We start from the raw sequence: 288,358 nt of genomic DNA, 5'->3' as shown, positions 1-288,358 counted from the left end.
TCAATGAGACCTGATGAAGCGTCTGCGAGCCAGGGGACTCGAGGATACAGTTGCAAACAAAGTACAATGTAAGTATTCAATTTTTTAAAAAAATGGTTACGATGATGGTGTTTCTCATTTCCTTATATCTGCCATATATCTCTAAAAACTGAATCTCTTCAGTAAGAAATAACAATGAGCAAATCCAGTTGTTAGGAAGTTATGTATTCTTTACTGCATTGCTGGAACACATCAGTAAAGGAAAATGAAGCCAAAGGCACCAGGGGTGACCCTGTTGTCCAAGGGACATGGGACATGCCAATGCTGGATATACAAGTCCCTGGCAGGGCGGTCGGTCATGACCTAGGCAAGAAGACTCTAATGTTTCTTTTTTTTTTTTTAATTAATTTATTTATTTTTGGCTGTGTTGGGTCTTTGTTTCTGTGCGAGGGCTTTCTCTAGTTGCGGCAAGCGGGGGCCACTCTTCATCGCGGTGCACGGGCCCTTCACTGTCGCGGCCTCTCTTGTTGGGGGCACAGGCTCCAGACGCGCAGGCTCAGTAGTTGTGGCTCACGGGCCTAGTTGCTCCGCGGCATGTGGGATCTTTCCAGACCAGGGCTCGAACGCGTGTCCCCTGCGTTGGCAGGCAGATTCTCACCCACTGCGCCACCAGGGAAGCCCTCTAATGTTTCTTAATATGCTTCTAGAAGGCAATGCACAGGGAGCTTCCAGAAGGAACTTTGCAGAATACCAATATTGAATTATTTAAAAAGAATAAGGAAGAAAAAGACCTGCCACCCCCTCATCACGTACAGCAGGGCAGTGTGTATAGATGGGGGAAGGACTACAATGGCTCTGGAAGGGAGCCCTGGCGGCTGTGTCCGCCGGGGAGCTGGGTACCACGCACATTTGGTGAAATGTACATTTGATGAAATGCACAGGTCGGATTCAGAATGCAGAGGCGGGGGCGGGGGTCGGAGAGAGGGGCTGCCTTGCGTGTCCAGACTCTCTCTGCTCCCGCTTGTCTGTTTGCGTAAGCCGAGCGCAGGGTCCTTGCTGGCTGCCGAGGAGCTGGCGCCGGGCAAGGGACTTGCAGCCAACAACAGCAAATGGTGGCGGCGGGGAGGAAGCCTGCAGTGCTGCAGCCCCCTCTAGGGTAACATTCAGGAGCGCAAGAAGAGAGCCAACGCAAGAGGGCAGCTCGGAAGGGACAGGCTTGAAACCTGAGCGAGGGGACGGGGCCGGGGGAGACGAGGAGGAAGCCAGCCGTGGTTCCAAAATACTGCAGTCAGGTCCTGCTGACACCAAAGCAAAAACATCCCTCACCACCCAAGGGCTGGAGGCTGAGTTCAGCTGCTGGGGGTGGCTGCCCTGGTGGTGCTGGGTTCCCTGCCAGAGATCAAAAGGCGAGCTTGCTACACTTGAAGCAGAACTTGGCATGCACTTTTCAGAGAGGGGCTCTGTTTTCACCAGAAGTTATCTCTCTTGCCCCCTTCTTTCCTTCTCTGGCCATGATTAAGACCAGAAACGTGCAATGAATGCCTTCCTGTCACATAAGACCAATGAAGAGAACTTATATCCCACTTGATGTTATCTGGCCTGATGTGGAGAAATAAACAAGACACAGCATATCGCCACCAGGCACATGGTGGCAAGCGTCCCCACTGCCCCTCATCAACTTGGGGGTGACCTTGCTTCTCTCTTGCCTTTCCCAGCGGGCAGCCTGGATTAGCAAGCAGGGCTGTATAAGTGCCCAGGGAATCGTGCCTGATCTTGGCATTGAGAGTGTATCAGTGTTAACAGCTGGGTGCATACATCATGCTCCATAAGGATTTAGAGGCGACATGTGGTCTCAGATTAGTGCAGATAGCAGGCAGGGGCTGTCTTCTTGCCAAGGCTGGGCAGCTCCAAAGGTCACGTGACCCCCTGGGATTAATACTGGCATTTAATGAAATGCCTTGCTTACCACTGTTCTGGGCCAAAGGCTTTGTTTCTGACTGAGAAGAAATCACTTCCAAATATAACATGATCTAGTGTGTGAGTTGCCTTCCTAAACTCTCAAGAGTTGTCTCTGTACATCAGACTCTTGAGGGTCAGTTAGCTAGGAATAAGTATTCAAGGGGAATTCAGAAAGGGAGGGAGACAACAGGAAAGGCAGATCAGGAAAGGACTTTTGTGACATCCTAAGGAGTTTAGACTTGACCTCGCAGCAGTGAGAAGGCAGTTAAAGGATTTTAAACTTTGTACAAAACAGAGTTGTAGACTGCAGGATGTCATGACTGGAAAAAGAGGCCCCACTGAGAGAAATGGGAGTGAGGAATGAGGGTCTGAACCTAAGTGTTAGCAGCAGAAATGGAGGGAAGGGAAGGATGCAAGAGATATTAAGGAGGTAACATTTACAGGACATGGTGACTATTTGGAAGTGGGACATGAGGGGAAAGAGAAGAACATGTCTGGCTCTAGAAATCCAGCTGCATGGGTGCTGGTGCCATTAAAAAAGATGGGGAATTAAGAAGTAGGTTTGCAAGAGTGTTGGAGCAGAGGTAGTGAGTTCAGTTTTGATGTGCAGAGTGTGAGGTCTGCATAGCAGCGAATGGCCCTCAATGGGAATCCCTCTCAGCCACAGGGAATCGCCTTGCCAAACACCACAACCCTCCCAGATGGTGGCCTGTCGCCAATGTCTGGCTGATGCCTGGATACAAAGGCCCAGCCCCCTGGCTTCAATTTGGGACAACTCTGAAGGGTTATTCCTGCTCTAGAGCTCCCCTTAGGCTTGGCTACAGCCTCCTTGTGGGTCAGCTTTTCCCTCTACCCACGCCTGTCTTCTCTCTTCCTTACAGGTGTATTTCCCAAGGGTCCTCCCCAGCAAACCTTCTGCAGGTAACTCTCTACCCCCCAGTCTGTTTCCAGGGACACTGTACAAGAGTGTGGTTAGAGAAAAGGCATTCCACGAGGATGGCCCAGAAAATAGAAGAGATATGGTTCTAAAAACTAACGGAAGAGGAAGTTTCTGGAAGCAGACAGGAGTCAGTAGTACTGAACACCACAGAGTGGTGTAGGGTAAAATAAGGGCTGAAAAGTGCGTGCTGAACAGCCAAGGAGGTGGGCCATGGACACCCTTGGCAAGGGTGGTGTAAAGGAGCAATGGCGTAGAAGACACGTGGCAGCGGGTTGAAGCCTCAATGAGCAACATGGGCAAGTGGAGAGGGTCAGTGTAGACTGATGTCTGAAGAAGCTTGTCTGTAGAGATAAAGAGAGACCAGGTGGTGGATGTTAGGGAAGGATACAAGATCAAGGCCCCTGTGAAAAGAACTGACTGAGGCAAAATAGCCAATGGAAACAAAGCGGATGATACTGCTGGGGAAAGAGCAGAGCATGAAGGTAGTGATGTACTTGAGGAGGAGGGTAGGATGCCATCCGGGCTATGTCTTTCTGCCATACCGGCAGCAAGGAGGTGTGGAGGAGATGGAGGAGGTGAGCACGGCTGTCCACTATTTCTACATCAATCCTTCTCTGAGCACTTATAGTCTTGCACAGTCGTCTTCAACTTCTGTTTCTGTCCTTGTGTCCCACTAACCTCCTTCAGGCTTGCAACCCTCAAACCAACCCAGACCACTGCAAACCCTCCAAGGTCCTCTCAATTCTATTGCCACTGGACCTCTTCTTCCCATTTCCTTAGGCTGCCCTTCTGGATTTACCCAGGGTTATGTGTTTTTAAGCTTCTGCCTGTTCTTTAGAGTAGAAGGGGAAATACTATCTAACACGTTCCTCTTTTGTCTCTGTCCTGGCCTCAGTGACTGCTGCTCAGGTCTATGAAGTGGTCCTGAGAAGTGAAGCTCACTTCCACTTCTGCCTAGCACACTCTCCCTCAGAACCCTTCCCTGGACTGTGGATGGATGGATGAGATGCCCACTCCCAAGCCCCATTATACAGTCAAAGAGCAGTGCTTTCCTCCGTAACACGTATCACAGTGGCACTTACGTATTTGGGTGAATATTTGACTAAGCCTGGTTTCCCCACTAGACCATAACTTTGTAAAGTCACGGACTCATCATGGAGTAGCTCCTGGCACATGTTTTGGCTGGATAAATAAATGAATACTCGCTATAATCTCCCTTAGAGTTATTTCACTTATGAAAAGACTAAACAAGATACAAATTCCTTAAGGACAGGAGCCAGGCATTTTCATCTTTTTATTTCCTAAATGTCTAGTACAGATCCCTGTACCTGATAGTTACTCAAAATACCTTAGCTGAGTGAGAATCAACAGTTTTTAAACTACACTTGAAAAAAAATCACTAGACCCTGTGATCATGCAGCTGACTGGTAAGGGGAATTGCTGTGCACTGGTATCTGAGATCCCTGCATGGCCCTCTCAGGCATTCATACATACCCAAATATGTATTTAGCATCTATCATGTACCAGAAGTTGTGCCAGGTGCTGGGGATACAGTGGTGAGCAAAACCAGGTGTGGCCCCTGTCCTCATGGGGTTTCCAGTCTACTAGTGGACTCAGACACCAGTCAAAAGTCATGCAAATAGATGATAAATTCCAACTGATTATGAAGACATAAAAGCTGAATACCTAATGGAGTGATGGTAGCACACCATGGCAGGGTACAGACAGGCAGGTAGAGCCAGACCTTGCAGGGCCAGTGGGTCATGTTGAGGATGTAGACTTGGTCCTCCGAGCAAAGGGAAGCCATTTGAGGCAGGGTGGGAGAAGTACTAACCAACTGCATTTCCAAAGTAGACATCCCTCACAGAATATTTGGCTACTCCCTCAATCTACAGGAACTGGCCAGGAACACCATCAGATCACCCTGTCTTCTTTTCATTAAAACCTTTATCAGTAATGAACATTTTCTTTCCTTTTCCTAATTTTCTGTTCTGCTCTGTCCCAGCCTCCTCCTGCAGTAGAATGTAGGCTTCATGAAGGCCAGGGATTTTGTTCTCCCTTGTTCTTTACTGTAGAATGTGTGGAATTGCTCCTGGCATGTAACAGGTGTCCATAACATTTTGCCAACATTGAATTTTAATTTCTGTCGTTGGAAGGTTGCACGGAAGGGACATGTTGCTGGGCTTCTGGGAATAATATTTCTTCTTTACCAATTTAGCAGAGTCTCCTAGTTCTTCCATGAAAATGGGCTTACAGGACCTTGCCCAAAGGTTTTGTGATATTAAACTGTTTTAAATAAGGGGATTTTGAAAACGTCTTAATAGCTCTGTCTTTATGGGACCAAGAGTGGGGCTAAATGTAAATGTGCACCCCTCTCCGTGATTATTCTTTTCTAAGCTACTAAAGGTATGATCTACCAACTACTTTTCCTGAGTTGGAAATGTTACATAAAGGTTCAGCGTTTCCTTGCCAGACAACTTGTTATCATAACCAACATGTGTGAAATACTAAAATTTATAGTTTCTAACATTTCCTTGGGTGGTGGAACGATATGAGAATTGCAATTAACACCCCCCCAAACAGCAAAGCATTATGTGGACACATTTTGTATTGAATCCAGTGGAAATTCCACATTCTCTATGTCAGGACATCCACGAATTATGGACCAGGTTGGTTAGCGTTTTATGAGTTATTCTGTTGAGACTTGTGGAAGTATTTGAAAGTTCTCCTAGTCTACTGTTAAATGTGTAGTTTAGATTCTAGCCAGTATTTAGGCTTAATTAGTTTTGTGTGAATAAACTGAGTTTTCTGCTCAGATCTCTGGGATTAATATAAAACTGGTTATAAAATCATGGCTTCCTTTTCAAATTGTGCCTTTGACATGTATGGGTAGCTGCCTAGTTTTTTCTGAGGTGTATCACCATCTTTACACACAGCCAGATCAAGTCTATTAAAAGTGATTTGGTTTCCCCAATTTCAGCATCATCGGGGAAGTTTGAATGTTTTGTAAAACAGCAGCATTAAATGAAATCAATTCATTACAGTTTCTGAGAAATTTCAGTAATTTCTATTATATTCCATGGATAAAATTCTCCAGTTCAGGCCAGAGGAAATAAGGAATAATTCTGTTATATTTTATTTCATAAAGGTATTTATCATTTTAGGGGAACTAAATACAAACATTGATATCATTTTGCTTATTATGGGTTTTCAACAGAGTCTATATAAAGAATTAATTCATGGTTGTTAAAATTGTTCACAACCTTCACGTGATGAAGTCATACAAATGAAGTTTTTGTTTTTGCTTTTTAGTTGTAGTCTGCACGGTAAGGGTTTATAAGGGCCTCCTCAACTATTCCCATTCTGCATGATTTGTGCTTTGCTTTCCACTCCTTTTTAAAACAAAATTGACAGGAGGTTTTGTTGCTTAAAAAAATCTATCCAAAATTATTTTAAAGATTTAAAATAGTGTATGTGTCCACAGTAGATGAGAAAGATGAAAGTGTTTTCTTCTAATCCTGCTGTCTACTAAACAGTGTTGCATAGTTTACGTAAACGCAAACAGAAACTGAATTTTCCAGTACAGTTAAGGTTTTAAAAGCTAAGTCAAAATAGGAAGCAAAGAAGGTAAGGACTCCTAGTCCTTTGTGAGCATGTAGAAAAATCAAGCAGTGATCACTAGCATCCAGCATGGCTTCATTAAGGACAAGTGGTATTAAATGAATCCTATTTTTTTTTTTTTAATCTAAGTAATGCTACACTGATTAGGAGATCAAAGGAATGGCATAACAGAATCATGAGCACTAATGTTTGTGTAGTTAGGACATGGTAATTTATAGACTATCTTCATGTATATTATTATAGTTGCTCCTTACAATCATTGTATGTGTAACAGGCCAGATAATAATAATTCTCATTATTATTATAAATAATAATTTATAAGTGGAAACAAAGTGGAAACAAAGACTAAAAATGATTATTTGAGACTCACAGCAAGCAAGTACTAGAATCTGGGTCTACTTAGTGTAGTGTGCTCATTTCTATTATACGACAGTGCTTGATTTTAGCAAAGCATTTGATAATCTTCGGTGATATGCAATGGGCAAGAGAGAACAATATGAACCACATGAGATTCTAACTGAACAGATGGCGGAAAACCTGTACATTCAATTCAACACACATTTATTGAGCAATTACTATGTACTGGGCTCCCTGCTATGTCTAGTGAAACTAGTAAATTAATTCCAGTATAAAGAGTGAGGTGAAAGATGTGGTTATCTTTGGCATTTTCATCAGTGATTTGATTAAAGACATGGAAGATATTTTTTATGTAATCTGTGTTTAGCACCTAGCTCAGATGAGTAGTTTAAAAAAATTTTGAGGAACTAAAATAACAGACCAAAGTTAATGAGCTGACCTTCTTACAGGGATCTATATGTTAGATTCTGAATTTAGATTAAAAGGGAAAGTCTATCATCTAATATGGAATGGGGAAGAGACCATGTTTTGCCATTCATTGTTCATGTGGAAGTGGGTGGATTATTAGTTTTTCTATAAACTCAGTAAAAGTCAGCAGGGTCATGTGGCTGGTGGGAAAAGCGTGCAATTTTATGCCACATGAATAAAACTAAAACTCCAGCCTATAAAGACAATAATTCTGCTTATCAGCATCGATTTGATCATGTTAGTATTGTGCTCAGTTCTGGGGATAACATTTTTGGGATGTTGATCATCTGCCCATTTGGGTGGGTAAGGGTTGGTCATGGGAAGAAAAGGTGGAGGAACCGGGGCTATTAAATTGAAGCAGGGAAGACACTGGAGCAACTGAGAGATTTTCTTCAAGGTGGAAGAAGCTGAAGACATCCTTTATGGCTCCATATGGCAGAAATAGGACCCATGGGTGGAAATTTAAGAAAGGCATATTTGGACTCCGTGTCAGGGAGAATGTTTCAACATTTGGAGCTGTCATTAGGGGATGGGTTATCTCAAAAAGTGGTGTGTTTCCCATCCCTGGAAAGGTTCAGACAGAGCCTGGATGACCATCTGCCAAGGAATGCGGCAGAGAGGATTCCAGCTTTGAGTGGCAGTTTGGACTAATGACCTCTAATGTTGCTTCCAACTCTAAGATTTGGAGTTTCTAGTATAGTGTCTTATGCACAAATCCTTATGCCCTGTGAAATTTGTTCTAAATCTCCGGAATCTGGGTCTTTAAACATCTCAAAGGATGTTCATAATTGTCTTTGAATAAACATGCATGGGGCCCGGTATTTTCTGTAAACATCTTTGCAGGAAGCAGTTTCCCACACAACTAATTGGCTGTAAGGCAATTTTGTCATAAAAGATAAAATAACTGGTTGACAGGTTGGGTTGACAGTTTCAAACAGGTTTTATATTATATAAGTCTTAGGCCTCATAATGGTCCATAGAGTGACCAGTAGATGTGGCGGTCTTAAAATAGTGGATGATGAAAACTACATATAGTGACCTGATAGAAAGTGCAGTGATAAGAAAACTTACTGGAAGTAAGAAATAAGAGAATGTAAGGCCAGATAGCATACTATACTAGAAAATGATAACGTATCAGTTTGTAAATCCTTTGCTGAGCACAGTGACCCTGCCCACCTGTCAAAACTAAAAGTTTATTAAGCTACGGCAAATATAAAAGAGGTGGTTAATCATTCACGACAGTCTTCGAGAGGTTTAACTATCAATTCTTTAGCTAATTTAGATACAACAGCTTGTTCTGTAATGCCATTTTTACCAAATTTATCACTCAATACTAGAAGTTGGAGGCAAAGGAAGAAGCAAGATTATCCCAGCCTCCAAAAAGAAATAGTTCTGTGATTCATGATGAGTATAAGTTTCTTGAAAATGGTGATTTTTGTTTTGTCTTGTCTTGCTATTTGATGGTGGAGAACATGATGTGGATAGAATTTTGTTATTTGGCACAGAATCAGACTTAGATAATTTGGTGAAATACAAGGACTGGGCACGTGGTGGAACATGTAAATGTATTAGTTCAGATATGTACTAACAGTTATATAGGTTACAGATATTGATAAGAAATACCAGCATCCCTCATCTGTTCTACTTCCAGGGAAACATGAAGAGATTTACAGAAAGTTTTTTTCTTTTATATCATAAAGAACTTACATTAGACTCTGAATCCTTAGTGACTGACGTTGAGAAAGGGAGTATCATTGCTCTCTCTAAGATATACTCAAATACAACTATAACTGTGAATCTACATACATTTTAAATGTATTTAAATTTCTTTTCTGTACTTTCATTTTTCACAATAAAAGCTCCTTAAACTTTTGTTATTAATTTTTCATGTTCCATCATGTCCTTTTTAATGACCTACTTTATTTTATTTTTGTTATTTTATCTTTTAACGGCATAATGAGCCACGTCGATCCTCTTTTAGCTTCTTCCACGAATGGGGTATTTTATGTGACTTGTTTCTGACAGCGCCAGGCTCTTGGAAGTCATCTAAGCAGCACTCACATGCGTTCGTATTCTGGACTTATAAATTCAACATCTCAACAAATCAAAACACCTCTGGGGCATTTCTGAAACTAAGTCTATCTTGAGTGAAATCTCCTTTTTTGCTATTGGCCAGTAGGGGCTGGTGGCACAGGTGTGGCACATGTGTACACCCAGGGTGCAGGTTACAACTGTTCTGCATACCTGGACACACAGTCTGTGTGGCATTCAGTGATTAGTGCATCCACCTGGAGAGCACGGCACCATTTCCCCACCGTCTCTGTGGGGACCTAAAACACGTAAATGTCACGTGACTCATTTGGTCTCCTATTATGTGTCTCTATAGATAATTTATGGCTAAATCACTACAGGGCTCATCATTTTAACCCACCCCTTGCCTCAACGAAAAGCACTTACAAGTAGTATTTGTTAGTAGTACAAGTGGCCTCAACTTCTTGTTCCTCTTACTCAAGTTCATTCAGCAAACTTATATTTCCTCTTTTGAGAAGCACAATTTTCATTCCAGCTGAAGGGGCGTAAGCCTGGTACAAGGGGTTTTCTGGGGACTAGGGCAGCTGACAGAGGATGGATTGGCCTTGCCTCAGTCTCCCTGGTACAGAGGAGCTCACAGAGCTGCTTCTAGATCTGTGATGCTTGGCAGTTGGGGAAAGAGTAGAGGTCAGTGGGATGGGACTGCAGGTGTCACATTAAACTCATTTACATGTGTCCATCTAAAGCATATTTTAGTTTTCTACCCACAGCTAGAACATTTTCAAATTCTGTACAAAAACACACCTGGAGAAAGGTTAGAACCAGCTCAATTCCAAGTCCCTAAGGTTTATTGGAACATTCCTCTGGATTGGCGACTTCTAACATAAGCATGGCAGAGAGGAAGAAAGGCTGAACTTGGCATGAGAAGGAGACCTCAGGCAAATATACCCTAGGAAGCCATTGTGGGTTCACAGAAAAATAACAGTATTGGAGCCCAGCAGCAAGGACACATCACCTGGTGATTGTTAAGAAGGCAGCACATCAGGCCCCACTCCAGACCTTCTGAATCAGTCTGTTCAACAAGACCCTCCCATGAGTCCTATGTGTATAAACTGTTAAGAAGTCCTGCTTTACAGCCGCATAGCACAGGGAGATCAGCTCGGTGCTTTGTGACCACCGGCACAGGGGTGGGATGGGGAGGGTGGGAGGGAGGGAGATGCAAGAGGGAAGAGATATGGGAACATATGTATATGTATAACTGATTCACTTTGTTATAAAGCAGAAACTAACACACCATTGTAAAGCAATTATACTTCAATAAAGATGTTTAAAAAAAAAAAAAAAAGTCCTGCTTTAAAACTTACTACGATCAGATCAATAGAGAGTTAAAGTGAAATGAAATTTCACTTAATGGAAAACAAAAACAAAAACCTTTGTGTTTTAAAAGCGGAAACAAAACTTTTAGACCCCCTCCCCCTAAAGGGGAATGATGAATTAGTAAGAGAACTATTTAAGCCTAATGAATAAAATTAATGATGTTCTGCATTTGAAATTAATGTTAATCTTTTTTCCAGGGTAAAGGGACTTCTGAAAGCATTGTTCTGGGTGATTCAACTATAATTTAATTAGTGACTGGAGAAGCAATAGAGTAAAAATTTCAGTTTAACTTAAAAACACTCCTTTCTTTCACCTCTCCGATTTTCTGCTCACCCTAGCACACCAACTCATGAGTCACATCAAGATCCCAACACCAAACAGAAACCTAAAGCATTTTGGGGGATATATCCTGAGAAGTCACTTTTTTTTTTTTTTTCCCTTAACCGCACAGAGCTCTTTTGCAATCACAATAAGGTTTTGCAAAAACATGGAGTGAAAGCTATAAAAGTTATGAAGTCATTTTTAGATTGATTAAAAGGTTATGAATTCCAAGCAAAGAGAGTAATGTTTCCAAAAATAGTGTGGCTGACCTAGTGGCAAAGAATATGCCATTATGAAATGCAAAATTTACAGATGCAAATACGTGTATGTGTGTATGTGTATTTATGTGAGAACATAAACTCTAAAAATGTTATGAACTAATGAAAATAGCAATTGCTGGTGGGGTTTGCAAAAATGCTATAATTCAGACACACACCATTAAAAAACTCATTGATAAATCATTGGAACTCATAGCTGACTTTTGATTTATTCTTGCGCCGACTGTAGCTGTGACTCCAGGGAGATGTTTATACGCCGACAATTTCAGTGAGGGGCAGCAGCAAGAGCTAATCTGCTCAGTTTTTGAGCTCTAAGAGTCATGCTTTGAATTAAAGAAGATTTATGGAGGGAGCAATGGCTTTTTATGGATTACATGCTAAAGATCAGAATGAGTAAGAAAGAAGACATTCAAAAGAACTGAGGCTTTTTATTTATACACATTAAAGAAAAATACAGTTGAAATGGTCAAAAATCATGTATATTGCCTCATTTTTATATACAACATAATTTGCCTTCTCCTGTTTACATGCTACTGTTTGATTGTGTTCTGACTTATGATGTCTTGCAATTGTTGTATATGTATGATTTTTTTTTTTCCTGCAAACAAGAGAGATCCTTGCAATCTTTTCTGTTCGCTTTAGTGCCAAGTACAATGCCAGGTACATAACAGATTTTATAAAAGCCGATTGAATTTTGTGGAAAAATTATATAATGATCTAAAATTGCTTTACCATGCTTGGATGACTAAGATCTTAATACAAAAGGTAAACCCTCAAGAAATAACACTGTTTGGGGAGGGGGCAGGGGAGGTGGAGAAGGAGGGTGGCAAAGTGCCTGACAGCTCCAGCATTGCAATACTCTGCAACATTAGACATCAAAGACCTGGACCAGGCACAAAAGAAGGATGGGGACTCTTCTCCCTGCCACGTACTAAGTGCAAACCATATCTACTTAACGCAGTCACGGGGAAATAAGTGGGGATCGAGTGGGTTTCATCATCTCTGAATTCACTTTGAATGGCACGGCAGGCCCTGCCCCTGCTTTAGAATAAAGACCCAACACTTAGCCACAAGCTTAAGCAAAACTTTTGAGCTAATTGAAAGGTTTTGAAAATGTAACCTGCAGGGCTTTGTGCTTGCCTTTTGAAGCTTCAAGCCTCAAGGCAGGTCCTGGGCTCCTGCCTGAGCATGAACATCTCTAAAGATGTTAAGAGAGCAAGAGAAGAATGAGGACAAAGCTAGTCAGCTTCTCTAGTTCAAGTTAAAATGCACTGAAAGAAGGGCTGTAAGGCAATAGGCATACAACTGTTAAGATTTTTTAAACATTCTATTTCTCTTTACCATATACTGTCTTATTACCTCTATCATTGAATATTCACTCATGGTAACTTTTATTATTTGCTTTGATATAAAAGTAACCTCACTAATATTTTAGCAACATACACCTATGAAATAGCCAGATGACCTGTTTCTGCTGCCTATCAAATTGCTTTCATCTCCCAAATACAGAATGATTCATGGAAAAATCCATTGAAAGTGTATTTAACTGAGTATATCCCTATTCAGCAGTTTAGCGAGTCAATTAATACAAATATAAACTGAAAGCTTACTAACCAAAGCTGATAATTACTAAATCTGTTCTTAATTAATGAAGAGTTGTGTGTACTGGGTTTTAGTTAGATTTATTTAATTCCAAGTTTTCCCAGTTTGCTTTAAAATATATCTTAGATGACTAGACAAGCAGATGGAAAAAGCCATTTGGGAACAATAATCACCGAAGCTTCAATATAGCTATTCTGCTTAAAATGTTTCAAGAGAGCTGTAATTTCAAAGTAAGGCTTTATATGAGATATATACATCAACTGATAAAAATGTTTCCAAATTACAACAATTCTCCAAGCCTAGTAATAAAACCTTTTATAATATTGACCTGATTCATTAAGGAATAGCCTCTTTGGAAAAAATAAAGAGGTAAATTGTTCCCTATGCTTCATTTGGTTAAGGGCTATAGATGCTCATTTCAGACTAACAGCATAGCAATTTAGAAAGTGTGCAGGCTCTGGATTCTGGCCCAAGTGTGAGTCCAGCTTGTGTTACCTTGGGCAAGTAGAAATATCTCTGGGTCTCCGTTTCCTCACAGGAGACAGCATGACCTGTGTTTGAGTGTGGGACCTCCCTGGGATCAGAGCTTGGTACCGGCACTAACTCTATGACCATTGGCAGATTACCTAAATTCTCATCATTTGAGATGTTATGAGCTCAGAAGCAGAAAATGTGTTTAAAATACTTAGAAACTCCTAACCATGGTAAGCAATCGATAAATAATAGCTATTATTAGTAACTAATTTCATAATTATGATTGCCACCAGGAAGCCAAGCAGCTGAGTCTCAAAATGCAAAAGAAATACTGAATTCCTTACCCCTTTGACCATGGTCTTTTCTTATATCTAGTGAATTCTTTGCCAATCTAATTTAAGAGAACTTGAAAATGCAGGTATTCCTTTAGGCAGGGGAAGTAACTTGAATGCAACAGAAAAAGTTGCTATTAACATGTTTTCTTCTACCCCAGTCCTCTGCTGTCTGGGTCATGAAGATTTCCTGGGTGTAGCATAGCTGGCCAGTGGACTGACCCCTTGGCAAGGATTCTTCCTCCCATCACTGGGTTTTTGTTCTTGACCAAGTAGTGCCATGAATCAGGCTATCTCATCTGATCTATTTATGATTCTGAGAAATTTAGTGGTCAGTGAGCCTCCACCAAAGAATTCTAACTAGAATTTCTGTAGCTACATCTTTGATGGAATAAACTGAGTATATTAGGGGAAAAAATAGACATACCCCACGCTCAATGTTGAGCTCTCTCAGATGGGTAAGAATTTTTCTGGGAAATTTTTCATTGATGGTCTCCTCTTCCAGCAGTAACACTTTCCCCCCAACTCCTTTATTATTTAGAATCTCTAAAGTTTTCTTTTTTAATCGACGCATAAGTATTGCTGTGAAACTAAGAACTATACTCAACCAGTGTCAGGGCCATAGTGAAGTAAGAAGTTGGCTTTTTTTTTTCTTCCAAATTCTCACAGGCATTGGAAGCTCTCTTGGATACTTTAGCAACGTTTGGGGATTAATAAATTTTTGGTGCTTGGCTAAGGGTATATTTTTGGGCGGCATGTTGGAAAAGAGAATTCTTAGAGAGGGTAGCAAATCTGGTTAAGGGATGGCTGTGTAAGACTGAATGTGCGCGTTTAGTACACATCTTGCCCAGGTTGTTCCATTCTACTATGGGAACTCCCGTAACGCCAATCATTTTACAATTCCCTTTTTTAGGTGAGAGAAAGCGAGAGAGTTAGTAAATGCCCACGTGAACCCCTAGAGCAACACTGTAACGCAGATACTATCAGTTCCCAATTTCAGCCCCCATCCCTCCTCTTGGTGCTTTCAGTAGTGTTTGAAAAGTGTAACTAAGGCCTTTAACACAATGGACTATTACTCAACCATAAGAAAGAATGAAATTCTGCCATTCGAGCAACGTGGATGGACCTAGAGAATGTTATGCTTAGTGAAATCAGAGTAAGACAAATACTGTACTATATCACTTGTGGAATCTAAAAAATAAAACAAACAAATGTATAATATATAGCAAAACAGAAACAGACTCACAGATGTAGAGAACAAACTAGTGGTCTCCAGTGGGGGGGACTGGGGAGCGGGGAGACAGGTGTATGGGATTAAGAGATACAAACTACTATGTATAAAATAGATAAGCAACAAGGATTGACTGTATAGCACAGGGAATTATAGTCTTATAATAACTTTTAATGGAGTATAATCTGTAAAAATACTGAATCGCTATGCTGCACACCCAAAACTAATATTGTAAACTAACTACAGTTCAATTAAAAAAAAAAACCTTTAGTAGTTCAGCCTTGTTTTCAGGCAGTTGCCAACTAATATCCAAATTATAGGCGGTCAACTGCTTTCTGAGGGGATATTTGCATAAAAGGTTATCTAAAGACTAATGTATTTTGAATGATGGAGGATGGTGGAGCCTCAAATATCACAACAGTACGGAAGAGTATGGTGGGTCAGAAAAGGCTGGCTCCAGAACACCCCACAAAAACTTAAGATTCTGCTTGAAAGTAAAGTCCACTTGGCAATACATGAGACAAGGTAGGTGCATCTCAGTGGCTCAACCAAAACCACCACCAGAAAGACAATCTAAAGCACCTCTTTCTGGCTCAGAAGTGAGTTAATCATCTTAGTTCTTTGAAATAAACAGGAAAATGTGGGTAGGGCTTTCCTCCCTTCATCTATGCTTAGTATTTTGGTTCTTCTATTTTTCTAACTTTAATATTCATTATTATCAAACGTCATCATTTCTGTGCAAACTTTTCTGGAGAATTACCTCTCTCAGTAATTGTTTCACTTCTCTTGTGAGCTTATTAAATTAAGTCTTGACTTAAGGTAGTGTCCACTCCTTGTTGCCTCGCTAGGTCATGAGCGCTGTCATGGGGACTGTCCAAGACCCATCTTTCCAGTCTCTCAGCTTAGCACAGCACTTAGTGTCCAATACTCACTGAATGAGTTGCTGGGCGTGGCATGAATCGCCTCATAGCATGAGTTCAACAGGGCAGTTGCCTTCCGCCTCACTTGCTTGTGCTTTGATTGGCTGGAAGGATCATTAGAGAGTCTTGGAAATTGAAAGTCATGAATAGCTCAGCTTCTTGTTCCCTTCCTCACCATTAAGCAAGGCCGGATCTAAAACATCCCAGACGGGGGCGGGCAGGGGTAAGGGGGTGGGGAATTGATCTTATTTTAGAAGACATTCAGAGATACCAATGAAGTAAGAATTTCTTTGAGGTTTAAATTTAGCATATCTTTGCAGAACTAGCTCAAATGTTGTCATGTTGAGCTACCTTTGTGCCCTTTACTCAGAAACATTATCTACATACCAAAACCGTACCCATTAGCCAGTGGGGTAAAGACGTGGAGGAAAAATGCTATTAAGGGATATGTTTATCTCAACCTTATCCTGGAAAACTGAAGACATGAAATTTAGGACTGAAGATATGAATACATTTTAAATCTTTTAATTCTTTTAACAGGCCATGGAAACCATCCCATATTGTAAATAAGATGTGGATTCCTTACTCATTTTGCAAGAAGACTTGGTTTCAACAGCCAGTCTTCTATAATGAAGCTCAGGAAAATGTGTCTTCCCTTTCCTCTGTTCTCCAAAAGCACATCCTTGTACCTCTCATCAAGCATAATGCCATTTTTATTTTGTTTCATAAGTGTTTATCATCTTGTCAATTGGGACTATATTGTTCTCAAGGAACTGCATCCCTCTAAGTGCCTAGTACAGTGCCTAGTACAGATTCTCCATTAAGTACCTCTAACAGATTCTCCATTAAGGTTTGTTGAATGAATAAATAATGTATTCATGTAAGCTACTTCTCTCTCAAGAAATGTCAAAGAAAGAGCAAGATTGAGTGTGTGTGTTTACATGTTTAATAATTAATGGGGCTGGGGGTAAGGATCTAAGGGGGTATCAATCGGACCAGAGACTATAGGGTAATCAATTCTTTGTTGGCATCTCTTAAAATGCACATTTCCTACACAAGTGACCTATGCCATACAGCAAGTTTAAAGCCCTCTTTCTTAGTTTCTGGTTAATTTATGATTTTTTCCATTATTATCTAAAACATATATAGAAATAAAATCCAGTTTAAATTGTCCAGAAAGTAATTTCTCTCTCTGAAGCAATAAAACATTTTTAGGCTCAAAGCCAGGTTAGTTCCTACACATGTAATCCCTGGGGGCCTTTAGGTCACTAGCAAAAGGACTTGGAAAATTTAATCAAAGAGATTTCCAGGAAGGGGAAAGAAATTAAAGCAATTGGCCACCACAACATGAAGGAGTTTTCATATCCTACACAAAAGGTCTTACAACACAGGACACACCACACCAAAATCTGGAAAACACAAAGGGGGATCTTCCAGAAGATTCGACAATGAACACTATTTAATAATATAGTGCTACTGTCAACCCTGAGAAAGAACATTAGGGGGCAAGGTATTCTATTTGGTCACTCAATGACATTTAAGTATTTTTTGCTCTGTTTAAGATACTGTCATAGGGTTAGGGATGCAAAAATAAGCAAAATAAAGTCTTTATCCACATGGAGGTTATCTTTAGGAAAGATAAACAGGAAAGCAACGAGTTACTGAACAATATGATAAGGGCTTGTGATAGAGGCCATACCAGACACTATAGGAACAGAGAGGAAGAAAGCTCCGCATCCTTTGATGAACACATGGACAGGCTTCCCAGGACATGCCTCGGTTGTGTCTTTCACGAAGATCAGACAAGGAAAGACATTCTTTGTAGTAGGGCAAGATGGGAAATGACACAGAGGAACGAGGGGCACACTGCATGTGAGGAACAAGGAGTCAGAGTAGCTGGAGCACAGTATACATGTGGATGAGAAATGAGGTTCAGGGAAGCAGTGGCAAGATCATGGCTTATATTATTAAAAAGAAGGATGATAAAGAAACCACATAAATACAACAAGGAGGATGTGTCTGAATGCCATAGGAACATGGCTTAACATTATTCAGAGAGACGTCAACGTACATTTCCTGATCTAGAAGAAGGGAATTCAGTGATGTATGTGAAGAACTCACAAGGGATGCCAGATAATAAGATCAGAGAGACAGAGAGAGACGGTTGCGACATGACTGAAAATTTTAGGGACCTCACCAAAACTCAGAAAATGGCAGATATCCTAAATGCACTTTCCAGTGGTTAAGGCTGCTTGTGTGTGTATAAGATTTCATTCAATAGCCAGAATATACTGCACTTTTAACTAAAGAAAACCACCAGGGAGAGTTTATAGGAGACGAGGGAGAAATGAAATGGAGATGAGCCGGATGCAGTTGTAAGTTGTCAATTTTATGACATTGTTTAACAGATATAAGCAGTATAACATTTAAATGGCTGCCATTATTTTACTTAGTTCTGTATCACAAAGCTATCACCAGTTCCAGCCTTCAGATAATTAATACTAAAACTACTGTTAGCATTATATAGCAAATTTTGATGAAAGAAACATCTTGCAAATATTACAATCTTAAATCCTTGACCATTTATAATAGTCTACTTCCATAATAAAGTAATATCCTATTGGTAAATAGAGTATTGCATTTGAGTAACTGTGCAACGCTTGTAATAACTGTCATTTATTGAACACCTATTTTATTACACACTTCATCTGTATTATTGCAAAATTCTTACAAGTTATTATGATTCTATTCTTAAAAGTGAGAAAATCAGCTCTGAGAGGTTAAGAAAGTTGTCCAGTATCACACAGCTAGTAAGTGGTAGAGCCAGGATGCAAAACTAGGACTGCAAAGTTCGTGCTCTTTCTGCTATCAACGGCAATCTATACTTACAATATTAAATGTGTCTATGTAAGTTGGTGTGGAAAACAGCGTGGAGGTTCCGCAGAAAACTAAAAATAGAATTACCGTATGATCCAGCAATCTCACTCCTGGGCATATTCCCGGACAAAATTAGAATTCAAAAGATACATGCACCCCTATGTTCATTGCAGCACTATTCACAATAGCCAAAACATGGAAACGACCTAAATGTCCATTGACAGATGAATGGATCAAGAAGATGTGGTACATATAGACAATGGAATACTACTCAGCCATAAAAAAGAATGAAATAATGCCATTTGTAGTAACATGGATGAAACTAGAGATTATCATATTAAGTGAGGTAAGTCAGAAAGAGAAAGACAAATACCATATGATACCACTTATATGTGGAATTAAAACATGGCACAACCTAACTACAAAACAGAAACAGACATAGAGAACAGACTTGTGGTTGCTGAGGGGGAGGAGGCTGGGGGAGGGAAGGACTGGGAGTTTGGGATTAGCAGATGTAAACTATTATATAGAGGATGGATAAACAACAAGTTTATCAGTCCTCCTGTATAGCACAGGGAACTATATTCAACATCCTGTGATAAACAGTGATGGAAAAGAATATTAAAAAAAGAATGTCTCTATGTGTATAACTGAGTCACTTTGCTGTACAGCAGAGATTGGCACAACATTGTAAATCAACTCTACTTCAATTTAAAAAAATTAAAAATAAAAAAATTTTTTAAATAATAAAATAAATGTGTCTACATAAAATAGCTATAGCCACATTTCCCACCCAGCCCAGCCCAAAGGTGGATAGAAATTGGTGAGAAGGCCAGGGAAGGAATTCTGGTGATATGTGACCTCTCTCTCTGCATTCCCTCTTCTAGGTGTTCATCTTTTGGTAACGCTTCCACTTTCACCTTTGCTGATAAGGTCCCAGTCGCCAGCCTGACCTCTTCCTCAGCTTCTGCTTACCCTCCTGTTCTCACCTACTGCTGCCATTCTTTCTCCCTTGATCTAGGTAGACACTGATGATTATGCCCGGTACATTTTCTTATAGAACCCAGACACAACCTCAAATTACTACTCAACCCAGAGCTCCAAGCAGCCATTACCACTCAACTGGAGTTGGCACTGGAGATGAGAGTTGTCTTTCTGCAGTTAGTTCTTTCTTCTGAAGCACCTTAAGGAATGCTCCATTACAAGTAACTCAAAAGAGTTTCATTGCTCCCTCCGTTCAGCAAACTGTAAAGAACTTTCTGTGTGTTGGTTGTGAATGCATCATCCTTTCTCTCAAATCCTCACCCACTCAACATGTCCACTGCTTTTGATGATACCAGCAGAGTATGGAAAGAATATATACCAAATAACCTAGGTGAGTGGATGCAGCTCCCTTACTTCCTCACAGAGGCATGCCCAAAGTTGGGAGGTCCTGACAGCCAAAGAAGAAGAAGAAATCCACCAAGTCAGAGAAACTCAAAGCTGTGGGCTTGTTGCCTTTCTTACCTGGACAGGAGGGGAAGACAAGTTAGTGCCCAGGAGTCTATCCTACCACTCATGTACAAGTGATTCCGTGCCTGACCCACATACTTCTAATGCTAATCTTGAGTTACAGTGGTCTGGTCATAGCCAATATGCCACTCTAGTTCAAGTCCTTATCATCTCACATATGGATAACTGTAATTTTCCAGGTCATCCTGTAATTGTCATAGGTTAAGCATTCGATATTTATTAATAATGAATGAAACACATGGACGTGTAGTCAAATGATTAGTCTTGAAACACTACTTCTGTTCCTTGCCCCCAAATTAATGGTTTTCCAGCAAGTAGTTCAGATTTTATCACTTGGAATTTAAGTCTTAACAATCTTGATTCAACTTACTCATGATATTCCTTCTTCTGTTCCTCCTTAGTTCTCAGTTCCAATGAGCGCAGTTTCTTTAGTCTCCTCCCTACCTCCCCTTCCTGCTCTCTGCACCTCTACCCACACATGATGCATCTTTCCTTGAACTATAAAGACCATCTCCCACCCCTTGGGAAGGTTTACCTGTGCCACCTGTGTGCTGCATCTGACCCACCCATTTTGGGAGAGAAATAAAAATGCTATTGCCTCATTCTTTGAATCATGCATATTTCTTACAGTAAGCATAGCTGTGATATTAGTCATTTAGTTTTTATAACAGCTTTATTAAGGTACATTGACATATTATACATTTTAAATCAATTTTGTAATTTTTTGCTGCTACCCAAAGATGTTTGCAATAAATTGTTGCATTATAAGATTATAAAATAACCTATATTTTATGATCCCATTTATTTTGTAAAGAATGTGTATACTGTATATAGGGGGAAATCTATTAATAGTGGTTACCTCTAAGTGGTGGATTTTAATTACTCTTTAATTTTTATTTTTAAAAAAACCTGATGTTTTGAATTATCATACAGCAAAAATGACTTTTTGATATATAGTTCTATGAATTTTAATACATATATAGATTTGTATAGCCAGCATCACATTAAGGATAGAAAACAATTTCTTCATCCCCCAGAAGTCCTTCATTCTATCCATTTATGGTCAAATTCCACCCCTTACTCCTAACCTCTGGTAACCACTGATCTGTTCTCCAACACAATAATTTTGTGTTTTTTTAAAATATCAAATGAATGGGATCACAGATTGTAACTTTTTGAGACTGGCTCTTTAACACAGCATAATGCCTTTGATGTCTATCAAAGTTGTTGCATGAATCAGTAGTTTGTCTCTTTTTATTGCTGAGGAGTGTTCCATGGTACACATGTACCACAGTTTGTTAATCCACCCCTCTGTTAAATGTATCTTGGGTAATTTGGGGCAATTATGAATAGAGCTGCTATAAATATTCCAGTCCAGGTTTTTGTGCAAATGTAAGTTTTTATTTCATTAACGTAAATACCCAGGAGTGGAATTGCTAGGTTATAGGATAAGGATATTTATAAGAGCAACACAGTATTTTCATTTTGATTAAGTCCATTTATTAACCCTTTTAAAAACAGATTGTGCTTTCAGTATCATGTCTAAAACCTCTGCCTAGTCCTAGGTCACAGGGATTTTCTCCTTTGTTTTCTTTTAATATTTTATAGTTTTACAATTTACAGTTAGATATTTCATCTATTTTGAGTCCATTTTTATATAAGGTATAAGATTGAGGTTGAGGTGGCTTTTTTTGCATATAAATGTCAAACTTTTTCAACAGAATATGCTGAAAAGAGTATTCTTTCTTCATTGAATTGCTTTGTAACTGTCAAAAATCAATTGGCCATATTAGTATGGGTCTATTTCTGTACTTTGTATTCTGTTCCACTGATCTACTTGTCTCTCTCTTTGTCAACCCACAGTGTCTTGATTGCTGCAGATTTATAGTAAGCATTCAAACCAACCAATGTAATTTTTCCAATTATATTTTTTCCAATTTTTTTCAGTTGTTCTGATTCCCTTGCCTTTATACATACATTTTAGAATCAGCTTGACCATATATCCAAACAATTCTCCTTGGATTATTACTGGAAATGCATAAAAACTATAAATCAATTTGGGGAGAAATAACATCTTTACTATGTTAAGTATTCCAGTCCATGAACAAGGTATGCTTCTCCATCTACTTAAGTCTTATTTGATTTTATTCATCAGCATTTTTTAGTACTTTTGCAAACAGATGCTGTACATGTTCTATCAGATTCAACCGCATTTCGTTTTCACTCTTTATCTTTATTATTAAAAATATTACTGGTTTTTAATTTCAAATTTTACATGACTGGTATATAGAAATATTATTAATTTTTGTGTGATCATCTTGTATCCCGTGACCTTGCTAAGCTCACTTAAACTTTTAGGAATTTTTAAAATAGATTATTTGGGATTGTCTTCACAGATGATTATAACCATGCCTTCTGCAAATAGAAATAGCTTTACTGCTTCCTTTACAGTATGTATTGTATGTTTCAAAATTTCTTCTCACTTTATTTCACTGGCTAGGACTGCCAGTACAATGAGGAATAAAAGGGGTGATAATATATAGCCTTGTCTTATTCCCAATGTTAGGGAGAAAAGAGTCAGCCTTTCACATTAAGTATAATATTACCTGTAGTGTTTTTGAAGATGCCCCTCATTATGTAGAAGTTCCCTTTTATTTCTAGTTTGTTAAGAGATTCTATCATGAATGACGTTGAATTTTGTTAAATTTTTTTTTGTGTGTCAATCGATAGTCTATAAATAGTTCTTTAAACTATTAAGGTGGTGGATTATTCTGACCAATTTTTAGAAAAGAATAATTTATCAGCCTTGCATTTCCAGGTTAAGCTGTACTTGATTGTATTGTATTATCCTTTTTCTATTTTTTGAATTTCATTCGAATGCTTAATAGAAGCTGTTGATGTTGAAAAAAATACACAAAAAAATTAATCTATTATCTGCATATCATGAAGAAATTCTCATTTATTGAAAGATTATGTTTCCACTACAGTTAACTCTTTAGAACCAATCAATAGGGAGAATATTCTATATATTCCAGATGTTGATAAATGCATTAATCAGCATATTTTATGTGACATCTCAGATTTAGTTTCTTTGAGGCATAAACCTCTTTTGAAGAATTAGAATTTAAAACTGATGAAGTGATAGAATTTTATGATACAAGCTTTAGAGACTTTATTGCACTCACACTTAAATAGTCGACTGCTGAGAAAATATCTTTTGTAGAACCAATTAAAAATGCCAGCTGTATCCAGCACCTCACTGCCCTTGAACAACTGGTAACTCCTTTTGCTTTACTGCCACTCACTATAATACTCCAGCAATTCAGATTCTATAATTTTACAAAATATTTAGTACTTTAGACAGAATTATGCCATTTTTTTAACCAGTACTTGAGAAACTGAAAATTTAGCCAGGATATCATACTGTGGCCAATCTTCCATTTTAAAGCTCTGTTGGAAATCCCATAAACATGTCTTGAATAATTCTACCATGATGGAAAGCAAGAAAAATGGGACAGGAAGTTGTGTGAGGAAAGAGACTTTACAACCAATACTTTGAAGCTACAACAATTCAACAATAAAAGGGAATGAAGAGTTAGGCTCTGGGGTAATTGAAACTTTTTCTTCCATCTTTCCCTCACTTAAAATAAAATCATAAGTCAATATATTGTACCAGATGTGCTGAGATAACTCTCCCTATAGAAAACATCTAAAAATGCTATGGAAAATGTTAAAAATTACTTATCTACTTTAAATCACAGTTGAGCTGGTGGTAAACTAATTATTAAAGAGATAGAATCAGTAGATAGATATGTTTTCACAGAGAAACCACCATCCTGAAAAGGATTAGAAGATAAATATGCTCAACATTTAAGGAACAAACAACTCCACCCTTATACAACTTCTTTCCAAGTATAGAAAAAAAAAGAGAAATCACTCCTTAAATTTTCTGTGTGGCTACTAAATCATGACAAAACAAGACAGTGTGTGTATGTGTAAAAGATGAATCTCATTCTTGAACACAGATGCAAAAATCCTATACAAAATATTAACAAACCTTACCCAATAAAAAGAACCAAAGCTTCTTGAAGAAATGGCTAAGTACACATCTCATGAAGGAAATAAAAAAGGTTAGCCTGGGAAATCTTGTGTCAGAAAGGAAGGAGGCTTTTAAAGATGAAGAGAATCATGTCAAAAGGGCATAGGATAAAATATGAAGGGGCTCCCACTGGTATAATATGAGACAATTTGAGAAGAGAAACACTAACTCTATTGTACTAAAATACATCAAAAATATAAAATTCAGGAGATTGGTTCAAGATGGTGGAGTAGAAGGATGTGCGCTCACTCCCTCTTGCAGTAGCACTGGAATCACAACTAACTGCTGAGCAATCATTGACAGGAAGACACTGGGACTCACCAAAGAGGAGGCCCCACATCCAAAGCCAGAGGAGAGGCCACAGTGGGATGGTAGGAGGGGCGCAATCACAATAAAATTGAGTCCCATAACCGAAGGGTGTGTGACTCACAAACTGGAGAGCAATTATACCACAGAAGTCCACCCACTGGAGTGAGGGTTCTGGGCCCCACGTCGGGCTTCCCAACCTGGGGGTCTGGCAACAGGAGGAGGAAGTCCCAGAGAGTCAGACTTTGAAGGCTGGCAGGATTTGATTGCAGGACTTCAATGGGACTGGGGGAAACAGAGACTCCACTCTTGGAGGGCACGCACAGTGTAGTGTGTGCATCGGGACCCAGGGGGAAGGAGCGGTGACCCCAAGGGAGACTGAACCAGACCTACCTGCTAGTGTTGGAGGGTCTCCTGCAGAGGCAGGGGGTGGCTGTGGCTCACCGTGAGGACAAGGACACTGGCAGCAGAAGTTCTGGGGTGAGCCCTCCCAGAGTCTGCCATTAGTCCCACCAAAGAGCTGGGTAGGCTCGAGTGTTTGGTCTCCTCAGGCCAAACAACCAAGAGGGAGGGAACCCAACCACACCCATCAGCAGACAAGCAAACTAAAGTTTTACTGAGCTCTGCCACCAGAGCAACACCCAGCTCTACCCACCACCAGTACCTCCCATCAGGAAGCTTGCACAAGCCTCTTAGATAGCCTCATTCACCAGAGGGCAGAAAGCAGAAGCAAGAACTACAATCCTGCAGCCTGTGGAACGAAAACCACATTCACAGAAAGAGAGACAAAATGAAAAGGCAGAGGACTATGTACTAGATGAAGGAACAAGATAAAACCCCAGAAAAACAACCAAATGAAGTGGACATAGGCAACCTTCCAGAAAAAGAATTCAGAATAATGATAGTGAGGATGATCCAGGGCCTCGGAAAAAGAATGGAGGCAAAGATCGAGAAGATGCAAGAAATATCTAACAAAGACCTAGAAGAATTAAAGAACAAAGAACTAGAAGAATTAAAGCAAACACAGATGAACAATACAATAACTGAAATGAAAAATACACTAGAAGGAATCAATAGCAGAATAACTGAGGCAGAAGAATGGATAAGTGAGCTGGAAGACAGAATGGTGGAATTCACTGCGGCAGAAGAGAATAAAGAAAAAAGCATGAAAAGAAATGAAAACAGCCCAAGAGATCTCTGGGACAACATTAAACACACAAACATTCGCATTATAGGGGTCCGAAAAGGAGAAGAGAGAAAGGACCCAAGAAAATATTTGAAGAGATTATAGTCGAAAATTTTCCTAACATGGGAAAGGAAATAGCCACCCAAGTCCAGGAAGTGCAGAGAGTCCCAGGCAGGATAAACCCAAGGAGAAACACACAGAGACACAAATTAATCAAACTGACAAAAATTAAAGACAAAGAAAAATTATTAAAAGCAAAAAGGGAAAAACAACAAATAACATACAAGGGAACTCCCATAAGGTTAACAGCTGATTTCTCAGCAGAAACCCTACAAGCCAGAGGGAAGTGGCACAATATAGTTAAAGTGATGAAAGGGGAGGAACTACAACCAAGATTACTCTACCCAGCAAGGATCTCATTCAGATTCGACAGAGAAATCAAAAGCTTCACAGACAAGCAAAAGCTAAGAGAATTCAGCACCACCAAACCAGCTCTACAACAAATGCTAAAGGAACTTCTCTAAGTGGGAAACACAAGAGAAGAAAAGGACCTACAAAACCAAACCAAAAACAATTAAGAAAATGGTCATAGGAACATACATATTGATAATTACCTTAAATGTGAATGGATTAAATGCTCCAACCAAAAGACACAGCCTTGCTGAATGGATACAAAAACAAGACCCATATATATGCTGTCTACAAGAGAGCTAATTCAGACCTAGGGACACACACAGATTGAAAGTGACGGGATGGAAAAAGATATTCCATGCAAATGGAAACCAAAAGAAAGCTGGAGCAGCAATACTCATATCAGATAAAATAGACTATAAAATAAAGAATGTTACAAGAGACAAGTAAGGACACCACATAACGATCAAGGGATCAATCCAAGAAGAAGATATAACAATTATAAATATATATGCACCCAACATAGGAACACCTCAATACAAAAGGCAAATGTTAACAGCTATAAAAGAGGAAATTGACAGTAACACAATAATAGTGGGGGACTTTAACATCTCACTTACACCAATGGAAAGATCATCCAGACAGAAAAGTAATATGGAAACACAAGCTTTAAATGACACAACAGACCAGATAGATTTAATTGATATTTGTAGGACATTCCACCCGAAAGTGGCAGTTCTTCTCAAGTGCACACGGAACATTCTCCAGGATAGATCACATCTTGGGTCACAAATCAAGCCTCAGTAAATTCAAGAAAATTGAATTCATATCAAGCATCTTTTCTGGCCACAACGCTATGAGATTAGAAATAAATTACAGGGAAAAAAAGGTAAAAAACATAAACATATGGAGACTAAAAAATATGTTACTAAAAAGCCAAGAGATCACTGAAGAAATCAAAGAGGAAATCAAAAAATACCTAGAGACAAATGACAATGAAAACACTATGATCCAAAACCTATGGGATACAGTAAAAGCAGTTCTAAGAGGGAAGTTTATAGCAATACAATCCTACCTCAAGAAACAAGAAAAATCTCAAGTAAACAATCTAACCTTACACCTAAAGGAACTAGAGAAAGAAGAACAAACAAAACCCAAAGTTAGCAGAAGGAAAGAAATCATAAAGATCAGAGCAGAAATAAATGAAATAGAAACAAAGAAAACAATAGCAAAGATCAATAAAACTAAAAGTTGTTCTTTGAGAAGATAAACAAAATTGATAAATCTTTAGCCAGACTCATCAAGAAAAAGAGGGAGAGGACTCAAATCAATAAAATTAGAAATGAAAAAGGAGAAGTAACAATGTACACCACAGAAATACAAAGCATCATAAGCGATTACTACAAGCAACTCTATGCCAATAAAATGGACAACCTGGAAGAAATGGACAAATTCTTAGAAAGGTATAACCTTCCAAGACTGAACCAGGAAGAAATAGAAAATATGAACAGACCAAACACAAGTAATAAAATTGAAACAGTGATTAAAAATCTTCCAACAAACAAAAGTCCAGTGCCAGATGGCTTCACAGGTGAATTCTATCAAACATTTAGAGAAGAGCTAACACCCATCTTTCTTAAACTCTTCCAAAAAACTGCAGAGGAAGGAACACTCCCAAGCTCATTCTACGAGGCCACCATCACCCTGATACCAAAACCAGAGAAAGATGTCACAAAAAAAGAAAATTATAGACCAATATCACTGATGAATATAGATGCAAAAATACTCAACAAAATACTAGCAAACAGAATCCAACAACACATTAAAAGGTTCATACACTATGATCCAGTGGGATTTTTCCCAGGGATGCAAGGATTCTTCAATATATGCAAATCAATCAATGTGATATACCATACTGACAAACTGAAGAATAAAAACCATATGATCATCTCAATAGATGCAGAAAAAGCTTTTGACAAAATTCAACACCCATTTATGATAAAAACCCTCCAGAAAGTGGGCACAGAGGGAACCTACCTCAACATAATAAAGGCCATATATGACAAACCCACAGCAAACATCATTCGCAACGATGAAAAACTGAAAGCATTTCCTCTAAGATCAGGAACAAGACAAGGATGCCCACTCTCGCCAATATTATTCAACATAGAGTTTTGGAACTCCTAGCCACAGCAATCAGAGAAGAAAAGAAATAAAAGGAATACAAATTGGAAAAGAAGAAGTAAAACTGTCACTGTTTGCAGATGACATGATACCATACATACAGAATACTAAAGATGCTATGAGAAAACTACTAGAGCTAATCAGTGAATTTGGTAAAGTAGCAGGATACAAAATTAATGCACAGAAATCTCTTGCATTCCTATATACTAATGATGAAAAATCTGAAAGAGAAATTAAGGAAACACCCTCATTTACCACTGCAACAAAAAGAATAAAATACCTAGGAATAAACCTACCTAAGGAGACAAAAGACCTGTATGCAGAAAACTGTAAGACACTGATGAAAGAAACTGAAGATGATACAAACAGATGGAGAGATATACCATGTTCTTGGATTGGAAGAATCAATATTGTGAAAATGACAATACTACCCAAAGCTACCTACAGATTCAATGCGATCCCTATCAAACTACCAAAGGCATTTTTCAGAGAACTAGAACAAAAAAATCTTAAAATTTGCATGGAGACACAAAAGACCCCGAATAGCTAAAGCAATCTTGAGGGGAAAAAACGGAGCTGGAGGAATCAGACTCCCTGACTTCAGACTATACTACAAAGGTACAGTAATCAAGACAATATGGTACTGGCACAAAAACAGAAATATAGATCAATGGAACAGGATAGAAAGCCCAGAGATAAACCCACTCACCTATGGTCAACTAATCTATGACAAAGGAGGCAAGGATATACAATGGAGAAAAGATAGCCTCTTCAATAAGTGGTGCTGGGAAACCTGGACAGCTACATGTAAAAGAATGAAATTAGAACACTCCCTAACACCATACACAAAAATAAACTCAAAATGGATTAGAGACCTAAATGTAAGATTGGATACTATAAAACTCTTAGAGGAAAACATAGGAAGAACACTCTTTGACATAAATCACAGCAAGATCTTTTTTGACCCACCTCCTAGAGTAATGGAAATAAAAATAAAAATAAACAAATGGGACCTAATGAAACTTAAAAGCTTTTGCACGGCAAAGGAAACTATAAACAAGACGAAAAGAGAACCCTCAGAATGGGAGAAAATATTTGCAAACAAATCAACGGACAAAGGATTAATCTCCAAAGTATATAAACAGCTCACGCAGCTCAATATTAAAAAAAGAAACAACCCAATCAAAAAATGGGAGGAAGATCTAAATAGACATTTCTCCAAAGAAGACATACAGTTGGCCAAGAGGCACATGAAAAGCTGTTCAACGTCACTAACTATTAGTGAAATGCAAATCAAAACTACAGTGAGGTATCACTTCACAGCAGTTACATGGGCATCATCAGAAAATCTACAAACAACAAATGCTGGAGAGGGTGTGGAGACAAGGGAACCCTCTTGCACTGTTGGTGGGAATGTAAATTGATACAGCCACTATGGAGAACAGTATGAAGGTTCCTTAAAAAAACTAAAAATAAAATTACCATATGACCCAGCAATCCCACTACTGGGCATATACCCAGAGAAAACCATAATTCAAACAGACACAGGCAATCAGATAAAGATTGGGTGAAATAAAGTCTTAGCTCAAATGCCAAAAAAAAAAAAAAAAAAAAGACACATGCACCCCAATGATCATTGCAGCACTATTTACAATAGCCAGGTCATGGAAGCAACCTAAATGCCCATCGACAGACAAATGGATAAAGAAGATATGGTACATATATACAATGGAATATTACTCAGCCATAAAAAGGAACGAAATCGGGTCATTTGTAGAGATGTGGATGGATCTAGAGACTGTCATACAGAGTGAAGTAAGTCAGAAAGAGAAAAACAGATATCATATATTAACGCATACATGTGGATCCTAGAAAAATGGTACAGATGAACCAGTTTGCAGGGCAGAAATTGAGACACAGATGTAGAGAACAAACGTATGGACACCAAGGGGGGTAAGCAGCGGGTGGTGGGGGTGGTGGTGTGATGAATTGGGAGATTGGGATTGACATGTATACACTGATGTGTATAAAATTGATGACTAATAAGGACCTGCTGTATAAAAAATAAATAATTAAAATTAAATTAAAAAAAATAAAATAAAATCAGAAAACCATAATGACACTAAAAACACCAAAACAAAAACAGAACCACCTTATTGGTCATCAATGGTGGTTGCTAGGACAAAAACTTGTACTCTGAAAATTGAAAAATAAAAGGAAAGAATAAAGCATTTATCCCTATTTTTCTGTATGGACTCTATTTTTTTGTACCTAAAAAGTTGATGAGACAGTTCTATGAAAAAGACTTCAGTTAATAAATGCAAAATTAATGATATAGTTAGATCATCATTATTTTACAACACCAAATGAAATAATACATGCAGGCAATAATCACAGATTCTACAATCATTAGGTAAATGATGATGAGAAAATCTGCAATGGAGGAATTAGGCTGACCCCACCTGAGTCCACTGATCAATCTGAACATCACTAAGTGTGGGACAATTGGCTATTTTGTTCCTCACAATGTGATACAATAGGAAGGACATAGCACCACTATGAAGTATTCCTGCCTAAAAAACTCTACCTAAATTCAATAATGCTTCTAAATCTGAATTTCAGTTAACAGGAAAAGTGTAGCCTAGAAGAGTAAGTGAAATGACACCATGAAGAATGTGTCAATCGGCCAAACCCAAAGTGTAGAATGTTCTGGAACAAATAACCTAAATTTCTCAACAAATCAACGTCTTGAAAAAGAGGGCCCGTGTGTGTGTGTGTGTGTGTGTGTGTTTCTGGGGGGAACTGTTATAGAATAAAGGAGACTTAGACATAATCATGATGTGCAATTTGCAATGTATGGATCTCATTTAGATAATGATTTGGAGGGGAACAAAATATTGTATAAGGATACCTTTGAGAGTCTCCTGGCAATACTGGTATAAAATAGGTATTAGATTATACTAAGGAATTCCCATTAATTCTGCTGGATGCAATACTGGAATGGTTGCTACGTATTTTAACAATACCTTTATCAGTTAACGATGCATACTGAACTACTTATGGGTGAAATGACATGATGTCTAAGATTTGTTTTTAAAGAATCCACTCTAAAAAAAATTGGGGTTGAGAGAGGGATGGATAAAGCAAGAAGAGGAAAATGTTGATAATTTTTGAAGCTAGGTGATGATAGCATTAAGATGTATATTACTATTCTGTCTCTTTTAGTGTATATTTGAAAATTCCGATAACAAATCCAGAAAGTACAAAAAGATAGTATATTATAATCAAGGTGAATTGATTTAAAATTTTTAAGGTCTGTTTCACATTAGAAAATCTACCAATGTAATTTAATGCATGAGTAGATGAAAAGATTTAGGGATCCCATTAGATCCAAGAAATATCATTTAATATAGTCAACAACCATCCACACTTTAGGGATAGAAGAGAAGGTGTTTAATGTAATGAAGGGCAGCTAAACAATGTATATAACTATTAAACTCATTACTGAAATATTTAAAAAATTGCATTTAAACTCAGGAAGAAGACAAGGATATCTGTTTTCAGTATTCTATTACAATGCATGTCCTAGCCAGTACAATTTGAAAAGAGTAAAAGAAGCATGATACAGAAATTGGAAAGAAAGAAAGAAATTCTCATTATTTATGTGTGTATGTTATCTATGTCTATTTAGAAAACCCCAAAATTGGCTACCACAGGTACTGAGAGTACTGGAATGGAACATGTTCAGACTAGAAATACTGCAGGGAATTGGTAATAAAAAAATTTACCCCTATATCATAAACATTTTCCTGTTTCAATGACTGCATAACATGCAAATGGGAGCACTGGATTAGACTTGCAATTTTTAAATTACGTTTGTAGGTCTTAGGCAAGTCCCTCATTTCTCTGGCTCTTAGTTTTCTCATCTGTAAAATAAATTATGGATTACCTGATCATTAGGATCTCTTAATAGTTCTAATGTCATGTGACCTTCATTAATTAAAAGAGCAATTAAAAATGTATATTTTATGTGTATCCTAGCAAACTGGTAGAACTCCTGTAAAAGTGTTTTATTTCTCATTTAAACTTATTATATGTGACCCTTTATTATATGATACTCTTGAAAGGCTTAGGTCCAGCTTGCACAATTAGTTATAAGCTGCATCACGGTAGGATATATGTTTTGCAAATCCTTGTTTCCCCTTGTGCCTAGCAGACTGTCTGACAACATACGATGCCCAATGAATACCTGTTGAAATAAAATGTAAAAAGCTTTGTGGATGATAGTGGGGATAGTTGTGATGTTAGAAAGTTGAAAGGTGGCAACATGAGGCGCACATCTAGGAAAGGATAGAACACAATTATGTTTCAATAATTGTTTTTATAATTTTTTCTTTGGTGTCTGCCTCCCCCGTTAGACTGTTAAGTTCTAGTGCGTCAGGGATCGAATTTGCCTGGCCCACAATGTAGCACCAGGACCTAGTGCAGTGACTGATACATAGTGGATACTGAATATACTTCTTAAATGACAGGATGTACAGCTCTCTGTCGCAGTTTCAACTTCAAGAAAATTATCCATGTTTCCTGAATTTATTTTAAAGCCATATCCTGTGATAAACACACTCAAGTTTTATTGATTAAACCATGAAAAGATATTTTGTAGGAATTCAATAAGAAAATTCTAAATTATGTAGATACATATGCTATATATAAACATAAAAACATGTTCCAGTTTTTCTATTTGGTCTGAAATGTCCCCAGCAATAGTTTTGTCTTCTCTGGTTACAGCCCTATACAGTTCTCTCTTTTCGTGGTCTAGCTGCTGGAAATAAGCATCAACATTCCCTAGTACGCTTAGAACCTTGATCCTTCGTCTCTGACCCCATCTTGCTCTTTCTATTCTCAGCTAACAGGGAGCAAGTACTTATTACTGTCACTCTGAGACTTGCTATTCACACCTCAAAACATCAAGATAATGCTTGTTGATCTCTTCCTTGATCCTCACTCAGGTTATTAAGGATCTCTGGTTTTTTTTTAATCTGTTGGATACATTTAAGACTTTTTCTTGCTTGATCTCTCAGTTTTGCTTGATCTCACTGTTGCCATTCCCTTCTTAAAATTCTCTCCCCCATTAATTTCTAAAACATGAACATGACTCTCGTCTGGTTTTCCATCTACTTCTCTGGCTGCTTCTTCTCATTCTGTGCCTCATTATCATCTTTTATCCTTCTGAAACCATCCTTAGCTCTCATCTCTCATTCCATCCTGGATTCCATCACTTCCTATATGATGATACCTCCTAAATATATCTTGCCAGTTCAGATCTTTTTTCCTCAGCTCCAGATTATAAATGTGCCATGTTTCCTCATGCCTTTGTGTCTGCACACATTCTCTTCCTTCTCCCTGGATCAATTCCCACTGCTTGTTCATTGGGCAAAATGTCACATATCCTTCACTTAGCCCCAGTGCTTATTTCCACTGTATCACTTTACAACTTCCCCATCAGGTCCGAGTTCTTTGTATTTCCTGCGCTTTGAATCCACTTTAATTAAAGCAATTATCTCATTGTTTAAATGTTTGTATCTGACCTCTACTGGATGGCAAAGTGCCCGAGAGATGGGTTTCAATTTCTACTTTTATAGTCCCAGTACTTAGGACAATGCTTGATACCTATTAGGACCTCAATAAATATGTTTGTTGGGGGAATAAATAAATCTCTTGTAGTTGTTTTAAAACTGCTTCTCACATTCATTCTCAAAGTCAGTTCTCACAGCCTCCCCAAGAAGTAGATACGATTATTAAGACCCCTATTTTACAAATGAGGAAAAACAGCACTTTCCCATGAGTACATATTTATTAAATGGCAGACAAAGGACATGAACCCAAATCTTCACTCTGTCTCCAGGGTTCTAGTCACTGGACTGGGGCAAAACACAATTGGGCAGCTTGAGTAGAATACAACAGATACTGATGTTAACAGCTTTTGCTTCTCTGAATCAGTTAAAGGCTACTGATTAATAGAAGCAGATGAGTAGTTTTTCATTGAAGAAGGAACAGTTCCTTATAGCAATGAGCCCTGTCATTTTATTTCTACTTTCATAGCAAGTTCTTTGAACAGGGTATTCTTCACCAAAGGCTACATGATTTCTCTCCCTGATCATGCTTTCAGAAATGGAAAATGGGATTGCTCTTTAGACCTAAACCTTCTTGAGTTGGCAAAGAAAAGATGTGTTGGGGAGAATATCTAAAACATGAGCAGATTGTTTTCAATCTGCATGTCTTGCCAATTTGATAATGGATATATAATTTGTTCAAGACTTAACTTTCCCAACAAGAGCTAAACAACCAGGTTTAAAGATATTTATGATAAATTAGTTGGGTAACTTTTCTGTAACATTCTCTGCTCATAATCCTTTAGAGGAAGCAGAAACATTTTCCAAAAGCAGCTGTTTTTCAAAAAGAAATAGAGCCAAACCAAGCTATTCAGGGCCATGAAACTGTCAGGCGAGGAGGAATACCCACGAGATTACATTAATTGACACAAGTGTTATTTTGCCTCGTTCTCTCTCTCTTTTTAGTCTCTTTTATCTAAGCATAATGCACGGTTTTGTAAAATTTTACCCACTACTAGAAATGATTTGCAAATTAACTGGTATGACTATGTTACTTTTTTTTTCTTTAACATCTTTATTGGAGTATAATTGCTTTACAATGGTGTGTTAGTTTCTGCTCTATAACAAAGTGAATCAGCTATACGTATACATATATCCCCATATCCCCTACCTCTTGCGTCTCCCTCCCACTCTCCCTATCCCACCCGTCTAGGTGGTCACAAAGCACCGAGCTGATCTCCCTGTGCTATGCAGCTGCTTCCCACTAGCTATCTATTTTACATTTGGTAGTGTACCTATGTCCATGCCACTCTCTCACTTCGTCCCAGCTTACCCTTCCCTCTCCCCGGGTCCTCAAGTCCATTCTCTATGTCTGCGTCTTTATTCCTGTCCCGCCCCTAGGTTCATCAGAACCTTTTTTTTTTTTTTTTTTTCAGATTCCATATATATGTGTTAGCATATGGTATTTATTTTTCTCTTTCTGACTTACTTCACTCTGTATGACAGACTCTAGGTCCATCCACCTCACTACAAATAACTCAATTTCGTTTCTTTTTATGGCTGAGTAATATTCCATTGTATATATGTGCCACATCTTCTTTATCCATTCGTCTGTCGATGGACACTTAGGTTGCTTCCATGTCCTGGCTATTGTGGTACATGACTCTTTTTGAATTATGGTTTTCTCAGGGTATATGCCCAGTAGTGGGATTGCTGGGTCGTATGGCAGTTCTATATTTAGACTTTTAAGGAAGCTCCATACTGTTCTCCATAGTGGCTGTATCAATTTACATTCCCACCAACAGTGCAAGAGGGTTCCCGTTTCTCCACACCCTCTCCAGCATTTATTGCTTGTAGATTTTTTTGATGATGGCCATTCTGACCGGTGTGAGGTGATACCTCATTGTAGTTTTGATTTGCATTTCTCTAATGATTAGTGATGTTGAGCATCCTTTCATGTGTTTGTTGGCAATCTGTATATCTTCTTTGGAGAAATGTCTATTTAGGTCTTCTGCCCATTTTTGGATTGGGTTGTTTGTTTGATATTGAGCTGCATGAGCTGCTTGTATATTTTGGAGATTAATCCTTTGTCAGTTGCTTCATTTGCAAATATTTTCTCCCATTCTGAGGGTTGTCTTTTCATCTTGTTAATGGTTTCCTTTGCTGTGCAAAAGTTTTTAAGTTTCACTAGGTCCTATTTGTTTATTTTTGTTTTTATTTCCATTTCTCTAGGAGGTGGGTCAAAAAGGATCTTGCTGTGATTTATGTCATAGAGTGTTCTGCCTATGTTTTCCTCTAAGAGTCACTATGTTAGTTTTAAATAAAATTGAGCCATATGTAACTCTTTTTTCCACCCTTCTATTTTTCCAAGTTTTCCCCTTTCTTCTCTCCAAAGAGGACACTTGGAGGACCATGAGGGTGGCATGACCTTTTCCCCTCACCTGAGAAGGATCCTCCCCTCTCATCTCATCTCTTGTATGGCCTGACTGGAATTGGCAATCCCAGCACACAGGGTGGCCCAAGGCCAAATCTGTGAAGTTAATTCTGGAATTTAAACTGTACATGTTCATAGAGGTTTGGAAAAGTGTCCCTGTCATCTGCTGCCTGAGCATCCTGTGTCATCATTATCATTTTCCATTTCCAGCCTCTCAAGAGATTCAGAGTTCGGAAACATCTTAGGGGCTGCCTATCAAGCAAGTGGAGAAAAAACAGATGTGTTGAGGGTGAGGAACAGATGCTTAAGGGCAGTGAATAGAAGGTGTTTGCTGTAGCTGACATGATTGGAAAGTCAAGGGATTCTTTCCCTTCAGAAAAAAAAAAAAAAGATCTGCTTTGCTGTACTGTGCTTTGCAGATACTGCATTTTTTTACAAGTTGAAGGTCTGTACAACCCTGCATCGAGCAAGTCTATCAGCACCATTTTTCCAACAGCACTGGCTCACTTCATGTCTCTGTGTCACATTTTAGTAATTCTACAAATAGTTCAAATTTTTTCATTATTACATTTGCTATGGTGATCTGTGATCAGTAATCTTTGATGTCACTTCTACGACTCACTGAAGGCTCAGATGATAGCATTTTTCAGCCATAAGTATTTTTTAATTAAGGGAGAAGATTTTTTTCAGACATAATGCTTTTGTACACTTACTAGACTATGGCACAGTGCAAACATAAATTTTATGTGCACCGGGGAAATCAAAAAATTTGTGCAACTCGCCTTTATTGCAATATTTGCTTTATGGCAGCGGTCTGGAACGGAACCTGCAATATCTCGGAGGCCTGCCTCTAGTTGGAACTGGTACCATAAGGAAAAGATGCAGCTACTCAAGTTGAACCTTAAACCCTATCTCATGAGGCTGGACAGAGGCAAACACTAGAGGTACTTAGGGGCTGGAGTGGAAGCTGAGCTCTGGAAAGAGAAGAAGAGGGAGAAAAGAAAGTTGCTGGCCAGAGTTAAGGCAGACTAAATCCAGGGACCAAAGGGAGGGAGGCTGAGAGACGAATCAAAGATGGGGAGTAGGGTACATGGAGCAATGAGAGATAATCAAGAAAAAGGGAGAATGGAATCAAGACGTGAGTAATGGTTTTCCCTTCCAGGGAGTCAGGAATGCTGAAAACACCTAGTTTGTTGAGCCTCTGTAATGGGAGACTTTGCGACTCTCAATGGGGGCACCTAGGAATCTAACAGAAATCCCACTGATGAGCTTACATGGAAATTTACTGTTTTGTCCTCCACTAGGCCCAATGCTAGGGTCCTGACAGGAGAGGTGACGAGAGAGGAGAAAAAGTGATTAAGATACTCTGACTATTTGTTGAAAGACGCTTAGGTGGATTGAGAGAAATGTAGCTGAAAAGGAAAGCCTGGGTGAATTCATCATCTGGCCATTCTGAGAGAGATCAAGATTAACAGGGCACCTCCTCAGAGGCTGACATGAGCCTGGTGAACAAAACCCCGATATGATTTAGATCTGCGTTCCTGTGGGTTCAAAGCAGCTAGAAACCCATTAAATCTGCATTCTTTGAGCTACGGGAGAATGAGGCTTTTTAGATTCAAATATTCATAAAATCCTTTACAACTATTAACTGCCATGATTATACTGCATTGTTTGGTGGTACAAAAGGAAAAAGGCTTTGAAGTATTCAAGAGTTCATCATACTAATTAAAAAGTGAAGGGTGAGGCAAAAAGATAAAATGTTTCTATAAAAAGATAATGACTTTAAAAATGCATAAACTCATCTCAGATACTCAATATAAAAGTTAGTTGATTTAGATTTAGAGAAGCTAGATCATGGTAGAGTAGAACATATTCTTGAAAAAAGTTATCTGAGAAAAGACAGAATAAATAATCTTCCCCTTATGAAAATTATATAGCATTATTTTATTATAAGCCATAAAATGATGGAACTGGAGGCCATAACCTCATCATTATTTCTTTCTATTGATCTTTCCATGTGGAGCTACATTTGAGAAATTCCTTGGAAGTTTATTTTTACATGAAAGACTCATTCATATACTACAACATTTCTTCCCTCCCTCCCTCCCTCCCTAAAGAACAAAGACGCACTTAAAGTTAATACATGTAAAAAGACATAATAAAATATTAATTTAAAATCTTTTTGAGTGACATAATAAATGTTCTTAAACTTCAGATAAAGAAAGTAAAATGCCCGAAGTAGCTCAAGGGCAAGGTTATGTCAACTGACTAGAAAACAGAAATCTGAGGTAGAGGGGACGGTATAGTAAGGAGAAATGAACTGTACCTACTACAGATCTCTATGTCCATTAAATCAATGTCATTAGAATGCTAAAGTCATGAGCTCATCAATTTATTTATTCACCAGTCAGGCATTAAACCCATTTTTAGTGATAGCTTTCAGTGTCTTAGGCTCTGTGCTAGGTGCTGCTGAGACACAGATATTGGGCAAGGTCTCTTCCCTCGAGGATTTAGCTCAAAATAAGCAGTTTGAGTTTCACTCCATCCTAAGGAGTGAAAAGCTGAACAAATCAACAACTCTTCTCAGATCCATAAGAGAACACTCACACGGCAAACCGCTATCCCCCAAATCGGAGAGACAGACAGGTGGATACAGAGTATCACAGCTTAGTGGGACAGACATCCACAAGCAGAAACATCCATGGGAACCAATGTCAGGGTAGGAGAACCTACCCTGTAAATAAATTGTAATTGATGAATTGCTAGAGGCTCTGTGTGAACAACTCTGAGAGTAAAAAAACTCCAAGAGGACCTAGGGCATTCTCCATACTTTAGTGAGTTTGACCTCTCGGAGCTTAATCAGGTTCTCACAGTAAATAGCAGAGAAAAATCTCCTCATGCTTTGGCAGGGGGAGAGGAAAAGGAACTATTTTGAAATACACCTGAACATTCTGTTCTTCTTAACAATGTCTGCCCTTAGGAGAAATTATTTAACCAGAGCCTAATCTGCCAGGGTTTTAGCAAAACTTAACTGACCTGGAGGAAGGGAAATACCCGGCTCCAGCCCACTCTAGCCATCCTGTCACATGAGGTGGGGGAGGTCTGAGAAGCACACGTGAAGTTCACAATCCAGAGGCACAAGCTCACTAAAAGACTGAGACCTCATCTGAGGACTATGAATGCTTCCTCTCCCCTACATCTTACCACCACATTACTAAAGGCCTACGTAGAGTAGTTCCTTTTATCCAGTGCAACATATCTACCTTCTAACAAAAAATTACAAGATGTACTAAAAGGCAAAAAACACAGTTTGAAGAGACAGAGCAAGTTTCAGAACGAGACCAGATATGGCAGGGATACTGGAATTGTCAGACCATGAATTTAAAACAACTATGACTGATGTGCTAAGATCTATAATTGAAAAAAGTATATAGCATGCAAGAAAAGATGGGAAATGTAAGCAGAGAGAATGAAATTCTAAGAAAGAATAAAAGATAAATGCTGGAGATCAAAGACACTAAAACAGAAATAAAGGATACCTTGAATGGGCTTATTACTAGACTGGACATAGCTCAGAAAGGAATCTTTGAGCTTGAGGACATCACAGTAGAAACTGTCAAAACTGAAAAGCAAAGGGAAATAAGAATGAAAAAAAACCGGAATAAAATATCTGTTAACTGTGGAACAACTATAAAAGATGTAACACGTGCGTAATGGAAATACCAGAAGGAGAAGGAAGAAAAGGAAGAGAAGCAATATGTGAAGCAATAATGACTGAGAATTTCCCCAAATTAGTATCAGACACCAAACCACAGAGCCAGGAAGAAGCTCAGAGAACATCAGGCAAGACAAATGTGAAAAAACAAAAACAAAAACAACACAAGACAAACATAAGAACTATACCTCTATACCTGGGCATATCATATTTACATTGCAGAAAAACAAAGATAAAGGAAAAATCCTGAAAAAAGCCAGAGGGAATAAAAGCACCTTATCTATAAAGGAGCAGGGATAAGAATTATATCAGACTTCTCCTCAGTCAGTGCAAGCAAGGAGAGAGTTAACTATTTAGTATTTATTTATTTTTTATTGAAGTATAGTTGATTTAAAATGTGTTAATTTCAGGTGTACAGCAAAGTGATTCAGTTACATATATATAAAATATATTCCTTTTCAGATTATTTTTCCATATAGGTTATTACAAAATATTGAGTATAGTTTCCTCTGTTATACAGTAGGTCTTTGTTGTTTGCCTATTTATATATAGTAGTGTGTACATGTTACTCTCAAATTCCTAATCTATCCCTCCCCCCCACCTTTCCCCTTTGGTAACCACAAGTTTGTTTTCTATGTCTATGAGTCTGTTTCTGTTTTGTAAATAGGTTCACTTGTATCATTTTTTTTTTTTAGATTCCATATATAAGTGATATCATATGATATTTGTCTTTCTCTGACTTCACTTAGTAAGATAATCTCTAGGTCCATCCATGTTGCTGTAAATGGCATTATTTCATTCTTTTTTATGACTGAGTAGTATTCCATTGTATACATACATATACCACATCTTCTTTGTCCATTCATCAGTCGATGGAGTGAAATATTTAAGGTGTTGAGAGAAAAAAGCACTCAGTAGAATATCGTACCCTGAAAAGTTACCCTTCAAAAGTGAAGGAGAAATAAAGACTTTCTCAGACAAATGAAAATTGAGGCAATTTTTGAAGTTCTTCAGAGAAAAGGAAAAGATATAGGTCAGAAGCTCAGTGTGGTACTGGTAAAAAAAAAAAAAATAAACAAATAGTTCAATGGAAAAGAAGAGAGAACTCAGAAATAGACTCACATAAATACAGTCAACTTGTCTTTGACAAAGGAGTAAAGGCAGTAAAATGGAGCAAAGACAGTCTCTTCAACAAATGGTGCTGGAACAACTGGACATCCACATGCAAAAAAATGAATCTAAGTATAGATCTTATACCCTTCACAAAAATTAACTCAAAATGAATTGCAGACCTGAATGTAAAATGCAAAACTACTAAACTAGTAGAAGATAACGTAGGGGAAAATCTAGATAGCCTTGGGTGTAGGGATGGCTTTTTAGATATGACACCAAATTCATGATCTATGAAAGAAAGAACTGACAGACTGGACTTCAATAAAATTTAAAACTTCTGCTCTGTGAAAGACATTTGGAAGAGAATGAAAAGACAAGCCACGGAATGGAAGGAAATATTTGCAAAAGACATATCTCATAAAGGACTGTTATCCAAAATATACAAAGAACTCTTAAAACTCAACAATAAGAATATGAATAATCAATTAAAAAACCACCCAAAGACCTTATCAGACACCTCACCAAAGAAGTTATACAGATGGAAAATAAGTATATGAAAAGATGCTTCATAAAATATGTCATTAGGGAAATGCAAATTAAAACAACAATATAATACCACTACATACCTACTAGAATGGTCCCAATCCAAAACACTGAAAACACTAAATGCTGATGAGAATGTGGAGTAACATAAACTATCATTTACTGCTGGTGGGAATGCAAAATGGTACAGCCACTTTAGAAGTCAGTTTGGCAGTGTCTTACAAAACTAAACATATTCTTACCATACAATCTAGCAATCATGCTCCTTGGTATTTACTCAAAGGAGCTAAACTTATTTCCACACAAAAACCTGCACATGGATTTTTATACCAGATTTATTCATACTGTCAAAACTTGGAAGCAACTAAGATGTCCTTCAGTAGGTGAGCAGATAAACTGTGATATATCCAAACAATGGAATATTATTCAGTACCAAAAACAAATGAGCTTGAAAAGATGTGGTGAAATGTAAATGCATATTACTAAGTGAAATAACTTGATCTTAAAAGGCTACCTACTGTATGACTACAACTATATAACATTCTGGAAAAGGCAAAGCTATGAAGACAGTAAAACAATCAGTGTTGCCAGGGGTTAGGGAGTGAGAGGAATGAGTAGGCAGAGCACAGAGGGTTTTTAGGGCAATGAAACTATTCTGTATGACAGTATAATGGTGAATATATGTCATTAGACATTTGTCCAAACCCAGAGACTGTACAACACCAAGAGTGAACCTAAATATAAACTATGTAATCTGGATGATAATGATGTATAAATGTAGGTTTATCAGTTGTGACAAATGTACCACTCTGGTGGTGGATGTTGGTAATGGGGGTGGCTAAGCATGTGTTGGGGCAGAGGGCACATGGGAGATTTTTATACTTTCTCCTCAATTTTGCTGTGAATCTAAAACTGCTGTAAAAAATAAAGTCTACTATAAAAATCTTTTTAAAGATTATTGCAAGCGAGTGTGATGAATGAGCAGCTATTAGGCTGAACTTAATAGCATTAGCTTTGGAATCCATTAGATCAAGTCAGGCTAAAATCACAGCTCTGCTCCTTACTACTTACTACCAGTGTCATCTTGGGCCAGTTCATTGACCTCACAAAGCCCCAGCTTCCTCACCTGTAAAATGGGTAAATTAATGAAGCCAATCTCATAACATTTTGTGAGGATTAAATGAAAGAACGCATATCAAGTACAGAAACTAGCATCCAGTAACTGTCTAATTCTTATTGGCATTAGCTATAACAATCCTGCTGGTGATTATAGCCCAATAGCAGATTTGGAATCTCTAATTCAGACTGCTGGGTAGAGTCTGAGGTCAGGGTAGGCTTTCTGGAAGGGGTGTTACCTGAGCTGAATAATGAAGGACCGTAAGGTGTTTCAGGAGGGAGTAACCAAAAGATGCAAAGACCTAGGGACAAGGAAGTGCATGGCATGTTTAATGGACTGAAAGATATTAAGAATGGCTGGAGAAAGTTTGAAAGCGAGGGCTGAAAGGTATCACAGGGATACCAAGAAATCTGAACTTTATCCTGAGATCCTGAACAGAGGAAGGACAAGAAGAGATCAGTGATTTAGAGAGATGATTTAAGTAGTCATTTTTTAAAATTTAGACCAGAAATGAGGGAGGTAAAACGGGTTGGCAGAGTGCTGATGCCTTAATTCATCATGAAATGTTGAGGGCCACGTCAATGATAGTGGCAGTGAAATGGACAGAAGTGGGTGGATTTGAGAAATCTTTAAACTCAGACTTGATAAATGTTATTAACCAATTAAGTGTGACAGGCAATATATAAGTTAAGTTTAAAGGGGTTCTTTATTGTCATGGGCAGCTGGTATGGACGAAAAGTGGTGGTATTCACTGTGAAAATAAATAATGGAACAAAGGCAGATCTGGAATAAGTCTGGTTTTAGACAAATGGATCTTCTGGATAGTTTCATGGGAAGCTCAGAGGAGGATGATCTGGGGGGATGCAGAAATTTGGGAGATGATCCACAGGAATGAGAAGACTGAGAAGAAAATTAACTTTCACATATCACCAGATAGCTCACAATAATACCGTTTTCATTCAGAGATAACCAGCTCTGCCAAATGACAAATCCTACATTATAAATGTACATTTCATATTTAAATATTTATTTGTCCTAGAAATGCCAGTCATGGGTCCTACTTCTCCCCAAACCCCTTTATGTGAGAATGATCTTCTCATACTTTGCATTAAAGGGAAACCCCCCAGAAGCACATCTGAGATCAGGGGAGCAGGTTCCTCTGCCTGAACACATTCTCCCAAAGTGGTGTATTCATAAGCATTTTAAAGGTACTCTTATCAATATTCTGATGAAAAGGATTCACTGTGATGGAAAGACTGTGAGAAACCTAGTAATCAAGAGGTGGTATTCCTTTAAATGTAATCTCCCCACCATTAAGCAAGAGTGGTGATCTCATCATCCAGCTGGCCTAGTTCCTTGACTCACTTTCCTGCTTTCTTAATGTTAGAACCTGGTGTTGCCTCAGGGCAGTCCTCTTCAGAGCATGTAATACTGTCCCCTACTCTCCCCTACCCCTGTGGTTATAGGTACCTATTCTAGGCATTGGTACTTAAACCAAAAGCAACCACTCCTAGAGGGAAAACAAAAAGTAAGCAGTGAGAGATTAAGCTGAAAGGCCACAGTAAAAGAAGTTAGAAGGTAGAACTGGGCTCCATGGGAGTCAAGAGAAACTATGAGTAAGAGGAAGGCACAGAATAGAAAAAGGTATAGTGTGGATAGAAAAAGCCCAAGTCCGTTGGAAAGAAGAGAAAAATGGAACTCAGAGGTAAAAAGCTAATGAAGTTTAAGCTTCAGACTCCTCGACTGCATGAATCTCTTCCAAGACCCTGGGAGGGGCCGTACCAATGTGTTGTATGAGCACACTTGGTACAATAAGATTGCAGAAATAAAATATTTCAACCACAACTGGTTAAGCCTGCTGTCTCTATTCACTTCAATTTTGCCTTCATTATACTTTCTCTCCGGTCAAATTTCCCTGGAGTGATCAAGAGCATTTTTGAGATCCAGCTAAGGGGAAGTTGAAATTGGGGTAGATTAGTTTGTACTTAGGGAGGTGTATTTATGTTGTTTACAGTTTGCTTATTGCTAGTTGTTCTGGTATATGAATGGCTTCCAGGAATACTCCAACTACTCACTGTGTTGACTCGCCCAGTGTCATGACACAAAAGTATAGGGCCAGAGGTCCTATTGAAATTTACCCTGATGTAAGGGGCACTTAACACCAGAAGTATGTGAATAATGAGTAGAAACAAGTTTTGAAATGTATGGAACTAGAATCTGGGTTGTGGAAAATTCTTCCATTCATTAGACATATAAAATTTTAAGCTGAGAATTTGGATTTGACACCAAGTCAAAATGGAAATTCACTCCTGTAAGAAACATATTCTATATATAATTATAAACAATCATACATTTTTACGGGGAGTACAAAATAGACCTTATTTGAATTCCTGTGTCTGGAAGGCACAAACTTACCGTAGTTCTACAAACAGCAAGTATTCTATAAGAGCATATTATGAAAGGAACTTGATAAAGGTTTTCCAAATTGGACAACAATCCTAAAAGCTTGAATGGTATTACCAATGTTGAGAACTGAAGTTAAAAGAAGCTTTTAAAAACATCAATAAAATTGTTCTGATTAACCAACCACACTGGAGGAAAGACTGAATTATGTTGCTATGCTTGCTATAAAAAATTATTATTAGCAATTCATTGAAATATTTACAATAGGATGATCAAAGAATATACAGCTCACACATTCAGGAAAAAGTTTTCTAGAGGTATGTCAAGAATGTAAAATATTATTTCTTTGTCACAGAAAAAAATGCCATAACTTAAAGTCTTTGAAAAAGAGGGAGTTGCTAGGGTTAGATTTGAGGACAAGAACATAGTGAAAACACCATCTTGAGCAACATCTCTCAAGCTTTTAGCTCATCATCTTGAGCTAAAACACAAACTGCGAGTAAAGCAGTTATTGACCACCACTAACTTACAGTGCTACAGTGCATCTAATTAGGTTTTCTGGTTGTTGTTATTGTGAACAGAGACCCTTCCCCAAGTTACTTTCTATAATCAGGGAGTTTATTTTAAGAACCTATGTGAACTGGAACTGAAACTAGAAATCTGTCAGGAACCAACAACAACCCCAGAAAACCTTGGTCTCTCGGTCACAGAGCAAGCCAGCTCCATGACTATGGCTTATTTAAATTTTCTTTTTTATGCTTTTCTATAATCTTTCATGATAAAATACATTATTTAGTAAAGCTATGGCACAGTATATTCTAAAATGAGAACTTACACATATTAGGTCAATTGCTAAAGTGGATAATGGAACTCCAGAAATGTACAGTCTCCTTCAATCTTTAAGTTCATGAATTGTCTCAGGGCAAAGAAAAGACTGCTGTGCTTTCTTTAGTTCTTGCTCTACAAATGTGTGGGACACTTGGCACCAAACAGATGTGATTCCAACCACAAGCTTATAGGCTCCCCAGCAGCCTGGAATGTACTAGATCCATCTCTGCAACTCCTGGAGGGAACAGTGGTCTAGTACGTAAGTGGTAGTGTAGTGAATGTTTGTTGAATTGAATTTTCCTACCATGACACCTCTCTTGACATATTATCTTAAGGTTCTGGCCCTGGTGATGACCATCATTTCATCATTTGACATTTCCCATCTGCTCTACCACTTGAGTCTCATTCTTTAGCATCTAACACGATGCCTGACATATAATAGATACTCATTGAGTATTTGTTGAAAGAATGAGCAAATGAAGGAATGAACACTTTATTGATTAAGGGGGTTTGATTTCTTTATCCCCATGGCATATCAAATTAGATCACTCGCTTACCTAAAACCCTTCAGTGGATTCCCATTAAAGCTTGTACATCTGATCTGCCTCCTCCTTATGTCTGTAATCACTGCTAATAGAGTCAAAATGAATAATAACAATCTAGATCAGCACCTTAAACTGTGTAACATGAAGAAGAATAGATTTTATGTGAAAGACATGGCTTCGTGGTAAAATGGCTGTGAAATTTTGACTAGGTTTCCTTACAACAGGGCTTCTCAGAACATTTAATATTCAATTGTGTATCGTGACTTTTTAAAAGGGGAACAGAGTGTGCAGAATTTTCCAGATTTAATTCATGTTAATCACTGGACTAACGTTCCAGAGTAAAAAACCCTGATCCAGATCAAAGTAGAGAAAAATCTGCATATATCTAGTATTTGATAAATACGAAAGTTTCCAAGTCATTCTTAGTGTAAAGAGGAATATCTTAAGTTATTTTAACTGAATATGATCTCATACTTCTATTTTATAATAATGACACTGTTTTGTCTGACACCATGGGAGGATATATGGGTCAGTAACAAAGTAATTCAACCACACATAAGTCACATGAAACATCAGGGTATTTCTTGAGGGTCAACCATTCAATGTAAATGAGAAGTTTGATCCCACTTAATTTGAGAAATTTAGTGAGATGATGGTCTTTTGTGTATCTGATGGAAAGAGAGTGTTGAAAACCAATACCACAAAGCCAGCTGTTAGACTGAATATATTTTTACTGTCATTTTACATCTGACAATTGCATTTTGATGTACATTGCCTTAATATAAGACAATACTGCATTGCTCCAGAGGCCTTTAAAATGTACACACCTCATTGGGACATTAGCCTCTAAAATGTTCCATCTTGGTGGAGGCTGGGAGCAAACATCAATTTGAAGCAGAGAGGTTTATCCAGTGATAAATGACCTTAAGACATCTGGAAATCCAGATGGAATAGAACAATGAGGTATATATGCTTATCTAAACCTTTTAGAAGTTAAGAAAAGACAGGCAAACCTATAAACACCAACCTCAATTTAAATTAATTCCTTTCATTGATTCTAAAACAAACTTCTTTTTCTTACACATTTCAACATCTCTGAAATTGAGATATGTCTTATAATCCAATAGCGATTTACAATCACTTTTGTGAATTCAGACTGCAAAGCTGTGTTTCTACTGGATTTTGGCTCAAATAATCAGGGGAGGCTTTTGTTTTTTCCTTCCTGCAGCCAGTGCTAATATTGAGAAATGCATTTTCTGGCTTTTTCTACATGGTGGTTTTGTTTATTTGTTTGTTTTTTCATTTACTCATATAGTAAGGATGTAGCCCTCATGTGCAATAAGCTTTTTTATATTATTAGATTCTCTTAGATTATAGACTATATTAGATTCCTTGTCTTGAGCCTTTTTCTTTTGTGGATGCACATAAAACAGTGGTGCTTTTTTTCATCAAGGCATTATGGATTCAAGAAATATAGTAGTTATAAAGCTCAGAGAATTTGCCCCTTTCTCCTCCTGGAAAGAGTAATACAAAAAGGCAGGATTTCCTTTTGGGGTGATAATATAACATTGAAAAGGAAGCAAAGTACTCTCTACTCAGGCTAAGTTCATAACTTAACGTCATAGACTATTGGGAAATCATTCAAGAATACCACTTACGGATAAAAGAGTGGGGAGAGAGAAGAAATAAATATCGGAAATAAACCCAAACCCAGTGATAATGTCTAATCTATGCAAATGAGTTGAAAAATAAGAGATCCCAGGATCACAGTAAATGGCATGGGGTGGAGAATAAAAATAATTATCAGGGACTCTGTTAAGAGTCAGATCAATATTAAGATGCAAAGAGGCACAGTGCAAATAGAATCAATACATGCATTTCTTAGGAGCCCTCTTCAGGAACGTGCTGAGTTCTGATGCTTACAAGCTTAAAAATGACAAAGTGAACAAAAGAGGGTTTGAAAATTGCCAGAAAGTGATTAAACCTTGCCAACTAATATCATCATGGCAAAACAAAGGTACAGTCTTGTGTAGGGGGGGGACAATTTTTAAGTAGATAAAGGCTTATATTCTATTCACTGAACAATGTTAACATAAAACCAAAAACTGCAGCATCAGAGACTTAGCTTTTAAGGAGTAACAGCAAACTTCCTCTATCTAAGCCAGAATCTAATTTTGGGTAAGGTTCGTCCCAGGACTCAGCCTGACATTCAAGGATTCAGTCAACCTCCTGACTACTTCCATATTGAGCTACATTTTCTCAGCCACCGGCACCAACCGTCTTAGCATCACCTGGGACTGTGCAAAGGCAGAAACACCTGAGAAGCAGGCCACCAGCTTAATGAGGACAGGAGTGCTTTCAAGACTGAGCAAAGTACAATCCTGCCTGCCTCATGGGTTGCATGAGAAGACCTATGAAAGATTTTCTCAGAGACAAGATCCAGCCTTATGAATCCTCAGCCTCAATCACCTAACTCAAATGTCGATTAGCATCAAAGGTTTCCTTCTCGAGAAAGGCCAGTATGAAAGGGAGTCACTTCAGGAACATCTGGAGAGCAGAACAGCATACCGGGATCTTGCATTTCCTCTTTGATGTACACATCACCTCCGCAGAGAAATGGTACATTAGTAAATTTTAGTTTAGCTTTTAGCATACCACGCATCCAACAGGCATCTGCATCACAGACCCGAAGAAACTAAAATGTGTCCCACTTAAACCAGGCTGAATCAAGATCAGTTAAACTACCCTTCCCACCATCGTTCAGTTCCAAATTCACAGGCTCAGAGCTCTTTGCTCACTCGCAGTTGAGCCGTACAGGTCGGGATGAATCCAATTCAGGATGTAATTTGGTCTAGGACTGCTCCAGAAACTACAGAATTTCTTCCGCTTTGACTCTCCAACCACCCATTTATTTAATATTGTCAAATTCAAATAAAGTACCCTGTTAGAAAATGGGTCAGTTTCCATCATGTCACTTAAAGTACAAATTTCAAAGTCTTCCTTTTGAGAGAAAATAGGTATAATCCACTAGTCATGTTGCTAAATGATCTCATTCCTCAGTGGATGAGACTTCCAAAAAAAAACATGGGAATTTTTTTTTTTAAACAGGAATTTTAGAAGTCTATTTATTATTTACTTATTTATTTATTTATTTATTTTAACATCTTTACTGCAGTATAATTGATTTACAATGGTGTGTTAGTTTCTGCTGTATAACAAAGTGAATCAGCTATACGTATACATATATCCCCATATCCCCTCCCTCTTGCATCTCCCTCTCACCCTCCCTATCCCACCCCTCTAGGTGGTCACAAAGCACCAAGCTGATCTCCCTGTGCTATGCAGCTGCTTCCCACTAGCTAGCTATTTCACATTTGGTAGTGTATATATGTCCATGCCACTCTCTCACTTCATCCCAGCTTACCCTTCCCCCTCCCCGTGTCCTCAAGTCCATTCTCTACATCTGCGTCTTTATTCCTGTCCTGTCCCTAGGTTCTTCAGAACCATTTATTTATTTTTTTTAGATTCCATATATATGTGTTAGCATATGGTATTTGCTTTTCTCTTTCTGACTTACTTCACTCTGTATGACAGACTCTAGGTCCATCCACCTCACTACAAATAACTCAATTTCGTTTCTTTTTATGGCTGAGTAATATTCTATTGTATATATGTGCCACATCTTCCTTATCCATTCATCTGTCAATGGGCATTTAGGTTGCTTCCATGTCCTGGCTATTGTAAATAGAGCTGCAATGAACATTGTGGTACATGTCTCTTTTTGAATTAAGGTTTTCTCAGGGTATATGCCCAGTAGTGGGATTGCTGGGTCATACGGTAGCTCTATTTTTAGTTTTTTAAGGAACCTCCATACTGTTCTCCATAGTGGCTGTATTAATTTACATTCCCACCAACAGTGCAGGAGGGTTCACTTTTCTCCACACCCTCTCCAGCATTTACTGTGTGTGGATTTTTTGATGATGGCCATTCTGACCGGTGTGAGGTGATACCTCATTGTAGTTTTGATTTGCATTTCTCTAATGATTAGTGATGTTGAACATCCTTTCAAAAGCATGGAAATTTAATTCTATACCGAATTGCTACATCCTTCAGGTCAAGATCTGGCCTAGCAACAACCAGTACTCATGGTTTTCATTTTTTTTAATCTCTAGTGGAAAAAGCAGGATTTAAAGCCGCCACTGGTTGAACATATACCTCACTTTTTAAAACCTAAGCAAATTCAGTCTGGCTTTCTGTGAGTACTGTTTGGAAATGCAGTTTACAAATCTTACTTTTCCATGACGTAATGTAGGAAAACTGAAATAATACTCACACACCTGGAAATGGCTTAAGGATAAAGCAGGAGTGAAAGGGGGGCGAGAGAAAACTCCCTGACAGACCTGCCCCGAAAAATGCACTATTTACCAAGTTGGTACCTCCAACCTTAGACTACGTGATAGACAGAATTTCTTAAAACCAAGGTTTCCCAAAGTCTTTGCGAGTTACTCTTTGCGACAAATGCTGCCTGTATAACACTTTATAAAACAACCAAAGTCAACAGACACAGGTCTACGTCCTTTCAGCTTGCAGATACTTTTCCCACAGCTCTATTTATAACTTAACATAATGGGAAGTTCTCTTTTGGCAAAAGAGCTGATTAAGTGTTCCATTTAACACTGTAATGGAAAGAATGCTTTCTTTTGCTTCAGACTTGCTGTTCTCATATTGTCTCATGCTGTCGAAAATGGAGATTTAGTAACTATTTTCTGTGTTGGTGTGCCTTTGTGATGAGTGTAATCTGGAGACACTAAATGAATAATTAAATTCATGTTGAATTTCTAATCACTTTCTTTTACCTACCCTGAAGGCCATTATTTTAGCCTGCTGTCTTTGCAGCTGGAGAATATAAAACGGACTTTCTGTGGTAAGTTTAAAGTAGAATAGTTTATCACAAATTTCTCTCTCTCACAGAATGATCCCCTTCATTTATATTTCTATCTTTGTTGATCTGGTCTGACATCTATAATGTCAGGGATATTATATCCATTCAACAAATAACATGTGAAAAGAAAAAAGGGACTTACTGAGGTGTGGGACCAAAAAGGAATGTTATGAATAGATTCTGCTATTGGAGTCAGGAAGAGTCCAGGCACATGGACTTTAAAAGTTTTTAGTCTTTTTACCAATTAACGTGAGGAATTAAAATAATGCAACCCCAGATGATTTTGATTGTTCAATTGTCCATCCAATTATTCCACCTTCCTCCCCTTTCAAAAAATTATTTTGTCCCAGTTGTACTTTTAAAGCTGAAAAAAGCATCTGTTAGAACTAATAAATGAACTCAACAAAGTTGCAGGTAACAAAATTAACATACGAAACCTGTCACATTTCTATACACTAATGATAAATTTTCAGAAAGAGAAATTAAGAAAACAATTCCATTTACAACTGCATTAAAAATAAAAAAACTTGGGAATAAATTTAACCAAGGAGGTGAAAGACCTGTACTCTGAAAACTCTAAGACATTGATGAAAGAAATTGAAGAAGACACCAATAAATGAAAAGAAAAACTGTGTTCATGGATTGGAAGAACTAACATTGTTAAACTGTCCATACTACCCAAGGCAATCCACAGATTCAATGCAATCTCTATCAACCTACCAATGGCATTTCCCACAGAATTAGAATAAATAATCCTAAAATTTGTATGGTACCGTGAAAGACCCTGAATAGCCAAGGCAATTTTGAGAAAGAAGAACAAAGCTGGAGGTATCATGCTCCCTAATTTCAAACTACACTACAAAGCTATAGTAATCAAAACAGTATGGTACTGGCACAAAAACAGACACATAGATCAATGGAACAGAATCGAGAGCCCAGAAATAAACCCCTACATATATTGCCAATTAATCTATGACCAAGGAGGTAAGAATATACAGTGGGGAAAAGAGAGTCTCTTCCATAAATGATGTTGGGAAAACTGGATAGTTACTTCCAAAGGAATGAAAGTACAACACTATCTTACATCATATACAAAAGTAAGCTCAAAATGGATTAAAGACTCGAATGTAAAACCTGAAACCATAAAACTGCTGGAAGAAAACATAGGCAGTATTCTCCTTGACATAACTCTTAGTGATATTTTTTTGGAACTGACACTAGAGACAAGGACAACAAAAGCAAAAACAAACAAATGAGACTACATTAAACTAAAAACTTACTGCACAGCAAAGAAAACCATCAACAGAATAAAAAGGCAACCTAATGAATGGGAGAAGATATTTGCAGAAAAGTTTTTAAAATAACCTACTACTCTGTTCTTTTTACCAGTACTGCAAATCTGGGTTAGTGCCACCTTACAAGCTACATGCTGCTAATAGCAACATGTTGACAGCATTAAATGTTTTCACACATACATTACATCATTTTGGTCCTCACAACAACACTGTAAGGTAGTGGGACTGGTATTACTAATTATATTTGTTACTGATAAACTGAGACTCAGATAATTTAGGTGACTTGCCCAAAGTAAGCTAGGAAGTAGTTGATCCAGGACTTGAACCAAAAATCATTTGAGTCTTTAGTCAGTGTCTTTTCTGCTGAACCATACTCCATTTCTAATCAAAGGTTCTTTTTAAGAACTAAAGAAAATTGGTTTTCAAGACAGAAATGTACTCCCAAACATTGATTTTGGAAGAGGCATGAAGTATTAAGCATGTGAATAATTCCTGTGCCAATGAATATGATGGCCAGAGAAGCCCATATTTCTATTATTTATATCCAACTTTTTAATATGGTTGTCTTGCAGAAAATGTCCAAACTTTCTTATCCAAGCCATCCAAGGATGACTTTTCTTTCTGGAAATTTGAGTAAAATCCTGTTAGTATTTAAGTTTGGGAAGGAATTAAAATATTTCTAAGAAAACAGTTCTGGTTTTATTAAAGGAAAATAGACCTGGAGTTTGTTTTTTTTTTTTTTAATAACTGGATTTTATTTATTTTTAAATTTTTAACAACTTTATAGGAGTATAATTGCTTTACAATGGTGTGTTAGTTTCTGCTGTATAACCAAGTGAATCAGCTATACATATACATATATCCCCATATCCCCTACCTCTTGCGTCTCCCTCCCACCCTCCCTATCCCACCCCTCTAGGTGGACACAAAGCACCGAGCTGACCTCCCTGTGCTATGCAGCTGCTTCCCACTAGCTATCGATTTTACATTTGGTAGTGTACATATGTCCATGCCACTCTCTCACTTCGTCCCAGCTTACCCTTCCCTCTCCCCGGGTCCTCAAGTCCATTCTCTACACCTGCGTCTTTATTCCTGTCCTGCCCCTAGGTTCTTCAGAACCTTTTTTTTTTTTTTTGGTTCCATATGTATGTGTTTGCAAACGGTATTTGTTTTTCTCTTTCTGACTTATTTCACTCTGTATGACAGACTCTAGGTCCATCCACCTCACTACAAATAACTCAATTTCGTTTCTTTTTATGGCTGAGTAATATTCCATTGTATATATGTGCCACATCTTCTTTATGCATTCATCTGTTGATTGACACTTAGGTTGCTTCCATGTCCTAGCTATTGTAAATAGAGCTGCAGTGAACATTGTGGTACATGACTCTTTTTGAATTAAGGTTTTCTCAGGGTATATGCCCAGTAGTGGGATTGCTGAGTCGTATGGTAGTTCTATTTTTAGTTTTTTAAGGAACCTCCATACAGTTTTCCATAGTGGCTGTATCAATTTACATTCCCACCAACAGGGCAAAAGGGTTCCCTTTTCTCTACACCCTCTCCAGCATTTACTGTTTGTAGATATTTTGATGATGGCCATTCTGACTGGTGTGAGGTGATACCTTGCTGTAGTTTTGATTTGCATTTCTCTAATGATTAGTGATGTTGAGCATCCTTACAAGTGTTTGTTGGCAATCTGTATATTTTATTTGGAGAAATGTCTACTTAGGTCTTCTGCCCATTTTTGGATTGGGTTGTTTGGTTTTTTGATATTGAGCTGCATGAGCTGCTTGTGTATTTTGGAAATTAATCCTTAGTCAGTTGCTTTGTTTGCAAATATTTTCTCCCATTCTGAGGGTTGTCTTTTTGTCTTGTTTATGGTTTCCCTTTCCTGTGCAAAAATTTTTAAGTTTCATTAGGTCCTATTTGTTTATTTTTGTTTGTATTTCCATTTCTCTAGGAGGTGCGTCAAAAAGGATCTTGCTGTGATGTATGTCACAGAGTGCTCTGCCTATGTTTTCCTCTAAGAGTTTTATAGTGTCTGACCTTACATTAGGTCTTTAATCCATTTTGAGTTTTTGTGTATGATGTTAGGGAGTGTTCTAATTTCATTCTTTTACATGTAGCTGTCCAGTTTTCCCAGCAGCACATATTGAAGAGGCTTTTTCTCCATTGTATACTCCTGCCTCCTTTATCAAAGATAAGGTGACCATATGTGCGTGGGTTTATCTCTGGGATTTCTATTCTGTTCCATTGATCTATATTTCTGTTTTTGTGCCAGTACCATACTGTCTTGATTACTGTAGCTTTGTAGTATAGTCTGAAGTCCAGGAGCCTGATTCTTCCAGCTCTGTTTTTCTTTCTCAAGATTGCTTTGGCTATTTGGGGTCTTTTGTTTCCATACAAATTGTGAATTTTTTTGTTCTAGTTCTGTGAAAAATGCCATTGGTAGTTTGACAGGGATTGCACTGAATCTATAGATTGCTCTTTCTTCCAATCCAAGAACATGGTATATCTCTCCATCTGACTGTATCATCTTTAATTTCTTTCCTCAGTGTCTTATGGTTTTCTGCATACAGGTCTTTTGTCTCCTTAGGTAGGTTTATTCCTAGGTATTTTATTCTTTTTGTTGTGTGGTAAATGGGAGTGTTTCCTTAATTTCTCTTTCAGAACTTTCATCATTAGTGTATAGGAATGCGAGAGATTTCTGTGCATTAATTTTGTATCCTGCTACTTTACTAAATTCATTGATTAGCTCTAGTAGTTTTCTGGTAGCATCTTTAGGATGCTCTATGTATAGTATCATGTCACCTGCAAACAGTGACAGTTTTGCTTCTTCTTTTCCGATTTGGAATCCTTTTATTTGTTTTTCTTCTCTGATTGCTGTGGCTAAAATTTCCAAAACTATGTTGAATAATAGAGGTAAGAGTGCACAACCTTGTCTTGTTCCTGATCTTAATGGAAATGGTTTCAGTTTTTCACCATTGAGAACGATGTTGGCTGTGGGTTTGTCATATTTGGCCTTTATTATATTGAGGTAAGTTCCCTCCTTGCCGACTTTCCGGAGAGTTTTTATCATAAATGGGTGTTGAATTTTGTCAAAAGCTTTTTCTGCATCTATTGAGATGATCATATGGTATTTCTCCTTCAATTTGTTAATATAGTTTATCGCATTGATTGATTTGCGTATGTTGAAGAATCCTTGCATTCCTGGGATAAACCTCCCTTGATCATGGTGTACGATCCTTTTAATATGCTGTTGGATTCTGTTTGCTAATATTTTGTTGAGGATTTTTGCATCTATGTTCATCAGTGATATTGGCCTGTAGTTTTCTTTTTTTGTGACATCTTTGTCTGGTTTTGGTATCAGGGTGATGGTGGCCTCGTAGAATGAGTTTGGGAGTGTTCCTCCCTCTGCTATATTTTGGAAGAGTTTGAGAAGGATAGCTGTTAGCTCTTCTCTAAATGTTTGATAGAATTCGCCTGTGAAGCCATCTGGTCCTGGGCTTTTGTTTGTTGGGAGATTTTTAATCACAGTTTCAATTTCAGTGCTTGTGATTGGTCTGTTCCTATTTTCTATTTCTTCCTGGTTCAGCCTCGGAAGGTTGTGCTTTTCTAACAATTTGTCCATTTCTTCCAGGTTGTCCATTTTATTGGCATAGAGTTGCTTGTAGTAATCTCTCATGATCCTTTTATTTTTGCAGTGTCAGTTGTTACTTTTCCTTTTTCATTTCTGATTCTCTTAATTTGAGTCTTCCCCCTATTTTTCTTGATGACTCTGGCTAATGGTTTATCAATTTTGTTTATCTTCTCAAAGAACCAGCTTTTAGTTTTACTGATCTTTGCTATTGTTCCCTTCATTTCTTTTTCATTTATTTCTGATCTGACCTTTATGATTTCTTTCCTTCAGCTAACTTTGGGGGTTTTTTGTTCTTCTTTCTCTAATTGCTTTAGGTGTAAGTTCAGGTTGTTTATTTGAGATATTTCTTGTTTCTTGAGGTAGGATTGTATTGCTATAAACTCCCCTCTTAGAACTCCTTTTGTTGCATCCCATAGATTTTGGGTCGTCGTGTTTTCATTGTCATTTGTTTCTAGGTATTTTTTGATTTCCTCTTTGCTTTCCTCAGTGTTCTCTTGGTTATTTAGTAGTGTATTGTTAGCCTCCATGTGTTTGTATTTTTTACAGATATTTTCCTGTAATTGATATCTCATCTCACAGCCTTGTCATCAGAAAAGATACTTGATACGATTTCAATTTTCTCAAATTTACCAAGGCTTGATTTTTGACCCAAGATATGCTCTATCCTGGAGAAGGTTCCATGAGCACTTGAGAAGAAAGTGTATATTGTTGTTTTTGGATGGAATGTCTTATAAATATCAATTAAGTCCATCTTGTTTAATGTATCATTTAAAGCTTGTGTTTCCTTATTTATTTTCATTTTGGATGATCTGTCCATTGGTGAAAGTAGGCTGTTAAAGTCCCCTACTATGATTGTGTTACTGTTAATTTCCCCTTTTATGGCCGTTAGCATTTGCCTTATGTATTGAGGTGCTCCTATGTTGGGTGCATAAATATTTACAATTGTTATAACTTCTTCTTGGATTGATCCCTTCATCATTATGTAGTGTCCTTCTTTGTCTCTTGTAATAGTCTTTATTTTAAAGTCTATTTTGTCTGATATGAGAATTGCTACTCCAGCTTTCTTTTGATTTCCATTTGCATGGAATATCTTTTTCCATCCCCTCACTTTCAGTCTGGATGTGTCTCTAGGTCTGAAGTGGGTCTCTTGTAGACAGCATATATACGGGTCTTGTTTTTGTATCCATTCAGCCAGTCTATGTCTTTTGGTTGGAGCATTTAATCCATTTACATGTAAGGTAATTATCGATATGTATGTTCCTATTACCATTTTCTTAATTGTTTTGGGTGTGTTTTTGTAGGTCGTTTCTTTCTCTTGTTTTTCATGCCTAGAGAAGTTCCTTTAGCATTTGTTGTAAAACTGATTTGGTGGTGTTGAATTCTCTTAACTTTTACTTATCTGTAAAGGTTTTAATTTCTCTGTCGAATTTGAATGAGATCCTTGCTGGGTAGAGTAATCTTGGTTGTAGGTTTTTCTCTTTCATCACTTTAAATATGTCCTGCCACTCCCTTATGGCTTTCAGAGTTTCTGCTGAAAGATCAGCTGTTAACCATATGGGGATTCTCTTGTATGTTAATATTTGCTTTTCCCTTGCTGCTTTTAGTATTTTTTTCTTTGTATATAATTTTTGATAGTTTGATTAGTATGTGTCTTGTCGTGTTTCTCCTTGGATTTATCATGTATGGTACTCTCTGTGCTTCCTGGACTTGATTGACTATTTCCTTTCCCATGTTAGGGAAGTTTTTTAATAATCTCTTCAAATATTTTCTCAGACCCTTTTTTTTTCTCTTCTTCTTCTGGGACCCCTATAATTCGAAAGTTGGTGCATTTAATGTTGTTCCAGAGTTCTCTGAGACTGTCCTCAATTCTTTTCATTCTTTTTTCTTTATTCTGGTCTGCAGTAGTTATTTCCACTATTTTATCGTCCATGTCACTTATCCATTCTTCTGTCTCAGTTATTCTGCTATTGATTCCTTCTAGAGAATTTTTAATTTCATTTATTGCATTGTTTATCATTGTTTGTTTGCTCTTTTGTTCTTCTAGGTCCTTGTTAAACATTTCTTGTATTTTCTCCATTCTATTTCCAAGATTTTGGATCATCTTTCCCATCATTGCTCTGAATTCTTTTTCAGGTAGACTGCCTAATTCCTCTCTATTTGTTTGGTGGGTTTTTACCTTGCTCCTTCATCTGCTGTTTGTTTCTGTCTTCTCATTTTGCTTAATTTACTGTGTTTGGGGGTCTCCTTTTCGCAGGCTGTATGTTCATAGTTCCCATTTTTTTTGGTGTCTGCCCCCAGTGGGGGAGGCTGGTTCAGTGGGTTGTGTAGACTTCCTGGTGGAGGGGACTAGTGCCTGTGTTCTAGTGGATGAGGCTGGATCTTGTCTTTCTGCTGGGCAGGACCACGTCTGGTGGTGTGTTTTGGGGTGTCTGTGACCTTATTATGATTTTAGGCAGCCTCTCTGCTAATGGGTGGGGTTGTGTTCCTGTCTTGCTAGTTGTTTGTCATAGGGTGTCCAGCACTGGAGCTTGCTGGTCATTGAGTGGAGCTGGGTCTTAGTGTTGAGATGGATATCTCTGGGAGAGCTTTCGCTGTTAGATAGTATGTGGAGCCAGGAGATCTCTGGTAGACCAGTGTCCTGAACTCGGCTCTCCCACCTCAGAGGCACAGGCCTGAATGGCTGGAGCACCAAGACCCTGTCAGTCACAGGGTGGTATTTTTGTTGGTAGTGGAGATGGCAGCAGTTTGTTTTGGTTTCATTTGGGGTTTCATTGTTCTGTTTAATTTCTAATGCAAAGCCTATGAGTTGCTTTCACAGCCTGGTTCCAACTTCTATGACCACTCATCAGTTCTTCCCAGGAAATTCTCTGGGCGCTGGTGGTGGCGGCCCCACACTCCTTCACGCCACCACCAGCGCTCCTCCACGCCTCTCCGGGTGCTGGTGGTGGCGGCCCCATGCTCCTCCATGCCTCTCTTTATCTGCCTCCAGTAGCCCCGCACCGCCGCTGCCTCCCCCCAGTGTCTCCACCGAGTCTCCGCCTCTCTCCGCCACTGCCACCCTAGACCTGGAGTTTTAAACTTCTTTCTTAACGTTCATCAAGTTAAAGTTTCTAGTAAAACTGGTATGATGAAAGATTTCAGTGGCCAGTTCTAGCACGGCCACGATGAAGTGCTTTCTATTTGTCTTGTGAGGGTACCTTGATTAAGGTTTCATGAACATAACAGTGATGTGTGAAAGAAGTATCTTGTTAGAGGTGCCCCGAGTTTACACCCAAGTGTAAACGAAACGTTGACATTGAATCATGCAAAAATAATGAGCAAGAATAATTTCTCATAGGGAGTCAAGAAAACCACACTCAGGATCTCTGCTGAAAAAACAAACAAAGAAGCAAAAAGACCAACTACACTCTGTAACATCTTGCTTAGTACTAACAATTTTAACCAGAGCTTGTAGAGTAAATGAATACAATATAATCTACGACATTTAGAAAACTATGGCAACAAGAATTTAATTCCCAGTAAAATAATTTGTCTCTAGTAATTTTGAAGAACTATATTGAAAAGATTTTTTAAATCTGAAAGGGCAAAGAAAGTAGATTTTAAAATATCAGAGTTTTGACAGGGAAAAGGTGTGAAAAAGTAAGTCTAAATATCAAAAGTGCCCACCATGTTTGAGATCCAACAAAATAAATGAGATCCTCACCAACAGGGCAGGGTTTTACTGTGATTAATTAGAAATGGTGTGGATCCACAGGAGACCCAGCTTTCTCATGCCTGCCAGGAAGAAGGGCTTGTGTAGATTACTCGTCTTACAGCCAAAGCAATCGTTTTCACTAGATGACCCCAACATCTAGCCTATAGTTAACAAATATGAACAAATTAACACCCCCAGTTATCTCAACATACATTATGAAACCCTGTTTATCTTGGAGAGCTCCCTTAGACAGGCTTACTTACATTAGTAAAGGTTAAAGTTCTGTGCGTGCTTCACTGTGAATCTTTAAAGGTTTTTTCTATGTTTATCTGTGTGCTGAAGTGAACCCCAGGTTGCTTCCTTAGAAAACATTCGTCCTGAACACAGATATCTTGGTTTTCCTCCATGGGGAAGAGAGTAAGACTCCTCCTTAGGTATTCCGGTTGGGAGTTTGTCAACAATTGTGAGAGGATGTTGGCCAGACCCCTCGCAGCTGATTGTTACAGCTTGTGGTTCCACACTGTCACTAACAGTCAGAACAGCCTGTGCTCCAGATGCTGGCCATGGGGTAAACAGTCTCATCCTGACTGCCTGGTGGTACCCAAGCAAAGGCCGTCCGAGAAAAAGTAAGTTTAGGTTGGCTGAAGGATAGTCCAACAAATCAGGTCACTTTAGGACTCAATACCACAGACCGCCTTTGTTGATTTATGAAGCCACTTGTCTACGCTGGAAATGCCTGTGCATCTCATGGCAGAATTTTCTGTGCTAGTTGTTGAGATTATTGTGCCCAACATTACAGGGCTTCATGACTACCCAGAAAAAAAAATTTATTTCCAGTCTCTGTGTCAGAAATGGTATATTTCCCTGAGTGATTTTCTTTAATCTTATGGACACTATGAATCACATAATGATCCCCCCAACCCCCTGTGCATTCACTGTTAGGGAGTCTAGAGCAGCATTTGTTTCCCGCCTCTACTACACATATAGGACATCATGGCAGATGTTCTTGTAAATTCTGGCTTAAATAAATATTCTGATTTTTAACCAACCCAAACTTTATTACCTACTTTTTGAAATTTATTTTACTTCAGTGCACATATTCCTTTATATGTATATAAATTAAAAAAATATATATATATTTTTAAAGCCCTTTTGGAACAATGCAAACTGCACACGACTGTAAGATCAGAGCTATTGCTGTAAACAAGCAATTTGTGCCTCTCTGTGGGAGTCTTCAGCTATATATACTCTTAAAAATATATTTTTAATATATTAAAATATATTTAATATTTTAATATTAATTTAAAAGTCTCTAAATATATACTCTTAAAAACTATTATAAGATTATAATTTCAATTATTTTTCTTCTTATGGCATTTACTTTTTATTTTAATAATAATATAGGGCTCTCATCTGTATTTGCAAAGTCCTTACTAAAAATTACCTCCTGTGTTCAGAATTTAATATATGGATGAGAATGTGAAATTTGAAATATTTTTTTCCACGAGTGGGCTTGCCAAATTTTATTCCTACACATTGCATATGAACCTCCAAGACTTAGGATCCAGGACACTGTTGGAGACATGAGAATTATGAAGCTCAAGATTCCTAACAAGAACTACAACGCAATTCGGACTTGGCTGAACCAAGTCTCAGTGAAATAATTTCAGTAATTAGAATGTAGGATAACTATTTTGATAGGACAGTAAACTAGATGAGCAGCTTTCTTACATTCCTCAGTACATACTGGACACCTCTGGAAATATACTTGATGCTCAATTCAAGTTTTTAATTTGGTGACTGGATTGAAATTGGGTTATGTACATTAACCTGTTTACATCTCCTAGAAGATACATAGAAAGCAATTCTTAAAAAAATTTATTGACATGGCCAGTATAGAGCCCTGAAGATGTCTTTATACTTCAGTAATTAAGCAAATAATTTAAAACTCTGTTCATTTTCTTAAAAAAAAAAAAAAAGAGAAGTAGAAGTACAAGTGATTGGGGTAAAAAATAAATCTAAGGTATTTGTATTGCTTGGGAAAAGTGTAGAAATATTAATTTTTAAACTTATTGAAATCAAATACGTGTTAAAATTTAATGTTACTCAACAAAAAAATTGAAATAAAATATTTAACTTCCAAATCGGTAGAGGGGGGAGAAAGGAGAATAGTGAAAATACAGAAAAAGTGCAGAATACACTACAATTCAAAATAAAATTCCACAATGTGAAGAAGAAATATTGAATTGGATCCTATTATGAGCTAAGCATCTAAGAAATAGAAGCAATTTCAGATAGAGTTAGGCAAAATTACTGAAAGAGCTCAGGTGAGCAACTATCAAGAAAAAAATAAAAGGAAAAGAGAAGCCCCTTATTAAACAAGAAAGATCTAAAGATTCTCTGAAGGGAGAGAAATATTTTAAAATTTTGCATGAGGAAGTCTGATAGCAAATTTGTGGGGATGCGCACTGCTAGCTTGGAATGGAGAAATAATTCTGAACCCCAGTATCTCAACGTCTTTAATGTGATAGAGTTCCCAGTTATGCCTGGCTCCAGTAATTACCTCACCACTAACTGGTATGGTGGAGAAATCATGACTCACGGAGGGCTGAAAAGCTGAACCATGTGGAATGGAAGATTCAACACTCAGCAATTTGTCATTTTGTTGCCATTATTTTGCAGTGGTAGAACTGGTGATCATTTTCCATGAACCAACACTGTATTTTCAACTTTGTTTAAAAGAATATTTTTCAGCACTCTTTATCAAACAGCTATTTTAGACAGTGAATCCTAAAAGACTCTTCCTACAACAAAGAGGGAAGCAGTTAGAACTAAAATAATAACATTTTGCTGATTTTTAAAAAAAATAATAGCTAAGCACAGATATCATGAATTAATGGTTTTTGGCTATTTATTTTATTATACATTCTTTGACTTCCCTGGTATTTATGTACTGCCATAAAATTATTATTATCATTTTAGTGGGGAATAGAAAGGATGCAGGTGGGGGGAAAGCTACTTGAGAAACAGGAGGGAGTAACTGACATTCTCACATCATTTAAAACAAATCCTGCCACCAGTTGCCTATAACTCCCTACACCATGTGTTGCTAGTTCGGGACTATAAATGTGACAAGTATTACGTGAAATGTCAGCCAGATACTATTGGAGGAGGGAAAACCACAATTCATCATGTATCAAGGACTTAGAATTTAATTTTGTGCTTTTTAAAAAGAGGGCTGAAATTTTAAAGGTGGATAATTATTCTTTTCATTGTTGAAGTTAAAACTTAACATTCGTTTTACAGCTAACATTACTAAAAACTTTTGGGGCTCCTGTATGGACACAGTATTGGGGAAGGAAGAGCTAGAAAGAAGCTTTATTCTTTATTATTACATATTCTTCAGAGTCAACGTAAATCAACATAAAATATTTATAAAATCATTATAACAAAGGTGTTATTCAAAGTAAATTCAAGGACTAACATAAAAGTAAGGCAAAATATTTCAAGCCTGTAGAAAATAAATTCCTCATTACTTACAGAGGAGACAATCATTTCACCATAGAATGAGTCATACCATTCCTGCCCTCAACTGATGTCTGAAAACACTACATCTTGGAGGCTAATGTGGGAATCTGGATAGATGATAAAGCCAGAGGCCCAGCGAATGGTCCAAGAAATGCAGACAAGAGGTCAATTCTTCGGAAGAATTTAGGTGGAAAAGCTGTTGGGTCGTATTTTCTATGGTGGGTAAAAGAGAAAAATGGCCCAGAATCTCCATAATAGCATCATTTCAATCCCTTTCCCCTCTAAGTTTTGCCAGCAGGCTGTCCCCATTTGACTGTGTGCTACTAGGGGGCAGGACTTATGTCTGTGTTCCTGGTGAGTCTGGCACAATAGGAGGAGATCAATGAAAGTTTATCGCTGAGTATACAAAAATACTGGGAGATAAAGTCCCAAAGCATAGATTTAGAAGATGTACCTAAAGGTGGTTCTTTGCAAAATGTTTACAAGGAGTGTAGGAAGGGAATGGGAGATGGTAGAGTAGATAAGGAAAGAATAATGTGACCCAAGAGATGTGTAAACAGAATCAGGAGAACTCAGTAAGCAGAACATTTCAAGAATAAAGAAATGGTCAAGAGTAACAAATGGAGCAGAAATGTCAAAGACAGGGAGAAGTGGAAAAAATAATCCTATTGGGTTTGACCTGAAGGACTACAGAAATCAAGGCAGTTCAGTGGGTGGCAGCTGCAGTCATGAGAAAGGAAAGATGCCACAGTGGTGAGGGCAAAATGAGGGTGTCCTCATTCTCGATGAATATTAGGGCGTTTGTGGAGTCAAATCTCTCCATGTGAGATTTCTTGGGATGAGAGAGATGAGGACGTCAAAGGAGGAAGGAGGTGACGTGTGCTGAGCGTCATCTACCATGATCAGCATTTGGTAATGCAAAGCCTCACTACTCAGAGTGTGGTCCACAGGGCAGCGGCATCAGTGTTCCTTGGCAACTCAGTAAAAACGCAGAATCTACAGCCTGATCTAGATATCCAAACCTACTGAAACAGACTCTGCATCTAACTAGACCTCAGGCGATTCACAGGCACACTGAAGTTTGAGGAGCACTGTTTGATATTTACATTAAAAGATATGCAGAAGCATGGGAGTATGATATTCTTCATCCCTCCATACCAGAGCTCGGTCTCATCACAAACCTTCAACTTCCCATCTGGTGGGAACAATAACTACTTTACATGTGTCACTTCCACTTGGGGCAGTGTCTTTCAGTTTAAAAGTCTTTCTGGGGCAAGTATGTCATTCCTTCAAGATTCAACTTCCGTCAAATGGGACAATCAGGGCAGCTCCACCATCTCAGAAATCTCACATCTATTATTTATTGCTCAGTGACAAATGACCCTGAAACACAGTGGCTTAAAAATAACTATCACTTGTGAAAAATTTCTGATGATTCTCTGGATCAGCTGGACAGGGTCTGGTCTAGGCTGGCTTGACTGATCTCTGCGGTCAGCTGATGGCTCCAAGGTCTCTCCTGGGCCCCACTTTTGCCAATGAAAGTCAGAATTTCAAGGCCTTAAACACGTACTTAACGTAGAAAAGTTTGTTCTAGGGGGATCATGACCTCTTATCAGCCCTACCCACCACTCCCTCTACAGCCAAAAGCAGCTCGTACAGAAAGCTGCCGGAAGAGTGAGGGAAAGACGAGGGATAGAAGAAAGTCTGGAAGAAGAGCGACATTTTTTAATGTTTAAAAATATCCATTGTATTTATAACTTAAGACATCTTATTTAATACACACACCCCCAAAACTCTACCACCCTGTACTATAGATATTTACAGATGAGGGACGTTCATCTCAGTGTATTTAAGGAACTTCCCACAGGGACACTATGTATATGGCGGGGCCAGGAATGGAACCTAGTCTAGCTGTCCCTTTCTACCTCAGGTAAGGAAATGTCTAAGGACAGAACACAGTGTTACTATTCTGTATTCACCCTCAGCTATGTTCTAAAGTTTGATGTTCTATTTCAGTGTATGCCTATGGCCATTTTCACATGCTCCCTCCATGTACTGGTCATCCTTCTATTTGGCATCTGACTGTTCTTTGGAAATCCATCCTATAAAGAGGTCCAGTCTAGAGAGCTGTGTTACAATGAGCATTGTTCATCACAACTCAGACCTCTGTTAGTGGGAATCTCTTCCCAGTGGGTGTTCAGCAGGGCTGGGAGGTAATTTCAAGGAAACCACAAGAAGTACACTGTGATGTTGTTCCTAATCCAGTCTCACACATATTCAGGATGTATCCTTGAAGCACTGGTCTCCTTCCTGCCATTAACATATCCCTAGACAGGCTCTGGGTTTTATGGCTCCTTTGTTTCTTTGGAGATACTGGTATTTCTTTCCTTTCTGTACTATAAGATTCCATGTGCCTGGAGAGGTTCTCCAAAACAAACATTCCTCCCACTCTTCCCAATCTAAAGGAGTTTTCACTATTAAAAAAGGAAAAAGAAAGTCATCTTACCACAGTTGAAAGGGAAAGTGGCTAAATTTAGACGTAAGTTTTGGAGACATCTCTCCTGCCAGGATTTCAGCAAAATTAAAATTTCCAAACAGTTCTGCACTAGAAAGTCACATACATAACCAACAAGGACCTAATGTATAGCACAGGGAACTCTACTCAATATTTTGTAATAACCTATAAGAGAAAAGAATCTGAAAAAGAATAGATATATATGTATGTATAACTGGAATCACTGTGCTGTACACCTGAAACTAACACACCACTGTAAATCAACTATACTTCAATTTTTGAAAAAACAGAAGAATGTATTAAATAATAAAAATTGGAACAAAATGAAAAAAAGAAAGTCTCATGTGGTACAACTGGTATATGTGGCAGGAGGCTTGGCAACTGGCAATATAAGCCTCCCTGGAGTCGGGGCAGGAAGATAGCTTCTTCACCAGCTTCTTAAACACTTAACCGTCTCTGAACTTGAGCTGTTCTTTTCTATTTGCCAGCCTAGAAAACACATTCATGATCATGGAAAGTTCTTAGTTTTAAAAGTCAGTCCTTTTCCAAGCCACTTTGCAAGGAAGAGAAAACTACCTGCCACCTGTCAAATGTCTCCAGCGGCAGGTTGAGTATCTAAGCAATCACTAAAGGAATCTGGTTGATCGCCTTTGTATGCCAGCAGTCATTGGAAAAGCAGAAATCCTCAGGAAGGAGCCAAGATAGAGCACAGGAAAAAAATATTTCCTTGAGCTGTCTAGAAACAGTATTTTATTGGCTATGGAAGGGAAAAAGGAAACATCTAAAATCACTACACTTCAAATAAAAGGTGCAAACACTAGTGTTTTTTCTTTCATCCTTCAGCTGTCTTTAAAATGATTCTCACTGATTATGGTGAAATACTTCACCAGGAGAATATGAAGAGAGTCAAAGTCTGATTCTCTCCTCTCCTGCTCTAAATAAGCTCTCAGTGATATATAGTTTTTAAAATGGGGTCAGTTTTCTTTTTCTTCTTTACAGAGTCAGTGACACAGTGGCCCTTCATCAAGTGTGAATTCCAGATTTCTGCAGACATTTCATTACAAGAAATGTTTCATTCTCCATGAGAGAGAACATTCTTTCTTCTCCAGGTGAAGCCTTTTGCCCTCTCCGCCCACTATCACCCAGCAACGTGGGATTACACCACTGAGAGACAGCGTGCAGTGGACAGTCCAGGATTCAATATGGCTCTACTCCGAACAGGCATGTGACCCTGGGTAGGAAGCTGAACTTTTCCAAGCCTCAGCTTCACAACTTGTAAAACAGGACTAATAATATCTGCCTCAAAGTGTTGCTCAAAAATCTAAACATAAAATATACAAAAAAGTACCTGGGACAATGTAGGTGCTCAATAATTGGTAGCTATGGTTAATACTACTATTATACCTTATGAAAACAGATACAAAATGCTACTAATTTTTCACAGCAGAAACAAAGTAAGTCTTTAAACTTGAGGGAAAAGATGAATGAATGAATGGATAAACCAACATAACAATTTATTAATTAGCTACACACCTTTTCTATCCTTTTCACATATTGAAACCACTTCTTTAAAGGTCTAATTTGCCTTGGGTAAGGGGGTGGAGTGAAGGCCAAGCTCCAGAAAGAGTTTAACCACTCGAAGAACAGTGTAAACTTTCATTATTTTAGTTCGATGTATGAATATTACAGTTCATTTCGGTTATTTTCACCCATTCAGATGCATTCCACTTGCATGATTTCAGCCAGGAAGAGAACTGAAAGATCTAGAGAATATAAGAGAAAACTAAATAAATACTGAAATATGTTAGCACGCCTTGTGGGACAAAGGAGCTGGACTACCAGGAACCACCTGCTATCCACCTGGGTTTTCCATCAAGTCTGATGGGAGGGTCTATAGCTGTTTCAGAATAAAGGGTTCTCCTTGGTGGAGATGACCCACTCCTCTCACTGCATTTTGTAATGGCTCATGTGCATTTGTCTGTGGCATGGATTTACCTGAAGCACTGGAATAAGTGAGAAAAATAAGATGGATAGAAATGGAGGTAAATTCAGCTATAATGAGAAAAACATGAAAATTCATTTTCAAAAAAATTAAGCGCTAATATATAAAATGTGAACTCTCCAGATTGACTGAGTCATTTGGAAGTTTATTCATAAAAATGTGCACTTTCTTCCTTCCCCAAGTTTTTTATTAAACTGCTCTTTGCTTCAGTTAAAAAGTAGCAACGTTTTATGTTCTTTTCCCAGAAGGGATGACCAGAAGAGTAAAGTCAACAAGTAAAAAAATATTTATAACTGAAAACAACTGCTAGGGCTATTGGTGTGGTAAGGAGGGAATAGAAAATCCAAATTTGCTTTATAGTATTATACACATTCCTTTATTTTCTCATTCCCTTATTTTTTATTTACACCTTTATATCAGATCTTCTATTCATTTTGTTTCTCTCTCATTTATTGTATATTCTCTTTCTGTTTAATAAATTGTGTATTCATTCTAAACCTTTCAGTTTCTCATTGAGTCAATTTCTTACAATTCTCTGTCTTCTGTAATCCTTCTTCCCTCATGTTCTTTCTAAGTTCTTATACTAACAAAGTCAAGTGAAAGGAGAAGCTTAGGGAATTAATAAAATGGAGGGAAGGCTGTTACAAAAATAAATGGTGAGAAATCTTAAAAGAGATACAATGGATGAAGAATAAGAACATAGGAGGAAAAGGAAACAGCAAAGATAGAAAGAGCATGAGAAAAAAGAGGAAGTAGGAAAAGGGTCAACATTTCTATTTTAACAGCCCCCAGGTACTCCCCAAACTCAGCTACCCCGTTCAGTATGTGCTTTATTTCTTTATGCCCATGGAATGGGAAAACAGGAAAGGGGACTTGAATGAAAGCACTTAATCCCCAACGGGATGATGGAGTAAAGGAAATGGCCCAAGGATGCAAATATGGGAAGTGCTGCCCATGTCCTAATTTCCTTATTCACATTTACACCTCTTTGTAGTAGTCATGCCTTTTATATTTTGTTCCATGACACAGTTTGTCTTTTCTTACCTTAATCCCATATTTATCATGTTCTTATCTTCTCACCTCTTAGAAATCCATTTTTCCCTTTCCCTGTTCCTGAACTTTTAAGGCAGCCTGTAAATTCTCTGGCAGCCGTATCAGCTTTCTCTCCCATGCTAGCCACGACTGTCCTGTCATTCCAGCTCTTCCTCACCAAGCATCTCACCTCAGCGACCACCATCCTTACTCTCAGAAGATGACCCTGCCTCTTTCTTCATAGAAAAACACTATCGGTGTTGGTCAGGAGCTCCCCTCAAGTTCCTGACACTCACATGAGCATCTGCTACCTCACTTACTTCTGTGATCAAGTGTTCTGTAGCCCAAAGCTAATTCTTTCACCTGGACTCTCAATCCCATCCTTTCCAAGGACCCTGCTTCATCAATTATTTTTACCCCCAATCCTATCTTGATCCCACTAGCCTTTGTAATGCTAAATATGTATATATACGTATACATAAACATACATACATACACACACACACACACACATATATATGGGATAGGTCAAAGAATGATGTTAAATTAATTAAACAAGGAGGCCATTAGACTGAGGTGGCTCTAATGCTTTGATGACCTATACAAGCAAACCAAAACCTAAGCCTGTAAATGCCTAAAGGTTAAGAAATTGAAACCCAAGGACAACCAATCACAGCCAACCAGACTTTAGGCTACAGCCAATCGAATTTCCTTCCTTTGCTTCCACACGTTCTCTGACTCCTTCCCCTGGCTCCTGTTAGTGGAGCATGCTTAACCCCTTTGGTTTGGCATTGCCTGATTTGAATAGAGTTTTGCCCCAATAAACTCTTTATAAACATTTTAGTAGGTTTTAGTTTACCTTTCAACAATGATATGACCAGAGAGGAAGAGGAAGGAAAGAACTTAATGAATAAGATGAAGGTAATGTACATAATAAAGAAGCAGGGTCGGGTAAAGGGGAGAGAAGGAAGAGGGAGGAAAAGTCTTAAATGGGGAGGTAAAGGAGGAAAGAGGTTTGTTCTGAAGAGGATTAGGAGTGAGAAATGGAATTGTGCCAGGGGATCTGATGTGGATCTACTTTAGCATCCTGGAAGAGATGTCAGTAAGACATTTTTCTCTTAGGATGTGCTTCTTTTACTGTGACACAAAGCAAGAAAATTGTCAGTGTGTGAGATGTGGCTGCAATAAAGCTATATCCCCCCATCTTTAAAACAAAAGCAAAAACAAACAAGCAAAATTTGAAAAGCCCCCTCAATCCTACATCCCTCTCTGGCTGTACTGCCAAGATTCTTGAAAGATTTCTTTATTCAAGGTCTCTACTTGCTCACTCTCATTATACTTTTGAAAAAATAGCTCATAAGAGTTACCATTTATCATGTGTTTACTATGTGCCAGACACCTGAGCTTCACATACATTATTTCCTTTAGTCCTCAAATAACAATCCTTGCATTTGAATGTGGTTAAAGACTTATTTCCAAGGCCAAAGGCAGAACTAAAAGCAGGTCCTTCTCCTTTCATGTAGTGGCCTTACAGATATTGCCAAGCCAGCAGATAGGAATAAACAAAAGCCATCTTTATTGCCTCCCCCCTCCACTTTTTTACTCAGAAGAAAAAGAAAGGGAAGAAAGAAGGTGCTTTCTCCCAGGGGAATGACGTCATGCTCTCATCCCTCAGGGAGTCACTGTAGACTGAGGACCAATGTGCTGGTGAGAGTACCCACAGCAGCCTCCAGGGTGCTAAGAAATATTTGTCCACCTCATCACACGAGCACAGGAATGGAATTCACAGCTGTGCTGTCCATGCATACCTTGGTATGGAATAGATTGGAAGTTTCGATCTCCAAATGCTCCCTTGGTTCTAGAAGCTCCCCTGTTGGCAACGCCAAGGAGGCTAACAGAACACTATCACAGAGGACAGTGAGGGCCCGAGAATCAGCTGGTAGATTTCTGATGCCTCTGCTGACTCCCAAGGCAAAGCTAAACCACCAAAGCAAAACCACTCAGATACTATTTGGGGAAGAAAAGGATTAGAGAATATCTGAAAGGAGATGGCTAGAATATTATCAGGCAAGTATAAGTTTCCCCATGATCCATCCAGCAGAGTAGGGGACTTATGATCAAAATTAATTTTATAAAATGATGCTACATTTTCTTTGCATGTATATATTAGGCTAAATTCCAGACTCCACAGGAAAAATGGAAAGCTCTTTAGCTAATGCTTAGTCTAAATTCTTTTTTTTTTGGCTGCAGGCTGCATTGGGTCTTCGTTGCTGTGTGCGGGCTTTCTCTAGTTCCGGCCAGCGGGGGCTACTCTTCATTGCGGTGCACGGGCTTCTCATTGCGCTGGCTTCTCTTGTTGCGGAGCACGGGCTCTAGGTGCACGGGCTTCAGTAGTTGTGGCACGCGGGTTCAGTAGTTGTGGCTCACGGGCTTAGTTGCTCCGCGGCATGTGGGACCTGCATTGGCAGGCGGATTCTTAACCACTGCGCCACCAGGGAAGTCCCTAGAGTAAATTCTTAATAAATGGCAGCTGAGACAGTTAATTCAGAAGTCATTTTGTGTCATAATGATTAATGATCAAAGTTTTTAGAACGGGGAGGCTCAATTAAAGGTCATTGAATCCTAGAGTTGAATGGAAAGGGATTCTAGAAATAATCCAATTCAATTCTATAATTTAAAAAATCTCAGCAGCAAGTTCCAGAAGAGAAAGGATTCCCTGAGGATCATGCAGATAGCTTTCTTCAGGCCCTTCCTGACAGCCTGGCCCACTCTCACTTAGTAATCACAACATGCCCAGGGCAAATGTGATTTACCCTGCGCTTCCCCGCCCTCCCCATCCTCCACCTTGCCCAAGAATTGTGAGTGAGTGGAACCATCCGCAGCTTGCTGCTTTGTCCCATTTTTGCTACTTTTTCTATGGTTGTGATTTTATTATGATTTGTCCCATATTTCAATCTGGAATCAGGAAGTGGTTGTGGGTACAGAAAGCATATATTTTAGAGAGCCCCACATGTAACCAAACCCTTCAATACTGTATTATATCTATAATAGATGGGAGCAAGCCTTCAATTAAGAGCCAAGCCAAAAGACCTGGATGATACAGCTTAGTGATTATGTGTTTTCATAGTGTTGGTGGACGTACATTAAATCTAGGAAAATGAGACTTGTGAAATTTGGAATCAGTATGTGTGGTAATGGAAAGGGTCCTGGACTAGGGGTCTGAAGACTTCTGTTCAAGTCCACTACTAAGACCTTGGGCCAGTCTGCATCCTCTCTTTCTCCCTCAGTTTTTTCTCGGCTATAAAATATAGATGATTCCTGCTCTACTTCTCCTAAGGTGATCATGGCAATCAAACTAGATACTTACTTTAAAGGGTTTTGTAAACTGTAACAGCTAATCAAACATGCAATGCTAGTATTCCAGAAGAGTCTAGTCATGGCATGATATTCATCTTTCTAATTATCCATTAGTGTCCTTCTCTAGGCCTCTTTTCTCCTCCTTTAAACCTGGGTGATGACATTTAGTGATTTTCTTTTCTTTTCTTTGGCTGCGTTGGGTCTTTCTTGCTGCGCGGAGGCTCTCTCTAGTTGTGGCGAGCAGGGGCCACTCTTCGTCGCGGTGCACGGGTTTCTCATTGCGGTGGCTTCTCTTGTTGCGGAGCACAGGCTCTAGGTGCACGGGCTTCAGTAGTTGTGACTCGCGGCCTCTAGAGCGCAGGGTCAGCAGCTGTGGCGCACAGGCTTAGTTGCTCAGCGGCATGTGGGATCCTCCAGGACCAGGGCTCGAACCCGTGTCCCCTGCATTGGCAAGCAGATTCTTAACCACTGCGCCACCAGGGAAGCCCATTTAGTGATTTTCTTGCTGGCGTTATTTAGTCCTGAGAGCTGCCATTTCGTAGTTAGTTTCCAGGTTATTTTATTATGCATTCCCTCTTGTTTTAGATGCTGTATGGCAGACACACCTTATTTTGCTACTTCTAAGCTCCTAGCTTTTGGTCTCTAAATCAAGTGGGGAAGTGCAGTTAGAGGATTCCCTATTGACTTTTAAGTTGCTTTGTCATCCAGGCCTATTATTGCACGGATTAAAAATCCCCATTGTCTATAATGTATAGATATTTGGCCTGTCTTGGAATTACCTGGAACATCATTCCCATTGTGGTGCCCATTGGTGAGAACAGATCATGCATATTCAGAGATCTAATACCAGAGCTGAGCCCAGAGCCCTTGAGGGGAAAGGGTTTTATTTACATAACATATCTGCCTTTCAAGTTCTAAGTTTCACCAGAACTGCATCTGGCTCCAGAGAGAGAGTCTAAACTGAATAAGATTTGCCTTCCTACATCCTAATGCCCACATTTGTGATTGTGAAAAACACTTTCAAAATTCAGGATATCATACAAAAAACATTGATACATTTTATAGTGCCATGTATTTTGTGGTTCTAAAAATCTTTTTAATATAATTTCACTATCCTTTTGTGTTTAACAATGCATGTTTAAAGAACTATATAAACCTATCACAATAATAAAACTATTATGCTTTAGCAAACGTATATTTATAAAGCAAATATAAATACCCAGTAAACCTAAGAGTAACCACTCAGATAATATCAGATTCCACTAAAAAGAAAAACTTCCCTCTTGTGCCTAGTGTATTTTTAAGGTTTGGCAATATACACAGTTTGCAATGTGATATAAGTTTCTGATGTACCCCACCCTTATTAAAATACCAATTGCAGGAGAAGGACATTTGGTGTATAGTCATAAAGTATTATTCTAATGATGGAATGCATGATAGCTATGCTGAGTTTTATATCAAAAAACAAACCTAAATTGAGATCTTTTAACAAGGTCAGTGTGGATAATGCACATACACATACATGACTCAAAATACAAAGCATCAGAACATGAAAAAAATTTCTATGAGCACTGCAAAATCAAGGACCTTATTCTATCCGAGACGTGCATTGCTTAAAGCAAGAAATCACTTGCTAAATTTAGAAAGGTTGTTATCCAAGTATAGCAAATAAAATAGAATCAGACATAAAGGTCAACCAAGAATTCCTATAAGAGGCATTTACTTTCTTAAGCGATGGCTTTCAACGTAGCATCTTATATCAACCAGAATACATGCCAATGTTTGAAAATGGCTCTATCTAGAATATTTACATCTGAATATCTCCCTGAACTCACATTCTAATTTTATGAGTTGAGGTAATCACTTGAGATTACAGTACCTCAATTTATCCATCTAAAAGACAAAACAAAACAAAACAAAAACCCCAAGAGCAGTATCCTTTGTCTCCATCTACCTCCAATTAGTTAGAGAATTGTGCCTGGCTCATAGTGGCTGAATTCAGTGTAAAAGTGCTGTGCTCTCTTTTAAATAAAGATGTTCTATAAACACATATAAACACAACTTATTTACGTTAGAAATACACACACACACACATCCCAAAAGAGGAAATACTGCTTAGATATGCAGTAATAATAAATAAAATAAAAGCTATAGCAACTTCTGTCATTAACCTTATCAATATGAATACCAGCTGCTGTCATTTCTTGAGCCTTTAGCAAGTATGAGGTACCATGCTAAGTGCTTTGCATGGATTACAGCATTTAATACAACAACCCCACAACATAGATACAGTTATTATACCCATTTTACAGATGAGAAAAGTAAGGTTTAGTGAGGCTAATTACCTTGCTCAAGATCTCATGAATAGTAAGTGGTAGAAGTGAGATTACCATGGCAGTCTGACTCAAGAGCCCAAGCTCCTACCTAGTGAATAGAGTATGAACTTTACCCCAAATGTGAACTCTCCTTTAAAAAACACTAAATTTAGCAACTCCCTTTCCTATATAAACTATAGTTAATTGATCAGTTTCTAAATTATCCTATAATATTACACAGTTCTAGCTCCTCTCATCATATTATCATATTTAGACATTTTTTTCTTTTTCTAACTGAAGAATGGTAACTCCAGAATGGAATCCTTGTCTTGGGTATAAACAAAGTTAATCAAGAATCAAAGGACAAAGAATACATATTAATTTGAATCATTAGTGAAATATTGTTTTGCGCTTTTCCTACAAAAATTTGGACCAAATAGCAGCACCTTAAGGTCTCAGTAGTAATTATTTTTTTTTATCCTACTTGAAGTCTACAATTTTATTATATCTGTACTCAATGAATGTTACTGAAATGATCATAGCATGGCTCATGTACTGATCTTTAACAGAATCAAACACATTTATCATCCAGAATTTCTCCTTCCATCCACAGACCTGGTCTCACCACAGAAGGCAGCTCATGTACATAAAGACAAACTTCAGAGGCAGCTGATTGATTCTGCACTTCAATCCTGCCTCCGCCACCTAAGAGATGTGAGACACTGGGTAAATCTCTTAGTTTCTCTGAGACTCAATTTCCTTTTGTATAAAATGGTGATAATGAAATCTAAATAAAATATGTAGTAAAATGGTCACACTGCCATATGTTGTGCTCACGCCACAAGTACAAGTTCCATTGGTCTTTCTCCTAGTCACGGACTGTGGGCACCTCTCCAAGGACACACTCTTTGTGCCACAGCAGACAGCAGGGTAGTGGTTCATTAAATTATTGTTTTACAGTATGATTGTTAGAGATCAAGAAACAGACTCAGATGTTAAGGTTTTGGCAAAGTTTCACAGCTACTAAATGGCAACCTAGAGCTGGGAACCCAGGTAGGTATTTTTTTCATGCCAAAGTCCATTTCTCCCCATTATGCTTTGCCATGGCTCTGAAAAAAATTCTTATCTTCTGTTATCTGAAACATAAACCTATCCAAAATACGAGAATTCCAAGAGCTAAATAATTATGGTTCATTATAAATGGACAAACTTGAACTTCATGCATTCCTGGGGACTCTGTCTCTTTTAAACAAAATTCTATATTTATATGTGTTATAAATCAGTTATATCTCAGTTTTTTGGCTGTCACCTCTGTCAGTTTGGACATTGGTAAAAACCTTTAAATAAGCAGGTTACGCTGGTCAGTGAAGAGAGAGTTTTTCAAAGTAGAGTAGAATGAACAGAGGGTTAAAGAGGGAAATGTCAAAAAGCAAGGGCTGCTTACATGAGGAAATGTTACCATTTTAATATTCACTGAATTCAGGGAGGGAAAATGTATTTGCCTACACCTGAATCAGACAAAGGAATAGGAGTTAATTATTGATTTTCATATTTTTTTTCCACTCTAAATGGTTGTTGATTGAAGAGACACCATCTTTTTAAAAACAAAACTTGGTTGTTGTTTTTTTTTTGGAGGAGAAACTACTATGCCACCATAAAAGTATGTGCTAATTATGTGCTTTCAACTTTCTGAAGAGCTAGAATATGAAAAACCTGTGTGTCTCAGAAATAATAAGGAAAGTACATAATGATACTCAGAAATGTACATGTAAAGGAGGATTATGATATATGGGACTAATGAGGAAAGGAAACAGAAATAGGATGAATATAATGGAATATGATGACATGGGGCATGGTGATGACTTCAGTTATGTATATATACGCAGCTGATAGAAGTTCGATTTTTTCTTACCATGAAAAACTTATGCTGCAAACACAAAAAGAAAGGCTGTAACCTGTATAACTCTGATCTGCCTTGTTTCCTGCTTGGTTGCATTCAAAGAAACTCCACTCTGGCATCCAAAAATAAATAAAAAGTAGATTATATCATTATTAGTAACTCTCAAGAAAATGCCAATGGGAAATTATACTCAAAATATGCAGCAATACTCTAAATCGACCCGCACTTTCTCTCTGACTCTTATCTGTTCCATTTCAAGACTTCCAAATTCTTCCTCTACCTCAGCCTAAATCCTGTTTCTTTTGCCTCTTTCTTATAATTCTTATTTGCTTTTGCTTATTATTGTGAAACTACCATGCATCCAAAGAATGTATACAATGTACATGTATGATGAATAAAGGTTGAAAAATAAACACCTCTGTACCTCCACTCAGGCTTAGAGGCTTCTCCAAGATTTTCCTCCACTATACTGAATTTTGTATTAATAAATCCATTGTTTTTGTTGCATGCATCTCTAAATAATGTGCTGCTTTTGACATTTATATTAATAGAAACATACTCAATACAGTTTTCTATGACTTGCTTTTTGTCCTCAATGTTTTTGATGTATAACCATGTTCATAAGCATAACTATAATTCATTAATTTTTAGGGCCTCCATTCAATAAATACACTACACTTTACTTATCTGGTCTACTGTTGATGGAAATTTTAGGTTGATTCCAGTTTGGAGCTATTAAAAAAATTGCTGCTATTAATATTTTGTACATATTTCCTGGGGGCATGTGCCAGTGCCTTTGTAGAGTATATATATATGTATCATATAATAAGGGCATGCTATTCTGTATCTGAAAATTTCAATATCTGCAGGTTTTTGAGGGTCTGTTTGTATAGTTTTCTGTTTTTACTTATTATACTTCATAAAGACATACATGGGTTTAAGGAGCTTTGATTGTGAACTCCTATTTCTTGGAGTTTTCTCTCTAGGAATTCTGTAAGGTCAGAGACTAAATTTTATTGTTTGAGAGAGAATTTGGTCTTGCTTCTACTCTGAGTCATTATCAGCATGGACCACTCTAATTCAAATTGTCACTTGAGTTTTTATTTGGGGCCCTACACTTGTGTTTGTGAGTAGACATCTTAGATTCTCCCCATTCTTTTTTTTTTTTTTTTAAATAGATCTCTATTGGAGTATAATTACTTCACAATACTGTGTTAGTTTCTGTTGTACAACAAAGTGAATCAGCCATATGCATACATATATCCCCATATCCCCTCCCTCTTGCGTCTCCCTCCCATCCTCCCTATCCCACCCCTCTAGGTCATCGTAAAGCACCGAGCTGATCTCCCTGTGCTATGCGGCTGCTTCCCACTAGCTATTTTACATTCGGTACATTTTATTTATATATGTCGATGCTACTCTCACTTCACCCCAGCTTCCCCCTCCCACCTCATGTCCTCAAGTCCATTCTCTATGTCTACCTCTTTATTCCTGCCCTGCCACTAGGTTCAACAGTACCGTTGTTGTTGGTTTTTTTCCTCCCAATTCTATTCAGAGTCAAGGCAAAGACAAGGAGAATTAAGGTGTCCCTTTACCAAGTGGTTTTTCTCATGGAGGTTACTGCTATTTGGGTAAGGGGGGGGTGGTCCCAGATTTAAGAAGGAGTCTCTACTCCATCTCCTGCTCTTCTCTGGCCCTTAGGCTTTGTCTCTTATTCGAGTAAGTATATCACCATCAGGACTTGACAGATGGCTCCAGCCCATGTTTTCCCCTCTGGATTCACACTTTTTCTACATTTTAAGAATTTCTTTTAATTATAGCTCAGATATGCTTTAATAACGTGATTTTAATATTTTAGTCAGGTTCTTCAGGTGTTCTGTATCTAGGATGTTTAGACCACCATGTTGCTAGCAACTATGGTTCTTTTTCTATCTCTGGTGGTTTTTTTTTTTTTAAAGAGCACTAGATTCTTTTTTTTTTTTTTTAATTTATTTATTTTTGACTGTGTTGGGTCTTCGTTTCTGTGCGAGGGCTTTTCTCTAGTTGTGGCAAGCGGGGGCCACTCTTCATCGCGGTGCGCGGGCCTCTCATTATCGCGGCCTCTCTTGTTGCGGAGCACAGGCTCCAGACGTGCAGGCTCAGTAGTTGTGGCTCACGGGCCCAGTTGCTCTGCGGCATGTGGGATCTTCCCAGACCAGGGCTCGAACCTGTGTCCCCTGCATTGGCAGGCAGATTCTCAACCACTGCGCCACCAGGGAAGCCCTCTCTGGTGGTTTTAATCCTGCTGCTTCTCCATCTATGGTTTCCAGAGGATACCTCTGCATTCTCTTTATCTTGTTTTTTAAATTTCTTCACCACTGCCTTCTTTAATTTTCCTTTCTCGTTTGCGCTTGAACCAATGCACCTAGGTATTACTTAGAGCTGTAACATGTTAGAAAGAAGGAATTGTCAGCTCTGATTTTCTCCTTCCTCAAGCATTAATCAGAAGAACTTTGTTATGCATTACCTTACCTATCATACAGGCTCACCACAAGTACCGTAGCAATATTTTAAAGATCATCTGTAGTACTTGCAGCTATGTGCCTATCTATGTTAAGTGGTTCACCAGCACTGCTTACTAAAAACATGAAGAATTATCTATTCCTATTTTATGAATGAATAAACCAAACCACAAATACTTAAGTAATTTAATTTAAGGTCACACAGCTTGGAAGAGGCAAATCAAAACTGAATGTTAATCTGACTTCTAAGCCTAGGGTCTTTCTATGTTGCCTCCCAAAGAATTAATTAATTCCTGTATATGTTGGTCAGTTTATAACAAGCCAATAAGAAATTAGATTGCCTACACAGCTGAGTTTATGACTGTTTCTTTAGGACAGACCTCAGAAGAATCCCATTAGCTATCGCCACCAATTTGTTGGGGGGTGCCTGAGCGGTGAGTTGGTGGGAGTCGTGTGAGTCCCTCAGTTGATACTTCATCTAGATGGGAAGGGTGCTCATTTTCCTGGGGAAGATGGCTAGAGCTCCCACTCAACAAACTGCCTTGCGATATTCTTGATGGGCTATTCCCATCATCAGCTGCTTTGTCTCCAATATCCCTTTCAAGTATGAGACTGAAGAGAGAGGAAGTTCTCTTATCGATCTATGCATCCCTGGCTAGCTCCTGTCCTTTTGTTCTTAATTAGAAAGACAACCTGTTTAATTTCCATGCCAGAGTTTCTTGGAGTAAGAGCTGAAATGGCAACATTATGCTTATTTGGATTATTGTCCTTTGGCTACTTGTTGGATTTCTTTGCTCACATTAATCAACAGTTTGTAGGTTTTCAGTAAGTTTTAATTAGTGATAATGCAATAACCGCGGGCTATTTTAGGTTATGTCCTACTACCAACAAACTCTAGTCCCAGTATTTTCGTAAATTTAGCCACTAATACAGGACTCATTCAGAAAAAGAAATACCAATTTATCAACAGCAGAACTTCCAGGGTGGATTCACTTTGCCACCCAGACTTAACTAATGAATGACACGGGACAGACTCTTACAGCCCAGTCCCTGATTATGGATTATGATTATTTCTGCAGGAATCAAATTATTTAGTCTTATACACAGTGATCTTGCCAATAAAATGCCAACTCCTTAAGAATTAGAATACAAAGCAAGGAACATTTTGCTGTTCAGCATACTTCTCTCCAAATAATTAAAACAAATCCAAGTTGAATATATGGAACGTGAGAGGAATGGACTATGGAAAGAAAAAGTTAATTGCTAGAATTTTCATTTCCTGAGTTGGCCTATGTTCAATCAAACAATTATTGTGCATTACTGCAATACTAGAAATATTTGAGATTTCTAGAGGTTCATAATGTATTTGTTCCAACTTATTAGGCACCTCATCAAGTCTGTGAATTTTTTCCCTAACTACCTTCTAAACTGATTTTGCATCCTTCCCTATGTTCCAGGGTTAGGAGAGTAGAAAATTTTCATGGATCTTAACTCACTTGTGCCAAGTGTGGCTGGGAGAAAATCTATATGCCCATTAGTGTTGGAATTATCAACACACGTTGTCTGACAGAAGATTCTAAGAGTGAGGAATTTCAAATGGTAAGCACAGTTGACGTCCAGTATCCATTTATCACTAGAGTCTTTGTAATCGACAGTACTTCTACCCCATCCCTTTCCACAGGTAACACAACCTTGACCTGAGAGAACTGCTCCCTCTAGGCACAAGGAGTATTTTATTCTCCACTTCAGCCCCAAACAGAGGGCTTCTCCTAAGCAGGGATTGGAAATTGTGCCAAATTGTACATAATTGTGCATGATGAATTTGTAATGCAGGCTAAAACTTGCTGGAAACTCAGCTGAAACCACCAAAATCATTGAATTGGGTTTGGTTGGAGGCCAATCCTTTATTCGCTAAGCTACAAAGTCTCTAGAGCTTTTATTTGCTCACAAAAATATCTGAATCCAGTACTAGAATCTTTGTCTGCACGAAAACTAAATCAGTTTGATGTTGCTTTTCAGTTATGTTCCTTGAAGTACTCTAGGGGATTAAAAATTGGAAAACAGAAGTGGCTTTGGAGTAGGACACAGACCACTCTAGATACTACAAAACTGAATTTTCCTTTTTATTTGTTTCAAGGAGCAACACATCATTAAGTTCAAATCATTTCAATAGAAGAACTTAAATGTTTCCCACTAAAGCCTGCAGCCACAAAGACATTTATCGAAAAATAATTTCCAATTTCAAAAGGAATCATATAAATATTCAATGGAACGTTCAGTGAAAAAACTCTTGGTGAAAAATTGATACTATATCAAGTGAAAAGATACTAAAAGGAAATACACCAACATTTTAATAGTGGTTATTTTGGGAGTGGAATGATTATAGATGATTTCTCTGTTCTTTTCTCTATTTTCCAAGTTTTCTATAATGCAACTTTAATATTCTTTATAGTAGAAAAATACCTTTATTGGAAAAGAACGCTAGATTCTTTACAGATGGTTTTGTTTCTTCTCATGCCATTCACATACTGCTATGAATGTAAACCTGTCGACAGTATGACTTGTATAGGCCCCCAAATTCAGAGAAAATAATACCATCTTGTATTTTGTGTAACTCCTGCACTCCAAAGGGCCGAACACACGTTTAAGATGCCTCCTTTCATGATTCCAATCACTTTTTTTCTGAGATACATTTTTTTACCAATTATTAACTCCTGAGATTTACTCAGATGCAGATTTATTTATTTGGTGGCACAGAAAACAAAATATGGGAAATTTAAAATTCGATAATTTTTTTATCCATTTTTCCAAGGAAAAATAAAAAGATTAGAATTGTGCCCAAGACTTGCTAGTAACAGAACACAGGAAGGGAGACTCATCTCCTGCCATTCAAATCCACGTATTAATCAGTGGGTATTAGTGTGTATTGTCTAACTTTTTCATGTCAGATGTTAGATTGTTCAAAATATATTCATAAGGTACAATGTTTCTGAATAGTAGTGCTACTGGCATTTGGAATGAGCTAGTCCTTTGGTACGTGGGAATGTCCCACACTTCAGAGTGTTGAGTGTCCCTGTTTCTGCACCCTGTGTTAGCCAGTGATGCCCTCTCCCAGTCATTGGGATAATCAAAATCTTCCCACCAACTTACAGTTGCCTCCCTTTGCCCATCATTAATATAGAGTATCTTACTTATTTACACTAGAACACGCAGTCATTAGTGCAAATACCATTAGTTCCATCTCTCAGAAGAAATGAAGATGAATGAGTTTAAAAATCTTGCTCAGACTTCTATATACCTAGGAAATGACAGAACCAAAACTGGAACCCAGGTTTCTCACTTCCTACAACCCAGTACGTAGCAACCATGACAGGGAAACTGCTCAGGGATCGCGGAGGACAGAGCATCTCCTAGGAAAGCTACACCAGACACTGAGCCTTCCATGGATGGGCAGGGCCTGGGAAACCACATTCTGGCTTCCCCTCACAGGGAATAACAGCAATAACAAAAGTTACTATTTACTGAGCACTAATTAAGCGCTAGACACTTTGCTAGATGCTTTCATCTTAATCCTCACAATAATTTTGGAGGATTTATATTATTATGATGATTGCTTTAGAGCTAAGGAAACTGAGGCCTAGAGAGGTTAAGTAACTTTTTCAAGGTTATATAACAAGACTTGAGCCCAGGCGTATCTAATATCAAAGTAGGGTGTGTGTGTTTGTGTGTGTGTGCGCACACGCGTGTGTGGTAGGGGGTGGATATTAACACTGCTGGGTGGAGACTTTTGGTATAATGCCAATACTTTAATGGGAAACACCGTTAGATTAAAAATAATATGAATTATGCTTAATCCATATCATACATGATCTAAATGGCTGAATGCACAGAGAAGATAGAAAAAGACCTGAAAACACAATTTTGGTGCATAAGAAAGCAAAGTGTGTAGTCACCTCCCTGATGAAAAGCTGTGAACACTGGCAAGGATCCTGATTCAAGTATCTCTCTGGTGAGTAAAATACCATTACTAGTAAACATTGTCCTTACTCTTCGTTCTTTAATGTGGAACTATCTCTAGGGGGAGAAAAAAAGCACATTGTTGAAAAATAAATCACCAGTGAATGATTTAATCACGTAACTGTTCATCAAAGATTACGGTAGGCCAAACATCCTCAGAACAGCATCGGATTCCGGGTGCAGAGGAATGGAAGAGATGGGGGACGAGGAATCAGGAAGGTCCCACGTGAAGGGAAGGAGATATTTTCACATACAAAACTCCTTAACATCTGAGTCCAGGACGAGCCTTAATTTGTACTAGAAAAGTCACTGCAGCTCAGTGGGTGCATGTATATGTTTGTATGTGTGCCATATAACTGTATATAGTATTATAAAAATGAAATAATGATTGAGTTGAAATATACCAAAGTTTATTGGTTAAGAGCATGGCAGTATATCTGATTGTGACACGTACTCTAAAAATAGGGAAAGGGATCAAATTTCCTGAAGTCACAGAAATTTAATAACTACACCTCCCCCCCCCTGCTGTGACTCTAAAAGTCTGCTTTAGACAATGACAACAATCTCTACTACTTAACACATGATATTGGGAATCAAATTATTAATGATTCTAATTGAAAACATGTTCACACAAAAACTTACACACGGATGTTCACAGCAGCATTAGTCATAATAGTCAGACAAGGAAACAACTCAAATGTCCATCAAATGATGAATGGAGAAACAACTGTACTATATGCATACAAGGGAGTATTATTCAGGCATAAAATGGAATGAAGTATATAACATATCATATAACATGGATAACCTTGAAATCATTATGCTACGTGAAAGAAGCTAGACACTAAAAGCCGTGTATTATATGATTCCACTTATATGAAATGTTCAGACTAGGCAAACCCACAGAGACAGAAAGTAGATTAGTAGTTGCCAGGTGATAGGGGGAGGGGAGGAATTGAGAGGGACTGCTTGATGGTTATAGGGTTTCTTTTGGGGTGATGAAAATGCTTTGGAATTAGTGGTGATGGTTACGCAACATTTTGAATATACTAAAAACTACTGAATTTTACACTTAACATGGTGAGTTTTATGTGAATTTTATCTCTATTAAAAAACTACCAAGAAATGGTCCTGACTTTCCCATGGAGGGAACAAGTAACGGGAAACCCACTGAAGCCAACTATCATTTCCTCCATATTCTATTCTTCAACATGTAGGATAAACAGTTCTGAGGTTAACTAGCATTCATTAAGCTCTTCCGTACACCAAGCACTGTAATGTGCCTCATATATTTCTCATTTAATTCTCACAACAACCCAAAATGGGCTACTGGTAACCTTACTGTACAGATGAGAAAACTGCCTAACTGATATGACTAAGGTCATATGTCTAGTAAATGGAAGAGGGAAGATTTGATCTATTTAGGTCTATTTAGTCCAAAGCCTAATACTCTCATTCACTATTCTATCCCTTGGAAAACAGTGTGAGAAGGAGCTTTAGACTGAGCAACAATAAAGTAAAATATATTCTTCTTTGGAGTCTAATCCATTGTGGTCGGGGGTGGGGGGCGGTGGGGCGGGGTGGGTAGGATAGTAGGATCATTCTACTAAAATAATAAACTTAGAGATGAAGACTGCAAGATCGCAATGAATGAGAAGTCTTCTTCATTTTCATGTTTTCCTATTCGAGGTTATGGAAAAACAAATGAAATACATATTCTACCTTGTAGCTGGCAATACTTATACAATTGTGCTTTTGGCATTATATTTGACTCTACTTAGGAAAAAATACATAACTGAAGGATAAAATTCAGATGAAGAAAGAGAATTAGATTCAGATTCTGAAATGTTATCCTTATGGAAACTTGAAATAGTGAAAAAATGAGGAATGTCACAGGAACACTTAAAGCTAATCTCTGGTTACAAAATACCTCAAAGAACTCTAGGAAGCATTTTAGATATTCTTGGATTAGAAAAACCCTGATCTAGAACTACTTGCCCTCTGGGAATCCATGGATATGGGCATGGGATCTCAATCCTTACCCTTTTTCAATTTTCTGCTCAAGTAAACTGGAGTTTGTTAATACTACCTCTACCAAAGAAGTTACCAATGGTGGATCTTAACATATTTTTAATTAAAGTCTTAATCAAAACTTTCAGTTTTTTTCAACAGGATTCTTCTGAATTAACTGGGAAACAAACAAACAAACAAAAAAACATCGCTCTGGTGGCCCTACTTATATTTTCAGTCAAGAGCGTCCAAAGGTGAGATTTCTGATTAGGGCATATACTCTGGGGCCCTTTCTATTAAAACGCATCCCCTTATACATTTCATACACTCAATACCTTTTTGTAAATTTGGAGAGAAAAATGCCCTGGTATGGCTGACACATATATAGGCTGGGGAGATGGGGACAATGACAAATTGAAAGTCCCTCAGCTTTGATAACATTGTTTAATACCTGTTCAAAGGGCTCCATGTAAATGTTACGAAGAAACTGTTGCAGGAATCACCACGGCAAGTTGTGCTGGGGGTGGTGGATTTTTAAAGTCAAAGTAGATCTCAGCACAGATGTCTGCAATGTGTCTAGTATGTGAAAACTTTTATGATTTTTGGAACATAAATTAATGGGATACAGATCTTTTCCTTTTCTATGAGGCCAATTAGTAGCTTGTAGTAAATTCTTCACCCTCTCAGATCCACTCCTGCTACCTCATCTCTCTGAAGATAGAGCTTAATCCTTACCTCCTGATACGTGTCAACTTTACTGATTCATTTTAACACTTTCTAAAAGTAGTGCAAAGCAGAATATGGAAGATTTTTTTCAAGGGAAAATAGATATTGAGTAGATGCATGAAAATTTTAGGGTAGAGATAATATAATTTTTTTTAGTAAGACTCATTACTTAGCGTAGTCAGGGAAAATCAAAGAAATTAAGCCTGATCCAAACAACCCTTTTAAAGTCTGGTGCTACAAGGTGAGCTGAAAGTGGAAACTAACATTTACTGAATAAGCTCAGGGACACGTCCCCTTTTTAAGAATGTTCATAGACTGGTCTAAAATAAAATGGAGTTTTGGATATTGTACTACAAAAATATATCAAAATAGCTTTAGAAACATACTCTCATTTATATTTGAAAAGAGATTTTATGATATTAGGAATTTTTCTTGCTATGGAATGACAAATGAGATGGATGAAAACACCACCTCCAGTTTTCAAGCCAGCTTAATGTTCTACTGGCACTCCTAAAATATACATATTGAGAAATCCTTAGTTGTTTGATTAACCAGTTTTAGATTTTTCATAAAAATTAAAGAATGTACTTTACATTACACCTTTCTACCATTAAAAATTGCTTCTAGAAGTTTAAGGATTTTCACATGACTGGTGTTTGGTTCATTTTTATGACACTGCCTGAGAAAGATGGCAAAGTGCTACGACATTACAAAGAAAGAAGCAATCCCAAGGAGGTGAAACAGCAGGATCCAGAGGCCTCATCAGTGAGGGTCTCCCAGGCCGACCTCTAAACCAGGGATTTCCAAACTCAGTCTTTCTGGAGCTCCATGGAAGCCAGCAGGGATAGTGGGGCAATATCAAGGTACTTTGTCTCTTTCCATAATCTAAATATCTACTTAAAACCCATAACCACGTTAGACACACGCCACTTCCCACCTCCTACATCTGTATTGCCTCCTCTTAGCACTAATATCACTTTTTATCCTCCATATTCCTCTTTAAAAATGGAGAGAGGAATAATGAAACATTGAATCTACAATACACCGATGATTGTGTCAGGAGAAATGAATTCTCGTTTAAAATAAAAAAGAAGGGACTATTGATCATAGCAGCAAAGTGTCTGAAATATTTCTCCATAAGAAGACATAAATTTACTTATGGAATCTGTGGTTAGTAGTTGTTGAAGAACCTAACAACCAAGTGCACATAAAATAACCAGAGATATGGATAAAGATGTATGTATACTAATTATTTATTTGTATTATCAAAACCTCTATATCTAAAAGTATATCAGTAGAGGATTTGTTAGTTAAACTATGGTATATCCATACAAGGGAACACTATACAACTATTTTAAAAGGTGATGTAGATATTTATTTATAACAGGAACAGATGTGCATGATTTATTTATTGTAGAAGGAGAACTATGTAGAATATGATCCAATTCTAGCAAAAAAGAGAAATTAATATTTATAGTTATATACAGGTATAGAAAAAAGTCTGGAAGGATATACACTGAACTATTAGCAGTGATTTCTATCTTTGTGAGGTTACATTATGACTCTTTTTCAATATTTCTTTATATTTGACCGCATCTTCTAAGTTTTTCTGCAATAGGCATATATTACTTTTATAATCAGGAGAAATAATAAGGCTATTCTGATTTTGGAGGAAAAGGCAATTGAATTTTATACATATACACACACACACGTGTACACACACACACAGATGGCAACCATTGGTTTATGCCTTATAACCTGTGAAAATAGAAGCCATGGCTATACTTTCAATTGCCCCCAATGAAGCAATATAAGAATTTTAAGGCTATCTTTAGCAGCTAAATTTAACCCATGAAATATTTGAATCCAAAGTCAGATCAGTGATAGCTTTATGACCAAGGGAATGTTTGCCCATTTCATCCTAACCTAATTTGGTGGATTAAGCCAAGAAACATCTCCTTATCCTCAATAAACAATTGGGGATGTCCATGAATTTACCTAAAACTTATATAAAGCTATCAATCCTGTTCACTTGGAGGTAAACTCCTCACAGCAAGGTACATTAGGCCTTCAGATCTGCTCCAGGTTTGGTCACTGAAGAGAAAGAATACAAGTTCAGGATTAAGGTTGATTTTACTTTAGTTTAAATGAGTGAAGAAAAAGTACATACTTGGAACCATGTCTGGTACAATCCAAGAGCTAGATACGTATTAACCACTGTACTACTACTACTACTTTTACATCTGAGATAAAGAAGCACTGCAAAGGATATCCATGAGATAAGAGTAAAAATGAATTGAGTTCCTTGGTGTCTCCCTGTTCCCTTATTACAGGCATGCCTGATATTCTGTGGTCAAGGATGGCTACATGGAGTGAGATATGACTGCATCAGAGGAATCCAGAATGGAGGACTTACTTTTCTGGAAGTGCCTGGTGGACACATCATGCTAACACTCAAGGGTCTATACTACTACCATGTACAGAATTTTCAGCTTGCCATATTTTATTTCTCACTGCATTAAGGGCCAATGGTGGGCTTGGTCATAGCCTAGCAAATGTATATATTTGCTTTGGTATATATAGAATATCTCTGGGAGATAGTCATAAGAAATAAGATATCCAAAAGAGGTTGTATCCTGCTAGGGACATTAGGTGACTGGGGAATAGGGTGGAAGCTGACTTATTTTTTCCTATTTACGCTTTGTTACTTTTATATTTTGTACCCTGTGCATATATTACTAATCAAAAAGAAAATAAAAACTTTTGAAGGCTTCCTATAGGGAATACATTGAAACTGCTTGATATGGAGTACATTTTTAGATGTGGTTGGCAAATAGAATAATATATTACCAGAGTACAAAGGCAGAGGGACACAAACACTTAGGAAGTTATCCTAAGTACTGGGATACAGAAAAAAATTTAAACGTAATCCCTAACCTGAAAAAGTTGACAGTCCAAAAGGAAGGCAGACACTGTACCAGTTATATACCATGTGATGAGGCCCATAACAGGGCAGAGCAGATGAGGAAATCACCTGACTTGGCATATGCTCTCTGGATATTGATCTGGGAGATGGGTAGAAGGAAGAACTACAACAATGTCCTCATAGAGTATTTATAAAGCATTTCAAAATCTTACAGTATCTACCTGTGAACCATTTCTCCTACATCGTAAAATCTGCAATCTTGTAAATTTCACTGTGCATGTCCTCTTCCAAACACTTCTTATAATATTAAAAGAAATTGCTGTTAACATCAGTCTCTATAGTATGCTATTTGTCTCTCTACTCAAAGATGCACTAAAGATAATAACATAGAAAAAAAACTGTATTTTTAAATAAGAATTTAAAAGAAAGAATAAGTATATTTTATAGGTTTTAAACTTGAGATGAAAGAAAAAAGTATTTTGGGTCTTGTTTTCTTATCCATTCAGCCACTCTATATCATTTGATTGAAGAGTTTAACCTATTTACATTTAAAGTAATTATTGAAAAGGTTAGTTTCTTTACCAAATGGTTTTGGGAAAACTGGATATTCACATGCAAAAAGAAGAAAACTGGACCCTTTTCTTACACCACACACAAAAATCACTCCAAATGGATTAAAGACTTAAACATGAGACCTGAAACTGTAAAACTCCTAGAAGAAAAAACAGGGGGAAAGTTTCATGACACTGGTCTTGGCAATGATTTCACGGGTCTGTCACCAAAAGCACAAGCAATACAGCAAGAATAAATAAGTGCGATTACAGCAAACTAAAAAACTTCTGCACAGCATGGGAAACAATAAACAGAGTATAGAATTAACCTATGGAATGGGAGAAAGTATTTGCAAACCATATATCTGATGAGGGTTTTAATTTCCAAAATTTATTTTATTTTATAATATTTTATAAAATATATTTAAATCTCCAAAACATATAAGGAACTCCTATAACTCAACAACAAAAAACTAACAAACTGCTTAAAAATGGACTAAAACTTGAATAGACATTTCTCCAAAGAAGACATACAAATGGCCAATGGGTATATGAAAAGATGCTCAATGTCACTAATCATCAGAAGTGCAAATCAAAACCACAATATCACCTCACACCTGTCAGGATGGCTATTATCAAAAAGCAAAACACAAGTGTTGGCGAGGATGTGGAGAAACTGGAACCCTTGCACACTGTTGGTGGGAATGCAAAATGGTTCAACTGCTATGGAAAACTGTATGGAGCTTCCTCAAAAAAATTAAAAATAAACTGCCATGTGATCCAGCAATTCCACTCCTGGGTATTTATCTAAAAGAACTGAGATCAAGATCTTGAAGAGATAGTAGCACTCCCATGTTCATTGCAGTTCTATTCACAATAGCCAAGATGTAGAAACAACTTAAATGTCCACAGACATATGAATGGATAAAGAAAATGTTGCATGTATATCTATATACATATACATACACACACACAAAATGGAATATTTACTATTCAGCCTTAAAAATGAAGAAAATTCTGCAATAACTAACAACATGGGTAAACCTTAAGGACACAATGCTAAGTAAAATAAGCCAGTCACAGATAGACGGCATGATTCCACTTACATGAGATAACTAAGCCAAATTCGTAGACTCAAAGAGTGGAATGGTGGTTGCCAGGGGCTGGGGGAGGGGGAAGTGAGGAGTTACTAATCAACCAGCAGCAAGTTTCAGTTAGGCAAGATGAATAAGTTTTAAAGATCTGCTGTTCGACAGTGTACCTATAGACAACAGTAACGTTTTATACATTATTGTTCAAAATTTGTTATAAGACTAGATCTCATGTTAAGTGTTCTTACCATCATAATAAGAAAAAAAGTGGTTAAATCTTACCAAGTACACAGGTGCTAGGACAAGAAATCCCATCTATTACTTTTCACAGCTCTCAAAGGAGCTACAAATACGGAGTGATTATAATTAAACAACTAGGTCATCCTTGATATTTGAAAACATTATCTCTGGCCCCTAACTGCCAAGTGAAATATAAAAGAATATTTACATAAATTTTTTTCTCTAAAAAATTGCTCTAATTTTCTTGTGACAAAGTTACCCTACACTACATTGGTTGCTTTAAAGAATGTGGTGTCAGGAAGATCAGCACACATATTTTTAATGGACAATTAATACAGAAACTGTTCTTCTTCAGAGGATTTAACTGAGCCACAGATGAAATAAGTCTGATCCAGTATATCCACGGCAAGTCTAGAACTAGAAGGAGCTGATAAGGAGGAAGGTCAAGTTTAAGCTTTCCGGGAGGTCTGACCTCTGTTTCAGCCAGACTTCTTTCCCCTTTCCATCTAAACTTACTAAGTATTTGTAATTATATTTAAAAAGTATAATGTGCTATTACATGCCAACACTCCCTTGCCCCTGCTTGAGAACAGGTATTAAGTGTACCTTCTCTCATCACATTTCCCAATACTCTTAGACTCAAACACTAATGATAAAAACGAGTTCTTATTTATGTGTTCCTCCTCTAGTCAAAGATATGACTCATCAAGCCTTGCAAGCAAATCATTAAAACTTTATGAAAACCATTACCATGCAGCTTAAGCACATTTGGCAAACTGTTTTGTTTTTAAAAAAGAAGAGGCTTGGACCACACATAGGTTTTTTTTGGTCATTCATCTTGAAAGTTATTTTTTTGTCCTCCCAAGGAACCTGACCTGCTTTAAATCTTCCTCTGCCAGGTGATGTAGTGTCTTGCATCACCTTATTAATCTAGATGCAAGGCATTTGTTTCAATCTGTGTTTAGTCAGGCTGCTTATTATTTAATGTCTTTTTTCAATTTAGTTATTTCAAGGTAATGAGGATACAAATGGACTAAGAAGTCCCATCCCATGCGAGATACAACTTGTTTCTCTATTGCTAAAAGGTGCATACAAGAAATTTAATTTCATATATACACACGTACAGTACGGTGCTCTTCCAGTGCTCCTCACACAAAATTCTATGAAGTTCTCACCACCTTTTCTCCTTATAGAAAATGCTGAGACTATCACAGACTGCCTTTTGCCTTGAGACTCATAAAGTTTTCCTGCCAATTCCACAAAAGAGTGAGGTGGAAAACTGTTCCCTCCAATTCACTCACGTCTCTAATAATATGACATCTCTGTCTGGCCAAAATAAAACATATATCCTCTTCAGGTGAAGGAAAAGTGGAAATTCCAGAATTTACCATTTTGTTATGATGATTTCCAGTGTGAGATAATTAACGCCAAAACAAACTCTCCAGAGCTTTCTTTATTTCTACAAATCCATATGTGGAATCAAGAACACTCCCAACTTTCCGTTCTGGCAACTGTCTTGTATTTCTAGACTTAAACTCCTGGGTTTTTGGAGAAATAAGTTTTCTCCCTGTTCCTCTCCTTTCTCAATAGGCAACCAATTTACCTTGACATTTATTTCAGGCTGGGGTGCAGGCTGGTGGGGAGGCAGAGGGGAAGAAATGGCTTTGCATTTTCCTAATGGGATTTCTTCCTACTTTCTGATGTTTTTCATTGGGACCAAATTCCTCAAAGTATACAATTTCTTTCCTTCCCTTCTCTTCCTTCCCCCATCCCTCTCTCCCTCCCCTCCCCTCCCCCCCCCTCCTCTCCCCTTCCCTCCCCTCCCTCCCCTTCCCTTCCTTTTCTTCCCTTGTCTTTCACAGTAGCAGACCTCTCTTCAGGCACCTGAAAGAATAAAGCCATATTGTTCCAAGGTGGGCAGCCTGGCTTCCACTGCGCAGGTCTGGTCCACAGCAGCAGCGTGAACAGTGTTCTGTGGTTCTTACACACCTGGGGACCAGGTGGGGATGTATCAAAATAAACTAGGAGAGGAGAGTGTGTGATGGACCATTTGCCACACTAGTTAAAACTCTTTTCAAATCTGCTCCTCTCTTCCAACTCCTTGGAGGTCTTTTCCATTTGGGTTGTGCTGGGGCCCAGGTTGCCACAGGTTGCTATAGCACCTGCGGTGGGCTTTTTTTGTCTTCAGAGGTCTAGGCTCAAAGGAAGTTAGAAAGCTTCCCTCAGATTAAATTTGGGCCCAGTGTCCTTGTGAAAGCTAAATGCACCGAGGAGGCTGTGGGCAGCCATTCTCCCCTTGAAGTCAGCCCCGTGAGTGGCTCATGGTCTGCAGTTCTCTGCAGGATCTGTGCCCCAGGGCAGGCTGACCCAGGAATAACTGAATTTTACCACAAATATACTCCAACCTGAAGGAAACGGGTAAATGTGTTGCTGGGTTTGATTTTTCTGAAGCTGGTAGAGGAAACTAGAAAAGTGTACCAAATCATCACTCTCCACTTTCCTCTAAGACAGAGGCCTCCTTTGGGGACCTCTTATGCATCAGGGAGTTGCATTTACACCTTACTAAATCCAGGCAAAAATTCCTGAGGGTCACCCTTCTCACTTAACAAAATAGGTAACCAAGGCTCAGCCAGGGTTAAGGACACAAGTTCAGCCTTCTAGAAAGACAGAGAGGTGGGATCTGAATACAGAGCTTCTGACAACTGAACTTATGATGTTCTTCGTCAGCTATAGCTACCTGTATCCTCTGGGCACTCGTTTAAATAAATCCATAAACTGTGATGAACAGGATGTGGCTGTCCAAGTTTAAAGTTCTTTTGTGATGTGCTCTCATTGTTTTTCAAGTTGCCTATGGAGATAAGAGCCATTAATCATGTGTGTCTCATTTACTTAGGACAACTGTCAAACACAGTCAGCATGCTGGTTAAGAGGGCTGATTCCAGAGACATACTTCCTGCATTTAAACCCTGCCTCTGCCACTGGTAAATGTAGGACTTTAGCAAATTATTTAAACTCTCTGTGCTTAGCTTATCCTCAACAGTGAAAAACAGGTACAATAGTAGTACTTACCAAACAAGGACATTACAAGGATTAAATGAGATAATAGATGGAAGGATTTAGTAGAATGACTGGCAAACAATACTTGCTTAATAAGATGGTTATTCTTTTACAGAGCTGTTATAATAATCATAGCTATAATATTGTGAATTTTATATAGCTATAAAATAATTATTTTATAGTAATTACATTAAAATAGCCTTATAGCTTTACAGCTATAAAATAATTATTTTATAATAATTACACTAAAAATAGTCTTATAGCTTTATACAGAGTGGCTTGGATGGAGAGAAGACAAGGACCTGGGTTCTTGCCTTGGCTCTGCAGCTTTTGGGTCACATGATACCAGGAGAGGCATCCTCTTTTATCTCAGTTTTTTCAAGTGTAAAATGAAATAATCTCTTGATACGATTTCCAGATCTTTCTAAGGATATGCAACTTAATGTGTCCATGACATAGAGAATTTGTTTGCTATGTAGCAAGCATTATACTTTACAGGCCTCTGCTCACTTAAATGTTACAAAAACATTCCCATTTTACAGATGATGTCACTGAGGTTGACTTAGAGGTATTAAGCAATTTGCCCGCCATCCTAAGTTCCCAAGTGGCAGTGCTGGAAGTGTGTTCAGGTCTGACTGACTCCGTGTGCAGGTCCTAATCACTGTGCTCTGCTCCCAATCTGTTCAGCTAGGGACCCATTAATAAAATAACAATGGTCTCTGTTTTAACTATCTGAGTAAGTAAAAGTCCATTATAAACAGAAAATCAGATCCCTATTAGCCACGATGGCCATTTTCACTCCTAAAAAGATTAATAAGTGTGAGAAGCTCAATTTAAATCTACAACTGGCCAGTGATTAAACTAACACAGGTCTGTTTTGGAAGGAAGCTTTTAAAAGCCAGAACTCAACTTTTCATGTTAACGGGACTCAAGCTTTCAATGCTTTCCTTTCTCCTTCCCTTTAACTAAATTCAACTTTGTATTTTTCATCTTGTTTTTGGAGTCTTTCCAAGTCACCTCTGTTAAGAAACACAAGGCCCTTGGCACTGAACTTTTGGGAATGTGCCCACATCTGCCTCTGGATGTCTACCTTTGATGCTGCATTCAACACCTAAGTTAAAACAAAGCAGGGCTTGAAACAAAAAGCTACTCAGAGTACGGTGGATCCAGCTCACCAATCAGTGGCCTCAGTGATAAATATCGTGAGCAAAAGAGGCCTGAAAACCCCCAAATAGTTCAATATTTCAAGGCAGGGCCAACCGACTTTCATTTAGTGGAGGAAAAAGAGCACTGCTACATTACAGAGGAAGAAAGGAATAAATGACAGTGACAGCCATGCTGATTCATTGTTTTTTTAAATAATTCTGAAACATTCTAACAATGTTGTTGTCACATAGATCCTTCCCAGAGTTAAAGAGGCTTTGTTCCTATGCATATATGTACTTTTATTTATAACAAGGTTTTCATCTTGACATGACAACTCCAATTTCAAATGTGAAATTCTACTTCGCTTTAGTTCTTTAGAATCAAATATGCCATTCATCATCTTGGTGGTCCCAGTAAACTGCCCTGGAATTCTCATCCCAGTTTTCAATAGTTACACTTCCATCCATATGGTAACAATATTACTGCAACCAAATTCCTGCTACCAGAGACATCAAATAGTTCAACTTCAGCCCCACACCCAGGAATATTTTCATGTCTCTAAGAAGGAAATTTCAATCTCTAAATCATCAGGATAGAATAACTATGATATAAACTAAAGTAATATGTTCTATTGAATGTACCCTATTGTCCCTTTAGAAGAGAGGGGTAACCACTTATATATATGACAGAAAAGGCAGAAGAGACTGGGGTGTGTTCCTGTTTCACACAAGATGACCCTCTACAAAGCTGGGAAGAATTGAGTCAAAAAACCACTGCAGCTGAAAAGCAGGCTGCTGCAGCGAGGGCTCGGCCTGTTTGCCTCTGAACAATGGCATTCTTATTCTAGGATCCTGCAGGGAGAGGGAGAGGTCTGAGATGAGGAGTTACTTCTACCGGAAAATGAATGGAGGTAGAAGAATGTGCCTGGGCCCACAGGTCCTGACAGATCATCTCCAGTCTCGAGCTCTGTCACTGTTGGCTTGAGTCCCTCAGTACATCAGCAGTAGCGAGGTGTGACAGTGGAGAAAGACTCAGGTAGGAACCAGGTAGCCTCAGTTCTTTCCCTGTCCTCTTGCTAATTAGCTAGATGACTACAAGAAAATCTAAAGCTTTCCAGGCTTCGGTTTCCTCATTCAAAAAGGAGGGAATCCATCTCGCCAACCTCTAAGGTCACTTTCATTTCTAAACTTTCTGCTGGGTGCATTTAATCAAGCGGGGGGGACTTTTTCTACACACCTCGCTGAATCTGAGCGAATAACAGTAGCTACCATTTCCTAAATGCTATCTGTTCCAGGCACTGTGCTAGAGCTTTCCCCGTGTGATCTCTAACCTCCCAAAGCCTTCTCAGGTCAATATGATGCCCATTTTACAGATGAGAAAACTCTAAATTGCTTAAAGGCACTCAGCTAGGAAGTGGCAGGCCTGGGATGGAACCCAAAGGATCCTGCTCCAAAAGCTCAAGTTCTTTTGCTGCTACACAATGGTCACTGCCCAACCTTGCTCTGAGGGAGCCATTGCTTGAGCACTGGTAACGCTGACACTCCAGGTCCTCAACAGGCTATCCATATACAATGTCCAGGAACATGAAGAACCACAAACGGGGACAAACTCATCTATAAAGTGAAGTAACAATAGGACTGCTTCTTAAATGCAGGACTTAAGATTTGTAAAGTGCTTAGATGAGTATGTGGCACACAGTAACATAACAACTACAGATGTGTTTGTTATATTAGTTCAAATAAATAAGAACCTCCAAGAAGTAGAAGACTAATGGATGTTTAGTCTTAAAGGGCCAGAGGGGAGCAACAGATTGGAAGAGATTGGAATCTGGGAATGGGGCAGGAGAAGACAGCTACAATAGGAGTAAAGTGGGAGGGCCAGGCCGACTGCCATCTAGTAGTCTGAAGTCCCTGACTTGTTTGTATTTGTTTTGTTGTTGTTGTTGTTTTTTGTGGGGTTTTTTTTTTTTTTTTGTATTTTCGTTTTTTTTGCTGGACATATCATACTTGGATGGGTCTCCTTACTCTTTTCCTCATCACCGACTTGGGGTCTCACCTGCCACTTGGGTTTAAGGATGGTCAGGGGCCAATTCTGCAGCTCAGGGCTCTGTGTAGTGACAATGGAACCTGCAAAGTGGAACCCAATGGTAGCTGCCACGGAAGCAGTTCCTCTCACCTCTGAGATGCACGTTCGTTAACTTGTGTGTCTTCCTGATTTAGGCAGCAGTCAATATGCTGTCTGACCTGTGAATACTCTTGACAGGGACCTGAATCCATAGGGAGAACTAGGTCAGAGTGAAGTTGTTCATGAGGAAAGTACCGCACTGTCTCTGGGTGATCAGACTCAACTCCAAAGGATGGGAGAGGAAGGTCTGAGTCACCTGGCTACTTTCATCATATCTGTCAGAAGCCAGGACCATGCCTTTGAGTTTAGTAGAGACATATCCACCAGGCCTCAGAAGAGGCCCTCCAGAGGAGAACTCTGCTTAAATGGCTCTATCAGAATGACTAGAGAGTTTCCAAACTCTCCTGCTGAGCTTCCTCCCAAACCCCCTGGGCTCTGAACTCAGATCAAGTCTTAGACGTTAGTTTTCAAGTATGTGATGCGGTCAGACTTGGCACCTGCTGCTATTCGTGCCGTTCCCACCCCTACATCACTGTTGTTCATTTACCCAGCCTTGTGGATCCACTTACCCCTTCTCTAGGATTGTAACTTGTTACTTCTGTATCAGTGTTAATGGCCAAAGGGAACTCTGGGCTTCAACTCCCCATTCCCCATCACCCCAAGTACTCAGGATGGGTTCCTTTTGTGTGGAATGCCAAAGTTTCTTCTATCATTATTACCAACAAAACCTATTTGTGAGTCTCACGTGTAGATTATGCACTTAAAAGGTTCCAAGTTTAAAAGACACATATAGACTTGGTTCCGAAGATGTCAATAGAAATAATTAAAATGTTACAAAGAGCAAAAGTCAGGAAAAGTTAGATTATCCCTTTGAGGATCTAAAGAGTTATTATGAGAAGGAAGCAGGGAATAAATGAAAAATAAATCAACTGGAGCTTAAGGTATTTTGGTTAAAAGAATTTCAGCATTGGGGGGGAATCCTAAATTTCAGTTATGAAGACATTTTCCACTCTCATGACAAGGAGAGTAGTTCTAGATTGCATAGACATTCTTTGAGACTATTATTCAATGTTTCTTTGAAATAGGTGAAGTAATTCTGGAGAAATAATGGATGGTTTAGTACTCTGTACTAAAGATGAAGACATAAAGTTGGATTCCAGCAAGAGACATTCTACTGGACTTCAAGAGAGACTTTCCTACAAGGAATTATGAACCTTGTTTCCCAAGAGAGCAAGTATGCCTATCACAATCTTCAGAGGTAATGCTGTTCTAGTAACACACTGAGTTTGGAGTACCTGCACTAGAGTCAAGGGTTCAATAAATGGATTTTTTCAAACATAAATGCCCAGGGATCCTGGGCTAGATCAAATGTATCACAGTTTTTTACATCTTCTAAGACAAATTCTAAGAAGCTTAAGGATCTCAGATGGTGTTACCTATTTACTACTGTACAAAGCTTAGAAATAAACTTTCATCTCCTCCTTCTTTAGCCCAACTGTTTACCTGTGGCAGAGACATGTAAGAAGGTAAAAATCCAAGGGAGGATTTAGAATTAAGAACTATTTTGGTTCCATTGCACCGAATACCAATGACACCAATATATTCTTTGGGAGTAATCAATCAGGATTATTATATATTCTCTTGGTTTACCAAGGAAGGTTGATTTTAAGCCAAGCTGGCTCCTGCTGGATGAGTGCTTGTAATTGATACTCACTTCATTGATCTCTGCTAGGCTCAGATGGAGGAGCCGGAACTTCATTTATAGATATTAACATGCAAAGGAGAGAGGGAGAAGGAAAGCAAAGAAGTAAGGTTTAAGACCAGGTTTGAAAAATGAAAGGGGGCAGCAACATTCTTTAAAAATTTAAGAGGGAGGAGGCTTTCCTAAAAGAGAACTAAAATCCATGAGACCTACAAAACCATCCACTTGGCTGATATACATATTAAAGAAGAAACTTTAAAAAAAGAAAAAAAAGCATTCAGTCTAGTGAGAATTATGTTCACTCCCATTAAATTGAAAGTGTAGCTTGTTACCTGTACTCCAGTGGCCTTATTAAAGGAAGTATTGATAAGCTAGGGCTTGTTGGTAGTGAAAAGTTAAGAGATAAGAAGCTTGGGATGGAATCTTCCTTGAATCCAGTTCCTTTTCAGCTCAGGACAGGAAGAGATATGGTCCTCAGTCGATATTAGTACAGTACTGGGAGTAGAAAATCCTGAGCTCTGCCTTTTTCAGTCCTGGACTTTCTGTATGTCAAGGTTTGAGCCAATTTTAAGTATTTTAACTTAAGGCAAATGAAGGCTCAGGAAAAAAACATTCAGGACACACATTTTCAAAGGTCTCAACTTCTCCAAACATATACAATCACTTGGGAAAGAGAACAGTTAGGCAGGAGTGGCCCTGTTTGCCACCTCCTTACCCCACAAAATATTTTACTAAACCATAATCAGGTTTAAAGGTTAAAAGGTGAAGTCTAAAAGTTTAAAGTATATACATATAATTTAAGTAAAAAGTGATGGTGTTTTCTAATATGAATATCTAAAGTAGAGAGATGCAGCTAAAATGAGATGAGCTACAAAAACTAATGGATCCTCCTCATGGTCCCTTGTACCATACTAATCTGATTCTTCTTTGCCATTTCTATAGCCCAAATGGTTACTACCATTTGAGGTGATACATGTGAATAGTGTCTGAAACTTACTAAACCAACATAAAAGTCATGAAATAAGAATTAAAGGAAATGATCTATGAACTGCCTGAACAGTTATAAAAATTGTTCAAAGGAAGATCAAAGAAAAAAATTCTAATTTTCCCAGATTGTAATTAACTTGTAATTTCACTGGGCCTGCGCCTTACCTTCTCTCTCCTTTACATTGGAGACTAGACCTACATATCTATACTGGGTTAAAAAGACTTCCATAGGAATGGAGGGAATGGGAACAGGATTGGGCTTCGGAGCAAAGGGGAAAGTATGATAGAATGAAATTTTACCTAAATAGGAACTGAAATGGTCAATTTTGTATTCAGACAGATTATCCTGACTGCGGTGTTGGAATAGACCATAAGCACAGCAGACAGGTTAGGAGACTAGTAGTTAGTCACCTGAGAGATGGTGGGAGTCTGGTCTGGGTTAATGACAGCAGAGGCAGTGGATATGGAGAAAAAAGTAGACAGATTTGAGAGACAGGTAAGTAGATTTGACAGAACTTGGTGAATACTTGGGTTATAGGAAACACAAGGAAGAGGAAGAGGGCTTAAAAAGGTAAGAGAAGACTATGAGTCCAGCTTCGGATGTGAGTTTGGAATATGCCTCAAAGTTGGATTTGAGTTTGGATTTGTAATTCAGGATCAATATCTGGGTTAAATATATAGATTCAAGAATAATAAGCACATAGATAATATTTAAAGTCTTGATAAAATTGACCCAAGCGTACACAGTGAGAAGAGAAGGTAGCATATGACAGAATATGAGAAATGTCGGAAATGTCAGAAATGAGCAAAGAAAAAGGTATCTGTCAATAAGATGAGAAAAAAGCAACCAGAAAACCGGAATAAAGCCAAAAAATTAGTGGTGTTGGAAAAGTCTCACCTAACCTTAAAAGGTAAAAATGTAAAGCTTCTAGTAACACCATAGAAAAAAATCTTGAGTGTCTTTACAGTTTCAAGTAGGCAAATCTGGTCCAATATTTACATCAACTTGCAAGTATGGTCAAATGACTTCACCTATCTATAAAGATAGATCTCAGGCTACATTAAAAATTAAAAATTCTACCACATAAAAACTGAATCACTGTATAGCACAGGGAACTATATTCAGTATCTTGTAATAAACTATAATGGAATAGAATTTTTAAAAAGACTATAGATAGATACATATATCCAGATATAACTGAATCACTTTGCTGTACACCTGAAACCAACACAATATTGGAAATCAACTATATGTCAATAAAATAAATAAATAAAAAATATAAGACTGCATCATGTGCAGAATTTGATATCAACCACATGGTTCTGCTTTTAAATAGTCAGCCATGTAGATAACTTCTTGAATATTATACACTTTTACACTGGCAACTCTAGAGCAATTTTATTACTTAAAAAAAAATTGAAATATGTAAGTATCTTTATTGAGTAACTTCAAATATCCAGACCATTAAAAAAAATTTCAGCTTAGATCTTTTCATCAGTGCACAAGGCTGCTAGGTCTTTGGGTAGAAAAATTGGTGCCCATGGTAAAAAAAAAAAATGTGAATGTGAAATTACGACTTCCTCCTAAAAGCAAAATCTTTCAAGGTCATCATTAATCCTTCCAAGCGGCTTAAAGTTTCCTATAGCCTGTCTTACAGACAAAAATACCTTTCCCAAGGCAACTCTAAGTTTTTTGCTAGGTCCAGCTACCTGGAACACAAACTCTTTAGGCATTTCACTAGAATTTATTTAAACTCTACGGCATACGTTTTGGTATAAAGTTTAGGTAAATTGCTAAATTCCAGGTAATTGTGCTATACGCAGTGTAATAAAACCTGAACTTGTTTACTCATATGAAACTATGCCTTAGAGACTTGCTTCAGAGCCCCTCCCATTAATGCCAGGTTGATTACTCTCCCCTATAGACAACACATCTATAGTCAATTAAGTCATTCCTACAGATGCTAAAATCAGGGCACCTGAATTTTCTTTTCTCTTTGTGGAAAAATTTCAATAACTTCCCAAATTCAATTCAGCAAGCCTTCAAATCTTCAACTGTCCTATTACTTTATGAAAGTCTGAAGGTACTAAAAATAAACTATTAAAATACGGTAGTAACTCCAAATACTTTGAAAGTCTAATAGTATTGATATACTTTTAATATCAATTCATATAGATGTGGCATAAATAGTTCAGATTTTCATTTTTAAAGGTTTGTTTTGGGAATACATGATTCTAAAATGGGAAAGCTATGAGGTTATATAATGGTGATAGTGAATAGTAAGATTGTCTTGAATTGGGCCTTACAATGTATGAAGTACCTAGAAGGGGGACCAGAATCTGCTCTCCTTATTACGGGGTCATCTGTGCTCAGAAAATTTGGTTACATTCACCAAACCCACAAAAGACCTCTGTATAGATTACAAAATGTGGCAACTCCATTACGAAGACTGGAATACACTGCCTTCCCAGTTTGGAACTAATCAATGGCCAGTAGTACACTGTTAGTAAATATAGAGCCAGGGAAAAAAGAGTTTAATACCTGCTTAGAATATTTTCACTGTGCTGTAGTAGCTTGTCTTAAGCCAACAATTTCAGGAACATTTTCAATACAAAAGACAAACATGTACATATGAGGCCCCTTTCCCATTTGAATTGGAGCCCTATGGATAAGATGAATATTTCTTTTTTCCATAGGTCTGTTATGGCAATCAGCCCTTTGATTGTCATTACATTGAGATGCTGACATATTTCACAATGTATTATTCAACATTCAGCTTAAGGGATCTAAATTATCAAGAGCTTTTATTATATATTATATTTAAATAATTCTTTGAGAACTATAGATGGTTATGTGCATGCGGATTTGTCTTGGGTAATGGAACAACAGAAAATATTCTGAATAGAGAACTGGAGAAGAGAACACTTAGCAGTGGTAGCTTTAAATAAGAATAAAGGAGAATAAATTAAAAACAAATAAGAGGGAAGTCATTTAGTTCTATTGGATTTCTGTTTTTTCCAAGCCTCAGTCTTGTGACCTAAATTGATAACAGACTCTAATTTGTTAAAGATTATTCTGTCTGCCATATAAATTTGGAAGAAATGCAAAAATTAGCTAGATGAATTGGCTTATTTAGAAAATGATTTGTAAGTATGTTAAATGTTAAAAAAAAATAAGGAAAATATTGTCTGGATAATACCACTATTAGGACTAAGAACTTCAAATTTACAAACTAGCCAATGATGTAATTTCAGAATTAAAGTAGAAATAGCAGCACTTTAAACAGGCAGGGGAGAAATAATTTTCTGTATAATTTTTTTATGATTCATAAAGTAATACACAAGGACTAAATCTGTGCGTGCTTGTGTGTGTACGTGTGTGTGTGTGTGTGTGCACGTGTACAAGCATTTGTGAAGGAGGTGATAGCTCACAAGCATCTTTCCTGAGGGATCTCCAGCAAAATACTGCATGGAGCCTAAGTCAGGGCCTTACAATACAAACTTGTATTGTGCTTAGAAAATGAATGCCATGGCACTTCTGGGACCGGAGACAGACTGTTTAGGCACATTCCCCTCCCTTTCCTTATATTTTATTTCATGAAATGCCCACGAACACTCTAAGAAGTGGGTATCGTTATCCCCCCGCCGTTTTCTTTTTTTACAATGATTTGAGAGCTTAAGTCAGCTTGCCCAAGGCTTCAAGGGAGAGTAGGTTACAGATCTGGGTTTGAACCTAGGTTGGTTTCACTTCAAAGCCTAGGAAATCTCCACTCTACCAGTGTCTTCCCTGGGTTGGTTATGAAGTTAGTTGATTCTTAGAGTGAAGACCTCCAATCTAGGATCTGCCCAGATCCTGTGTATATCCTGCTGGCTTGGTCAGGCCTAACCTGGAGTTGGAGTCCCAAGGGTATGAGTTAAGAATATCACCTGTCATATTAAAAGCAATAGTGCCTCTAAATAGTCCCAATAAAATTACCCAAATAAGAACTTTTTTTGAATACCAGGCAAAACTGTCTCCTCTGATGAATTGTTGTCTTTGTTTTTTCTTATAATGAAAGCTACATAGAATGGAAATTTCCAAGGAATTTCCTTGGCCAAAAATTATACTCCGTTACAGTAACTAGGTTAGAATATTTGGTCCCTGGTTCCTTTTCTTTTCTCTCTACTATCATTTTTACAAGCTTACGGCAATTGTCTTATTTGGAAAGCTGTCTCAAATCATCTTTGTAAGAATAGCATGTTATAAATAGATGGCAACAGTAAAAAAATAAATCACACCTGAAGCCATTTAAAATCCTTAGTAAACAGATCCCTTCCTTGCTAGATAATGTTTGATATAAATTTCCTGGCCTTCTGTCCACAAATAATTATATTCTGAGATGGAAAAGAGAAAGGAAGATACGGGAAAATAATGCATTATTGAGCTTCTGCTAGGTGCCAACTACGGTTGGCTGCTTCATGTACATAATCCTATTTTATTCCTCACACCTTCACAGATGATGAAAGAGACTCTGGTATTAGCTAAGCCCGTGCAACTCGTCAGTGCCAGAGTTGGGATTTTAAATTCAGGTCTGTGGTTCCTAAGCTTATGCCGTTTTCACTCTGCCAGCAGCCTCCCGATAGAGTCATGCTGAACTCAGGTATTCCAATGGGCCAGAGCATATAATGCCTTTCAGCTTTGCTTATGGAAATAACTGTATAGGCTCTAATTTAAAGTAACTTTACTTACAAATATGTAGTCCTCAGCAAACTCTGCTCATGCTGTATGTCCATACTGCAGCAATTTTTTTTTTTTTAAAAAGAAAAACTGGACTGGTACTTATCAAAAAAGATAGCAAGAGAGAGTAAAACTCATAATATGTGACAGCAATGGGGCATGCAGTTTTTCCTGCTACTTGTTTTTGAAGAACTTCAGAACCAGCATATCTATTTATACGTAATACACTCATTTAAAATACAAAATCATGAAAACTTTATAGGGCTCCCACCCTTTTCCCTAGATATTTTGTAAAGTGTGTGTTTACACCTAGGTAAGATACATGAGCTGGATAGGATCCAATCATGAGTATAAAGATACAGTAAGGAGTGTGCCTTTTGTAGTTATATAATATATCGAATTTGGGCTTATGCTAGAGGGATTGTTCCTTGCCTCTAGCTCCTGAATCTACTACAGCTGCCAAGCACTTCCAAAACCTCTCAGTCTCAATCCCAGGCCTGGAGAAATTCCACAGCACTGGGAGATCAAATTTCGCATCAATATTTTGGTGGGCTCCTTGCCAATGTCTTATCAAGGAAAAATATAATTATAGGCGAGACTGCAGCAAGCTGATTCTATAATATTCTCCCCTCCTGTCTCAGCTGCTAAAATATAATGTAATAAAAGTGATATAAGATACTGCATCTGCCCTTTCCATAATTCTATTTTCATTTTAGTTCCATGACTGGATTGAGGAAGACTCCAAGCCATGCCAGAGCTACTGATGCTTAGCTCCTAAAACTCTAACATTTAATTTAGGAAAGTTATATCTTAAAATGGAACTCATGATAGAAAGAAAAGATGGCAGTAGGGGAGAAAATCTGGGGTCTTGTAGCAAATGGGGCTTTCTTGATTTTCTTCCTAGGACTGCTTTAATGAATAGTTCAGCTTCTACATCAGAGATAAAATTAGCAGAGGGACCCCAATAATTCATTCATATTGTTTACGGGTCCTTGGGGGCATATTCTTTATTACCATGTGTAGCACATTAAAACACCAAGCCATGGTTTAGGGCTCAGTTCCATTGTTCATTCAGATTAAATATGCCAATCTTTTACCCATGGCAGACCTAGGAGGAAGGCATGATTTGATCCGTGGTATCTTAGAAACCATAAGCTAACACAATGAGGTTAAATGATACTTAGAGTCGTTATTTTATTTTTATGTTTTCCAGCCTTATTGAGATAAAATTGACATGTAACGTTATGTAAGTTTAAGGTGTACGGCATGATGATTTGTAGAGGATACGTCCATTTTGCAAAAAGATAACCACAATAAGGTTAGTTAACATATCCATTATCAGAGTCATTATTTTAAAATTCAGACTTTTTATGGCTGCTCACCAGTTACAGGCCCAAGTCCAGATGCTTTTGTATAGCATTAAAGACATGTCTACCATCTTGCCCCACTCCAACATTCTTCCTTAGCTTTATCTCTCATTCCTCTCCATGATTATTTTGTTCTATCTAGCCACATTCTTTCTCACAGTCCCTTCAAATGACTCCTGCATTCTCATACCTTTATCACCTTGTCATGCTGTTTACTTTTATCTTTTATGCACCTTTCCTTCTTTCTCTGCCTGCAAAATCTGCTTGAAAAATATGCCCCGACTGTGCCATCCCCAATGCAGACTGAACTCAGGTTCATAATCACTTATTTCCCCCACTTCCCCTTCCTCATTTACATGAGTGCCTTTGGACAAGATCATGCCTATCCATCTCCATATACTGAGCATCTAGGAAGTTACCGGCATGCAACTAGTGCTCAACAAATATTGGTTAATCAGTGATTTTACTAATCTCTTTCCAGGAAGGCCATGTGTTTCTTAAAATACAGTCCCTAACGATTTGCTTGCTTAGGGCTACACCTAAGGGTTGAATTTCTTTACAACTGGGATTTACCTTGTCTGTAGGGAGTCACTAAATATTGGATTCCGCACAAAGAGTTCAGATCCCAGATTCACCACTTTCAACTGTGTGAATTTGGGATAATATTCCACCTGTCTATAAAATGGAAAAAATATTTGCCTTGCAGAAATATTATAGGGATAAAATACCTCGCACACACTTGGTACTCAACAAAGGAACCAGTAGGATTCATCCCTGGGATGATAACATTAGGTCTCTAGCACCCACACAGAAAGCAGGACCCCAAGGGGATGGAATGAGGGACACTGGTTTTCATTGGGAAACCAAGAAGCTACTGATGGAGTGTGGAACACTAACTGGGAAGGTACAACTGGACTGTGGGGCTGCAAGGGTGACTGAAGGGCCAGGGAAGGTTAACGAGATGCAGGGAGTGGCGCGGCCACAGGCAGGAAAGGGAGGAGTAGAAGGAGGGTACCTAGGAAAGCTAAGAGTCCTAATACCTGATTCCTGGATAGCTCAGGATTCTAAAAATACTAGCCAGCATTTATTGCAGACTAAACTCTGTCAAGTGATTTATAAACTCTCTCTGGTCCTCAAAAATACTCTCCAAAGTAGGCATGGTTTGCCTCTGCTTAGAGATGAAGAAATTGAAGCCCAGGAAGGTTATGTAACTTGCCCAAGGAGACATGTTAGTATGGGATGTTATCTGAATTCAAACTCAGATGTTATTCTCTGAAAAGCCACGTTCCTTGCACCATGCCAGACTGCCTCCTAAAACCAATCAAACAGCCAACTGCTCCAGCCGCCATCATGATCTCCTTCTGTTAACTGACCAAATACAGCGTTCTATTTCTGAGTTAAGTTTTTACATTAAAAAGGGGATTTCGTGTACATTAAGTCTCATTTCTCAGGTATTTAACCCTGTTATACAAATAAGAAAGCAAGACTCAGTAACTAAGTGCCTAAGAATTACATGTGACATAAAAGTCTACTCACTAAGACACATGTTTATATATTGACACCAATAAACTGTAAACTCCAAGAGGTCATGGTCTGAGCCTGTCTGTTCACCACTGTACCCCCTGCCCACAGCCAGCTTTGGCAAACAGGAAGCAAAGAACAGTAAGGCTTCCAAATGAATGAATGTATACATAAACAAGGAAATGAATAAATGAATGAATGAAGAACACATTCAAGGGAAAGGCACAAAGCTTTGGATTGAGCCAGACCCTTGGGTATAGGATTAGATGAGTATTTCTGATAAAGACAGGCTACTGCCTATTTCAATGAGGGATTTTAAGCACTGCCTTCATTTTGAGTGCTTTAATGCCCTCTGAGAAAAATAAATAAATAAACGAGTTACTTTATAACACTTAAAAGTATAAGTTCTACATACTTGTAGCAGACACATTTTAGGGGACTGCTTGGGCCACAATCCATTCTCTGGGAAATGGTCTCTTTTCCTCCCTTTGTACCCATGACATTTCTCAGTAAACTTAATACTTGAACAAGTTTGAGGGGTTTCTATTTCTTGCAAGGAGCTTTGACTAGACAATCATCCATGCTAAAATATAGGCTGTAACTATAGGACAGAACAGAGAGACGATTGAAAGCCTAAGGGCATCCACAGACTGGGGACACATTGCCATTTCTGGGGGGATATCTGTGTCCTGTATCCTTCAGGGTCAAATGACTTTCTGGAGTTGCTCTACCAATGTTTGTGTGAATCCTGACATACCCTTCCAGAAAATTTACAATTGTAAAAATGATTCATCATCTATGTGTTCAGCTAGCCAGTGATACTAGCCAAGGTCAACCATTATTTTAGGTACAAATGATACTAAGATAAGATGCAATACAGTGGAGGAATTAACACATGAGTTTTAGAGCCAGACTGCCTGTTTTCCTATCCCAGATCTGCCACATATTCCTTCTGGGTATGTTTCTTAAATTCTCCATGCCTCAATTTCCTCATCTGAAACACAGAGTAATACCTATGTTATCAGGTTAGTAGGGGGACTAAGTGAGTTAATATATAAAAAGGACTTGAAATTAAAAATGATACTCAGTATACAGTAAGAGCTTAATAAATGTTGGTTATTAAGTCACCATCCATGTTCTCGGGATCACAGAGTAGAGAAAGAGAGACAAATAGGAAAATAACTGATTATAACACATTGTGATCAGAGTTATAACAGATAGCTCTGATGGTTAAACATATACATTTACAGTAATAGAGTTCACTATAGACTGCTGAGATGAGACACATGTGTGCTCTCCAAGGGAGTGAAAACTAACAAATTGGTTAACTAGTTTAACCTGACACCCAGGAAAGCCCTTGTTAAAAATAAGATTTCATTTTTCCTAGGTTTTCAGTTTGCTTCTCAAATTTTGCAGGATCATCTTAATCAAAGATGATCTTTTGCACATTTATTGACTTGTTACACCTCTTTCACAGACGTGTTCTGTTATCTGAGTCTCATACTGTTACTTAATTCAAGTTTTCTAGCATGTATATTTTATCCTTACAACTAGATCCTAAGTGACTTTAAAATAGGAAAATCATCTTAAATAACTTGGAACTCCCACAATCTAAAACCATGCTAAAAATACTTGTTGAATAAATGAATAAGAAGCCAAGTTCATTAGATTGATAAGCAAGTTATGTTTCTTCCTCACAGGTATTTTCCGAGTCAGATTGCTTTGAACTCAAAGCATACCTCTTTTCCCTTACCTATTAATCTCTGGGTCAGGACCTTTTGTAGTGATGTTTTTTTTCTTTTCTTTTTTTTTAAAAATTAGGTAAAGATTTATTGATATTTCTTGGAGTGCATTTATTTTAGAGTTGTTTAATTAAAGTAAGTTGAAGATGTTGTTAAGACAGTGTGGGGCTCCACCACAAGAAAAGTTCAAAAACTGGCTTTAACCATCTCAGATAATCAGGGTCATTACTTTTTTAGATCTAAAGTTAGAGAGCAGGGACTATAGTGCCTATGGAACTACTAACCTTCCTTTATGGATTTTCATATTTCAAAATGTTGTTCTCCATACCTATTGAAGCTAATACTACATTAGCATTATATTATAATAGTCTATATTTAACTATACAAAAGCTTACAGTTTTTTGATTGCATAATCATTAGCCCAAAGGCACTCATATCAACAGACTATAATCCATTTGCCTAACAAAAGGAACATTAATATGTTGAAGCAAGAATTGGGAACTTGAAGTGTAACTGTTGCCTCTCTCTGCCTCATTCTGTGGCTTTGGAAACCCCTGACTGCCCTTCTGTTCCTTAGTATGCTCATCTGTGAAATAGGAAGACAATTTCTAACGTATTGCTACTTTCCATAGATAAGGGGGAAACAACACATACATGGGCTGATTGCCTTTCAGCTCTACAGAGGAAAGAACCCAAATTCCCTTGCTTTGAGTTGGAGGGTCAATTTCTAAATCCCCAAAATAAAAAGAGAAGTATGCCCACAGGGTCTGACTCTACATGGGGTCATGAACAGGTCTCTTCAGTTCACTCTTTGGAGCACGTCATTTCAGTCAAGAAAAACACAATCACACTATGACATCATGCCAAACACCCATAAGTCTAATTCCATTTATATTTCAGTTAATTTTGTAAAATGCCATACGAGAAGAGCATAGGGTTTTGCCCAGTCACTTATTACAGAAACAGGAGTGTCACTGCTGTTTAGAAAGAAGCTTCATATAATTAAAAATGACCTACTGTGAAACTCAATAAAAGTGGAAGATCAGTAATTTGAGGTTTTTATCAGCTTTTGCTAAGTTCTCTCTACTTCAAACCAAAAAACCATTTCCTCGTTTGCTAAAAGGGTCTTGAATATATTTGTTGGCTCTTTTTTATTCCTTTTTATTGGCAAAAATAGGGCTTTTCAAAAAAATTTAACTGGCTTGAATGTTTTGTTCATGGTTGACTTTGCATTTAAATTAGTTGTAAGCAACCGATCATATTTCACTTAAATAATGGCAGGTAGCCCTATATTAGAGACATTGTTACATAAAAGTTCCACAGAAGGAAAAATGCATTCTGGGAAATAATGAACTACCACAAAGAGGTCAAGTAAGTATATGGAAAGTGGAGCTCTGATCTGCAAAACATTTCAATAGCCTTCATTCATTTACCAAGGTGGAGGGGATGACTGGGGCCATGCAGGGCCAATGTGCAGGGCCAACGCATTCCTCAGGAGAAATATGCTAACACTTAAATGCTTCTAAATCAATTTTTAATTAACATAGAAGATGCCTGATTTAATTAAATATCAAATATATAAGATGTATTCTATTAGAGTAAGGAAAATCTAAAGCACACTATGACCATTTTTATCTAGCAACCAATCTCAAGTTATTGCTCCCTTTTTTTTGAGGTTAAAAAATTACATGCAGGAAAAGCACACACATCTTTACTGCATAACTGGATGAGTTTTGATAAAAGAATTCATCCATATAATCATCACCCCAATTGATACAAATTTCTATCACCCCAGAAAATTCCCCTGTGCCTCCTTCCGGTTAAGCCTCCCCTCAGAGGTAACCACTGTTGATTTCTATCATTATACATAAGATTTGCCTATTTTTGCACATCACAGAACTAGTTGGTATCTGACTTCCTTCACTCAACATAATACTTGAGATTTATCCATATTGTTGTAATAGTAGTTCTTCTTTAAATTGCTAAGTAGTATTGCCTTGCATGAATATATCACAATTAGGTTCTCCATTCTACTACTGATGGACGTTTGGGGTGATTCCAAAATTAGTCAAGCTTGAATAAAGCTGGTGTGAACATTCCTGTGTATGCCTTTTTGTGGATATTATGTTTTCATTCCTCTTGGGTGAATACACAGAAGTAGGATTACTGGGCCACAGGTTATGTGTATGTTTGATTTTATAAGAAACTGTCAAACCTTTTCCAAAATGGTTGTACCAGTTCACACAATCATTATCAAAAGATGATGATTCTGGTTGCCCCACATTCTTGCTAACTCTTGGTGTTGTCAAAATCTTTAATTTTATCCATTCTACTGAATGTAAATTTTATATGGTTGTAATTTGCATTTCCTTCAAGAATAATGATGCTGAGAACTTTGTTTATTGGCCACTTGTAGATCTTCCTCTGTGAAGTGTCTGTTCAAGTCTTTTTGTCCATTACAAATATTGAGTTGCCCCTTATTGATTTGAGGGAGGTCCCCAGTATGTGGCTTGCTTTTATGTTTTCTTAATAGTACCTTTTGATGAGGATGAATTCTAAATTTCGATATAGTTTGTTATTTCTTTTTACATTTAATACCGTTTGTGTCTACTCTAAGCCATTTTTGCCTACTTCAGGCTATAAGGACCCTCAAGATTTTCTTCTATGCTGTTACTAGAAGCTTTATATTTTTACCTTTTAAGGTTAGATCTATTATTCATTTTGAATTACATTTTGTGTGTAGTGTGAGGCAGTAATCAACGTTCATTTTTTTTCCCCTTATATTCATCCAGGTGTTCCAGTATACCTGTTAAAAAGACTTTCCTTTCCCCACTGCACTGCCTTGGCAATTCTATCAATGGTCCATATATATGTGGGTCTATTTCTGGTTTCAATTCTGTTTCATTCATCTAGTTGTTTATCCTTGTATAAACACCACACTGTCTTTATTATTGTGGCTTTATTGTAAGTCTTGAAATCAGGTAGTGTGAGTCCTGTTTAATCTTGTTCTTCTTTTTCAAAATTCTTTTGGCTCTTCTGGGTCCTTTGCACTTTTACATAAATTTAAGAATCAGCATGACAATATCTACAAAGAAGCCTGCTGCAATTTTAAATGGCATTGTACTGAATCTATAAGTCAAATTGGGGAGAACTGGCATCTTTAGCAATACTGAATCTTCCAATCCAGGCACATGGCATATCTTTTCATTTATTTAAGCCTTATTTGATTTCTCTGAGCTATGCATGTGGTTTTGCACATATTTTCTTAAATGTATTCCTTATGTATTTCATATGTTTAATGCTATCATAAAAAGTATTTTTTAAGTTCAATTTCCAATTGTTATTAGTATATAGAAATACAATTGATGTTTGTCTATTGAATTTGTATCCCGTGACCCTGCTAAATTCACTTATTAGCTATAATTAGTGTTTTGTATATTCTTTAGGATAAACAACTATGTTGTCTATGAATAGAGTTTTACTTTTTCCTTTCCAATTCTTTTATCTTTTTTTTTTTTTTGTCTTATTGTACTCAGTCGGTCACATAGTAAAATACTGTATATAGAGGTGCAGACATCTTGATTTAGGTGCAGATCCCTGATCTAAGGGAAAAAGTATTTAATATTTCATCATTAATAATGACACTAATTTTAGGTTTCTTATAGGTGTCCTTTATCATATTAAGGAAGTTCCCTTCTCCTTCTAATGTGCTGAAAGTTTTTATCATGAATGGGTATTGTATTTTGTCAAATGGTTTTTATGGATCTATTGAACTAATTATACAATTTTTCTCTTATATTCTGTTATTGTGGTGTATTACAGTAATTGATTTTAAATATCCAAAGCTGTATTACTGGAGATAAATTAATGCAAGATATTGCATTAATCTTTTTGTATATTAATGCAAGATATTGCATTAATCTTTTTGTATATTACTGGATTTGATATGCTAATACATCATTAGAGAATTTTACACCAATATGTGTGAGATATATTTTTACATATTTTCCTTTTCTTGTAATGTCTTTTTTTCAGGTATTGGTGACAGAGTTAATGCTGGTCTTAAAACAAATTACCACATATCCTCTCTTCTATTTTCTGAAAGATTTTTATGGAAGATTGATATTATTTTTTCCTTAAACATTTGATACAATTTCCCAGTGAAAAGAAATGGGCCTGGAAGGTTGTTTTGTAGGAATAACTAGAAGTAAAGCTATTCAGACTTTCTATTTCTTCTTGTGACATATTTGAGAGCTGTATTAATTTATGCATTTCATCAAAGTTGTTGAATTTACTGGCATATCGTTTTTGATAATATTCTTTTTTACTCTTTTAATGTCTTTAGGATCTCTAATATACCTCTTTTTTATGTTTGTCTTATTGATTATTGATCTTCTTTTAAAATTTTTATTGGAGAATAGTTGCTTTACAATGTTGTGTTAGTTTCTACTGTACAGCAAAGTGAATCAGCTATATGTATACATATATCCCCTTTTTTGGATTTCCTTCCCATTTAGGTCACCACAGAGCACTGAGTTCCCTGTGCTATACAGTAGGTTCTCATTAGTTATCTGTTTTATACATAGCAGTGTATATATGTCAATCCCAGTCTCCCAATTCATCCCACTCCCCATTCCCCCCTTGATATCCATAAGTTTGTTCTCTACATCTGTGTCTCTATTTCTGCTTTGCAAATACGTTCATCTATACCATTTTTCTAGATTCCACATATAAGCGATATTATATGATATTTATTTTTCTCTTTCTGACTTACTTCACTCTGTATGACAGACTCTAGGTCTCTCCACGTCTCTGCAAATGGCACTGTTTTGTTCCTTTTTATGGCTGAGTAATATTCCATTGTATATATGTACCACATCTTCTTTATCCATTCCTCTGTTGTTGGACATTTAGGTTGTTTTTATGTCCTGGCTATTGTAAACAGTGCTGCAATGAACACTGGGGTGCATGTGTCTTTCTGAATTATGGTTTTCTCTGGGTATATGCCCAGGAGTGGGACTGCTGGGTCACATGGTAGTTCTATTTTTAGATTTTGATGCACCTCCATATTGTTCTCCATAGTGGCTGTATCAATTTACATTCCCACCAACAGTGCAAGAGTGTTCCCTTTTCTCCACACCCTCTCCAGCATTTATTGTTTGTAGATTTTTTGATGATGGCCATTCTGACCGGTGTGAGGTGGTATCTCATTGTAGTTTTGACTTGCCTTTCTCAAATAATTAGTGATGTTGAGCATTTTTTCATGTGTTTGTTGGCCATCTGTATATCTTCTTTGGAGAAATGTCTATTAGGTCTTCCGCCCATTTTTTGATACTATACCTCTTTTATTCCTAGTATTGGTAATTTGTGTTTTCACTCTCTCTTGCTTTTTTTTTTCTTAATCAGCATGGCTAAGGATTTATCAATATTAACAATCTTTTTATAAAACCAGATTTTACTTTGTTAACAATTTTTGTATATCACTGATTTCTGCTCTTATTTTTATTATTTCCCTCTATCTACTTATTTTGGGTAAATTTATGCTTTCTCTTCTAGAATCTTAAGGTGGAAACTTAGCTGATTGATTTTAAACATTTCCTCCTCTTTAATATAATTTAAATCTATAAATTTACCTCTAAGCACTGTTTCAGCTTCATTCCACAAATTCTGTCAATGTTTTCTTTTTATTATGATTTAGTTTGAAATAATTTCTAATTTCTCTTGTGATGTCTACTCTGACTTATGGATTATTTAAAAGTGTGTTTAATTTTCAAGTATTTGGGTATTTTTTACATATCTTATTATTGTTCATTTCTAGTTTAGTTCCATCATCACCAGAAAACATACACTGTAACATTTTAATCTTTTGAAATCGACTGAGAATTATTTAATGAGATGGCATATGGTTTATCTTTGTAACTATTCCATCTGTATCTGGAAAGAATGTATATCCTGAGGTTGTTGGATGTATGCTCTATAAATGTTAATCAGGTCAAGGTGGTTGATAGTGTTGATCAAATCTTGCATATTCTTGCTGACTTTTTTGTCTAGTTTTTCTATGAAATATTAAGAGAAAGTTTTTTAAAACTTCAACCGAGTTTGTAGTTCTATTTCTCCCTTTAGTGTATCAGTTTTTGCTTCATGTATTGTTAAGCTTGTTTGCTAGGTTCATCTACATTTATGATCTCTTGTCATTAATTTTTAAATTATTATATAATATCTTTATCTCTGGTAATCTTTTTTCTTAAAGTCTACCTTGTATGACATTAATGGAGCCACACCAATTTTCTTATGCTTACTGCTTGCACAGCATATCATTTTATCCTTTTACTTAAAACTTACCTGTGGCTTTATATTTAAAGTGTGTCTCTTGTGGACAGCATAAAATTTAGCATAACTATTTTTTTTTAGAGAAGTTTTAGGTTCACAGCAAAATTGAACTGAAGTTACAGAGATATCTCACACACTCCCTCCCCCAACACATGCATAGCTTACCTCATTATCAGCATCCCCCCTCAGAGTGGTACATGTGTCACAATTCTTAAAGCTACATTAGTGTTACTTTTTATTCATTCTGTCAATCTGGATTTATTCAACTAACATTTAAAGTAATTATTGCTACAGTTTATTTATATCCACTATTTTGTTATTTATTTTCTCTTTGTTCCACCTCTTTTTTATATTTCTGTCCCATCTTCTTGTCTTCTTTCAGATACTATTTTTGTTTTTTTAGTATGCCATTTAAATTTCCCTAAAGGCTTTTTATCTGTTCTACATACACTCCCTTAAATCATCAGTCTACTTAGATATGTTAATGTTGTATCATTTTACATGAAATACTATAAGTATTTTGCAAATACTACATATAATTACATTAACCTCTCCCATATTCTGTGATAATCTTTTATATATTTTCCGCTGACTTATTTTTTTCCCCTGACTTATAAACTCTCTAATGCAATTTTAGAATTTTGCAACAAAATCAGTTATTTTTTAAAGAAAATAAGAAAATAATCTTTGTATTTATGCACTTATTTACCATTTCTAGTGTTCTTCATTTCTTCCTCTAGATCTGGAATTTCATCTGGTGTCATTTCCCTTCATCTTGAAGAACTTCTTTTAGCATTTCTTATTGTATTGGTCTGTTGGCATCAAATTCTCTCAGCTTTCATTTATCTGAAAATATGGTTATTTCACTTTCATTTATAAAAGATATTTTTGTCAGATACAGAACTATACGTGGACTTGTTTTCCTTTAAAGGAAATTTGAAAAGTTTCAAGTCCTATAAAGGACTTTAAAGATATTTACACATTTTCTTCAGTATCAGTTTTTTTTTTTTTTTTTAAATAAATTTATTTATTTATTTTTGGCTGTGTTGGGTCTTCGTTTCTGTGAGAGGGCTTTCTCTAATTGCGGCAAGCAGGGGCTACTCTTCATTGCGGTGCGCTGGCCTCTCACTGTCTCGGCCTCTCTTGCTGCGGGGCACAGGCTCCAGACGCGCAGGCTCAGTAGTTGTGGCTCACAGTGCTAGTTGCTCCGCGGCATGTGGGATCTTCCCAGACCAGGGCTCGAACCCGTGTCCCCTGCATTGGCAGGCAGATTCTCAACCACTGCGCCACCAGGGAAGCCCCCAGTATCAGTTTTTAATGCTACTAGAAAAGTTATTACAAACAGTGGCTTAAAACAACACACATTTATTTCACAGTTCCTTAGGTCAGAAGTTCAAGTACAGCATGGATTAGCTGTTCCTCTGCTTAGCGACTCACAAGACTGAAAGCAAGGCATTGACACAGCTTCACTCCCTCTGGAGGCTTTTGGGGAGAATCTGTTTCCTTGTTCATTCAGATCATTGGCACTATTCAATTCCCTGTAGTTGTAGGACCAGGGTCCTTTTTTTCCTTGCTGGCTGTCAGTTGAGGGCAGTTCTCAGCTCCTAGAAGCCTCTGCATTCCTTGGTTGGTAGCCCCCTTACTCCCCCTTCAAAGCCAGCAACAGTGGGGTTTTAAGTCCTCCCACACATCAAGTCTCCTTTGCCTCTTCTCCTTTATTTCTCTGACTCCACCTGGAAAAACTCTGATTTTAAGGGTTCATATGATTAGATTGGGCTCACCTGGATAATCCAGGCTATTCTCTCCTTCTCAAGGCCCACACCCTAAATCAACGTCCGCAAAGTCCCATTTGCCATGTAAAGTAACATATTCAAAGGTTCTGGTGATCAGCATGTGAACATCATGGGGTAAGGTTTCTTATTCTGCCAACCACAGCTTCCACTCTGGTGGAAACTGAGCTTTCAATAGTTGTTCTCAATATAGAGGGGTAGATCTCAACAAATACACTTCTCTTTTTTTTAAGGGTCAAATCCTCTCCAGCTTCTGACAGCTTTTTCTCTCTTTCCACTGTGTTCAAAATTGGATTTTTAAAAAATATTTGTTGAGATTTATATAGTTAGCTTTGGGAGACTCAACTACTACCAGAACTGGAAATTCCTTCTTCCCTTGCCTTGGTTTTAAAGTGAGAGAAGTACTAAATTGCTATAATTCATAGTAGTGAAATTAATGATAATAGGGTGATTAACATTATTTTATATTTAAAGAAATCCACTCCAAAGATCAGTAGACTATTTAGACTGTCGTATAATTAGAATATAAAATTGAAAGAAAAATATCCATGATTAAGAACAGAATAAGCTTAAATCCCAACTCTATCATTATTACCTGTGTGACCAAAGGCACAAAACTTATATTCCTTGATCCTGTTCCTTTATCTGTAAAGTGTTGATAATAAAGCTATGGATATATGCATTAAATAATATTATACTCAGTAAAAGCACTCAGCGTAGGGCGTGGCATATAATATCCTTTAAATAAGAGTTGGCTGAATCTGAATCACTCCTAAAATTATGGCCTAAAAACAAAATTTTTAAAAACAATTTTCAACTACAGGGAACATGGCCTCTAAAGAATCTCTGGAGAATCAGAACCTCTAGATCACTTTTTCGAATCACGTATGCCCCTTGGAGGTCTGACACAACACTGCAGGGAGAGACACAACCCTGTCCCCTGGTCAGGAACCAGTGGTTCAGATCAATTTAGGAATGTGTAGCAGGCAGCTAAAAGTGTTTTTAAAGCAGTTATTCCTCTAAATAAATGTTTCTCAAACTTCAGTGTATATGAAGATCACCTGAAGGGTTTACTGAGCCAGAGATGGCCGGGAATAGTTCTGAGTTTCTGATTCAGTAAGTGCGCTGTGGGGCCCAAGGATGTGCATTTCTAACATGTCCCCAAGTGATCCTGATGTTGCTGATTCATGTAAGGACCACATTTTGAGAACTATTGCTCTAGAAATTATCTGAGAATGAGAAAAGAAAGCAGGTGTGTCTATTCATAAAGCACATTTTGGGGCCACTGTCTAAAAGCACTGCTGGGTATGGATGAACTATCACCGAGTCTAGAGGCAGTGATGTTGAAGAACATGAAGTGAACTCACCAGTGCAAATGAGCATAACAGCAAAATTGACATTGGCCTTGACATATCACTGACTACATGCTTTGCGTTGTGAGATGTGCTTTACATCGATCATCTCATCTAAACCTCACAACAACCCCATGAGGTGTCCATTCTACACAGAAGGAAACAGAGGCTCAAAGAGACTAAATTACATGTCCAATGCCCAGGGCTTGTGAACGGCAGAGCTGGGTCTGCCCTCTGCTCTACTGCAGGAGGCAACACAGAAAACAAAAAGAGTTCTACTCACTCCTTCCAAAGCCCAAAGCCAACTGCATCCTGTTCTCCAGGCACTGCGATTCAGAGAAAATTCAGACCTGCTGTCTGTCCTCAGGAAAATTCACCTCCTCACAGAAGCAACTAATGAAGTCCACAATGATTGCAAATGTTGTGTGCACTCTTTGGATGAAATGGCTGATTCTGAGGAGGTGGAAGAGTGCTTCACCCTGCCTGGGGGTGGAGGTGTAAGGGATTCTTCCTTCCTGAGGAGGGATCAGGCTGGGTGCTGAAGTAATTAGTCTGGGAAAGCAGGGGGCTAAAGGTCTTCTAACAGGCTTTCAGCCAAACCCTGGCTACACATGAGAAATACCTGGGGAGGCTTTTAAGAAATACAGTTGTCCGTGCTTACCTTGACCAGCTAAATCCGAATCTCTGGGAGTATGACCTAGAGATCAGTATTTTTAAAAACCTCTCCAAGTGATTCTACTATGCATTTAAGGTTGAGAACCATTTCCCTAAATGATTATTAAAATAGGTTATTAGATATAATAATCACATAATTCACCTGGGGGCTGTTAACAGTATTTTCAAAATTTCCCTGATGGCTGAAAGCACCTGGGCCCTTTGGAGAACGAAAAATCAACATCTGAGGACCCCTCCCCTGCAAATTCTGTTCCAGTAGGTCAGGTAAATTTGGGATACAAGATAAATGGTTCTCAAGGTGTTGTCCAGGTTGCATTAGCATTGCCTGAGAACGTGTTTAAAATGCAAATTCTTGGGCCCTACCCCAGACCCACTGAATCAGGAATTCTGGAGTGCAGCCCAGCAGTCTGTGTTTTAAAAGTCCCTTGTGATTTCGATGCACACCCCAAATTTGAGAACCACTGGTTAACGAGCTGTGTCGGGTCAAAGTGATGTGATGGTGTCTGCTGCTACAGATTCTACTTCTAATCCAGGCCTTTGGTCAAAGGCAGTGTGAGTGAATCGGTGTCCCTTATTACGACTCTAAAGAACAGAAGTGCACGCTTCGGTGGGTAATGGCCAGAAGCAGCACATCGCTCATATAAATATCTTTAAAAACACCCTTTCTACTATAGGCAAAGCTATTAGTGTGACCACCATTAGGAAAAAAAAAAAAAACAAGAGCAATCATCTTTGCAGAAAGTTGTATGGGGAGCACTTTCAAGGAACTTTAACACAGTGGGAGAGGCTGTGGTTGGGGATAGTGGGTAGACAACTGTCAACACATTTGATTCGTGTTTTCAAACTGAGGATGAAAAATGGGTTCCCAGAATACACATTTCCAGGCTTTGCAGAGAAGCTTTGTGTTGCTCCAGAAACGTTTAAAGTGCCCAGTGGGAACATCTTGGCATAGCATTTGCTGTGATTCATCTGGCCACCTCAGGTGAAGCCGTGTACACACTCCAAGCCACTGGCAGGCAACAGGAATTCAGGTTCAAGTCCAAGGCCAGTGTGCAGGGCCACCACTTTGCAGCCATTTCCTGTGACTCCCGCTCTCACTTCAATTTTTCTTCCCTTTAAATCCTCTTACACACGATGGTGTGGCATTTTAATTTCCACCCAACAGAGGCTATGAAATCAGCTCAAGGACTTTTGCTCCAGCAAATGCCAAGATGAACACTCTTGTGCTTTTAGACACACCATGTGGTTTTAATTTCATCCACAGAAAGTCATCATCCATCCTGCTCTCCAGAGGCCAAACTGGTCAGTACCCCTTGGAACCACCGTACAGGTTAAAGTTCAGACTCCTTAGTTTGTCCTTCAAGACCCTTCACATGGGAGCTAACCCGTATCACCAGCCTCATTTTCATCACTTCCTCTTATTGACACTAAATGATTGGCCATTACCTGAACACTTCATGTCCTCTCATGCTACTAGGATGTGAGTTTCATGGGAGCTGGGACTTGGTTTTAATTGCTGTTTTGAATCAGTGCAGTCAATAAATATGTAATTCCCTGTGCCCTTCCCTGTTCTATTCTGTCCCTGGAATGTACTCTGCTCACTCCCCTACTTGGCAAATGCCTTCTTGGCCATTAGGTCGCATTTCCAGCCCCCCTGTAGGCAGAGGGCGCTCTTTATTGCAGCTGTGTTATAAGTATTCGCATTTCAACCTCCCCCCCTAGATCGTGAGGATCTGAGGGCAGGCACCAACTCTTTGTTAATAGGGTACATTCGGTGAATGATTCCAGAGTGTGATTTCAATAGGATTCTATGGTCTGTGGGCTTTCCAAACCAATTCTTAACTGGCTATGATGTTCATCAGTTCAGATCTGGGGCAACATTGAAGGTACAGATCCACACTGAACAAGCAAGGAGGAGAGTTGGGTTGGGTCTGAAGTAAGGGGAAGACCAGGAGCTACCACTGTGAAAGCTTCTACTATTTCCAGGCACAGCGATAGCTACCATACTTGTTACCTCATGTCATTTGATACTCTGGCTCGGTAAACACACCAACAGGATAGTTGATTCCACTGGCTCTGGAAGAAGAGAATAATAAAACCATACCATTCTGAAGGTTTATGCTTTTTAAGTGTATATTTCCTTATGTACAAAAGAAACATTTTCCTGAATCTTTCTTATAAAAGTAATTTACAGTAAAACTTCACTAATTAAGACTCATGAGAAAGCAACTTTAGATTAATGCAAATATGAATTACAGAATAGTCCTAAAATCCATACAAGTAAAAGAGATAAGACGTTTTGGAAATCATACTATTCATTAGAAAAAAGATCTATAATTAGCGTACTAAAGAGTCCTCCAAAAAAAGCTTAGGCCCTTGTGTTACAAAGCTTACCTACATTAATAGCACCAAATGTGTTTGGAAATAGTTTATTTTCTCAGTGTAGGTAAATAACCTTCTTGTATTTTTTATAATTGTGGGTTTTTTGAGAAAATCCTTTGCTTCACTGACAGTAAAAGATAAATTTGAGCCTGTATCCTTTGGGAAGGATTACTGATTCCAAATATCAATTGAGGTTTTGCTATCTTAATATCACACAGCAACCAACCCTGGACATAGTACAGAGGAAATAAAATAGACATTTCCAATGTTCAGGGGCTCATAAGGCTTTTTTTTTTTTTAAAGTAGCCTTTACAAAATTCTGCTTCTTGAGGCCCCTCAGGGCCTGCTGGGGGTAGGGGTGGGAATGGGAGAAGTAGGCCAAGTTCCTGACCCCTTCCTTCCCACCTTCACATCAAAGAAGCCCAGGTTCATGTTGCTTCACAGACAAATTGGGTTCCGTGTGAGAACAAGTTTGAACCAAGTATTCCATAACAGAAAAAAAAAAGTTTGAAAGCCACTGTTACAACAGTGACAGACAAGTAGAGGACATCTAGACAGGAAAATAAAAATACTAAACTGATACTTAAATAGACCCTGAAAGATTTACATCACCTGCTGGCCAAGGTTAAATGCATTTTATTGGTGTGGAGCAATGTAGCTGTCTAAATGGGTAGACAGCTGTGGGAAGGGAGCTGTCACCTCCCCACGGATCTACCCCAGAAGGCTCCACAGAGGAAGAAGGACCAAAGGCTGGAGGAGGAAAGGAAGCGAGCTTAGTAGGGGGCGGAAGAGGACGGCTGGATATTCCAAGCCCAAGTGAAACTTGCAGATGGACTCCACGGTGATGAAAAAGTGAAATCTTGCTGCTAAATCTATTTATGGTCATAAAAATGTCACCCTTCTTCTCATTAGACAGGATTGTTCTTTATTCTCTTTGGTTTCAAATGTCAGTTACTTCACAGTCTTATTAATGCCTTCCCTCCCCCAGGAAAACATTTTTATTTATTTATTTTTATTATTTTTTTATTGAAGTATAGTTGCTGTACCATACTATATAAGTTACAGATGTAAAATACAGTGATTCACAATTTGTAAAGGTTATGTTCCCTTTATGGTTATCATAAAATATTGGCTATATTCCCTGTGTTATACACTATATCACTGTAGTTTATTTTATACCTAATAGTTTGTACCTCTTACTCCCCTACCCCTATATTACTCCTCCTCCCTTCCGTCTCCCCACATTCGCTATATCTGTATCTGCTTCTTTTTTGTTATATTCACTAGTTTTTGTTGTATTATTTAGATTCCACATATATCTGATATCATACAGTATTTGTCTTTTTCTATCTGACTTATTTCACTTAACACAATGCCCTCCAAATCCATCCATGTTGCTGCAAATGGCAAAATTTCATTCTTTTTTATAGGTTAATAGTATGCCATTGTATATATATATATATATATATATATACACGACATCTTCTTTATCTATTCATCTGTTCATGAACACTTGGGTTGCTTCCTCGTCTTGGCTATTGTAAATAATAGCCTAATAGGCTGCTATGAACATTGGGGTGCATGTATCTTTTCAAATTAGTGTTTTTGTTTTATTTGGATACACACCCAGGAGTGAGATTGCTGGGTCATATGGTAGTCTATTTTTAGTTTTTTGGGAAACCTCCATACTATTTTCCACAGTGGCTGCAACAATTTATATTCCCACCAACAGTGTACGAGGGTTCCCTTTTCTCCACATCCTTGTTGACATTTGTTATTTGTGTTCTTTTTGATGGTAGCCATTCTGACAGGTGTGAGATGATACCTCATTATGGTTTTGATTTGCATTTCCCTGATGATTAGTGATGCTGAGAATCTTTCTATGTGCCTGTTGGCCATCTGCATTTTCTCTTTGGAAAAATGTCTATTCAGTTCTTCTGCCCTTTTTTTTAATCGGGTTGTTTTTTGATATTGAGTTGTATGAGCTGTTTATATATGTTGGATATTAACCCCTTATGGGTCATATGACTTGCAAATATTTTCTCCCATTCAGCAGGGTGTCTTTTCATTTTGCTGATGGTTTCCTCTGCTGTGCAAAAGCTTTTAAGTTTAATTAGGTCTGATTTGTTTATTTTTGCTTTTATTTCCCTTGCTTTGGGGGACAGATCCAAAAAATATTGCTACAATTTATTGTGATTGATGTCAAAAAGTATTCTGCCTATGTTTTTCCTCTAGGAGTTTTATGGTTTCTAGTCTTCCATTTAGGCCTTTAATCCATTTTGAGTTTATTTTTGTATATGGTGTTAGAGAATGTTCTGATTTCATTTTATTACTGCCTTTCTTGAGCTCTCTATTCCTCTCCTGACCTTCCTTCTCCTTGTTGTTCCCTTTCTCTTAGGGCTCCCTTGAGCCCTCAGCTGGATATTGCAGCAAGTATGGAGAGAAATCTACTCAGGGCGACTCTGCTGACCTTCATGGTAGCTACAGAAGCCCCTGGAAGGTGAAGGCATCAGGGCTGAGCTGAGTGGAATAAACCACACCTGCATGTGCTGCAAAAAGGAACGACCAATGCTCCCCATTCCCTGTGGAGCAGCCCAAGCAGAGGAGGCTGGGGGGGGGTGGGGTAGGGGAGGCAGGTGTTAGGGAAAGAAGCCCTGCATCATTCCCTGGTGGAGGCTGCAGAGTCAGAGAAGCTCTGCCTCCTGAAAGGAGTGACAGCTTGGAGACAGGTCTCTAAGGTAAGCAATTCCACCCGGGCAACTGGGCAACTCTCCCAAAAGAAGAAAGAAACATAGTTTCTCTATCTTCAGTTTTTTACTTTGTACACGAACACTCCATGATCTTTTCTTGATTCCTTTAAATGTCAAAGCTGTTATTCAGCATCTACTTCATTATTTTCTTTAAATAAGTGCCTACTGACTCCCTGGACAATGCCAGACACTTCCCATACTCCATCCTTTTTAATTGTTTGAATATATTTGATGAATGGAAAAGACAAAAGCGTGAGTTTCTATGAACCCTTCCTTATGTATTAAATCACCCTTGTTAATAATTGAACTTTCTATCATGGGAATGATATTCAGATAATTTCATGCCCAAGATATCTCATTAACTCAGATCTATTTTCTTAATGTACATTACACACACTCATTCCAAAAGTGGGAACCAAAATATCAAAATCTTTGGTGGGTTGTTAACATTAAAAATTAAATGGCCTTTTTTCAAAGAATATTCTTTCATTATAAACATTGCAAGTATAGGATTTAAAAGATGCCTAAAAATCTAAGCCATCACTAATTATTAGTAAGAAACTTGATACAAGGCATTAAAAGACAATATGAGTAACTGGCTATTAGACTGTTATATATGCAATTAACTCTTATCAGCCTCAACCAAGAAAAGGTTTAAATCATATTAAAATCAACCAGTAAATATTTATAGCATACCTGCTATTTATCTGTTTAGATAATCTGTTTACATATTTATATGTTTTCTGTTTAGCACGAGAACATTAGGAGTCTGGACCCTCAAATACTTTACAGTTTTATTACAGAGGCAAGACCTAAACATATGGAAAAAAAGGAGAAATAAGTCGCTATTCAGATATCTAAATAGAAACCCACATAATGAAGGGCTAAGTGATATGGCTCTCAAATTTTTTGTGCCCAAACATGATAAAAAAATATATAAAATACATTCATCAGTAACCGTGGCAATGACTCACGACAACAGGGCCTTGATGGGGTGGGATGGAGAGTATTATCTTGGAAAAGTATCAATGACTCATTTGTGTGGTGTTGTAACAGTCCCCACCAGCTGGGTGAGCTCTCTCCGCCTTTGCCCAAACTCTGTCCTCCCCATGGAGAGTTCGTGGAACGGCTCAAGGATAACAGGAACTCAGAAAAGGTAGAGGTCACATAATATCAGAACTTATGACAAGCTTTAATGGAACGGAACTTCCACTGAACTTTTAAAGATGGTACAGCCTCAAATCTTTGGAAATGAATACCATGCTTCATACTTTTCCTTTGGAATATAATCTGAGGCCTCTACGATCATGTGTCTGAAGTTTAGAGGATTTACCAATAGCATAGAACAAGAGTCTTTTCCCACATATGTGGAATATGAAACAGTTAAATTTAAATAATTTTTATATTTATCAAAATAATGCACGCACACCATTTAAAAAGATAAAAAAGGCTCAAAGATTTGTAACCAAACTAGCAAACAATAGCGCAGTTTCCCTTCATCCTCCAATCCCCCTAAATAAGGCAATCAGTTTATCTTAGTAATCTCTTCTGCTATTTGCTCTATTTTTTCTAAGTTATAAGTATGTTTTGCAGTTTTGCAATATCTTGATTCATCAAATCAAAATAATATATATTCACTTCTGATCATGTTAGATGAGGGTTTTAGTTTTTTACACTTCTCATTACTTCTAATAAACTGCATTTCATCAATTCTAAGTTGAATTATTTTCATACATTTTAATATCTCTGAAATTGATAGGCACTTTGTAATGAATGTGTCATACATTCTTTTTTCTTCCTTACAGGTACCTATGATTAACGGTTCATCTTACAACTAAAGGTAACTTGGATTGATAAAATAATTTTGTATTATATCCATATTCCATACTTCATTATTATGACTACAAAATTAGTGTGTACTGTGGAGCTAAGTAGTGACTTGATTACATTTTTTCTTCTATAATTTTTCACCTACACTGAAATAATTGTCCAATTTTTTTTTAACCTATACCTAATTTATCCTGAACACCTATAAAATGCCTATCAATATAATTTCCTACATGGCCCCAAACTATCAAGTAATCCTTAGTTTAATATTTTTGTAAATTTCCCTCTGGAACCCTGTACACTTTACTGTCATCTGGGCTGGGCGCTCTAGGTTTGGATTCAGCTGTCATCCTGGGACTTTTCTTGCCTTCATCTTAAAAGTTTCCTTTGCCTTTCTCCTGTATTGAGTCATCTGCTCATAGGATCTCATGTCTTGTTTTGTGGTCCACACCCACTAATAGCTCCCTTAGAAATCATTTTCACTTAGACTTTTGAAAGCATTGTTCCACTGTTTTCTAGTTTCTAATATTGCTGATGAGAAGACGGATATAATTCTGATTCTTAGTTCTCTGGAATATTGTAAGATTGCCCCAATTTCCCTGAGATGTTGAAATTTCACCAGTTAGTATGCTTTGGTGTGGATCTTCTCTTTTTTCATTTTACAGGCTCTAGATTTGTGTTACTCTCTGGCTCCTATCGGCCTGGCCCTGGGTCCCCAGACCTATTTTTGCAGCTTCCAGTCAGTCACCTGTGACCCCTGAAGATTCTCACACCAACGCTCTGCTTCATCACTCAGGTTTGTCAGCCTCAGCTTTCAGCCAATTTTGATGCAAGCTAAGAATTGCACGTTTGAAAATAGTGAGTGTGTACCCCGGTCCCATGATTGTCTTCTCCAGAGACAGCATGGCAGGACTCAGAACTAAGCCAGTGTCTTCAGTTCTGTCTCTGAGATTCCTCTTCTCATCTGTGGCAGTCAGAACTCCCAAGTTCAATTCTAAGCAACAGCAGAGACTATTAATACCTTTATCTACTCAGCGACATGAACTGCCATTTCAGCTGATGATAGTAGTAGTTGTTTCATGGCATTTGTTGAAAACCTAACTCATTGGAGACATACCAGATGATTTTTCCCAAGTCCTTTTCTCAACCAACGGAGAAGATACAGACTGACACTGAGGAGGAAAAAGCTCCAATGTATACAGTAAAAACTACATGAAGAGGCAGAATAGTGTGGCGGCTCAGAGGCCAGGCACTGTCTGCAAATTTCCTCGGTTTGAGTTCTGTTTCTCACGTTTACTAGCTGCAGGATATTATGAAATTCACCTAACTCCTTTCAGCCTCAGTTTCCTCACCTGCCAAATGGTGGTAATAACAGTGCTTATATCACGCAGTTATTGTAAGGAGTGAATGAGGTACGTATACATGTTGCCTAGCAGAAATGGCAGCTATTACTATTGTCCTCGGTTGGCACTAATTCTGTGACTGAGCAAAGTGCTTACCCCAAGTCTTGTTCTTCATTTGGAAAATGAGAATACTTAGATGCTTGCTTCATAGGGTGATTTTGAAGAACAAATGGTTAAATGATATTAAAGTACTGCTCAGTACCTGCTCACTAAGTACTTCCGAAAAGTTAGTTAGCTACACACACACATGCTACTCTTTATCAAATACTTTGAGCTGACCTACCCAGGCCAGAGACAGTACCTCTGAGTCAAAATTCAGTGCCTTGTGCCCCATGGTTACTGCTACTGGATTCAGAGTAGCGCCACCCACCTTTTATTTTGGACATGAGCCCTTCTGTCACCTGATTTTTTTCCTGGCATCCCTTTCAATTAAAAAAGCAGAATCTGTCCTCTCCATGACTCATGGGCTGTATTTCTTTATTTTTCCACTGCACCAGTCTTTGGCTCTTTTGGTATTTGGTCTCTCCTTTCCTGCATGTAAGTACCTGCTCTTCTCCATGCCCTTACTTTAATTCTAGCCTCCCTAGCGTTTCCTTTTCATTCTAATCACTGCCTTCATCCCACTTGTTTAAGCCACTTTCTTCCCTCCCCTGGGAATATATCCCAGCACCAAGAACCTGCGCCTGGTTGTAGCAGACTCCAATTGAGAAATGATGGGTTAGCTGAATGCAGACTAATTCAAACCTGCAGGTCTCTTTTTATGATGCTACTTTATCATCCCACGTTAAAGAAAAAGGTAAAAGAGGAAGTGGAACTGAATGATAAATGCTGCCAGTAAAACAATAGCATCAAGTCCCCTGCTCCAAAAGGATACCAAATGACCCCCAAAAGACTTTTACTGAGGTTCAAAGAGTTCCCATTTCTGAAATACTAGGTACAATACTTTTTAACAGAGTAAATAGAGCCCAAGAGATAGTAAGTCTTTTAAACACTTCTCTCCCTTCGCCTTCAGTTAAGAGGAGCCAACTTAATATATTTTTCTTCCAATTGAGCCCAGGGGACCCCATTCACTACTGTGGGGCTATAAAAAGGTATGTGGGAGTCTAATCAACAGCAGAAGACAGATGGCAGGATCTGCGGCAATCACAGGTTCATCTGAGGGGTGCTTATTAAGCCCGTGCCCTCTTCCAGAGTCTTCTGACACACATCCTTTTTGAATTTGACCCCTTTCATTTTCGTGTGGCAACTTGCAGCTCACGATGCCTTGGGGCTAGTTATAATAAGTTCATGTCTGAGATTACACATCTGATATTTATAAAAACACAAATACTCCAGAACTTTCTCCAGGCAGGAAATGACAAATCTTTGGTAAGCTATTTTCAGGACTTAAAAAAAAGAGGAAAAAGAAAGAAGTTGGTGATGAACTAACCATTGAGAGTACAACGATGCTGCCTTACTGCATATTGAAACCAGTCCCTTCTAACAAAAATGCCAAAAGCCATTATCTGTACAATTTAATACTGTGCAGTAAGTCCTTGGCAATCCCCAGTAATCTGCAGCATTACATAGTACTGCACCGGACGGGACATGAGATAATACGGGATGACTTAATTAGACCGGGGGATGCCGGCATATCGTGACTCTGTAAGTCCAACTTCGTTATTTCTCAATGACTTCCAGTTGGAAAATATGATCTCAGGTGATAACATTTCCTTAACTTTTATGTATCTCCTTTTATTACATCAGAGGATCGTGGTGGTGCTGGAGGTGGTGGCCAGTGGCAGTTCTGGTATGTTTTCTTTTAAAAAGTACTCAACTTTAGCGTTTGCCGGAAAGCATTATTTAAACCTCCTAGATACAAAAAGTCCCCCAAAGCAATGCTGCATTTTTAGTGTTAAAAGCAGATTTTTAATCACATTTACCTCTAGTTGAATGGGAGAAACAAAGACAGAGCTTCACTGTGATATCTTGGTACGTGACCACCTTTTGTAAAATGCTCAGTCTTGGCTCTGTGAAGCCAAGCTATTCAGAACCAGCTATTTCAGCAAAAGGTTTTAAGTTGATAAAATACATGACTAAGAACCATAATTCCTTGTGCTATTACTTTAAAAAAAATTTTTAATTCTTTTTTTCTATTTTTATTTTGATGATTTCAAACATATAGAAAAGTTGAAAGAATGATGTAACATTACATTAAGATTTTTCCATATGCACTTTAAATGTATATGCATCCACGTATTGATATGTATCAAATATGTAAATATGTATTAAACACCATTATCACATCTAACGCACATGACAATAATTCCCTAATTTCATCTACTATCTAGCTCATAATAAATTTTTCTTAATTGTTATCCAAATATTTGTTGGTTTGTTTTTATATAGCTTGTTTATTTGAACCAGAATCCAATCAAAGTTCACATTTGCTTTTGGTTGTTATGTTCCTATAGTTTCTTTTAATTTAGAACAGTCCTCACAGATGTTTTGTTTATTTGTTTGGTTTTTAAAGATCTTGACTTTCTCAAGACAGTGACATTAGTGACATTGAGTACAATCATTTAATTAAGGTATAATGGACTGATCTCCCCACGGTAAGTACATTTCCCCTTTTTGTTATTACGTTTAAAAATCTGTATCTATTTTGATTATTAATTAATTATTAAATTATTTAAATTATTAATATATTGTGTATAAATCATTACCAATTTATCTTGCTCCAGAATTTTTAACCTCATATCCATGGATAAGCTTGGAGGATGTACATGAAATCTTTAAAATTGCTTGCAAAATGTTATGTATATACTTATGCCTAGGGAATATGAAATTCATGCAATTTTCAAAGGGGATAAAGACACAAAAGTGACTAAGAACAATGGTTGCAGGTCAGTGTCTTCATCCTTGAATTATATTGTAATGCCACCCATTTTGCCCTCTCCTTACTCTGGCAAGTTGGTGCTTCCTACACTGACTGGAACCTCTCAATAAAGCTAATGATTTACTAACGTGTGGACTCACCGTCACAATTAATGAACTCATCACTTTGGGACCGTAAAGCTGTACGACCCATTCCTATTATGACCATGATATATACTAAAACATATAGGTTGATACTTTACAAAGACATTTTAAAAGCTTTGTTGAAACAGCAACATGGCACGCAGGTGTAGCAAGGGGAAATAGGAGGAGGGAGTCCATGAGAGGAGGGGAGACAGGAGAGGGAGAGGCAGCCAAATACTGTGATCTAAGCTGATCTCAGTAGTGATAAAAGGAAGGGAGACGTAGAGAAGGCAGAAGAAGGAAGGGGAAAAGGGGAGGAGGGAAGAGAAGGGCACAGAAATCTATCAAATACAAGCAAGCGAGCAGCAGCGTGGCAGGCCTTCTCCTCTTACAACCCATGTGGATTCCCATAAAACACTTGCTTAGTCAACCTCCTCTTATCATTAGTCTTCCATTGGGTCTTATTTATAATCATGTGACTTCACTGTGCAAAGTTCTGCTCTTGGGATGTGGGAGAAGGGGGTGCAGGGCTCAGTTCAGATCCCCCTCTGGATCCCACTGAATGTTCCTGGGCCGGTTCACTGGAAAGGCCTCAAACGTTCCCACAGGCTTCTTCCTTCCCAATAAGTCCAAGATGGGCCCAGCCTTCCAGTAGGTACCACCAGGAGAGCCACCACCAGACTATGCGTCTCCTGTATGCAAATGTGGAGAAAGGCAACCCATCAGGGCAGATGAGTTGGACGAAGGAACCCACGCTGGGCAGACAGTCCCACTGGTTCTCAGTTGGGCCACCAGAGCCTGGCAGGATCTTGGCTCTCCTCACCCTGGTGGCTGGGCACCATTACACCATTACTGTTATTTTAGCCTACCAAGCAAAAGACCCCAATAAGTAGATTCAGGGAAAACAATTCAAGGAAGAACTTCCCTTTCCTCTGTTTCCCACATTAGAGGAAAGCTGAAGAATCCAGGCTTATAAACATACTCCTGCTACGTATCCCACTCCACTCATAAAGTGGAGTCTTTTCGACTTTAAGGAAAAACACTGGGATTCAGATGATTCAGGGCGTGAAATTTCAGGTTGGCCATTACAGGTATTTCATTTATATTGGTTCATTTATCCCCAATAATGCCTCTGTGTTTTATAATGAAAACCTCAGCACAGGAACTCTTTCTGTTTGCCCATGCAGCTGGGTAACAACTTAGATTCATGGTTCTGAGTCTGGTAACTGATTTTTCCTATTAGCTTTAGGAAATATTTTCCCCGTTATTTCAAGTTTAGTACAGTTTGCTATGGCTATTACAGTATATCAGCTCCTCCTCCACTCTACCCCCAACCCATTTTTGGCCGATTAGAAGCACCGTATTCCTTATTTAGTACTTGCAAATCTTTCAGTTGTAGGGTCTATATATGTAACTCATGCAGTGTCTAGGACTAAGACCCACTCTTTGGGCAGAAGGTAATGCATCCTGACAGTAACTAGTTAAGCAGAAGTTATTTTCCTTCCTGTATGGGGCCAGGGCCCGTATTACAGTCCTGCAGAGGGGAAGAATGACCAAAGACCACATGAGGTTCTCAGAATCTGATTTTCCCCACGATTCTTCATTTGCTCACTCTGGCACAGCCTGAGACAAACCGTGAGGACAGCAGAGTTCATCTTCTTAGCCACCGAGCTCTTTATGTGTGACTTTCAGTGTTTTCCTCTGAGCCAGGAACCTGGGGTCCCCTTGTTAACAGGAGCCCCATTGCACTGGGCTGGCCCAGGCAACTTCCTTTTTAAGATGATGGCTGCCTGTGTAATCAGTTAACATAGTTTTACAAGTTAACTAGTCTCTAGCTAAATACATCTGCCTCCACTGTGGTAGATACTACAGGTTTTCCAGACTAGGAGACTGTAAACTACAGCCTGTGGACCAAGTCCAGCTTACAGCTTGTTTTTTGTTTTTTTTTTAATAAAGTTTTATTGGGACACCTGTTTATTTACAAACTGTGGCTGCTTATATACGACAGTGTGATGAGTAGGATGAGTAGTTGTGTCAGAGACTGTATCATACGGCCTACAAAGCCTGAAATATCTACTTTCTTGCCTTTTACAGAAAAAATTTGCCAACCAACCCTGATCAATATAACAGCTATTCCTTTCTTCCTTTTTGATGTACAGAACCCAAGCCATCTGGCATTTTGTTACTTACAATTGATTCCATCCTCACTGGTATATCCTCCTTATGAATATATCTGGGTACTGCCTGCCATATCCCAACTCAAAGGAGTGATTCCAGTGGTAGAAACTATAGTCAACTTCTAAGGCTGGCGTGATAACATGATAACCTGCTGCCTGCTGGCTATGCACACCTGTGAACCTCTCCACTGTGAGTGTGATCTGGCCCCAGTTTCTGAATGTCATTTGCATTCACATAGACTAAGAATCCATGGGATAGTTATTTCCTGTTTTCATCTTTTTGCAGAATGATGAAGTGGGAGACATTGACTCTGGGGTCAGAAAGACCTGAATTGTATTCCAGGCTCAATAACTTTCTGGCTGTGTGACTTTTGGCTAGTTATTAACCTCTCTGGGGCACAGTTTGCTCATCCCTAAAGAAAGTGCTCAGTATATAATTGTGCCATGTTTGAGGAAGGATGTGAAAAAGGAAGGTATCAACTTTTTACAAAGTTTCTGAGAGACAAAAATGAGTTGTTAGGAGGAAATGTCTGGCACTTAGTACTCCCTCAATAAATATGCTTTTTCTTCTTTTCCCAGCTGGTTATACTCTAATCCTGACACCTCCAATTCCTCAATAACTATGACTGGCCTTGAATCCCTAAGACTGAGAACTTGCCTGCTACCCTGGTTTCCTATTAACTGCTTTGCTTACCATTTGATCATACTGCTCTGCACCCTATTTATTTCAGGGAATTCTAGCCTCCAAGATGGCAAGCTGGGCCAGACCTCTGCTGACTACCTGCTGTTCATGTGCTCTAGCCCTGCCCAGGATATGAACTTCATCTGAACTTTCTAATTAATGGTTCTTGGGGAGTTATCTGAAGCTTCCTTTTGGGACTGATCATCCAAATCCAGATCTTTCTTGGGATTAATATCCCATTTAACAAATGACTAGTTCCTGACTTGGGTAATGTTCCAGTGCCCACTACTAGCTTGAACCAGCCTGTTCCAAGCCCTGCCTCTGAGTCTCAGTCCTACTGTTCTCTTCCATTTGTTCCAGTTTCCCCAGGCCCACAACCTACCTCACACAATTCTTATTATCTTATGTATATGATTCTTGAAATATGGATGTGAGATCTTGTATGATCAACATTTATTGGCTGTAACGAGTAAAGGCACATCCTTGTATGAAGGGGCAGGGTCTCACCTAAAAGATAAAGTCATTCTTAGTATCTACAGGTATGTGTTTTGGATTATGGAAGAGAATTTAAAGAGATTCCCTTGGAGATGGAAGTGTCTGTGTGTCTGTGTATGTCAGAGGATGGGGGAGGTTGTCTTTTGGCTTTGAGCCTAATAGTGGCAAGAATCCAGTAGACAGATCCTCAGTTGTGGGTATAAAGACAGGAAACAAAGAGTCCACATAAGGTGCTTATGAGATGGTTCAAGCTCCTTGGGGCTGGAGTAGATATTTCAAGATAGCGGGTTGGGAAAGCCAGTCCCTAGGATCCATACTCGCTGCTATACCTTCACCTAGAGCAGTGTCTGGCATATTATAGGTGCTTAGTAAATATTTGTTGAGCAAATGAATGAATGATAGCATAACAGCCTCTAGTTTTTAAACTGGCTTCTGCTACCTGAGGAACAGATAGCAGAAGGGTCTTGATATGGAAGGGTCTTGACTTGTTCAGGCATAAATATGAAATCAGTTTTCATTTTCCAGTAATTACTCCCAATGGGTATAGAGCTTCATTCCAGTTCTTAGAGTTTAATCTGTTTCATTTTAGAACTTGAGTCTCATATTTAATTCCAAGCTCTGTTCTTCTCCTCTTGCTCACTTCCCCTACAGCCCTGGCTAGATGACTTGGGGTAAAATCTGATCTCCCATCCAATTCACAAATCAACTTTTGACCCCATGCGCTTATTACCCTATGATGGAGTAGGTTGAAGGGAAAACACTGCCTGTGGTGACTTCGTTGTTGTCATTTCTGGGTCTAACACTGAATGGCACAGGATCTACGTATGTGGCTGACTTCTGAATCCTAATTCTTTTTGTGGGGTACACGCGTTAGTTTTGGGAGAAGATCCTATTGTGGCCTTTTGCTCCACAGTCCCTTTATGAGAGATCCATCTTAGGCTTGAGCTCTTCCTTACCCTATCTCAAGCCTCTACCATGGCTAGTAGCTTGGGAAGGGGGATGGCAGGGGAAAGAGATTCTTACAAGATGGCTCAAGCCCAGCCATCTTCTTTGGTGTCCATATGATCTATGGTGACCTCAGCCTTAATACATCAAACTGTGTAATGCAGGACTCCTCTTGGCTGTGATTTACCACAGTTTTGCCATCTTGCTCTTGCTACTTTCTCCACCCTGCTGCAGCACCAGGCAAACCCAGTTCTCTGGCAGAGCAACTTTCGAGAAAGAGATCAACTCTAGTCCCTGACACAATAGGCAAATCAAGCAGTGATTCTATTTAAATGTATGACTTAATGAGATCTAACCACCACAGGGCTCATCATGGAACTAGTGATGCCACCATTTTCTTTTATACTTAAAGTCATGTTCATTATAGAAAATAAAATGAAATATAGGGCTTCCCTGGTGGCACAGTGGTTAAGAATCTGCCTGCCATTGCAGGTACACAGGTTCGAGCCCTGGTCCGGGAAGATCCCACATGCCGCGGAGCAACTAAGCCCGTGCACCACAACTACTGAGCCTGCGCTCTAGAGCCCGCGAGCCACAACTACTGAGCTCATGTGCTACAACTACTGAAGCCTGTGCGCCTACAGCCCGTGCTCTGCAACAAGAGAAGCCACCGCAATGAGAAGCCCGCACACCACAACGAAGAGTAGCCCCTGCTCGCTGCAACTAGAGAAAGCCCGCGAGCAGCAACGAAGACCCCACGCAGCCAAAAATAAATTAAAAAAAAAAATGAAATGTAGGTAAAGAACAACAGCAAAAATCACCTATAAACTCAGTATCTAGAATAACCTTTGATATATGGACTTCCAGATTGTTTTTACAATGTATCTATATGAAATTTAAAAAGTAGGAGAATGGTGGAACTATATTGCTATATTGCTTTGTGCCCTGCTTTGCTCATATAGTAATAAAAACACATCTACTACTCTATACCATTACTTATGCTGGCAACATGGCATTTCATTTTATAGATACACCAAAAACCTTATTGTAGGACATTTGGGTTCTGTCCAACTTTCCACTGTTACAAATATTGCTTTAGTAAGTATGTCTGTACTTGTAATTTTGGTCCCATTTCTAATTATTCTTTAGGATAATTCTGGAAATATAATAGCTAGGTCAAAGGATGTTTACAATTTAAAGTTTGGATCAAAGGGTATCCATCTTTGTAAGGCTATAGCCAAAACACCCTTCAGAAAGTGTGTCAAAATTTTGTACAGCATTGCCTCTTACCTACATTCTCATCCAAGAGTAGGTATTTTTTTCTTTTTCTTTTTTGTCTAGTGAGTATCTAAGAAAATCAAGGAAAGGATAAGCTCATTTTACTTCGCTTTATAAAGTAGGTGTAAGTCCAGCCTCTGGGAATGGTCAGTGCAATGAACCTGGGCAATTTCTCTCGGGGGAAAACAAGTATAAAACTGGATAAGATTATTCAATACAGCTATTTTAGGGAGCGGAAATAGACAAAAGTTGGCAACAGTTTGAAAAGTGTTTATTCATGAAAAACGGCTACTGTATTTGATTAAAAACTGTGAATTTATAGCCTTCTTGCTTGTGAGTGTTTCCATCCCCTTCAAGCTTGGGTGGCAAAAATCTACAGCTTTACCAGTTGAAGATGATGGACTTGAGTTGGAGCAGGGGACAGAGTAGCTAGAAATTTAAGGGAGAAGGGATTTTAGAAGTGAAAGAACTATAGAAGTGTTGTGATGATAAATTCTCCATACACCGCTGTATGACGGCTAACCCATACATGCCTGACAAAAGGACACATACGAATATGCTGTGTCATTATGTCCTTGACCCCCACACAGCTTAATAGCAGCAATGGAAACTTTACTGGCTTGACTATCTTAATATAGCCTATGCCCAATTATTGGCTGGTTAGCCACTAAATTACATAAGTGCAAGGAAGATGCTTAGGAAGTCATACTAAAAGCAAGAAGCAGGAAAGAAAGAAACTGAGCAGAGATACCAGCAGCTGCATATCATGAAGGTGACAGATTTCATTCAGACATATTTCAGTACAGGAAATTTAATTACTGACAAGGCGAAACAAAACCACTAGCTCCCTCCTAATACAAAATGAAATTCAGAACTGATACAGCATATTACCTACAATGTCCACATTTCAACCAAAAATAACTAGATATTCAAAGGAAACATAAAGAATGATTCATAGTCATTGAATAATATACTCAGTAGAAACTGACTTCTAGCTGGCCCACATGTTGAATTTAGCAAAAACTTTAAAGCAGCTATTATAAATATGTTTAAAAACTTAAAGAAAATTATGGCCAAATAATTAAAGAAAACATATACTATTACTAAGTAAACACAGAGAATGCCGACAAAAAAATAGAAACTATAGAAATAATCTAAAAGAAACCATAAACATGAACCTAAATCAGCTTGACAGATTTGAGAAGAAATAAGAATCAGTAAACTTGAAGATAGAGCAATAGAAAGTATTCAAGTTGAAGAATGCAGAGAAAAAATATTAAAGACAATGAACATGGAACTGAGGTATTTCAACATGTATGTCATTGGAATCTCAAAAAGAGAAGAGATATAAAAGGGAGCAGAAAAATATTTAAAGAAATAATATCTAAAACTTATCAAATTTGTTATATTAACTACTGTTAACTAAATTAACTAATTAAATTAACCAATATTAATTAACTCGTTAACTTAATTCATGTTAACTAAGATGCTCAAAAGACCCCCAAGTAGGATAAATTAAAGAAAGACACACTTAGTTTGACATCTCAGTTAAAATGCTGAAAGCAAAAATTACAAAAAAACTCTTGAAAGTATCAAGGGAAGAACAACATATCATACACAAGGAATAATGACATGACTAACAGCTTACTCTTTATCAGACACAAGAGGCCACAAGATATTGTATTACATAATTAAAGTGCTTAAGAATAAAACAACTGTTAACCAGGAATTCTATATCCATTGAATGTATCCTAGAAAGAGGAAGGTGAAATATAGACATTTTGAGATAAGAGAATTTGTCACTAGCAGACCTATGTTATAAGAAATGCTGAAGGGATTTCTCTAAATGGAAGGAAATGACAACAGATTATAACTTAGATTCACAGGTAAGAATGAAGAACCACAGAAATGGGGTGTGTATGTGTGTACATATGTATATGTATGTGTATGTGTATATTATTTTCTTCTTTTAATTACTTTAAAAGATATACTGCTGTTTAAGCTAATAATTGTAACATTGTACTTTTGGATTTACGACTTATATAGATGTAATTAAAAAAAACACAAAATAAGAGAAAGAGCTATATTGATACACAGTTCCTATATTTTAATGTAAGTCAGTTAATTTCAAGCAGATTGTGATAAGTGAAGGATGTGAATTGTAATCTCTATAAGCAATTGTTAGGACAAATATACAGAAAGTAAATGAAACTACAGAAGATTTGAAAATTCTATAAATCACCTGACCTGACTGACATCTACAGAAAGCTCCAGATAATAACAAATAGATATATTTTGTAAGTGCATATAGAAAATTCTATTCACTTTATGACTAGCATAGACCATATGTTAGGTCATAAAATAAGCCTGAATATATTTCAAAGATCTGGAATTATGTTCTCCAACAACAACAGAATTTAATTAGAAATAAATGACAGAAATAAATCTGGAAAATTTCCACATATTCCCACAATTCAAAGTAACCCACGGGTCAAAGAAGAAATAAGAAAATATATTAAATTGACAGAAAACAAAATATCAAATCAAAATTTGTGGGATTCAGCTAAAGCCATGCCTATGGGAAAATTTACTGCTTTAAATGCTTATATTACAAAGTCTCAAGGAATCCAACAAAAACCTACTAGAATTACACAATGAATTTAGCAAGGTCATCATATTTCTAGTCAGTAGCAAAGATCAATCTGATAATAACATTTAAAAATACATTAATAATACCATCAAACAAAACACTTAGAAATAAATTTAATAAATGATATACAAGACCCGAACACTAAAATCTACTAATCATTGATGAGATAAATTAAAGAAGACTTAAACAAATAAAAAGATATACTAGGTTCATAGATGGGAAGACAATATTGTTCAGATGGCAATTTTTGCCACACTGTTCTACAGATATAATGCAATCCCAGTATGACTCCAATAGGTTTTTTTGTGTGTGTAGAAATGGACAAGCTGGCTATAAAATTAATATGGAAATTCAGAAGACTAGAATAGCCAAAATAATTTTAAAAAAGAAGAACAGAGTCAGGGGACTTACACTACCTGATTTAAAGATTTACTATAAAGCTACTATAATCAAGTCAGTGTGGTTTTAGAATAAGAACTTATACATAGATCAAGGGAAAAAAAATTAAGGTCAAGAAATAGACTCATATTTGATTTGATATATGAAATGTTTATTGAGAAAGGTGCCAAGTAATTTAATGTTGACAGGATAGTCTTTTTAATTAATGCTGCCGGCATAACTGTATTTTCATGTGGGAAAAAAAGTAAACTTCTATCTTTACCGCATACCATAAACATTAACTTGAAATGGATAAGAGGCCCAAACCCAACTGCTAAAAATCACAAAACTTCTAAAAGAAAAGACAGAAAAAATCTTAGAGACTGTGAGTTAGGCAAAGATTTCTTAGGACACAAAAATAAATGAATCATGAAAGAAAAAATATTTATATATTGGACTTCAAACAGAAACTTTTGCTCATCAAAAACTATCATTAATAAAATGAAAAGGCAAACCACGTATTGGAAGAAAACAGCTGCTAAATATCTATCTGACAAAGAATTATTTTCTAAAATATATAGAAGTTTTACAACTCAATAATAAAAACACAAATACCCAATAAGAAAGGAGTCAGAGGATAGATCTGAAAAAACAACTCACCAAAGAAAAAACATAAATGGCTAATAAGCACAGTGAGATATCAGTACATACGCACCAGAAAAGCTCAAAGAAAAAGACTTACTGAGCATGTGATCAAGTTGGAACTCTCATACATTGTTGATGGAAATGAAAAATAGGCATGCCCCCTGGAAAGCAGTTTAGCAGCTCAACATAAAGTTAAACATAAACTTATCATAAAACCTAGTAATCGTACTCTGAAGTATTTATCCAAGAGAAATGAAAACATGCCTACATAAAGACCTGTACACAAATTTATACAACAGTTCTATTAATAATAGTCCCAAACTGGAAACAGCAGCAAACGTCCGTGACTCATGAATGGATTAACAAATACTGGTACAACCATGCAATGGAATACTACTCAGGAATAAAAAAATTTTTAAAAAAAGAATGGATTATTGATATATGAAAGAATATGGATGACCCTCAAAAATATCATGCTATGTGAAAGAAATCAGATATAGAAATAATGAAATAACAGAAATTATACAGCATCTGATTTTATTTAAAATCCTACAAAAGGCAAATCTATAGTGACAGAAAGATCAGTAGTTGCCTGAGGCTGGGGGTGGGAAACAATTGCCAATAAAACAAGATAACTTTATATGGTGATGGAATCATTCTGAAACTTGATTGTGGTTGGTGGTAGTTGGATAACTACATGTATTTACCCAAATTAATAGAACTGTACACTTAAATTGAATTAATTTTATTGTATGTAAATTATACATCAATAAAACTGTTAAGTAAAGGGTATGAAACTATGCAGGAGTGCTGTGAACAACAGTTTTTGTAAACAGCTATAAAGCAGTATGCACAATAATGGGAATAAGTGAACAAGCTCTCTCTCACCCTCATTTCATCGCTTTTAAACTTCATTACTAGAGGCAATGACTAAGATGGCTTTTGAAATTAGTTTTTACTCTTTCTCTAAATATTCCCAACTGAATAGTAGTGGTTCCTTCATCTAAAATACCAAATACAAATTCTGCCCAGATGGACAAAAGATGTATTGTCTTCAAACCACTCGGTTGGCTCTCTTATACTTAACTTTTACTTCAGATATCCAAGTTTAAAAGCAACCAGATGAAGTTTTATGGAATTTTGTAAAGAGGGGGGGAAAAAGAAGACAACGATGAAGAAGAAATAATGAAAACAACTTTTGCTCATGGGAGGAAATTTGCTGTGCCAACTTTTAGTTCAGAATGATCTTTCATTGGCCACATTCCAAATTCCTCAAAGTACAGGCTTATAATGGAAGTGCTGACACAATCTCAAATGTAGCGCTGCGAACAGGATGATATAATAAATGGTGGGTAAATCTACTTACTATCTTTTATGATAGTCTCCTTCCTTTGCAACAATTCAACTCATTTTAGTTTCTGTTGTTACTGTAGAATTATTTGAGAAAAGTGACTGAAGATCACGTCTTTTCCACACTCTGTTTCTCTGCACTCATTATACAAAAATTAACCTTGGTGCAGAAGATTTTCAGACTTTTTTCTCCCTACATTGGCATAATAAGATCTTTTATGTATTTTGTTTGCATCAAGTACAAACTTTCTTTTCATTTCACCCATTCCTGTTGTCTTATTAAATAACTCAAACACGGTGGGATTCTTTTTAAACTACTAGTTCCTTTCATGAAGATATCATCAATTTCTGTAACTGAAAAGAATCTAGATTAATAATTGTTACTTATTTGGGTGAAAGATCAGTTTTCACGTGTGCTTTTGTACTCTATATTTCCTGCTATATGAAGAATCACACAACTAAACAATGCTGCATTATTACCATATGTTAATCTGAAACTTAATGCGTAGAAGGAAAGAGCACTAGATAGCAAGTATATTTTTAAAAATGCCTCAAATAAACCATGTCTGGAGAGATTGTTAATGATTCAAGCCTTTCCATAACATACTTGAAATAATTGGACTAAACTGCATGGAGGAAAATTCACAGTTCTTACTTTAGCAATGCATGTGTGAGATATTTAAACCTTTCATTTAAAGTTTCTTTTCCATGGCTTCATCTGGGATTCATCCTCCGAATTATTTAAGCCTAAATGTTAAATAGGTCTTTCAAATTATGATTTGCATGTGTGCACACAAGGGGCATGACTTACATTGTTGTGAGAAGCATACGTGAGAATTTCCTGAATTTAGAGCATATAAAAATCTCTAAGGGTCTTTCTGCACAGTTGACAATGATTAAGATCTGGTACGATAAATGTAGACATTTGATACTCAACCATGGAGGACTGATCACTCACAATTGGGTAACAGGATGTGGAGCCTTCACATGACATTTTGTCCATTGAAATGTAGGTCCCATCCAAGGAACTGGATGGGGTTTACCACATGGCTGGCACTGTGGGTGGAATGAATCTGGTTTCAACTTTCAGGTGGGATCAACACATAAAACTTGCCCTCCTAATGGTACACAATTGACATTCTCACTGGTAGAATAAGAATGATGCCAAGAACTAAATTAGCTGAAAATTTTTCTCTCAAATTTGGAAGGTGACTGTAGCCAGGGGGCCTGTATAGCCAAAATTACTAGAGATGCCTGCACTGCTCTTGACTAATTTTCTACTTCTTTGCTCATAAATAAATGTCTTAATTTTTGTAGGAAAGTAAAAGGCTCAGTGACTGCTATATGACTTCTGGGATATAACATTAAAAGTGTTCTACTATGAACGTCGATGTTACAGTGAAGTGTATGTCCTGAACCCTTCTTCCCCCTGTAATCATCTTCCTATAGGCAAAAGGATAAGTGTGTCTATTTCCGGTATCCTAATTCTACTTATTATTTTTAAAATTTTATTCTTCTCTCCCTCCTTTACATTGTAATTTAGACAAATGATGCCTTCACTCATTAAAAATAATGTAACAGGGGCTTCCTTGGTGGTGCAGTGGTTAAGAATAGGCCTGCCAATGCAGGGAACACGGGTTCGAGCCCTGGTCCAGGAAGATCCCACATGCCGCGAAGCAACTAAGCCCGTGTGCCACAACTACTGAGCCCGTGTGCCTAGAGCCTGTGCTCTGCAACAAGAGAAGCTGCTGCAGTGAGAAGCCCGCGCACCACAAGGAAGAGTAGCCCCTGCTCACCGCAACTAGAGAAAGCCCGCATGCAGCAACGAAGACCCAATGCAGCCAAAAATAAAAGAAAACAAAACAAAACTAATGTAACAATGTGACTGCTCTCACTAGGCAGCATATGAGACAGTACAAAGATTGGTACAGATTTTAATTGCTATGAGCTCAAAGAAAGGAATGATATCTTTAGTGGTAAGAGAAAGCATAATGGAGGAGATGGGACTTGAGTGCGAAATGGATAGAAAAGGGGCAGGTAGATCAAAGAGAGATAAGGGTCTAGGATGATCTTAGTAATGTCTAGGAAAACCATTTTCTGGGGAGGAGTTGATGCGGGGCTCAACACTCAGGGAACATGTGTGCCTTCTCCATGTATAAGTCCTACAGTTTTAAAATGACTCTTAAAGGATACCTTCAACTGCACAGATCCTAAACTCTTAGCATTAATAGAAAATGGGAACAAATCTGCCATTTTACAATGACCTTTGTTTGGGACATTTTTATTTACCTCCTGTATTTGTTAAAGTGAGGTGAGATCATGGAACAGATAAACCATCAAAATTTCATTAACTTATTAACACAATAAACATTTCTGTCTTGCTCACAATACAGGCCAATGTAGATGCTACAAGTTGGGTGGCCTTCTACCCACCAACCACCTGATCATTCTGAAACTCAGGCTCCTTCCATCTTGCAGTCCCACCCCCTTCTAGGGTCTTAGACTCCTCTTCATTCAGAAAGAGAGCATGGAGAAGATACATCTGCCTCTTCAGCACTTCCCAGCATGACATGTGTCACTTCCACTCATATGTCCTATGTCCTTTGGCTACAACCAGTTACAGTGTCCTAATTAGATGCAAGGAGGCTGGAAAATGTAGTTCCTAGCTAGACAGGGACTACTACCCCATGACAACTCAACATTGTGGAAGGGAAACATGGAACTTTGATAGCCAGCTACCTGTTCCTGCCACACCTCTAGAAATGTGTGTGTGTGTGTGTGTGTGTGTGTGTGTGTGTGTATATATATATATATATATATTAGGTCATTATGTCTAAATGATCTTGCATTTTTGGAAAAATTTCCAGTAAAGCAATAGGTCAACTGGATTATGATAGAAATATTAATAAGGCTTACCCAGGAATCATTCTTAGATTACTACTCATATTTCTCAGCTGGCATTCATTCCATTCAATTATCACCCTAAAAAGAACTTATCAGAAATTCAGCTCCTCAGCAAAGTCTTTCTGGCTCTAGGGAAGGATAGTAAGATAATTCTGTCTTTGTAGATTTTGGTATTCTAGTCGAATTGTCCATTAGAAGTCCCTCTGGCCTCTTACGGATAATAGTCTTGTACAGACAGCACCTAATAATAAATCTCCCAAAAGCTGCTTTTCCTAAATCCTGGTCCCTGAGATGGCACCATACAGAGCTAGTTGCTCATCCATAAGAAAGCAGGATAAATCTAAATAAGCGGTTAGGACACACAAACAAAATAATAAAAGATGAAGAGGAAACAATCTCTCCATGGAGTCTCCCACATTGGTTTGTGGTAACACATTTGTTTCTAGTTCTGGGGAAAGTTTAGAGTATGGCTCTGAACAGCACCCGAACAAAACTACAAGGGGCTTGTCCATACTCTTTTCCAAGGCAATGACCCTTTAGGGTTCACCATGTTTTTCAAGTAGGTCAGTTATAAAATGAAAAGAGACATTTTTGCAAAACCCATTAGTGGCCAAGATGATTATGCTCTAATTGTTTCTATATTTTAAAGGAAACCCATTGCCAAATTTATCAATAATGAGACAACACTGATCCATTCTTAGAAAACCATTATATATTCTCCTTTTGGTGTTTTTTACTGGCATTCAATTGTCAGGTATTTTTATTTGATGTTTTATGTACTTTCATAGATCTCCAAGTTTCACGTTTATTAGAAAGACCTATAGAGAAGGTCTCAAGAAATCCATGCATAGGGATCCTACAGTGTTATTCCTTCATTTGGTACATGTTTATTGAGCACTTATGATGTAGAGACACCAGGCTAAATTCTTTAAAGGATATAAAAGTAAATTGACCGCCCACCCTCCAAGGAGTTTACAATATAGCTGGAGAGAGGTGATATTTATATAACTATAAAGCAAGAGTCTACATATTTTATTGGGCATGATATCATATTGCATCACCTCGTTCCATAGACTACTTTCCAATATGACTCCAAGAAGGATTATTATTCTGTATTCTATAAATGTTTACCAAAAACATTTTAACACATATCTGATTTTCTTCTTGTATAGCTATATAACAGTACAGACTGACTAGGATATACCCAACACTTTATATAGACTCTCAGAACTGTAAGAAATACCATTCTGTAGGCAACAATCTTCTTTCTATAGGATCCTTTGAAGTTTTAATGTTACTGAAAGTTTAGCTTATTGAGGGATATATGTTCATTTCTGAAGGAGTTTGATATTCAATTTTATATGCCATAGGAGAAAGGAACATAAAAACCCCAATGAGGTATCACCAAATAGCCTTATTTTCCAATGTCATGAATAGACAAAAGATCTTACTAGCAAGGGAATCACCATGTGCTGTATAGAAAGAACCTATTGCAGCTTTCCTTCTTTGGAAAGTACACACTGACAATGAGCCAGTCTGTCAGCTGAAAAGGTATTTGGTGATTTAGAGAGGACTCCACTGCCCTTCTCTCTTCCGCTTTCTCTCTGGCCAACCCACACTCCTGGAAGAAAGGAAAAACATACTGCTCAGGGCCTAGAGAAATGAATGGAGGCATTGTCAGCCCAGAGAGGACAGGAATACTTCACACATTGATCATCTTCTTCTCGTCATGTCCACTCCTCTCTCTTCCCCCAAATATTTTTAAATGACTAATATCTGACCAAATGACATAAAAGAATGATTCTGAAATCTTATCAAGCGTATTTTTGTGGAGCTACTGTGATCTGTAATTTAAAACTGAGTAATTAATCAAAGTAGAAAGAAACTAGCAAGAAGGGAGAATAAGTCACTGATCTTGGGACTAATACCAAAAGGAGGTTATTGTGTTCATGAGTTATATGCTGTTACAATAAATACAGGTACCAGTGACCCCCAACCCCAGACTCTTGAATATAGCTGACAGGAAAAGAGATAGCAAAATAAATACAATGACCAAAAGCATCTAGTAAAAAGCATTCCAAATGTTGAGTATAAGATTCAACTTCCAAAGCTTCTGATAAAAGACACATAATTTAACATGGCAAATTAAACAAATAGAAGGTTCACATCTTCCTGGTTTTTAAAAAATTTAATAGAACAGTACATATTTCCTAGTTAAATGAATTTTAGTTCTCAGTACAATACTTGCATTTTAAAAATCTGACCATTTATTTTGTAAAATACAACTTAGAAATTGCTAGATCAAAATGTTTAAAACTGATTCTAGAGTTTACTTCGAAAGAGATGCGTGAGATTATGAAAAACTAGAACCCAGGGTAAGAAGACTTCTAAGGAAACTTTCATTTCAAAAAGGAATGTATGCATCAAAGACTCCGCAAGAAAATATCTTGGCTTCTGGAATCAGTGTCCTACTTTCCTAAGATTAAGAGTTTTTTTTTAAGGGGTAGATAGATAGCCCTTGAGTAAGCTGAGAAAAGCTTAAGTGCTTATAATGCATAAGTTAATTTCCTACTACTTTTCTGAAATTAAAATTTTAAAATATACTTATAAAGATAGTTTAGGAATCTAGTTCTTTATATCTAGAACATTTACAGATTGAATAGATTGAATTTTGTCTATTCTTTCTTTACTTTTCATAGAGTGCTTTCCCCTTAACTAAGAACTTCTGTGGGTTGAATACAATGACAGGTTCATTTCTGTAAGCCATGCGCTGAAGCATGGGTAATGCACAAATTTTACATTTCCTGCCATTTGTCCTCTCTTCTGGTGGCAAGAAAAATGTGTTTCTGATAAATTTCTGAGTATGAACTAATCTGAATTCAATTTGGTCATTTGCAAGACTCAGGTCTTGGGTTTACCAGCTCTCTCACCTGTAAGAACTATAAAAGATAAAAGCTCAAAACGTTACCCTTTAAATACCATCTGGAACTGAGCTTGGCTGATACCCATACAATGAGGTAAGAAATCACTGCATGACTGACTATACTGCCTCCAAAAATAGTCCCCAAATGACACTGCACCTAACTTGGCCTTGGGAGCCCAGACATGATTCAAAATAGCTCCAGTGCACCTGGGAGAAGAGTATTATAAAGTGATGTCTGTAAAGTCCTGCACAGTAGAACTGTTAGATGTCACTGCAATTCTTCAGGCAAAGCACACAGAAGTCAGATCAAATGAAGCAGTAGCAAGATACTGCGACCTGTAATCCATCCTGTACCTGAGCAAGCTCATCCTTGCTGTGCACAGTGTCTGCAGGTGAGGAACCTAAGAGGTTAGAGGCAATCTAATTCCAAAGGCGAGGACCCAGGAGTATTCATCTCAAGGATACTGGGCCTGGATCGTGATTGCAATTTGGCAAGCCCAAGCCTCATCAACTGTAATTCACTTGTCCAGAGAAAGGTTTAAGGAAAAAAATGAACCAATGATGCAAGGCACAGAAATGGAAAAATTCCAAAGAGTCAGAGGTTGGTCATGTTTACTCAATCATGGCCAACAAGGTTAATCATTATAGCCCCTGAAGTGAAACGATCACCTTAGTGAAGAAGATGAATGCAAGTCATCCTCCCTGAGGGTGACCCCTTAGAGACACCTGGATTCCTTTGTTCTGGCTTTATATCTATAAAAGCTCAGTAAACACATAAAACTTCTTATTCTAGTTTCAGCTTTCCCAGAGCTCATCCACAGGGAGAGAGTGCCTGACCCTTACTTGACAGTTTATATGACACCAGGAAATCATGAAGTATCATCTTTGATTATGAATGGATATCCATATTCATCTCTGTCTACTTAAATCAGTTTGATTAGTAAGTCTCATTCAGTTCTCTTGGATCATTGACTCTGGATTACCCAACACAGTTATTTTTAAACTGAGGACTAGACCCTGGTCCACAGTGACTTTGCTCAGGTGATGGCCTCCTAGATGAGACCCATCCCCTTTGCTACAACATCCTTCCTAGCAAACCACAATTCACCCAGGTAGAAAAGTTATGCTAGAAAAGAAACACAAATGAGAAAATGATCAATGTTTTCTAGGCAAAGGCAAGGCAATTAGAAGCACACAATCAGAGAAAGCAGTGGTTCCTGCTGTCCTGCTAAATATTAGGGATATTAATATTATTAGGGATATCAATGCCTGATAAAAATAATGCTACAAACCAGGATGTACTTTTAAAACTTTTAATATTTTAAAAATTATTAAATTCGTATATTTTTGCTTTAAATTTTAGTTATTTTATTTTAAGTTTAAAATATTTCATTTTAATGTCAAAAATATCACTCTAAAAACAGTGAGCTCTCTAGCATCCTTATTGGCAGGTCTAACCTTCACAGTCTGGGTTTTCATTCTGGATGATGGGTATGGTTCTGGTAACATCATCCGTCCTGTGCCATATCTGCAAATTTATAATAAGTTGCAGTTCAGCCCAGTTTTCCCATAATTTCATTTTCTTAAACATTTAAGCAACCTCCTTCCTTTTAGAGTTGTATACCATGTGTGTGAAAATATTCTATTTTAGATGATTTTAAAAGGCAGTTTTGCAAAAATTTCTCAATGCTCATGTAAAGACAATAGCTATCATAGTCTGTTTTAAAAATGAATAGTAAAAAATTCTTATCTTTGCAGACTGTCAAATGAACATAGCGTGTTCACAGGGTGGACAACATGCTGAATATTTTACTGTAGCTTATTTATTCAGTCATTCAATAAATATTTTCCGAGAACCTATTAGTGCGAGGGAACAAAACAGACAAAAAATCCCCGACTTTGTGTAGCGGGAGAAAGAGAAAATAAAGGATGAGTAAGTAAAATAAAAAGTATGCTAGGAATAAGTACTCAAGGGAAGAAATGAAGCAGGAAGAGGGATATAAAGCTTTGGTGCTGGGGTGGGGGTAGTATTGACAGTCAAATGAGCTGGTCAGGGCAGGCCTCATCAAGAAGCTAAGTCTTGAGTAAAGACCTGAATGAGTTGAGGATCAAGATGAATTGTGCAGATACCTGGCAGAAGAGCATCTGGAAACCCAATCCAAAAATGGGCGGAAGACCTAAATAGACATTTCTCCAAAAAGACATACAGATGGCTAACAAACACATGAAAAGATGCTCAACATCACTAATTATTAGAGAAATGCAAATCAAAACTACAGTGAGGTATCACCTCATACCAGTCAGAATGGCCATCATCAAAAAATCTACAAACAATAAATTCTGGAGAGGGTGTGGAGAAAAGAGAACCCTCCAACACTGTTGGTGGGAATGTAAACTGATACAGCTACTACAGAGAACAGTATGTAGATTCCTTAAAAAACTAAAAATAGAACTACCATATGACCCAGCAATCCCACTACTGGGCATATACCCAGAGAAAACCATAATTCAAAAAGACACATGCACCCCAATGTTCATTGCAGCACTATCTGCAATAGCCAGGACATGGAAGCAAGCTAAATGTCCATTGACGGATGAATGGATAAACAAGATGTGGTACATATATACAGTGGAATATTACTCAGCCATAAAAAGGAACGAAACAGTGCCATTTGTAGACATGGATAGACCTAGAGACTGTCATACAGAGTGAAGTAGGTCGGAAAGAGAAAAACAAGTATCATATAATATCACTTATACATGGAATCTAGAAAAAAAATGGTATAGACGACCTTATTTACAAAGCAGAAATAGAGACACAGACGTAGAGAACAAACGTATGGATACCAAGGGGGAAGGGGGGGTGGGATGAATTGGGAGATTGAGATTGACATATATATACACTATTGATACTATGTATAAAATAGATAACTAATGAGAACCTACTCTATAGCACAGGGAACTCTACTCAATGCTCTGTGGTGACCTAAATGAGAAGGAAATCCAAAAAAGAGAGGATATATGTATACATATACCTGATTCACTTTGCTGTACAGCAGAAACTAACACAATATTGTAAAGCAACTGTACTCCAATGAAAAAAAAATTCAAATGTGAAACTCAAAAAAAAAAGGAGAGCATCTGGAGAAAGGCCCCGAGGTAGGACATGCCTGGCAAAGTCAAGGAACAGGAGGAGGCCAGTGTATCTAGAGCCTAAGTCAGTGTTTCTCAAACTGGGTTCCTTGAGCCCTAGAATTCTAAAGTGTCTTTTGTTAGCATTTTTACTCAAAGATTATGAGAAAAGTACTACAATAGTGGCTACCTCTGATACCAGCATAAACAGTGACTGAGTACTTACAAGCCAGGCAGTGTGCTAAGCACTTTGCCTTACTTAACCCTTACAGCAACTTTGTAAAGCAAGTTACTATTATTAAAATATACTGTTATTATAACCATATAACAGAGAGAGGAAAGGCTTGGCAAAATAAAGTCATTTGTCCAAGGCTACACCGTGGGTGATAAGAGTCAGAATTTAAATCTCGGCTGTTTGACTCTCAATCCAGTGCCTCCAATACAAATCAATATCCTGTACTTCAGAGTGTGTGTGTGTGTGTGTGTGTGTGTGTAAAAGAGAGAGATTTCAAAATTTTGCCTACTTCTCTACCAGTTGTATGCCAAAACCAACTTTGATATGTCTGTTCACTGATCATCAGGAAATAACCTGTAATAAACATTAAGTCAAATGCCCATCAATGGGTGAATAGATATAAAAAAATGTGGAATATACATACAATGGAATATTATTCAGTCAGGAAATTTTGTAGTATGCGACAACATGGATGAACTTTGAGGACATTACGTTAAGTGAAAAAAGCAAGTCACAGAAGGACAAATACTGCATGACTCCACTTAACGTTGAAGTAACTAAAATAGTCAAATTCATAGAATCAAAGAGTGGATTGCCGGTTGCCAAGGCCTATGGGGAAGGGAAATGGGGAATTACTAATCAATGGGCATAAACTTTCAGTTAAATAAGATGAATAAACTCCAGAGATCTGTTCCACAACCTTGTGCCTGTGGTCAATAATACTGTGTTATACACTTAAAAATTTAAGAGAGAAGATGTCATGTTAAGTGTTCTTACCACAATAAAACACATTTTTTAAAATGTTAATAAATAATTTTATTTATTTGAAAATTTAAAAAATTACTAACATTAAAAATATCCTCAAACACACTGTCATTAAATTTTAAGTAGAAATTCACCATGTCACTCAGGCACCATACTTTCTAATGTCCTTCACGTCACTCCTGTTGGCTAAGGAAATGAGGAGTCATTCGGCTCCCTCTGGGGCCTTGGAAGGGGGTTTCTTAGACCATGCTCCTGGCTTCCGAATGCCTCCACCTCTTGTCTGTGGACATCACTTCCCACCCCTACAGGCTCTTCTTTTGGATGACACACCTCTTCAGCTGAGAGCTCTCCTATACTGCACCAAGGAATTTAGACTTGGTAGGAAAGACAGTGTTTTAATGAGGACTGATAGATGATCAGATGTTTTAGAATAGTAACTCTGGAGGCAAGGTGGAAGATGAATTCAAGTCTGGAGAGAATGGAGCTTAGAGATCAATTTAGAGAAATCTCAGGCAAGAAATGATGAGATCCTGAAATACAGATGGGGGGAGGCTTGGGCTGCCATAACAAAATACCACAGGCTGGGTGGCTTAAACAACAGACATTTATTTCCTCGCAGTTCTAGAGGCCAGAAGTCCACGATCAAGGTGCTAGCAAATTTGGTTTTTGGTGAGAGCTCTCTTCCTGCCTTGCAGTGGCCACCATCTCACTGTGTGCTCACATAGCCTTTCTTCCATGTGTGCCTGGGGTGGGGGATGGGAAAGAAGGGCAGGGGAGAAAGCACTCTCTCTGACGTCTCTTCCTATAAGGACACTAATCCTATCAGAGCAGGGACTTACCCTTACGACCTCATTTAACCTTAATAAATTTCTTAGAGACCCCATCTCCAAATACAACCACACAGGGGTTAGGGCTTCACCATATGAGGGGATGGGGTTTGGGGGCATAATCATTCAGTCCATAACAGTATCTGGGATTTTGGTTTTGGAACTTGAGTTCAGGCTAGAATGTGAGAATGTCAACCTATAAATGAGAACTGAACCAATCACTGTTGATGAGATTACTGAAGAACACTGCAGAAAGAGGAGTGCTGAGGGGTTCTACAACTCCAGGTGATGCCAACATTGAGGAAACACATGCAGGAAGCAGCAGGAGCCAGGAAATTAAGGTAACAAACAAACAGAAAAGTAAAGGTATGATCAGGCAGGAAGAATACTAAGACATTCAAGGAGAGGATGACTGGAGATTGAATAATGTTAAAACCCTTTCTCTGAGTAGTATGTGCAGTGAGAAATACCCATTAAATATGGTACCAAATGTGTTATTAGTAACCTGCATCCCTTCAACACAACATGTTCTGGAAACTATTACACGGCTATAGTTTCTTTATTGAGCAATCATTTACTGAGCTCCTCATGTGTCAACCACCGTGCTAGGGGCAGTGACGAAAAAGATAAATAACATATGCCTTCCAGGGTCTTAATAGTGAAACACTTACTTTACTGCTGTCAGAAAGCTCTGAGCTACCTGGGCACACAGGTACAGTGCTTGGACCCAGTCTCCTTGGTCTAACTATTCTGGCCCAGCCTAATTCATTAATCAAATGTGTAACAGGCTGTTATGTATATTTTCACTTCCTAGTTCCAAATTTTGCTCTTAACCTGCTCAGATATTCTTTCGGTGTGGATCCCAGGTGTACCCGCGTTGAAAGCACTCTCTCTATAGTCACGTGAATAATCCATATGGTCTCTTGCTCCCCTACTTGCAGAACTTGACCAGAACCAGTTTATCTTTTGAGCCCACATACCCCAATGATCCCTCTTGGGTTTCCTTTATCCTGTTTGAAATATTCCTGGTGGACTTGATATTTGTACGTCAGTATCCAGCTCTTGTTGGTGTCATATGAGAATCTCTGGCTTGTACCAAATCATCCCATTCCTCCCCCAGTTCTCAGATTCTCTACTCACTCGCCCAGAAGCTTCCGTATTTCATCACATAAATCGTCACCTTCAAGAGTAAGAGAAACTCACTGGCAGTCTATCCATTGAACGGGTCTTGTAGAATATGCTTTCTTTGGCCAACACAGTGTTGTAAATTTAAAACAACTAGTTTCTCACATCTAAAAATCGGGATTTTTTACATTAAAAAAAAAATCTGGATTTCGATGTTCTCTTGAAAAATCAGACAATCTGACCACAATCCTGCCTGCCAAGCACTGGTTAGTGCCGTGGGCCCTGCAGCCTTTACCAGGATCATAGGTATTCTGGTGTGCCACAGTCTCCACCACTCCTCACACACAACCCCCAGCTCCTTTGTACTCCACAGGTCACTGCTCTCATTTCATTTCTTATTGGGCTCTTCAAATATTTGGATTTATGACCCTCCCTCTGGAAAGACACATCTACAAGGAAGCTGTAGGGTTCGCTCTACTATATCTATCATGCAACTCTTTAGTCGAATTCTCACTTTTTATAAATTCTGGCATGTCTAAAATGACCATCTATATTATAATTGTATCTTTGAAGCCAGATGAGAAATTCACATATTTTGCTGAGGATGAGTTTTAGAGGTTTTATGTTGGAGATTCATTAACACCTGCTTCTTTCATGGAGCACTCTCATTTACCGATCATCAACAAACTGTTTTATTATCACCTGTTGAAGGCTATTTTTTCCATGCTCTGAGTTCCATTCTTGATTTTATTTAGGCTGCTTCCAAAAAACACATAATATATGAATGCCAGTGAAAGCAGTTTTCTTTTTGCTTTTGGTAAATGTGTGTTCTGTTTTTACTGCAGTGTAGCCCTCTAGGAGTGCTGAGACAGCTGCTATTCAGACTGTAGCTACCTATTGATAAATGGCAGACTTTGGTCTACAGCACTGTTAATCCAGCACCTTGAACTGGCAAAGGTTAGAAGACTGTTCCATCGTAAATCTCCCCAGAACCAAATATTTACTTGAAAAACATATGTGCCGAATTCTAGAATAAATAGAGAGAGGGTGATGTGGCCACAGGTGAAAGGTCTGAAACTCAGAATGCACATGTTGTGTCCTGAGATGTGTCTCTAGCTTCCTGTGGGATTTCAGGAAAATCACTTAACTTCTCTAAATTCAGGTGTAGAGTGGAAATGTTATTATTTATCTGCCGTACATTGTACAGTCATGCTCGATCTTTGCAAAGCCTTGGATGTGGCATCATGCAAAGGGAATCCCATGACAGTCTAAGGATCTTCAAATATGCCAAGCAAAATGGAGCACAAAAGGGTTCTCTCCAGAAACCAAAGGTCTATTTTCCTGGAGAAATTCAAGATCAGGGATGACATCTGTCCTGTGGCCATGTAAATGGGCTTCTTCCTACTCCTGTGTTGCTGGACAGGCTGCCACTGTTCTCTCACTTTCTATTCTAGTCAAATATCGGGTCTTTCTATCTTCTCCCCCCAGCCGCCCCTATTTAATAAGAAACACATTCTCTTTTCTTAGGACACACACCCCCTCCCCCCAAAAAAAAGAAAGAAAGAAAAAAATAAAGAGATTTAAGTAGAACAGCAGAATCTCTACCTACATACAACTTGCTAAATATATAGAGCAGAAAATAGCCAGAGCTGAGAGAAAGGAAAAAAAAAGAAGAGTGTTTTAACAGTAAAGTAAAACCACAACTAATGACTTCAGGAGACAGGAGCTAGGTAGACAAGCAAAGCATTACAGTTTTAAATATATGGGATTTGGCTTCACCTCCCCAGTAAGTGGCCTGGCACCAATTCAAATAGGCTGGTCTGGCACGCTAGCGCCTCTAAGAGGGACCACACTGGCGGATGGAAACGACCACAAAAGCCACAGAGAAAGTGCAGGCTTCCAAAGGCAACAAGGAAGCAACCCGACTGGCAGCAAAAGCAATGCCAAGGCCCCGACATCAGCAGGGAGGGGCCAACCTCGCCAAGTTGGATTTTCTCTCTCATTAGGCTGGGTTGGATGAGAATCAGCCCAATTCGTGGGAGGATGGGCAGTGATTGATCAGGTACCATGGAAGGTCCTGGACCCAGGTAGCCCAAGAGCTGATGACAAAGCAGAGAATGCAACAGAGGAGGAGAAGAGGATCTTCTCCCTTCTGCGTACCATATTGCAAAAAGCTGAGAGAGTCGTGTTTGTGAAATATTTCTGTGTACTAAAAAGAAGGCAATAATCTTTATGGGCTTCTAGTTCTGGAAAATATTTTGCGATACAAACAGTTGTTTTTCATGCCATTGAAGACTGCCAAATGATTTGGTACTTGAAACATTCTTGCTTTGAGCTGCATGAAAGAGTAAGGAATCTAGTTCGGTGGGTGGAAGCCTCAGCAGGGGGCTTTAATAGGCCAGTCACCAATTTTAGCATCTATGTTGATGTCTACACAATACTAGCATTGCTAGCTGGAAAACTGAAATGGAATTAAAGCTTTTCCCTAGGCTAAATCATACATAATAGTGTGACTATTTGCCCAGAATTGGCTGATTCCTTTGATGGCCTAACTGCCAGATTCAGTTTTCTCAATTTTAAGATATGGATAAAAACAAATTTCCAAGATTTATGGGGGGAGGGAGAATCAACAAATTATTCCCAACTCTTTTAATGAGTTAAAAATGCCAAGCAGTTACCAAAGATACCTGTTCTCTCACTGACTAGAAAACAAGCATAATTATGAATTTGTTTTGCTAATTGTTCTGCTTTTTTTTTTTTAACCGGAGTAGACCAGCATGGATAAAAAATGATAATAACACTTGTAACACTTCCTACTCTAAGCACCTCAGATATTTTTTCACCTTATAAAACCATAGAGGTTAGGTATTATTAGACCCCCATTCACAGAGAAAACTAGAATTTGCCACATTTGGGAATCAGAAAGGACATGGTGGCAGAAACCCAGTGAATCGAAGATGGTTTGATGGAGAATGAGTAGGGAAAAGAGGGTAGGGCTGTGCTCACTCAGCTTTGCAACCTGCATTCCAGGAACACATTGAGTTTGCGATGCTAGCTGAGCAACTTAAATAGAGATGGGGAGTAGGTAGTTTGGCTATTGGGACTCATTTTCTTCCCAAAGTTTGGGCTGAGACTATGACTTCAGTAAGCATATGGATGGTATTTTAAGCCATGTGAGGGGATGAAATTGCCCCTGAAGTAAATGTAAAGAGAAGAGGACATAACATTGAACCAGGAGAAATGTGCAGAAACAGAAGCTAGCAAGGAAGACAGAGTGCAAAACAGGCAACTTTACTGGAAGCCAAGGACAGAGAATATTTCAAGAAGGGAATCATCCATTGTGTTGACCCTTCTTGGCAGTTTTGATGAGACAAGGACTGAGACGTGGTCACTGGACTTAGTGAGATGAAGGTCATTGCTGACCTGGGCCATGGTAACTCCACTGGATGATCAGGAGAGAAACCAGATTAGAATAGTTAAAGGCTCCATAAAAATGAAGGAAGTATAGATGGCAAGTGAAGATGCCTGGTCATGAAGGGGAGGAAAAAGATGGGAGACAAGCAAGTGGGTGAAGGCACAGGAAAGATTTCCAGGCTTTGCTGGTCTGTTTATTTGGAGAGCGATCTGAACAGACTTAAGTGCCGTTGGAAGAATCCAAGAGCCAGGAAGGGACTGATGTTGGGAGAGGATCACTCGGGGTCCAGGTCCTAAAGAAGGTGTGGAGGTCCAGGCTCCACACAAGCGTTTTTGCCTTTGCCAGGTGGGACCTCTGCTTCGGATGGCAAGAGGCGAGGATGGGCAGATGAAGGGAAGAACAGAGAACCCTCCCAGAGCTGCAGATGAAAAGCTCTTTTGGCAAATCTCTCCCTGCATTTCCCAGCCCTGTTCCTTTGCTTGGATACCTGGCACAGACGCCACATCCCCCATGGTGTTCTTTGGTTCTTTTGTTGCCTCCAGCTTATTTTCTCTCAATTCTTTCAGATAAATACTCATTTACCTCACTTGGCATAACAGCATACTGTAATTTTTTCTTAGGTATACAATTTGGGAAAGGAACTTCTTGCATTTTAAAATATCGTGGTAAAATATACATAATATAAAATTTGCAATTTTAGCCATTTTCAAGCGTACAATTCAATGACATTAAGTACACTCATTCACAGTGTTGTGTAACCATCCCCACTATTTATTTTCAGAAATTTTCATCACCCCAAAGAGAAACTGTACCCATTAAACAGTAACTTGCCCTCCCCCACCACCAGCCCTGGTAACCAGCATTCTACTTTCTGTCTCTCTGAATTTGGCTAATGTAGGTACCTCATATAAGTGCAATCATACAATATTTGTCCTTTCTTATACGGTTTATTTTATTTAGCATGTTTTCAAAATTTATCCATACTGTAGCGTGTATCAGAATTTCATTTCTTTTTATGGCCAAATAATAGTTCATTGCATGGATATACCACATTTTGTATATTTATATATCTGTTGATGGACACTGGCTTGTTTCCACCTTTTGGTTATTGTAAATGATGCTGCCATAGCATGGATGTACAGCTATCTGTTTGAATGCCTGCTTCCAGTTCTTTTGGGTATATATCTAGGAGAGGAACAGCTAGATCCTATGCTAATTTTATGTTTAACTTTTTGAGAAACTGCTAAATTATTTTCCGTAGTAGCTGTACCACTTTATATTCCTACCAGCAATGACTGAAGGTTCCAATTTCTCCATATCCTCACCAAAACTTATTTTCGGTTATTATTATTTTTTATTATCATTTTGGATAATAGCCATTATAATAAATGTGAAGGTGTATTTCCTTGTGGTTTTGATTTGCATTTCTCTAATGACTAAAGATGTTGAGCATCTTTTCACATGCTTCTTGGCCATTTGTATATCTTCTTTGGATGACTGTCTATTAAAGTCCATTGCCCATTTTTGAATTGAGGGTTTTGGTTTTATTTGTGGAACTCTTTGCCTTTTGTATTATCTTTTCAGATTCCCTTTAGTCCACAGTAAGGTACTCTTGATAAACGAATGAATTAAAAAATGCTTTTTTTCCGAGATGATATGAAAACTTTCAAATATTCAGAAAAGTGGAAAGAATTACACTGTGAACATCCCTATACCTAATGAGGTGTAATTCTTCCCACTTAACATTTTATTATATTTGACTTACCTCATACCTATCTATCATCTATCCAACCTTCTACCTGTCTATCAGTCAAGGTTATTCTGTGGGTACATTTCAAAAATAAGTTATAGATATCAAGAAATAACTTTTTAATGAATAAAAAACACAGTCTCATAAAATGCATAAGCAAGGTTGAGGCAGGGATACAGCTGTCTCTGGGACTTCTCTGGCAGATAAAGTATAAGAGCAGAGGAGGGTTAAAAGTCAGTGGGGGATTAGCTCCTTTACTTTGAACATGTCTTAATGAGATTTCTTGGGAAAATGAATCAAAGAAAATATTCCTAGGGAATAGGCAGTGCTGACAGGAGGATGTCACCATCATAGCACCCGGGCTGTATATTACTATGGTTGCTGGGCAACCCTGCTGGCTCATCTGGTGCATGTGTAAGCAATGAATCCTGGGGCTAGAAGTAAAAGTGTGTGAGGCTAGTAGCTTCCAGAATTAGCTCTAAGCCTCCCTCTACTCCCACTGAAATGACTTTCTGGTCTTCCCCACTGGCTTGTTAACTCCTTGGAAATCAGGGACCATGTTCTATCCATTTCTATACCCATCTCTTTTTTTTATTACACCACCCACCACCTAGAATAGTGTTTTGGACAGAGAAGGTCTACATTGAACTTTCGGAAGCCCTTCAAGCACCTACATACTCTAACCTTAGGGTCCATTAGACCTTGCACTTGGCTTCTTTTCCTGTATTCACATCCTACCTCTGAGGAACTCTTGGAAATCTTGTCAAGATCTCAAGGGTCCAAGTTGTTCCTCCTTGTTATAACCAATCTATCACCTGCCTAGCATCTTCCATCTTCATCAGGGACCTCACGCTCAGCTAAACCTCTCAGCCTGCATGATGCCCTTTGGCCTTGTCTCAACTCAGCAAAAACCTTGTCCCAGCTCAAGGCCAAGTTTGAGGTACCATGGAAGCTGAGGAAGGCTGGAAGGGACAGGACCCTCAGTACAGAGGTACAGAATGTAGACAATGCTCAGAGAAATATAGTGTCGCCAGGGAAGTTTTAAGAAACGGAATCACATGATAAGAGCGTGAGAAATCATACTGTGGGGTTGGAAGAGTATTTTAGGATAGAGAACAAGAAAGACTGGCAAAGAAAATGTTACAGTCATTCAGACATGAAAAATCAAACACAGGGCCCTTTGATGAAGTCAAAGTCAGTGGCATCTGACAAACAAGACCGCAAGCGGATTTAGAAACAGATTACAATCTCTCCTTCTCAGTTTTGTTGTCAAAAAGACTCCACAGGTCTTCTGGCAAATAGAGTAAATGGTAAAGCTTATGAAGGGCCTGCTGGAGATCAGGAAAGAGGCAGGGAGGTGGGAGCAAGTGGGCAGGGAGACGGTAGCATTTTGACAGGACGATGAATTGCATCCAAATAAATAAGATTTAATAACAGGGTATGAAAAGACAAAGCCCTCATTTTCACCTGTCCCTGGATTTGCACACTAGATATTTCCTTTAGAGAGGAAACCACAGTATTTATGATTGGTTCATATTTCACACCTGTATTCATACATATCCTGTAATGTAAAAGGTCTATTTCTTATTACATAGGAAATGCTAAATGCACTGGGGATTCACAGAAAAGCTCAAAGCTTTTCTAGGAGAAGTTCACATAAGTAGTTGGTCACAGGAGTACAGCCTAAAAAACAAAGCCTTCTTTCTGACTCTGCAGAAATTAAGTACCGACATGTGAAACCTGCTGAGAGTTTCATCTGTTTTTACTCTGAAAGCCTCATTCTTTTTGTCTAAGTATGTGCATGCACACATCATGCTTAAAGATGCTCACGAACGCTGACATGCCCAGCACAGGGTAGAGAATGTAGCAGCGCCCCCTAGTGCTCGCTGAGTCCAGTTGCAGTCCAGGAATGTATGAAGTATGGGACCCTTCGATTCTCATCCCTAGACAGACAGAACACCCAAACCCAAAAGCTTGGATTTGTTAACATTATAATTCCTAACCCAACTACAAGCAATATGAAGTTTTGTTAAAAGGAAAAATGAATACAAATCAGAAATAGGAACTTTCAGCCAAACATTTTAATTAGCAATTTTTACAATTGCAATGCAGATGAACGCAATGTTACTTGCACATCCAGTAAGCAACACTCGGAATACAGGAACAATATACACCTATGGGTTATCAGGTGAAGGTGAGTTGGCTTTCAAAAACTGGGTCCCTGGTGCCAGGATAAGGGGAGCTGACTAATCTGATTTTTGCTCTAGGTAATGTGATACATTTAGCTCCTTTATATCAGATTTAAATTTATTAAAGAGTAAATCAGTACAGAAGATCAAGCTTTCCCCTTCTTGTCACATAGCTAGCTAATACTATATCTTCCAAGTGTTTTGTTTTTTTTTTAAATAATGAGGCGTCTTGGTAGATTTTAAAATGCTGCTCTCACATTTCCCTTCTTCTTGTACTTTCTCCTTATTATAAGTCTATTAATCAGAGTGTCAAATGTAGGTCCATAGTTATGGCTATTTAAGATATTAGTAAAAGAAAAGCTGACTACCTCTCAAAGAATGTTCATGTCCAAATAATAATAATGATGATGATAACTAACATACTAGTTATTAGGAGTTTTAGAAATGATCTCATAACAAACCAGTGAGGTGGGCATACGCTCCCATGTTTTATAGGGGAGGAAGGAAACCAAGTCTAAGGCCACACAGCTCAAGGGGGTGGTTGAGGAAAGATTCAAACCCAGAAAGTCTGACTCCGTCGCTCAAGCTCTGAATCACTCTGGAATATTCTGTCCCCCAAATGCAGACTCTAGAACATAGAGTCTACAGGGGAAGGTGATACAGATGGGCGGGCACATGAATCGGCATGTAATTTTGTTGCCAAGGACCCAAGATGGGAATGGTGACATGTTTGAGAATTTGTGTACAAACAGTGACCTTGAAAATTGGGTATCATTATGCACTACTGGTGTTTGCCTCATTCTACCACCACTGAACTACAGCTGTGACCCCCTACAATGCTCTTTTGAGATGAGATTCTCTGCTGAGGTTACTTAATGTGAGATTTAAGGTGAGGTTATTTAAGGGGAGATCTCTGTGGAAATTTAGGGGCTGCTCCTACCAGTAAGCATTTCTTAAAGCATAAAATCAGGGTAAAATGAAAATCTTGAACAGTAGTTCTGGCTAGAAACAAGGGGCCAGCTAAATCCATGCTGAAAATACTGGAGCCCTGACTCCAGAGAGGCTTGACAGCCTCTGAAAATAGGCGTTTTCTCTCAATTTCCTGCAGAGCAACCAGAGATGATGGCCCAGATCATTGAGAATACACTTGATTTTTCTTTGTAAGCCTCTTCTGTGCTTGGGATTTAGAAAGTAATTAATGACAGTTCCTAGCGTAATGGAGAAACTGAGAGTTTTAGCTCTAACTTTAGACAAGAAATAAAGGCTTAGCTTTTTATATTATCTTTGATAAAATTAGATAACTAGTTTTATTTATTTTCTTTTACTTTCTTGTTATTTATTACTAAAGTAATACATGGTCATTGTTACCAGTAAAATCATCAAAAGATGTACAAAGGAAAAGTGAGTTATGTCCATCTACCCAGAGTTCCCTTTATTTCCTGAGGTAACCCATGTTAACGTTCGATGTCCGTCCTTCCACTACTTTCTCTATACCCAGACAGACACACACATATACAGACATATGCAAGATCTCATGTTTAATAAATAAAACGTCCTATACATATTGTTCTGCAACTTGGTTTTCTCACTCATCACTATATCATGGACACCTCTCCAAGCTGACTGATATCAACAAAAGATTCTTTTAAAATAGCTGCACAAAATTTCCTAGTATGGATATGCCATAATTAATTCTAAAATTTCCTTGTTGGTGAAAATTGATTTTCTTTCCAGTTTAGAGCGCTGGGAGACACTGAGGCAACTGACCTGTAACATACATCTTTACCCCCTGGTGCTTGCTTTCAAGAGACTCTCCAAAGTTGGACAGCTTAGTCAAAGCATATGCATATGTGTATTTTACATTTTATTTGATATTGCAAGATCTTTCAAAAATGATAACAACTGACTATCCAACTAGTAATGTGTAAGACTGCCCGATTCCTAATATTCTTACCAGTAATGCATACTTTTACTCTTTAAGTTATCCGAATGTGATGAATTTTAAAATATCTCATTTTGTATTTAATTTGCACTTCTTCTATGACAAGTAAATGAGGTTGACCATATTCTTGTCTATAGGCTATTTGAATTCCACATCCATATTCTTTGCCTGTTTTTCTATTGGGTTATATGTCTTTCTAAAAAATTCTGAACATTCTTTTAATATTAGGGATATTTGCCCTTTGCTTTTCATATGCAGTGAAACTTTTCTCCCAGTCTCTCATTTTTCTTTTTTCTTTCTATAATATCTTTTACCATCCAATTTAAAAAGTAACACAGTTTAATGTAATTTTTCCTTTGGGCTTCATGGTTTCCTGTCTTGCTAGGAAAGTTTTTCTAACATTTTCATTATTTCATATTTTATATTTATACCTTTAATTGATCTGGAATTCATTTTGTAAAATGGATTGGTATTTAGTTTTGTTTTCTCCTATGTTGGATGTTCAAGTATTTCAGCAATGCTATCCAATTTTCTGTTTAGCTGAACCAAACTTTTCTCACTGGACTGAAATGCCATCTTTGCCAAATGTAATTTCTCAGGTATCTTTGCATCTATTTCTGGACATTTACTATGCAGCATTAATGTCTCTGTCTATGCCTTTGCCAGTTCTATTCTGCTTGGTTTTCAGTAGTTTTATAGAAACATTTGACGTCCAGTAAGATAAGTTTCCTCACACTGTTCTTCCCCCAACAATTTCTTGGCTCTTCTCACGCCCTTTTTCTTATATGTGAGCCTTGAAATTATTTTATGCAGTCCCTTTGCACAGTCAAACAAAACAAAAGCCCACTGATGGTCTACTAGAAAATGAATTCAACTTAACGCAATAATTTTAAAAGGGTAAGCACTCATAAAAACGTCCTGCCATATAGGAATGTCCATTGTTAGTAACCGTGATTTCTGTCTGGAAGACTGTTTTTTCATACTCTTTGGAGTTTAGAAAGTTACTAGGAAAGGTTGAAATATACATCCTCTTTCAGGACTCAATAAACCTCTCTAGTCTAGAGATTCAAAATGTTCTTTAGCTCAGGAAAACTTTTTTTTTCTATTATTAATTATTTCTCCAACTTCTATCCTCATTTTTTGATCCAGAATTTTTTCTATTATTGCATGTTATGTCTCTAAATATGTTCTCCAAGTCTCCTGTTTTCTCACGACTTTAATTTCTCTGGGCCTTCACTCCATGTTGCGGTATTTCTGCTTTTTGATCCTCTACATCACAAATTCAGTTCTCCGCATTAATCATTCTCCTAATCAGGTTATTTATTAATTTTTTTAGTTTTAGAATTTAATTTGGTGCCCGAATTACATCTTCCTGCTGCTTCCCTGCCATTTTGATTAAGGTTCTCTCCTGTTTCTCTCATTAGTTGAACTTCCTCGAGACCTGCTGTCCTAAGATCGTCACATGCTCTCAAGATCACATTTCTCTTTAGTGAGTTGTCATGATTCTCTCCTGACCAGGATTTTGTGCTTCTTTAGGACTCACAGAGCTCAGGTTTTTAAAGTCTCTTGAGAAGTGACAAACCAGCCAGGAGTGGCAGACGAGAGCTTCTCCCCCTATCTACCAGTAAATCAGTTCACAAACTGTTAGTATTCTGGGGTGTCGGGGGGGGGGGGCACGCGTAGAATTGCCACTCTTCTCCCCAGGGCAGGCACCCCCTTTTCCATTCGCAAGGCCTGGGAACACTTCTGCCTTCCAGGGGGAAGTCACCGCTGGTATTAACAACCAGGTCACGAGGAGCAACTGGGTAGGTGAGACTCCTGCTTGAGGGGAGGGGATCCCTAGGGTTCAGAAGGTAGTTTCTAAGGGTGGGTCTTTGCCTTGGAAAAGGACAATCTTTTCTTCTTCCTCAGGCTCTCACTGGCCACCAGGAACAATCATTCTCTACCTGCTTAGTCTCTGGGGATCCCAAGAGAACCACAGCCTCATAGGTGCCCTCCAGCGCCTCCTGAAAAGGGAAGCAGGGAGAGGTATTCCATCGTTTCCTCTCATGATCCATGATTAGATCTGGAGAGAGCCAACAGTAGACATCTGTGCTACTGTCAGACAGTTATCTTCCAATCACAGAGAATCAGACTGATATTTTATGTAGCCTAAGCTGGGGACATTTTTCTACTTTGTCACTATTTCACACTTCTGAACAGAGGGACAGGAGATTGGATAGTAAGTATTTAGCATAGATAAATATGGGTATGCCATTATTACTGGTAGGAAGTATATATTTCTGAGAAGCCTCATGGCATATGATTCCATCAGGGAATATATCAGGGATTCCAAACAGCTCGGCAGCTTCCTCTGAGAGAAACCCTTTCTGACTGTGACTCACATCTTCGTCAATCACCAAGTCCAGGCCAACCTCTCTGGCCTGAAGTATTCCTTCCAAAGAATATTTCAGTCTAATAGTTTCTGAGTCATGCCTTTTGGTTTTGGCTTTTGGTGAAGGTAACATGAGGAGCCTTGAGACCTATGTATCCTTAGGGTTTTCAAAAATATCATGTTTGATTATTCTTGACTCACAGTGCCTTAGCAATACCACATAAGAATTTCCATTAAATATGAAATCTTCTAACCAGGCATGAAACATTAGCAGAAGGCCAAAGTAGCCTAAAAAATTTTTTTAACCTTGTTGTGTTAAAAAAGAATATAAAGCAAATACAGCAAAATGATGAGATTGGTTAAATTTAGGGTTGTCACATTGGTGTTTGGGATGTCCCTCTCTATACTATTCTGTAGGTTTGAAGTATTTTGTATTAAATTCAAAAGACTCTTATTGACAGAAGTGACAATTTTCGGGAGATTCAGGTAACAAGCTGAGAATTAAACAGTGAAAAATGCATTGATATTATTGAAATTAGAGTATCTAGAGATTTTCAAAGTTGCAGCCCTCAAATTACAAGACAATCAGCTTTGGAATATCATTCCCAGTCCATGGAGAAGGAAAATAAAATTACTACCTGGTCTGACAGGTCAAGTTACCCTCTGGACAAAATTCTCCATCCCCTTCCTTTTTTTAGCATAAAATCTGAATTTCTTACCAAGCCAGCAAGGCCCTATAGGGTCACCCTTCTCACAATTGCCTGTTTCATCTTTTATCCTGCCCGGCCCCTCCTATCCTCCCTACCATCTCCTAGGTTCCCTCAGCGCCTGTGCTGTCCAGCCTCATGGCTCCTTCCCTCCTTCTTCAGGCCTCTGCTCAGTCATCACCTTACCAGGGAGACCTTCCCAGACCACCGAATCAAGACCGTCATCTGCCATCACGCTCTGCACTTCACTTGCTCAATTTCCAGTTGAGCACTTCCCACCAAAAGAGCATCGGAGGTTTCCTTCTCTTACCTGTGCTTTCTGTCAACGTAAACTCTACAGGAGAGAGGATTCAGAGAGCCCTGCTGTATCCCCAACACCCAGAACATCCGCGCTCCATATGCATTTGTTAAAGACATGAATGAAATATCGTTGAAAAGAATGAATAAATGACACTTTCTTCCTGCTTCTTCAAAACTAAAGCAAACAACAGAATGATGACATCCCGCTTCTCAGCAGTCTTATACTGAAGAGCGGGATGTAATAATGTCACATTTAGTAACTAGCTGTCAGTACTACTGTTGCGGGACTTCCCTGGTGGTCCAGTGGTAGAGAATCCGCCTTACAGTGCAGGGGACGCAGGTTTGATCCCTGGTCAGGAAACTAAGATCCCACATGCCGCGGGGCAACTAAGCCCGCGGGCCGTAACTACTGAGCTCGTGCGCCTCAACTAGAGCCCGCGTGCTGCAAACTACAGAGCCCATGCACTCTGGAGCCTGTGCGCCACAACTAGAGATGCACATCACAACTAGAGAGAAGCCCACGCGCCACCATGAAGAGCCCGTGCGCCTCAATGAAAGATCCCGCATGCCTCAACGACTCCCAAGTGCCGCAACTAAGACCTGACGTAGCCAAAAAAAAAAAACTAAATTAAAAAAAAAATACTACTGTTGCTATTACTAGTTACTATTAATATTAGAACTCGGGATGATAATCCATATTATATTTCATTACTTGTGAATAAAATGCTATACAATTCATCTCGTGCCTCCAGCATTCGTTACATTTGTTAATACAGCCGTTCTTAACCTTTTTGTTGTCTTGTATCTCTTTGGGAATCTGATCCAATCTGATTAAATCTACTGGATCCTATACCCAGAAAAATGCATACAAGCCTAAATTCTCTAGAAAACTGACGGGTTCATGAACTCTCCTAAGTGTAACCAAAGCAAAGGTAAAATGTTTCTGTTATTGAGCTTTAGAAAAAGCTAGGTATGCAATGTCTTGCAGAGTTACCAATTAGAGTGTCTTTTCTCCACAACAGTATATTCATTAAATTGGTCCTACTGAATTACTCATTCATTTTCTGGAGATACTTATTTAATTTTAACGTGGGTTGATGGTGGCAACAGTGGTGTTGGTAGTGGTTCGTGTGTATATATGTGTGTATGTGAGTGTGTGTGTATGTGTGTGTGTGTGTGTGTGTGTGTGTGTGTGTTTCCATAGGACTCACATATTAAGAAGTCGTGGGGAGAACTTGGTTTGTGTATCAGTTATGTCGCTTTGCAGCTGTTTGACTGCAGGCATGTAATTTAATTTCTCTGATTCATTTTCCTTATCTTTAAAAGGAGGGAAATAGGATATACCTTAGAGCACTGTTATAAAAACTCAATAAGAAGACATAGGTGAAGTCTCTTTGGTACTGTGTACCTGACATAGGTAAGCACACAGCAAATAACTATTATAATCCTGCTTAGATACAAAAGCAGGATTTTCTTTTGTCTGATGTTCTCATCTCCCTCTTACTTGGGTACCCTTAGACCAATGTACTAGATGAACATATTTTTAAAATCATTTTGATTTTCCACACAGTAATACACATTGGCCTTTTGATGACTTTTCTAAAAATAGAACTAGTTCAGAATTTATTGCAGTTCACCCACAATGAAAGATTAAATCACTGTTGAATTATAAGGAGACATTAACCCAATTATTCTTCAAAATGGCAATATATTTGCTGCATACCATCAGTATCATCAAGCAAGAGTAGAAATTACATTACTCTAAATATACACCAGATGGCTCTAGGGTGACATGGTTATTAAAAATGTAAGAGTCTTGATTGTTTATAGATTCCCCAAGGGCAAAATCTGTGTCTAATCTGTGTCTGTAGCTTACCCACAGCAACCAACCGAGGGATACAAGAGTGGAATGTATTTTAATTGATGGTAATAGCAACAATTCTGCATGCTTTTCAGAACTACAGTCTCTGCTAATTTGTCTAAAAAGATTTGAAGATTTCAAAGTAGACAAAAAAAAGGGTGACACTCGGGTTTCTAAGGTGAGGGCTAGTTGATGTCAAAGGACAAGAAAGAAATGAGATTTTGCTTGTAGATGCTCAATTTAAAAACTCAGAGTGGTATACTGTGCTGCCACTCAAAATACCGTCTGAGTAAAAACCTCAGGCCATATTCCTTTGCCCTTTTATTTTACTCCTTCAGTGAAAAAAGTTAAAAATTAACATAAATAATACTTGTTTAAAGAAGGTTGTGTTCTTACTTGTGCCAGGTACTGTTCTAGGTCCTGGGGACTCAATGGAGAACAAAATAGACATGGGCTGCCCTCATGGGATTACAGTGTTCATTCCCCTGCAGAGGAGGGGGTGGGAGGGAGAAAGGGATTAGTGAGGAAAAATGAAGGTTTTGCTTTTTCATTTCCTTTAATGAGATTTCTTTCCCTTTAATCTGACTTGCAGTCATGCATATATATACAACTGCAACAAAATAAGTGATTTAAATAAGCAGATAAATTCTTCCTTTAAAATTCAACCAACCAAGCAAACATTGGACCAAGTTCCTTTGTAAATATCCGTGGTTGTATAAGTTCCTCCAAACCATTCAAATGATCACTTACTGAACTGATCACTTACTGAATTTCTTTAACCTTCTAGCAAAAGGTAGATACTGCAGAGCTCATGAGCCTGAGACTTTGCAATCAGTGCTTGGGGTCAATTTTGTTTCTTGGCTCTCAAGATTTGAATGAGCTGCTTATGTGGGCACTATACCAATTTTGGAACAAACTGTTACACAGATAACTTAAGGTTGAGCCTGTGGGACCTTACTCACTTCTCCCACCTTGACTTCCCAACTGGGGCAGCAGTTATATCCTGACACATTTTTTCTCATCCCCATAATTCCTGGCTTCCTAGTTCTGAACTCCAGATTCTGTATTAACCTACAGTGCCTTTAGCGCTGCTCTAGACCTGAATTGCCCAGTAAGGCAGCCATAAGCCACATGTGGCTACAGAGCATTTGAAATGTGACTAGTCTAAATGTAGATGTGTTATAAATATAAAATATACACTGGAAGTCTAAGACTTTGACAAAAAGATTATAAAATATCTCATTAATACTTTAAAAATATTGCTTAAATGTCAAAATAATATTTTTAATATACTAGGTTAAATGAAAATCTATTAAAATTCATTTCATTTGTTTCTTTTTAAAAACATATCAACTAGAAAATTTTAAATTACATATGTGGCTTGCATTATATTTCCATTGGGCAGTACTATGCTAGGCTCCTTTAAATGATGTTTTAGATTTCAGCTTTCCATATCATTTAAGGCTGTTTGCTTCCCTTGCAGGAAGCAGGAATTCACCTGATCTCCACTTTTCACCCCCACCCTGATGGTCAGGCTCTTTGCCAGACACAAGGACTCCATTTCAGAACTTCTAAATGAAATGCAAATGAAAAGTAATATGCAGCATTATTTTGTAATAATTGTTTGTGACAGTTCAGTCCAATGCCATCATGCCAGAAACTATGCGAGGCACTGCGTAGACTACAAAGAAGCCAGGTAGGGCTTAGGTGCAGTTCCCATCAGCAATGAGCTTCCAGGCAAGTGGAAGGGGAAGGGCATGATTCAATAGGGAGGTGAGTTCCCAGGCTGATGTGGTTCTTACACACCACCCCATTCATCACCACTGCTTGTTTGCATCAGAAAGTTACAATGCACCACAGGGATTTAGAAATGAGAGAAAACCCAGATAGGTGGGGAAATCAGGAAAAGTCTCATGACAGGAATAACAAATGAGCTCATGCTTGAAGGCTGGGGTAGAAGAGTGAAGGATCAAGTATTTTCGGTAAAGAGGAAGAGGGCAGGAAGGTGTAGAGAATGTTTGGGGAAGAAAGAGTCATTGAGTTTGGCTGCAGCAGAGGGTCCAAAAGGCTGGAGAGGTAGTGAAGGTTGGGACTGAGAATGTAGAAACACTGGATTCTGGGCTGGATTCTTACCGTGGTGGACGATGGGAGCCACCACAGCTATGCTTTAGGGAGAACAATCATAATGTTGTACAGTTGAAGTGAAATGAGGGAGAGGCTAGAAGGGAAGAGACCAATTACAGAAGTCTTGAAATAATCTATGCCAGGGATTTGTCCTTCTCCCTTCAATACTCCTGGTACATACTGCCAGCTGATCATGGCATTCTCTCCCAGATGCAACCTCTGGATTCTTCTCAACAATGTTGCGGGAAGCTATACATTGGCACATGGAAGAAAACTGATTCCCTATGCTTTATTTAGCAAACGTGTTAGGACCCTTAATTAGGGTGGTAGCAATGTTGGCAGAAGAGGAAAAATACAAAATCATCTCAGATGTTGAATATATACCTCTGGCATCTCATTGGAGGGAGGGAATATGATTGCACTGAGCATTCTTGCCTTCTTAACTAAGATAATATTTGTGCCACAGATAGAAACAGAGATGCTCCTAAAGACTGTGGTCTTCCCATCAAAGATGATGAGTTTCATTGTCGGCATGTTGCATATGAAGCAGTGTTAGATCATTTAGAAAGAAAAGCCCAGGAAGTTTTGGGATGTGCAGGCCTGGGGCTATGGACAGAGGATGGGTCAGAAGGTCTTGATTGGAGAGTCTTCTACCCAGAAGTCAGAGATGAAAACACGGGCTTACCTGGGAAGGTGTGAGGAGAGAATTTCAGAGCATGCCTACGTTTGTGTGCAGGATGAAGGGGTGGTATAGTGCACATATGATCAGAGAGGCCCAGAGAGTACAAAACTAATGGAGTTCCCTAGAGACTGAGGAAGGAAAGAGAATTTTAAGGAGATTCTTTGCTTTAAAGGTCAGAATAAGTAGAGGCGGTAAAATGACAATCACATTTGTTCACTGGGGGATCACTGATCATCTTTGAAAGGGTCCTCAGTGTTAGAGATGGTGAAGACGGAAGCAAGTCTACAATGGAGTGAGCTGATGATTAAGGGCATAAAAGCACTGAGCACAGCAAAAGAGAGTAGAAGAAGGAACACTATTTTGAAAAAATTCCAAGAGAGAAGGAATGCATTTTGACTTCCGTAGGCTATAAAAGACTTGAAATGGGTATATTCATAGGCTGAAATGAAGGCTCTGATGCAAAGGGCAAGATTAATATAACCTGGAAAAGTTATCATGGATGGAACAAAACTCAGGAAGCTTAAAGAAATGTGATCAAGGGCACAGGTGGGGTGAAATTAGGAGAGGCTTGACCTTCTGAGCCAATAGTGAAGAAAGAGAGAGCAAATAAAGACACAGGAATATTTAGCAACTCAGGAAAGGTAAATAACTCATCATTAGTCACTACATAAGTTGGGGAACCATGATTCTCGCCCAGGCCCACCTGGCTCCAAAGCCCAGGCTGGTGGCCGGTACCCTGAGTCCTTAGAGGGTTAAATTGTATCCTCCATCACAGAGCCTGGCAGACAGAAAGGGGCTGAATGTTTGCTGAACATACGAATTAATGAATGACCAAATCATTGTGACTATCAATTATTACTGTACAATACCTTAGATGTAGAAGTTATAAGACCATGTTTATTCACAACTGAAAATATCATTCTCTAATGTTCTCTCATTCCAGCAACACACAATGCTGGCCATTCAGACCGGTTCAAGGCTCCATCCAATTCAGGCTCCCAGGTGGAAAAGCCCGAGTGGACACACATCCATTGGTCAACCATGAACCCCTGAACACAGTGGAGTCAAGAGACTGGCAAGCACAAGCAGGTATGACATAGGCTCCAAAGTGGGGAGGAAGGCAGACTAGTTCATTGCACTTTTTTAGAATGCACCTGATATTAAACTATTGCCTGCAATACTAAGTAACAACTTAGAGTGAAAAAAGGTTCAACATTCATTCAACATGTCTATCGTCTATCCTTCGCCACTGTATTTTATTTTGCCGCTTATTTCAGTATCAGTAACCACCCACATTTTCACGCCAACAATACTGTTATACAACTCTCAAAGGGAGGAGTGGTGAAAATGCAAATATATGACTTAAAAACTGTTTTAAACACTGCTTCATTAAAACCAGAGAAAAAAAGGGCTTCTCTTCTTCTCCCAAATATTTTCTGTTTACAAAAAAATATTGAAATCAAACATTTATTTTACTCACAATAAAAACAACAAAATTCACTGCCAGTAAAAACATTCCTTAGTAGTTACTGCGTTAAGTATAAGGAAGAAAAATCATTTGCAACATTTTTACAGGTAAGAACTGACAAGTGTACATGGAGCCCATTCTGTTGCTCTACAACTCGGTCTGACTTTGATATCTTGATGTCTTTATCTCTCTTGATCTGTTTCTCTTCCGTACTGCTCCCAATCCTAATCTCACTTTGTACAAGACAGTGAGTTGGAAAAATCCTTACCAACACTAGCACTTTACAGTAAATCAGTTTAATGATACCCACTAGTATTGTTGCATTTTTAACATCTGCTAAAAGGAGACAAATGCTGGGAATGACTCTCTAATGGAAATAACTCTTATACCTAAGTTGAGGATATAATAGAAAAAAGAGGCCATATCTGGTCCTCTTAAAATCTTACTCCTGGGATTACCACTTGCTCCATTAGAGCTTAAGGCAGCCTTAGCCAACTTTATTATTACTGCTTGGCTACTCTGGAGAACCTAATCATCTATTAAAAAACACTAGCATTATTACCAATTTATGATCAATGTTCTAAATGTTCCCCTAAATTCAGTCAGAACATCTCGCTATGTCCCCTTTACGTTAGAATACTGAGGTTTATTCCTATGTAAAGTTATCTCTATCGAGATTTAAAAGTCAATTGTGTTAAAGTTCCAGTAAATTAAAAAAAAACCCAAAGTGTTCCTTATTTATCTCATACTATTTGACCAGTTCTGGAACACAAACAAGTTATCAGGAAACAATCTTGATACAGCAAATTTATCTGGAACAAATGTTTTCCATTCACTTGAGGGAATCACAACTTTTCTCCAAATACTGGCTTCTCACTGGAAACTTCTAGCCCTGATCATCTCTAGACGATTTTTAAGGGGCTTTTGGCCTTTTTTCCTTGTTTCTCTTCACTAGAGTTATATCATTGTTCTTCTTTGACTCCTTCCTTCTTTCTGTAATATTAGAGAAGGGCTGGGAAAGAGAAGTATCCATTTTTGGGTACCTGTTACAAATCACGCACTGTGTTGATTAATCTCGTCTAACATTCCTAACAATCCTATTCTAACCCCGTTTTACAGATGGAGAAACACACTCAGATTAACAGCCAGAGGGCAGAGGCAAGATCTGCACCCAGGTCTAGCCCTAAAGCCCAGTCCTTCTACCTGTACTCAGCTGCCTGCAAAGTAGGGTGGTTCAAACTGCGCATTTTCCTGCTCCCAAAGGGGCCGTGGGATGAACGAGCCACTCGCTCACTCACTGCAGACAACAGAAGATGGAAGTGTAATGACAGGGTCCTAATTCATTTTCCTCTCTTTTGCAATCACCCCATTTCAAAATTATGTGCAACCATCTTGAACATCTCAGGGAATGTCCACACAATCCCAATATTCATTCATTTAAAATCTCTTAAAGAAAACAGTGCGGCAATTATTTCTGTGGAGGGCTGCAGTCAACATCTCCTAGGCCTCTGAATCTAAATCAGAATTGTAGATGAAAAGTGGCTTTCTTCAGAGAAATATTTAGAACCCAGATAAAAAGTGCATAGTTCTTCAGGGAAGCCTCTAGAGGGCGATACAGTGTGAGTAATGGCCAAACCAGGGGATTCTACCTCCTTACCACATATGTTCCAGTGTGACTGGCTCATGGGCTAGTACATGAAAGATCTGAAGAATAAATGAAAAAAAAAAAAAAGACTTTTAGCAGAACAATTACATTTAATTTTCCTTTGTATTAACCAAAGGATGCATCAAATACAGAGTTTAAAATAAAAAATTTTAACAAGGGAATAAAGAATGTTAAGTAGTGATGCCCTGCGTAAAATGGAATAGAACAATTTATTAGGGTGACAGAATCTTTTCAATGCAGCAGGGTGCAACAAAAATGATTCAGTGTTTCCTTAGGTTTTTGTAAATACCCACTTTTCATTTCTCTCACATAGAAGTCAATCAAATGTATGTATCTCAGAGGTAGTCTGTATTACGTTTCTGTACAAGAGGACATTTTAGACGTATTAGATTTATACAGTGATTTTCCTCTGAAGAGCTCAAAGTGCCTCATCCAAAACACTTATATAAAGAATACCAAATGCTTCTCAAAATGCCAAAAGCAACTCAGGTAAACAGTAGAGAACAGTGAGAAAATAAGAGCAGACATGTAGATGCAAATAGATCTAAAAATGCCAACGTGGAGTAAATCAATCCTTTCTGCACACAGTGTCCCACGTCTGTAAACACCACCGTCATGTTGTCACTCCTGAGCTAGTAAACAGATATGCCAAACCAGATCACTCCACTTGGGGATGTGGTGATACAGGGCAAACTGCTAATTCCACGGATGCTAGTGGGCAGGTGCCCTTCCCCCACGTTGGAGGGCTCATGGTCTGCCAAGCAAGACACACCTCCTGACACATGACATCTTTCTGGATATCTTGGGGGTATAGGGTCAAAGATTATCAAAAAGTGATATTTGTTTGTTAACTGGATCTGCTTTCACTTGGAGATACAAAAGTGTTAGTAAATATCAGGCAGTTTAAAAATACATAGGACAACTATATATAAAATAGATAACCAACAAGGACCTACTGTATAGCACAGGGAACTCTACTCAATATCTTGTAATAACCTATAATGGAAGAGAATGTAAAAAAAGAATATATATTTTTATATATATAATATATATATGTATGTATAACTGAATCACTTTGCTGTACACCTGAAACACAACTTTGTAAATCAACTCTATTTCAATAAAAAATTTAAAAAATAATTTAAAAAAATACATAGGACAAGATTCAGTCTCTGAAAGAGGGATAATCTGTGAGAAGATTCAGCCCCTCACACTGGAATAAAATATGACAAACTGAACAATATCTGATTACTTCTGAAATTCTAAAGGCACATAACTCAAAGTTTTCTGAACCATATCCTTTACGACTCTTGAAGATAAAAGATGTATTACATTATGGGAAACTGAAGAGCACTGGAATGTCAAGAATATCCATTGTCTGCATTGTACTGCATTTTGCATTTTCCAAAATAATATATGTGAATGAGATGTACATTTTTCTTTAGAGTCTCCTGAAAATATATCAAAGCTTTAATTTAATTCCTGTGCTTCTGAGATAAATTAACCAAAGAGATCTAATCTTGGCTGTATGAATAGGTATTAGATTTAGTAGACAGACTTGTAGCTTATCTTTTTTTAGCAACCTAAAAATAACAACTGGATGGAATTTCTACCCAACTTTGATGAAAAGAGCAAATGCACATTTTCCATCATTATCACAGGAAAGGGAAGTAGGTCTGCTAAGGATGAAATAGCATTTGATGTGAACAGTATGAGCCTTTTCATTCAGAGATATTTAACTGGGTCCTGGAATCTGACGTGTACAGATGTAGTTAAGACACAAGAGTGTGAGTGGCATAGTGAAAACACCACTGATCAGTCTGGGGAGAGGGTACTGATTGTTTGGAATTTAAATAGAAAGGCATCAATCACGATGGGAGCTTCCCCAAAACATCACTTCTGCTAGAATCTGAAAACATCAAAGTGAGAGATTCTAAGAGTAGAAACCTGGCAAATGTACCATCTCCCCCATGAATGTACTTTTTCCTTAATTTCTAGCAATGTGGTCATGAACAACAAATGCTAAAAGGAAAGGAAGAGAGAACTCAAAGCTGAAGACTTCACCAAAGGCAGGGAGAAATTCCCAGCAGGAGGATGGCAAGTCTCCTGGGCCTTCAGCTTGGCCTTTCTATTCTGTCCTGGGCTCTGCAAAGTGGGAAACAGAAGGCAGAGTGAGGGGTCAGCTCCACCCCTGAAAAATGGACAGAGTCCCACTGCCTGGAGCTGACACCTGTGTAACTGTGGGCAAGTTACATAACCTCTCCTCACATATAAAACAGAAATATTAATACTCCATATGGGATTATTTCAAGGTAATCACTTAGCCCAATGCCGGGTACTTGGCAAGTACTCAATATTTTGTTAATTACCAGATCTAATACCTTTGTAGGTATAACATGTCAGCCCCAGAAGCACATGAAGGAAATCCAAGACAATGAAAATATGCCCCATGAGAAGGACTAGTAACTTTACAGTGGAGAAACTTGGCAAACACCACTGCAGCCAAGGGATTAAGGTCAACATCATCAGCGATAAGTCTTGTTGACAGTAGGTACCCTTGATATGATGTGCTGAGGAGGGCACTTCCCTCCCAAGAACCCTAACACCATTCTAATCAGGATAAAAACACCAGACAAACCCGAATTGCAGAAATTCTACAAAATGCCTGTCTGGTACTCCTCAACACTGTCAAGGTCATGAAAAACAAGGAAAGTCTGAGACTCTGTCACAGTCAAGAGGAGCCTAAGGAGACATGACGACTATATATAATGTGAGATTCTGGATGGGATTCCGGACCAGAAAAAAGATACCAGGGGAAAACTAGTGAAACCTGAATAGAACTTAGAATTTAATTAACAATAATAATGGACCAATGCTGGTTCCTTATTTGTGACAAATGTACCATAGCAATGTAAGATGTTAACTACAGAGGAATCTGTGTGGGGTATATGGGAACTCTCGCTACTAACTCTGCAATGTTTTCATAAATCTAAAACTGTTCTAAAACAAAATATTTATTTAAAAATAGGCTCCATAGAAAATTTGGTACTTGACCTATTGTGGCACAAATCTGAACTCTTAATAAAAGGCTAGGAAGTGCAATGATGAGATTGCCCGAGGACAAATCTGTTTCTAAATCATCCACAGGCAGATATTTTGTAATTTGCTGTATTAAATGAATAAATATACTGCTATGCTCTTAAATACTCATCCTAGTTGAATGCCCATCTAGGTAATTCTAGCTCAGTTAAGTGTCAATCCAATGAGAACAATTGTCAATCTTGGTGGGGTGGAAACAGAGTGGATTTTGGAGCCAGGCCACCTGGGATTCAAGTCTTGACCCTGACACTTAACACTATTACCATCTAGGAAAAGTCAGGTCCACCACACTGATTTTCAGTTTCTGTGTCTATTAAACAGGTTTACTCATCTCTCAATGTTCTGGGCAGTATTAAGCAACATATATACAGTATCTAGCATTGCAGATGCTCGAGAAATATCCATTTCCTCCCCTTCCATTCCTATTTTCAGCGGCTACCATCTGACTGCCCCTCTGACATCTCTGCCTGGATATCTCCCATATATCTCAAATTTAACAGGTTTCGAACTAAACTCCCGACTCATGCTACACCCCCTCACACACTCCTTCCCCTGCCAACATGTTTTTCTCCTAGACTTTCCCAATTCTGTAAATGGCACAACCAGCCCACCTGACACCCAGTTGCTCAAGCCAGAAGTGTAGGAGTCGTCCTTGATTCCTTCCTTTTTCTCACTCTCACCCTCCACATCCAATCCTTCAGCAAGCCCTGTCCTTTCCATCTGCGAGATATTTCTCAAATCTGACCACTTCTCTCCATCTGCCTTGCCTCCACCTCTGTTTCAAGTAATTAATGCCTTTACAGGTCTCTTCAATCACTTCTGCTCCTCGCAATCAATTTTCCACATACTGGCCAGAGTGCAGTTTGAAAAACATTCATCAGGGCATGTCATCCCCATTCTTAACAGATTTGAAGGACTTTTCATAATTTTCAGAATAAAGTCAAATCCCTGCACCATGGCACCTCACTCTTCCCAATGGCCACCCAGCACCACTTGGACCATTCTCAGCCTCCTGTGCTCTCCCCTCTGTTGGGAATGCTATTCCCCAGGCACCTCCCATAACTGGCTGCTTCTTAGCCTCTAGAGATTGACAGCTTCTCTCATCATCTGTTCCAATAAGATTTTTTAAGGGTTGTCTACCCCTCTCTCATTGTTCCTCGTTCATTTTCTTCACAGCAGTTTTCACGTTTTATAATGCTTTATCTCTTTGTTTGTTTGCTGTTTGTTTCACCACACAATTTTGCAAGCTTCTAGAGGGAAGAGAAGGAGCCTTTTTATTCACTGATATAAGCCCAGTGCCTAGAAAACTGCCTGGCATACAGCAGGTGCCCAATTTATTGACTGACTGAATGAATGAATGAATGAATCGGTAAGTAAGGTATCTTTCAATTCTACTAAAAAGCACCACAAAAATGTAGACTTATAGCATGATCCCAATTTTATGTAAATAAAATATATGAGAAATACATGTAAATAAAAAAGATAAAATTTACCAAAATATTTATGGTTATTACCTTTTACTGATGGAGTTAAAGTTTATTTTAATTTTGTTTCCCATATTTTTGTACTTTACAATATCTCTAGCATTAATGAGTATTACATGCTAGGAAAGAAATTTTATTTTATGATAAACTATAGAATAATGAACTTGTGATAAGAAGTATAAGGTGCTTTCTGGGTAAGTCAGTCTTTTTTTTGTACTGCAATCTAAGGAGATTCTTGTTATTTTATTCTGTAAAATACATGGTTTCTGCAGTCTGAAGTTCTTGCTTTAATTTCAGCACTGACTCACTCTGTGTTTGACAAACAGAAACCTTGAAGAGTTTCCTTGGATGAGAAATAGAGATGATGATAATAATGCCTGCCCTACCTTTGTCTTTGGTGAACTATAGGGTACCAAAAAAATGTAGTTGTTTTAATTCTCCTCTAGTCTAGCCTGTATGCTACCAAAACATTTCAGAAGAGATGAAAATATTCTGCTTATAAATATATTAATACACTGAAATATGAAAGCAGCTTTTCTCCACAACCAGCATGGCTTTTCTATCAGTTACTATGTACACTTGAGCAAGATGCTACTTCTCTAAATAAAGATGCCCCTCCCCCAAATAGGTTAATAATGACACTGCTGTCAAGTAAACTCAGAAAGAAAGAGGTTTGGTGACCCAAACATTCTCTTTGGTAGGATGATTCAGAGTGGAGATAGGAGGAATGTGAATGAATCAAACCCTAGAGGTCTGACTACAAGTATCTATTTCACCCAATTCATTCAAGGAACAAATATTGAGATTCAGCTATGCGGTAGGCACTTTTCTGGGTCCTACATATACAGCAGTGAAAAAAAAAACAGACAAACATAATACTTTCGTGGAATCAACAAGACAACTGAGTAGATTACATGGAAGTGATAAACGGAGAAATATAAAACAAGTTGCAGCCCAGGGTAGGAAGTTGCGATTTAAATACGGTGGCCAGAGAGAGTCTTACCAAAAAGATGACTCACCAAAGAAGATTTGAATTGGGCAAGGGAGCAAACTATGCAGATACCTGGGGAAGAGAAGTCCAAGTAGAAGGAACTTTGCAGCAAGTATAAAGGACCAGGGAGGATATTTTAGGGAATAACAAAGAAGCCAGTGTGGCTTGAGCAGAGTGAGGAAGGAGAAAAAAGGTTAGGGAGGAAATAAGGGATTGGCTCCTACAGGGCCTTATAGACACTGTTTCAACTTCAGCTTTTACTTTGAGTCAAATGGAGAGCCAAGGGTGACATGATCCGACTTGTGTTTTGATGACATTACTGTTACACTCTGGCTCCTGCATTGAGAACAAGCTTTAGGGGCAAGGGTGAGGGTGGAAGTATGGAAACCAGGTAAGAGGCTCTTGCCTCCTGGCAGAGGTGATAATGGCTGAGACCAAAGTGGTAGTGGTTCGGGTTATGATGGCAAGATTTAGGATATATTTTAAAGGTAAAACAATAGGATGTGCCATAGGCCTGGCCAAGAAGAGTCAAAGACAACTGGAAGATTTTTGGCCTAAGTAACTGGAAGGATAGAGTAGCCACACACTGGCAGGGTGAGAAGATCAGTAGTTTAGTTCAGTTTAGTTGGAGATCCCTAACAGATATCCAAATGGGGCTATCAGGTAGGCAGTAGATGTACCAGTCTGGAGATCAGGGGAGCGATTCAGAGCAGAGTGAAATTTTAGGAGTCTCAGTGCATTGATTATACTTAAAGCCATGAGACTGGCTAAGATCCCAAGTTCATGAATGTAGATAAAGAAAAAAATCCAAGTTCTGAGCCCTTAAGATAAGGAGGAACAAGCAAAGAAAATTCAGAAGGAACAACCAGAGACGTAGGAGGAAAAGCAAAAGAATGTGTGACTGGAAGCCAAGTGCAAAAGGATTCCAAGGAGGAAGGATTATTGGTCAACTGGTCAAATGCTACCACTAGGCAAGGGTAGGGTGGAAGTATGGAAAGCAGTTAGGTTTCTAGGTCACAGAACATGTGGACCCAAAACCGGCCATTGGGTTTAACAATGTGAAAATCACTGGTGACCTTAACAAGGATAGTTTTGGTGGAATGGTTGGGGTGAAAGCCTGACTAAAATGAGATTAAGAAAGAGGGGAGTAGAAATGGAAACAGCGAGTATAGAACATGTTTGAAAGGTCTGGTATCAAGGAGTACAGAGAAGTAAACAGCAGGTTGGGGGTGGGGGGCAATGGAAGTTTCCAAGTAGTTCCCCTAAAGGAGAAGAAGCAAAATTTCCTGGGAATTACAAAAAAGACATCAAGGTAGATCTGGTCTGGAATGCTGGGACGCTCAGTGCAAGAAAGCGCTGCCCAGTCTGATGAAGAGGTATAAGAAAAGAAGTGAGAAAGTGATAAATGGCATCTTGTTGGACAATACAAAAATGTCCCAAAGGGGGAGTGTTACACACAAATGTGTCTAACAGATTGGTGAATTTCATCAACAAAGAAAATCAATTCATGTGACGAAATGAAGGATGAAAACTGTATGATCATCTCAATAGATGCAGAAAAAGCACTTGACAAAATTCAGCACTTTTTCATGATTAAAGACTCTCAACAAATTAGGAACAGAAGGAGATCACCTCAACAGATTAGTAAATTTCAGCCTTTCACATCTTATTTACTACAAAATATATTCCCTGTCACTGGAAGGACGTAATTTTAGCTTCTAGCCTAAAAAATTATGGCAAAAAGCTACCATGAGTTCAGTAATCCTTTTATTTCAAGTTTGTATTTTATTAATCATAATACTATTTGAAAAAAAAGTAGAGCACATGTTTGAGACACTCTGCGTTATCTTTCCAGATAACATTTGGTATGCATGTGACTCCAAGGATCCCTCTTGCAATAATTCCTCCCTAGATTTTAGGAAGGTGGATTTCATGGTACATCTCTCCTCTCTCTTTAGTCTCATTCATATGTTCCATAATATTTACTGAGCACCCACTGTGTGCCAGGACCCTACCCATCTCCTTTTCCCATTGGATTCTATGGTCCAGTCACATAAGGGCAGTTCTCCAAGTATGAGGTTATCTCTCTAGCTTGCAGATCTTATTCACATTATTCCTCAGTCTAGGAGGCCCTTTCTCTACTCTTCTCCCAGTCAGCTTCCAACTGTCACTGTGGACTCTATGGAGACATCACCATCTCTGGAAAGTTTTACTTGGGATGACAGAACTTGTCCTTGTCATGGAGAAGGGGAGTGTCACGCAAGGCAACAAGGAGCTCTGGTCTCCATCATTTACTCCTTCCCAAGGCCCGGGAGTTAGTTCTGGTCCTTCTATGTTTGTGTGCCCATAAGCAGCCTTTCTAGAGTTTAAGATCCAGAGCACATTAAGCCTTAAGATCTGGAAGACTTTCCAAAGATGGATAACAATGAAGAATATTATAAGTGCTTTAGGATGAATATAAAGCAGATAAGGAGGTCAAAAGGTACAAACTTTCAGTTATAAAATAAATAAGTCCTGGGGATATAATGTCAGCATGATGACTATAGTTAATAATACTGTATTGTATATTTAAAAGTTGCTAAGAGAGTAGATCTTAAAAGTTCTCATCACAAGCAAAAATATTTTGTAACGGATGTTAACTAGACTTACTGTGGTGATCAATGCAAAATATATACAAGTAATGAATCATTACACCTGAAACTAATATAATATTATTTGTCAATTACATCTCAATAAAAATAAAGAAAGAAGATGAGGGATTCAAGAAGGCTTGGGGGGAAACTGACGTTTGTCTGGGAAATTGACAATTGCGCTTTTAAGTGAGGATTAAATGAGATGATAACTTTGGGACACTTTGCTAAGCACTGGCATCTAATAGGTATGTCACAAATGATAGCTCTAATGGTGGTGACGATGATGGTAACCACTGCAAACTGGCTTGGGAGGCAGTGGTGAATTTAAACACAAAAGGCACATTACAAAGATGGAAGGAGGGATACATAATCAAGGATGAATATATAAAACAGACATCAATCTATAAACACATAAGAATAGTTAAGACTTGCACAAATGTGCTAAGAACACTCAAAAGATTGTATTTCTTATGCTGATATTAAAAAAGTAACTCAGTGAAGAGGCAAAAGGTTGCTGTTTTAAGCAGATGATTTAATCTTAAGGGAAGCAGAGGAAAAAAAAAGTGGAACTACTCAATGCCAATCATACAGCTGTTTCCTGAGAGAGGTATAAGAATGGAAGAAGTAGGATTTAGCTTTGTATGAGAACACAGATTCAAACAGGACAAGAACACTTGGGTTTTGCCTTGGTCAGAGGTGGTGATGGGGGTGGGTGGGATGAGATTTTTGGTAAATAATGGGGGTCTTCAGTCCCACCACTCCACCTTTTCAAGGGTCTAGAGTTCTGATCCTTCTATACCGATGTGTCCACAGCCAACCACTATAGAGTCTGGGGTCCAGGATACACAGGAATCATCATCAAACTTTAAGATCTGGAAGACTTTCCTCTTACTTCAACCGGCCAACAAGTGCTAAAGCCAATATCCTCTCCTAAGGAAGAAAAGTTATGGTGTCCTCCACTGACATTTTGAGTAACTTCTGCCTAGAAACACTGTTACTCAATCCACAGTATTTAGGTGGAGTTTGACTATTGGATTTTCAGTTGTGTTATTGGTTACAGAGTTACTTGTAACCTGGGCTGGAGGAGCTAACTCCTTACTTAATACATTTCTATGTTAAAGTGGAAAAATATATTCTGAATTCCAAACAACTGACCTTATTATGCTTTGAGGAACTTACTTAAGAAACATGACTTGAGTACCTTGTACAGACCAGACTCTATGGAGGAAGGAAGGAAAGAAGGAAGGGAGGGAAGGAGGAAAGGAAGGGAGGGAGGGAGGAAAGGAAGGGAGGGAGGGAGGAAAGGAAGGGAGGGAGGGAGGAAAGGAAGGGAGGGAGGGAGGGAGGGAGGGAGGGAGGGAGGAAGGAAGGAAGGGAGGGAGGGAGGGAGGGAGGGAGGGAGGGAGGGAGGAAGGAAGGAAGGGAGGGAGGGAGGGAGGGAGGGAGGGAGAAAAGGAAGGGAGGGAGGGAGGAAGGAAGGGAGGAAGGAAAGGAGGGAGGGAGGGAGGAAAGGAAGGGAGGAAAGGAAGGGAGGGAGGGAGGGAAGGAGGAAGGAAAAAAGGGAGGAGGGAAGGGAGAAAGGAAGAATATCCACAAAGAGTACCAACCACACATTTTTCTCCTCCATTCTGAAACAATTATGATATATCGCATTATAATACATCCATATAGAACACTACAGGAAACAAGGAGATGAAATGATCAGTGTTACCCAGGGTGTTAGGGAAGATTTCAAAGAGATTTTCAAGCTAAATCTTCAATAGGCAGCAAAGGACCTAAGAGTATTCATACATTCCTGCATGAAAAAGACAGAGGTTTGAGGTCTGGGCATTTTTTTGCTGTCCAATCAGGGAATAGATGGCCACCTTACATAGGGTTGGGCCTAGTATGTAAGTGAGGTGTGTGCTTAAAAATAATTTGGAACACGACTTATTTCTAGGGTAATAACTGTCTGCACACTAATATATATGATGGGCTTGCCTCCAGTGAGTTTACAATCTACAGACAACATAAGAGGAACACCCTGAATGTACTTCTACTACAGCATTATCACATGATAGTCTAATAATTATCTGTTTTCCTATCTTTCTGCTCCCGTTAAGATGAGAATCCATTGAGGGTTGGGTGTCTGATTTTTCTTGCACTCCACAGTCTTGTATAGAGCCTGATACATAGTACGTACTCAATAAATAATTACTGAGTTAAAAATGGATAACAATGCAGAACATAATTGATTTAGGAAGAATGTAAAACAGATGAGAGATTAGAAAAGATGAGGGATAAACAGCCGTTTGTGCTTTGAAGTATGGGTACGGTTTTATTACGAAAAACTGGAGTGGTTAAGTCTGGATACATCTTGTAGGTAAAGAGGACAACAGTGATGAAATCAAAGAAGCAGGAAAGGTGTGTAAGGAACAGTGACAAATCTAATCAGGTTGGAATTTAATGTACGCAAACAAGGATGCACTGTAATTTTCATGGGCCCTAGGCATTGCATTTGTGAACCCCTTTCTCCACTAAAACACATTAAAAATTATATTTTATAACTGTGTCAGTATAAAGCTAAATATATTCAGGCTAGAATCATGATTATTATCCATTACTATCATCATATTCATTTCTCTCTTTTGATTTTAAAATACATTAGAATTAAAACATTTTCATGAACCCCTAAAAGTAGCTCAGGCAGTAAGCAGTGTAAGTTGGCCTTATGGATAAATGGAGAAGAAGGAGATAAATCTAGAAAGACAGATCAAAGCTGAATGAGGAGAGCCTCAAATGCCATGCTAAGGTCAAAAGAAGGCAAGTAAAGACATAAATAGGTGAGTGACATGATTAGAGCCATGGGAAGAAAGGATAGAGATGAAAATATCTAGAAAGACATGGAAAGTTCTGGAAACAAAAGGACTAACTAGGATACGATTGCAATTATCCAGGAAAAATGTAAAAGACCCTTAGCTGGGAGAGAGTATGAAGAGGATGAACAGAAGAGTTATAAAGGAAACAGAACCTGCAAGAATTGAAGCCAGACTGAGTGGGAAGAGGAAGGGTGGAAGCTCTGGAAATAATTGTCGTTTCGAACCAGGGTGACCAGAAGAAAGGCAAGCCCAGGACAGGGAAGGCAAGAGGATGAGTGTATGTGATGGAAATGGTCTGCTAGGATGAATGGTACAAATATATTTCCACGATCAGAAAAACTATTAAACACACTAAACATAAGGTTGCCTTAAAAATGATACTCTCTTTAGCTCTCTACTACTACTTTGACCTCTCCACCACTCTTTTATAAAAGGCAGGTGCAACTAAAGAAAACAGCTATGTGCCTACCACAAACCTTTACTCTCAAAACCGTAAATTTTACTATAAAGTCAGCACCCACATATCTGGTTTAGCAAATAATTAGAAAAAGACAGAAAGAAGATTAATCAGACATAAACAGAAAATAGATGCCTCCAATTCAAAAAGACTTTTGTTACTTTAATGTATTCTTCAGGCAAGAATAAAGCAAGATAAGTATCTAGAGATTTTCATTAAACTATGCAAAATAATAATTATTCTATAAATGATCATATTTAATTTAAACTGCCTAGGAGCCAAACTCATTTTTTCTTTTCTGCATTAATTATCCTCAGCATTATTAAAAGTGTTTCCAACTGAAGCAATATTTCTACCGAGCTAATACTGTAAAAATTCAGTAATTAGAATAATTGAGGATCATCTGAATGGGTCATAGTTCAGCATTTTTTAATATTTTAAAAATGTTTTTATTGCTTTCAAATACAAAGAATAATTCAACCTGTGCTAATAAGGAATTGCCCAGTAGATGATTTTTAGCAAAGCTACATCTAATGGATAAATATATACTTTTTGCGAACACTAAGTTTTTAAAATGCTTACATTATTTCCATTATGGAGATAATTGTCAGGACAAGGTAAATTTTTGCCTAGAATAATTTTATATATATAAATATACACACACACGTATATATAATGACCTAATGGGATCTCCACAAATGAGGTTTTATTTTATGTCTCTGCTTCTAAACTAAATTAACAACCTGTACAACAAAGTATCCTTTGCTTTTCAACCAGGTCTACAGAAATTCAGTGCCTCGTTTTTGGGGAAGGCATTTATTAGGCCACACTCACCATCTGGGCAAGCCTGAAAGCAGGGGGAAAAAAAAACACGAAAGGCTTTTGTGACATCAGAATGTCACAAAGTCCATGGATTTAATCTTCCCTCAGATCCTATTAACTTTTAACTTAGGTTTACTTCTAACAAGCTTACTTAACAGGTTTCCTATCCCAGAGCAGTTAGAAGCAGCAAATGAGTAGTTTATAGCAACAGTTTTATGTACTTTAAAAAGATCATAAACTTAGAAAAAACTTTATGTATGAAGATGTTCATAATAAGGTATTTGCAACAGTAAAAAATTGGGGGGAAAAATCAACCCCTTCCCAAAAGGGAAAATAAATTGCAGAACACCAATATGACAGAATGCTATACATTTGTTAAAATAATTATATTGTAACAGTCTTACACCACATGTTGTTAAGTGAAAACAGTAGGTTATAAGATTGTCAGTATGGTAAAACATCAACTATATCCAGTGTCTAATAGTAGGAATGTGAACTATGCATGTACTTTACTCTCACCTATGGTAATAGTATTATAATAAGAAAAACCATATGCAAATGAGGCAATACTTGGAGGAATGGCCCCTGTGTCCTAGGTAGCCTATTTAGGGCAAGATCTGAGAAGTTCACATACACTACAAAGAATGATGTAATAAAGCTGGAGAATTTGAATTAAACGTAAAAATACTTTCAAGTCTGCCAGCATGAGGGTCTACTCTTGATTCAATTTTTTTTTTTCCCCACTGATAAATTCTATGACAATAATAAATAATGCAGTTGTTTAACTGAGTTGTTCTACCTGTTTTTTCATCAGTATTACTTTCTGGGAAGAACCATGGTTTCAGGAAGGGAAGAAGCTCCATCTGCTGGTGCCCTTTGTCACTTGATGGGAGCTCTGAGTAATCTCTTCAGCCTGCTGGGTAAAGTACTCTCCTCTCCCTTTTGATGGCCCAAGAGGTCAATCATAGGTACATGGGGCACACATAGACAAAAAGGGTACAGGAAATCATCCGAGTATAAATGGTGACGGAATTTCAAGGGCTACCTCTTTTATTCTTTTCAAAATGTGTTATAAATAGAATACAAAGCTATCTTTAACATATACATGGGGAAAATTTGGTAAATTTTAGAGTCAGAAAGTGGGGTATTCCTATAGGTAGGTACACCCACAAGCACCAAGAGCATTTTATTTACATCAAAACTCATAGAAATCTGGGACAATATAATGTAGTTTACATAAATAAATCAACCTTGAGAATACCCTTTGTCCAACTGTCATTTATTGTGCTCCTACTATATGCTACGTGCCTCACTGTATTTGATGCGATACAATAACTGTTATTTACATTGATAACCAAGTATTAACAAAAAAAGATCGAACAATATTTAGTAATTCTATTTAAGAGGGTAGGGATTTCCCTCCCCAACAATTTGGTGGACATGATATTCAGAGATATCCTCGATGTTCAGAGATATCCTCCTAGTACAGCAAACATAACCAGAAACTTCAGAAAGCACAAATTAAGGGGAGTAAGTGAGTTCTGAAGCTGGTATTTACTACGCAGGTAACTGCTAACAGCCTTGAGCTTGTGTGTGTGTTGTTGCTGTTATTGTTTGTTTTTTGAGCTATTCATTCTGGTAACAGAAGGCCAAGCCAGAGGCCCAGGGGAAATAAACTGAAGAACTGGAGAACCTCACATAACTCTGGTTCTCTAGAGATTGCTCAACAGATGAACCAGGAAAAAACCCTGACTTCTCAGAGGAGTGGGTGGGGTATGTTTCAGTCTCAGCCTTGTCTCTGGAAGAGTGGGAAAAGAAAAAAAGAAAGGACACAGTTTTTAGTCATATTGGTTTAGAACCTGGATTAATAATACCTCTGTGGTAACAAAAAAATGAATACAAAAGAGTCCTGGGTTGGCAATGCTCCCAGATGCCTAACAGAAGCAAACATAAAACCTCTGTGGAGGAACGCACTTTAAACCTAGGTTTCAAAACATTCTCACAGATAAATTCAAAAGAAAATGAACTCACAATGGAAAAAAAAAATCACTGAATTTATGAGGAAACAAGCCACCATGAGTAAGAGTCAGCAGAAGGAACATGTATACAATTAGAGTTAGATACACTGCATATATTAGAATTTTCAGGTACAAAGTATAAAACAGGCATGTTTAATATACTTAAAGGAATGAAATATTGATAAAATTCTTGAATGTATTAAGTAACAAGATACTTTCAGAACTGACCAAGCATATTTGAAAAATAACCAAATAGAACTTCTACTGAGGAAAGTGTAAAAAGTGTAACTATTTAAATTTAAAACTCAGATTACAGATTAAAGAGCAAATTATACACTGTTGAGGACAGAATTAATGAACTGAAATAGAGATATTAAATCAAAGGCTCAAAAAGAAACAAAAATACAGTAAAAAAACTTGGAAAAAAAATGAAAAGTTCTGACCTATAAACTCACAGTTCTTAAAGGAAACTATAGAGATATTGGGGAATAGGCAGATTTTGAAACTATATTGACTGAAAATTTTCCAAAATTGATTAAAAAAAACCCACCAATCTTCAAATTTTGGAAGTTCAAAAAAATCCCACAAAGAATGAATAAAAATGAAATCTATACTGAGATATAGCACAGAGATTACAAAGCAACCACAATAAAGAAAAGACTTAAAAACAGAGGGAAAAGGCAGATTATTTTTAAGGGAACTACAATTAAACCAGCAGCTGTATTCTCAATAACCACTATGGGAGATAAAGCACACTGTAGTAAATTCTGGAGAGGACAGAGAGAAAATAAACTGGCAACGTACATTCTCCACCAAGGAAAACTACTTTTTAAGAGTCAGGGTGAAACAAGGATCTTTGCAGGCAAACAAATAAGGAAAGTATTTATTTCCTACATATTTTCAATACATGAAATGCTGAACTATTTCATGAAAAAGGAAAATGATCCCAGAATTAAGAGTCAAGAAGAAAGAAGGAATGGCAAGAAAAAAATTGGTACATGAGTAAACTGAAACACTGACTGTATTATATAATACTACTAATAACTAATTCATGGAGTAAAAATAAAATCAAAATAGAACTAGGATACCAGACAAAAGCAGCAAACAAAGTGGGAGACGGTGACTAGAGGGAAAGCATTCCAAATGGCCTTGTTTCTGAGATGATTAAAGATATTAACTTTAGACTTTGTGAACTTAATTTTGCATAATTTCCAAGATATCTAAAAAATGAATAGAGACTTTAAGTTCCAAACTATTGAAGGAAGACACAGAATTAGGCAAATGAGAAGATAAGAAAGTATGAAAAAAGATAACATAAAGTAACAGAAAAAAAAGAAATTATAAATGAATCAAAATGACAATAACAATAATATAAGTAGACTAATTAAACTTAAAAAAAGGTTGATCAGACTGAATAAAAGAAAAAGCAAAACTAAAATTAACTATATTCTATATATGAGACACATCTAAAATATAGGAAACAAAATGCTGCAAGTTAAAGGATAGTATAATTTAACAGGAAAATACTGCTAAAATAAATCATAGATAGCTATTTTAAAGGGAACTAAAACAGACTTCAAGGCAACATCATTACTGGAAGTAAAGAGAGTAGAGGATATTTATATAAGTTTTAAGATACAATTCTAAACTTCCATGCATTTAATACTATAGCCCGAAATATAAAAGGCAAACATTGAACAAATCATGAAGAAAATTATAAATTTTTCGTCATGGTGAGATTCTAACATGCCTGAAAAACTGATAAAGTAGACAAAAATAAAACAACAAGGATATAGATACGAAAACAGTACCAACAATAAAATAACAATCTGAAGGACATATATAGAAAATAACTGACCATGTGCTAGGCCAAAAACAAAAAGATAATTTACATATGTTTGGAAATTTATAAACACACTTCTAAATGAGAAGTTGTGATGGAAATTAGAGAATACTTAGAATTAAATGATAATAAACGTGTGGTATGTAGCATAAAAGTATTAAAGGGAAATTTATACACTTAACTCTTATATTAAAAAAAAGATAAACCTAAAAACAAATGCACTAAGCACTCAACCTACTGTGGTATAGTGAGATATTTTTTAAAAAGAAAATGGAAAAAATAGGTTAAAATATGTGAAAGATAAATAAGACATATCAACACCCATCTAATAGAGTCCTAGAATAAGAGAATAAAAAGAATGGGGAAGACAATATTTGAACACATAATGGCTGAGATTTCCCCAGAATTGAAGAAAATTATGGAATCCTCATTAATACACAGTGAATCCCAAACAGATTAAATAAAAATGAATTTATACCTGGTCAAGTTGTTGTATTTGGCAACAGCAATAATTTTGTCCAACTAGGGACGTTCAAAAACAATGCAAAACTGAATGACTAAATAGTGAGACAATTGAAATTAAGAGGAAAGCATCGTATTCACTTAGATTTTCTTTAAAGGAGTATGCATGTTTAAAATTTAAGATTGAAGTAGAATGTATAGCTAAAAAACAATTAGCAGAAAAGAGGATAAGGAAAAGCTCATCCATACAGTAGCAGATAAGAGAGGAGAAAATGCATAAAAAATAGAGAGTACAAAGTAAGATGGAAAAAATAAATCAAAATATGTTAGTATTCACAGACATAATCCAACTAAGTTCACCAGTTAAAGAATAAGAGATGCTCCATACTTGATTTAAAAACAGTTTAAAAAAAAATCCAACATGATGTCTAGAAAAAATACACATAAGGACATTAAATGATGAAAGTATTGAAAATTACCTAAGAGATGAATCTTACTAATTAAAAAGCTATTATAGATATATTAATATCACACAATATAGAATTTAAGGAAAAGAATTATCAGGATAATGAAGGTCACTACACAGTGGTGGAAAAGAACAATTCACCATGAAGCTAAAAAATTCTGAGCCTCTCTATACTTAAAAATAGATCCTAAATATAAAGAACAAAAGAGTCTCATGAAAAGAAATCAATAAATCCATTGTCATAAAGGAAAACCTTATCATATTTCACCAAAAACGGATTGATCAAGCAGGTGAAAAATTAGTAAAGATATAGGAGATTTGATCTTGACAAATTAAGAGTGATATGAAACATTTTAACCTGACAAATGCTCATAAAATAGTCATTTAATGGTAAAATATTAAAAGGATTTCCATTAAAATAACAAATAAGACCAATATGACTGGTGGCCCTAATCAATGAAATAAAAATGGATGAATTAAATTACAAAAAGAAAGATCAAAAAGGATGATACAAAACTGTCCAGACTTTCAGACACCATGCTTATATACACAGAAAATCCAGGCAACTGTATAGAAGAAAAACTAATAGAGTTTAACAAAATTGCTAGATACAAGATCAGTATAACCAATATCAATTGTGTTCCTATTCACCAGCAAACAAAATATTTAATTTAAAAAAATTTTGTATAATGACACTACAAAGTATAAATAACATTGGCATGAAGTTAACAAAGTATTCAAAGTCATTATAGGAAAATTAGGAAACTTTAATAAAAGATGTAAAATTACTTTAACTGCACATATATGCTAGGTTGATAGGAGGATAAAATATCATGAAGATATCAATTATCCATATATTAATCTATAAATCTCATGCTATACTAATTCCAACAGAGTTTTTTTGTTTTGTTTTGTTTTGTTTTGTTTTGTTTTGTTTTAACGGAACTTGAAAAGCCAAGTGTAATACACATTGAACAGTTAGAGATGAGACAAGTTTGAGAAGGGTAATATAGCAGGACTCAATAAACCTGTAGCAATTACAACAATGTAAAATACTGGCACAAATATAAACCAACAGAGTAATGGAACTAAATAGAGAAATATACTCTGATTTTTGACAGATGTAGCATTACAAATTAACATGGATAAGAAGATGGGAAAGTTGGTAATTCACATTAGAAAAGATAAAATTAAATCTTTATATCAAATTATTCATTAAATAAATACTAGATTAATTGAACTTCTAAATGTAAAAATCAGTACTTTAAAGTTTTGGAAGAAAATAAAGGAGCATATCTTTATGAACCAAAATAGAAAAAGGTTTTAAACAAGACAGAAAAGCACAAATCATAATGGAAAAGATTGACAAACTGAATCCATTAACATTAAAAACATTTGTATAGACAAATTCTACAAAGACAAAAATAAAAAATAAGCCACAGCTTACAAGAAGATACCTTCATATACGGACAAATGATTAGTGTCCAGAATACAGAGAGTGCATGCAAATCAGTAAGATAAAGACAATCAACCTAATAAAAAAAAACAAGCGAAAGATTCAATGTGCAATCAACAACAACAAAAAAACCCAGAAATGGTCAATAAACATATATAATGATTCCCAACATCATTTTTAATCAAAGAGAGTCTTTATAGCTGCACTTTTTATTTCATGTCATTCTGTAACATTTGAACCTATTTTAAAAATTGAAGGAATGATTAATTTTATCATAAAGATTAACAAATAGTCAATATATTTGTGACAGAAAAAGCTTTACGTTAAATTAGCAGCCAAATAGTATGGATTTAATATCCAAAATTAACTGAAATGAAATGCCTTTTTCAATGGTGACGCCAGAAAAAATCATGTATGTGATTATAAAAGGGTACTGATATTTGGTAGGACTTGTATTTTCTGTAGAGTTGGACATGTCAGAAAAAATGAGAGCAAATATCTAGTATAAGATTTGTATCTTCAGCCTATGATTCAGTTTATGATCATGACTAATTGTAAGACAGCTGTAGCTCGGGGGATTTTTAAAAAGCATTTGTTTTCCACTTACACTAAGCAAGCATTTTGAAAATGTCAGGAAAGAGTCAAGTTAAACTTTTTAATTTTTCATCTCTCTTTAAAATAGATGCCTTCTCCCACTTCGATATTAACAGTTCATTATGATTTAACTTGTTGGTTGCTAAAAAGAACTTCAAATTCGAGCCATTAGCAATTATGCCCCCCTGAAGTTGAAGGTCTCCACATGCTTCTCAACACTGCATGTACTTAGGGTACAGGGGAAAAAAACTTCCCTGAGTCTAAATCAAAAGGAAGCCTTTTGTGGTGAAGAATTCAGCCATCAGCCACATTTTCTGGAAAACCTCACTCTTCTGGTGAAGCTGGCATCCATCCTGGCTAAGATCAAGAGACACAATGACCAAAGGGTCAGGTACACATGGCCCTTGGAAATAACACAAGATATGATTTGTCAAGAGAGAAAGAGTTGAATGCATATGAACCCAAACTACATTTTAGATGTCATGAGTCATGTCCACGACGATCCACACAACTCCTCAGAGATATGTGATGTTAAGAAATAAGGAGATGAGATCAACTGACTAGGTCTTTGGAAAGAAGAAAGCCATAGGATCCTCCACTGGTTCCAGAAAGCAGGAAAGAAAATACAAGATCCCAAGATTTGTGAAGTGAGAGGCGGGCAGGGAGGAGAGTGAGGGCAGTGCTACTTCCCTAGAGCTTCAGGAAGCATTTGCATGAGAGCGCACAGGATGAGGAGCCATGGTGATCTTAGAAACAACACATGAGCAAAACAATGAACTTCTCTGAGCCTCAGTTTCCTCATCAAAACTTCACAGGGTTGTTATGAAAAAATAAGTGGCATAAAGATACACGTGAAAGCACTAATTGAAAAAACAGACAACGTGACAAAAATGCCTCTCAGGATGGTAATAACTGGCCCCTTCTCTCTTCCTTTAAGGCTGAGATTAAGTGACATTTCCCTGGAGAGTCTTCTCTGATCACCTACCTAGAGTAAGTGTCTGTTATTCTCTACCTGGCCTTTTGGTAATTGTTTTCCTCATAGCCCTATCTCAGTGCTCAACAATCTAATGAGGTGGTGCTATCAATACTCCCCTTTTACAGATGAGAAAGCTGAGTCCAAGAAAAGTTTAGGCCACACAGCAAGTACGGAATAAAGCCAGGATTTGAATCCAGCCAGTGTGGCTCCAGTGTCCTTGCTTTTAACTCCCATGCTATATTCCCTGATCTAGAATTTGAAAAAAAAATGGAAATTGACAAAACAAAACAAAAATATTATTATCTGGCTTCATCATTCACCAAGAGGATGGGTTTTAAACAAGAAGGGAGTTTAAAACCCAAGAAGGGAGTAGAAAAAGACTAAAGGAAGAAGGAAAGGAATTATGAAATGGTTGTTTTCTTGGAATAAAACCAAAAAAAAATTTTAAAGGAGGGCATGCAGGATTATCATCTGAGGGTGTAAGTAAGTAAGTGTTGTTGCTGCGTGCCCAAATCAGCCTGGGGAAGTGCTGGCTTGTCCTGGCTTCCCTGTTTTGGCTCAGGGACTTACCTGTCAGAGTGAGTATGATGTCGCCGCCAACCTTCCAAATGCTCTGGTGTTTGCTTCCCTCGTGCTTATGCTAAATTCTTCTCCTGCTAATACTCTTATATGTTTTTCTTTTGGAGACATTCGTGCAAGTGTAAAAGAATTAGTTGTGATGAAAGCCACCCGATCAACAGCTTTAACGTGGCAGAGTTTTTACTTCCAGCCCTATCTGCAAACTACTTAAAATGAAATACTATATGACTACACTTCATGCTGTGTTCCAATCTCAGATTAAAGCCAACCTTTTCCTCCAAAACAGGACATGCCTGAGGGTGTGTAACGAGTCCTAAAAAGGAACAACAGAAGTTGGATCTCATTTTCTCAATTAGCACAAGCCTAGTATTTTTTTTTTTTTTTGATGTAGCTGCATTGAGGACCCTTTTATTAGAGACACACCTTGATTCAAGTAATCAACGGAACAAATATAAATTAAGATGTTTTACCAGGAACTGTGGTGTTCTAAGAGGCACTATCACAGGACTTTACCACAGACTCTTTCTTATTATGTAGGTCTCAGATTCTAATGCTGTCCTCGTGATGGAGTCTCTCTCTTAATCAGGAAGAAGGGAATTCACAACCCTGAACTTCCAGTGAACTGACAAAACTTGCCTGTGGTGTCTGTCTTGCTCCTGTGGCCACTGTTTTATCTGTGAATCAGAATGCTCTGCGGGGACAGCAGGCATGGGCGGCCCTGCCTTGGGGTCATGCTCAGAAGCTCCCTCTGCAGGTCAGCTCTAGCATTTACAACAGCAGGACCAAGGGAACACAGGAGGGCTCTCGCACCATGAACCTAACTGGTTCAAAGGTTCTAAGTCAAGCTAATAAACCAGTAAAATATTCTACCTCCCCACCGTGATAAATAAACCTCCATGACAACATAATTGAACAAGTGTAAAACTATGTTTTTTTTTTTTTTAATGAATGCTAGTCAGTGAGACATCAAAGATGACTAATGTTCATTAGTACTGTGTATGTCTTAGGGTTCTGTTGATGGGCCAACAATGTTTAGATGAGTCATAAACACATACATAACTCAGAGATATTTTTTATTCCATAAAATTTCATTTTCCTGGCTTCCATTTTTGTAAAATAAATATGTTATCATAGTTAAGATTTTCACATAGATTTTCTTGTATTGACAGTAACGTTAAATTAGATCATCTTTCTTGAGTCATGGTGGTTCTTATATTCGTTTTGTTAATTTTAATTTAGATAAATTTCTTTCTGCTGAGACAATAACTTGGAATTGTCAATAAAATTCTCAACGTAAATCAAAATTTTAAATGCCCCATTAGTTTTATACATTGCTTTAATGTTCAAATGCTGTAATAAAATCACATATGATAATTTTTCATTTTTGTGGAAAATATAACAATATTTTAATCTCATCATTCAAACCACCATTGCATTTTCAACTTCCATTATCTCTTAAAGCAGTATCTAGATCCATAAAGCATTTAGGTTCTCTTCTTTCAAATTTTTCAATGCTATTATAAAGAAAACCAAAGCCAGCAGCAGGTTTATCAATTTGTTAAAATCTTCTTGCAATTAAGACTATCCTTTGATCCATGGTAGCCAGAAAATAATGGTGATACAAATTAGTTTCAGGACTACTCATACATAAATTCTTCCCTTTACAGTGTTCATCACATTTATTGGAGTGCCACTTTTGTTAAGCTGCTTGCCAGTTATTTTTATTCAGTAAAATCATTTCCTAAATAAAATATTTGTAAGTCCTTTACAAATGGAGTAAACAAACTTTTATATTTCTGGGTTTTTACAAAATAAAACTTCTGCAAATGTTATGAATAGCAAGCAAGAGTTCACACTAAATAATTATGGGTACCAAAAATTCAAAATTAGTTTCTGCAAAAGGCCATGATTAACTCTTCATTTATGCATTTTTTGTGATGTCCCGTAACTGTTCGGTGTATCTTTTAAAAATTTAATCTAAATATTTTAATAACATTGAGTCGGCATTACCAGCCATCCGGCACAGTGGTTATAAGGTCAGTTTTGGTATTTGTTTCATCAAGATGTTTCATATTTGAACAGATCCAAAAAACATGGTGTATAATCTCTGTATTGTTCCAAAGGGTGTCATTGCTATGAGCACATTAGAAGCTACACTTTCTAATAACAAATACCCTAAATAATTTCAAACAAGCTACTTGGAAATAAATCGTATTTGACTTTGGAGCATCTTTTATGATAACTCATAGTATAATTACACTCCTCATTATTTTTCATATGAAAAAGAAAAATGAAAATCTACTCTGTGAATATGATTCTGGGTAGAATGATGTACATAATAGAGAAATATGGTTGTTAGAAAGAGAAGAAGGAAATGTGAGGTGATAATTTGACCATGAAAAACGAGCTTACAGTCACATTAAGAGCTAACCATGTATCTTGTAATATTACCTACAAACAGTAAATAAATGTAAAATTTTAAACTACAATTAAAATTCTTGGGAAACAGATTCTATTTTTTAGGTATCCCAGGTATAACATCCTCTAACCTTGGTGTCCCCATATGTAAATACTACCCTGAAAACCTTTAAGTTCCTGCAGAGACATAAGACTGTTTTACGCATTAGAATTTTTTAAAAGTGAGCAGAGAATACCCTAATTTCCTAGTTACAGCTATGGAGTAGCAGAAAATAAAAAAGACCCTTATGCTTTATTGTCAAATCACTGGATCCAAGAGTTCCAACCTCAATCTCCTTTTCAGCGTCTTTTCACTAGAGCAAAAGCTTCAGCTCTTGCCGAACTCTGAGGGAAAGTAACACTAGAGGGCGGTAGGAGTTTGCAACTTGAAGGCTGCTCCGCCAGCAACACCCAGCGTTGTACCTGACAGACATCAATTCTAATTCAGTCCCTGAAAAAGACCCTTAACCATCAGGGCTCCAACGAAACAAGATTATGAACCTATAAATGTGTTTTGCTTGAACTCGAAGAGAGAACAAGAATCTCGTTGGCTCTAGCAGATAGTCTAGAGTCTATCATGCAAGCAGGTGAAAAAGATATTAAACAGATTCCAAAGAGAGCAAAGGGGCAAGAGCAGAGCTTGTAACTTACAGTTTCTTTTGGTCAAGTCGTGCAGATTAGTAAATTTTTGGCGCGTGTAAAAGTGTGTATGAGTGTGTATGAGAATTTCTGCCAAAATATCAAACAGTCATTTACCTTTAAAAACATGTACAAATGGTCAAGTACTGCATTATTTAAACTCAGACTGAGTTGAACTTTCATAATACTGTTAACATAAATATAGAAGATTCCATTATAATAACATCCTTAAGGGCAAGTAATCTGAATTTAGGACCATGAGCTGCAAATTTTATTTTAAAAAAAAAAAAAAAGGCAAAATGGAAATATGACTTTCAGATATTCTGTCCCAAATCTTTTTAGTGTTATGACTGATGTAAAAACCTTTTTTTTAAGTGGAAAAATGTCTCACCTGGTCTCATTCATTGCCTGACTGCCTAAGGGCCATTGTTCACACCACAAAGGTAAAACTTGCTTTAGGGCCAGAAGTTGTCTTGCCTCTGGATGGAAGACAAACTACATATTAGAGGAAATGTATAATTTAGTAGCTTCTTACACTTTTGATATGTACACGTTTTTTAAAAGGACTAACATTAATTCACATAGTTATTTGCAATTGCATATAAAATTACAAAGGGAAGATTGTACCGGGTGATTACAATAACAACTTTTTAAATTATACTTGAGCCTGATCAATTCAGTCTCCCTCAAGACCAGCAGATTGAACCTGGTGTTTGACAAAACTGATGGGTAAAATATTTCTATGAAGTTTTTTTGTTTTTGGTTGGTCAACACAAGCTAGTTACAAATACCTTTGCCAAACATGACCTATACAAAGTTTAAAATCTTGGGCACACTTGGAATTTAGTCATATCACATAAGGAACACTGGTTCAGGAGTTCAAAAAAAATCATGGTCTCAATATACACAGAAATGCTGTCCTAAAGGTAAAGGGTAAAATTATTATTAATAATGTTTCCTTATTCTTGCCCTGAACCTTACTTCCCGCCCAACATCAGACTGATATGATTTTTGAATCATTCATTCATTCACCAACAATATTTGCAGTTACCCTGTTAAGAGGTGGGCAGTGACTCAGCTCACTTCTATATTTTTAAGCTCCCACACCTATTTTCAAAAATGAAGAAATGGAAAAAGAATAATGCCAAAACGGTGGTACACTTTAAGTCTTTACATCTCATAAATTAAAACCATAAAGTCACAGTACAACTATGCTATTTGTAGGATAATTACAGAATAGTATATGAAAGTTAGTTTATAGTACCCTACCAACTACATGATGTAGTAAAAGGACACAGATCTACAGTTATATAATGAATATCTTTCAGTTCTCTTAGTGTATCTCTGTGTATAGAAGTTTGTAGTTGATGATGATATTATTTGAAGCCTTTTGAGCATGTGAGGGCTGGACCAAGGGGCCTTCATCCCACCCCACTCTCCCATGATAGTGGGAAATAGCTTTGATTCTTGTCCTCACAAATCTTGAATTCTTAGCAGGGAGACAACTTTCCCAAAGGCATTTAGGGTACATGACTGAGGCGGCTCTGAGGCCCATAATTATTACAATAGGACAGAACAAGCATCAGAGAGGGAGCCCCAGCCTTGCTGGGAGAGTCTTCTGAACTGAAACTTGAAGAATGGGATATGAGTTATCCAGTGGAATGATAACGACACGTAGAGAAGGTCCAGGAGGCTGCGAGGGCGCGCCCAAATGCACAGGCATTTGAATAAACGTGGAATACTTGGGAACTGAAGTTAAAGTTAAAGGAGGGTCCTGAAAAAGGGAAGTATATCTCTATATACACACACACACACACACACACACACACACACACACGTGTATATGTATAACTGAATCCTTTGCTGTACACCTGAAACTAACACAACATTGTAAATTAACTATACTTCAATTTTTAAAATGGCTAAAAAACATAAAAGAAGATATAAATAAATGAAAGGAAAAACCATGTACTTTATAGATTTGAATACTCGGTATAAATAAAGATGTTAATGATTCCCCCTGCAAAAAGTTAAAGGAAGGTCTTTTCAGCATCAAGGTTAGATTTTTGGTCACAAGTCCAGAATTGTTGATATGTACCTGAATATGTTCAGTTTGGAAATCCAGGCTGGACATTTACAAAAAACGATCAGGAGATTCTCAGTCCCGGAACCAGAGGGGTTTTTTTTTTTGTTTGCTGTGTTTTTAATAAGACATCCTATGACAGAGATACTGAAGCTAAATAAATAAAACATTTGTTTGAGAACAGTGGTTTTCACATTTGAAATGGTTACCCATTTGGCTTATGAAATCCATTTTGTGGGTCTTGAGACTAGCATTTTTAGAATAAAATATAATAGGAAAAAACCAAAACAGAAAGAAAATATCTGAGAATATCCCACATATTAAGAATGTTATTTCGTGAAATATCTATTTCATTTTGTGTATGTGGGAAGCAGGGGAGCAACGTATTTCTTACTATTTGGGTGGTCATGGTCACAAAATTTTTGAAAAAAATGCTGACATAGAAGTTAACCAAAAAAGCTACTGAATTAGAAAGCGGAAGACATTTTACGAATGCAGAGATACTGGTGACATGAAAATTTCAGTGCTTTGGAGAAAAAGAGATAGAAGATGAACTAAAGAGGATTTAACGATTTGGGACCATCAAATACTATTCCAGGGTTTCAGCCTATAGTATTGATTCAACCAGCACCCGTCTGTGAAATTGGGATGTCTTCCTCTGTCTGCCCAGCTAACTCCGGCACTTCCTACAAATGGCTTAGACATCACTCCCTCAGATCTTCCTTGCTGCTCCTTTTGTTACAATCTCTCATTCTGCTTTTCACCTTTCCTTTACAGCACTTATCACAATTACATATTCATTTGTGTTTATCTAATGTTTCTCTCTTGGTTTCTAAATGAACTTTAAACTCAGAGGTCAGGTTTTACTTCTGGTGTTGATTGCTACATAATGCCTGCAAGGCATTCAATTCTCATTTAAGGACCAGGAGGTAAGAGAAATTGTGAAAGATTTTAGATGGGCAAAAAAGACTATGGGGTGTCCTGTCTAGCTCACCCTTCTGTGTTTTCTGAGAAGTTCACTGCCTGTATTATTTTTTATTCTGTATTTTGTAGAAAGCTGATAATAATACAAATGATTCTCATCCATGGAAACGCAAGGGGTTTTGGTGAATATGCAATTGATTAATACCCATGGATACTGACTAGTTTTGCCTTAGTAACAAGTTCATCTCAGCATTCCTAATTGCCTATATAGTGTATTCTTTGAGTTTTCTTTTTAAACCAGTTGTAAAATGTTCACATTTCTCTCATTAACTAAGAAGTTATATAAAATCTTTGATATGTGTTCATTTTATTTGTATGAGAGTCATGATTTTATCTTTAAAAAATTATATCCTAATAGGAGGGGGAAAAGGAAGAAAGAAAGAAAATGGAGCCTTGGCTAGCAGGAAAGAACATGTGCCCATGGCTGAGGACTGGTGTGACCCAGTTGTGGTTATATTAAGAGAAAGAGTCTGATGAAACAAAGAGAAGGAAGGCATCAGAAAGAAGGCTCATTTGATAAGCTTAACCAGAGAGAGCAATGTAGCACTCTTAGAAACGGGAGTTTATTTTAACCAGAGACATAAACCTAAATATAACACGTGAAAACCAATACCTGTTCCTTCCATATATTCTATACTGGCAAGGCTTTCCATTTTTAGAATCTACAGCCTAGAGGACCTGACACAGCTTCAGAGACGATTCAGAAGAAAGTTCTATTTTTTTCCATTGTCCACCTGCAAGCTGGCATACGTCCTATGTAGTTCCCATCAAAGTCACCTACTAACAAAATGAACTAATTATCCATTATGATATGTCACTCAAATAGAGCACAGAGGAAGTCCTACAGTGAAAAGTCAGTATTATCTAGCAAAAAGCAATTGGAAATGTATTTAAATGAGCAAGGGTATCTTTCACTAAGAAAAAAATGGCATCAGTAAAGCTAAAACTTGCATATCTTCAACATCACCAACCTATTAATTAGAAGGGCTAAGATCCTTAAATTGAATTCAGGTGGTTTATTTCAATTCAAAAATTAAGTTAATCAGAGCTTCCCTATAGCTTTATAAAATTAAATTCCATTTACTAAATCTGGACACAGAGTCTGAGCAGAATTTGGTTTTGGTTCCATGGTCTAAATATTTATAATAGGTCTCAAATGAGTGTTCACATAACTCTGAGTAATAGGTACTGATTCTACAACAAAAAGGCATTATGCTACACATTCCAGCAGTAACATAAAATGCATAAATGTGCCATATTCAGCAGAACAATAGTGAAGGTTCTATCCATGATATAATGCATCATAATAAACCCAAGTGGTTTCTTGCAGTCATCACAATCAAGACTGTCTGGCACGAATTTTATATGCATTTTCATTGCAAAGATTTTTTTCAACCGTAAGCAAACATAGCAACGTTTCAAAAGGCAAAAAAAAGCAACTTGTACAATGTTCCTACAAGTTCATACCACACAGACTTGAATCTGCAACAGGCACAGACACACATGCATACATCCTGGCATAATATAAACCTAAATTACAAGCAATAAGCAATGCTTTCCTTTAGAGAGCATTTCACAGTTCACAAAACATCTCTGAGTACATCATCTTCCTCACACTTTTGTAAGGTCATTCACTGTTATCATTCCCATTTTATAGATGAAGAAATCAAGGTTAGAAGTCTGGTTTGTGGCCACAGAACTGAAAAGAGGCAAGGTCAGATACGAATCAAGGTCTTCTGTTTCCAATTTTCACGTTTCATCCTCTAAACATAACTCATCCAGGTAAAACAAAAATCATTATGACATGCTGTTCACTGTTGCAATGAAAACAATTCATACTGCCTGGATTAAAGTCCCAACTCCACCACTTATTAGCTATGTGTTTCTAGCCAAGTTACTTAACCTCTCTGGGTCTATTTCACCAGCTCTAAACTTGGGATAACAGTATCACCTGTCTTAAGCATTGTCACAAGAATTAAAATATTTATGAAGCACTTAAAACAGTGTCTGGCACCTAGAAAATAAAATACAGTTCTTCAAATTTCAGCAAACCCAAGTTAACACATGGACCCTGAGTGCCTGGTTCACTGCCCGGACACCTGCAGTAAGATGGAGCTTCCAGCATTGATGCCCACATGCTCCCCAGGAATCCTGCCCTGAGGGGTTGGGGAGCTCCCTTCTCCACATTTATTGAGCAATTTCATAGTGTCCTATCCAAAGACATGGAGGAACTCTGTCACTTGGGACTCAGAGCCTCTTTCCAGCCTTGGGTAATAATTATACAGTATATTTTGAGCAGTTACGCTCTTTTCTATTTTAATTTGTTGCAAACAATAACCACTGCCTCTTATTGAGCAACTACTACACATAAAACACTGTGCTAGGTGTTTTCAGCCATTTTGTACTCCTTACAAAGTATGCACCATTACCTCCATTTAAAAAGTGAGACTCGGGCTTCCCTGGGGCGCAGTGGTTAAGAATCTGCTTGCCAATGCAAGGGACACGGGTTTGAGCCCTGGTCCGGGAAGATCCCACATGCCGCGGAGCAACTAAGCCCGTGCACCACAACTACTGAGCCCGTGTGCCACAACTACTGAAGCCCTCACGCCCTAGAGCCCGTGCTCCGCAACAAGAGAAGCCACTGCAATAAGAAGCCCGCGCACCACAAACGAAGAGTAGCCCCCGCTCGCCGCAACGAGAGAAAGCCCGTGCACAGCAATGAAGACCCAACACAGCCAAAAAATAAATAAAATAAATTTTAAAAATAAAAATATAAATAAATAAATAAAAAGTGAGACTCTAAGGAGTTAGTTTACCCAAAGACACAGCAAGTTGTAAAACCCACATTTAGCTGGCTCACAGGTGCTGTCTGACTCCAAAAGCTCTGCCCTTGACATCATACAGTGTTTCCTCCAAGGGCCAAATCATGCAATATTCATGTGTCCTATCTTGTTTTATATTAGAATAAAACCAAATTGATCCTATTTTGTTTTATGCTCTGCATTGTTTCACAAGGACCTGAAATTCCTTACACAAATATATGAACTAAATAACAATTTTCTGAGAGGATGAAAAACAGAAAAGAGAAAACAGAGTGGAAACCGGATAAAAAGTTAGCCTATGAAACGCATGCGACAAAGGCGGATGAAAATGGCTAGTACTGGACCGTGATTCAACTTCCCATCAGCACTGAAGCATTAACTCCTTTCCCTCTACTGAGGGAGGAGCATGAAACATTAAGATTATGTAGGGCCCCGGCGGAGGGTGTGTCTAAGCACACATTAGGTACTGTTGAATACAGCGGTGTTGAACCATTCGAAAACCACCATTAATTAGCCAAGCAAACCTGACTTCTGATTTCAATTTGATCATTAACTATCTGGGTGATTTTAAGCTAGTTTTTCACCTGTAAAATAGTATTTATCTCACAAGGTGATTCAGAGCACTGAATGAGTGACTGTACTGTAAGGGATACTGTCTGACAAATAACATAATAAGAACTCAGTAATTGATAGGTAGCTATTAGGACAACATTCTTGTAATCTTTTCCTCCTTTTCTCCTCTTCTCCTTTTTTCTCTCTCTCCCTCCCACCTTTTTCCTTCCCCTTCCTTTTACTTCCCTTCCTTTTCTGGTCGGTCACCTAGAGAATTTATTTCAATTCCATCCAGGTCTAGAGATTTCTAAGTACTTCAGGGATCAGCTCTAAAGCACTATCTAAGATAGCCAAGTACTAGCTAAGGAAAAGTGAGGATGTGAAATAAGTAAATATGGCTTCTGGTATAAGGAATTCATACTCTTCACAAAGAATGGACAAATATATATATTTTACTGCCTACCAGCCGAGGATATGAGACTCGATAAAGAAGCTTAAAGAAACAGGCACTGGTAAATAGATCATTTGGGACATGATATGGTGAAGGAAGGGCTAGAAATCTGCAGAGGATATTTCAGGAGCATGTAGATGAGAGGGACCACATACAATAATAAACTAATTATAATAACACACTTAATAAAGTCAAAGGAGAACAAAAAGGGGTTTTTGTTTGTTTGTTTTTACTGAGAGCTTCATTAAAGAGAAGTAGCTGGAGAAAGAAGGGAAGATAGGAGGAAAGAGGTAGGAGGAAAGGGCAATCCAGGATCGTGTGCAGCAAAAACACTCCAGGACCCTCAACTCCCTGGACTCCATATCAGGCACCTACAGGGCACTGAGAAAGTAAATCAAATACATACTATACACTTTACACTGGCAAATGCCTCCCATCAAAGAAGATGGCAGGGGTCAAGGAGTAAAAGTATATCAGCTTCTAATGGACCCTTTCCTGGCCAGAGGTTCCAACTTTTGGCTTCTGCAATGAAAAGATGATCCTTACTGAACAAGATATCACAACTAATGCTGGGAAGTTTCCATGTAAAAATTTGAGAACTTGGCTTTTGTGAAGAACCCTCTTGATTCCAAATGTCACAAGACTAAGATTTCAGAAGAGAATTCTAGTGTTTATTTGCTCCAGAGTATGTGAATGAATTCACACGGATGAAGAGCATGGATTATGGGGGAAGCACAGGCTTTGGAACCAGAGAGACCTGGGTCTGCTTTTCCCCTGTGGGACTTTGACCGTGGTTCCTGGCCTCTTTGTGCCTCAGATTTCTCAAGGTAGACATGAGAATTAAGCCCAGTAACTGTAAATCATCTAAAAGAGATGAAATATAAGAGACACTAAAACATTTTTTTGTGGCTAACTCAAAACAGAAAGGGAAATCATAAATCCATTATTGAAAATAATAAAAATAAAAGATGTTTGTTTTGGAAATACAACTTCTGAGAACTGTAAAATCATATCCTAAGAAGTTACTGTGTACTTTCATTTTTACCTTTCTTAGTTCTGAGATCAATTAAACTGGTAAGTCGTATTTCTAAGAGCATTATACTATCTATAATTATTACAGATCCTTAAAATCTTTTGATGGCTTTTTAATTGTTTTAAAAGAGTAAAATCAGTGTTTACATGCCACCCCAAGCAATAATTCTGGCAGATCCCCTTAAAACAGGGCTGAGCTTGATCCCTCCTTGGAAGCGAACCCTGCAACAAGATGCAAGGTGTGCCCACAACTCCTAACTCATGTTGGTGGCTCCACTGTGGATTGGGTTCCACCCTCTGCAGTCTGTGGGAACCTTACAAAAGATGAGTTTGGTAAAACTGTGCCTGTTGGAATGCCCAATTCCAAAGTTGGAATGCACTTTGCCTGTTGGAATGCCCAATTCTAACATCAACCCAATCATACTCATTCTTCCTCACCAGGGCCACAATAGTGCACTAAAATGAACATAGATGCTCTTGCAAGCTTATTCTAGAACAAACAAACAAGTCTGAACAGAGAGAGCCTCTCAAATCTTATGCTGAAGTTATCATCCAGGGCAATCGGATTGCTGGCTTTGGAAACGATTTGCTGTACCGCAGCCAGTAGAGTTTCCTCCCTTGTAAGTTTCTGGTTGAACCCAAATACATCATGCTGAACAACAGAAGGTTTCTGGCAAATCAATCTTCAGAGGTTCAGAGGGGTCTATCTGGAAGCATTATGGTATGATGGTGGGCTAGGAGTCTGTGTACATCTACTTGCTCAGCATGGAAGTCACTAGATTTCTCAGTTTTCTCAAGTGCATATTGTATCTGTGACACAGGGTTATTTAATGAATGCCTGAGAAAACTCCAAAGAGAAGTTAACCTGCAGTGGACACTAAAGAGTGTTATTAATATTGTTACACGTTCTTATGAAAAGAATCAGAGATAATACTTAATGCCCAGCTCAAGACGACAGAATCTCAGATGCTCCTGCTAACATCTATGAAATAATTCAGTAAGTTACACTGCTTCCTCTCTCTTTCTCTGGCCTCCCCTCCTCCCTGACCCCCCTCGAAAAAATCAGTTCTCAGTGTTTTTATTTTTTTTCACATATTTATTGGAGTATTATTGCTTTACAATGGTATGTTAGTTTCTGCTGTATAACACAGTGAATCAGCTATACATATACATACATCCCCATATATCTTCCCTCTTGCATCTCCCTCCCACCCTCCCTATCCCACCGCTCTAGGTAGAAACAAAGCACCGAGCTGATCTCCCTGTGCTATGCAGCTGCTTCCCACTAGCTATCAATTTTACATTTGGTAGTGTATATATGTCCATGCCACTCTCTCACTTCATCCCAGCTTACCCTTCCCCCTCACCATGTCCTCAAGTCCATTCTCTATGTCTGCATCTTTATTCCTGTCCTGCCCCTAGGTTCTTCAGAACCATTATTGGTTTTTCTTTTTTTTAGATTCCATATATATGTGTTAGCATACAGTATTTGTTTCTCTCTTTCTGACTTACTTCATTCTGTATGACAGACTCTAGGTCCATCCACCTCACTACAAATATCTCAATTTCGTTTCTTTTTATGGCTGAGTAATATTCCATTGTATATATGTGCCACATCTTCTTTATCCACTCACCTGTTAATGGACACTTAGGTTGTTTCCATGTCCTGGGTATTGTAAATAGAGCTGCAATGAACATTGTGGTACATGACTCTTTTTGAATTATGGTTTTCTCAGGGTATATGCCCAGTAGTGGGATTGCTGGGTTGTATGGTAGTTCTATTCTTAGTTTTTTGAGAAACGTGCATACTGTTCTCCATAGTGGCTATATCAATTTACATTCCCACCAACATTGCAAGAGGGGTCCCTTTTCTCCACACCCTCTCCAGTATTTATTGTTTGTAGATTTTCTGATGATGGCCATTCTGACTGGTGTGAGGTGATACCTCATTGTGGTTTTCATTTGCATTTCTCTAATGATTAGTGATGTTGAGCATCCTTTCATGTGTTTGTTGGCAATCTGTATATCTTCTTTGGAGAAATGTCTATTTAGGTGTTCTGCCCATTTTTGGATTGGGTTGTTTTTTTGATATTGAGCTGCATGAGCTGCTTGCAAATTTTGGAGATTAATCCTTTGTCAGTTGCTTCATTTGCAAATACGTTCTCCCATTCTGAGGGTTGTCTTTTCGTCTTGTTTATGGTTTCCTTGCTGTGCAAAAGCTTTTAAGTTTCATTAGGTCCCATTTGTTTATTTTTGTTTTTATTTCCATTTCTCTAGGAGGTGGGTCAAAAAGGATCTTGCTGTGATTTATGTCATAGAGTGTTCTGCCTATGTTTTCCTCTAAGAGTTTTATAGTGTCTGGCCTTACATTTAGGTCCTTAATACATTTTGAGATTATTTTTGTGTATGGTGTTAGGGAGTGTTCTAATTTTGTTCTTTTACACGTAGCTATCCAGTTTTCCTGGCACCACTTACTGAAGAGACTGTCTTTTCTCCATTATATATTCCTACCTCCTTTATCAAAGATAAGGTGACCATATGTGCGTGGGTTTATCTCTGGGCTTTCTATCCTGTTCCATTGATTTATATATCTCTTTTTGTGCTACTACCATATTGTCTTGATTACTGTAGCTTTGTAGTATAGTCTGAAGTCAAGGCGGCTGATTCCCCGAACTCCATTTTTCTTTCTCAAGATTGCTTTGGCTATTCAGGGTCTGTTGTGTTTCCACACAAATTGTAAAATTTTTTGTCCTAGTTCTGTGAAAAATGCCATTGGTAGTTTGATAGGGATTGCACTGAATCTGTAGATTGCTTTGGGTAGTAGAGTCATTTTCACAATGTTGATTCTTCTAATCCAAGAACATGGTATATCTCTCCATCTGTTTGTTTCATCTTTAATTTCTTTCATCATTGTCTTATAGTTTTCTGCATATAGGTCTTTTGTCTCCTTAGGTAGGTTTATTCCGAGGTATATTATTCTTTTTGTTACAATGGTAAATGGGAGTGTTTCCTTAATTTCTCTTTCAGATTTTTTCTTCATTAGTGTATAGGAATGCAAGAGATTTCTGTGCATTAATTTTGTAGCCTGCTACTCTACCAAATTCATTGATTAGCTCTAGTAGTTTTCTGGTAGCGTCTTTGGATTCGCTATGTATAGCATCATGTCATCTGCAAACAGTGACAGTTTTACTTCCACTTTTCCAATTTGGATTCCTTTTATTTCATTTTCTTCTCTGATTGCTGTGCCTAAAACTTTCAAAACTATGTTGAACAATAGTGGTGAGAGTGGGCAACCTTGTCTTGTTCCTGATCTTAGTGGAAATGGTTTCAGTTTTTCACCATTGAGAACAATGTTGGCTGTGGGTTTGTCATATATGGCCTTTATTATGCTGAGGTAAGTTCCCTCTATGCCTACTTTCTGGAGTGTTTTTATCATAAATGGGTGTTGAATTTTGTCAAAAGCTTTTTCTGCATCTATTGAGATGATCATATGGTTTTTCTCCTTCAATTTGTTAATATGGTGTATCACATTGATTGATTTGAGTATATTGAGGAATCCTTGCATTTCTGTGATAAACCCCACTTGACCATGGTGTATGATCTTTTTAATGTGCTGTTGGATTCTGTTTGCTAGCATTTTGTTGAGGATTTTTGCCTCTATGTTCATCAGTGATATTGGCCTGTAGTTTTCTTTTTTTGTGGCATCTTTGTATGGTTTTGGTATCAGGGTGATGGTGGCCTCATACAATGAGTTTGGGAGTGTTCCTCCCTCTGCTATATTTTGGAAGAGTTTGAGAAGGATAGGTGTTAGCTCTTCTCTAAATGTTTGATAAAATTCGCCTGCGAGGCCATCTCTTCTGGGCTTTTGTTTGTCGGAAGATTTTTAATCACAGTTTCAATTACAGTGCTTGTGATTGGTCTATTTATACTTCCTATTTCTTCCTGGTTCAGTCTCGGAAGATTGTGCTTTTCTAAGAATTTGTCCATTTCTTCCAGGTTGTCCATTTTATTGGCATAGAGTTGCTTGTAGTAATCTCTCCTGATCCTTTGTATTTCTGCAGTGTCAGCTGTTACTTCTCCTTTTTCATTTCTAATTCTGTTGATTTGAGTCGTCTCCCTTTTTATCTTGATGAGTCTGGCTAATGGTTTATCAATTTTCTATATCTTCTCAAAGAACCAGTTTTTAGTTTTACTGATCTTTGCTATCGTCTCCTTCATTTCTTTTTCATTATTCCTGATCTGATCTTTATGATTTCTTTCCTTCTGCTAACATTGGGGTTTTTTTGTTCTTCTTTCTCTAATTGCTTTAGGTGTAAGGTTAGGTTGTTTATTTGAGATTTTTCTTGTTTCTTGAGGTAGGATTGTATTGCTATAAACTTCCATCTTAGAAATGCTTTTGCTGCACCCCATAGGTATTGAGTCGTCGTGTTTTCATTGTCCTTTGTTTCTAAGTATTTTTTGATTTCCTCTTTGATTTCTTCAGTGATCTCTTGGTTATTTAGTACTGTATTGTTTAGCCTCCATGTGTTTGTATTTTTTGCAGATTTTTTCCTGTAATTGAAATCTAGTCTCATAGCATTGTGGTCGGAAAAGATACTTGACACGACTTCAATTTTCTTAAATTTACCAAGGCTTGATTTGTTAACCAAGATATGATCTATCCTGGAGAATGTTCCATGAGCACTTGAGAAGAAAGTGTATTCTTTTGTTTTTGGACGGAATGTCCTATAAATATCAATTAAGTCCATCTTGTTTAATGTATCATTTAAAGCTTGTGTTTCCTTATTTATTTTTATTTTGGTTGATCTGTCCATTGGTGAAAGTGGGGTGTTAAAGTCCCCTTCTATGATTGTGTTACTGTCGATTTCCCCTTTTACAGCTGTTAGCATTTGCCTTATGTATTGAGGTGCTCCTATGTTGGATGCATACATATTTACAATTGTTATATCTTCTTCTTGGAGTGATCCCTTGATCATTATGTAGTGTCCTTCTTTATCTCTTGTAATAGTCTTTATTTTAAAGTCTATTTTGCCTGATATGAGAATTGATACTCCAGCTCTTTTTTGATTTCCATTTGCATGGAATATCTTTTTCCATCCCCTCACTTTCAGGCTGGATGTGTCCCTAGGTCTGAAGTGGGTCTCTTGTAGACAGCATATGTATGGGTCTTGTTTTTGTATCCATTCAGAGAGTCTATGTCTTTTGGTTGGAGCATTTAATCCATTTACATTTAAGGTAGTTCTCGATATGTATGTTCCTATTACCATTTTCTTAATTGTTTTGGGTTTGTTATTGTAGGTCTTTTCCTTCTCTTGTGTTTCCTTCCTAGAGAATTTCCTTTAGCATTTGTCGTAAAGCTGGTTTGGTGGTGCTGAATTCTCTTAGCTTTTGCTTCTCTGTAAAGGTTTTAATTTCTCCGTCGAATCTGAATGAGATCCTTGCTGGGTAGAGTAATCCTGGTTGTAGGTTTTTCCCTTTCATCACTTTAAGTATGTCCTGCCATTCCCTTCTGGCTTGCAGAGTTTCTGCTGAAAGATCAGCTGTTAACCTTATGGGGATTCCCTTGTATGTTAATTGTTGCTTTTCTGTTGCTGCTATTAATATTTTATCTTTGTATTTAATTTTTGATAGTGATTAATATGTGTCTTGGTGTGTTTCTCCTTGGATTTATCCTCTATGGGACTCTCTGTACTTCCTGGACTTGATTGACTATTTGCTTTCTGATATTAGGGCAGTTTTCAACTATTATCTCTTCAAATATTTTCTCAGTCCCTTTCTTTTTCTCTTCTACTTCTGGGACCCCTATAATTCGAATGTTGGTGCGTTTGATGTTGTTCCAGAGGTCTCTCAGATTGTCCTCAATTCTTTTTATTCTTTTTTTCTTTATACTGCTCTGTGGTATTTATTTCCACTATTTTATCTTCCAGGTCACTTATCCATTCTTCTGCCTCAGTTATTCTGCTTTGATCCCTTCTAGAGAATTTTTAATTTCATTTATTGTGTTGTTCATCATTGTTTGTTTCCTCTTTAGTTCTTCTAGGTCCTTGTTAAACGTTTCTTGTATTTTCTCCATTGTATTTCCAAGATTTTGGATCATCTTTACTATCATTACTCTGAATTCTTTTTCAGGTAGACTGACTATTTCCCCTTCATTTGTTTGGTCTGGTTGGGTTTTGCCTTGCTCCTTCATCTGCTGTGTATTTTTCTGTCTTCTCATTTGGCTTAACTTACTGTGTTTGGGGTCTCCGTTTCGCAGGCTGCTGGTTCGTAGTTCCTGTTGTTTTTGGTGTCTGCTCCCAGTGGGTAAGGTTGGTTCAGTGGGTTGTGTAGCCTTCCTGGTGGAGGGGACTGGTGCCTGTGTTCTGGTGGATAAGGCTGGATCTTGTCTTTCTGGTGGGCAGGACCACAACCAGTGGTGCGTTTTGGGGTGTCTGTGAACTTATTATCATTTTAGGCAGCCTCTCTGCTAACGGGTGGGGTTGTGTTCCTGTCTTGCTAGTTGTTTGTCATAGGGTGTCCAGCACTGTAGCTTGCTGGCCGTTGAGTGGAGCTGGGTCTTAGCCTTGAGATGGAGATCTCTGGGAGAGCTTTTGCCGTTTAATATTACATGGGGCTAGGAGGTGTCTGGTGGACCAATGTCCTGAACTCGGCTCTCCCACCTCAGAGGCTCAGGCGTCACACCCGGCCAGAGCACCAAGACCCTGTCAACCACACGGCTCAGAAGAAAAGTGAGATAAAAAAGAAAGAAAGGAAAAATAAATAAATAAAATAAAATAAAGTTATTAAAATAAAAAAAATTATTAAAAATAAAAAAATTAAAAAGTAATTTAAAAAAAGAGAAATAAAGAAAGGAAGAAAAAAGAGAGCAACCAAACCAAAAATCATATCCTCCAATGATCACAAGCGCTAAAAACTATACTAAAAAACAAACAAACAAACAAAAACAACAAAACAAAAAGCAGACAGAACCCTAGGACAAATGGCAAAAGCAAAGCTATACAGACAAAATCACACAAAGAAGCATATACATACACACTCACAAAAAGAGAAAAAGGAAAAATATATACATATATTTATAAAAAATTTAAAAAGTAGGAGAGCAACTAAATCAATAAACAAATCTACCAATGATAATAAGCTCTAAATACTAAACTAAGATAAACATAAAACCAGAAACAAATTAGATGCAGAAAGCAAACCCCCAAGTCCACAGTTCCTCCCAAAGTCCACCACCTCAATTTTGGGATGATTTGTTGTCTATTCAGGTATTCCAGAGATACAGCATACATCAAGTTGATTGTGGATATTTAATCCGTTGCTCCTGAGGATGCTGGGAGAGATTTCCCTTTCTTTTCTTTGTTTGCACAGATCCTGGGGTTCAGCTTTGGATTTGGACCTGCCTCTGCATGTAGGTCACCTGAGGCATCTGTTCCCCACCCAGACAGGACAGAGTTAAAGAAACAGCTGATTAGGGGGCTCTGGCTCACTCAGGCCAAGGGCAAGGGAGGGGTACAGAATGCGGGGTGAGCCTGCAGCGGCAGAGGCCGGCGTGACGTTGCAACAGCCTGAGGCGCACCGTGTGTTCTCCAGGGGAAGTTATCCCTGGATCACAGGACCCTGGCAGTGGCAGGCTGCACAGGCTCCTGGGAGCGGAGGTGTGGATAGTGACCTGTGCTTGCTCACAGGCTTCTTGGTGGCGGCAGCAGCAGCCTTAGCGTCTCATGCCCGTCTCTGGGGTCCGTGCTGATAGCCGCGGCTCGCGCCCACCTCTGGAGCTCGTTTAGGCGGCACTCTGAATCCCCTCTCCTCGCGCACCAGGAAACAAAGAGGCAAGAAAAAGTCTCTTGCCTCTTCGGCAGCTCCAGACTTTTTCCTGGACTCCCTCCCGGCTAGCCGTGGCGCACTAGCCCCTTCAGGCTGTGTTCACGCAGCCAACCCCAGTCCTCTCCCTGGGATCCGACCTCCGAAGCCCGAGCCTCAGCTCCCAGCCCCCACCCACCCCTGAGGGTGAGCCGAGAAGCCTCTTGGGCTGGTGAGTGCTGGTCGGCACTGACCCTGTGTATGGGAATCTCTCCACTTTGCCCTCTGCACCCCTGTGGCTGCGCTCTCCTCCGTGGCTCCGAAGCTTCCCCCTCGCCCATCCCCTGTCTCCGCCAGTGAAGGGGCTTCCTAGTGTGTGGAAACTTTTCCTCCTTCACAGCTCCTTCCCAGAGGTGCAGGTCCCGTCCCTATTCTTTTGTCTCTGTTTTTCCTTTTTCCTTTTGCCCTACCCAGGTACGTGGGGAGTTTCTTGCCTTTTGGGAAGTCTGAGGTCTTCTGCCAGTGTTCAGTAGGTGTTCTGTAGGAGTTGTTCCACATGTAGATGTATTTCTGATGTATTTGTGGGGAGGAAGGTGATCTCCACGTCTTACCCCTCCGCCATCTTGAAGGCACCCCCTAACTTTTCCTCAGTGTTTCTTTTGCTAATGTGCCAATCACGGAGGACATGGAGGAGGTGTTATTTCCTTCTCAACTCTATTTCTAACACATAAACATGGGGCAAAGACTCCTTTTGACCAGATTCTTTCACTGACAGTGTTTGTCTGTGAAGTTTGGACTGAATCTGAGACACACTTGCATTAACCACTTTGGATCCTGTGGCCTACATAACTTAATTCTCATTTCCTCCAAACTTACCTTTCGGGATAGTCTGTATTTTCCCCTGTCTTTGATTTTCTATTATTTTATATTTTTCTATCTTATTATATGTGAACTTGTAATCTGCCTCAAATCCTTTTTGAGTAAATATGTATATGCATAGATATATGAGCAAATATGTTTTATTCTCTTGAGGGCTTAGCTCTTACATTTTGGGAATTCTGGTGATCAAATTTCACTTCCAATCCAGTATCTATCCTGAGCCTAGGCTTTTTGGTACAGTTATCGACTTGCCTTTCTCTATCACCCAAACTCCTTCATTACATAGACCCTGTATTCTTTCATTATCATTTAATAGATTTAATATGTATGGCTTTGTGAAGTCACCTTGTCTATCCTTAAAGGAACTTGGAGAAAGCACCAACAGCATCTCTTTGTGCAACCTGGAACCCATGTCTACGTAGAAGTGTCAGCGGGTGCATGCAGCCCCTCCCCCATTCTCTCAGCATCCCACTGGAGGTATCCTAGGGCTGAGATGCAGCTGTATGCACTGTGGTGCTGGATTTCAGCAGGGGGCCTCCAGAAGAGTTCACCATACTCTTTTTATAAAGCAAGCATGTTATGGCCTTGTGGGATTCATGGACGGCTTTGGAACCAAAGTCTAAGCTTGGATATAACCTGATCAGGGCAGAGCTGGGAAAGGTGGCCACCTGACACCTACAGACCCTGGCAGCCCCAGAACCTTGTGTCCCATAATAACTGAATTTGCATATAACCACTCCTGTTGGGAGGCAGCATCCCTAATTCCATTTGGTTAATTTCTAGGCATTCTAGAAAGAGCTCTTGGGATCATTTTTCTGCCAATCTGCTTATGTCTCTCATCCATCCATCCACCAACCCACTCAGCAAAAGACTGAATATCTACTCTGTGACAAGCATTGGAGACAAAAAACAGACAAGACATGATCCTGGCCTCCAAGGAGTGGATTGAGTCTTAAAGAGGGGAGTGTATACACAAATGAATAAGGGGACAAAAGTGTTACCAGTGCAAAGGTAGGGGTGTGTTCAGGGTGTGGTGGAGGCATAGAAGAAGAGTCATCCATTCTACCAGGAGTCAGGAAAGCCTTCGTCTGGCTCTTGACAGATGAGGGTGTATCTGCAGGTTGGGCATTAAGGGAGGTTTGGGAGACAGAATAACATTCCAGTGGGCAGATGGGCTTAGAGCAATAGATGAAGTCCAATGATGGGACCAACTTGAAAGATAATTAGGATATATCAGGGATCACCATTTGTAGGACTGTATACCAGCTCTGCTCAAGACTGAGTGGATTCATTGAAAGGACATTAGCTGAGTTTTATATTAAGTCCCAAACACTAATTTAAGTATTAACGTATATTATCTTCAAAATAAATCTTTATATAGCTTTATCTTCTTTGTTCTTTCAAATTAAAGACCAAATAAACCTGTTTAATTAAATTTCTCTTGGTCACACAGCTTATGTTAGAAACAGAATCTTAAACTAACTCTATCTGGGCTTCCCTGGTGGCGCAGTGGTTAGGAATCTGCCTGCCAATGCAGGGGACACGGGTTCGAGCCATGGTTCAGGAAGATCCCACGTGCCACAGAGCAGCTAAGCCCGTGCACCACAACTACTGAGCCTGCGCTTTAGAGCCCGCGAGCCACAACTAGTGAGCCCGCGTGCTGCAACTAGAGAAAGCCCGTGCGCAGCAACGAAGACCCAACGCAGCCAAAACTAACTAACTAAATAAATAAATTTATTAAAAAAAAACAACAACAACTAACTCTATCTGAATCTACATTCATGTTTTCCTTCTATAACTTCATGTTTGGGAAACACATGGATTTTATCTATTTATTTATAACCCACTTTATTTCATCTATCATAACAATCACTGCAAATTACCCAATGATCACAATCACAATCCCGAGTAAAATGGTAACAGCAAATTGTACTGAGTGATTTTCTTACAAAATACTCTGTTTAGGAAGTATATTAATTTAATATATAAGATTTTTACAAAAGGCAAAAATCCCCCTTTGTTAAATATATACATGTCATGCATTACTGAGTACCTCATCTATATTTTTCACAATAAATTCTCAAAGCCAAAGAAAGATATGGATATTATTATTCTTATTTTGCAGATAGAGACACTAAAGGTTAGTAAGTTTGATAATATATCCAAAGGCATAAAGGCAATAAGTTACAGATCCAGGATGCAAATTTAGGTCTTTAAGATTTCAAACCCCACGGTCTTATATATTATAAGAACAAGACTAGAGGTAACGGTACTTTTTCTATTATTTAATTAGTTTTTACATATTCAAATTCCTGATCTGTTCCCTTAAATTCCTGCTCTGATCTCAACAAAACAAGATGAAAAGTTTTTGAGTCCACTGCTCCTTCTAAGGACAGGATATTGTATAGTCTATAGTAGGGATGATGGGGGCAGAGAAAAAGTGAAAGAGGAATATTCTTAGGAACCTTTCAAAATGTTTGGCAAAATCCAAGTTGACTTTGAATATTAATGAGAAAAATATCAAGAGAATACATGAAAATGGCTAAAAAATGAATAATGATGAAAGCAACTTAGCATAACCATGCTCCCCCTAATCAGAGATAACATCATCTGACACAGTAGACATATTGGAAGGTTCATGCCTAAATCATCAAATTTATCGCTCAAGGAGATTCCCAAATAGATACAGCCAAGCATTTCCTTAATAAAGCCAATGTGCTGAATTCATTTCTGGACCAAATTTCACTCTCTGTGGGAAATCAACTTCTTTCCTCAAACTCTGAAACACTGTTTGATAAACTGTCTATGCTTTCAGTTTTTTTTAAAAAAACGTCATCTTAAGTTATAGGACATCAAGCGACATAAATGAATTTTCAGAGGGATACAATCAGGAATTTTTCCAGATTGAATATTTCATAGCTTGATAATATTTCTCAGTGTTGAAAAAGATCAGCAGAGATGAAGAGTATAACTCCAGCATCAGAGGTAGCATAATTGTGTTTCTAATTCATGTAAATTATGTGGGTCTGAGGGCCACTGTGTTTATCTCTGGAGAATAAGAAAAGTACATTTAAAGAAGACATCATAACTGTTCATCCTTATTAGTATTCTATTTTATTTACCTTCTTATTCAATTGCTAGGATCACATAAATAAGAGGAAAAAGAGATATGAAATTTTTTATACGCATTAGACTAAGTTTTCAACATAAAGATAATTCATTTAGAAAGTATGCCTTGAAGCAGTACTCTATTAATTTACATTTATGTATATGTTGCATTGTTTCCCTGAAAAACAAAATCACGAGAGGTATGCTATCTGAGTGAACAATTACTGTAGCATAGCAGCCAAAGTCAGGTGATGTGTGCAAAACCCATGTTTGCTGCTGCTAACTTCAATGATAGTACAGAGCAAGAAAGGTATTATATATGGGCTTATTATCCTTGGTATAACTTTTAGGGGTTTTTGATCATTATTGCTCAGGATACTTTCCCAGGATAAAATTAATAGTTATTATAACGTATATAAATACTGACCAATATTTCAAGGACATCTATAGACTCTTTAGGGGGAGGAATTAAAGAGATTTTGACCATTGAAGATACTGAGGCTAAACATACACTAATGTTTTTGCAATTAGATTTAGTAAAACCATCTCTGAATCACTCATGCAGATTATTTTCCATACTCTCAGATTTCTGCGTCCCTGCCCTACTAGGTTGCTTTTCCTAAAATTTTATCAAGGAATCTCCAAGGAGGCCCATCGACTCAGCTTGGTTGGCTTCAGTGGCCAGGTTTCTAAAACTGAGCTTAAATTCATCTATTCCATTAAAGGAACTCTTCTTCTACGATGAGGCAAAGAATAAAATAACGCACATGCACATATATATACACACCTTCAAATGCAAGTAAACTCACGTTAGTTCTTAAATTATTCACATCAGTAGCTCATCTGCTTCCCAGTCAACTGGATTTAGTTTAGAGAAACTGGCTTGAGAGGGGGTGTGTGGAAAAAGGAATGTAAATATAGAGAACTCTAACTTCATGCAAGATGTGCCTGAACTAAAGCTCTATGCTGTAGATGAGTGACAAAGTCCCTGGGATTTGAGTTTTATTACAAAACTTCCGCCCAGAGCATGTTACATTCAATGTCCTCAAATACACAAATGTATTTAACTGGTCCTAAACAGAAAATGGAAAGTGATATATGAATTGTTTGGAGAAAGGTACGGAGAAAATCACTTTATCTGGACATCTAATTAACAATTTATTAAACATCTTACCAAATGAACACATGACTTCCATTTTAGCAAAGAAAACAGAAATAACTTAAAATGGCATTGAAATAAACAAGTTTTCAAGTGTGAAGCTAATGCCTGATGCTCATTACAAATACGACTTATGGCTCATGGCATTTGCTTGCACATAAATTGTCTTACAGTGATGGATTCAACTATCAAACAAAGATCAACAAGTACCAGTTCTTTTGAGATTATAAGGCCAAAGAAAACACCAATAAGAGCAATGTCTCCATGCGAATGCATCATTACTTCTTCAGAACCATTTATTAAACTTTCAGCCATGTCCTTAGAAGTAGCATGAGACTTGGAATCAGATAACTTATGTTTGTTTCCAGTCCTGCCACTTACTAGCATGTCACTCAGCCCCTTGGCCCTAGTTCCTCATCCATAAAAAGAGGCTATGCAGACCTGATTTTAAGGTTGTCAGGAGGATGAAATGAAATCATGAAAGTACCTAGCACACAGCCTGGCACATAGAAGGTCTTCCCAAAGGCAGCCTTGATCCTTACCACCAAAGACAAGGCTATACAGAAGGACAGAGCTGGAGACGTCACCCCATGGACACTCGAATGCTGGAACAGACAGAACGCTGTCTGCTCTAACAGAAAGGACTAGACACAGCCTACTGGAGGGTAGAACCACTTCACTGGTTAAGAACGGGTGAACCCAAGTGTGCTGGCTATATATTTTACTCCTGCTGGACATTGGTGGCTAAATCCCCCATACCTCCAAAAATAAATAACATAAAATAATATAAATAATAACAGCTAACTTTTATCAACTGCTTACTGTATGGCAGGCACAGTATTAAGTATCTGTATGTATTATTTAATTTAACCCTCATAATTTATAGGTACTATTATTTTAAAAGCACTAACTGGTTACTAGTCTTCCGTGCCTTCTTAACTTGGACATTATGAAGAGGTAGCAATGTCATTTTTTGCTAAGCCAATAATTCCTGAGAAGATTAAGCTCGTGGTTCCCTCATTCCTTAGTATTAAGTACTTGAATCATCTGACTCCCCTATTAAGTGAATCATAAGAAATGAGGACTTGGCAGGAAGTAAATGGGGTCCAAACTGGAGAACTTGGGTGTAAGGGAAGTATGAGTGGGCAGCATGGAATGGGGGGTGGAGGAGGGGAGAGGGAAGAAGCAGCACACGGGAAGTGCTGCCTTTCCTTGGCCATTTTGGCTCAGGTGCTGGGGTTCTGCCAATATCATTTTTGCACAATCCTTGACACTTGGGCCATGAGTTATGTACACTGCCGGGGCTGATGGAAAAGCATGGAGAAGAAAGAAGATGGGGACAGTGGCCTCTGCAGCAGGAGAAGTGAGATTATTGCTCCTCAGGACTCTCTGATCCCCTTGAACTGATGCTGTCCATTCCTTCGTCAGGCGCCATCCACTCATGGTACGGGGATGGGTGGGGTGAGAAAGCAAGACATCTCAACATTATTACCAGGCCAAGTAGGGGGACCGGTGGAAGGGACCATAAGATGCGTGGGGTCAGAGGGAGAGAAAAGCGCCTCTGAGGTGTCACTTGTGACTTTTGTTAATTTTCTATTCTGTTCATCTCCTTCTATGATAACCACTTGTTCCCCAGCCAACATTGGGCATCTCTTCTCTAGTGTAACTTCTTTTCTACGTTTAAATATGTTCATATTTCTTATTTAATGAAAAATCATCTGACTCTGCCACTCCTTTTCTATCACGGTTTATTCTGCTTTTTTCCCCAGACTAAGGAGAAATCTAAGGTCACTACTTCAGTACCTAAGTTCAAAAGAATGGTCTTTTTTCTCCCCAAATCCCTCACCTCTTAGCACCTTATTTTTTTCCCAACTACAATTAAACTCTTGCTCCAGTTGTCCTCTTTACTAGGTTTATCAATGAAAAATTTCTAGCCAAACCCAATAGCTCTTCTCTGCTGTAATTCTGGCAGCTGTTATGGTCCATAGTAAAGAGTAGCCACTGAATACAATTAAATGCAGTGTAGTGAGTGAGAAGGACAACATGAGGAATTATTAAGCAGATACTTCATCCTCATGGAAAAAATGTGATAAAAGATAACTGAGTGCAAACAATTTTAATACAGGGATTGAAATAGTACTGGGCTGGGAGGAAAAGGAAAGGTACATTTAGTCCTTCCCCAAGAAATCCCATACTGGGGGGCTCAGTCAATTGTAGGAAAATTGTGTGAGTTGCCACGCAAGAGGGCTGGCCAAAGAGACAGGCCTGTTCCTTCTCTCTTGATATGCATGGCAAATTGTGATTTTCTTTCTCCTTCCATTTCTCCATTAACTCTTCTATTTTGTTGGCCCCTCCTCCTTTTAGTTCCTCACATTTACATTTGGACATTATAGCAATACCTGAAATCTAACAGGTGAAAAAAAAAAAGGAAAAGGAGTGGGCATGGGAGAGGGGAGAAGGCCTTTATCCAAGGCAAAGAAGGCTTTCCTTGCAGTGACATCACTGGTGAAGGCACCATCAACTCCCTTGTTTCTCAGCAAACTGGAACCCTTCATAATACTCCTTTCATCCTGCATATTCTGTGTCACTGGGTCCCCTTGCTTTGTCTGCCATAACATTGTTTCTATATGATTCTTTCCCAGTTTCCTAACCCACTTGAGATTAGGTTGCTACAAATTCCTAGTTATCTTTCTTAATCTCACAACAGATCAGATCATCCTTTAAAAGCCATCCGTTTAAACCATTTAAAATCATTCTCATCTTATAGCGACTTGACAAATATACAGTGACTCTTGAGGTTCAAATACGACCTGGAAAATAGTTTGAATCTGTTGGGAATATGTTCTGAGAGGAATAGAAAACCTGAACAATAGTAGCTTTATTGATTTTGCCCAACAAAAAAACCTTGGAGGACTTCCCTGGTGGCGCAGTGGTTAAGAATCCGCCTGCCAATGCAGGGGACACAGGTTCGAGCCCTGGTCTGGGAAGATCCCACATGCCGCGGAGCAACTAAGCCCGTGTGCCACAACTACTGAGCCTGTGCTCTAGAGCCCGCGAGCCACAACTACTGAGCCCATGTGCCACAACTACTGAAGCCTGTAAGCCACAACTACTGAGCCCATGTGCCACAACTACTGAAGCCTGCGAGCCACAACTACTGAGCCCACATGCCACAACTAGCTGAAGCCCGCACACCTAGAGCCCATACTCTGCAACAAGAGAAGCCACTACAATGAGAAGCACCTCAGCGAAGACCCAATGCAACCAAAAATAAATAAATAAAATAAATAAATTTATTTTAAAAATCATTAAAAAAAAAACCTTGGAGAAGGCAATACAGATCTGGTACAATGACTCAGTGGCCACTGGTCCCTTTGATTTCTTCAGCACTTTTAATCTAAATATTCATTATACCCTTCATGTCTGTGGTTAGATAATTCTTGTGTATATTACACATAAAATTAAAATAGGAGGTATATAAAGCAGGAATAATCTACTTTTAAAGTTTGTGTTTAGTGCAGTACTCGAGGTAAGAGGTACCCAATAAATACATGTTGAATAATAAAACCTTCTAGGAATAGGGTTATATAAATGTTCTAAGTTGGTCAAGCATTTCCTCCTTTCTTTGAAGCCATGCATTGAGTGTTTCTATGTTTTTACATTTTCTTCTGTATCAATTTCTCTTCAGAACATACTCTAAATATTTCCTCAGTCTGGTAAAAATGTAGCACTGAACATCTGTGAAGTGGTTCATAAATTATAGTGAGAGGAATCTAGAAGCGTCTTCTCCAAGAACCAAAGGTCACTCTCATTTACCACTGGAGAATATTATAGCTTCCAAAATCTTATTTCTTTTCTCCAAAAATCATTGTGAACATTAAATCACAAGAGGGTTCTGCAAGTTTAATGTTCTCTTCAACATTGGACACACATGGCAGGATGAATTTCTGGGCACCACCTCCCATGAGATGTTTAATTTGTATTACATTTGATCTGTTAATAATCACAATTCACACAGTTAACTTGATAACATTTCTTTAGTACATTTGAAGAAACTGAAATATAACATTTTTGCCCAGATCAGAGAACAGCTCAATTTAAAATTGTGCCTTCTTGAGATGTTCCAAGTAACAGCATTTTCAATAACAAAGTCTGAGGAAACAGGTCTTTTAGGAACACCATTACTGATTTATTAAAATATAGAAGAAAGAAGCAGAATAAGTTGTCATAAGAATAGAGAGGGCAGCAACCAAGAATCCATGTATTCCTGTTTGAAAAGTTAAACAATTACTTTTAAGCACAAAGACAGTAAGATGAGAAAATAAAATGACCATTAAAAATGTACCACTTTCAGGAAAGACTAACCCATCAATATCAAATATCTTGACTCCAGTACAGTTTCCTTCATCACAAATAGATATTAACTGCATTTATCATGGGGCCAGTTATACAATTATGACTAAAATAACAATAAAGTTTCCATTGCAAGATCCTACGATTTCCTTTGATAACTCTCTTCTTTCGAATGTTGTATTATAACTTCAAGAAATGTAGAGAGAGAATATAAGCTGAATAAAATATTTCAAGAAATAAAGACAAGTCTCTGGAATAATAAGCTTCACAAGGCCCTCTAAGAATTGATGCCAGTTGCCACAATTATTTGCAGTCCTTAAGTGACATCTTAATAAGCAGGCCTGTAGATTCATAGAAGCTGGGTCTCTGTGCTGGGAACTGCATTTTAAGCTGATAATTAGATTCAGGGAAGAAGCCTTCCTGCCAAGGCTGGAGCCCTTAAGAAGTTTTTTTTTTTGAATTCAGGGTTCTGATGCTCAGCTAAGAGGCCTCTCTCTGGTCCCAGGTACCAGGCCACTTTCTCCAGACTGTGGGCTCAATTTGCTAGGCTCCCTGACTGAGGTTTGTACCTCCAGGGATTGAGGAAAACTGAGGCCTAGTATGGGTGTGTTCTCTGTTGCCAGAGAAACCACCAATCTCCAAGCCATGGTATCTGGGCCTCCTAGTAAAAGCAGGCCTGTCCTCCTCAGCCCCTTGGGTGGGGACGCCTGATAAGAGCAGGGCCTCTGGAGACCTGAGGCATACTCAACGGAAGCTCCTACTAGTAATTTTCTGAGAGAGCATGGGAGGGAGGGACAAGCACACAAGCTAACTTCTTTTTCCCCTCACCCCCATCTGTCAGGCCAGATGACTGTCTGGCAGGCAGCCACCCAGGCAAAATATCAAGGCCTGTTCATAAGCATTCCTCACGGAACCCACTCCCCAACTGGCATCTTCCAGCAGAAATATATGACCCAAATATTTCTTTTGGAGTCCTCTCCTGTTCCCTTTACCACTGTAAAAACTATTATAAGAGGATAATTTTCATCTGTTTATTTGTAACATCATCCCAGATTTCATGTGGAAATTTGGATTGTTTTGACACCTGCAGGCAGGTTAATAAGAAAAATGAGTAGGCTCATTTGCCCTAGGGGTGTGTCAGAGCAAAACCCACCAGTACTCTGGAATGGCAAAGACATAGCGCCACTGTGTGGTGGGTGGTCAGAACTGTTCTTTCCAGCCTTGCCATGAACACTGATGAGAAGAAGGCACAGTCTGTTAAACCAAAGAGATGGGTTTTAAACCGAATAAAATAAATTTATTCAAAAAAATTAACACGCAATAAAAATTCTTTTGGTCAAATTTCAAAGAACCATTGTAATTCTTCAGCAGGACCCCCATGATTTATTTAATGGATTCAAATCCGGAGAAGCCTGTCGCTTAGACTCAGGGCCAGAAATTAATTCTTATGTAAATAGCTGAATTCTCTCCCTGTTCAAGGACAATCAATAAAAGCCTGGCTTGAAATCTGGTTGAAATAGTCACTCTAATTAACAAAATAAAGGATAAAATTCAGACAAGCATAATAACAGCCCTCTGTTTAAAGCACTAGAGTGTGCTGGTCACAATGACAGCTCCTAATCTCCCCCACTGAAAAGTGACTTCCATGGAATAAAGTCAGCTTAGATGGATTTTCCATTTAAATGGTCAAGGATTAAAAGGAGTTGGGTTAGACAAGCGTAACTCATTCACATAACATCGCACTTAAAATACACACACACATCATGATATCCTTACGAAAATAAGCTGTCTTCTTATTCACTGGAATTTAAAAGCAAGAGCTGACACTAAACCATTTTGATTAATATATGACATAGTTCGAAGTCTATTCATTCCCGTAAATTTCTGAGCTTCTGTGACTATTGTATCACACTATGCAATTTGCAGGGCTGGATCCCCTCAGAGGTTACTTCTACAAAAACATACATTTCATTTGAAACCTGACCCAGCGCATTCCTGCTCTAGATAGATTCATTATGACAACCTTTAATTGGGCACCCTGCCAAAATGCAGCCAGTTTAACAGGGCTGTTTAAATGCAACACATAGACTAATATGCTTATTTGACTTACTTGTTGAAAATGATTTATTGAATAATAGTTGACAGAGAGTGCAAAACTTTTCAAAGGGCAGTTCTCCCAGAGTTGAAAAGTCCACAAAACTGGGCTGCATAAAAGAAGGAATTTGAGAAGTATAAAAAAAATTACGTACCTTCCAAACAGTTCTGTAATAGAGTAGAAGCCATGTATAATTCTGGGAACTTAAAGAGTTAATTCCTAAGAGAAAATATTTCCTATGAGGCTTTTACTCTGTACAGTTGAGGAACCTATGGGCACAGAGAATGAGAAGGGCATACATATTTCAAACTATATCATATCCCTAACTTTTAAATTAATTTTTAAAAATAAAATTGGGGGGAAAAGGCATTCAATCTTGCCCTCTGGAGTAGTATAAAGACTCCTTAGGTTCACAGGATCTGGCTCGATATAAAGATTTATATTTGGTTGGCAGTTATCTTGAGAAAAATCTTATATAGACATCTCCTAGCCTCCTATAGAGCAAGCTTAGATCAACTGGGAACTTTGTTGCTTTGCAAATTACAATGGCAAAATTTACCTACTAAATATGCTTTGAAAGCTAATGAAATTATAGCACATAAAATTTCAATATAGCTATTCACAGCCATTTGAAGAGCAATTTCCTCTATGATCTCCCTTAGAACAATGCTCTTGTGCCTACCACTCCCCCACCACTGGTGGAGCTAATACACAGTTGAGCCTGGCAAGTCGGGAGTGGAACTAATTCCTTCCTCTTAACGCCTGTCTCCAATTAGCTGGTGAGAAATAGAAATGATTTACTTAAGATACGGCTTTTCCCACTTACTCAAGCCTATTATCATTCTCATCCAAGCATCACTCAGCCACTAATTGCCTTGGGAAGCTGTACTGTGCAGTGGTAAAGAGCCCAAACTTGCTAACATAGTGAGCTAAGCAAGTTACTTAATCTTCCTACACCTCAGTTTCCTCACATGTCAAACAATGTTCATTTCTGCTTCAAATTCTTATCATGAATATTGAATGAAAAAAAAACATGCTAACAAGATTTAGGTCTGCCTGGCTCATAACAGTGTCCAATGAACTAATCATCATCATGTAAACAGGTGAGTAAACAGATAAACAAATAACTACAAAACAATGAAATAAAGAAATCATAAAAGGCATGTATAAGACACAGTGAAAGCACCAAGGAGGGTTAACCCATGAATCACCTCTACAATATCCCTGAATCCGTCAGAATAGCTTTGGCAACAAAGTATTCACTACCTCATGGGACAGTTCTAATTCCTGCACTATTTTCCCTTAAAAATAAGTCTTAAAAGTCTCTATGATAAAAAATAATAATAAAATAAAAGCACACAGCATTGTAAACCAACTATACTTCAATTTAAAATTAATAAATAAAAGCAAAAAAAAAATTTCTAAAAGTTGTCCTCCATTGATTTTTACCCATTTGTCCCCTTTCTTATCCAGTAAAAGTCAAATTCATCTTCTACATGACAGCTACTTGGAAGATAGTTACCATGTTCCCAGACAACAACTTCTCATCTAAGGTCACCAGTGTAGTTCATATTTTCATGGACCAATGAGAAAACAAAACTGGCAAGCCAAATGGAAAGACTCCATAGGCTTCAATTTCCTAAGAAGTGTTAAGTACCAATGCCAACCAATTCCTAATGATGCTGGCACCTGTGGTTAAGAGGACACCTGAAGGATGCTCTGACTTCAGTAGCCAAGTAACATATTAGAGACTTTACATGGGATGGGGGTAGGGGAGCCAGAGAAGGTAGTAGGAATGCCAACTATTTATCATCACTATTAAACAGGCTGTGAGCTCTCCTAGGTCTTTTTTATTTTTCAAGTTCGGGATCACAGTTTGTTCATCCTGTGCTCCCCTGCACCTAGCTGCAATGATGAATGGTTTTTTTAATCATACATTTTATACACTCTACAGTATCCACCATAATCTCAAATTCTTAAATTTCTGTAACATAAGCAATAGATATCACAGAAAATGTATAAATGACATTTTAAAACATTTATTGAAGCATAGGATAAATACACTGCCTAATTATACACAATATATTCTTATTTCTTTCATAATGACAAACAAGATAAATTATATCTATGAGTTAGCAAATGAGGTCCCTCTCAGCTGTGAGAATGATTGTTCATTTTCCTTCCTTCCTTCCTTCTTTCCTATTGCTATACTTGTTGGATAATTTTAAATTACAAAATTATTATTTGATCCTTGCTACAAGTGAAAAAACTCCAGATATATTTTTAAAAGTTAATAAATTCTAACTTTTCTCATACACTTGAGAAACCAAATAATCTAGCTGCTTCTTTCATGTTTCTCTATGCTCCTATAAATGAATACACATATTTAAATTTCTTTTTCTTTTCCTTTACTTTTGATCCAAAACAGAGACCATGTTATATACATTTTTGGGCAAGCTTATTCTTTTATTTATTATTATATTTAGATATTTAAACCCTTTACATCACTAAATAAATAACTTAAAGAATAAATAATCCCCAACATGAATGCATGGGTAGGTTGTATTTAAACTTTAGTTCTTTGATTAGATCTAATATAGTTTTTCCCAGAGTATCAATACTTTAAATGTGCATTAATTAGCTTCAGGGTTCCAGGGACAAGGAGAAGAGCCATGTTTTTACCATCTTCTATGAGGAATGGACTCCACTAAGAGGAGTTACTAGAAACGGGCTGATGACAAGGGCTTCCTGTTTACCTAGAACTCTGCATGGACAGAAAGCAGTTAGGCCTGAGGTTGAATTGCTCATCACTCCAAACGTGAGTCAGTAACTCGGAACATGACATAACAGTTGCTGATGAAAAGGCAGCATGGTGGCTCAGAAGCATCTTTGCTCTCAAGAGATGACTACTGCTGCTTATAATTAAGTGATTTCCATCAAAATATTCCAGTTAGACATGGGATCTAGTCAAAAGTCTTTGCTCTCAGTCCTGATTTCACCATTCACCAGTTATGGGACACTGGGCAACTCCATCCTTCAATAATCAATAATTGTGTGTGTGTGTGTGTGTGTGTGTGTGTTTGTATGTGTGCACTACATAGCAATAGGAGACACTGCTGACATGATGTGATGATAATACCTATTTCCCAGGATGACCAAGAAGATCAAACGACTGGCTGCAATGAAAAGTGCTTTGTAAACTGAAATGGGATCCCAAATCCAAACTATATAAAGGGATCCTTCTCAAAACTCCTCATCTTATGGACTTTATAAACATGTTTGACAGCTGCTTTTTTCTTTTTTTTTAACAGCACCATTCACAAAAAATATTGCAACAAAATTGTTCTACAAACAGTCTGTCAAAGGGGTTGATGGTGCATAGTCTACTTCTATGGTAGAGAATATTATCCCCATTTTACAACTGCTAAAACTAAATCTCAGGTGACATGACTAGTAGGTGTTTGAGCTGGAACTAGATTACAGGGCTTCATTATCTGCAGAATCCAGAGCATTTCCAATATTTACTCACATGACCCCTTCCTACTCCAAATCTCATGGGATGCAGAGAAGACTATGAAAAAATCACCTCAAGCAGATTTATGGCATGGTTATAAAAATATGCTTGAACTTTGGGTCTTTCTAATAAGAAACAGATGGTGGTTGTTGTTTCTCTTACTAGCTCTTCCATAGACCAAGGCAACTCTCTCCCTCCTGTACCCTGCAAGCCAAAGGAAAACCCAACCTACAGCCCACCACATCAGCCTTTCTTCATTGCTTCCAATTCCAGGTACCTTTCCTGCTCAGAAACAGAGGCCAAACTGTCCACAGGTTACATGGACAAGTGATACTTGAATTTTTAGCTCAAGTATTTATTCATAACTTAAAATTCTCACTTCAGATTCTATAAGCATTCTCACATATCACATTGTGAGAAAGGCATATGTAACTCTGATAATAAACATTTATTTTATGATCTCTTTGAATTAATCCTAGAATAAATATCAAATTCTCAAATAATTCCAAGATCTGTGGTCAAACATATCCAATGCTACATCAATGATCATGAAATTTTTTCATGACTGTTATTACATAGACCTCTATCTTCTTGCACATAATATATTTTGCATGATATACCCTCTTCTTGTGGATTCAGAGTGATAACTATGAATACCATTTACTGTTCAGTTATGCTTTCAGAGATTATTCTGGTGTATAAGGCTACTGGTTTCTGAGCTAACTTGGTTCAGACAGCTATGTGATATTTTTGAGCTCATATCTTTTGTTCTTGTATCTCGTATCTTTTATGTTTTCATATCTTTTGTTTTGTTACCTGTCAGTTGTCTCTTCTCTTGTTCCAATCAAAACCTGTTTCATGTAGCAATACCTCTCTTTTATAGCTTAAGAAACAAATTGTGTTAGCTTGCTATGCTGTGTAACAACTACCACAAACTTAAAGGCTGAAAACAATACACATTCATTATCTCACAGTTTCTGTGGGTCAGAGGTCTGGGTATGGCTTAGCTGGGTCCTCTGCAAGGCTGTAAAGTACCAGTCTGGGTTGGCTTCTCAACTGGTGGCTCACTTGGGGAATGGTCCACTTCTGGGCTTATAGGTTGTTAGCAGAATTCATTTCCTCTGTCTATAGGACTCACGATGGCTTGTTTCTTCAAAGCCAGCAAGAAGGAGAGCAAGACTCTCAAGTAAGTCTTCTAGCAAGATGGAATCTTATGTAACATAATCACAGGAATAACATCCTATCGCTTTTGCCATGTTCTACTAGTTAGAAGCAAGTCACTGGTCCTGTCCAGATTCAAGGGAAAGGAATTATACAAGGCCATAAACACCAGGAGTTAGGGAACATGTAGGTTACTTTAAAATCTAACAACCACACCAATTAATCCACTTAAAATCAAACGCAAAGTTAGAATAATACACTCAAAACAAGAGACCAAGGGGCCTTTGTGAGTCAACTATAACTATTTTTAGGACATCCATTTTACTTATTTTCTGATTTTTGACCATGTTCTGGATAGTCCAGGCTATTCAGTATGTGATTTTTACATATATGGACGCTTTTTCAAGGAATAACTTTCAAAGAATAACAGTGTTGCCTCCTATTTTCTTTCTTCTCTAGATAGGTTGTGGAAATGCTGGCCAATTCACTGGCACTCCTACATTGAAACAGCTTGTTATTAAGTAGGTTGAGTCTGTCTCTGGTGACTGCTCAGTTACTAAAGACTGCCTAAGCACCATAGTTGGTCAGGACCAGGCATTTGCTGTTATGAAATTCCCAAGATACTAGGCAAAGTAAAAGTAGGAATCTTCCTTCTCTGACTCCTGAAAAATAGGAAGATTATGCTCTTAGGCTCTGTGCTGTTTGACTACCAATGAAATATTTTGATATTGGTAGGTAAGGATTAAAAAGTCCTTGTAAAGGTTCTGTGTAGGAAATCCTTGAAAAATCCTACATAAATGAACAAAATTGACATCACCTTCACCATACCCACCAGTATGGAACTTTTTAAAATTAGTTTCTTCTTCCAGGAATTAAAAGGTCAGATCCCTATGCCTTCTTTGGTACCATGGGTAGAGCTCATAGGCATCAAATTTAATGTGCATAACTCTTTTAGACCAAAGTTGCTATCAGACTTTAATTTTTTTTCTGAGCAGTTATTTGGAGAACAAGAAATGTATGCAGTGGAATGAACTTTGGAATTCATTCAAAGAAAATCAAATGCTTGTCACTTCTGTCAGCATTTTTTACATTTAGGAATTATTTGTTGGATGATGAAATAATCTCTCCCTCTTTTAGACAACACTGGGGAACAAGGCAACAGGGCAAGTTTATTCTGATTCCAAATCTGATCTGTAAAACAATATCTCTTATTTTAAATCACAGTTAAAATGTTTTTTTCCCTAGTCATGGTATTTAATTACCTTGTGCTCATTAGAACTATAAAATTTAATTCCACAGTGCAAATTCAAAATAGTAGAGAGTTTAGCAGTACAAGAATCTTCAAAACTCAACTGGAACAATGAAATTATGCCCCAAATCACCCAATCTGTAAATAAAACCTGGCTAATTCATTTTTATATAATTTACGGAATGTTGCACATAAGTTAGTGCAGTGGAATAATCATTTGAGATATTAACTGATTTTTTTCATTTGCTCCACAAGATATGGAGGTCGCCATTAATCCCATGTAAAAGAGTATCAGACAACGACAGAACAAAGATGTTGAATTCCTGAGTTCTAAATTCAAACGCTGAAGTTCAGGTTAAAAATCCAATATTTGATAGTAGATGTGATCTAGTATACCATTTTTTCCCCATGCATCCTTCTCCTAACTACCTCCACATGATGAGACCCTTCTATGGAAGCTGAGGAGGTAGAGTATGGAGAGAATTCAAGACAGTGAGACAAGTCTGGAAATTGGATGCCCTTCTCACCCACCAGAAAGGGTCTTGCTTGGGAAGAAGGGCAGCACGTACCCCTACTTTAAGTGTGGGGATCTTATAGAAGAAAAGACGTTGCCCACTTTGTCTCAGAGGAAGGGGATGTCAGGCATCCGAGAAAAGTCCTCATGTCACCCTGGTGGCCAGAGTAGAAATGGTGGTATGACGTGCAAATCGAGGAATGAAAGAGGCAACTCACATGTCCACACCCTCAACTCTGGTTTCACTTGGCTCTAGAGTAGCATCTAAAATATCCTATGGATTCCAGAGGGACTCAGGGATTATCAGAGAAAGAGAAAACGGTGGCCTGTCTGCCAGAATGCTTATCGTTGATAATGCTTAGTCAGATGGACAAGACCTGGACAGTTCCCACCGGGAATGTGATGGGTGAGGCTGCTCCTGGGCAGGGAGGTAGTAGCAAGGACCCAGAGCTCAGTCAGCACTGGCAGGAGGTCCAGGCTGCCTTTCCCTCCACCACAAGTTTTCTTTTGAGTGGCCATAAACCCCATCTATGCCAAGAACCGGTGGGATGAGTAACATCTTGAGTGAGAGGCCAGGTTAGAACCATATACCATGCACCTTTCGCCTCTTCTCTGTGGTGTTATTTATACATGCTTCTCAGATAATGGGATGGGTGCGCATACAACAGACAAACAATTGTGCACCCAAATTACTAACTTGGACTAAATTTACCTGCAAGGGACTAAATTAACTTCCTGCATCAGATCAAACAGAGTGGTGTGAGAAAAATTAAATTTGATTACAAAAAGAACCGAAGTCACTCTTTTTTGCACACCTGAGTGTGGGACTCACATTTATACCCACCATGTCTGTATTTGAGTAGGCACAATTATAAATTCTGAAATACTTTTTAAAATGTGCCAGAACCATTCTATTTCTTTGGAGATAATGAAGCCAGGTAAAGAGTCTTACTGTCTTTCCATTAAAACCATCCTTTTATTATATCTCTGTTGAGATCATATGTCCCTATATGTGATTTTTGGTTTTGAAATTAAGATATCTGACCAATTTTTGTCCTAATGTTTGCCCTAAGATAGTCACAGAATAAGTCAAATGATGGTATGGAATCAGATATGCCATAAATACAAAAACATCCACTATTCATAGCATAAGGCAGCACCCATCTAAAGAAAACACTCAAAGTTATACTTCTATGAATATGTAAACTTCCCCAAGTTTTGATGTGTTCAGCCCATCCATGTACCCTGATTACATACAAAAGAGCTCCATGTACATACATTTTGAAAGAGAATATTTCTGCTCCAAGGTAGGACTGCCCAAGCTTTGAACTGCCTTGAAAAATAAATGTGAAAAAATAAATCTTCAGATTCACATGTATTGTTTAATTATAGCAATAAGAGTACAATAAACATCTGTACCCTAAATGGTCAGAAAACTGCAAACAACTTCAATTTTAAAAGAAGATGCTATGCCTGTCAAAAGCAAGCCATGCACCTACCAGGACCATAACGGATCATCTGGAAGAAAAAAGTGAAAGAAATTTGTCTTATTGTATCAGGTGAGGTTTGATAAAGGAAGCATGTGCTTTAAATATCTAATTTAAAGCAAGGCTGGCAGAGCAGGTCACCTTCCTCAGCTGTGTGTGTGTGTGTGTGTGTGTGTGTGTGTGTGCGTGTGCGTGCGCACGTGCACACGCACACACATGTGGCTTGATAATTGATCTCATGTTCCTAATTACTCCAGGAGAGCATTTTAGTATGAAAATGAATAAGGCAATCCTGAGACAGATGCCGTCCAGTCCTGCTTCATAAAATCACTTGAATAACTATCATCACATATAATTTTTACATTATAAAAATCACAAAATCCGTAAAAGATGATGACTTCTTCCTCCAAATCAGAGAGCTCACTTTTGACAGCAAGAGAAAGCCTTTCAGTGTAGTGTAGCAGTTAAGACGATGGAGCATGGACCCAGACCACTGGATCTGAAACAAGGCTCTACTCCGTACAAAGGGTGTGACCTTGGCAAGTTAGTTAACCAACAGGGGCCTCAGTTTTCTCATAAGATTATCTTGGTATTATTTAAAATGTTTGCTATTATGATTCTCATATACATAAGAAATATAGCCAGTATCTGAGAGATGATAAATGTTTGCTGTCGCTATACTCATAGCCATCACCATCAGCACCAAATGCTCTACAGTTCAGCCAGTTATCCTGCATTTTCCTTCCACTCCAGCATCAGGCAGAGTCCTGGTGTGGGGGGCAGCTGTCCTTACAGAAAAGAGAACCACTGAGACATGCTGTGATAGCCTTTGCTCTCTCTTCTGAGCTACCCTCCTTACATTCTGGGAAATATGGATTTTTACATCTGTGTCCTCTCCTCTTAGATTGAAACTTATAGACTACAAATTTTTGTAATTGAGTTGTAACGCATGTACTATAAAATTCACCATTTTAAAGTATATAGTTCAGTGGTTCTTAGTATTTTGTGCAACCATCACCACTAATGCCAAAACAATTTAATCATCCTCCAAAATACAAAAGCCACTGGGAAATGAATTTCGCATTCAGTATGCAAACTGTGGTAATTTATTACAATTATTGTTTCACCTAGTATCTCACTGTGGGTGAAAATCTTAGCTGCTCACTTCAGAATTTATTGTCCCTTCTTCCTTAAACTTCCTTAAAACATGGCTGCACCGTGTAAAGACTGCATGGCTCAGATTCCCCTGCACCTAGGCATGGCTGTGTTACTAAGCCCTTACCAGTGAGCTATTAAAGGAAATACTAAGTGGCAGCTTCTGGGAAAGCCCTTGTGAGCCCGCTGGTTTATGCCTTTTTCTTCATTAGCACCTTATTGTTTGTCCCTTCCTCCCTCTCACTGCCTAGAATGAGCATAATGGCAGGAGCTCTGGCAGCCATTTAGCATCACAACGTATCCAACACAATGGGAGTGAGAGGCTAGAAGGATTTAGGAGAAAAATAGAATGAGCCTGGGTCCCTAGTACCTTTAATCATAATGGATCTGAAATTTCTCTCTCTAGAAAACTTCTCTTACATAAGAGAGAAGCAAATATCTCTATTTGGGGAGCTTTCAGTCACATACAGTAAATTTGCTACTAAATGACACAACCTTTTAGCCATATTCCCATCAGGGTCATACACTTTGAGGTGCCACGAAGGTAGAGTACTTGAAAAGCTAAAGCCAAGTTTTTGTGCTCTTCATAAGAATTATACCAAATTGGAGTTCAGCACAGGACACCATAGTTTGCAGCAACTTATTTAGCTTAGCCTCCTGCATATATTCTCCATACACTCACTAATTCATACTTTGGGGCCTGTGTAATACATGAAGATCAATAGTCCCCATAGAAACTTGGAATACTAACCAACAATGGTAAGTGGTCTACTAAATTGTACTTTCAAACTGGAGGCAAGCAGCCATTTGAACATACATAATCCACACTCAAACCCATTGAAGGACAATGGAGTATGCAAAGCCACAACTCTATGTGGGAATCTAACTGCAAACGATAATAAAATAACAGTCCACCTGAAATGTTGAATTTTCAGCAGCTCCTTTGAATCTGCTTCATATACGTATAATCAGGTTCAACCTTTAAAAAAATAAATCAAGTGCTATTTCTGAAGACTTTCTTATTAAAAGGATGAGGTATCCTAAAAAGATACCTATAATCTAAGCATTCTGCCATTACTCTGGTGAGCTTATCTAAAAACAAAACATTTCAACAGAATTAAAATGTCAATATTCTAAACTCCTAGAGAGCCAGGACAGTTCAACTTATCTTTATATCTCCTGGTAGCACCTAGACTAGTGTGTTGAATATAGTAGGTGCTGAGATGAATCGGTATTCTTCATATGTACATTGTTTTATGATCATTTAAGTAACAGATCAGTTTTGCGACCTTGGCTAAATTCCTTTTCTTTTTCATTTCTTCATCTGTTGGGGGTGGGTAGGGATCACCCTCTTCCTAGGATTAATGAGATATGTATGCAAAGTCCCTTAGGCAGCACCTGGTGCAGAAGAGGTAGACAATAAATGATAGCTGGTATTCTCATTACTGCAGTTGTTGATATTTTCATTGTTATTATGTCATTATTACTCTGCTTAAAATTCTATTCTGTGTGCTAGGCAAAGTAATGTAAAACATACGCCTTGCCTGAAAGATTTCCAGGGCAGATGGTCTGTATGTATGAAAAGATAAATGAGGACACAGAGTAGGAGAGATGCTACAACAAATGGACAACGTTCTTGGAACAGGATCCCAGAATTAATTCCTAGTCTGATTTTTTGACTCCCTTGTGCCCCACTGCACTTCTGGCCAAACCCTCACTTCCCTTTTTCCCCTCGTCCCTTCTTAGTTCCTCCACCATAACCTAATCTCTGAGATCTCACGATTTTCTGCTTCTTTTCCCAGACTTGCACTCAGACTCCTCTCTTGGCAGATCATCCCTGCAGATTAAGAGTCTAGTAATGGACTGCCCTGAAGCTTGAGCCAAGGACTCTCCACATCTGTATAGGGTCCTTTGGGCAGCCTGAGAAGGCAGGGCACTGGCTGGTTCCATGAGCTAGGACAGTGAGTGCTATAGGAGAGTTCGGAGGGAGTGCTTCCTGGAGAGGGGAAGAGTAGGGTTGGGTTAATAAAGGAAGGTCTAGTGAAAAGGGGAGGAGGACATTCTAGGTAAAAGATGCCCTGTGAGCAAAACACTGAACTGATCATTTGATACAGGAACAAAGTGTGGTCTGAACAAGCTGGAGTGAAGAAAATCTAAGTGGATGTCATCAGAAACAAGGTTAGAGTTAAGCAGGGGCCACACTAAGGGGTTTTGACATTAAACTGTGTTTGAGGAGCTTGACTTTCCCAAAAGAGATAATTAGCTTTGACACACAAGTACACAATCTGTGAAGGGCAAATTGGAGCTTTAGGAATATTATGTTGTTAAAGGTACATGGAGAATGAATGGCAGCCAGTTGTTTGTGAAGAATTGGAAGGAAAGCGAGTCTACTGTAGGCGGGAAGACCGGACTCCAGAAACACATAATTGGTTTTGGCGTAAAAAATGACTTGAGTAGAGATCAAAAGAGGTTCATCAAACAGCAACTGTAAGGAATTTGAAGTTTCCATTAAATATCTAATTTGAAACACAGTATCCAAGGCTGCAGAATCATTCAGAACATGTTTGTTTTAAAGGTCATGAAGAACTAAATAATGCCATTTGCAGCAACGTGGATACAACCAGAGATTATCATACTAAGTGAAGTAAGCCAGAATGAGAAAGACAAATACCATATGATATCACTTATATGTGGAATCTAAAATATGACACAAATGAACCTATCTATGAAACGGAAACATAATCATGGACATAGAGAACAGACTGGTGGTTGCCAAGGGGGAGGGAATTAAGGGAGGGATGGAGTGGGAGGTTGGGGTCAGCAGATGTAAGCTTCTATATACAGAATGGATAAACAACAAGGTTCTACTGTATGGCACAGGGAACTATATTCAATATCCTCTGATAAACCATAATGGAAAAGAATATAAAAAAAGAATATATATATGTATAATAGCTGAATCAGTTTGCCATACAGCAGTAATTAACACAACATTGTAATCAACTATACTTCAGTAAAAAATAAGTAAATAAAATAAATGTCAGGAAAACAAAGTTCAGAAAGTACATGACTTGCCTGAAGTCTCACAGCCAGTTGGAAATAAAGCCTCAACCCAACAAAACAACCACTCCTCAAGTTTTGTCTCTATAAGCGACACTTGTACATCAAATTCCACATTTTTAGTTTTGGTAAAACAATTTAATTGTAGATAATGATATTTTCTTTTAGCAAAAGTTACATATATATACTTAAGTAATACAGACCTTTATTCTTTCTTTTAGTAGTCATTCTCCTGTTTGTAAACATCAAGTTAAAATCAAATAACACAAAGGAAAACTAAAATGTGTCCCTTTTCAAAACTTTTCACTGAGTAATTATGCTGTTTTTTAAATTGAAGTATAGTTGCTGTACAATATTATATAAGCTACAGGTGTACAATATAGGGATTCACAATTTTTAAAAGTTTTACTCCATTTATAGTTATTGTAAAATATTGGCTATATCCCACATGTTGTACAATATATCCTTATAGCTTATTTTATACCTAATAGTTTGTACCTCTTAATTCCCTACCCCTATATTGTCCCCCCTCCTTCCCTCTCCCCATTGGTAACCACTAGTTTGTTCTTTATATCTGTGAGTCTGCTTCTTTTTTATGTTCAGTAGTTTGTTGTATTTTTTAGATTCCACATATTAGTGATATCACACAGTATTTGTCTTTCTCTGTCTGACTTATTTCACTTAGCATAATGCCCTTCAAGTCTGTCCACATTGCTGCAAATGGCAAAATTTCATTCTTTTTTATGGCCGAGTAGTATGCCATTGTATATATATACCACATCTTCTTTATCCATTCATCTGTTGATGGACATTTAGGTTGCTTCCATGTCCTGGCTATTGTAAATAGTGCTGCAATGAACATTGGGGTGCATGTATCTTTTTGAAGTAGTGTTTTTGTTTTTTTCAAATATATACCCAGGAGTGGAATTGCTGGGTCATATAGTAGTCCTATATAGTTCTATTTTTAGCTTTTTAAACAAAAATGCGACATTATTCTTCTTACCTAAAAATTACTATTAACAAAGGCAAAATGGTATATGGAATTTTAAAATCAACATTTAGAGACTACATCTAATCAATAATATCATGCTAGTAAATAATGTTGTTTTAATGTTTTGCTTCAATTGTCCAACCTAATTAAAATCTGTTTAAAAGCCTACATTTCTACCTACCCTGAAATAGAATCTACTCTAAAAAAAATCCCACATCTCTCCATATTAGAAAAATTTAAAAATAACCTCTAAGAGGATGTGCTACATCAAAGGGACATCTTGCCCCTACCCACAACCCACATATCCTCTCATATTTTCTTAAATTCGGGTGAAAGAATTTGGACTCTTAGTCACATGATTCCATTAGGCTGTCCTCTAACCTCTCAGAAAGTTCTCAGCACCTCTCTATGCAGATATCTGGCCAAATGACCTTGTCCAGCTACCAGAGGAGTCAGTAACCATTCCTCTCCAGTTGCCTTCAACTACTGATGGACCTCCATGCAAAACTAAGTCATAAGTCGCGTATTAAAGATAGGCATTTAAACTCATCACACGGGCTAATAGTTTGAGCACTACCTTATAAACAACTAAGGAACTCCTTCGAAAGTGATTTGTCTTTCCATGAGATACATTAGCTCTTTATATTAAGGAAGCAATAAATTATTCTTTGGTGCCCAAAGTGATTTTCTGAGGTGTAATTTAAATCACAGCCCATAGAGTTAGTTTAAGCTTATTAGGAAAGTTCCAAAGTTAAGCAGCAAATAGTCAACTCCTCACATTTATAACTTTTACTAGAGATATTTGATATTTATTTCAAAGTGTGCTAGTTTACTTTAGGATAACTATAAGTGGAGACTACCTCAGGAATTTGAATACTATCTTAGAGGAATAAAGTTGAATTCATGCCTAGAATACTTTATTAAATATTGAAATTTCACCATTCTGGCAAAGTTTTTTGGAGAAGGACCTTACAGTATGAAACCTGAAAATGTGCTCAAAAAGAGTCCTAAAATTCACATGTGTTATTTATGTATTTCTAACTGATGTTAAAATTTTTAAAGAGAATTATGTTTTTTATTTGAGAGGTTGTTTGATCTTAAAAATCTGCTGGCATGGGAGTTAGGATTTTTAGTGTTTCACATTTTATTACTTTCAGTGCCTTTTAGATAATTAATCTTGTTATCTATTTGTTGTTTGGAGTTAACGACAGAATCCTAGCAAATGGAGGACATCTCAGCTGCAAGTAAATTAGAACTGGATATAGAAAAAAATTTTTTTCTTAAATGATAATGATTTTTTCAGTTAATTCCAAAGGTCAAGTGTGAAAAAGTAGTCCCTCTCCTTAAATACTGAGATTCATCATCTTGACATTATTTACCAGAGTTGCAGTTCATGAACTGATAGGAGGCCCCATGATCTTATGGTCTGTTGTCCTACATTTGACTACTCCTTAATTATATTGTGAGGCAAAAATGTGAATAGTGTATATATTTAATCTTGGGCACTGAGGTTTGTCATTTTATGCCTCAAAGATTTGTCAGTTCAACCACTGCTAATAAAAACAGCATTTATTTTGTGCTGATTACTTGCCAAATATTATCCTGAAAGTTTTATTATGCATGTATTTAAAGACACTTGAACCATAAAAACTGAAATGAATAATAAAGTAAACTGTTCTGTAAACCACTAGCCATTTAAACATATATTACCATTTGCCATATATTTTTAAATAAAATATTATAGACATTATAAACTTAAAGTGAACAATGCACACCTTCCCAATCCAATTCCCCTTCTTTTCTCTCTGTCCAGAGGGCAACCAACATTACAAGGTTGCAGCATATTTTTCCCACCTCTGCTTTTATATATAAACATTTTCTGTAAATAATATCTAATAGTTATGTGATATTAAAATTGATATAAATGGTATCATATTACACAATGGTATCATCTTCCCCCTCAACATTATATTTTTGATATTTATACTAATGCATGTCAATCTAGTTATCCATTTGAATTGCTTTGATAGCATTTTATTATAAGACTAAACCACAAGTTATCTATCCATTTACCTTCAGATGGATATTTAAGATTTTCTATCAACTTTAGGCTATAACATTCAATACTGCATTAAACATATGTGTAAGTGTTTCTCCAGGGTAGATTCCTAAAGGGAAATTGGTGAGATGTAGCACATGCTCATATTCAACTTTAGAGACATTGGAAAGTTACTCTTTAAAGTAGTTAGACCAATTTGTACCCCAACAGCAAAACAGGAGTATTTCTAATTACTTCTTGCTCACTGACACTGCCTTTGTCAGTTCTTTTAATTTTTTGCCAATCTGATGGGCATCAAATGCCATGTCCTTGTTATTTTACATTGTAAATCCCTGATGATTAGTAAGATTGAACATACCTTTAATGAGTATTAGCTAACCATGCCTCTTTCTGATGACTTTTGGTTTTTTTTTTCCACTGGACTGTTTGTCTTTTTAAACATATTTCTAGGAGTTCTTTATATATTATAGATATTATTTTTTGCCAGTTATATACATTGCAAAAAATGTCTTCCAGCTTGTATCTTATCGTTTTACTTTTTACTTTTTGAAGTTTTTAGACATTAAATGTTTAATGATATATTAAATTTTAATGTAATTTAAAGCATCAATATTTTCCTTTACAGGTTGGGCTCTTTACGTCTTAAGAGAATCTTCCCAACTGTGAGGTCATAAACAAATTCTTCTCTTTTTTTTGAATTTTTGAATTTTATTTTATTTATTTTTTTATACAACAGGTTCTTATTGGTTATCCATTTTATGCATATTAGTGTATATATGTCAATCCCAATCTCCCAATTCATCACACACACCCCTCACCATTTTCCCCTCTTGGGGTCCATACTTTTGTGCTCTACATCTGTGTCTCTATTTCTGCCCTGCAGAAAAACTGAAAACTAAAAAGTTTTTCTAATGCAACGTCAAAGTCAATTCATGCCGAAAAACCCTAGCTGAGGAGGAGTTGAGGAAGTGACATTTAAAGGTCAAAAATGACCCCCCAAAATTAAGCTTTTAGGTGAAAGAGTTCCACAAACAAGTTGTAAGTAAGGCTGTTCTGGTTTTCAAAAGTTATTTGAAAGGATAAAGAAAGAATATGAGCAAAGAAAAAGTAAACACCTAAAAAGAGGATGGCAATAATTTTACCCAGAAGTATGACAAGGTGTTTCCCACAGTTAATGCTACCTCTGTCCAAAATGTTAGACATACTGGGGATAAATTTGTTACTTCCACAACTATAAATTTCTAGTAGGCAAACATCCCCAAATTCACATACCCTGGCTTGAAAGGACCATATGTAAAATAATCCCAAACAGTTTATCACCTCATTAAAAACTGAAGTCTTTCATACCATTTTAGCAATAATCACTTTGTATTTAGAAGGATTTTCATTTATAAGACTCTTTTCATGCATAGTCTGTGATAGAATCCTGTAAGTGTTTTCAATATAAAAATGTTAACCATAGGGCAATAGAGAATAGTCATGGTGGGCTTCTTCCATCAACAGACACTTAACACAATCAAGCATTTATCATATGCAAGAGCAGGGGAAGATGCTAAGGGGGTGAGAATCTACATGGATCCTGGCCTCAAGGAACAGAGCTACTAATCTGGTAAGGGAGGTAAAATATGTGCATAAATGTCATTGGGCTACTAGGGAGGATCTACGTGAAAGCGGGTACAACTGTACAGATAATGTTGCGCAACCATTTTTCCTCTCTCACCCACCTGCCTTTGTGAAGTGGTTTTTGTGACCCATACCAGGAAATTTTCTTGTTCATGACTCTACCATTCTGCTTCCTCCCAATGTAGCAGAAACATACAAAAGAGGCACAAAAGGAATTTCACTTTTCTGGCTATGAATACAAGTAACAACTCATGTTTGAACTCTTTCCTTCAGACAAACACAGAGATTATGGTGATTCATCTTTTCATGTCTATTTGGAAAATAAAGTGACACTTTAAAAGTTTTATAGCCTGTGGGCCAAATGAAGTTCTCAGATAGAGAGACACACCCTCCAAAGAAACTGTTAGAATGTCATAAACTTATTAGAAGGCTGAACTACCTTCTGGTATTCAGGAAGCTTTGCTCTTTCCTTTTCCCTCACATTTTCTTGTACAGCTCCAGGTCTGATTCTCTGTGTTGGTTGGTAATTTCTCTTTCGGCTTAAATGCTTCCACCCACTCAATTACTTGCGACCTCAGTAAGTTTGAGAAAATTCGGCAGCATGCAGGTTTTTTGTTTTATTTTTAATAAGTTTATTTATTTATTATTTTTGGCTGCGTTGGGTCTCCGTTGCTGCGCACAGGCTTTCTCTAGTTGCTGCGAGCAGGGGCTACTCTTCGTTGCGCGGACTTCTCATCGTGGTGGCTTCTCTTGTTGCGGAGCACGGGCTCTAGGCGCGTGGGCTTCAGTAGTTGCAGCATGCAGGCTCAGTAGTTGTGGCCTGTGGGCTCTAGAGCCAGGCTCAGTACTTGTGGTGCATGGGCTTAGTTGCTCCGCAACATGTGGGATCTTCCCGGACCAGGGCTCGAACCCGTGTCCCCTGCATTGGCAGGCGGATGCTTAACCACTGCACTACCAGGGAAGCCCAGCATGCAACTTTTATTATGACGTAAATCAATGGAATACTTTGTAATAATAATATTCGGAACACCCTTCAATGCTTGCCAAGTGACAAAAATTATTTTTAGTGGCAGCACTTTGATAATTCCATTATGTTCATAATTAGTTCATATTATTCAATTTCCTTTATGGTATAAATTATGTAATAATTAGACTTGCTCATGAAGTTTGCATATAGTATCTCATAGCAGCACTTTCCAGGACTTTGCATAAACCAAATCCAAAATGAGTTAACCTACTTCAGATACTGAATAACATCAAATGGGACAAAATTGAAATATAATTACAAGATACTGTTCATTTAGAAGAAGTAATAAAACTTCAGTGGCAATGCGTGTGTCCCATAGTAGATCACCAAAACTGCCTTGAGCAAACAATGAAAGTTTAAAAGGCAGTCTCTGCATTTTCAGAGCTTAAAATATATATATATAAAATATATATAATATGTATATATAATATGTATATTATATATATAATATATATTATAAGAAGCATTTGAAAATTAATTATAGTACCCTTGGGAAACTTCAATACCGCTCCTACCCACGGACGCTGTCAGACAGGCTGGGACCTGGGACCCTCTGCTGCAGTGCTTGCACCTGGACAAAAGCCTCCTCAAGCAACAAAATACAAAGAAACTATAAGGGACTGAAAATAACTGAGTACTTGTGCAGTTGAGGCAAATTCTGGACAATGAGATACAAAGAGACCAAAAATGTCAGCTGCCACTTCTGAAGAGCCTGGAGCAAAAGCAGGGGGTTGGGAGCAAAAGCAAGGTACTGCGCATGCCCCCTGCACTCAACACCACCTAAGGGGTGGGGAAACCACCTAAGCCACGCCTCTGGCCCAACCCCTGGACAAACCCCTACCCCTACCCCCTACCCCATATAAGGAACCAGCTCGCCCCACCCTCAGCGAGCAAGCTAGCAAGGGAGGCTGTTGCTTGTTCTCACTTCCCTCTGCTGCAGCAGGGGCCCCAGTATAGCCTTGCCTAAACTTCTTATCTGGCCTCTGGTCAATTTCCATTGATTAAGGAGGCCAAGAACCCTGGCTGATAACAGCTGGGACACAAGCTCTGAAAAGGATGTGAATGTCCATCATAGAGAAGGTGGAAATGACAAAAACAGTAAGAAGTAGCCTGTGAGTGGCTACTGAGAGAGCTAATTTACTCAGTGTCTGGAAGAGAAGTTTATGAGATAAAGATGCCAAAACACCTTCTTGAGAGAGGGCTGTAAGAAGGCAGGGTAGAGGAGGTGTATTTGCTTTGGAGGTATTCTAAGGCATTATTTCCTGGGATCCTACCATTTTACGACTGGACAAGGAATCCACTGGTTTGTTGCGCACACAGCATCCTCTAATTTTAATGTACTTCTGAGTACAAGGGCATCACCACGAAGAGCCACATTTAGAACTTTTAGAAATTATCCATCCAATTCTCACACCAAGTACAAATTACAAATCACAGCTTGATTTGCAAGTAGAGCGGGATCTATATCTTGACATCTCCAACTCTACTACTTGTTTTCATTTGAGAGCTCATTTTCTAGACTTTCGTTTTTCTTCTAAAACCACAACCAGAGAAACAAACTTTCATAAAATAAATACGACTAATACTTTGAAGTAAAAATATCCACAAAGAAGCCAGGATTGGAAGATGGTGTCGTTTCCACTGACCCATACAACAATTTGGGCTTTACATATAAATCTCCTTTTTTCTTCACTCATTTAAATTATTACCATTTCACGTTCAGACTCGCTGGCAAAACATCAGTTATTTTAATGTGAATTCTCCACATGCTGCCCCAAACAAACTTTACCACTCGAGTAAAATGCTTGAAGGTCGCCAGACACAGGAAAAGTTAGAAAGTTGCCCCGTACAGTCTGTCCACTGCCCTATCACTCTGCTTCCCTCCCCTGCTAATAGATATGAGAAAATACCATCCAAACCTCTTCAGATTTGCTAAAACCAACCACCACCACAAGGCAGAATTAGCAACTGAACTTCTGTGTTTCTAAGAATAAATAGAAGAGGCACTGTACCGGGTCTTCAGTTTTGTGACTATTCAAGAGGTCAGACAGGAAATCTTCATGAAGGCTCTCTCTTCGAATCAGTGTAAATTCCCGCAGGAAAACAGCCCCTTGGCTTTGGTCTCCACATACCTAGAGAGATAAGAGAGCCGAATTAAGCCTTCAGACCGAGCCTGGAGGGAGGGGGCACTGAGGAATTAATGTCTCAGAGTTGTAGAAACCTCTTGGATTCATTTCAAGTCTGATTAGAGCAATCAAAAATGACACACAGAAATACATATTAATGTGAGAGCCACTAGAACATTCTGGCATGTGGCTCATTGGATGGATTCCAGGAAAGTCTCCTGCTAAGTTGGCACATCTTAATTGACTGGTGTACAATGTCAAAATTCAGTGATTATAAGTTGCCTTCGAGGCCACGTCCAGCGTGGTCAGGCTCCTAGACTTATTCCGTTGGAATATCCATGTGTGTGCATCACATAGGGGTCTTGGACCCACAGGGATCCACCTCTGGTCCTATGGATCTGAGCCTCTAGGTGGATCCTGTCATCCTGTTACACATCTACCAGATAAGGAGGAGCTGGCCTGCACCCGCATCTGACTTCCTGAGTTATTCCAGGGCTTTAGAACCAGATGCACTTGAGCTACTCTAGAGGGAAGCACTGGAGAATTTTTATCTAGAGCTTATCACATACCAGGTTCTTTACACGTGTTATCTTGCACCAGCCCCAGGAGGTGTCTGTTATTAGCCATGCTTTACAAATGAGGAACTGGAGGTGAAAGGGTTTCAGGAATTTGCCGAGTTAGTAAGTGTTGAAATCAGCACTCAAATACAGGTCTGAATCTAAAACCCTTTTCTGTTCACTGTCTCATTTTGCCACTGAGCTACTCAAACCTCCTCTGGTGAAGAACAAATTGTTAAGTAAATCCTACAAATGCAAAGAATAATCTCTTCACCCAGGCCTCCTACCACCTCCCTCTCTGAGCCTCAGTTTACTCACCATAAAACAGGAAAGATAACAGTATTATTGGATCGCTGAGAAGATAGGAGATAATATATCTTAAGTACTTCGTATAGTGACTTGCATATAATAAGCATTCAATAAATAACATCCATTATTGCCATTTGCAGCAGCATGGATGGACCTAGAGATTATCATACTAAGGGAAGTAAGTCAGAGAAAGACAAATATCATATGATATCACTTATATGTAGAATCTAAATGTGACATAAGTGAACATATATACAAAACAGAAACAGACTCACAGATATAGAGAATAGACACGTGGTTGCCAAGGGGGAGGGGGGTCGGGGAGGGAAGGACTGGGAGTTTGGGATTAGTAGATGCCAACTATTATATATAGGACGGATAAACAACAAGGTCCTACTGTATAGCACAGGGAAGTGTATTCAATATCCTATGATAAACCATAGTGGTGAAGAATATAAAAAAGAATATATGTACAACTGTGTCACTGTGCTGTACAGCAGAAATTAAGCACAGTAATGTAAATAACAAAAATAACAGCCATTACTATCATCATAAGCACATTCTGCTCAAGGAACAAATAAAAACCTAAGCTTTTAACATACATGAAGCTCTTTGACCATATTTATCATATCTATAATGAATACTACAATAGGTATTATATTATCTCCATATTATCTTCATATTAGTTTAACTTTTCAACTTTTATACATTTTGAATTTTATACCCTTTTATGGTATTGGTAATATTGGTAAGGAATATATGGGTGTTCATCATATTAATTTCATCATATCCTTCCTGAATGTCTGCAATAGTTCATAATAAATTAAAATAATTTTAAACCCGTAGTCTTTTGGATAGTATAATTTTCTATAATTTATATATAAATGGCCTCTGTTGTTATACAGTACAGTCAGTATCATTGTGGGGGACAGAATCTTGGGCCCTTCACTCCCTAGTGTCATCTCTGTGAATATATTGCTTAACATGGCAAAGGGACTTTGCAGATATAATTAAGTTTATTTGTTAACTTCAAAAAAGGGTTAGTATCCTGGAGTTTCCAGACGGACCCAATGTAATCATAGGAAGCCTTAAAAACAGAGCTTTGTCTGGGCTGAGGGCAGAAGAGGAAGTCAGGGAGATTCAAAGGGTGATAAGGACTTGACCCGCCACTGCTGGCTTGAAGATGGAGGGGGCCATGTGGGAAGCATGAGAAGAAAATGAGTTCTACAACCATGAAGGAGCTTGGAAGATGACCCTTGCCCTAGAGAAATACATCTTTGGCCAACACCTTGATTTTAGCCCAGTGAGACTACGAGCAGAGAATCCAGCCATGCCTTGCCAGACTTCTGACCTACAGAAATTGTGAGGTAATACTTCTGTATTGTTTTCAGTCATCAAATCTGTGGTAATTCGTTATGGCAGTAAGAGAAATCTGATAGAATCATCAAGAGGCAGGGTGCAATGAAAGGTTATCTTATTTCCTCTCCCACATTGCTTTGTAAGAATTAACCAGTATGATACAAGTAGAGGTAGAACTGCAAGATTAATTCTTGGAAATGTATCCTTCCAGCTAACCTAATGCCTGTTACATTTAAAATTAATTTCTCTTAGTTCTTTTCTCATCAGGGTCAACCATTCCTTGAGTCTACAGTTAAATATACATCACAACCCATCTTGTCTATGTAACTTCCCTGCTCAGAAGCTTGCAGGATTCCCCACCTCCTGCTGGGTACATTCCAAATTCATGAACTTGGTATTCAGGACCACTCACAGCTCTTCAAGTTCTAGATATGGACTAGCTACACTCATGCAACTCTCTTTCTGGAAAAGATCAAGACCCAAATTTAAAGTAAACTAGAATTGATGTGTTTTTACTTTCTTGTTTTCAAAAAGACTAACGTATGCTGATCACTACTGAACTCACATTTTACAAATTATTTCTCCAAAAATTGTAGGCTATTTTGAATCTAACTCTATTATTCAAAATGGTGGCCATCTTTAGTCATGCAATGCCATAGTTTTTCAAAGCTACAATCAGAAGAGAAGACTAATAAACTTCAGTGCACTTTCTTTGTGAGAACTTCTGTGCCTGTGGAAAACACGTTTCTTTTTGTTAAACTGATTAAAGAAATAGACAAAAATGACTCAAATATCCTCTAAAAGAGACAGTGAGATGTCAGATAAAAAGACGGAATACTCACTAACACTACAAAAATGAAGAACAATCAGCAAACACCCTGTGCATTCGATTTATATTTTAATTCTCAATCATAACTGTGTATTTGTTTTAGAAAGTTTCTGCCTGTTTATTTTTCCCAAGAATGTTGACATTTTCTAAGTCACACAATTCTCATCAAGATGCTCAACTTATCAAATACTTTTATGTATTTGATTTTATTTATGTACCAAGGCAGAAGGTCTTCATTAAACTAAAATTCAATTTAATCCTGGAAACAGATAAGAATATATAAGTTAGATGACTGTAATTACAACAACTTTACCCCTATAGATATCGTGTGCATATCTGTTTTTAATTTAATTTCTATCCATGACTGCTATTACTAATTAGACAATTTAAACTACCCGAATTAATTTGGTCAATTTTAAGTTAGTTTTGAATATCTGTACCATGGACAATAATAATTATATTTTGTGTGTTTTACAAACACTATTACAATGAAGGAGATACATAAATATATAAAGGTATATAAACATATAAATCTTATACTTCTATTTTAAGCTGATTTTTAGAATTATTATTTAAATCCAGAGTAGTCCTTTATCTTACTGATTCTTTCATTCATTCATGTGTACACACATTTACTCAAGTATTATCATGTGTCAGGAGCTCCATGACTATAGCACATATTTGACTATAGCACATATTTCTTCCTTTCAGGGCATAGCCATTTGAATGAGTACATGGCTGTGGCAGAGATGACTAGATGTTCCCAAAAGCCACCATCTTCTCATCATCTCTGGCACACACCTAGAGTACATTTCCAAGCCTCCTTTGCAGATAAGGTGGTTGAGACTGAGTTTTAGCTGGTGGAAGTGATGGGTGATACCACCAGGCCTGGTCCATAAAAATCTCCCGCTTTCCCTCCTCCAGGCTCTTTTGCCTCAAGTCTGTTTGGAATGGAGAGAGCCTCAGGAAAACCTTGGAGTCCATTGTTAAAGGTCACAGAGGCTCCATTAGCTGGTTCCCTGAATGACTGCATGCAATAAGCCCACCCCATGACCTGTTCACTTAGCTAATACTGTAACATGAGAGGGAAGAGGAGGGGGAAAAACAGGGATAGGAGACTAAGAGATACAAACCACTACATGTAAAATAAACAAACAATAAGGATGTCTTGTACAGCTCGGAGAAATATAGCCATTATTTTATAGTAACTTTAAATGGAGTATAGTCTATGGAAGTATTGAATTGCCATGTAGTACACCCAAAACTAATATAGTATTGTAAATCAACTATAATTCAATAAAAAATGAAAAGTGTAAAAAAAAGAAAAAGAAATTAACAATTTTCCGTGTTTGAACCACTATCCATTTTAGAGACTATTTCTTACTGCAGTTAAGCTACCTTAATTAATAAAATGAAAAATCTAGGTGAGCCAAGGATGCCATGACAATATAGAGCAAGGGCAATGACCTCTCCTGGGAAGGATTATGAAAGACTTTAAAGTGAGGTTAAAGGAAGAGTGGGAATTTACTAGCTGAACAAAGGGAATGGGAGTGGGGAAGGGAAGATTCTTGTTCCAGGAAGAGGGAACAGTCTGGGAAAAGGCATGGAGGCTTGAGATATCTGATTCTGTTCGGTATGTTTTAAGTCATCTAGCATGACAGGAGCATGAGGTACATGAGAGCAAGTGATGGGAACAGAATGTGTACAGTGGGCAGGGGCCAGATCATGAATCATGGTCACTGACAGACTTAAGCAGCCAGTGTCTTGCTTGGACTTATGAGTTTGGAAGTGTGTGCAGGTGGCCCTGAGGAGGTAAGATAGAGATGAGGTGACCAGTTTCAGATCGTTGCAGTTATTCAGATGAGAATTTATGAAGACCCAAGGGGCTGGTGGGGAAGGAAATGGTCATAAGATTTGGTGGCCAACTGAATGCAGGGGATAAGTCTCAGGTTCTGCCTATGTTTTCAGTCTGGATTTGAGCAGAATAGCAGAGTGGATAGTAGCACCTTCAAGAAAACAGATAACAGAGGAGGAGAAGCAAGTATATGGGTTAGATTAGGAATCTGATTCCAGAGAAGCGGAGAATGAGGTGCCTTGGGGAAAGAAAGCAGAGTTCTGTGCCTAGGAAAGAAACTTGTCTGGAGATGATATGGAAGTGTTGGTATCATGTGGGGAGTAGATGATGGTTGGCATGGATGAGCTTGCCAAGAGAAAGTATGGAGAATGAGAAGATATGAGAACTAAGAACCCTGGGAGCACTGATATTTAACATGGAACATGGTTCCGTCTCCGATGGTCCATTTATGCCCACAGAAAATATCAACAAGGAGAACTCAAACTTTAACAGATTTTCATCATTCTTAGGCTTCCTTTCATTGGTTTTCTATGAAAATACACTGATGACAGCACTACATCCAACTTATTACAAATATTTAGTTCCTTGAGAACAGAGAACATGGCTCATTGATCTATCAATCCCAGCCTCTGAATTCAACTAAATGTTGAATGAAATTTGAAAATTTCCAGGAGAACTAAGACTTTAAAAATTCTATTTCTGATGGTCAGACCAGGTTTCCTGATTTGGGGTTTGGAAAATATGGTTACTTTACATTTGATATGTCAAAACTCCCCTTGCAGTTATAAGGTAGTTAGCATATCATAAAAATGCATCAAAACTGGCACCCCATGGCATTTTACAGTTCAACAGAGTTAGTTTCACAGATGGGAAGACAGAAATGTGAGAAGTTGAAGAATTTTGTACGTGGCCAGTGGCTATGTTAGGATTAAGGACCAGAGACAGTGTCTCTTAAAAACTCAAATCTCTGCTAGATTAGAACCCGGTTATTCGTCCAGAGGAATAGGGCAAGAAACAAATAATCATTACTAAGATACCTATCTGTTTCTATAGGATTTCTAGACTCGTAAGGACTGCTCCTCAGGAAGCATGAAGATTGCCATGTGCTAGAATTTGTACCGTATGATGAAGACTGCTTCTCCAATTGCAGTCTGATTTCCTGCTTCAAACAGTGACTCTGTTTCTGCCCGTTGGCACACCAAAGTACTCCTTAGAGAATCTAGGAATGTAGAAATACCAGCTCCCAAAAGAGAATCTCATTAGATCCAGGAAAGCATGGAAGCAATTTATTGTTGTGGTATATGTTCTCTCTATATACCTTACAGAGCTTTTAGGGAGGGACAGAGGTAAATACAGGAAACAAGGGAGTTTTCAAATAACTCTGTCTTCTCTACCCCATTAGAGGGAAAAAGAAGATAAAGGTAGCTTAAAACAAAAGTCACTGAATAATAAGAAAAGTTCTTGCATTTGGCTTTTGGACACAGTCAGAAACTATGTCTATGATAACTTTCGTCTTCTACTTCAAGCTTGCACCCATCACAACCTGGCACCAGACGTCCTCCTTGGCTTGACCTGCCTTTCAGTGGATCCAGAGAATACCAGTTAGTATTCTGACTTTTCTGTTCACCCGTGCACATTTTGTTGTAAGAAAAGATGACCCTACCCCCGCCTTAGAATTTCCTACTTCTTACAAGTTTGCTCTGTGAGTTGTGACTAGAATTTGGAAAGTTACAATTCAGACCAACTGGTTCACATTTTGGACCTCTACATCATTAAGGAAGAGTCATCATCTCTATAGAAACTGTAATGTTGATGATGGGCGTGGATTAAGACCAGAGCTTTTAAGCGGCTATAATGTTCTTATAACTCCAGGAGAGGCAGCCATTTCCTTCCAGGCTGAGAGAAAGGGATGTAGAAATAACAGAAGTTTAAACATACAAACATGCCCTCACATTATCATTTTATTGTTCTTCTTTCTTCATTTAGTTTTTCTGTGAAAACGTAAATGTAGCCAAGCTTTTGTCCCATGGGTAGGATTTAGGTTACAGTATTACTCATAAAGTACAGCACTGAAAACCACACTGTTAAATTTTTTTTTCCTACCAAAAGGATTTTGCAAAGTATATTTATGCCTATATTCTGGTTCATAGTTTACTAAGAATTAAGATAGTAAAGCTGTAAATTCTGATCAGATTAGAATAATAATTTAAACAACTTAAGTAACTGGCCACTGTGTTATCTGAATACACACCTATATTTAAATACCAGTGGGTAGTGAAATGACTGGGTCAGGGTTATGAGTTCTTGGCACAAGGGGGTCACTCAGTGTTTACTGAATACTGAATAGAAAGTTTTCTTGGAGCCAAAAAAATCTCCAGCTCCAGTTCTGAGAGTTGCTGCTAAGTAACAGGGAGAAATCATGAGACCTTACATGGACTCAATCAAAGGTCCCCAATGTAGCCCTGCCACCCAATATCATTACCATCTGATCCCCAAAATCAACGCTACTCAGAGGCCAAGGGAAGAAAGAGAAAATCTGTTCCCAATGTGAAAGGATAAGTAACTTCTGGTTTGAAGGAAACTGAGCCAAAGGATGAATATCCTATTACTAGCCCTTAAAATATTGATATATTTAGCTTAGGCCAAAAATGCAAATAGCCCCAGACGAAATTTCGGGATTAAATCAACTAAGAAGTAGATTTGAAATAAAAGTATAGATCTTTTCAACTTGATTAAAGATCCTGACATTTGGTAACAAACTGAGTTTGCCTGATATAAGTAAATTCTATTTGGCAATGAACAAGGGTCCCTGATTTTTGGAAGAAAATCAATCACTTGACAGCCTGTCTCTGGCTATTCTAATGGACTCAAACGCTATGGAAAAAAATCCAATCTACTCTCAGTGGTCCCTTTCCATTAATCCCAATAACCTCATTCCTGATTGGAATATTCATATATAGTAAGATGGGGAAATGAGTGAAGAGTAATTCAATTGTAAAAGATAGGAAAACATTATCAGCATATAATCTCACTAAAGACATGTCTTCATTAAAATGCAGAAGGAGAAGTATTTCAGAGGTATATGAGAATATGCACCAAAATATTTATAAATGTCTCCAAACTCATAGTCACCCACCAGACAAGGCTCAACCAGCTTATAATGCTTGAGAATCAGCAATTCTGTCTGCACACATTCACAGATTTGTACAGAGAGCGGGGAGGCAGTGTCACTGAAGAACCCGCTTTCATTGATGAAAGGGTCCACTTAGAAAACCATCTGCTTAACTTTGAAAGTATTTTCAGTTGCTGTGTTGGGGAGTGACTAACTTTTTGTAGACAGAGACTTCGCAATGCCCCTAGACCTATATTCATACCTACTTCTACAGCCGGTTTGTCTGGGAAAATCAAGTCTTAAAGTACCTTCAGGTGTCCCAGTTAATGGCTGCCAACTATGCAAGCTGATTAGTTGTGTTGTACTCCCTGAAGCAAAGGCTAAACATGATCTCAAGAAGACCGGTGGGGGGGAGTTAATAAAAACATTCTTATAACCATATTTAAGCCACTGACATTTATATATACCTGGTGTTTGGAGCTGAAATACATTTTAGTATTCTGTTTGTTCTTCTACCAACTTTAATTATTATTTCTAAGGATTGTAAAGATAATTGCTAAAAGGTTAAAGCAGAAAGAAGTGAGATGGGACATGCTGGTCCAAAATGTTCAGCTGGGCCTCATAATTCTTGGTACAGATGTTCCTACTTAGTTCAGGTCTGATTTAGAGAAATAGCTATAATACGGTTTGAGACAAGGTGACCAGATGTAGTTGAATTTAAAGATCTGTCCCAGAATGTCAATGAAAAGAAACTCTATTACCCTAGCAAACCTTTACAGGAGGGGGGGGAAAAAGTTATGCTTAAAAAATAATCTACTTTATCTTTAAGGTAGATGGATATCTACCTTGACGAGACAAGGATTCTTTTACAAAAAAATAAGTAAAACAAACGAACAACGTAGAGAAGTTTACCCTCACAGTACTAGTGGGTAAAGAAAAAGTAAAGAAAAGGTAACACCAGGAATTCCATCAGAGGGTATGTACTGTGTGTAATAGGGGCTTGATCTATAGCTAAGCTGTGGCATTTCCATCACTTGTCAGAAACATGGTTGCTGAAATGAAAGTGCTAAGAAGAACTTAAAGACCATCTTCACCAAGCTCTTATCTTTTCAGATGAGGAAATAAATTGCCTTCATAAGTATAGGGAAGAGAAAATATGTGGGTTTTGAGACATCTCCTTTGGCATATGTAAGATGGAAAAACAGCCAAATAACTCAAGAAACTTAAATAACTTCCCCAAAATATAAAGCCAACTCTCTTCTCCCTGATTTTTCTCAAACACTTTAAGACCATCCTAGTCCATTCCTATCAAAAGGGGAACAGAGTACAATTTCCAGAATTCAAAAGACTTCAGAACACTGATAAGAGCTGTGACTCAGATCTACACTTAAATAATGAAAGAACACATGAAACAGAAAAGGTGGAATCCTCTGTGCTCTGCTCCTAGGTGAATGGGCATGTTATTGTCACATCTCCTAATGACAGAGAAAAACAGGCATAGTCTTCAAGTTGTGCACCTGTGTGTGTGTGTATGCATTAAATTTGACGTGTAAAATGAAACCCTCACTCATGCCAAGAATTCAGGGAGAGAGTTGAGCAGCTAGAGGAGAATTTTAAGAAAAAAAGGAAAGAACATAAAGATGACTATGTACACATGCAGTGGTAGATAGAAATCAACTCTTTTCATTGTTTACTTAGCAAATGTTTATATAGATCAACCTTATTACCCAGGTTTTTGTAAAGAGAGTTGCTTAGCTAAGAGGAATATGAAGTCAGGGTAGCATTCGTATTCTGAACCAAGATGAAGATATTAATTAGGGCAGGAGTGTCTTTCTTCCCCCTTGCTTACTATTTACATTAGCTCTTTTGAGGCCATAACGATGTGCCACCCAGATCCCTTGCTGCAGAGCTTAATGGACAGATGACCCCAGATGCTGTCCTCTGAATTCACATCCTTGTTGCCCACTGGTGCTCCCAGCCAATGACTGAGCACAGCAGAGATACCAAAGCAAGTCCACTCCTGAGAGATGCAGAGCCCCTCTGACAGGTGACCTCTGCTCAAAGACCCCCCACAGTCTGGCCAAACCTTTCTTAGCATTGCACTGTGGTCTGAGACTCTTCCTATCGAACCTGTGGGTCTTGTCTCTCCTTCACTAGGGATAGTCCAAGTTACAGACTGATGGTTTTTCTGACCTCCTCTGTCTTCTTCACCTTTTTCACCAATAAATCTCTTGCTTCCTCATGCTGTGTTGGCACCTGCTCTGGACCTAAACTAAAACAGCTTTTCTTCTTTTGACCCAAGTACTACTGGACTGGACCTAATATTCCCAATTCACCACCCCTATCTGTATAAAAAAGGCCACCCAGTCTCCATGATGCTAAAGAAATGCTGGGAACACTTCTCTCTGCTCTCTTTACACTGAAGTCTCAGTTAATTCTCTACAAGACTGAGAAATAATGATCAGAACTGGTGGATGAGAAACAGCTCTGATTTTGATCCATGATCCTTACCCAGAATGTCTTTACCTGGCTCCAAGTTCACTCCTTTTCTAGCATTCTTCACCCTAGCCCTGAAATGCAGATGTACAGCAGATACCCACAGTTGGCTCAATGACTTTAATTACAGACAAAAAAAGATCAAGGTAATAAACTAAATTATTTTGTGGGCAAGTAAGCTTTTATTGTTTCACAAACTTGAGAAGTTTCTCTTTTCCCTGGCTAGAAGTCTCACCAACATGTGCCATATTACAGAGAAGAAAAAATAGGATAGCTTGGACCCATGCAAATTTGTTCCCCATTAAAAAAAATATTCAAAGCACAATTCTCTGGATAGTGCTTTAATGGTATCCTTAGTGTAATTCAGATATATTTTAGTTCACCATACCTTCTCACCACTGCAAACACATACCCCATGGCCCGGTCTCTGAAAAATGTAAACTCAAAAAATTGGGAGAATTTATATCAGTATTTATACTGTATACGTAACTGAAAGAATTTCAAATATTTACTCTGTATCTCAAGAAAATACACAAGAAATGGGGAGGTTTATACTTAATGCATAGCAAGCATTCTTAAATGTCCACTCTTTCCTCCTCACCCATTTTTGTCTTTCTCAATGTACTCCACACCGATGGCCGCTGGTTCCTCAAAACGTTTTTGTCTCTCAACCCCCAAGTTATTTCTGAAATTCAGTCCATGTATTTCTTGGGGAAAGAGAAGTGGAATTCTGAATATATTTGTCTATTATGACTTTATCATTCTTTTATATTAAAAATATTTTGTTCCTTTTAAAGAAGTATGCTCTTTGTAAGGAAATGAAAGTACTTGATAGGCACATGTATGCATATTTATGTATGAACGTGTGTGTGTGTGTGTGTGTGTGTGTGAGTAGCAGAGATCCCAGTGTGACACTAAATTGTGAGACCTAGGCATGTCTGATAGATGATGGGTCTATCTCAGTGAGGGATGGAGAAGCCTCTTGAGAGAGAGTTCATCTCAGCTTGGTCTAGTCCCAGAGCCTTGGATATCAAAGAAATAAAGAACAATTCTATACTCAGCATAGTGAGTACTACTCAGATTTCACTCAGTGGAGGGAATCTTTAAGAGAAAAACCAAAAAAAAGGCATGGTGCTAAAAACTCCTCTAATAGAGCATAGAAGTCTGCTTTCTGCTCTGGCTCCCTCCAGTCTTGGAGTATCAGTTATATGGACCAGCAAGAGGGCCCAGCAAGGACAGTGGCTATACCAGGGGAGACAAAAGCACCTGCAGAGGGGGCAGGGATAGCCAGGAGGAAAGGGGGTAGTGGCAGGAACTGGATCAGCAGTGAACACCGCAGGCAGCCATGTGGTGCTTCCACCAAGCAGCCCAGGCACAGAGGCCTTGGCAGTGGACATCACCATAAGGGCTGGAACAGGAGAGGTAGCTAACAGGACTTATTTGTAGGTCCACCTCATGAAAGCATCCCAAAAGGAAAAGAAGAAGGGCTTGCAAAGACCTGAAAGGCCTACAGTGAAAGGTAGGGCAAAAGTAAGCCATGTATGTCATGTAAGCTACTGATATTCATGTGAATCCTTTCCATTCTTCCCTGCATTTGACCAAGTACTTTTTAGTCTCAAAATGTCACCGTGAGACTATAATCCCCGTGGATGAGAACCACCTCTGTCTTGTGCGCCACTACATTCTAAAATCCAGCAGTGCCTGGCAGAGAGTTGAGTTCTATAAATATCTGAGTAGTAAATTAATGAACATCTTTTTTTGTTCTCGGTTACTAATTTCAGAATTTTTAGATCTTGAAAGAGGCTTAGAAATCATCCAATCTAGCTCCCTCTGGAGCCCAGAGAGAAATTGACTGACTTTCCCAAGAACATAGATTTCATGTGTCAAAGTCCAGACTAAAATGTAGATTTCTGGACGCCAGTCCTGTGTCCTCTCCACCCCATGGCTCCAGGGTCCCTCTCCCCTGTTTGGGTTGTCTCCCGCAATAGTTGGCAAGTACAGGATGTGGATGACATGGAATCATAACTGACTGCAAGCTCAATCAATCAACAGTGAAATGTGGTTAATTTAAATTGGGGCTGTGGTTAAAAATACAGTGTAGGAAACGAAACGTAGGATAGCTGTCTTCTACTCCATGTTCAACTAACCATTTACATGGGGTACAGAGTTAGTTATTAGATCCCAAACATTAAGAAGGACAACTGATAAATCAACAATTCCTAAAGAAGGAAAATACGATCGTGACTGTCTGGAAAGCCTATGACAATCAGTTGAATTAATTAAGGGAATTTTGCCTGACAAAGGGAAGGAGAAGATTTGAGAACTGTCATTAAGTCTTGAAGGGCCCCTTCCAAGACAGAGGAAACTTACTTGCCTTGGTCTTCCTCACCCCATTCCTGATCTTCATTTCCTTCTCACCCACCTGTTCCTTACATTCTGAATTCTATAGTCACTGCTTTGCTCTCTCCAAGCTCATCAAGGTTGGGCTTTCACCCATCTGTCCTCAGTCACCATCCGTAATGACCATATGCTCTCTCTTGAAAGTCTTTCCCTCCTTGGTTTCTATAATCCTTTCAAATGATCTTAACTCTCTGGCCATTCCTTTGGTTTCTCATTTGGTAGCTCCTTCTACACCTCCCACTCACTAACCACAGGTGGTCCCAGGGCTATGTCCACGGGCATCTTTTCTTCTCTCTTTTGTTTCTTGCCCTGGGATTTTTATTAGTGCTCAGAGAGTCAGCCACTCTTCTGGACAGATGATTCCCAAACCCATACATGGAACCATGGCTCTTACATGAGCACATCCTGCATTTCCTGCATCCATAATTTGAACTTTGCCATGTCCTCTGCCTAGAATGCCTTCTTTCCATCTCCTTGTACTGAAATTGCATCAGTCCTTAAAGACTGCTTCTTCTCTGCATCTTCCCCATACCCTCTAAGCATGTATAATTTCTCCTCCAATGCATCCACAGAGGTTCTGCTCTTCTAATTGAGATCTGGAGTCTTGGGACCTGGATGTCTTAGCTCACCACTTCCCTGCTGTATAATTTGGGTAAATTGCTTAAACTGAGTCTTAGGTCTCTCATATGTAAATGGAAGAGAACATTACTACTTACCTTACATAGTCATTGCAATGATTACATGAGCTAACATACGAAAAGTGATTTGTAAACTCAAGCGCTATACAGAGTTTGGTAGTATCATTACAACAACCAGGGAGTTTTTTGACAGTATAAGCTAGCAGAGTATGTCCAGTCAAATAAATTAGTATTTCCATCTTCACTGACTCACTTGGCTGGGAAAACATGTGGACATTCCAATGTAAACAGCATTGGAGAGTGGGTGTAGGAGACACATGTCATAATTTATTGAGATATGAGTCCTGGCACCTCATTTTTAAACAAAAAAGAGCACAGCACATTATTACTTCTCTAATGGCACATACTTTCTTCTCTCTTGTGGTCATTTGGGAACTTGTCTTACCTCTGTAAAGATATCAAGGTCAGAGACCCTGACCTACTGATCATCCTGGAAGGCCACGAACAACACCTTAAACTTAGTAAGTGCACAATATTTGTTGAATTGAATGAAAATAAATTTGGCACATCTGCTTTCAAGAAACTGGAATTTAGCCATAACTTATCCCGAAAAAATAGACTTTTGAGACAATTAAATATGGTGTCTTGATCATGAAATTGGCTACTTAGTAGGTAATAAAGACTCTGACACTGTAAGCTTTCACTCAGGATCTGAAGAAAGCATTTAGATGAATTCTGAGAGTCTTTCTAACTCTGAGAGTCTGTGGGTTAATTAGCTAAAATTATTTCCATTATTTCCGCTGTCATTCCCCACCTCCTTTATAATAGGAGACATAGAACATATGTTCAGCGATTGGTGGAAACATTTACCCTGATGATGCTGATGCTGGGGTCCAGCAACCACATTTCCAGTAGCAAGATTCTACAGATTATAACCCAATCTCCTTTTAAAGGCCCCCAAAGCCTTTTTTTTTTTTTTTTTTTTTTTTTTGGTCCTCTACTTGCCCCTGCACCCTCTTCTCCAACCCTTTCTTTCTTTGCTTTTAATGCTCCAGCAACACTGAATGGCTTGTGGCTGTCCAGATACACTATGATCATCAGCTCCTCTCCTCTATGCCTACACACTTTCAGTTCCATCTGCTTTGCATGCCCACCTATAGAAGTCTACTGGTTCACTCTTACTGAACTCAATTCTATCTTCACAAGTTTGTCTCCACACCAGACAATGAGCTCCCTGAGAGAAGAGTCTGGTTCATTTCAAGGTCCTCACCTAGTAGAGTATCCTGACCCAGAGAAGCTAGTCTCCAAAGTTTGGTGAATCAGTCTACAACCTATTTGTCTACAGCACAAGACTCTTAAAAATTCCCACCGCTCTTTAAAAACTTCCTAGTGGAGCGCTAAAAGTCAAAACAAATACTAAAGTGGGAGTAGATGAGGAAAAAAACCTATAATGTAAACACATATTACATGTAGAGTTAGACCCTGTCTTCCACTTGATCAACTGGAATTTAAGCAAATTTATCACTAATAAAAATATTTTCATGTTTTTCAAATTGCTTCACCAAACTCTTGCATTTAAATGTGCCTCCCAAGCATATTACTAAATGTGTTAAATGTATCACCCATTAAAAGATGGATAATAATGAAGGATTAGCCACTGAGTCATTTGAGGGTCCTGCTTATCAATTTTTACAGCCTCATTGCCTGGAACCTAATCATCAACTGTTATCAATACCCTGGGAAAAGCAAAAACTAAATAAAATGAAATCAACATTTATTTATTATTAAAGGTAAGATTCCTTAGAGTGTTATGATTTGTCCTTCTTGTCTTTCCTAGACACAACTCATGGATGCTTTCATATTTTGCTTACTCTTTATAAATGTTGTATATTTTAATTATATTTTTACAGATTCCCATTTGACTCAACTTTAGTATGTGATCTTGACTTTAAGAGACATTTCTGTTTTATAGATACCAAATAAATTCCTGTACCCTATTAATCATTTTTTTTTTTCTGTCAGTGAAGTGTAGGTGACTGAATGTTAAATAAACATTCTTTTTCAAATTCACACCGAAAATAGGATGTTCCATTTGTTTATACTATGTAAATATGAAAAAAAAAAAAGTGAGTTTTTCCTTTGGTTTCAAAAAGCCCACTCTGTTCACTTCCAAAACTATATTTTTTAAACTCTAAAAGTTTGTCATGTTTTCCATTGTTAAAACATTATTATGTTTCTAAGGTTTTTAAGCCTTCTTTACATTTGTGAAGGAGCTTTTGGTCCTTTATTACCTTATTTTATTTCAACAAATATTGATTTAGCTTCTGCTATGTTGTAAGTTCTGTGCTAGGTGCTGGAGGGGGTGGACACAAAAATAAATATGGTCCCTGGCCTTCACGATCTTACAGTCTAGTAGGAGAAAGAGAATGATAGGTATGTACCATAGTAGGTAGGTGTACTTCATTGGTTTTGATTTCTATTTCCTTAAGTTGTAGTAGTAACAAAATGTCAAAATGCCCAAAACACAGTGATATCTGCTACATGGAGATACAAGCTCCATGCCTTGGATCTGTAGAAAATAGTGGAATAGAATGTTCTCTCAAAGTATAATGACATGTGCTCTGAGAACTACAAACCATTCATGTTCACTTTCAAGCTTGCTAATGTGAATCCCTGAAGTTCAAATGATGAATGGAAGAGTGTCTAAATAACAATTTCTTAGGTTGTCTTGGTCTTTTGGAACAATCTCAGGGATGGATCAATCAACAAATAGCACTGAGCCTCCACTCTGTGTGCAAGAGTCTATAAAAAGTCCTACTCCACTTGCTGGGTGGCTGTGAAAATAAGACGAATAAAAGGTCAAGCACATCTACTCCTTGGGTATTATCGCCAATGTCAACAACATCTAAGAAGAGGTATTTCCCAATAATTACAGCCATTCTACAATAATGCAGATAGACCGGCTGAAACTTGGTCCTAAGCAACCAATGGGCTGCTAGAAAGCAAGATTATGGCCAATAGGTGCTGAATGATGAGCCATCCCACCTCCTCACCATACCACCTACCATCTTTCTTGTTCTGGTTACTCAGCCTTTTTTTTTTCCTGGTTAATTGAAATATAATCTCTTTTTACCAATCTGTAGTCATTACTTTCTTCAAGACCATTTATTGGATTCCTAACTTATATTAGGAATTGGTCTAAACATTCTAAGAATCTTTTCAAATTCTCATAAGTCAAATTAAGCACTATTATTTTTATTCAATAGTTGACGAAACTGTTTCAGAGAGGTTACATACGTTGCCCAATAGTAGAGCTGAGATTTGAAACCAGGACTATGTTTTCGTAGAAATTAAGGCATAATATTTACTTAAATAAATATTCCTGAGCACATAAGTACATGAAGAACACTGTGCTAAAAGCTGTAAATAATTCAAAGATAAGATCCTTACCCTCAAAGAGAATCTAAAAGGAGAAAGGGGAATAGGGAGGTGTTAATCACTTAGAAACGTGGAATAGAATGAATTTGCTTTATCACCATAAAAAGCTACATAATAAATTTTGTGTTTAATATATATAACATATAAATACATTCCTAAAAATTGTTTTCAATAATATAGAAGCATATGGAGACTATAAAATGAAAATCTACTAAACCCTTGAATCCCATATCATCTTTATAAGGGCACACTACCAAGCTCACTGAAGACCAAAACATTCAACAAATATTTTTTGAGCAGACGCTTTGCAGATGGCATGTGCTTAAAAAATATTTGTTCTTCATGTAACGTATCTATCGTTAAAGTATCATATAGAACACACCACCTTAAAATATCCCTGTGCTTCACCTATTAAACCCTCCTCTGTCTTCCTAAACCCCTGGCAACCACTAATCTGTCTACTGTCTTTATAGTTTTGCCTTTTGGAGAATGTCATGAAACTGGAATCACACAATATGTAATCTTTTCACATTGGCTTCTTTCTCTTAGCAATATGCATTTGAGATTCATCAATGTTTTTGCATGACTTGATAGCTCGTTTCTTCTTATTGCTGAATAGTTCTCCATTCACCTAATTCCGTACACCAGATTAGTGGCTTCCAAGTTTTGATGATCATGAATAAAGCTGCTTTAAACATTCACCTGCATAGTTTTCAAATGTGGATGTACATTTTCAAATAGATTGGGTAAATACCTAGGAGCATGATTGCTGGGTCATACAGTAAGGCTCTATTTAGCTTTGAAAGAAACTGCCAAATAGTCGATCTTTCAAATTGCTGTAATAGTTTTCATTCCCGCTTGAATGAATGAGTTCCTGCTGCTTTGCTTCCTCCTCAGCAATTGGTACTGTCAGGTTTGGGGATTTCAGTCATTCTAACAGGTGTGTAGCGGTAACACTGGTCTTAACGCATCTTTTTCCAATGACAAATAATGTTGAATACCTTTTCATATGCTTATTTCCTTCTGCATATCTTCTTTGGTGAGCTGTCTATTCAGAGCTCTTGCCCATAAGTCCTTTATCAGATATCTGTTTTGCAAATGTTTTGCCCCAGTTTGTGGCCATTTTTTTAATTGAAGTATAGTTGATTTACAATATTGTGTTAGTTTCAGGTGTACAGCACAGTGATTCAGATATATATATATATATATATATATATATATATATATATATATATACACACACACATACACATTACTATATAGCACAGGGAATTATATTCCCTGTGTTGGTTATCTATATAGTAGTGTGTATATGTTAATCTCAACCTCCTAATTTATCCCTCCCTACCCCTTTCCCCTTTAGTAACCATAAGTTTGTTTTCTATGACTGTGGGACTGTTTTGTAAATAAGTTCATTTGTATCTTTACTTTTAGATTCCACATATAAGTGATATCATACGATATTTGTCTCTTTGTCTGACGTACTTCACTTAGTATGATAATCTCTAGGCCCATCCGTGTTGCTGCAAATGGCACTATTTCATTCTTTTTTATGGCTAATGTTCTATTATGTATGTATATATATATATGTGTGTGTATATATATATATATATATATACACCACATCTTCTTTATACCTATTCCTCTGTCGATGGACATTTAGGTTGCTTCTTAGGAGTTTCTTTTGCAGAGCTGAAGCTTTTAACTTTAATAAAGGTCAGTTTATCAACTTTCTCTTTCATGAATTATGCTTTTTGCGTTTTATCTAAAAACTCATTACCAAATACAAGGTCACATAGATTTTCTTGTATGATTTAATCTAGAAGTTGTATCGTTTTGCATTTTACATTTAGGCCCATGATTCATTTTTGAGTTAATTTTTGCGAAAGATGTATGGTCTGTGTCTGGGGTCGTTTTTTTTTTTAACATATGGACATCCAATTGTTCTAGCACCCTAATAGTGCAATTTAATATCAGAAGAATGAATGGATTCTTTAGGTTATATGTGCTATTGATGGATTAATAAATAAAACTAACATGATGATAAAAATGCCTTTGAGTTTGTAAAGTATTAGGAGTTGTCAACATGAGTCTTTTACAAAGAAACTGAGGCTCAGTAGATGTAGTAATTGACTAAAGTCAACCACTACGTGGTCCTTGGAGAACTAAGAACAAATGGTGGTCATAGGTGTTTAGTACCTATGGAGCATTGTTCAAGAAGGTTCAGCTCTTGTTGTTACTATACCTTTATGGTTTCTTTCTTTTGGCTTCTGAAGTCTTTTCTGTCTTCAGCAGTCCACTTTTAACACACACATATACCACTGAGAGTCGTTTCACTTCTTTAGTTAGAATTCCCAGGTTATACCTAAATAGCATACATAGCACTGTAGACCCTCAGCCGGAATGAGGCTCCTCTCCTCCCCAACTCAAACAGCAGCTCTCACAGCCTTTGCGGGGACTCTATTACCTATGGGTTTGCTACTTCCTGAGGCAGCCTGCTGACAGCTCCAGATATTAGCAGGGAGGGATATCTTCATCATCATACTGAGTCAGAGTTCATTTCCCTGTAACACCACCAAAGTCCCATCGTTTTTAATCAAACAGAACATTCTCAGCCTGGTATCGTGAAAGGAGCACTGACTCAATGAAAGATCCTGAGGTACCAATCCGGGCCAGGCATTTCATTCCCGTAAGTCTTAAGTCTTTCATTTAAGAGAAAGTTTTCAAATTCCCTGCTTCTAAAAAAAACCCGTAAGTTGGCAAGAATTAGTTTCTGTTGTTGTTTTGTTTTTGTTTTTAGATTTTTAAAAATCGAAGCATAGTTGATTTACAATGCTGTGTTAGTTTTAGGTGTGATTCAGTTATACATACATATGTATCTATTTTTTTCAGATTCTTTTCCCTTATAGGTTATTACAAAATATTGAGTATAGTTCCCTGTGGTATACAGTAGGTCCTTGCTGGTTATCTATTTTTTACACACTACTATATATAAAATAGATAAGCAACAAAAAGTAGTTTTTAATTCAACTAAAAACAAAAGTAAATAATGAGAAAGCACCCTGGGAGTAAGAAAACAGTAGGAAGGATGAAAGGGGCATTGAAATAGGAGAAAGACGGTTTAAATAGCCAACTTTGCATAGGTTCAGCCATAAAGAAACAGACAATATTATGACATGTTAAGTGGCTTCCACAGCCTTTACAGAAATGCCATTCTCAAAATTTGTCTCTGTCGTAAGTTCTAGCTCTCAAAGGCAGGAAGAACACAGATCCAAATAACACTGTCTTTCCCCAGGGAATGTTTTACTCAGTTGTTAAATGTTCCCACCAGAAATCTTTTTGAAAGTCCTGAAACATATTTCATCTGCTCTTCCCTATTTTCCTACAGAAACAAAATTAACTGTTCCCTCATTGGCAGTTCCCTCACTTCTTTTAAAACTTTGTGAATGAAATGTGGCTTTGTGCGGATTATTTTCATTCCTCTAACATCCATAATGAAAGAGTCTGCTTCATGGATTCACTGAAAGAATTACTGAAGCTCCAGTTCAGCCCTTCGTTATTGCCAGGGATAAAAGAAACAAAAGGTGATTTGCACTGGAGAATTTGCAGCATGAAGTATCCGTTAAACAAACCCAGCAGCAAGCATCCTCCAGGCAGGAACAGGGACTCTTTTATGAAGCATGCACACGCCTCCACTTGACCCATGGGCTTTGGACAAGGGAGAACGCCAGTATGATTCCATCGGACCGAGCGACAAAAACCCGGGCTTGGAAAAACACAAAGGCACATGGCAGCTCTGAGATTCGCTGCTAAGCAACATTGCCTCCCCCTTCCCCAGCCCTTACCCCCTCCCACCGCCATAAAAAATAAAGTGAAAGTTACTGACTGTGGGAAAGGAAGATGGACTCAGGTTGGAGAGAAGCTGCAAACCTGCTCTTTAAAATCCTCCCATTACAGCCAGCTGACCCGAGCTCATAAGTAATTGCTAAGTGAGGGAGAAGGAAACTTGCTTCAGGGGCCCCAGGGGTCCCCCTGAGCACACCCCTTATGGGGAACATGCCAAATGTGAGTATTACAATGATGAGTGCATCCCTGTGGCTCTGGCTCCATTCTCCTCGATGGCAGCAGAGAGGGGGTGGTGGTTAAAACTTCTGATCCCAAGCTTGATCAACTCCAATCAGCCCTGCTTTATCCAGGCTCAGGGCTGTCCAGTCAAGGTTGAAGTGAGACTGCCCCCTACAGACCACCATCATTCTCACCCCATCTAGTATTTACTGAGTTCCCCTGGACTCCAGAACCCAAACTAATGCTTCATGTACCCTAGCTCATTTAATCTTCAAAATCATACCAAAAAGGTAACATTACTCACCCAATTTTATAGACCAGAAAACTGATGCTCAGAAAGATTAGGGTAAAAACTGGCTGGGGTAGGATTTGAACTCATGCCTACCTCATTCCAAAGTCTGTAGTTTTTCACACTTTTATATACTAGCTATAACACATGCACATGGCCTTGGTCACTTGTTAGGAGGCTGGCTTTGTGATGTGACCCTGCTGTGGTTTCCTGTTGAAGGCCACTCTCTTTTTAGAGAGGCAGTACAGTGTTGTAGATGAGTGTAGAGATCCCACACTTTCTTGTTTCAAACCCTAGCTCTATCTCTCGCTAGCTGAGGAACTTTGGCAAGTCATTTCTCTTCTCTGTGTCTCAGTTTCCTCAGCCACACCTACTTTGTATGTTGTTTATGAGGCTGGGATGGATCACTAAATGTAACACTATTAGGGGGGCACTTGGCATGTAGAAGGCCACTCGTGAAATCTTCTCTATTATTGTTTGCCTCATAGGAGTCTGAGGAAGATGGGACATGTAGCAAGACATAGAAACACAATCCTGATACTCATGATTTGCTGAGAGGGAAACATAATGTACTACAAATCAGCAAAGATTTTACAGAGAAAGTTGGAAAACACCAGCATCAGCTCTGAGTCCTGTCATGTCATTACTTTTAAGGTCTGATGGCTCTGAGCTGTGCTTGTGGACAAGGCCAATCGATTTAAAGTCAGCCGATCGCCTTGCCAATTTTTTTTTAATGTTGTTAAAACATCTGTTAGTCAAGAACTATTATACAAGAGGTGGAGAAGAGTTCTTGAGAACAAGAGGTTAAGTAACTTGCTCAGAGGTTAAATCAATAGTGAGACTAAACACAGCCCATAATTCCCAATGCTCAATCCTCTCCTCTTCCTCTCGAGTCATGCCTTTCTTTTGACTGCATTCCTGGCTATGTTTGGGAAGTCATTCACTCTTCAAATCATGGGGGAAAAAAATAAACCTTTCACATAAAAATATACCTGTTGAGTCAAGATGAACCAAAAGCAAGTCACACCAGTTTGTTATTTTTTTTTTTTAACATAGCCAAGATAAATGTGCATGCAGCCTCACAAACATTACCAGTTTGGCTTTCTAACTTAGTACGTCCTCCCCCTGTCCCCGCTCAACTCCCCACCAAACAAAAATTGTGATGAATACGGTTGCTCAGAACCACGCTTGAGGACCCAACCTGCTTCTCAAGGTTATATAAAGAACCATTGCCAGGGAAGTTTAACTAGGGCTGGGTCATTTGTTAACACCCTGGATTATGGTTGTGTCAGCAGCAAGTGAGGCAGAAAACGACTCTAGCCATCTGCTGGCGTGAGGGCTGGACTCTGTCATAAAACAACACCCTAACTCTAGCTTCAGTCTAGAAGGGGGAGAAGCGTTACCTTCTATAATGCGGCCATCCCAACATTTCACCATGGGTTTGCCCTCGCCATGGAGATCACTGCAGTTCCAGTCAAGAGAGAACATAACACAAGAGGCCTATTCTAAGGACCACACTCATCCTTCCAGACACACTTCAGCTTAGACACCAGAGGTCCAAAACCCTCACCTAAGCCTACCCTTCAGCTTCTACAGTGGGGATTTCGAACATGCACCCTCCATGAAGATCAAAGATGGGTAATGGGAGTTAAAGGCAAGAGAGGTTTTGTTTTTTGGTTTTTTTTAAGTTTTAAAGAAAACAGAGCATAAGTCATTAGGGTAAAAGAGCCTAGCTTAATTTCACTGTTTCCTGACCCACTCACTTCTTCTTTGTCCTTTGGCAGCAAAGACAATGACAGCAAGATACTTGAAGAAATCACAGTGGGGGACAGAAACATGGGCGATGCTTGGCATCCAATGTCCTCATGTATCCAGCAAGTTGTGTGTGTGGAGCAGAGAACAGAAACAACAGTCCTCTCCAGATTCATTCTATAACTCAACTGTGGAAGACATTATAGGCAGGAGAAAAAGAGCCTGGAGCCCTTGGTCCTATAGCTATAGGAATCGTCCTCTGTGTCCTCTTCCCAACCAAGTGAGCTATTTATTGAGTTTGCTTACTCTTCAGGAGTCATGCTGGGTGACATCAACGCATTGTTTCATTTAAACCTGGCCAAAGCCCTGAGAAATACGATTATCCTCTTTTCTAAGTAGAAGACGGCTACTCAGAAAGGTTAAGACACTTGCTTACAGCTGCACAGCCATTTGTGGGGATGTAGCATCTGGCCAATCTCCTAAGTTGGAAGTAGTAGTAGCTCCTTACTCATTAACACCTGCTGGAGAAAGTGACAGTGACAGAGGTCAACAGGGATGTCTGACGGGTGAAGTTGCTGCTGGGCAGCTGTTGTGAGGAATTTGCCAACAATGCACGGTCAAGAAGTACTTCTCCAATCCAGTGAGAGGTGCCTCCAAAAAGAGAAGGCCACCAACCTGGAGATGGGGGGCTACCTGGAGGACGGGTCAGCCACACCTGTGTAGTTGGGTTGCTGGGCGCCACTGTGTGGCCTCTAGCTGGCTACTTGGAGTGGAGGGAGAGGTCTATCATTTTCTCCAATGGTGGGAACTGGTGTTTGTTTCAACTGTTTTAATTTCATGGCTCATGAGTCTGTCCCAGCACTGGTCCCGTGTTCTGGGGCGCAGCACAGCATGTCGATGGAGTCCAGAGCTGATTCATTAGAACCTTCTTTCCCAACCTAGAGATCTCTGGAATGTAAAGGCACTGATGTCCCAGCGGAGTGTGTTCCCTGTACCTGATGAGAAATCCAAACCTTCCTCATCTGCTCTTTCACTGGCCTTCCCTTCTTAATGAGCTCAGCATCACTGAGCTGGGGTCCAGGAGGTGGGAGTCTGCGTACCTGTGAGCTCTGTGAGGTCAGGAACCTGCTCTGACTGCTTCATGCTGCCAGCACCTGGCATAGTGTTTGGCACAAAACAGTCACTCAGTGAAAATTTGTGAATGTCTAAGTGAAATCTCATTCTGACTCTAGGGTGCTGACTCACGTGATAGATTTAAATAAATAAGTGGTTTTCACTCCTTTATTCAGAGCTCACCATATAATATATGGACACAAAAAATGCATAGATGAGTGAACGTTACCGGAACTGTACCTCCTTTTGAATGTGTTCCAAGTTAGCCCAATTTTGAACGGCTCTTTTCTATTCAGTATAAGCTAATTATTCTGGGACCTTTTCTCCTTTAATACTTTTTGGGACAAGATTTTGATGGTGTGCAAAAAATAGTTAACTTATCAGCCCAAACACTGCTATCCTTCGAAAAGCCTGCTTACAAAGTTGGTCCTTGGCTGCCATCTGGGAAGGTGGATTTGCGGGGGGAGCAGGGGCGGGTGGGGGTGGTTCCCACCATTCCCAGAACTTAGAGAGTGGCTCACTGGGCCTTGGCTGTTTGTACAAAACAATGTGATTTATGCTGAACACCTGCTTTCCTTCTGGGAGGCTGGAATTCTGGAATGTGCTAGGGAGAGGGTGCCTACATGACCAGCCCCCGACCCCTAAATCCTTTGGTGCTAAGTATCTACTGGGCTTTCCTGGTGGACAATATCTCATACACTTTTTCACAACTTGTTGCTGGAGGAATTCAGCTCATTCCATGTGGCTCCAGTAGGAGAGAAGACTCTTGGAAGCTTGCTTCGGGTTTCCTCCAGACTTTGCCATATACACCTTTTACCTTTGATTTTACTTTGTATCATAGCTGTGAGTATGACCACATATTGAGTCCTGTGATTTCTAGCAAATCATTGAACAGGAGGGTGGTCTTAGGGACCCCCAACACAGAAGATGAAGAAAAAAAAGCTTTTCTAAAATCTTAGAAACTTTTCCTGTTTCAACTGTATTCCTTTTATGGCCTCAGCTCTTTTTACGTTGTACTTTGGTCATTTTTGTCCAAGCCTAACTTTGCTACAAGGTCATTAATTCCGTAAGAGTAAGCCAGGGCTTAATTCAGCTTTGTATCATCCAGTCCAGTGCCTTATACAAAGAATATACCTAGTAAATAGTTTGTACTTGACTGGGTGAATGTCACTTAGCTATTTCTCTCAATTACAATCCCTGGCTCAAAATAGTGTATACTTTTATTTGACCTGTTTGGAAGTGAGATCATTAGCATCCCCTAACTTCCAGAGCTTCTAATAATTCCATAAGTCTCTGAAGACAAAGATATGATCTTTTGTGATTGGCTGATTATCATAAGAAACCAATAAGAAGGAATCAGATTTCAATTTAGGGGAAGAAATGCAGGATATATTTTTGAAATTTCTTAATGAAGAATTCAAATGTCAAATTTCAAACTTCACTAGCCCAGTATCAGTGGGAAAAATTGTGATTTCATGCGTATAGCTTGTATTGACTCATGAAGTTTATAAGATTAAAGTATTACACACACGGCAATCACATAGGATGGCCATTTTTACCATTTTGTACAAGGGTTAGGTAACAGAGCATATATTTAGTATCTTAATTCATCACTTCCTGGCCACCTTAAAGTTGGATGGAACTTGTTTTGGGAGGATTCTCATCTAGAGTGATTTGAAAACTCTTCTGTGGATTTGCAAGGGATTTTTCAGAATAGGAAAATTAGAAGAGGATGGACTGTAACAGAAGAAAGTTGGCTTCCTTTTTCTTCAACTCTGCTCTCTATCACTTACCTGGGAAACCTTCCTGCACCACAAAGGAAAACACTCTTGATTTTTTAAAAAATCTTCTGACAAGCGATGTCATTTGTTCTGCTTTAAGGTATGGGGGACCTTGTAGAATCAGGTGTATACACCCCCCCCCCTCCAGTGTGCCCTCTGCTGCCTTGGGAGGGGAAGGAGAGAATCTAATACTGACTTAGGGAATAGAATATGCTGCCTCAATATTGAACACGTAAACCAGGCTGATGACAGTTTCCCCTTCAACATTGCATTTAGAATGAAAATATTATAAAGTCCAAGGTTTGCTGAATCAATCAGTGAGTCGGTTGGTCACAAGACCATAAAATGTTAGAGCATCATATTCTGCCCTTTTTATTCCAAGGGAAAGAAATGAGATTCAGACACGTGAGATGATTTCCCCCAAGGTCTCATAGTTCTTTAGTGACAGATATCAGAGTAGGATCCATGTATCCAGACGTCTTCTCATCGATGTCTTCTTAGTCTTCCTAGTATATGCACATATACACGCATGTACTCTCAGCTACTCACACACCCATAGTCAATGGGGACATATAAGAGGCTCATGGCTATGGTACAATCCATTCAAGGCAATGTTATTTAGGTCTTGACAATTTAACCACTCCAGATAAGATCTACTTTAAACTAAATAATCTCATTGGAATGCTAGTGTTCCAGCATGAGTTACTAAATATGCTACAAAAAGCACAACTCCACCCTCCTTTTTTCTCTGGGACCCCTAGAACTGGCTTGCTGTGTCTCTACGGTGCTTCCTTTCTCAGCCAGGTATTTTGAGAACACTTATGATACAAGAACACTTGTTTTCAAAGTTGGTTTTCCATAGGTAGAACAGCACAGCAGAAGCTATGGTTCATCTTAGTAGCCAGACCCCATGGTAGCACACCAGCTTTAGCACTGGAGGCTCCTAATTGTGTTAAAAATTGCAAGTAACTCATTCTGAAATGCAAATAACACAAACCTAGAGCCTTCTCATGTTCATTATTCCTTAAACTTAGCATACCCAGCCTTAAAAGTGTTAGCTGCTGGCGATGTGGGTAAAGAAGACATAATCAGAGAGACATCTATCCAGAAAAAACGTTTGCAAGATATATACATAAACACAACTTGGTTTTAACTTAAGAAAGTTCTAAAACTATAATAATTACAACTACACAAGTCTTTCCAATTTACAAAGCAATGTGAACACATATTACCTCATTTAATTGAATAGTTTTGACAATATTCCCGTTAGGCAAGTTTTATCAACTCATCTTACAGAGAAGGAAAACGAGGTTCAAGCCTTTAAGTTGGTTGCCTGAGAACACGCAGCCAGCATGTGGCACAATAGGGTCCCACACTCAACTCTGCAGGATTTCAAAAGCCAGAGCCAAAGGTTGTGTATGTCAGGACTTCTCAATTCTTGGTCCAGCTGTCCAGTAGGTAATCCCTACCTTGAGAAGTCCTCCTCCCAACCAGAACAATCCTCCCTGTCTGCATTCACTTGTTTGAATCTTAGACCAAGGGCACCTCTCTTTTGAATGTTTCACTCCCCACATTTGGAAAAAGTTATTGCTTTCCACCAATGGAATTCTTAGAGCCCTAGAATAATGTGCTTGAAAACGCAACTTCTGGTTACTAAAAGGGCCCCTTAATTATAAAATAGATAGTGAAACACAATACAGAACTCTACCATTATAGAAATTCCAACATTTCAGGTGGGAATTCTTTGCAATTATTTTTCTTCCACAGGGTTTTATTTTATACATTGTTTTAGCTTTCTCCAACATCATTATATATATCCCGGTGGAAAAATTCATCTATTGCAGAGCCATAAAGTGTTTTCTTAAAAATTCCATCACGCACTTTATTACTAGAATGCAACTACAGAAAGACTTACACGTCAAGAAATTTAAGATTGACCACTGGGACTAATGGAGCTTGGGCTTTCAATATTAGTCTATCAGAAAACTGTAAAAACAAACAAACAAACAAAAATACCTTAAAAGATCCCCATGTCTTTTTCAAAGATGACTGTTGAAGGCCCAAGACTTTGACCAGTCCCAATTTAGCATGAATAAAAGTATAAAGACCCACACTTCTCTTTCTATAAATATTATAATTATTTCAATAATAAAATTCTTTTTTCACTTGTCTTCAAACTTAATTTATTTTCTATTTAAAATGATGGACTCTGCCAAGAAAATAGAAGGAAAACCTAGGATTAGACTGAGCTTCTCCAGCAACAACAGATAGTCTTCCAGAAGCCTGGGATACCATCATTGTCTGTAGAAATTCTAGCCTCATCCCTGACTCATCCCTCACTGGCCTCCCCCTCCCCACCCCATCCAACCAGTTCTCTTTTTCTTCGAAGGTTCTCACAGACATGTTGCATTAACCCCTTCCTTTTCCTCCACACTCGCTCTGCCTCAATGAGAGCTTCTTCCTATTTCACCTTAAGTATTACTCAGCTTCCCCACCCATCTCCATCTCCCTCCCTCCAACCTCACCTCCTTTAAGCCACGCCCCCACACTTCAGCCCCCTGGACCTTTTTCAAATGCAGCCCTTTTCTTGCACTACCCTGTTTAAATACGCCAATGGCTGCCAGTTACTACAGTTCTCACTTCTTGCCACAGTGTATGAGGCCAACCACACTACAACTTGGGGCTGCTGCCCAAATATCTGCTCTCCGGCTTCACAGCCTTTGATCTCAGAGCCTCCTGCTTGAAATGCCATCCCTTCCCTTTTTTCTTTTTTTTTTTTTTTTAACATCTTTATTGGAGTATAATTGCTTTACAATGGTGTGTTAGTTTCTGCTTTATAACAAAGTGAATCAGTTATACATATACATATGTTCCCATATCTCTTCCCTCTTGCGTCTCCCTCCCTCCCACCCTCCCTATCCCACCCCTCTAGGTGGTCACAAAGCACGGAGCTGATCTCCCTGTGCTATGCGGCTGCTTCCCACTAGCTATCTATTTTACATTTGGTAGTGTATATATGTCCATGCCACTCTCTCACCCTGTCAAAAACAGAAACATAGATCAATGGAACAGGATAGAAAGCCCAGAGATAAACCCACGCACATATGGTCACCTTATCTTTGATAAAGGCGGCAAGCATATACAGTGGAGAAAAGACAGCCTCTTCAATAAGTGGTGCTGGGAAAACTGGACAGCTACATGTAAAAGTATGAAATTAGAACACTCCCTAACACCATACACAAAAATAAACTCAAAATGGATTAAAGACCTAAATGTAAGGCCAGACACTATCAAACTCTTAGAGGAAAACATAGGCAGAACACTCTTTGACATAAATCACAGCAAGATCCTTTTTGACCCAACTCCTAGAGAAATGGAAATAAAAACACAAACAAATGGGACCTAATGAAACTTAAAAGCTTTTGCACAGCAAAGGAAACCATAAACAAGACCAAAAGACAACCCTCAGAATGGGAGAAAATATGTGCAAATGAAGCAACTGACAAAGGATTAATCTCCAAGATTTACAAGCAGCTCATCCAGCTCAATAACAAAAAAACAAACAACCCAATCCAAAAATGGGCAGAACACCTAAATAGACATTTCTCCAAAGAAGATATACAGATGGCCAACAGACACATGAAAGAATCCTTTTTTCTTTTGTAGAGACAATGTAAAGTTTCACTTAACTGACAGCCCTTCTGCGAAGCCTTTGCTGACTTCCTCAAACAGAGGTAGTCCTTCTCTCCCCTGTGCCGTGTTGGTGCAATTCTCTCGTCCACCTCGAATAAAGCACTTCACCTGTGCGCTCTGGTTGACCAAGCTGTCTCTCCTAACATACTACCATGTCAGGGGCTGTTTCCAGAATTCATATTATATCCCTATTACCAACATACCTTTTGGGTTTTTTTTAAAATTTTTTATTGGAGTATAGTAGATTTACAATGCTGTGTTAGTTTCTGCTGTACAGCAAAGTGAATCAGTTATACGTATATATATATCCACTCTTTTTTAGATTCTTTTCCCATGTAGGTCATTACAGAGCACTGAGTTCCCTATGCTATACAGTAGGTCCTTATTAGTTATCTATCAATATTTTATATATAGTAGTGTACATATGTCGTATTACTCAGTCATAAAAAGGAATGAAATAGTGCCATTTGCAGCAACACGGATGGACCCAGAGACCATCATACTGAGTGAAGTAAGTCAGAAAGACAAAGATCATATGATACCGCTTGTATGTGGAATCTTAAAAAACGGTGCAAATGAACGTATTTACAGAACAGAGTTACAGATGTAAAAAACAAACTTATGGTTACCAGGGGGTGATGGGGGGAGGGATAAATTGGGAGATTGGGATTGACATACACCAACATACCTCTTGAATATAGTGTTTTTAGAGAATGCCACTTCCTCTTGCCTAAATGCCCCTTGTTGTTGTGCATTATCTAACCCAGCGGTTCTGAAATGCTGTGTTGACTGCCCACATCAGAATCACTTGGGAAATGTATTAAAAATAAAGATTTCCAAGGAATACCCTTTGAGAGTCTGATTAAGGAGGTCAGAGGTCTGCCGTGGCAATCATTTTCAGAATTGCTCCTGGGTGATTCTGATGTGCAGCCAGATTTGGGAAACACTGTGCCACTTACCTGACTTACTGAGTCTTGTAAAAGCTCTCCCTACCTTCTTCCCCATCAGTATTATACGGCTGAAAGGGAGGCAGTGTAGGGCACAGGGTACGGAGTAAGACAGTCTGAATCTTAGTTCTATGCATTCTAACTACGAGACTACGTGGGCAAAGAAATGAACTAATCTGTGCCTTGGATTTCTCATTTTTTTAATTTATTTTATTGAAATACAGTTAATTTACAATGTTGTGTTTCAAGTGTACAAAAAAGTGACTCAATTATACATATATATATATTCCTTTTCAGAGTCTTTTCTGTTATATATTATTACAAGATATTGAGTGTAGTTCCCTGTGCTATACAGTAGTCCTTGTTATTTACCTGTTTCATATATAGTAGTGTGTATATGTTAATCCCAAACTCCTAATTTATCTCTCATTTTATTTTTTTTATTATTTATTTTTTATCTCTCATTTTAAATGAGAGAAATGCTATGCCTCTCGAGGGCTATTTGTGAAAGGCATCCTATAAAAGCCCTTAGTATACAGCATCTTGTGAACAAAGGGCTCAATATGAGCTGTGATGGTGACATTGGCCCTCATTAGGAAGACAGCACTGCGTGTCCAGAGTTAGAGAGGGAGAGTGGAAGTCATAACAAAACAGTATATCCTTAAAATTTTAAGGATAAACATGGTGACCCTTTGTAAATGTATTCTATCATCATACTTTGCAGGTAACCTTTTAAAAATGTGCTAATTTGCACAAGGCTTGCCTGCTCTCCTTTGGTGAGTTATCACCAGGGCTCCTTTTCCAACTGAATGTCTGAGCCTGTTCCTCTGAGATATATATAATGTGTGTGTGTGTCTGGTCTTATATTCCACAATAGTTGGCCCTCCTGATAGTCTCATGATGTAACATTTTCTGTAACATCTAACAAAAGGCTACACAATACAGGAGCTAGAAGTGACAAAGGCAGTGATGATAGTGGTGGGAGAGGAGAGGAGGATGCAGAGGCAAGGCGGCAGAGAAAAGGCCCAAAGAAGAGAAAGCAGGAGAACCGTATTGTCACCGTGTCCCAGCAGCAAGAGTCACCTGCCTTCATATACTGTTAGATTGCAGAAAAATCAAGGCTCAAGTAAACACACATGAATAACCTGCAGAGGATCCACATGAGAAGTTGAAACTTAACAGCCTAGATAAAACTGAAATACATCTGAAATTTTGGTAAGCAATGATTAAGTGCTTTCTTTGCCCCTCAGTGGAAAAAAAAACAATTAAGATGCTGTTAATAAGCAATGCATTCTTTAAACTGTAGTTCGTTATTTAAATATTCACTCTTCTGTTTTCAAATTAAGTTTATTTCAGCCATCTCACTGGTAGCAGATTTCAAATATCTGATTGCTCTTATTGTTTTAATGAGATTCTCACTGGTGAGCACTGCCCACCTTCTTTTTATACAATATAGTTCCTAGTAAGTAATTTCTTTCAAAGACATTTAAGATTTGAGTCTCTGATCTTATATTCTGCAACACTTGCTTTCCTGATAATCTCATGAATCTTATTAAACACTGTGTTGAAGTTTATCCTTGAAAATGTGATCTGAATGTATAATTTGTATGATGTGCTCTGTTACAAGTCAGTTCTGACCTATTTGTCTCTTGTACTGTTTTACTCTCCTCACTGAACCAAAGCAAATTCCATATATGGAGTTGCACATGCAGGTCAGCTTTAAGTCAGATGTTTATAATCAGCAGTAGTAAAATATCTCATTTAACCAGGAAATAAACAGAGGTCGAACGTGCCCCCAGGTGAAAACCAGTTGTTACTAATGATGACAGAAGGCAAAGCAAGAACAGCATTGCTTCCTTTGTCCAGCCATGACTTTTCTCTAAGTGAAGAGACCAGCGTAATTAACCAGATGGAATATCACTGCGATTCTGTATTGACAATGCCTTTCCTACACTTTTTGAAGGTGTGTCTGTGGATGTTTAGTCATCCTAGCTATCCCCAGTAAATCTCCCTATGTTGGCTGATGGCCTTGCTGTCACTGCTAAAAGAGCTGTCTGTCTCCCCAGCAAACCCTGCCATTCTGTTTCCTATTTTGAAGATCAAAGTATCATTTCAGACGCTTGGGCTTCATTTCTCCAGTGAGTTCATTTCCCTGTATTCTATAATGACCTTGGTAAATCTCAGGCTGTTTGCTTACTTTAAGGAAAAAACCACCTCACCCACTGGCAAGTTTTGAGTACATTACATAGAACAGTACTTTTTCAGTGTCAAATGTGTGGTTAAGTGAAATGTTTAGTACTATGGGAAGAATCTGTAAATGTCAAACATTAGGATGATTAGCACTTAACTCATCTCAACAAATTATATAACTGCACTTTTTACAGGGCCCTGAGAGACATTATACTCTGAGGGCCTCTTTCTAACAGCAAAGTTCATTTCAGCTCCATCCCACCATTTGTCAATAACCAGAATTGAATCTGAAGCCAAAATAGGATAATGGGTGTGCTCCCAAGACATCAGCTTAATGATATTAATAATCAAATGGTACCCACGCCATGCAGCAACAACTCACGAGCCCCTGTAGAAGTTCAAATAAGTAGCATCACGCTGGACGTCCCTGTCAGTTCTTGCATTCAGAGCACTCACAAAGCTTTACACTAAAACCTTTCAGGTCAGAGTCCTATTTCCTTTCACAATGGATACTTACTTCCACATGTGGAGTTCCTATTAGATGATCAGAATTGCATTGTGCCAAATTAGGATTGCAAAGACCTGGTTTAATGGGAGTTTATTTCAAATAATGGCTTGCAAATGTAGGTTACTTAAAGAATTACATGTCCCATTTTCATTTCATTCCCATTTCATTCAACAATACAATATTGTTACTGTTACTCCATCTTCTCCCAACACTTCCCAATGCGCCACCTTGCCCACGAACGCCTTTTTATGAATAGATGAGGAAGTTATGCATTTGTTGAATCAGATCCAAAGAGACGTAATATTGCATCGCGGCTATGGCCATGTTCTCAATTCTAGTTGACTATTAAAATCATTTATTTGTTTATTTGCTTATGTTTTTTAATATTATAGGTATCTCTTACCCTAGCTCCATCATAACCTCCCTTATGTACAATGTTTACAGATCCACAGGTAATTCTGATCCACAGCTAGGATTGAGAACCCTAGCTGGGTTTGAATGCGGGTTCCACCATTTATTGGCTGCATGACTTTGAACAAGTTATACTGCTTCTGGCTCTCATCCCAGACCAATGGAATTAAAAGCTCAAGGGATAAAGCCTAAACATGGGTCATTTTTAATAGCACCCCAAGTGATTTTAATGTGTAACCAGGATTGAAAATCACTAGTATAATACTTAGTTGTTGGATCTGTAAAATACAGATAAATATGAAATACTTTATGAAAAGGGTTGGCCCAGTCCCATACCGACACAGCTCAATAATGCTGGTGGGTACTGTTGTTAAGGCAGGAGACAGAGAAAGAGCAGTGATGAGAGCTGGCCTGGCCATCTGGAGCTGGAGCAAAGCGGACTGAGGTGGCCCCTTACCACTGATCTCAGTGACCACATCACTGCATCAGAGGAGATACAGGCTACCCAGGGCCCCCTGGGAGAGAATCTGAACCCTAGCTCTGCACTCCTGTGCAAGTTCCTGAACCGGTCTGAATCTCAGAGGGACATAAAATAAATAGGTTACAACCACCATAGAAAAGAATGTATATTTGTGTGTGTGTTGGGCGTGGCGGCAGGCAGGCCACCAACATGACATATATGATATGCAACAAAAATGGTGGGAAATTGGTGTTTGGTGGGGAATGGGACGTGAGCCTTACAGTTTCTGAGCAGATAGTGAAAGGAAAAAAAGTATAATAAGCAGATTCAGTTCGAAGTAATGTATGTGATGGATGGGAAGTTGGAGTTGCCAGAGGCAAAGAAACCAGCTAGGAAAGTATAATGTAATCCAGGAGTAGTGCAATGAAGGCCTGGTGAGTACGTGCTTTAACCCATCTGGGCTCTAGTTGCCTTACATAAGCTGTCAAAGGGTTGCGGTAGATGATCTCAAAGAATTTATTTAGCTCTGATATTCTAAGATACTCTGACATGCCATTTAGAGTAGACATGAAGAAAGTTTAATGGAAACAGTTTCAGTTGGGGATGATGGAAAAGTTGTGGAGATGAATAGTGGTGATGGCTGCAGAAAATGTGGATGTACTTAATGCCAATGAATCATATACTTTAAAAGGGTTAAAATAATAAATTTGTGTCATGTATATTTTAACACACACACAGAATAGACAGGAAGAAATAAACACAAACACACAAGGTCTTTTAAAAGAAAAATATGGCAGAATGGATGACTGAAAGCATGTAGGTGAAAAAAAAACAGATCAAAACAGACCATGGAGGGGCTTCCCTGGTGGTACAGTGGTTAAGAATCTGCCTGCCAATGCAGGGGACATGGGTTCGATCCCTGGTCCAGGAAGATCCCACATGCCACAGAGCAACTAAGCCCGTGCGCCACAACTACTGAAGCCCGTGCGCCACAACTACCGAAGCCCGCGTGCCTAGAGCCTGTGCTCTGCAACAAGAGAAGCCACCACAATGAGAAGCCCGCACACCGCAACGAGGAGTAGCCCCCACTCGCCACAACTAGAGAAAGCCCGTGCGCAGCAACGAAGACCCAATGTAGCCAAAAATAAATAAATAAATAAATAAAATTTTTTAAAAACCCAAAAAACAGACCATGGGGACTTAGGCCTGGGTGCCTGGGGACAGCACTTCTGGAAAATGGGGAGTGAAGTAGGGTATCTTGTTAGGTGGGGAAGATCATGATTGCAATGGTGGACAATTTTCAGTTTAGGGCTGGAAGTCCACATAAGGAAAAATGACTGTTCTTTAACAGATGGAAATGCAGCCCAGAACTTGAGTGACAATCAGCAGTGATGCTATAGATTCAGAAATGATCGCCGATGTTACCAAATGGAAGCCTAGGGTTCTTCCTTATGAAGAATTTACTATGATTATCTGGTCTCACCTGTTCTTTTTTACAGATGGCAACACCAAGCCTTATGGAAGGGGGGTGGCTCAGACAAGGTCACCCAGGAGTGAATGAGGCTTTTTGAACCTCAACCTTTTCCTCTTCATTTTATTTATCCAGCAGTGATCATCCCAAATTTGGTAAAAACATAAACTCCTTGAGAAAGATGATTGAGGGAAAAGATGAGCGAGGTGATGGTTACTCTAAAGAATGGCCATCACCAACAGGTCCAGGGAGGAAGAAGAAATGAGAGGCCCTAGAGGGTCTATCATTAGGACACAGGAGAGAGAACTTCAAGAAGAACGTGAACCTGGAAGCTCAAAATGAAAGCTCAGAAAAGAACCTCCTGCCTCATTTCCATTAACCCTCTGAGTCACTTGATGTCTGCATTGCACACCATTGTCCTTCTCCAAAAATCCTTCATAAACCGTAACCACATCTCTGCCACAGGATCCCTCAGCACTCACATAATCTTTACTACAATAATGCTGTGGCCATGACTTCGGAGATTCCAGCTTTATTTAAAACAGTATTATTCAGAGACAAATTTCCCATAGAAATATTTGTATAACTTTGGGTGTTATTCCCAGAGAATCCCCAAATGACTTACTACACCATAAAACGTGGGGAGAACAGTTAAAATAACTTATCAAAATTTCCTTAAATAACTTAGTCAAATTAATTAGTCAAAATAATTAAGACCCAAAGATAACCAGTGACACCAAGACTTAAGGTACAGTGATGTTATAGAAAGAACACAGGATTTGGAGCCAAATAAACCCTTTCTCAGGGATAGCAAGGCTCCAGGCCAAACTCCCTTTCTAAGACATTTTCTACTTCTATGATTGGTTAATATCTTGGGGACACTGGTTTCTTTCAGTTCTTAACATGCTCTCGAAGCTTTCAGGCCACCCAGGTGTTAGTTTCTGATGGAACTGATTAAAACCAGGAGCCAGGAATGGCAACCACTTTTCAAAAAAGTCCAGAAAAGTGGATGATAGAGACATATACTGCCAAACCACAGGGGGGCTGCCCTTGCTTGCACTGCTTCTGCTCATGTTCTAAGGTTGCGGTAGAGAAACTGATTATTCATTGGATCCTAAGGGCACTGGAACAGACTACTGTCTGTTGGGGAAAAAAAAAAAAAAAGTGTTCCTTATGTGTCCAGTGATAATGCTGGGTTTTATAGCATATTTAGTAGTCTGTATTCCTAAATTTCACTAAATGCCTTAATAACATATTTTCCTGTCTATCTAAAATACTTCATCAGTGTCCCTAAAAAACTTGCTAGCTTCTCTCTGTAACAGTAACTGTGAAACAGAGGAAATCTTGCCATCAGGCCGATTAAAGTCTTGACCCTCATCTGACAATGGAATGAACATTCTATTCCAGCCTGATTCCACCCAGGAGGGCATGATGAATATGTATATACAACTGGTCAGGATTTCATAAGAAATGTTATCATGACAACTGGTTATAAGGATTAAGGAAATGAAAGCTGGAAAATAAGAGAATGTAGTAGTAGCACTTGTGAAATAATTTATGTTCATTCTTGAAATATTTTATTTTTATTTATTTTTCTTTAATATTCATTTTTATTGAAATATAATTGACTTAAAATACTATATTAATTTCAAAATACCTAGTAATAAACCTACCTAAGGAGGCAAAAGACCTGTACTCCAAAAACTATAGGACACTGATGAAAGAAATTGAAGATGATACAAACAGATGGAAAGATATATATACCATGTTCTTGAATTGGAAGAATCAATATTGTGAAAATGACAATACTACCCAAGGCAATCTACAGATCCCATGCAATCCCTATCAAATTACCAATGGCATTTTTCACAGAACTAGAACAAAAATTTTTTCAATCTGTATGGAAACACAAAAGATCCTGAATAGCCAAAGCAAATCTTGAGAAAGAAAAATGGAGCTGGAGGAATCAGGCTCCCTTGGCTTCAGACTATACTACAAAGCTACAATCATCAAAACAGTATGATACTGGCACAAAAACAGAAATACAGAACAATGGCACAGGATACAAAGCCCAGAAGTAGACCTAGCCCCCTATGGTCAATTAATTTATGACAAAGGAGGCAAGAATATACAATAGAGAAAAGACATTCCCTTCAATAAGTGGTGCTGGGAAAACTGGACATCTACATGTAAAAGAATGAAATTAGAACATTCTCTAACACCATACACAAAAATAAACTCAAAATGGGTTGAAATGTTTTCTTTCTCCATTTCAAGAACATATCCAGCAAGCAAAAGCTGCTTGATGGCCATGGTGCTTCCTACCCTCCCAGAAAAGGTGACACCAGGTAAAGATACAGCTGAGTAGGCTGAGGAAGACCTGTGGGACAAGGAGAGAGACAAACTGTAGAGGTTGTTGTGATGGTGAGAATTTAGCAGGAGGCTGGCAGTTCCACAGGAGGCGGGGCCCTACACTCCTCTCTTTCTGATCCAGTGTCCTGTGGTGGGATGGGGGTGCCTGCAAGGACACACCTTGTTGCCAAAGACCCCAGTGGGCAGGACCTAAAGAGGCCAACATGGACCGACAATGGGCAATTCAGAGTAAGAAATGTGGACAAGAACCAGTTACTAAACACATCTCCCTAGATCAAAATTCCCTTCCTCTCCTGACCTCAAACTACTACCTGCGGCCTGGGAAGCACACACCAGCTAACATCCCCTACTTTAGTCATTTTGCAGTTCTGACTCACAATTACAGAATCTCAGGGTTGAAAGGAATTCAACAGTCATCCATCTTTTTCATAAAAAGCTGGTGTTACATGTTCATCCAAAAGAATGGATGCTTTTCTGTTTATGATGTGCTTAATATTTTGTTATTTTATTATAAATATGATTAACTAAATAAAAACATAAAAGTTTAAGAAACTTATCCATCCTTACGTCTTATTTGTTATGGACCCATCCCTCATCTACATATTGATACAGAAGAAAGATATGTACCTGCAGAAAAGGAATGAGACTGAAAAGATAATGAGGAAATAAATGAGGCAAAAAAGAGAAAGTCTCTTCTGAGTGTCTTGTGTTCTTCCGGGAACCCTGTGTCCAGTCCCAACTCTGCCCCAGCAAACTATGTGACCTAGGATGAGCCCTTGTTCCCCTCTGGACTGCAATGTTCTCATCTTTAAAAAGGATGCAGTCCAAAGATGATTACAAATTCTCCTCCAGCTCTGTCAGTCTCCGATTCTGCACCTCACCTCTGTGATAATAAGATAATATGAACTTCCTGGAAACACATTTGCTTGCAAGAGGCTTTTAGGATTTCACAATTTAACACCGGTAAGAACTGCATTCAGAGGGAAAGATATATTTAGCAGGTGGGTCTTTTGTCTCCTTTCATCATAACATTACGCTAGGCTGACCAGAGTTTATTCTTCCCTGGACATAGATATAAAACAGATTATACCACTGGTAAAATAATGTGTTATTAAAATGAGAAATTTCTGCACATTATTTGGATAAAACAAAGAGGAGACATAATCTTAATGTATTTGTGGTCAGTCTTATAAAAAACTTCATAGATTGTCTCCATGTTTTTATGAACAATGAATGCAAAATATTGCTTCTTCCTTTTAAAAGGAAATAATGTTGTACTTTGGTGTTCTTTTAATAAGACCCACAAAAGCCTCCTATACTTACCTTCTGCTGTTAGTTGTTATGGTTATCTGTATGTTAGGGTTATTCTATAGCCTGAATAACTACCTTCTTATTTATTTGCTCGGCCAGTATAGAAAAGGGAGAATAGGAATTGGGGTGGGGAGGGGGGAGGAGAGGGGAAGACAGTGAGAGAGAGATCTTTAATTTACGTTTATAGTTGAAGTGCTAAATTTGTGGAATCTTAGTGATGCCCTATTTCATTAAAGACGGTGATTCATGTACCACATTCAATATTTTAGTTCAAATTGTACAACCTGAGGCTGTTTCCACTAACACAGAAGACATCCAGAAATGCTATCATTGGTGCTATGTTAATAAATGCAAATCTCATTACCCTCGGAGGACATTGATAGCTGAAGAAGAAATAGAAAGCAATATTCTGATTTTCCATGATCACATCCCACGAGAATCATAGTCTAATAGAATGCTCCCCAAATTTAACTTGTATTTGAGACTTTTTATGCTTATGTCTTTCTACCTAACTCAAACTCTCCCATGATACAAACTACTTGACAACTGTATGTGACTAGTCATCTGATAGACCAAAAATGTACGTAAAACTCAGCAACAATTGGGCAACTTGTCATCTCTACAGGAAAAACATCTAAAATTGGTCATCTACTGAAGCCCTAGTCTATTTGCACATGCCTCTTCTAAACAAAAATAAAGGTCCAATCTTCATATGCTGCATTGCCACACTATTGCCATAGAAACACGAGGGAAACAGATGTAAGACTCCTGCTGTGTTAGTGAAAAAAATAAAATCAGATGGTGTGGGCTTGGAGGCTTTGCTGTAGACAGCCCTTCCGGTATGGTGGTGAGTTTCTGGTGACCATTTCCACTCTCTCTAGTGAGCGAAACTGACATGCACCTCTCCTCTCTCCCCACCCAGCCCCAAGGTCGCTAACCTTCTCAGCGCTGACAGCAAGGACTCCTTAAAAGAAGGATGACAAAATGTGAAAACTTTCCATGTGCAGCATGCCTAACGCCTAAACTGAAAGTATTACTTTTCAAGCCCACCAAGCTAGAGGAACATTTCGGCTCTGGTGAAAATGTATTCTCCTTCTATTAAAGCCTGTGGGGGGGGGGGGGTGTATGTGCGTATGCACATGCGCCTGTGCACGTACCCCACACACACCCACACACTCCCTTAGTTAAAAACCCCCTTTCATTTTTTTCCCAACCCACTCCCACTCCATTCACACACACCCACACCCATTTTACATTGCTATTACATCAGAAAATGCCGTCTGTAGTACAGTACAATGCATCTGGTGGCCTAGATAGTGAATCGCAAAGGGATTTCCTTACGCTATGAAGGAAAATAGTTTTATCACCTGCTCTTCCTGAGACAGGCTGGGACCTGGGACCCTTTGTTGCAGTGCTGCAATGCTTGCAACTGGACACACCTCTCCTCGAGCAACAAAATACAAAGAAACTATAAGGGACTAAAAATAACTGCGTGCATGCACAGTTGGGGCAAATTATGGACAATAAGATACAAAAAGACCAAAAAACCCAGCTGCCACTTCTGAAAAGCCGGGAGCGAAAAACACGGTGTCAGGAGCAAAAGCAGGGTGCTGCGCATACCCCCTGAACCTCAACACCATCAAAGGGGTAGGCAAAACACCTAAGGCACCCCTCCGGCCTGACCCCTGGACACACCCCTATCCTCACCCCATATAAGGAACCAGCTCACCCCCGCTCAGGGAGCGAGCAAGGGAACCTGTTACTTGTTTTCACTCCCTCCTGCTGCAGCAGGGGCCCCAATAAACCCATGCCTGAGTTTCTGGCCTCTTATCAATTTCTATTGATTGGGGAAGGCCAGGAACCCTGGTCAGTATCATTCCTATTAGCAGCATAGGCTTCTGTTCAGGTCTAAATGGTCTGGTTGTCTCCACATGCCTTCCCACTAGGTCACCCTGCTTGGCACAAAACCCTCACCGCTTTGCCATGTGTCACACATTATTAACAGTGTGTTCTAGTTACCCACTGAAATGCTGTCTATACAACCCGTATCTACCTCCCTGCTGGCTGCCCTGCATTCTGGTGGACACACAGCTTAGAAGGTCAGCCTCGTCACTCCTCCTTCCCCACCCAGGTTGGCAAAGGCACTGCGGTTGCGATCATGCAGGCTGCTGTCGACAAACTGAAATAACTCAAACTGAAATAACTCATGTAGGAAGCTCCCTCTCTCTTCCCACATTGCAACTATTTGTTGCAATCTGGGTTTTCAACACGCTGTGTTTACATCCAGAGGCCTAACTATAGACACATTTTTCAAAGATTCACAGATAACTCATTAAGACCCATGGAGAGTTGTTTGGATAGCTGCTTACTATTAGATTTACCCAAATCATGAGTTCACCCAATCTTCTTCCATTTCTATGCTATTCTGCCAAAGTGCTGTCACTTTGTTTTCTAAAATATTATAATGATAGGTTGAAATTAAATAGGCTCAAGTAACATCAGCTGATTTCATTCCCCAAGTGTTTACTGAATGGCTGCTACAAATGGTGGGTACTCGGCTGAGTGTGGTAGATATGGCAATAAACAGGGGAGACAGGCAAGTAAAAAGATGCTACAGTACAGTGTGATAAAGAGGATGTCAAAGGAGCTTTGGAAGCATATAGAAGGGTATTAAGCCCCATATGGAAAGCTCCAAGGGGATTTCCAGGAAGAAGGTAATGTTAAAACTAAATCTAAGAGGGACCTGGCTATATAGAGAGAAGAGTGATAGAAGCAGTGATAAAAAGGGGTTTGTGGGGAGATTCTGGGTTGCTTGATCTGGGTGGTGGTGGTTATGTGAGTGGAGTGTGTTCATTTTGCTTTAATTCATCACACTTACAGTTACGATTTGTGCCCTTTTCTGAAAGTAATTTAAGAAGAACATTTTTAAAAGATCAGTGGGGTATCTTATGTAATTTAACAATGATCAGAACCTTATGAAATAGTTATATTGATAATAATCTCCATTTTGTAGATGAGGAAACTGAGATTCATTCACCATTCAACAAATACTTTCTGAATGTGTGTGATATATTGGGCTCTGTGACAGTGCTGGGCTTTGGTGGTGAGCAAATCAGGCAAGGTCGCTGCTGGTGTGAGGTTCACAATCTAGTTGTAACTGAATAATTTGTCCCAGGTCACACTTAAAAGGCAGAGCCAGATTCAAAACTAACTATGCCTCACTCACAGCCCCTGCCCTTTTTAGCACACTGCACATGGCCAGATTTAACATTTTTCTTATAATCCTTGGAAGCCACTGAAGACATTTCAGTAGCAGAAAAACATGATCAAATATACAGTTTAGAATAACCACTGGCAACAGTGTGAAAGATTCAATAGAAAAAAGTCCCTTACATTGGTGGACAATTGCTTTTCAGCAAAGGTACCATGACAATTAAATGGGGTAAGAACAGGCTTTTCAACAAATGGTGGTGGGGCAACTGGATATCCATATGCAAAAGAATGAACTTGGACTCCTGCCTTATCATATAGAAAATTTAGCTCAAAATGGATCAAAGACCTAAACTATAAAACTCTTGGAAGAAAACATAGGTGTAAATTTTCATGACCTTGGATTAGGCAATGACTTAGATATGATAACAAAAGCACAAGCAACCAAAGAAATAATGAAGTTGCACTTCCATTAATTTTTTTTTAACAACAAAAGAAGGAACCTGCTCTAAGAATGTGAAACATTTTTCTTTCCAATACCAAACTTGGTGAATGAGTCCCTCCAACAGATTCATGAGAAAGAAGAAAGTTTTATTCATAAGAAAGAAGAAAGTTCTATTTCGTATCTTGAGTTCAACAGTGCTTCTGGCATTAGTCACTAGGAATTCTCCTTAATATATTCAAAGGAGAGAATATTTAGAGAGAGAACTTAGGACCAGAAAACTATTTTTTGAAGCCATTAGGAAATGTTTATA

Source organism: Eubalaena glacialis, chromosome 9 (assembly GCF_028564815.1).
Source record: "Eubalaena glacialis isolate mEubGla1 chromosome 9, mEubGla1.1.hap2.+ XY, whole genome shotgun sequence".
Lineage (NCBI taxonomy): Eukaryota > Metazoa > Chordata > Mammalia > Artiodactyla > Balaenidae > Eubalaena > Eubalaena glacialis.
The sequence above is the reverse complement of the archived record's forward strand: the minus strand, read 5'-3'. Positions refer to the sequence as shown.